General features: G+C 40.6%; 2 protein-coding genes across 4 annotated transcripts; both read left to right on the forward strand.

Moving 5' to 3' along the window:
- Positions 1–79,572: 79,572 nt before the first annotated feature.
- On the forward strand, positions 79,573–172,102 carry CNOT2 (CCR4-NOT transcription complex subunit 2). 3 transcript variants are annotated; one of them, XM_030478234.1, is made up of 17 exons: positions 79,925–79,997; positions 113,470–113,542; positions 133,040–133,162; positions 134,482–134,529; positions 145,755–145,821; positions 149,125–149,272; positions 149,891–150,073; positions 152,872–152,951; positions 154,101–154,226; positions 156,747–156,871; positions 157,687–157,807; positions 157,919–158,075; positions 161,742–161,803; positions 161,900–161,949; positions 162,782–162,882; positions 163,452–163,596; positions 170,959–172,101. In XM_030478234.1, exons 3-17 carry the CDS (start codon positions 133,052–133,054, stop codon positions 171,043–171,045), a joined length of 1,611 nt encoding a protein of 536 aa, XP_030334094.1. In that variant the 5' UTR covers positions 79,925–79,997; positions 113,470–113,542; positions 133,040–133,051; the 3' UTR covers positions 171,046–172,101. The 3 variants fall into 3 exon arrangements, with proteins under 3 accessions (XP_030334095.1, XP_030334094.1, XP_030334096.1); XM_030478236.1 differs by lacking the exon at positions 154,101–154,226; XM_030478235.1 differs by lacking the exons at positions 113,470–113,542; positions 134,482–134,529 and having other exon boundaries at positions 79,573–79,997; positions 170,959–172,102.
- A 6,547-nt stretch (positions 172,103–178,649) lies between these two features.
- On the forward strand, positions 178,650–199,180 carry KCNMB4 (potassium calcium-activated channel subfamily M regulatory beta subunit 4). The gene is made up of 3 exons (XM_030478237.1): positions 178,650–179,000; positions 188,297–188,424; positions 198,773–199,180. Exons 1-3 carry the CDS (start codon positions 178,662–178,664, stop codon positions 198,939–198,941), a joined length of 636 nt encoding a protein of 211 aa, XP_030334097.1. The 5' UTR covers positions 178,650–178,661; the 3' UTR covers positions 198,942–199,180.
- The last annotated feature ends 9,009 nt before the right edge of the window (positions 199,181–208,189 follow it).

Consider the following 208,189-nt stretch of genomic DNA (forward strand, 5'->3'; position numbering starts at 1 on the left):
TATAGATGAATTAACTACCACGAAAAGAACAAACGACACATCACGTAACAAAATCTGATCACCTTCCCTGTGTCTTGCTTGGACTACTACATATATTTGTCCCAATGCCAAATCTTTAAAATTAATCATGGGTTTGCTTTCAGCTGAGGACAAACTATGACAATACAATCTATTGGAATGGAGTTTTCTTTTCTTCTTCTTTTTTTTTTTTTTTTTTTTTTTTCATTCTGGAATCATGTTCTGTGCTACAGGCCTTCCCAACTTAATTTATAAACCTCTTTCTTTTCCAGCCAAGAGCCAAACATATATTATATATATGTATGAATGCTTATTTCTGTAAGAATTCATTATTTTTACCTTTTAAAATGCACATAAACATTGCCAGATATGAAATGTTTACAGCTTGTAGGGCTGAAAAATGTGGTGATGCTGCTTTAGCTTTATCACAGATTTGTCCTTTGCATGACTCAAGGACTTACTCTGTTATGAAAATTATATGCATATCCTTGGAGAAACCTTTTCTTTTCTTTTTTCTTTCCTTTTGCAGACATAATCTACACCATGGTAATAAAAATCAAGCCTTGGTAGAGTTTTGCCAGGAAGAATATTAGCATGCTTTCCATTCTTCTCTCGTTCATCTTAGAGGACTCGGGGGTATTTGATTTGGTTCTGATTGCCACCAACACATGCATTGCAGATGCCAAATAAGCCTTTGGGAGACTCAAACACTTGCAGGCAGGAGCTGCTGCTACCAATGACTGCATGCAATTTAGAGAAAGCATTCATTGATTCCTTTTGTGCTTCTGACAGGAGTTTGTGAAAACTGACCAAAATGGTGGTTTCCATTGCTCAAACCAGTAATCAGTGTGAAGGAATAAAGCTTTTTTTTTTTTAGTCAAATTGCCTGTGTCAGCATTCAGAGTCATGATACCACAGCCAGATCACTTCAGTATGAAGTGTGTTACAAGGAGAATCTTCTGTCACCCATTCTGAAAGATCAAAGGCCTCCAAGATGTGCATATGTTTCACAGTCAGTGGTAATTGGTTTTATGTCAAGCTTTGCTACAAGAATGGTTTTGGATTTTGTCCATCTGAAGTAACATAGCAGTTAAGATTTACCTAGCTTATAGTATTAAGGATTGTATTAGAAGTAATTTGCCTAATGACTAATATCTGAACTGTTTCCTTCAGCCACTCTTCTTGGGCAAGTCCACTGCAAGTGGAGATGCTGCCTTCACTTTCCCAGAGCTAGGATCCTTTTTTCTAGCTTGAATAAACCCCCCTGTACTGTGTAGGGTGTTTAACTTCATTGTGTGCTTTTAAAAATAGAAGTAATAGGATAACATGTTCTAGGGTGAGGCATCCCTGCCCATGGCAGGGGGATTGGAATTAGATGATCTTAAGGTCCTTTCTAACCCTAACCATTCCATGATTCTATGAATATTAGGACTTCCCTAGCTGTGTTTGGTGTTCACTCTGGATATCTGAGTGGCTTAGTCTCTTTCTTTCCCACCCATAGACCAACAGATCTTTCTTTAGCTCTCCTCCTTCTGTGTCCCCCTGGCTTTCTCTGGCTCCCGAGAGCTATCTCCAGTGCCCCCCTCTCAATACCAGAAGTCAAGTAAGCTACAGGTAGCTTGACTCAGTGCATTTGCTCCCATTCTGTGCCCACTAGGTTGTGCTTGGGTCAGCTGCCTCCCTTGCTTTGCCCCTAACACAGCACTGCTGGTCTTCCCAGTATTTACACACTGCATTTACATTTAAATGCATAAGCACAAAGTGCTCGTAGGAGTGGAGCTTGAGGCTGACTTGCGCTTGGTCCAGCTGGAGAATTAGTGCCATTTAAGAAAGTATGGTAATTTTTCTGGTGGTTGAAGAGACAGAAGTTGAAGGTTGGTCGATAAGATCCTGGCTGGTCAGTGCCAATACCCTGGCAAGTATCCCAGCAGTGCAGCATAGCTACGTCCTTAGTGGACTCCCTTTGAGTCAGCCATGAATGTGTACGGATGTAGCCAGACTCAGTTTACCAGAAATTCCAGTTCCAGAAATCCAGCTGGAGACATTTTTGGTGAGGGTGTGTGTCAGATTCAAGCATTACCAGATTTTGAAACCACCAAAGGCACACAGCCTTGTGGGTGCCTCCTGTGCACTTATGAAAGGTGGGCTCCTCCAGCTGAATGTGGAAGGTGTTTTGAGGGATAACATATGGAGTATGTGAGCTCCTGGTGAGGCTCATCAGTGGTAAAGGGTCACCTTTTTGTGTAGCACCACAACAGTTGCTGTGAGTGTGGAAAGATGGTTGTCTTGGTTCTGTGGAAAGACACCTGCCTACTCCAGAGGTGAGCACCATGGAAAGTTGTCTGCCTCCTTCTGCATGTATATGTGGACTGTTTCCACCACCTGTAGTTTTCTCTATATTGTACCTAGGTAAGGATGAAGAGAAGGAAGGAAAAGTCAAGGCTTTTCATGCAGAATATGTTTTGGCAGTGGGTTGCTCCAGTGAGAGAGCATTGCTGATGGAATGGGGCAGGGGGAGCAAAGAGGAACAGGAGTTACCTGCTCCTGGCTGATTTCCTGCCTCTTAGGATAAATCTACAGCTTGCATTTATTTTTCTGCAGCCTTTATCATGCTGACATTGATGTCAGCCTGCACCAACTTGTTTTCTCACAGCAAACACAAACAGCACTTGATGTGCATATTGTCATTTTCACAGCCCATATGGTCTTCTCAGGTTCCTCAGGTGCTTGGCAGAAAGGGGTTATTCATCAGCAGCTTAACTCACAGCTCCTTGGGGAGTCAGGGATGCTCCTCAAGGAGGGTGAGAAGCTAATCCCAAGCCTAACAAACACTAGCCTCTGTCTAGTGTGGTCTCATAATTGGCCATGTGGAGCGTGGGAATAATTTCAGAACAAAATAAACCACCCTGAGGAAGGAGTGATTCCTGAAGTTACTGTAATCATATGTCAAACACCTGCATGTCCGCAAGGGAGTCCAGCTGCATCTCCTACAGTAGCTGGGGCCATGGACTTCTACCCCCTTAAACATGAAGTTGAAGCTGGTTGTCCAGAAGAAAGGGCAATGAAGTGCAAAAGCTAAAGCTTCAGCTACTGCTTCCTTCTGCCTGGGGTCAACTCCCTTAAAAGTGATACTCCCTGGATAAATGAGCCTAGGAGACACGGGAATTTCTGCCAGAGCAGAAAGGCTGGGTAATCAGTTACATTAATTTGGGCTAAGTGAAGCATGAATGAGGCCTTTACCATTCATTCAATGTTAATCATATTGTTAGCTAAAATAACAAAACTGACTCTATAGAAATCCAGTCTAATTTCCTTTTGTTGTAAAGTTAATCCAACCATGTTGTTATGGCATAGAAATTCTGTCTTCCTAAAAGATCTTTGACATTGGCTTAACATCTCTTTCATAAGCTTAATTCTCCTGATTGAATACTGTTTGGGTACTTAGCAGAGATAATCACTCCATATATCTCGTGAAAATAAACTTATAATCATCTGTATACCCTTGAAAAGGGAGACTACCAAACATGCATCCAGGCAGAGCAGGATAACTCTGAAATAGTAAGAAAGAATCAGATGAGAAAAAAATGATATAAATAGTGACCTAGACATCGTCCAAAAGGTAAAATCATGTGAGAAATATTAAGGTGCATCTTCACTGAGAGATAAGACATATATGTGTTTATAACTCATTTTGTGGGTAAGAGAAAATAAGAATTGGAAAGGACATCTTAATCACTGATATTCAAGGTGTATTAAGCTCAATAAAGTATTAGATCATGTTCTACCTAAACCTTGGCTAATGCTGGTTCTTCCTTAACGTTTCCTTAAAATCCAGAACTGCACTGAAAAAACAGTTTAGTCAGTTGATTCAAACCTATCCCAGTCTCAACGTCTGATGCTGAGATAATCAAGTTGAAAAATACAATTAAATCCTATTTTCAGGTCTGGCTTTTGAGTGTGTCTTGTGCCCGCCCCTTAAAATACTGCCTCCAGGTACTCTTGCATACTTTATACAGAAAAGCATGAAAATACGTATACACAGACACACAGTAAAGTCGCTGGCAGCCAATGCATGTAACTCTCAGCCAACCACACTTGTGTGGTGCTTGTCCTTAGTGAACTTTCCTCTGGTATTTCTTTTGTGTTTCAAGCTCATGCAGCACTGAGTTTTCATCGCAAAAGCAATAGGGTATCACTTGGTCGGTTGCTTGGTTCAGTGTGGAGAATGATACAGGTTCTCCTTTACATCCAAAGTCTCACTATAAACATCTCCAGTATTGCCTGAGTCTACTTTGACGTGCCTAAGCAGATGTTGGAGTGGGCTTCCTCAGAAAGGCTGGGTCTGCCCTTTCCATCCTGATACTCCCATCTCCTCCCTGTGTTGGTGTCAGCAGCTGCACTACTGTGCCACTGTGTGCTTGTCCAGCTTTTGGCTGGGATAGAGTTAATTTTCTTCCTAGTAGCTGGTATAGCGCTGTGTTTTTGAATTTAGTATGAGAACAATGTTGGTAACACACCAATGTATTAGTTGTTGCTAAGTAGCGCTTACCCCAAGTCAAGGACTTTTTAGTTTCTTATAATCTGCCAGTGAGAAGTTGCCTATAATGCTTTTCCTTAGCCTACACAACTGAATTTGTAGACAAAAGGGAAAATTTATTAGAAGTTTGTAATTCTTCCTTTAAAGACAAATTCCACTGTCTAGACCCAGCCAAGGTGTAACTTTTCTCCTAGGCAGAAAGTGGAACCAAGAAAGAACACCCCAAATTGCAGCACCTTTGAAAGCTGGGGAAGTTGGGTTACATTTTAGCTAAAGGCTATCCTAAAGACTGGTTGTCTGGAGGCTCTTGTTATCAGTGCAAAGTGGTTGCCTATCTGCATGCAGGTACCTGGGTGGGGTTATATGGGGCCATAAATCACTAGGGAAAAAAAAGCTGGGGAAGGGCTTTCCCTGTTCTTTGTTCTCCTGACTTCGTGTGTCAGAAAATAATTAACAAATATCTGTGAAGGATTCTTGGCAATAGGGTGTCCTCACTGTTTTATGGATATAGGAACTGCCTTCCAGGATAACCCTTGGTCCACACCTAGGTCAGTGTCCTGTGTTCGATACCAGCCAATGTCACTGGGAAAAGTGCCCATAAGCTCTATAATAACATGTTGCCCAAGCGTTCCCCTTAACCCTATGTATGATGCCTGAGTAGCAACAAAACTTGTACCTTTTTCTCCAGTGTGTTGAGGAAAATGAGAACATTTTGCAGGCAGCATTTTAGGGGAAGTGTCCTGAGGACTCTCTAATACTCTCAAGTTTTCTGTGAGCTACAGAAATATGACCTATTTATATTTATAAACATGTTTCAGTTGTAATGCTAATTGACTGAGGCTGACAAACAGCATTTCATTGGGAAAGACTTTCCATCCTATGGTGCTTTTAACAGCTGATGTTCCATGTACATCTGTTACTAGGCTTATTGCTTGGTACGTGGTTCTCAGCACTCCCAGTGCTCCCAGTGTTCTTCATGAGTGGGTCAGAGGCAATTTCTGACTGGGTGGGCAGAAAGTCCCTCCGGATAAAAATGACTTCTTCCTACTCATTCTTATTTTACAAAAAGCTGGGGACAGAAATTTCATTATGAAAATACAGCTGGGGCTTTGGCTATTTTCTGTAACAACAGGGTTGTTAACAGACGGAATCTTATGTTCAAAGTTCCTTTAGTTTTGACTGAATGGGGCAATGGTATAAGGTTAATTAAGTGCCAATTGATTTTTGCAAACAATATTGGAGAACAGGAATTATGAAACATAAGATTCATTGCAAAGTTATCAAACTTCAAATGTTTTTAATCAAGTAGCCTTTAATTAATCTACAATTGTTGCATTGTATTTAAACATGTATTGCGATTGCTAAATTCTAATTAAATAACAATTGATTACTTAAAATAGAAGAGGGCAAAACAATCTGCTCTGATATTGTCTATGCAAAGCATAGATTTCTGCTGCCCGCCCTGCACCCTTGACAGCGCTGCAGTAGTATTTTCTGTCGGGAGAAAGACCATTTTTCACTGAGATGTAATTAAGCAGTAAATTAGTGTTGGTCACGTGAACTATGGAAACTCTGGAATGCTTCGCTGGTGTGTGTGGTGAAACTTGCTCCTGGCTGGTGGCTGAGGGCACGTGCAGCTCCACCAGCCCTGCCTGGGGCAGATGCTCAGGGTGTGAGTGTGAGATGGGGACCCTGCCAGTGCCCACCCTGCTGGGGCACCCTGCACTCCTTCCAGGGCCATGATGAAGACATGCTTTGGTGGTGAGGAGCATGCCAAACTTGGGGCTGACTTGTGCCGATGGAAAAGCAGTGGAAGCTGGTGCTGTGTCATTCTGGCTCTGGTACATATATTTTGACATGTCTTAGGCAAGTTAATGGTTAACTTTTAGGTTTTCTTCTCTTTGGTCTATTACAGAAAGAATATGGAAGGCATACAGTGTCTGATACTTTATAAACAGGAACAGAGAAACAAGTTATATCAGTAAGGAAGGCATCAGGCGATATAGGGATGTCCAGCAGCAGGATTTTGGAGAGGCAGAGCATGAGATCATAGAACCATAGAATGGTTTGGGTTGGAAGGGACCTTTAAAAATCACCTAGTTCCAACCCCTGTGCCATGGGCAGGGACATCTTCCATTAGACCAGGTTGCTCAAAGCCCTGACCAAACTGGCCTTGACCACTGCCAGGGATGGGGCAGCCACAGCTTCTCTGGGCACCGTGTCAGCACCTCCCCACCCTCACAGTGAAGAACTTTTTCGTTATATCTTGTCTAAATCTACCCTCTGTCAGACGACAGCGAATGGACCTTCCCATGGATGGGTTAGGGGCAAAGGTTTCTGCTCCTGGAAGTTTTCACCCATAGCTGTTCCAGTCATAGGATGTGGGGTCATGGACATTATTCTGTGTATTCAACTACAAGCCAAGGGAACTCCTTGCAAAAGCTGGTTTACAGAGGCATGCTGCTACTTCCTGTTTTGGCAGAGAGAATGGGGACAAGCAAAGGAGGAATTTTTTCATGCTGTGAAAGCCACAGCCTTTCCAGATAGACATAGAAAGCCAGAGATGATCAGTTTGCAAGAGCTGATGCTGCACTTGTCTCCTTAAGACGTCTTTGAATGAAGAAGCACAGCTCCCAGCACTGTCAATTCAGCACTTTGCCTACTTCAAACACAATGACAGGTGGTTGGAATTAGTGGCAAAGTAGTCATCATCAAAATCACACTTACTATATAACGAGCTTTAGCTTTTACCAAGAGTTATGCATCTTCAGTATGTTTACTGGTATTTAATCTGCAAGCTCGGATCCTCTCAGCAGAAAAGCTGACATTGAACTGCTTTCTGGGTTCTCTCAAGCACCATAAACCACAATTATCTCTACTCAATCTCTCTGCAGATAAACTAGAAAATTAATTACTTTTAGATATTATCCTTTAAGAAGCTTTTTAAGAGTGAAGAAAACAAGTTGTAAGCCCTGCAAGGAAGAGTAGTTGTCTCTTGTGGGGTGGGAATATCTTACAATCTTGTAAAAGCAGTGAAATAGGTCCTGTAACCTGAAAATACCAGTGAAGATATGTTTTCTTATTCTACCACAGTTACATGAGACCAAGCCTATATGTTGTTTAATTGAGCTTCACCTCAGTGGCGTTCAGGTTAAAACAATATATTGATCAGGGCGTTGCTTCCAACAGGTTTTGCACTCAGCTGGCCAGGCAGGATTTGCTTTCCCCATGAGAATATTCATTCACCTTGCTGAGGCTGTGGTGCCCAAAGTCAGTGCCTCAGGGCTTAAAGTGAATCCGATCTCTGTCCCTTGGTGATCAGCACATCTCAGCTCTCCCAAGAGGAAATGCTTCTCAGGAGCTGTGGTGGTGTCCTTTCTGAGAGCTTGGAGGGAAGGGCCTTCATCAAACAGAGTAGCTCTGATGCCTTGAATATGTTGTGGAAATACCTTGGCTCAAATAAATGAGTTAGCTAGACAGTAGGCAAAGCAAACAGCCTTTTGTGACCTTTTTGTCTTAATCAAGAGGGAAAGAAAATAACTCATTTTGAAACCAGCGCTGTTCAGTGGACCAGCACTCCCACCTCTGTAGGTGAGCCATGGAGTTATTTGCTCAATGTATTAATAATCTTAAAAAGGGATGGAAAAAAAAATCATATTAATAGTTTGCAAATGACATCAAATCTTTAAGTTAGGATGAAAAAAAGAAAATACGCAAATTTACAATTTATTATTCATTGGCAGTAGCTATTTCCCCTTAGAACAGACAGATTGGGAAGAGCGATTAACTAACAGTCTTGTGTTTTGGTGTGTGAGAGTTAGAGCACGCAGTGGAGGCAAAAAGTACTTCTGTCCATCCTAGATGATGAATGAGAGCAAGCCCTGAGCATGCCTTCTGCTGAGAGACAAAATTCACAGTGGCTTTGTGCCACAGGGTGGCCTGACCCTTGCTGAGGAACAGGACCAAGCTTGGCATGGCACCAAGCAGCTGTGTCCCCACCGAGATGATGAGGTCTGGAATCAGTGCTTGTGCTGGTGAGCCGGCCAAGACCTTCATGAGCTGCTGACAGGAATGATTTGAACTACGGATTTACCCCTGGGGATGCTGGATTAATTTGTGGGCAGGATGGAGGGAAAAAGCTAGATGTGACTGTCGACAGATCACAGAAAACCTCTCACTGATGTACTTAGTGATTTAAAAAGAACAATCCAAGTGCCCAGTTGTGTGAGGGACAGACTGGAAAAAAAAAAAAAATTACGTGGGATTATTATTTTTTCTTTCAAGGAATTTGCTGTCCACCTAACCAGAAACGAGGCTGCTGTTCTATTTACCTGTTGTTTAGCAGAGCAGAGAGTGCTCTGAACCAGGCAATAAAAATTAATGAGAGCAGGAAAAGATCTCTGGGAGAAAAAAATAAGGTTTTTTTCTCAGATAGAGAGGAGATGAATGAAGAGACATGGTGGAAGGATGTACAATAACAAACGTTACAGAGAAAGCAAATTGGCCCAACTGAACTTCCTTCTAGTACTAGAGTAAGAGGGGATTTTGTAAAATGAATGCATTAATGTAAAATGAGCAACTTAAAAGAAAGTGTTAGCAATCTTACTAAAAGGAACAAAGCCAGTGTGTTTCAAAAGCTCTGTGTATCCTAAATCATCCAATTATGCAACCTTTGCAGTAATCACATGGCCATCACAGTATTACCATTTTACAAAATATTGCATCAAAATATAGCTTTTTTTGTGATGAATACTGGTTCCAGTCAAGAGTAGGGTGGTTTTACAGTAAGAATAAGCTTAATGTTCACCATCTCCTATTCAAATATATAATTGGGCATTTGTTTGATAGCTAGCTTGGGGTGAGCATGCAGATTTTTTTGTCCTGCCTTATAAGTGAAAAAAATAAAACGTGGCAGAGAGATTTCGGGTTGAGATGTGGGTGAAATCCAACACTCGCTTCTCAAGAAACAAAGAGGCTTTATGGAAGCAGCAGTGGGGCACACATCTGATCTGCCCAGGCAATGCCCTGGGGTAGGAATACAACGCTTATGTTTCTGTGGCTGATAAGCAGTAGCTATTTCTTCTTGATATTCACAGGAGAAGTCATTTTGATCTTTGCAGTCATAGGGAGGGACTAACCCTAACCCTGAGGAGCGCTCACTGTGGCATCATCAGAAGAACGGGTCAAATCAGTGATTCCTTGCCCCTTGTTTTTTGTCTTAGGCATTTTACTATGTGTCCCCTAAGTTACCATGTGGTTTCCAGTAACTCCCAGTGCCATTCAGCAAAGCCCATCTCCAATCTTCTTTGGTTTTGCTAGATGACTGATGAATATGTGGGAGAGCACATAGTGCAGCACAGATCCTACCTCCTGCTAAATGGAGAGGTCTGCCAAGCTGAGGATCCCTAAGTTTCCAACTCAACTTAACCAGTGAATTTTTGTGTAGAAGTAGGAAAAATCCTCTGCTGGTCAACCTAAAAGTGTTTTGATTGTTTTTGTTGTAGCCTAATGAGATTTTCCTCTGAGATGTTTTTATATACTTTATAGAGTAGAACCAAACTAACAGCAGTTTTAACGTGGCTTCTTATCAAATTGAAATTGTACAGACTATAGAGATTAATTTTTTCCCTCTCTTTCTTTTTAAATTGGTTTCTGATTTACCATTGTACATAAAACTCTGTACCTGGAACAGTAATTTTTGAAGTGCTGCATGTTCTACTATTTCCATGTTTGTCTGGTTGTTTTTTTTCCTGAAATATGTCACCTGTTTTTCCTAGTAATTAGTGCAACAGTTCATGCCAAAGGTAATAAATTAAAGGCTTGGCTTTAATTTAATCAGTTTACTAAAGCATAAACTCATCTTTATTTTTATTCATCTAATAGTAAGTATAGTTGCCAAAAGTATTCTCCTACTTCCTGCTCCATGCTCAGAGCAGGGAGAGAGGTGCCTACAGAAAGCTATTTTATGTGCAAATCTTAAACACTTAAGGAAATGAACTGCCATTTGGAGATGCTCTTTTTCCCTTTTGCCAGAGGAGGAACTCTACATGATTAGGTAAGACTAATCTAGCCTACACCTAGGTAAGACAAGTGCCTTAAGTCAACTTAAACATGAAGTCTTTTGACCATAAGGTTGTGCAATATACCACTGGCCAGACCGTACACTGAGAATGCTCAGAATAGTCTTGGTTTGGTTCCTGGACTGTAACGTAAAATTTATTTCAGGGAAAAAAAAATCATAACAATGTTAAACAAAAAGTTTGCCTTATTTAGACAAAAATAAGTGCCATACTATTTAAATTGAATCCAACTGTCTCATTTTCATAAGCAATTGTTTCTTTATTTCCTGCCTTTATTCCTATGATATATACCATTTGTACAATGAACAAGTTAAGATTCAACAGGTATTCTTCAATGGAAAATGAATTTAGCTATGAATAGAAGTGGCAAATCAAAAGGCTAAACCTCAGTTTCATCCAGAAGCATGTTAAAATCCCTACTGTAAAGCAAATATACATAGCATCTCTGGATGGGGCTCTATTTTGTGTCAAAAGTAAGCTTTATATGTTTTGAAAGTTAATCTTTTTTCTCTTTTTCTCTTTTTATTGCTACTTAGCAGCTGCCTCAGGTCAGAGCCCCCAGGTGACATGCCCCTTGTTTTTCTCATTTGCAATCCTCAACATATGAAATCCACAGCCATGGCTGGCCCCAGTGAGTCACAGCTGAACCTCTTCTCTCAAATAGCAGTGCGAGGTTTACCTTTCTATTTTCTGGCAAGAAGTGGGTTATCCACAGCTTAATAACACGTTACAGACCCAAGAGCGTGTCATTGCAAACGGGACTTAGGTTTTTCTTCTGAACTTTATATCTTCATCGCTTGTTTTTAGATACATTTATCTGGAGTACTTTTAATTAAAGTATTAGCCAAAACAGTCCTATTTGCTATTTGGGTTCAAAAACCCCTGGATGGGGGACTGCCCTGTCCAGTCCTCTTGGCCCTTTTTCTCTCTGATTTCTGATGCTGCACAAGACAGCTGCTTATGAACAGTGGGAAACTGCCTGCATCCTGATTTGATTCAAATTATTATGTTGTCTAGAGAAACAACATTCAGATCAAACAGTTTTCTTTAAAAAAAATAAAAATCCCCTATGCCGTAAGTTCCAAACAAAGCTGGAGTTTGCCTGGGATGTAATGACACCAGCCTGTTGTGCTCTTCCACAACAGCCTGTAATTATTTCTCTCCTCAAACTGTGCATACACCATTGAGGAGATTGATACATAAATAAAAAGGCCGCATTAATTTCAAGCTACATTAGGAATGCAGAAGTAAAAATAACCAATGCCTGATAGACAGATAGAGAAAACAGGCAAAATTAGAAGAAATCTGACTGGGAGGTTTCTAGGGGAGTTATAGAACAAGGAGTTAAAAAAATTAAACCATCAGAAAGCAAAAAAGTTTGTTACTGCTGCAGAATTAGATACAGCGTGTGGGCTCTGCAGGTTCCTGCAGGTCTTACACTTACAGAATTATAGAATAATTTTAGTTGGAAAAAACCTTTAAGATCACTGAGTCCAGCCACTAACCTAGTACTGCCAAGTCCACCACTAAACCATGTCCCCAGCACCACATCTACACATCTTCTATACATCACATCTATACATCTTCTAAATACCTCCAGGGACAGTGACTCAACCACTTCCCTGGGCAGCCTGTTCCAGTGCTTGACAACCCTTTCAGTGAAGAAATTTTTCCTAATAGCCAATCTAAATGTCCCCTGACTTGACCATTTATAGGCTGGGCAGAGCAGTGCTGCAAAGGCATGGCGTAAATGCCTGGGTATTCATCTTGTCTTCTTCAAGGCCATGAGGAAAATAGAATCGCATGAAGCTCAGGGTGATTTTCAATATTGCACTGTTTCTCCAGAAGGAAGACATGTATTGGGAAAACGGGTAGATGGAGATTACAGAGGCTGCCAAGAAGGTGTTGGGTGCTCCTGCTTTCCCTCTGCTAATCTGGAGTCTCTGGCTCAGCTTCAAAGTCTTTGTTGTGCCTGAGAACCAGCTATTTGAACTAGTGGATTAAATCGGGAGTGGAACTTCACACAAAGCTTGTATTTGATGTGACAAATCAAGGTATCTTCCCATCCTCCCTGTCTCACATCCAGTCAGTTCATCTCTCTTTTTTAAAGACAAACATCCTCCATGTGCTCCCGGGAGACACTTCTGGCTGCCAGAACAAGCTCTTTCAGGCTAAGGGACATCCTCTTGTCACTTTTACTTTTTCACAGCTGCTGTGTGTAACCAGGAAGGATGTGGCTGCATTTTTCAAACCAATATATTAGAAGTAAAGATTTCAAATCATAATTATGTACATAAATCTGAGCGATTCGTTTCCTGTAAGAGCTGAGTGTTCACATATTCTACTGAAATCCCAAGGGTGACCGCTTTGGCTAGCAGATAATGTACACTATATATAAAGGTTTTTTTAAAAACAAACCAAATAAATTCTTATTTTAAATGTTCAGTAATTAAGGCCCTTCTTAGAAGAAAGGAGTATAATAATGAGTAACCTGCCTGGTGTGCAGCCATATCCTTCCCAGAGACACACTGTTGCCTCAACCAGATATTCTCAGCAATTGGTCTTGATGCTTTATTTTTCCTAAGCTCATATATCAGATCCAACTTTTCTGGCTAGGAACCTAATGGTGACTCTCATCAGCATCACCCTTTCGGGTATCTCCCTCCAGGTCTCTGGCAGGGGCTTTTGCTGGAGTCAAAGCCTGATACTCCTGGCTCCAGAAGGGGAGCTGGTGCCTTGAGCCAAGAGGGAGGATGGGGTTGGTGGCTGAGAGAGGGTCCCACACACCGCTGCTCTGAACTGTGGGTTCTGCAGCACCAGGAGAGGAGAAGGGAAGGGCTGCCAATGTTCAGGCAGCAAATGCTGCAGCCAAGCAGGAGGGGCAAGATCCAGCCTCAAAGACCCATCCCACCTCATGCAGGGGGTACCCTGTGAGTGAACAGAGCCCTGACTACTCCAGTGTCCCATGAAGGTGTGAGCTGATGGCTTTCCAATGTTTGGGGCTATTCCTGTGCTTTTTCTGAATGTGCAAGGTCTTTTATTCTGATCCCAAAATCTAACTGGGTTTCAAGATTTGTTTTTTTTTCTCTTGTCCATATTTCAGGATTTGCGGTAAAGAAGTGGGATGAAAATTTACACAAATGTATATTTAATTTTTAAAGGACTGTGGTATTAGTCAGTTTTCAGTGTGAAATGTTTAATGAATTACCAAGGGCAAGCAGTGAGGGCCCACGGGTTTTTTATGCAAGGTGTTTTACAGAAATCAGTTAAAACCCGAGTGCTGACAGATCGCACTTTCCACTAGAGTTTAGGATTACACAGCTGCTACTTATGTTATGACTACAGTTGTAGCCCAAATTCAATTACGGGTATTCCATGGCAGGTTTTACTGGATTGCATAGCCAAGTTAATCTCTGTAGTTTGATTGAATGACACCAGTGAGAAACCTGACTCATGCAACACAAGCCACAACTTGCTCCCCTAGAAGTACTTGAGAATCGACTTTTTCTTGAGTTCTACGAGGAGCTGATCCAAATAAATTCTTCATCTGGAAGAGGCTGCTGAAGGACATGGAAGTTTTCCTCTGGAGTAACTGCATTTGTCTGCAGAAATACAAAAGAAACAAGTGATTGTTTGGGAAAATGTGTTAGATTTTTTTCCCCCTTTCTTTCTCTTCTGATCATTGTCTGCTGCTTGCTCTTTTACACATCAGTCTCTTTAAACAGGGAGCCGTTCCGGCTGTGCCAAAATAATTTTCTTTTGAGGGTGCATGTTCTTCTTTTGTTGATCAAAAGCAATTAGAGAGAGAAGAGCTGACAGTTTCACTGAGCTGTCAATGAAAATACCGTAATGAACAGTTCATTGTGAAATAACCAATTCTCCCATTAAATGATCTGTAGCCCTGAGGGAAGGAACTGTGTGGGAACAACAAGCATTGTTTGTTGCTGCATCTCTGTGTTGATCTTTTTATGGTTTTTAGGAACAAAGTGGTATCAGTATTTTGGAAGGAACACTGGGAAGTGTGAAGGAGGCTGCAACGCACCAGGACCTGACCTCACACTGGTGACCACCAGAAGTTTCTTTCACTCTTCAGGTAGGTTAAGGCTGAGCTTAAGAAAAGCATTTTGCAGGGAGTGAGATGCCCACCGTGCCTGTTGGGGTAGCTGCATCTCCTGACTTTATCCTGACACTCAGGGACCTGCAGAGTTTGCCGAAGTGTTTTGCCTTCATCAGAGGTTTTCTATAAGCGCAGAGCTTTGTGAACCTCTATTAAAAATGGGAGACAAGTCCATCTTACTGGTCTTAAATAGCTTTATCTAGTTAATTGCTTCATAATTCCAACTATATAGTTAATGGGCCTTTTTTTTCAATGTGATCATGCATGGTTTGAAGCACTGTCCTCTCCTGGGAAGGGTTTTATAGGATGCTGCATATCCTCGATATGGGCCATTGGGTATGCACAGATACATCTTTATCTTATTTCATAGGCAATTGCTTCCAAAGAGCATCAGCAGCTGAAAATGCAGCACATCTCTGCACCCAGCATGGTCCATCTGAAAGACCCCAATGGCTCTTTGTGGCCACGCTCTCATGCAAATACCTGTGCTGCCAGCGCCTCTGGCTCTGCCTACCCTGCCCAGAGGAGGAGAGCTGAGTAGGCTGAGGAACTTCGCATGGGGAGATGTAGGTAGCAAAGCCAAATGCTAGAAATACATTAAACCCTCAATGGTGCATCAGAGAAGTTTGCTTAACTGAGGCAATGTGCTCCATGTGTTTTAGATGCCTTTCTTAACCTAGAACCCGTTAAAGAAAATGTACCTGTCCTTAATTGACTGTGCTAGGAATAAAACTTATTCCATGCTCTTCAATACTCCTCCCTGACCGACTTCTCCAAAACCACCTTTGCCCAGACTTTTTCTACTTTCTCCTTTCCTTTCTATGACTTCCCACATTTTATACATTTAGGGCTTCTCCCCCATCCCTAGACAAATTCACCTCCTCTCCTCTCTATCCCAACTCCTCTCTCTTGTTGTCCCTTTCCCAGACAGCCTCTCCCCAAGCCAAGCCTGATTCATGGCTTGTGAAAGCATGGGGGAGAAGGGTCTCCTCTGCTCCTTGCTGTCTGCTCCCAGCTGACTCACTTTTGTGATGGTGCTTGACTTATTTCCAGGCCAAGAGCCAGCACAGACGCACAGCTGCTACCCGTCTCTGCATCTCAGAGACACAACCTATATACTACATTGTCTTACAACCACAGCAAAGTGAGACACAGCAACCACTTCTCTCTTGGTCACTTGATGTCATGTCTACCTCCCTGACACAGCAGGGAGAGGATCTTATGCCAGGTATTACAAGTCCCCTCTACCTAAAGGAAACTTTCTCAAAACACACCTGAAGCTAACCAGTCTCAGGAATGATAGAGCTCATAGTTTTCTGTACATGTTCTCTCCTCATCCTGGGATTTGAAGGAGTTCTCCACTTTGATCCTGCAGCAGGGCCAGGGCTGTGCCTGCCATGACCATGTAGCAGTGTATCAAATGGCCAATAGCTTCTCCATGATATGGCCTACTGAAGGACTTTGTCTCCATGGCATGCTCAGGATGGCACCATCTTCACACTCCCTTCTTTGGGACATATTTTTTCTGCAGGGTCATGCAGAAGGTGTCACACTGCTCAGCTTTACACATCTTCAGCTGAAGCTGAAGGAGAGGTAGGTGTGCTGAAAACCCGGAGGAACACTTGCTCTGCAGCAGGTAGGTGCAGAGCTCAGATAGCCGGCATAGGTGCTGAGTGAGAAATTTGGCAGGCTGAAGCTCTTCCCTGGAAGGTCTCATTTTCATGTCTGTTTAATACTCATTAGACCAAATTTATGTCTTGTAGCACAAGTATCAGAAATAGCTTGTACACTGAGATGACAGGCTGGCATCCCTCACACAGGAAGTCAAGCCAAACAGTCAGTAATACCATTATAATAATCTTTCCCAATCCTTGCTGTCTTCTTGGCACTGCTTTTATAGATGTATGTCACAGCTGCAGCTCAGTCACTGATGATCTCATTCAGTCAGGCATCTGCTTGAACTACCAGAAGCTCCAAATATATGGAAGAAAAATTGCCTTCTGCAAGTGTCTTTTGGTCTAGGGTATCATAACCAGTGCTTGGGCACCTCACTGCAATTTGTGATAGACTACTTTAAAGGTATAATCATTTTGTCAATGTAATTAGCAAGAGTTCAGAAATCAGCACTGAATGCAGCAAAAAAACAGATGACCAAATTGGTGTCTTGTCTCCTAGAGATGTGAAAAAGGGAACTTTGTCTTCCTACCAGACTGGCCAAATCCCTGTTACAGCAGCACTCAGGCTACTGCTTCCCTTCCCTGCTCTGGAGTGTTCAGCTTAGAGTTCAGAGCTCATTACACAATTTTCTGGTTATGCCTATTTTTTTAGCATGATTTCGCTTCCATACTTTTCAGGGTATGCATTTTATGTTAATTCCTATGCTAATAACAACCTGTGAAAAGCCTTTCCAGGAAGGCAAACTGGATCCCAAATTATTAGCTCTGCTTGGTTATTGCTTCTTTTCCCAATTATTGTTTCCAAATAACATTTGTCAGTTTATGCCTCCTGACCTAGATGTAAGTATAGCGTAGTTGTCAAATAAGAGCTGGTTTGCTGCCAGCAATAGGGAAACCTTCTTTGTAGAGACATAAGGAGACCATTAACTTGCATCTTCTCTTACAGGGTTTGGGTCCTATTCAAATAATGAGAAAATAGCTGTCTCTCTCCAGGAGAATAGTATAAATGGATGCCTGTCCTGGTTTTGTCTGGGATAGAGTTAAATTTCTTCTTAGTAGCTGGTACGGTGCTGTGTTTTGGATTTAGTATGAGAATAACATTGATAACACACTGATGTTTTTAATTGTTGCTAAGCAGTGTTTATATTAAGTCAGAGACTTTTCAGCTTCTCATGTCCTGCCAGTGAGCAGGCTGTGGGTGCACAAGAAGCTGGGAGGGGATACAGCCAAGACAGCTGATGCCAACTGGCCAAAGGGATATTTCATACCGTATGATGTCATCTCGGTATATAAACTGGGGGGAAATCTGGCTGTGGGCTGCTGCTGGGAATGGGTTGGCCATTGCTTGGCAAGTGGTGAGCAATTGCATTGTGCAACACTTGTTTTATATATCCTAATTCTATTATTGTTATTATTATTATTACTACTATTATTATCACTATTACTATTATTATTATCTTCCTTTTCTGTGCTATTAAACTGTCTTCATCTCAAACCACAAGTTTTCTCACTTTTTCTCTTCTGATTCTCTCCTCCACCCCTCTGAGGTGGGAGTGAGTGAGCGGCTGTGTGGTGCTTAGTTGCTGGCTGGGGTTAAACCATGACATTACCTTTGAGTGAAACATTTGATGCTGTTTTTATGCTTTTCACATTGCAACAGCATGCTGCCTCAGTGCAGCCTGATACAACCTCTGATGTGTCCAAGCTGGAGATGAAAACCAGCAAACATATCAATTTTGCTGGGCTGTTTGTTAGGATTTTATATTGAGTTCTCCAATGGGAACCAGTGCTGCTGGGGTCTTGTTGGCAAACATGAAAGTACTAATTCTAGATGAAAAGTGCAACTGACTTTGATTTGAGCTCTATAGGACTAGGTTATTTTTGTGTAATTCATGGAATGACATTTCACACTAACATCTGATATATGGATGGATTCTCTCCTTATTTTGAGGATGTTCAGGAAGAGCAGTGGGTTGCACAAAAGCTTGGACGTAGTGGGCCAGACATCCTTTTATTTTTGATTGCTGCTTTGCTGCTTTTCATTTGTTGTTCTGTATTGCATGGCATAAACAGCCAGCATATGACCATGGTATTTTAGCATCCTATTGCAAATTCGCAGCAAGTCCAAAGCTAAGCAAACACCATGAGTGTGTCCTAAAAAGGCAAATTGTCTCCAGAAAATGTCACCCAAATAATGGAGTTTTTCTTCTTGTCCTAAGGATTAAGCAACCATCTTTGGTCAGTTTGCAGTTCCTTTTAGGCATCCTTCACAAAATGAAACTTCTGTAAACTGACTTCTATAAGAGGTTGGCATCTGCATGAACAGGGACAGCATTCACTGGAATGGGATTCAGTGCTCCAGGTTGGGCTGGATGTGGAGGAGTGTGATCCTGCTTTATTTCAAATCTAGAAAACAAAACCACTGTCAGGTCTGGGGTCATGTCTTGCATTTGCGATGATGCATTCAGCGAGAGCATGTGCCCCTGCTTGGTTTCCTCAGGCAGTCTGAGCGCACTGGTTTAGGAATTACTGCCTCTCCCTGGGCAAGATGCCTCTGATACTCTGCTTCTGGCAGGAACAGGAGTGCCTGGGTCCCCTCTAGAGTGGGAGAGCTCACGGAGGGAAGCTCCTCTTCTTCCTTCCCAGCTCCAGTGGGGGTCTTGATGCCCTGGGAGCTCCCAACTCTGTGAGAGGCAGGAATGACTCCCTGCTGCTCTCCCTGAGGCTGGAGCTTTGCCCCTGCAAGGAGCTACACAAGGCAAAATCTCCACACTTCTGCTGAGTCTGGAGCCATGCCAAGACTTATTTCTACATGCTGAGCACTGTCAGAAAGATCAAAGCATTGTTGAGAGGTGGAAATAACAATTACTGATTAGAATTAACTTCTGCCTCAGAAATTGCATCTCCGACCTCTCATTCAGTGCCTCTGCCCTTGCTTGGAGCAACGAAATTCTCCAAGGCCCAGCTTTTGATTTTCTTAACACTGGTGGAAAGCTGGGGCAAAGCCCCCAGCTCCTACAGGGTCACTCCAGCTGTGCGCCTGAATCCAGTTTGACAACGGCAGAGCTGATGTGAAAGCCAAGAAAGTGCAGGAACAATTTAAAGCAGGAATGGAAATGTTTCCTCTTTAAGGAAAAGGAGGTGATACTGAGCCCTTTCCATGCTAATACCCATTTCTGAAATGAAAGCCAGGCTGAAAGCAATAGATATATCCTGCACAGATTGCAAATCATCTCATCTCGTGTCTGGTTGCTGAAGTCCTGGATTTCCTAAGCAATCTTTCCAAACTTAAAAAAACTTCTTCCTAAGTATTAAATTCAAGGCAAATCCATATGGTGGATTATAACAAATGCACTGATGTTAAAAACTGAACTCTTAGAATAAATTATGTGATTACCTTAACCAACAGCCTTTCTTCTTTGTAGAAGCTGGAAGACCTTCAGTTGCTGTTAGTTTTGCTTGTGTATGGGAGGGTGTCAGTAGGAACTAAACAGCAGCACCTACAGGGGCACCTCTCACTAAAGTGGCCTGTCCTGTGGCCCACATCAGTGCTTATAAGCAGGGAGAGAAGGCAAATTCCCACTGTCAGTTGAGAAAAAAAGATTACCTTTCTCCTGATAATTTCTCTGCATGATCCCCCCTTTTTTTCCCAGACTTCAAAATCCAGGATTGTGTAGCTGGTTCTAGGAATTAAACTCTTTAACATGTGGTTAATTCTGCTGAGAGGGTGAGGAAGGAAAGGAAAGTCTTAGTGAGGAACAACCTTCCTGCTGCCTGCTCACCTGAGTGCTTGTTGCTGGTGAAATCCTACCACTGGTGCTTTTGAGCAGTAGCTCTCAGCCCATGATCTCATGGCTCCTGGAGGTGTTGTCTACCAGGTCCATGGAGGACATCTAAGAACAAAACCAGGAATGCTGTTAGGAAACCCAAATTCTCTGCCAGCGTTTTGGAGGGCAGAGTTGAAAACTAACACCTGAAAGGCCACAGGCTGTATGCAAGGTACCAAGAGGTGACAGGGCTCTCACTCCATCTGTTCCCTTACCTGTCCTATGGATTGGTCTCCCTGATTTTGGTTTGCTCGGTGTCGTAAAGCTTATTGGTGTTATCCTTGCCACTGGGTCACAGTAGCAATCCTGAGATTAGTGCTTAGATAGTATACTTCTGCCTTCCACTTTCCAGAAAGTGGTAGTAACATTAACCCAACCCCTCTTTTTCTTAGTAGTCTCTTTGGTTAAAGAAAACAGTGGTCAAAACCCATAACTTTCCATGCAGCTTTTATACCTTGAAGGACTGGGCTCTCCACTGCCCTTTGCACGTGGAGGTAAGGTGTTTGCAGTCATGGAAGTGATGCTGAATTTGACACGCTGGGCACTGTATGTGTGACACGCTCTGGAGCCGTCAGCGCTATACACATAAGAAATACCCTTTGGATGTTACCTATATTCTATGCATCCTGCCAGAAAGAAATAGAATTAACACCTCGCAAAGCAGCGCGGTTCTGGGCAAGGACACAGTGACAGTGAGTGATTGAATACCCTCTCCCAAGTGCTGTGGCTTCCCCTGCCCACCTCTCCCAGGGATCCCTTCCTCTCCTAGGATACATCCTGCTCACCCTGGCTATGTCCTTGCCCTGGCCCAGCTGCACATCAGCATCTGTGTCCTCTGCACCAATCCAGCAGCACACCTGCTATTGAGGAAACCAGATGTGCCAGCTATGTCACCTGCATATGCAAGCGCTGCAGCACACCTTTCTCCTGATCCCCCATGCTGGGCAGAGCAAGTTGTCAGGTCTCCACTCTGACTGCATTGGACTTACAGGGAAGGCTGTGATGGATGAATGCTAGAGCAGGGACATGATGGATGCCTGTGCTTCCCACAGGTGCATTATGCTGTACATGGGAGCCCCACATGGAAAACATGCATCCAGGGTTGACCTCCTGCTGCAGCCACCTGGTTAAACACTTCTGCTGGGCAGTACCTCTGAGCTGGGGTTGGGTGCCAAGCTGTGATGCAAAACTCACAGCTGTGTGCTACCAGGCAGTGCTATACAAAATATCATAGCCTGCAACAATTCAGCACGATCAAGTGATTAGCGGCTCATAAAGGACCACATAAACCCATAAAACTGTTGGGTTAATAACATGGGCACTTGTGGCCTGTAAGAATCAACTGAAGGTAAATGAGGAATCAAGGTATTATTCTCCAGTTTGTTGTTACCCTAGTTTGCTTGTAAACTTGCAGGTATTAAGCCCGATATTGATGTCAATAGAGTTGACTGTAGCTGAGGGGCTGGACTTTTAATTTCCAATGGAGGTACAAACCCACAAATGCAGCAAAACCAATCTGCAATTAGGAACATTTTTCTGAACATCTAGATATACTCACAGCAGTGGAAAATTAAGTGCCCATCACTGTGATTTTGGCACTTAGAGCTGGAACAGTGCCTGCTGCTAAGGGAAGAAGATAATTTACAGCACCACACTTCCACCTTCCAAATCAGGTTCGGGAAATTACCCTGAACTGGAAAAGGTGCTTTTGCAAGGAAGGAGGTTGAGTGCACTGCAAGAGCCCCTGCTTGCAGATTGATAGAATATGCATGAACTGGAGATTCATTCCCCTCACCTGTATAATCTTAATAATCTGAATCTTAATATAATCTTACTAACAGAACAAAGGAAATAATTGTCTTCAGGTTATGTCTGTCTTGATGCACTCGTTAATGCTTCTTAAAGTGCATATTTCCTGGGTAGTGTCTGATGAAGGATGTTCATATGCAAGAGATTTAGTTGACACTAACATAATTGTTTTGTGCCACTGGAGTTCTATTTCACAGCAGTTATATCTACCTTGCTGTCGTGGGGACCCGATTGTGTGGACACAGCAGAGTGGCTTCAAGTGCTGAATTTGTATCTGTTAACCTATACATAAATGTACTTCCTTTCCTCTGTTCTGATGGGAACTACAAGCCCCCACATCTTGCCCGGAGCATGTGAAAGTGGTGCTGAGTGTAATCACACAAGCCTAGCCCACTGCCTTATCTTCTGGCTTTCTCTCCCCTGGTAACTGGGATGGTTCTGAAGGAGCTGTCCTTTGCAGAACACCCTGACCGTCAACTTGGATTGCATTAAGAGGATCACCTTTTAATGACTTTTCTTATTCTGCTAGTAGGCTGTTCCCTGGTTTAGGTAGTTCCTTATTTTCTTAGTCTGGGTGACTGGAGAAGCTCCTTGTAGGTGTGATGGGATCCTGATAATCTGCTAAGAAAGGTACTATTAACCCCTGCCATTCTTATGTTGTTTCTCTGATGGACTTTCCCATCCATTCAGACTTAGGATTTCTTTTTCAAATGGAAATAAACTGCTTTGATGGAATCTCCCCAGAGACCTCTGGACATCTTTAAGAACCAGCCAAACCCACAGAAGCAGTTTAGGGAGCACTGAATCCCGCCATCAGGCTGAAGGATTGACTACATAACCCTTGACATCTCTTCCAACCCTGGTTCTGCGACCCATGCTTGTATTTCTTCCTAATAGCACAAAAACCCCTAAAAACATGAGTTGAGAATTGCAAAAACCTTCAAATTAGAATGCCACTGAACAATTTTTGTTAATAATGTAATATTTTCTGAGACAGCATCTGATATTTTTATGCCGAGCATGATTTCTGAAATCTTTAAATTAGCAATTTTAAGTATAACATATGGCATATAGGTTTCCACAATAGTAGCAAATAAATACAGGCATGTGTTTGCATCTAGAGTCCTGCTCACAAACTAATCATGTCCATTCCACACCTGCACCCCTAAGGGCAGGAAGGCAGTTCACATTTATTCCCTTTTCTCTTAATATTTAATTATAACAAAAGCTAATGCAGCTAAATATTACAGTGGGATCTGAAGCCATAATTGAGGTTTCTAGGTGCTGCAGGTATACAGGTAATTTAATTAGGTTACTACACCCTTCGGTGAGGAATCATTTGACAGATGGACACTGGTCTCAGCAAAGCTAGTGAGAGCCTTCCTGCAGTAATGGTCTCCTTCTACCTGGAGAAATCAGGGTGAAAACCTCAAGTCAGTGGTACTCCTGTTCTGGATGCAGGAGTCAGGTCCACACCACCCATTTCGCGCTGCAGATGTAGTAGATGGCAACCTTTCATGCTGATCCAGGCACAGCTTGCCTGAAGACCTGTCAGTCAGCAGCTCATCCACATTGATAATCTTGGCTGAATTCACACCTTTGCTCACCACCTTACTCAAAAAAACAACCGGGATATTACAGAGGAAGCCCAAGTGATCTGCCTTAGCTTAGCACAACGAATTAATTTATCTTAAGTGAAAAGAAAGGGGCCCAAGGAAATGCAAGGAAAGGTTTTATTTCTTAACACCATTCAGTCCTCTTCCTCCTCAGGCCATCGATTGCTGGTCTGTAACATATTTGCTTCCAAGGTCTGCTCCCCAGTGGGTATTTTAAGACTTAAGCTTTTATAGGGAAAGGTGTTTTTTATTCAGGAGGGCCAGGAAGTTTCCTGAAGTTACTCTGGGAATTAATCCAGAGAACAGGACAAGTCCTGGCAAGTGGCCAGCCCCCACTTTGAGCCACCTGGGTTTGGGAGGTTCCCAGGCAAGCCCTCTTAGTAAAGACTTTCTCCTCAAGCAGTGCTTTGCCTGTATGTAGCTATTTCAGGCTATATTCAGAGCTAAATCAGGAAGTTATGCTCAAAGAAACTTGGCTCCACTCTAATTACTTATTTAGTTACACCTTTATTGGAATATTATAAATATGCTTAAAAGTGGAACAACAGCCTGCCCTTTATGTGCAGTTTGGTAGCTCCTACCTTAGCTGATGTTTGCTTCCATGAGCACACAAAACTCTTCTGGAACCTGGAGGGACCCTCTCTCATACGGACACAGCAAGAGGTGAGGTTCTGACCCCTAAATTGTTGCTGGTGTGCATAGAAGCACAGGCAGCTTGGCTGCCAGTGGGCGTAGGGATTTGGGTCGCTGTAATCCAGGTAGGTGAGCAACCAGTTTTTGGCGACCTTTCCTGTAAATATGTCAGAGGGTTTGGAAATAGGTAGGAAAATACCTCTGTGAGCTGACAGATGGCTTCAGGAGTTCCTCTGGATGTAACACTAAACCTGCCTGAGCTTTTGCACAGTTTTTTTCCTGATGGAAATAGAAAACAAAAGAAGTTCCAGTTTGTTTGTCATGAAAGTGGATAGTATTTACCAAGACTTTATTCCAGCTACCACAACGGTATGGTTACTGCAATAGATGTAAACTGTCACTTACAGGCTAATGGGAAGCAGATGTTGTCCAGAAAAACACCCTGATGTATACAGCATGCAACACCGGGCTTCCTGCTGTTGTGCAGGGCTGTCACATCTGCAGGGAGTGGGTCACAGTGCAGGGAAAAAAAGGGTTATGTGTTACCTTATCTTTTACTGGTTCAGGAATTTTTGAGACCAGGCACTTGCACACCTTCATCAAAGATGGTTTATTTTATTTAAATGAGACCATTTTCAGAACAGGCTGCAGGGTCACGGCTGGGAGCATCGCATACCGGTTCAGACTCTGTGCTTGTAACTGCAGCTCACCAGGGCCCTCAGTTCTCTCCAGCAACCTCCACAGCTGAACAGGGTTCAGCTGAGAAACCAAAAGGCTTCAAGTGCACTAAATACAACTGTGACTGTGTGCAACAAACAATTTGGTTAAAAATACAAGTTACCAGATTTAAGCATATTCTTTGGCAACAGGGCCTTCCCTGATGGATGGGAGCTACTGTGAGCAACCTAAGGAAACAAACTACAGTCAGGTTCATGACAGTGCACCAGGTGTACGTGTCTTCACAGGAGGACAGGGGAAAACCCATGCCAAACACTCAGAAAAATTGTTTCCCAGTGAAGCCAGCTCAATATTTAATGAGGACCGGATAAACATTTTTTATTAGCTAAATATGATGCTATATATTTCTTTTCTATGCACCTACCCATTTGCTGATAGTAGGCTAAAAGTGCCTCAGTGTATTTGGGTGTATTATACCCTATTGTGACATTTTGAACTGACACCAGCTGTCCTGCCAAGGGTGTGCTGCTGGTGTGTGCTCTGCACTGGTCGTGAAGGCTAATTTGCAGCAGCCTCTGACTGCCAGCATGGAAAAGGTGGGAAGTTTGCTTTATGAGACTACCTCTGGTGCAAAATAAAACTATAGGCAATATATACATATCTTTCTTATTTTTTTAAGCAGTAGCGGGACTTCTGCACAGCAGAACCTCGCTTCATTTCTGCAACTCAATGGGGTCTCTGTAGATTGGCACTGAAATTGTTTAGCCACTATAATCTTGCATTGTAATGGCATCACCAGGAGGTCCTTCTGTGCATATGCAAGGTCCATTACCCAAACACCCACCTCCTTCTGCTATGACGGTCCTACCTAATAATGAGGTTTTAATGACTTTTTCCAGGCCTAAGGTTTTTTCTTTTAAATCCAACATTTTAATGACCTTTTTTTATGGCATAATCAGACAGTGTCCCCAGACTGTTAGAGTGTTTGTAGTGTTACAATGTCTAATTGTGGATCTCAGTGTTGGAGATTAAGTGCTTCCCCTCTTTCTCTAGGTACCTGGCTGTAACACTTAGAAACTCCATGGAAGACAAAGGCAGGGTTGTGCAAGGGACAGTTTGAAAGATAAGGTGGTACCCTGCCCCTTACAAAGGGCTTTACCTCTGTCACAGGCAGACCTCTGGCAGAGGGTAGGCAGGCAACAAAGGTCCCCATGCTGTCACCCAGCCTGTAACAGCAGAATCAGTGCCAGGGTGCTCGGGGCAGACATCTCTGTTACTCAGAAGGATTTTGAGTGGATGTACCACTAGATTGTCCTAAGCCATCACCAGCTTCCAATCTACTGTTTTATAACTTGCCCATTTTCTTTTTTTCTCCCTCACAATTTCATTCCCTCCCTTTTAGAGTGATGATTAGCAGTTGACCATTTTCCCATTTATGAATGTGATTTTTATCACAACCTTTTTTATATGAATGATAAATGCTTTTGAGGGGAGAGAGAACTGGTTTAAAATCCTTGTTTCGTACAACCTTCTCTGCAAAATGAATCTTTGCTGTTTTTTTTTCAGCTCATCTGTCCCACCACCTCTACCCTGTGCTTGGAGGGAGACCTCAGGTCATTATTTGGGTAACCATTTCTAGACGCTGCAGGTTATTGGTGCCTTGCTGTGGTAGCCCAGACTAGCAGGAGACTGCTTTGGGAGGCTGAGTAGCCAGATTTAAGCTCTGGCATTTGGTGGCACACGCAACTGCTTAGAAACAGCACTTCCCTGTGGGCCTCCAGGAGGGCAGGGAAAAGGGGCTCTTCTAGCCTTAGACCCAGAGTTCAGCCTGGGGTAGCCCCTTCCCCTCTGCAGGGTCCAGAGCACCTGGTGGCTGTACCCCTGTGCCGATACATTGCCTCCACCTCTCAGTCCCATTGGGAGGTCCTGGTGAGGAAGGGATGCACACCTTTCACATCCAGCCCTGCTTTTTCCTTTAGTATCAGTAGCTTTGATTTTCTGGGTTTTATTTGTCTTCTTTCCTAGGTCTGATCTGTTTCTTTAATACAAGGCTTTGTGGCTGTCTCAGCACAGAAAGCATTCAGGGTTTTGCTGTGAATTTGCTGGTCCAGTTATTTTATCTGCTATTGAATCTGCATCTGCTGCTTTGCTCAGGGTTAAACAGGAGCTCTACCACCTACGGCCCCATGCGATAGCATTCGAAACCCTCTCTGAGCACAGATTAACACTCATTTCCTTGATGTGATGATTCCTAGCTCTGACAGGCTCTTCACACAGCCACAGCAGCTCTGGCCTGGGGCATGTATGACACAACCTTTACAGGTCTCAGAGACCTTCTCTCCCAGAAAGCTGTGTGGAGGACATGGTGCACAGCATGGTGTTTATACATCCCTGCCCCAAGGCTGAGGCTGTTGCAGGCTCAGCACTGAATATTTCCAGCAAAGGGTGGTTCTGTGGTGGTGCATTCGCAGCAGCTGCTCCTTCCCAGTGAGGTGGTCCCTCTTTGCATACAGGGAGAGCCATGCCCCTGCCCTCCTGGGGTGGCATCTTCCCTTATGACACTGTGCTCAGATGTATGTCTGAACCTACGACTCTTTATCAGTTCCCTCCAGGCACCACGCGACTGGGCTGCAGGAGGGACAGGGGAGAGGGGCCAGGACATCTACTGAGGACACAGGGGAGGGTGAGCCAGGCAAGGTGGCCAGCGCCTTTCCCTTCCATATGCTGTGCCATTGGGCATAAGGCACTCCAAATTATTTTCTTTTGGGAAAAATAGCTTCAGTAGGAAAAGTGGTAATTTAGGAGCAGGAGAGCTTTCTGGTAGCAGAAAAAGTACTGTGAAGTTCAGCTGAGCAGATCAGGGTTTGAGGTTGAAGTGCCACATTCCCCTTTAGGCACCAGGGTCTCCTTTCAGATCTGTCCCAACACCCCGTCATGGATTTGACTCTTTGAATTTGTGGCCTCTTCAAAATTGAAGCACAGCTTTCTCTGATTGTTTCAATGCTGGTTGTATTTTCTTTAGTAAATCCAAATTGATTTATATAAACAATTCCCATTGACAAGTACACAAAGGTAAGAGTTCTGATTTGGCCCTCAGTACTGAAAACTCTCGCAGTTCAGATTAGCAAAACGAGGATTGTTTGGGCTAGAACAGCCCAAAATGTACTTTTCCAGCTCTCGTGCAGAGAATACTTTGGACAACACCTTCCTTTTGTCTCGGCATTTGTTCAGCTCCCAAGTGAGAACAGGAGTTCTCAAAATGGAAAAGCATAAAAAAAAGCAGAGCTTGGGTTTTAAACGGATCTTCAGCCAGATTTTGGCAATGAGGATCCAGCTGGTATCCTCAGAAAGGAAAACAGCTTTAGCGCACAGAGCCATCAAGTGATGTTGCCTTTCCAGGCTGAGCCGAGTCGACCGTGTGATACCTGGGGGTTGTCCTTGCTGCAGCAGCAGGACCACAGGCTATATCCAGCAGTTGATCCCTGTCTTCTTGCACTCCTTGCTCCTGCCCCTTGTCGTTCTTCTCTTCCCAGCTGTGGTGAAAAGGCTGTTTTCTGTGCCCTGAACCCCTGCTGAACACCCTCCTCTCCCCTTCACCCTGCCTGTCCTCCTGCCACTGGCTCCCAGCACCTTGTCTCCTTCCCATGGTCCTCCCTGCACCCCACTGCACCTCCTGGTTCCTCTCACAGCCCCTGTCCCCAGCTCAGCCCAAGGAACGTGGCTGAGCATATCATGTTTTTGAGGAGAATCGTCTCAGCATGGCAATGTATGTGAATGGATCTGCACTGGAATCATCTGCAGCAGTGACAGCACCTTTTGTTTCTCCTGTGTGCACATTAACTTTATCAGCCGTTAGACCTTGAAATTACATTCTACCCTTAAATATACTGTTGGGAAATGAATTCAGCTGAGTAAATTGCAGCTCTCTGCAAACTTATGTAGGCTTGGGCCAGCTGTTATTTAAATTTCTTTTTACCGTGCACTTTCTTACGGGCCACAAAGTGTGTGTATGCAGTTCCGGGAAAAAAAAAAGGATTCTGCTGCAAGGAGGTCATTTGCAAATATTGAGTGAGCACATATGAATTTTACAGTGTAATTAATATGATGAAGTTGGTGTTTACACAAGGAAGTTGGTTTGGCAAACCTGTGTTTGAGTGTCTGTAGGAATTGCATCGAGAGCCCCGGGTTACACCTCTCCTCTGAAATGAATCCTCTGCTCCATCCGTCCTGATGAGGATCCATGAGGTACAGAACTATTTCAAGTACAAACTAATTATTTTTTCAATATTGTTAGCTTCCTGAGTATCTTTTGGGTACATATATTGAAAACCTATAGCCCACGCCACAAGTGTCTTGTAATATCTACCAAGACCGTGTCCTTCAAAGAAGATAAATCTGAAGGACTTGAAGTAAATGTCAACAGGTAGTAGGCAAAAAAGAAAGAATGGGACACAGCTCAAACAGCAGAAAGAGACAACAATTTGTGTACAACTAGTAAGAAGGCAGGTGTCTTTAGGATGTTGACGAAGAGGGAGAGTATTGACCTCACCCAATGTCAGGCAGCAAAAGTGAGTGCTGCAACAGAGATGCTTCCCACATAGCCATGGAGGCATGGATTTGCCTCCCTCCCTATCGACTCTTGAGGACACTCAAGAAATTGCCCAGCACTCTGAGACCTAAATTGGAGACCTGAAAAGATCCTGGGAGGACCTAAGGGCCTCAGCCTGTCTGCCTACTGTAAATCCTCACCTTGCTGCTTACCAAGAATATTTGCTGATTCTGTGGCCTCTTCTCAGGTTGCTGCAGAAGTGAAGCATCCTGTAGAGCATGGTCTGGCTTTGTTGCAGAGGGAGTCAGTGGGAAGCTCTGAAGGGTAAGACTCAGTGGCCACGTTTTAGGTAGCTACAGTCAGTTTATGTGTGTGTCCCCAAAGGCATAGGGTGCAGATAGAAAGCACCCTATGAGTGCATGCACCCAAAGTCACCTTAAGGAATGCACAGAGGGAACCAGGCTGGTGGTTCACATCCAAGTGCTAAGTGCCTCTCATAGCTTTTTTTGCCATGTCACCAGTTCATCTGTGGTTGCATCAATTGCTCATCTGCAGGGCTCAAAATGAACCCACCCCAGCAGGAAGCCTGCCTGCCTTGCAGGTCATGCTGCAGGAAGCAGCAATATCACAGCTCACTGCTCCGAACAGCGCTGGCCCAGCAGACCTGCTGTCCTGACCACTGCCTTTGTGAGCACATCTCCTGAGGACAGTATGGCATTAGGATAAGTGACCCCCACATCTGAAAAATGTACTGCCCGCTTTTCTTCCTACTCCTCTTTTTTCCTGCTTCTCAATTCCTCTCTCTTATTCACTGATCTAGGAAGCTCTGACAACTCCTTTCCCTTTAAAGTGGTATGTTTTCCTCTCACACACATCCTCCCGCTTAAAACATTGATGTCCATCAGCATTAGAGAACTAGAATATGGTGCACACTGCACGTAGTCCTGCATGACCATTGAGGTAACAACTTGGGGTCCTATGCTGAGCAGATCTTAGACCTGCACCCTTCTGCTCTGCCTATTATATGAACTGAGGAATTTTAATTCTAAATAATTTTTATCAGTAAAAGTTAAATTATAAGAAACTTTTAAAAAATGTTTTTATTTTATTAGATATAACAGGTGTGGATGTTTGAAAAAAAGTTCTATGTTCATATGTTGCTGATTTCTAGGCTGGGTCTATGGAAAACACTAAGAATTTCTGGGTATCAGTGAAGAGAACATCATGCAGTAATGCTGATTAAATACCCATTAAAAGTCATTAAATAGAGATGGAAACTACTGAACTGAAAAGTACAAACAGAATGTATGTGTGTGCATAATCTGGAATGTTTTCTTTAACACTGTTTCTCATCTCAAGAAAGTACATAACGTAGGAAAGATCCAGGAAAGAATAACAAAAGTAGGGATTTGGTGAGACTTAACATTTAATGAGGCGAATAGAATCCCAGGGAATCACTATCTGTGACAGAAAGACAATATAGTAAGAACCTGATTGATTATGATTAGTATAACACAGATCAAACTGTTGTCTTGACTGTATTTTATAATAAAGGAACAGAACAATTGCTTACTTGAAAGAGCAATAAAATTGTAAGCAATATAAAGAATTATTCCCACAATAAGTTTGTGGTGGTCAGTGCTGGAAGCGGTCATCCAAGCAGGGAGTGGGGCAGGATTCAAAGAAATGCGCATCACATAGAAGGAACAGGTAATGTGTTTACAGATGGCACCACTGGGACCTTTGCCCTGCCCAAAAGGGGTATAGAAATAAGCCCAAAAGGAATGAAAAGAAGCCCTGGAATGGCCTTTGGGGCCTGTCATGCCCATAGCTTCATAGACTGAAAACAAAAAGGTCTTAATATGTCCTGGGATGGGAGGCCAAAGGGAATGAAATGAAATGTTGTGGTAATAGAACCAGATTTGCTGAAAGTGAATTCCTCCACTCCACATCCACACAGCATTTAGCTGCATGACACCTCTCATTTGAAACCACTGGAGTCAGTAGCAATTCTAGCTATATTGTACACATATCAATTTAAGATTACTGAAAATACATGAGGTGCACAATGATTAATATGTTGATGTGTTTTATAGTCTGCATGTAATATTCCCTCCTTTCATACAATGTAAAGTCTTTGTCGTATCTGCTAACCAGCAGTTGCTATGTCTCAATTTATACAATCACTGGCTTAAAAGAATCTTTGTGACATAATCCCTCTAATTAATGACCATAAACAGTCAGAGATTTTTCACAAATTTATTTTTACAACGTTGTTTTGGGGTAGTTGTGGTGTTGTTACCGTACTAAATTTCTTAATTATTAGGCGATATGCTAATTTAAACTAGGCTTTACTTGTCTCCGAGAATAAGATTCTTAATATGTAATTAGCTAAAACAACACATTATTTAGCCATGGTTTTCACACCCATGTTATATTTTAAAATACGCCTTCAGTGAGATGGTGTTATCCTTTCATATCTTGCCAGCGGTGCTGGCTCCATTCAGTCCCTGCCTCCAGCGCCTGCCAGCCTACCCACCCTTTATCCTGGTTGATGTCAGGGCCCAATAAACTTCATATCCACCTGCAGCCCACCCAGACACCAGAGAAGACAGTCACTGCAGCTCTTTCTGGCTAAGCTTGGAGCTGTGTTTCTTCCTGTTTTACCCTGGTTCCTGCTGCTGACCTTGCTTTGCTCCAGCTCCTGGGCCAGCATGAGCTCCTTGTCTTCTCTACCTTGCTTTTGACACATCTTCCAGTCCGGTGTGCTCTCTCTTTCTCTTATCCAGCTCCCAACTGTGCTTTTTGCCCATACCTCTACTCAGCATAGTTTTTACAGTGACTTTGGTTATCTCACTGTAGCATACCATCCTAAGTCTCAGGCACGAGCTCGGCCTTGCTCTAAGGACTGGGACAACTTGGCAAAACATCCTCAACAGGCAGGGAATCTCATGGTTCCCCAGCAGCCCCCAGAGCCTCAGACCATAATCCCTCCAGCCCTGCACTGCCTCTCCCCTGGAGATGATGATGGAGAGGCTTTATGTTGCTTTGGGGTCTTCCCAGACCTTGCTTTGATGCATCCCCTAGCACCTACCTTCGCTGAGAACTTCTGCGCTCATGGTGAGATGGTGCCTACTCTCACTTTCATCTCCCAGATGGCTTCCCAAGATGAGCACTGGATTAACTAATGGAATCCAGGTTAGCTGCTGAGGCAACTTCATTAAAGAGGGGGCATTTATATCTGGCCAGAAGATGTGCTGCCATCTGTAGTGGTTTTAGCATGCTGATATTATGCTATCAATAAGGAAAGAGGAGAAATTACCTGCCATTACAGGTACACTGGCCCTGTGGAAAGTACCAATATTGTATTTGCTGTTCTGTCTTTAAGCTGATTATTTCTGTACAGAAAAGTCTGTGGAAAGCAGAAAATCACATCAGATCTATCCATGAAAATCAAGATATTTATCAATCTATCCTCAGTTAACCCTTAGCTTCTACCAGGCCTGGAAGCCCTTTGACAGTTGTAATGGTATTCTCTGAAGGTAAGGGAGACAATTGTGTGGGCTGAATGGCTTATTCCATAAAGTCTCTTTTCAGGAGGCAATTAGTTAGACTATTTAGATGTCTAACTCTTAGACATCTCAGGTATCTTATTCCCATTGGGACTAATGCAAGCTGAGTGCCTAGGTAGCTTATTATTCCAGCTGTTTTCAACAGGTTTAGGGAAAAGGAATAAAAAGCTATACCACTTATTTTTTTATTTTTTTTTTAAGAAAACCACTGAAATCCATACTTGTTAATGAAAATATTTCATTTTGAAGTCAGAAAAACCAGGAAATTTTCCAAAAGAGAAAAATATATGCAAAAATGTGTTTGTGTGAGAAACTGATTTTTGTAAGGCAGCTCTAATGCGCTTTCCCACCTGCAAGTCTGATCCTTTCTGTGCTAATTTCTGAAATACAAGAAATCCTAAACTGAGGAACTAATGCATGGTGATTTGACAGGGGAGAAGGGATATGCTAATGCAAAGTAAATAGATATAATTAAATTTATGCAGGTCTTTGCAGTGCCAAGGAAAGGAAGGGAAAAAGTTCTCATATGGGAACAGTGCTGCAATGAGTTTTGTAAAAAGCTGGCTCTCTAATTTTTATCCCTTTGGAGCAATATAGCTCAAAACAAAACCCAGAAGCTGCAAAAGTGAAGCAAACCCTGAAGAGTACAGATATGTAATCTGATAAAGCCGACGAGCTCGCAGCTACAGGACCTTCCTTTGCCTGCTACAAATGCTGCCCATGGATGCCCTCTTTGTGCATGCTGCACTTTTTCTAGCATGCTTTGCTCATGCTTCTAAACACCCTCTGGTCTCTTCATTTTCCTTCTCCAGTCGTACCCAAACTCTGCATCAAATAGGGTGGGAGACCCTGGGAATCTGCTCCAGCGGCTAGGCAAGCACTCAGTGCCGGATCCTCCACAGCCACCCCAGGCACCTCCCCACCTCCTGCACTCCAACTGCCTGCCTGGAAACCATACCTAAGTGGAAAGGAGATTGGGAAGGACAGAGGATTGGGCTGATGTCCAGGGTACCCATTTGTGGAGCTGCTGCCACATTAATCTCCCTCAGAAGTCAGGAGCTTGCTTCCTTTTGCTTTACCCAAAATAATTCATGAGGCTCTTAAAAGCTATTCTGTATGTACCAAACAGGGAAGCCCACAGAGCACACCTGAAAGATGGTATGAGAAAATAGGATATCTGAGGAGGTGCTAACAGTTTTATTGGGTCTTAATGACAGGGGGGAGGGGAATTTTAAAGGCTGCTGGAAGACAGAGGTTTCTTTTTCCAAGTATAACAACATGCTCCTCCCAGGCACAGCACAGAAGTATGGAGCCCCTTGGCTGGTCTACATAAAAATGATATTGAAAACCCATCAGTGGAGCAACGCAGCAGAAACTCAGGCAGCGATTTGGTGTGATCATACTGTCCCACTGGCACTGGCATGTGTGACAACACCCATACACCCATGTCCACCTGGTTACATGCTGCCTAGGTACAAGTGAAGCACCCCACACAGAGGTATTGCGGGTTCCTCCTAATTGCCTGCAGACTGGCTGCCTTCTGGGAATTCTTGTTTTACAAGTTTTAAAGAAGCAATCCCTCCACCAACCAGCTCTCCGGAGAGTCTGGCATGCCGTCAATCCTCACATGTCTGCAGGCTTTTACTCCTGCCTCAAAGTGTGTGTGTAGATTATTCTTCTATATTTCAAGTTCACAAGCATGCACACGCCTTGCTTTTGACATGTAAGTTAGTCACAGTTACATCAGTTCTCCTCCTCCTATGTGGATGCATAGGCACTCACAGAGTCAACACATGCAACAAACAGGTATTATAGTATTATACATGAAACACAGGCACATGTATGCATGCACACACAGTGGACAATCTATTGTTTTTCATATATGCAAGCCCAGCATATATGGTTATCTTGAGACCCAATAATAAGAGGCTAGAAGAGCAGCAAAAATGCTGTTGCCCTAGCAAGTAAAATGATCTTTAAATAGCATATGCCTGTTTCTGCCAAGGCCATTGTTCAGACACAGACACAGCTGTCAGTGTTTCATTCAGTGAAGGATTCTATACCTTCTGTGCTATCAAACCAAACACTGGCCTTCCAGCTGCTCAAGAGAATTAAAGATTACACTGAAGAAACTTAGAGATTTCTGAGGGAAGGACAGACGAAGGCAAATAGTTCCAAAGACAGACAATATAAAGAGTTTCTTTTTTTTCCCTTCTGGTTATGGTAGACCCAGTAAACTTGCTTGTTAAAAAGGTTATTTCTTCTAGTATGCAATTAATTGTCCTCTACTTGGTGTGCTCTTGCACTGCCTTTATGCAGTGCAATTTATCAACCATTTCCCTTTCAGATAATGAAATTTTCACATGCGACATGGGATGTATGGAACTGCTCTCAGCTGCCTTGGGGGCTAATTTTAAAGCCAATCAGTCTGGAGTTTAGCTGTTGCCAAGAGCTTCAAGTGAGTGCATCCTTTTTCCTCACAACCCCTTTTATACTATGTGATCTTTTTATGGGCATTAGCTGCTTGGGATGCACACAACTTCTGTTTATTATTTTCGGCAGCAACTGATATCTTGAAAGATGCTAAGAACCAGATCATTGCCTCTGAAGTAGTGGTATGAGTGACTGACATGCAAATCAGCCCTTAACATGGTTCATCTGCCTCTCTGAGGATTTATCCAGCATCAGGAAGCCCCCAGGGGACACACAGCTCCTGCATCTGCCTATGCATAGCTCCACAGGCTGGGGGCTGGCATTTTGGTTTCACTCCAAGGTGGCAGTGGCTCAGCACTGCTGGGACAGCCCCTGGGGCTGGCAATGTAATTTATGGCAACCACCAAGTTCCTTCATTTACAGCTAAGACACGGCCAGCATGGCTCTGCAGCAGCATGGGGAATGGCACAGGCAGCTGAACCATGTTCCTCCCCACCTCCTGTTGCTCACCATCTCCACCCCTGGGGTCCATCGTGCTGTCTGCAGGATCAGGAGAAAATGCATCCAATGTAAATTTCAGAATTAGCTGAATATGCTCTGACAAATGAGTGAAGGGGCCAGCTCTACCTTATCCACCAACTCACCTCCATCCTCCTTCAGGAGGACAGCTCATGCTACTACTGCCTTTTGAAGCCTGGTGGGCTTCTCGAGCACAGCTGGTGACCCCCATGGAGTCTGCATGTCTTGTTACTTACATCTGTGTTTTTAAAATTTGGATGCACTGATAGTGAAGGATTTACACAGATGACCTGATTTTCCAAATTGGTGAAAATTAATATTAATATCTGCAGCAGTGGCAGCTTATGGACTTGAGATCACTCTTTTTCCCATTGAGATACAGAAATCACTCTTTTCTCTCTGATTGTAGGTATCTCTAAGCACCTGGAACTTCCTTAGCACCTGAGCGCTTGTAAATAATTTGTTCTGTTTCTGGCAGGCCTGAAATTAGTGCTGAGAGAAAGCTCTCACCCAAACACTTCTATCTCTCTCAGTGTACAATCCAGATTTGTGGCCATTTTATTGTGTGAACCTAGGCCATCTTCCCTTACAGTCTGACCTGTCAATGAACTTAATGAATGTAAGATTTTCTCATTAAATTTCTTAAACCAAATATTTAATGATTGGTAATATTACTGCAGAATATCACCACAGTGCAACTTTTCAGTAGGGAAAATAAGGAACTCAGAGAGAAAAAGCATATTCTCCTGCGTTGTTGGTGCAACTGAACCTTCACTTCAAGACTTTCAGAAGTCATCCAGAGGGAAAATGCCTTAGATACTGTGCAGATAAAGATTTTACATGTGAATACCAGCACAGAATAGATGATGGGAAAAGTTTTCTCTCTGATGATAAGGCCCCTTGTTCACATGGGTTTTCTTAAGATAATTAGAGGTTTGTTTTTGTTTTAACTTCAAAGGATTTTATAAGATGAGGAAGAGGCACAGGAGGTCTGGAAACATTTGTATACATTAATTTCATGATCTATAATCTGATGTTTCTGCTCCATATGAGAAACCAGCACTTCTATTCTGTGAGTAAAACAAAATGAGTTTTAAACAACTCAGCTCTTCACCAGGTGTGGTGAGCTTATTTCACAAAGCATTTTGAACCCTACCCCAGGGGGTAGGCATGCAGATAGTGCACTTCAGTGATTTTTCTAACTCTGGTGTTATTTAAAGCCAGTTCTCCACCCTAGCACCCTCTAAGAAATGGCCCCTGTGTGTAGAGGGAGAGAGTCAGTTGGTGAAGATGCAGCACTGATGGATGTCAGCTCTAGTAGGACTCATTGGCCCTCCATGTGTCAAAGACAAGACACACTCAGAGATGCTTTTTAAAGAAGAAGCCTCAGAGAGGACTTCTCATGGCAGCGTTCTCATAGCCTCTGTTTTAGAAAGCTTGGGCTATGCTAATGCTGAGTCCAATGGAAAACATTCCCAACCTCATTTGCTTGTTGTTTTGGGTCTGTTGCTGAGGGAACTCAACGAGGAAAACAAGGTGAATGAATTAAGCTTCATTAATAACAGACGATCCCCGTTATCTGTAGAAAACAATAAGATGGAGTTGCCTGGTTGATGCAGTTGGTGCTGTTTAAATTACTCCTATAAGCAGTAGGGCTTAGAAAAGTGCAAGTAGTGCAAGTTATTCTACATTTTAATAGTTCATCTTTGTGTGTAATTGGAAACTGGAAGGCAAAATGCACAGTGGAAACCCAAATTCTGCAGGGTGAGCAGTAATGAAATGAAAACATTTGCTTCAGTGTTCAAAATATAAAAATTACCAGAACGAGATTTCTCAGTCTACCAGAAATAGTAAGAAATGAAGAAGTGGGGGAGGGAGACTATCTAACTTTGAAAGAAAAAGAAACAAGTGGTAGAACTTGGTTTTCCATTGAGCAAGAGGCAAACTTCCTTTTGACTCCCACAGGAGCCAAACCTTGCTTCTCATCAAAGCTGCATGCACTGGGCCTATGGCCACATGTCTTCTACCCATGCAGCTGTAGCTCACACTGGGACTAATATTCTGCTTGGGAGCATCCAGGCTCAGGATTTCTCTTACCAGAGAGGGAGATAGCATGTGTAGCCTAATCCATGTCCCATCCTTACATGGGAAGGAGCAAAACAGCTTGGACCTTCACAGAGCCCCAGACCTCAGCCACCGTCCCTCCTTCATTAAGAGTATAGATGGTGACCTTGGGAGTCTAGACTTCAGAACCACATTAGTGTTTAATAGGCAGTAAATTCACAATTGTGTAGTGAGCACACCATGAACACACAGTGCTAGGAAAAGCCGAGAAAGATGCAGCTCACTCTGAGAGAACTAGTCTATATGACAAGGATGATGTGTGCCAGTGACTCACCTGTTGATGCTGGGAGAATGAACCTATCCTAGAGATAAGGATTGACAGAGAAATAGTAGATTCTTCCCCTATGCATCATTTATGAAGATGGATGCACAGAAAATGGTGCAACACTGGAAAGCAAGTGTAAGATACCATGTGCAAAAAGAATAGCTGGAAGAAAAATATCTAGAGGGAAAAGGACTTGTGAAGAGTAAGTAAGGCGAAAATAAAGGCAAAACTTGATACAGTCAAGTTGTGATAGGGAATGTTTTTTAAATTTCTGGAATATTAAAAGTGACCACTTTTATAATAGCTTTTAATGTTTATCAAATAGATGAAAAAAAGAAGCAACCAATGAGCATACCGACAAAGAATAATAAAGTAAATGACCTCCACCTGGGTCAGGGCAATCCCAAGCACAAATAAAGGCTGAGCGGAGACTGGATTGAGAGCAGCCCTGAGGAGAAAGACTTGGGGTTGTCGGTTGTGAGAAGCTCAATGTGACCCAGCAGTGTGTGCTTGCAGCCCAGAAAGCCAACCATATGCTGGGCTTCATCAAAATGAGTGTGACCAGCAGGTCGAGAGAGCTGATTCTCCCCCTCTACTCTGTTCTTGTGACACTCCACCTGCAGTACTGCATCCAGCTCTGGGGTTCCCTACATAAAAAGGATGTGGACCTGTTGAAACAAGTTCAGAGCAGGCCACAAAGATGATCAGAGGGCTAGAGCACCTCTCCTATGAAAACAGGCTGAGAGAGCTCGGGTTGTTCAGCATGGAGAAAAGAAGGCTCAGGGGAAACCTTAGAGCAGCCTTCCAGTGCCTAAAGGGGGCGTACAAGAAAGCCGGAGAGGGACTTTTTACAAGGGTATGTAGTGATAGGACAAGGGGGAATGGCTTTAAACTGAAAGAGGGTAGATTTAGATTAGATATTAGGAAGAAATTCTTTACTCTGAGGGAAATGAGGCGCTGGCACAGTTTGCCCAGAGAAGCTGTGGCTGCCCCATCCCTGGCAGTGTTCAAGGCCAGGTTGGATGGGGCTTGGAGCAGCCTGGTCTAGTGGAAGGTGTCCCTGCCCATGGCAGGGTGGTTGGAACTAGATGCTCTTTAAGTTCCCTTCCAACTCAAACCATTCTATGAAATGTATTTTTTCTATATATTTGCTTGAATAACTACAGATACAGCATCCAAACTTAATGACAAGACACGGAGATAATATGATGTGATTATGTTCTCTCTCTGCAAGGAGACAAACGCTACTATCATAAGGTTAGCACTTGTTTTCTGGCAATGGCATTGTTATTTTCATTACCTGGTGTGATACTGGCATGCTACTGGAGTATCTTTTTCCTCTGGGAGGACTATCCTGATGAAATACAACTGTTTTACCTCTTTGCTATCAACAAATTTTAATTTTTACAGGGTGTGTTTTCTAAGTCCTTGCTCCTACGAATTGTATCAGACTGATAATATTGCAGCAGCTATGAATACCAAAACATTTGTGTATTTCTCACCACTTCTTAACTAATGCAAGTATTTTTTTCATTGCTTATGACTAATTGTTGTTGTGTCAAAAGCAGTAGACAGGAGAATTGGTGTTTCTTCCAAACATATCATTACAGTCACTGAAGTAATGAGAAATACATCAGATATTTTTAGGTCATCATTTTTTGTCAGGGTAAATAGCAACCTTTTTGAAAAAACTGGGAATCATTATTGCTTCCACTGGGATTCACACAGAATGCACTAATTATGGTGAATTCATTTGGTACTGACAAAGTTACAACAAAGTAATTTCATGGAAGCTTCATTACAAATTACAGAAGGCCAGGTTGTCCTCAGGCCAGAAACTTGTCTTTTGTCTGTCGCCTGATGGAGTACCAGAAGGAGAACAAGCTGAGCTAAGGGGGTGTCAATCCCATCCTCCAACAATCCCCTGGGATTGCCTTCCTGGCTCCTGTGCCTTTGGGCCCCATGGCAGGAGAAGGAATGGCACCCTGGGGCTGGGGAAGAGGCCCGGGGCAGCTCCTGCCCTGCTGCAGGGCTTTGGGGCATCTTTGGGAGTTGCACTGCACGCACAGGAGTACTCAGGGGCTGCCTTTCCAAAATAACTTCCTGTATAGGCACATCCTCAGGACATTATCTGCATTGACTAGAGGTGAGTGTGTAAAATACCTCATTAAAGCACAGCAGACTGTGGTACACAGACGTTCACTAGACTTTCAATAAACCAAATAAAGGCAATTTCACTTCCAGCCAGGAGAGTCTCAGTGCAGTCCCAGAAATGTGGATATCAAGCATGGTGCTTGATTCCTCCTTTGCATTCCTCAGCCATAATGTCAGCTTCAGGCTCTCCTGCCGACATGTCCTGGTGACATGCTGCCACCATGTCTGTGGGGCTGAGCAATGAGTCCTACCAGGGAACTGCTCTAGGGAAGGGAAGGGAAGGAATGGGAAGGGGAAGGGGAATGGAAGGGGAATGGGAAGAGAAGAGGAATGGGAAGGGAAGGGGTAGCCTTGCTAACACTACCCTCCACTTTCCTTGGGCGTTAGGAGGATTATCTGCACAAACACACCTGATTTGCCAGGAATAGAGTTACCACTGCAACCGTTTCCCTGCTTGAGTCTTCCTCATCACTATTTGTGTTGAATTCTATAAAGGCAGTTCTGCTCCTCACAACGTCCTGAGGTGACTACTGTGAGAAACACACTGGGTGGGAGTAAGTAATGTTGCCAGTCAAAAGCAGTTGAGTGTTTGAAACTAGGAATATTTAATGATACATACAGTTTTCAAAGACAGTAGTAGGGGAAACCACATTTCTGTTATTCCCCATAAATTAAAAGATATTTTAACTTTTTACTGATTATTTTTACATTCTAAACTAGTAACTACTTGCCTGATCTAGAGCAATAACATCTTTTTTTGAAGCAGAGAGCATTAAAAAAATCTATCAATCGGCTTCATTATTTTTTTAGAATAAATATCTTGGCATTCACTGAAAACAATCTCTCAGGTGTTTGTTTAATTCATATACTTTCAAAGCTTAATGAGCTCAGATGAGGTTAACAAGTATTGTTAAACTTTGTCCATTAACTAAAAAGCAATTTTGGAACAAAAAAGCTAGAATGTATATGAAACATCCTGGAAGATGTGGAATGACTCTTCTGTTAAAAAGAAAAAAAAAAAAGAAAAAAATAATTGAGCTGTAAAAAAGAGGAAAACATCTCCACAGTCAAATTATTGAAAAATCAACATGCCTGTGTAAGTCGTTCCACAGATGCAAACCACCAGCATGAATATATCGGCCTGTTCTTCAAATGTATCATGGATCAAAATTCTGTAATTTTCCTGAAGGCACCAGGTTTCTAAATTAAATGGCCATAACCAAAGTATTTATATTTGCTTGCGTTTTTTTAGACCAAAGATTCACCACACAGAATGGTTCCCATTGCAGGGCAGGAGAGAGATCAGAAAATGAGGATGGATTTCACTACAGTAGACAGAATTAAACTGAGCTACTGATTCAGCTTAATTTAGCAGAAGGAGAATTAATTTTTAAATAATGAAATGTACTGCAGATTGATGAATGCTCACTTCCCTGAAGCCCTTTTCCTTTTATCTCAGTTCAGTATTTGGGAGCTCAGAACTGGATTTTTCTTTTTCTCCCACTGAAGTAAAAGGTCCATATTAAAGACTCCTTCTTGTGATCACCAAACAGTTGTGTTTTGCAAACCTGTCTCCTCTGCTGCATTAGCAATTGTACCTCTGTGGCCACTGGAGAACAAAGGAGCTTTCTTGACACTAGACCCAGTGTAAAACCTCCAGATTCTTCATCCCGTTTTGGGCCCTGGGAGCCCTGTTCACTCACTCCTATGAGCACAACAGGTTCCACAGGGGATCTGCAGAGTTCAGTATCCGGGTACCACAGAACTGTGCAAAGCTGTTTGAAAGGTGACCCAGCAATTTGTTCCTTTCTTTTGTTTTGTTTTTTATACAAAACTGTGTTTTGGTGTTTCATAGGCTCAGACAGGACAGCTGTATTCCCATAAAAATAAGCCTATCTGCATCAGCCAGCACTCAGATCCAGGAGGCATTGCAAAAGGTTCTACATCAGCCTATGAAAGGGAGGTATCGCCTTTAAATATGTGAATAATCTCAACTTCAATACTCCTTTGATACACCAAATTCTGCAACTAATGGGGAAGAAGCTCTGCGCAATGCTTGGAAAAGTTTCAGGAGCAAAACCTAGAGAGTCTTAGACTCTAAAATCACATTGTGGTTTCTGAAGATGCCAAAGTCATACTGGGAAACAGTAACAGGAAATTAGTGGAAAAGATAGCTCCAGATCACTTTCTGTGGTGTACCAAGACTGCCCTTCAGTGCTTTGCAGCTGCACATCACCAGTGCTTGCCATTTGCTGAACCTGCCATTCAGGTACGGGTCTGTGCCATTCCAGTGGTGACCAGGCTTTTAGTCTTCTGTCCACAGGTACATATGCGTTCAAAGGCAACTAAGAAACACAAATCTATTGCCAGTAGGCTGAAACCCACCATGCAAGGACCGGCACTTCAGCTGGATCTATGCGTACTTTGCTACTGGTAATCAAGTGCCTTTGTAGCTTCAGAAAGGCACTGTATTGGAGAAGAACATCTGGACGAAACCTTGGCACTGCTGGAGTCAATGAGAGCTCTAACTGTGATTTTCTAGGTTTTTATCCACAATACTACTTCATTTGTTTCAGCTCAGCTGAAATGGCCTGGCAGTTTTATGCTTACATGATAACACGAAGAGAATGACAAGGCTGAAAAGCTTAATGAGAGTTAATTCAAAAGCACTGTTAAGGCTGAGTAAAAGTCAGATTTTAGAGATATAAGTGGATGGATGAATTTCTTGAAAGAGGTAGAATTATTACAGTATCAGAGTAAGTGTATTTTGAAATAGTATTTCAGAAAATGTCTGCTCTGAGACAAAAAGAATATTTATATGTTGTTCTTAAGCTTTTATATGTTTTATATTTTCAACTTGCTTTCCACATTAATTTTCTTGCAATTACGTTTAGTGGCTTCTCCTTTTTGTATCATGAATAATAAACTCTCTCAATATTCTTTATACTTTGACTGGACATAAAGACACAGTAGAAAGCATTTTGCCATCTGGCTGAAGACATTTTCTTGTAACACCGCTTGCTCAGTGACTGGTATCCCATTATACAGCAGGGTCGTGAGATATGGTTTATCATCCCAGGCACTGCCTTTGTACAGCAAATGGAAATGACCAAGTTTCCTGACATTTATGAGGGACTGCAGAGGTGTGTGTGCATGCATGGCCTCCTTATGTACAGCCTCCATTTTACAGAGAGGAGGCATACATGCTGCCAGATCTTCTGGAAACTATAGGAAGGGTGACTGTCACAGCCAGCATCAGACTGGACGTCCCGAGTCCTCAGACTTTTCCTACAACTAGAATATAACCTGCCCTGTAGTGATGGGGCTGTGTTTCTCTGTATAGATGTAGCAATTGAAATAATTACACAAAGTACCTAAAGACCATGTCCTCATTGGATAAACGCAGCCAAATGGAGGCTCACTTCAGTAGGGCGACTCAGCATCTGTGCCATTGGAGGGTACTGCCTTCCCTACATTGCACATTTTGCTGAAATACTGCTCCTGAATCGATTTAGCTGAGTGTTATATGTAAAAAGACGTGATTTTGGCTTTGCAAGCTAGCTGCAAGAACAGTGCCACCAATCATAATAAAGGAACTGTCTTGCTCAGCTTAAAGATGCCATTGTATTTTCTCTCAGTGGCTGCTGAGAGCCGAAGGAAAACAGGAAGGCCTGAAGCCTGGAAAAGCAGAGGCAGCAAGAAGAATAAGTCTCTCTGCCAGAGGTAAATGAGCAGTGTAAATTACACCTTTTCAATTTATTAAGTACTAATTAAGGGTTGCAAGCCTGGCATTCTTCTACCAGACATGTGGTGCCAGGGAAGCAGCCACCCGTGCGTTCGGAGGTTGATTGCTATCCTGTGATTATACAAAATCCAAGCAGAGCTTTTTCTTTTTTGGGTATTGCTGTCATTTGAATAATAGATCATCAGCATGCCTCGCTGTGGCGATCCATTACTCACAAGCCGTTATCATCCAAGAAAGATGTGTGGCTGCTTCAGAGAGCTCATGTGGCACTCAGGCAGTGTGCCTGTGTGCTGGGAGCCTCATGAAGGTCTGACTGATCTCAGGAGATGGAAGAAAGGGTCCCTGGCCATCCCCCAGAAGCAGTGGGAATGAGCTGATCCCTGGTATATCTAGCTAGGATATTCCTGACTCCAAATGGAGCCATTGCCACTGAATGTACTATAAATCTTGATGCAGTTCCAGGCAAAAAATACATGTTCCCTGAAAGCCTCCTCTATGAGGAAGGTTTCTCCTGCAGAAGGTTTCTTCTGGGTTTTTTCTGCAGAGAAGCATAGAGCTACAGCACCTGTACAACCTTGTTGACACAAGTCTCTTACTGCTATCAAAGCAAGGGGAGAGGGGGTTAAGAAAGGGACTGTAAGAGGACAGCGAGGTAGCTGTGTAGGTGGTTACAGGGAGCATCCTCCGAGCAGAGAAGTATGTGTGAAGGTCCTGATTTGAAAATTAGTGACAGAGGTTAACATCATGGGCCAAGATGAAGCAGAAGGTCCCCTCCTGGTACCTAATGAGAAAGGAAAGTTTGTCAGGGGGTGAAGAACAGTGATAGGAAAGGGGAATAACCGCTGAGAAGCTGCACCAGCAAGGGCAAGCATCCTGTGCTAGAGAAGAGGGAGGAAAGCGAGGTGCCATCAAGGATACCAGCAAGGAGAGTGCTTTTTGCAGCCCTGCGCTGCCTGGGTATCAGGCTGGGTTTGTCAAGGCCAAAGAGCCTGTGGAACCTGGGATCTGAGATGATGAGAACCCAAACAGGGGTTTTGTCTGAGAGTCCAGCTTAGCCATCTGGAGACAACCTAATTGTGCACTAAAATGTTTTCCTCCCAAATACAGCCAGAAGAAAACAATAGTAACATAACATATATGAGGACATTCTAGTGGCAGTGGAGTAAATCTGAGATCAAGGGTGGCTAACTGGGTCATGAGCCACATGATCTGCAAGCTTCAAACGCAGAAGCTGACTTACACTTGGCTGTTCTTGCTGTGCCTTGCTTTGTGCAGTTGCTTTGTGTTGCTTTACAAAGGCAGCTTAGTTTAAACAATATTTTACCCATACTCTGTGGATGTTTACAGTGAGCATCTCTGAGACGGGGAAAGAAACATGAGTGAGGTTCCTACTAAATCCCATACCAGCTAAAAGCCAGCCATCTGAGCATCTTCAGCATAACTCCAAATAATCCACTTGACTGAAATACAGATAAATAGACGAAAGGTTAGTCTTGCTGATTTTCTTTCAATGTTTTAAATATTATGTTTTCCCTCCCTTAAGTTGCATTAACAAGTGCTAAAATTATTCCTTGTTTTGTGACTTATGGCATCTGTTGTATGACAGGTCTTTCAGTTTACTGGCAAAACCATTCAACAAAATGCAGGAATCCACCCCCTGTTCATTTTTAAGATGTTTCAAACTGTTTTTCCTTTCTTACAAAGCTGAAAGCAGTTAAAAAAAAATTGAGGACAAATTAAATTGGCTCACAGTTTTATGCTTGCGTAGTAACGGAAGGAGAATTGTCAGGCTGAAAAGCTTAACAACAGTTAATTTAGGATCATTATTTAGCCAAAGTATAAGGTAGTGTTTAGAGATAAAAGAAGATGGAAGTTTTCAGAAAAGGTACATTCTGGGAACATAAGACGAGGAAATGCAAAACCATAGTGTGCACTTCCCTTAACAGTCACATCTCACTGGCATTGCAGACCTCAACATAACATCTGCATACCTCTATATTAGCTTTATAATTAACCAAGTAATAGCGGTGGACATCATCATAAAGCTGTTCTTTGAGTGGACTCAACCTAAGCCATTGCATGTAAAATGGTATCATGTGGCAGGAACAGGGGAGGAGAAGGGTGTAATTTCAGAGAGATCCCTCCCCAGGTGGCATTCCTTAATATTACAACTGCTTTGCTTAATTATGCAAATGCTACTGAGACTATTAAAAGAAAAGCTGGAATCTCTAATTGCATGGACCTCCTTGTCTGTATTCTGGGTACATCCAACTATTCAGCTGTGATGCATTTAAGACTATTTGCTCTAGCAGTAACTTTGCGCTAATTGTATTCTGCACGCAAGAATTACTGAGTCTTGTAATTTTGAAAGAGATTATCCCATTTTTGGTAATCATAGTTTGAATTATATACATAAATAATTAGTCCAAAGATATGCATTTTATTCTAATCAGACATTAGTTCTAGAATGATTTCTGCTACAATGTGTGGAAATAAAACTTGACATTTCAAGTTAAAAGTAGTACAAATGAAATGAACCTGTGTACCAAACATGATTTCTTCATAAATTTTCATTCTAAAAACATTTCCACCTCAGTTTACAAAAAAGCATCCAAATAAATAACATCAAGGCAACAAATCCCCAATCCTACCTCATTATTATTACGATGATGATGATGATGATGATGATGATGATGATGGCTAGAATAGCAATAAATAAGTATAAAGAACCCCAAACATTTTAAGAGTTGCCTTTGTATGTCACATCTGTGGGGCAGATGGCTTACCAAAGATATGAAATATAATCAACATCAATTTAAGTCTGAATTATTTTAAGGTGTTTGGGTGGAGGGTTTAATCCAAACCCACTTTCCATGCTCCTGAATGTGAAAAGGATTTACTCATCTGAACGAAACCAGGGAGAAAGTCACATACTTTGATCTCTCACCCCACAGGTTTTTTAAAGGCTTATCTTGTTATGAAAAATACCTGCATAGTTTGTCTGTTTTGTCTGATGTGTCAATATACCATGGGATAGAGAAACAAATTACATCATCTCAAATAGATTTTTGCAACTGGATAATTATAAATTTACCTTATCCAAGAGATTTACCTCTGGGATAGTGTTTGAATTTCGACTACCTCTTTTGCACCTCGCATGAGAAGGGAGAAGGAAAAGTGTGATCAGGAGAAAGCCCAAGCAAAGCTGCTGATAGCAGCAAAGGACAATGGAGAAATTTGTGTTATATGACAGTGAACCAGCCCTTCAGCAAGAAAAGGGATTAATTACTGCGTACATGTATACAGTGACTAATGGCAGATAATCTGGAATGAAGATAAATTGTTTCCCTAATATGTCATGTTTGCTGGCCACAGGCTGCCTGCTTGGCTGCCACAGTCCTGTGGGAGCCCTGCCAAACAGCCTCTTAGGACCATGTGAAAAACTGAGGGATTATCCCTTCATGTGCCCCTTATCTTGACTTTCAAATATTTTAGCTTAAACTATGTCCACGTCACCACATCTAGCTAAGACTGTCCCTGAGGGCATCCCATACTATGAAGCTCTCCATTTTCTCAGGCAGAAAGCTTTTGGATTGGAGATGTCTGGGAAAATGGAAAAGCTGGCAAATAAATAAGAAAGATAATGTCTAGAGAAGTTCAATATTCATTCTGTAAGATTCACTTTTCTTTAAGGAGGCTGGGATTTAGTGAAGCTGTCATTCTGTAACATCCGCCTCCACCTTGGCAGGGTTCCTGCCTGAGCCTGCTGGGTGATGTGTGGCATCAGGGAGGCAACTTTCAGACCCACATTCATCACAGTTAACACTCCAAATGACTCACTTTGTTTCCCTGCTGACTGGCATCAGTCCTGCACTTGCTGGTTTCTTCCAACTCCAGTGAAACTACTCATTGTCTATATGGCGATTTCAGAGGAAAGGAGAATCAGGCCATGTTGCTATCCTATAAAAACACTCTCACCCTGGAGCCAGTGGCATCTGCTATGGTTAAATTGTCCTTATGGGACTAGGAGCTGGTTTTAGAAAAATAAGGAGTCTTCCCAAAAGAGCGTCGGAGCCTGGAGTCTCAACCAGAAAGATCACTAATGATAGCTTGCTTTAAAAGTATGGCAGCAAGGAAGTTAGAGTATACATTCTGTAAGCCTGAGCACTTGGAAACTTTATTTTTTAAACAAAGTAAGTTCCTCGCAGTCTGAATGTCTTAGGGATCTCTGATATTTACAGAATTGTTCAGCTTTCTGCAGGCAGTTGACTGAAATTTGCCCAGGTCTTTATTAATCAATGCTTGCAAGTGACTTTTTGGTCCTGGCAACATAACTCCCTAGGAACGTTTGGAAGCATCATAAAAATGATCAAAAACTGTGTCCTTCCCTGTAATCCCATTCAAAAGACTAAGTAGTAAATGAATGTGTAGCATGGATTATCCCGTTCCTTTCAGAGATGTTTCTTGGAGTTAAGGAATGGCTTGGTGGAATATTGCTTGACATCTCAGTTCAGGTGTTGTATCTATATTTGTTCTTGTCACCTATTTGCTTGTAACAGGCACTGCATCAGTGTTCACAGAACAAAATTAGAAATCCTACTCTTGCACTAAAAATGTAAATACCAAAGAAAAATAAGAAATAGTAGCAAAGATGTCAGAAACTTAGAGGGATAGCTCCTCCTAAACACTAGTGTGATTTTATATGCCCTTGGCGAGCCAGTAACTCCTTGTTTCACTCAAGAGAGATGTATGAAGAATTACTGAATTAATGCATGATATCCATCAAAACAGGAATTTTTATGAATATCATATATTAATCCCTCTGATCTGACAGCATATTTGCAGAATGTAATTAGCTCTATCAGCAGGAGTCTACATTTGTCAAATCATTGTTAAATCAAAATCGGCTTTATGTGCGCATCTTATATAATCACGGAGGCCAGGTTCTTGCAGATGTTCAAACAACAAATACAGCCTTCCTGCAGAGGTGATCCTACTGCCATTTTTTATGGGCCCCAAAAGTGAAGGTGATGTAGAGCATCTAGTTAAGGTTACACAGGCATCTGGCCCTAAGCAATATATAGTGCTCTCGGTTGCCTAAAGAAGATGGAAGTGAGTGAAAACACATTGATGTAATACTGATGCAAATCCTCCTTAGCCCAAATTATTATGGCCCTCCTCACAAGAGCTATGAGAGAAAAATGTAAGGATAAAGACATTACAGTAAGAAAAGAGGCATGTAGCAGTGAAATGATCAGTAATTCATAATTCTTAGAATTTCATCATGTGCACAAAAGATTATTTTAATTTTAAGCAAGGACTGGACGGATCGTTGGTAAGAACTGGTTGTAATTATGACTTCTTGCGAATTAAGACTTGTAAATTGAAGCTTCTAACTGTGCTACTTGCAGAGCTGTTTGATCTGTATCTAAATGTACTGCTGCTGCAGTAAGACATAACCTTTCAATGCAGTGAGTGGTTTGATAGCTTCACTAAGTTTAATGTTGCAACAAAAGGTTACTGCTTTTTAGTGTCATTTGTTACTTATGATTATTAATGAATCCCATACACAAAAGGCTGTCTATACTTACCAGTCCTCATAGAACAACATTATAAACCTTTCCCTTGTAGTGGTAAAGGTACGTTACTTTGACATGTACTTTAATTAGCACTTTAAGTAATGTGAGGTTTTCTGCTGAATGAATTTGAATGCCTGTCTTATGGTTTAATACCATACACATGCAGTGCCAAATTCTGCTCTCCTGTTTATAGTTTCAAGCTTGCTGGCACTTACTGCATTGTGCTGAAATGAGGCATCTAATTAAGTGAAGCATGTGTTCACCTTGATTTCCTTTCTAGTCAACAGAGGAATTTCAATGGACTAACTAGCCAACTGGAAAATGCCTGTCCCTTACTGATGACAGAGCATGCCCAGCATACCCAGACCCTGAAATAGGTGAGATGAACTGAACCGTTGATCTAAGATGTCCTTGCATGCCTTAGGATAGACCTCAGACCTTAATATTTTGAACTGTTCGCTTGCAGAATATTCATATATTCAACAAATCAACTCACAGAATATTAAATAAACTGTCAAAAATACGGTATCTTTCTTGTGAAAAAAGCCCACAATGGTAGATCAAAGTTAGGATTTATTTTTTCTCAAGTTGCTCCCCATGCTGGTGGTGTTGGTCACAGCTTGGTATACAGATACTTCTTTCTTCCTTTTATTTACTTCTTATGAATCTAAATTAAAAGTTAAAATAATTTGTGGACCTTTTAAACTCATGAGAGGTCAATGCATACTATTTTATCTCAGAAAGCAACATCAGGAACCATGACTTAGTATGAAAAATTTGAGCGTGCTCCTTCAAGGCAAGATCTTGGCATCACATCAAAGGTCAATTAATAGTGCATCTAAAAGTAATATTTTTGACTGAAAACTGATGGTAATGGGAAATCAAAACCAGAAGAGATAAAAGAAATGGAGCTTGTGTTGGAATCTTCCATGAAAAGTAGGTATCACGCAAAGGATGATACTGCAGGCAAACAAAATTAATGCTTAACTGATTGGTATATAGGATTTATGCACTCCATGGATGTCGTATACTGGTGCTCTCTGCTTCTGGTCCTCTCTTGTGATGGACAGGATGTCAGTTAATATATAGTGAGGTTTGTGTTTTGTGATGTAGGCTTGTCTTAATGAAGAACTAGACTGCATTTGGCGGTAGAAACTTTCAATCACCATCTTTTATTATGTAAGTGAAAATCTCCAAATATGCAAATCAGTGAAAACATCTCTGATAAAGCAGGTATTCAAAAAACTGATGGTAAATGCGATGAAGAGAGGCATAGTTTCCTCTAAGCTAAACTTTAAAAGCCATTATTTGATTTTCAGAAATACATTAAAACAAGAAGGCTGTTTCTGTGAATATACAGCATTCACCAAACTTCTCTTGGTTTTGAGAAGTCTCCTAACAGTGTCGAGTTACTTGTGAGAAAAATCTTCATCTGTGTTTTTAATTTCACATTTTTGGCTGTCTATACTTTTTTTTTTTTTTTTCCTAATCCCCAACCCAAATAATTTCAAAAGGTGGTTTACAAACAGATAATAGACCAAAGTCTTGGGAAAATCTTTAAAAAGTTGGAGAAAATATGAATATACAAACGAAACAGTTGATCACATATTTTCTTTCCATGGCCCTTGGGCATCCAGCTCTATTGGAAATATTGACATTTATGTCTCCGCTGCTAGTGGAGAATGAAGAGAATGAAAAATATAAGATACTGGAGATGGTAGAAAGAAAAAAATTGACTGGTTTAAATATGAATTTTGCTCTGGACCACTCTAATGTTTTTGTTTTTCAATCAAAAGTACTTTCTTTTACTTCTGATCATATTGATGGATCATGGGGATCTGTTATACCTACAAAAGAAGCCCTCCCCATCTATATTTTTGCATAGGTACACACAACTTTTCAGGAATAATAACAGAACAGTCTGCTATGTAGAAATGTATTAACTGATGACAATAGCAGCTACATTTTATAGGTGAAGATGACCTTAAGAAATCTGAAATTAAGGCTCACTTTCTTCCCCAAAAGTGGAAGATCAGAGCATTCCCCTGAACATGTGAATCAGAAACCCACAACGGACTGATTGATGAATGGATAAGAAAAAAGGTTCTCTTAGAAAGAAAAGGTGTAAACCCCTCTGATGTGGAAGGACAGAGCAATACTTCTCCTAATATGGGCTTCCAGCATCTGGCAATATTTGCATTATTCTTGGAGCTGCTCCTGACCATGACATATCAAGTTACTTGCAGCAGCTGGAATCAACCAGTTTACAATGGCATGCTAACCAGCATTTAAAACAACATACATGTTGGCCAGTATTATGAAATAAGTTTTACAGCAGGAACTACTGCATTCGTTTCTTGCAGTATTAAATTTCAATTTCAATCACTAGCAGCATGGAGTTGATCAAATTATGTCTTTGGTACTGGCCGGACTTTGATCCTGGGAACTCCCTGCGACAACATAGTGCTCCAAGAAGATAAATCGGTGTATACGAATGAGAGCATAGAAACTATTTCATTTATTAATGGTGCTATGAAATTTTCAATTATTATAATAAACCTCTGTACATAAACTTGAAAAATAATTCTGTACATAAGCTTTCTCTCCTTTTTAAAGGGGAGATTTGTGAGGACAAACTCACAGGAGCTGAGATAGTTTCTTCCAATGGGAAAAATCAACAGAGAGCAACCCAGAAATTAAATTTCTGATAAGCAAAGAATGTATTTGTACTTGGTTTATAGTATTGATGCAAAGAAGTAACTGTTTGACATGTGTGATCTGTATGTCGTCTGGACTAGTCTAGGACAGGCTTTGCCTTACCCATTTTGAAATTTGCAACAAGATACTGGAAACCGTAACTCTTTCCTCATCCTCCAACTGCTCCCATAGCTCTTCTCAACCCGCCCTGTGCCCAGGTGCTTGGCTCCCTACCACTGCATCCACCCTGCTCCTGGGCAGGTCTCACTGTCTTTGTGCCAGGACGTCTCCATTGCAGGCTCACCATGAAGCATATGGAGACTTCCATACCTCCACTTTAAGGCGTACCACAGAAAAGCAGGCTTTGGGCAGACTGCCAGGGCAGCGTATTTTGTACTCTTCTCACAAGGTTCATTGCTGAGCAAAGCTGGTTGTCAGCACCACAACCTTCACGAGAACAAAATGTCATTTGAAAAAGGAAGTATGTATGCTTAAATCAAAGGTTTACAGAGACAACCTCTCAGGGCTGGACACCATTCTTTCACTAGTGCTTAGTCCTTTACACTGGCCTGCAGAAGTCAGTGAGCTTGGCATCCCTCATTCATTAATACTGGATTAATGTTGAAGCCTAGAAGAGAACAAATTCAGCCTTGTTCAGGCATGTCCACAGGCTGGATATAGATTAACCTAGCCACATGACAGAAAGTTCATGCTTTCAGCCCAGCTGCAGGAACACAGGCATTACCTAATCCAACAGAAACTAGAAGCAGCACAGAGAGTCAATACGTAATTGGACCTAAACACCATTGGTGCAGAGTTAACTCAATACTGTTTGAGCAAGGTTGAACTAGTGAGTGTGTTACAGAGGACACATACTGGTGCCCGGTGTGGTTTTGATCTGGCTCCACGAACCTGACAAACCCTTGTTGCAAGGGCCAGGCACAGCCTGAGCTTTGCTTGCAAAGTTTGCACATCCCACTTCCCAAAGAGCTGTCGGGCAGCTCTGAAAGGGAGAGCAGCCAAAGTCTGAGAACACCGAATAGTCTCAGAAATGGTTATGCTTCAAATCTGCTTGATATTCCCACTTTCAGTTATATAAATGTAGCAGCATTATTATTGTAGGGCAGGCTATTTTAAGAGAGACAGACTAACAGAGTTGGATTTCAACATTTATTTAGATTCTTAGTTTTGCCACTGCATATGCTAGCTCTTGTTTTTTGTCAAAATGGCTTGACTAGAACTAATGTCTAGCACATATTCCCTAGGGAGGTATGCCAAGCTGAACTGTAACATACACTTCTTATTTCACACTCTTCTACTGTTACTTGGGGTGAATTTGGTCACGTCAGACCCACTCAAGGTCTTCCAAAACAAATTAATCAGATGGAGTCTGTGGTCCTCCACAATGTTTAAGAGTCAGGTTGCTGAGATGTCAAACTGGGCAAAGAAAACTAGTGATGACTTGTTCAAACACTTGTCTCTAACTTTTTCAACGTCCCTCCTTGAAAAAATAGGGCTCCTTAGTAAAGAGATTTAATGTCCATGGACAAAAGTACCAGAGAACGAGATTTAGGTGTTATAAGACTTTGCTCTTCATAAAGGATTTTCTTCCTTCCCAGTGCAATTGCTGTGCTGCCCAATGTAGATTGTCATCACTATTTTGTTCTCCAGTACTTTCTTGCATTTTACATGTTTTTCTCTATTTTTGAGAGCAGAAAAGACCATACAGTGGCTTATTTGCAAAGACATTATTAATTTAAACTCCCTGAGAATGAAACTCCTTTTGTCACTTATCCTCAGCCCCACATAGTGGACTTTATTAAGATATGTAATTTGATCTCACATTAGTCAATTCTTGTGGCCTGAATCTTCCTTCTTTCATGTCCTCTTTTGCTTTTTAACACTAAGGAAATTGTTTTAAGCAAGCAGCAAGCTACGAAAGATTTTCACTGCTAGCATTTTTTCTTCAAGGAAGCCTTGCTATGACCACTCCAGTCTCTACTAGTAGAGAAAGCCTTTGAAATGCATGCATGAGGCTCCACAGCACGGTCACAGTAATGATGAGCATATTAAAAAAAATATAAAAAAGAAGGTTTGTTTGCTTATGTGAGTAGTCACCATATAATTAAAGAGATGAGAAGGTCTGGAGTTTGTTTGTCATTTAGAGAAAGGTTACCCACGCACTGGCTTCTGCTTTAATACAGGTTGGGTCAACTATAGCCCTGCGACTCACCCTGTGACTGCCTTGTTATTGCTGCCCACCCAGATGGATTTGGCTCTTGCACCTTGGCACAGCCTCAGTACATGCCTGCTAACCTCTCACTGTCTGCTGCAGAGTAAATGTGAGGTTACTCAGACAGTGCAATACCTCCTGGAGTGACCACAGGACATCTGGGCTGCCCACTGACCTTTATGTTGCACAGAGACAGGACAAACCGAGAGCTGGCTTGGCCCTGGTCCCAGGGGGGTTGCCATCTTTCAGCAAAGTGGGCAAAAGCTAAAAATAGATCCCCTGGGCACTCAGAAGCTACAGGATGAGCCCAGAGTGGGGAGGGTGAGGGCCCCATTGTCTGGACAAGTTCCTGGGGCAAGTGCTTTGTCTTCTTGGACTGGTGTCTGCCCCAGTCTGCGCAGGGGCAGGCAAGCACTGGCAGTGAGCGCTTGTGGCTGGAGATGTAGTTAAAACACATTTTGCTTGAGGATGAGCCTTCAGTTGCTGGAGGTGGCAGCAAAATCCCTCCAGGCAGTGAGAGATCCTCACAGCCTCATACCAAAGACAGTGAGGGCCCGCAGGGTAAGTCCAGAGAATAAGTGATTTCCAACAAAGCAATGCAAATAGAGCAAAGAAATTAGTCAATCTGTTTCATCCTATCTGTAAGCACACAAAATTACTCATCTACTCTGCCAGGTAATCCTAGCCTGGATAGAATTAAGTTTGTTAGCCCCTTCAGTAAAGTAGCATTAGCTAAAATGAGAGCGCATTATATTCGATCTATCAAGCTAATCTGCTGCACTAATGCGATAATGTTGGAAAGACAATTTGTGGGAAATCTCTAGGAAGCTGGGTTTTATTTTTTCATTTATTTTACCCTTTTTTGGGAGAGTTCTAGGATAAATATGTGAAACATCCAAGCACTGAGAAGGTATTGGAATAAAAAAGGATTAGCATACAACAATACAGCTCCATCTGTGCAATGAAAAAGAACTTCACAGTTGCAAAATGTGTATTTTGTTAATGTTGTGGAAATGTTTTTTTTTTATACTGCATTTCAGAACATAGCCAGGGAAAATTAAACAAATGTGCTAATAAGAGAAGAAAATAAGTGAGATTTTATATGAGTGTAGGAGAAAAAAAGCGATGAGGATTAAGCACCCTCTTGTTTTCTCCTGCAGGTTAGCATCTCCACAGCATCTGCTCTGCCCTGTCTTATCTGAGAACCTTACCAATAAAGAAGGCAAAGCTCAGATGTGGAGGTGTTGTGGTTTTTAACTTAATGGCGTTTGGGTCAGGCCTGGAGGATCACAGGGCACAAAATGAAGTGTAACAAAACACAAAGGTATTTTGAGGTAAATGAAATCTGGAGGGAACCACTTTCATGACAAAATGAGCCCCGGGGATACAGATACATCACTGATCAGGCTTTGCCACAGGCAGGAAAATACTCTGATTCACTTGGCAAACTCAAGTGATCTGTTGGGTGTTTCCTCAAGCTAGTTTTATACTTTCTGAAATCTGCAGCTATGGTAGATTTCCTTTCACTTAAACTTTTCAGGATGAGAAATATGCAACAGTCTGCACTTGCTGCTTAGGGTGATGGGGAGCCTTGATGGTTCAGCCCCGATGCTGTAGAGCATTTCCATCTCCCCAGGCATCTCTATTTCCCCACTTCCTGTGAAGGAACCTCGAACAACCAGTTTAATGTCAGAATCCAGCTTTTGGAGGGCTAGAAATGGCCTGGGTGAATCAGTCCTTCTGTGAATAACTGAAAGCGGGATCCACCTCAGCTGGCTTTAGTGACCTAAAAATTAGGTGTCCAGTCTAAGAAGCTCCCTCTTCTAGCCGATGCAATGAAGTAAACACCTACAGAGGTGGATTTATCTGACGTGTCTGGGTAAAACAAATTACCCTCTGGTGGTGCCTCTTCCTCTCCAGAAGAGAAAAGAAGTCTAGGGTGAGCAGCAGATTCTCCTTATAGTTTTATGGATTTACCGGGACTTCCTCATTATGGCAGAGCTCCATACTTGTGTAGCTGCAGAACACAACTGACCACATACATAGAAAGCCACTTCAGTCAGACCACTTAAGCTAATGTATTCCTGTTTGAAGAAATATCTTCAATATAATCCGCAGAGTACTGTATGTAATGGGTTGGAAAAACCTGTCTGTGCTGAAATCACCTTGAACATTCAAAAACAGTATAATTGCAGGTGGTCTATACATGTAGCCTATAGTGTTCATGAATCTGGGTAAATGGATATGTGAAAATACTTTTATTTTATTCACTAGTGGTATCTGGAACTTGCTGAAATTTTTATTTTCATTAAACATGCAAGGACACTATGCACTGTGGTGTGATTTGAATGCATAATTTAAAGGGAAAATTTTTTTATATATTTTATGAGGTTGTTTGCTGCCATTCCTGCCTAGAATTTATTTAATCAAATTTGTGTGTAAAACCAGCCACATCTAAGGTGAAGATGCAGCACTGCATTTACAGATTGTTTTTCCAAAAGCAATACTAATAATGTACTTACAAAACTTTTGTCAGTCTTTATGAACCAGTTAAAATCTGTTTTAAACAAACAAACAAAAAAAAGCCTACAAAGCATAAAATACTGTCAAGTTCTGAATTCCTTGTATAATGTATTCAGCAGGTCAGAGCAATTATAATAAATGTGGACTGTCTGCCCAGATTTTTGCAGACACAATCCCTGAGTCACAGCTGCCTTTACAATTTCAAAGGTTATTTGGTTGGATTCCACACTTTTAGTCTCTCCACTCATCTGAACTCCATCACTGCTCCATCATTTTCTTCTGCAATGGAATCCAGCAGAAATTTCCTAGGTCTGTATTAGTTTTTATGTAATCCCATCAACTGAATTCAATTACATAGTGCTCCAGGCACCCTAAAAAGCCTTTTCTCACACAAGTTTTATCAAATCACTTATTAGTGAAGTTTACTTTAAGATGAGCATGTTCACCATGGAGAGAGCAGATTGTGGATATTAATATCACAGTATATAATTGCAGTGTTTAATGTGAAATTTAAAACGCAGATACGGATATGCCCCATAAAGCTTTTGCTTCCACTAAGTCCACTGAAGTAGAAAATCATTTTGAAGCTAAGCAAGGCATGATCACATAAAATCCTTTGACTGATACTCTGGATTTTTAAACTTGCCTAAGTTTTATGTGACTCAGACAAGTAATTTTCTACAGTTTAAAAAACACAAACAAAAACATAGCTTAAAAATGTAATCTAGTATTTCAAAGGTCTTAATTTTTCAGGAAAATACATCACTGTATGACATACCTGTTACAATCATTAACATTTTGACTATTTTGTTTTGTTTGTGGGATGAATTACTTTATCTAAGCTACGCAACAACAGCAGAATCTCTATTCTTTTGGTGAAGAACTTCAAAAATCGTAAGAGGTTGATTAAATTGTTACTGACAAGATTTTTATTAGAAAAAAGTTGGGAAGGAAGGGAGAAATGGAAGTTGGGGAGGAACGGAGAAAAAGTCCTATGTTTTTGTTTTTCTTTTTTCCCTTTTAAAAGACAGAAAAAGACAGAATAAAGCGAAAAAACAAGGACTGTGGGAAGGCAAATAGCTTAGCTATATATTTGTTGCTGGAAATGCTGTGTGTATTACCATGAAGCACTTGTAGTGTTCACTTTTACAAACCTCAATTGGGGAAAAAACATTCTCTGGTTGATATGCAGAGCTGGAGAGGAGATCAAGAGCTCTGCTTCTTCTGTGCCATGCAGGTGCAGAACTGTGGAGGCTTTGCTTCTACCTGGGGACCAGGGAGGATGTGCTGGGCCAGACAGGGATGGACATTTTGCTCCAGAACTCAGCATGAGATGGTGCCTTCCACTCACCACATGTGCTTGGCCTGGTGGGGTCAGGCAGCAAGTGGGGAAGGCAGCACCCATGAATTCCATCCTGTGTCCTTCCTAGGATGTCACACTGCTGCTCAGTCAGCCACGCTCCGTGTTCTCACTTGGCAAATGGACCCTTAAATCTGACATGACAGATGACATTTTTCATTTTCTTACTTATAAGCTCTGCTTTGTCTTTGGTGAACCTTCACTGATGCCCTGAATGTGGGCTTGTCAAAGGTCTTTCGTGCTAGAACCAAAGTATTACCACCAAGACTATATACTGTGCGAGGGAGAGCCAAATTTAGCTATGTTTATCTGGTGTGATGCATGACAGGGTGTGTATATTCATCATTCCCATACTGTAAAGTGTGCTGTCACAGCATTAGCAGAGTGAGTATTTATTTTGTGATGGTAACTTTCGTAAGGAGATACTAGAAGAGATATGTGTAACAGGACGTAAAGCGCTGTTAAGAGCTGGCTGGGTGCCTGAAATTATATCACTAATGCTTCCTACCATAATGTGGTAATCACGGGGGACTGGGGTTATTTATAGCTGGCTGAGTGGGGAGTCACAGAAATTGTTTTATATGCACGGGGAAAAGTACTTAGTCTGTTTCTGGTTTCAAGACTTCCAAGGAACATGAAAAAGAACTAATCACTTGGCCATAAATGATTAAGAACTGATGAATGAGTCATTTTGAGGCAGTTGACCTGATTTGCAGCTAAAGGCAGTGGCCATGTGCTCTCAGAACTGATCTGGAAAGCCCAAAACCACCCCTGGTCTCCTCAGCTTGTACCTCCAACTCCTCTCCTGCTATCACCAATGCATGCCCCTCTCACCTTCCTCGTGGGAGGGAAGGCAGAGTGAATGGAGGCAGCATGAATGGAGGCAGCAGGGCCCTAATTTAAAGAACATGCCCATAGCTCCTGAAACACCTGGGAACCTGTAGGAGACGAGTGGCTGCGATGGGCAGCAGCAGCATCCCTCTTCTGTGTGCACTTTCAGGCTGTTATGAGGGATGTGAAATGGAGCAGCAGGGATATCTCACTCTCTATATTCATACCATGTAATGAGAAGGAAAAATAGATTTGGTTCCCCTGGACTTATACTGCGAGAAGGCCATCTCAACACATGCATGGCATCTCTGGTGGCTAGTGAAACACAGAGAGGGACACTAGAGGGCTTAGAAACTGCTGCTGGGGAGACACCCAAGTCCAATATATTGCCATGTGCTGTGACTCAGCATGCACCCAATACAGTAAACACCACAGTGTGATTTACCACAGTATTTACTTCTTTGACCACTACTAGGAGTAAACGACATCTGCAAAATATCTTCCTGTGGGTTTGACACATCAGTCTATTTACTCAGCTATGCATCTCTGCATCAGCAAGTCCTATTCACAAGCGCAAGCCATTAATCATCACTGAAACTGAGTCTCCAGAAGTTGAAAGCAATTACTAAAGGAGTGAATGAATCCCAAATTGCCACCTACAGGGGATTTCCCATTTTGGAAATGTTTTTACTTTCATCTTACTGAAAAAAAAAGAGGTAACAATCTACTGAATACTTCAAAGGTAATATAACGAAATCATGTCACAGATTTAGGTTATAGTGTGCACAGTTTATCTGTGTTTCTAGATTACTAAATAAAAAGGTAAGATGTTGCTCATGTTGAAATTACTGATTCCTGCAATTTTTTAAAGTAGCATGTGAAAAGCTGTTCAAAAGCATTTTGGCTGAACTATGTTCTGTCAGAAAGTAGTTTCATTAAAATATAAGTATTTCATAGAAGTGTTTCAATTTCAACAAAATAAGAAATAAATTAAATAAAACTCTGACACAAGATTTCATTATGTCAAATGTTTATTTTTTATGTTGAGCCCAGTGACTCCAACAGAACATCTCCACTGAATAACTAAAACTAATTTCTATAACGTCTGCTTTTTCTGGGTTACTTCCTGGGCCCTAATCTGCTGAGTTCAGAGACATAATAATGTGATATAGTATACCTCTAAAAGGCAAAAATCTTTCACATAAGCAAACTGCATGACCTGATGTGCTCCTTTTTATTTTTGCTATTTCTTAAATTGCACAGTTTAAAGTACAGAGCTCACAGTTTCTTTTCTCATTGTCAGCTGTCCACCTACAAAACAAAGCATTGGCTAGGCATTAGCATATCACTGCTTAATTTTGCAGAGAGGGTGCTTGTGTTCATTTTGATTTTAAATATAATACAGTTTATTCTATTTTCTAAAAGTAATTTTATCACGAAGATGATACATAGTTAAATAACATCAAGGAAACTAAGTTTACCAGCACAAGTGATCTAATATTGTTTCTCTTAAAATAAACAATGAGATGTATGATGGTTTCCATTTCGCTTTGTACCATAAAGTATGTAGGTAGGCATAACACTTTTTATTAAATCAACTGATACAGTTGGATTAAATGAACATGCTGTCACACAAAAAATTCTTATCTCTAATGACATTAATCAAAAGTAAATGTTTCTAGCTTTGTGGTTTTGACACTTCTTTGCCAGACCTGATGGAGGTACTGTATGCTCGAAAGTTTCTTTAGTTTTTGCAGATGGCCTAACAAAAATAGTACCTCTTTCTACAAGCACTTGCTTGTACTGGATTTTGGAACATCATGTTTACAACAGGTATTTGCTAAAACATTAATTCTTAGTTGCTTGACATCATTGGCTTTAAATATTAATGTAAACTAAATATTTTTGCACATCATTGGTTAATTTTGGTTCACCATGATTAAAATACTCAGTTTATAGCCTCAAAGTAGTGTGATACGGAATTTTATTTTCTTACACCTGGGAAAATTCTTCTTGTGTCTGGAAGTCAGGGTTATAGCCCCTTACTGTTCACACCAGTGAATTACGCTGCCCTTCTCATTATTAAATATTTCACTAAAGCAGTTCAATCTAAAAATCTGTGACATAATATAACTAACTGTCAGAGCTTCAATGCTGAAAAAGAAATCAAGAGTAAAATTCAGCACATGCTAGGCTTTAATTCTGGTGGAAGGTGCCTATTGTGCAGCTGCAGGTTACTGCACAACACGTAGTGACTACAGGATCCTGCTATAAGCTGCCAAGACCAGACACTTACAGGAACCTAAGCACAACGTGGAGAATAAACATAGCCCATTCTGAGAGAAATACTCCTATTAGTGAAAATTCTGCAATTTCCCTCTGGTTTCTCTCCAGGTCAGCCAGTAAGTGCTGAAGACATCACTGTCAGCAAGTGACTTTCTTGTTGGTTTCAGGAGATGGAGACAGGAGATGTTGATGCCTCTCAGCATCCTAGTGGGGCACTGATTCAACCGTGACTCAGAAGGAAATGTGTCAGATAATGAGTCACCAGCATTGATACCCCCAACACCTCTGCTCTGGCAATCCAGGTCACCCATCTGAGAGCTGACGGTGACCTCATCTTACGTGTGGTTCCTTGGGACAGCAAAAGCAACAGACGTCATCACTATGAGGCAAAAATATAGTGGAGACAGTTCAGCTACTGTTCTGGAGTTTGGCATCTGGAGCCCTTTGTACTCTTCTTTTTTCTTTTGTTTTTAATAAGGATGGACAACTGCTCAGGTTTTCAAGAAATGAAAAGCCAGGATAGCATTTATAGTACATTGGTGCCATTATCAGGATAATGATCAATCATATTTATGTACACTTTAGACTATGGGTATCTAACTATGATCCACAGCTGGAAAAAAAATGGAAAAATTTCTTTTTTCTTGATTTTTAATCTATTAGAAATCTTACTACAAGATAAAAACAGTTCACTTACTTAGAAAACAGGAAATGAAAAAGGTGGGGTCATCAAAAGAGGCAAAATGTGCCCAGAGGGAGCTACTCCTAAATATCACCTCTTTCAGGGGAGGACCTAATGCATTAAAAAATCCCACACTTTGTTTTCATTTTCTAAATTATTATTTCTGATTTGGATAAAGGTTTTTAGTTTTAATGAAGTCAGATGTGTGTCTTTGTGAGTCTGAGACAACAGATGGGTTGTTCTGTATTAATATTATCTTCATTGTAAGCCTGAAAGAGGAACAAAGGTTGCTGGAGAGTTTAGGGAGAGAGATGTGTGGCAGTGGTGCAACCTTTCTCATACTCTGCTTAATTTAGCATAGGAAAAGAGGAAGAGATATGGGGGGAAAAAAGGAAGAGGAACTTTTACTCGTACAAGTGCCTTTCCAATGGGAAAAAGAATTTATTTGCAAAGCCCATTTCCTTCCTTAACTGGCCACTGTTTGAGCTATTCTCTTTAGGTCTGGGAAAGATCGTCAATGGCCCTCCTTCCATTTCTCCCACACCTCATTAGTTTGTCTTTTAGCAGGAACAACACACCATGGCAGATGTAAGGCTATATGTGTACTGGCAAATCAAACAGGGCAGGTAGGGGCTTGAGCCCTCATCCACACCACTCAGATATCACTGTGCTGCCTGGCCTGTGATGCCTGGTGCTCTCTGAGAAATGTTTGGGCATGGTCTGGGGGTAGCATGTCCCCAGCAGACACTCTGAGTGCGCCCTCTCCTGCAGCTTTGATGAGTCAGGTTGGTAAAGGCGAGCTGTTGGGGTGTAGGTCAGCCTCAGAGGCAGGGAAAGGCTTCCTGGCCCATCCTATTTAGTTGCAACTGGACATGGTACAAACGGACAGGATAGCAAGCAGCAGGTGTGAAGAGGTGGACCCTCCTCCATGGTCACAGGTCAGGCTGCTGTCTAACCCCTCTTTACCTCCTAGTCCTTGGGATTCCCTAACTGGTCCTTTGTGACCGCTATAGTCTGATACATCTTTCCAGGGCAGCTTCTTCAGTACAAGAAGTACCGAAGAACTTCTTTAGAAAGAAGAAAAACACTTTACAAGTGTACCTTAAACATTGTCCATTTAGAAGTGAAATGTCTTGTGTTTATACATTGATTTTATCCGGTTTTCTGGAATAACCACACAACTCCCTTTCTTGTTTTTTTCACCACCTGAGAGCCAGGATTTATTTTTTTTCCCTCCTGTGCTAATATTTTTAACAATCACCTCACCTTTTCTAGTTTGGCTACTCAGAAAACACAAGAAAATACAGCACACTGTCAAGCACAAGAAGATACTTCTCTAAATACTGGCACTTCTGGTAAAAAAAATATCATGAAACCCTTTTTCTTTTGCATCTTTTACCAGAAGTGGCTCATACTCTCCTGAGCATCTTAAATCTCTTTGTTTGAAGAGGCACCAAGCCCATTAAGTGCACCTGAAAAATGAGAGCCTGCCATAAGGTGCCATGCGACCTTTGCCTTGTCACTTCAAACCCCATCCTGGGTGCCACAGAGCAATGACTGCTGATGTCTAAAAGATGGCTGGGGTCAAAGAGCATGATCAGAAGTGCTGCTGTGCTGGCATCAGGCATCTTTTCAGAATTTAATCTCATGATTAAAACACCTCGTGTAATCAACGAGTTGGATTGTATAAGACAGAATTTCTGAAACATCAGCAGTTCAGTGACGTGCTTTTCTGAGACCTGTCATCAACCAACAAGCATATAAAGGCTTTTGATTTTCTAATTAAAAGGGTGAATTTATCTTGATTCCCCACATGCTAAGTGAGGTTGATTAGTGAAAGATATAAGGGATTAAAATTTTAGCTGATTATAATTAAGATTAAATTATTCATTGCAAATAAATTATCTGGCAAGTTGGCCATTATCCTGTTCCTGAGCCGATTAAAACCCAATCTAACATTTTTCAATCCCATAACTATTTTGCAAGTTATTTCCAAGTATTGACTACACAGGACAAAAACATTTCAGAAGACAAACATGGACACTTATGTTCATTGTCGATAGTGTAAGATGGGTAAGTCTGGAAAAGTTGGACAGTTTGAAAAATTTTACTGTATGTCTGAAAAAACATATACATACATCTTACACACCATCCAGTATAATACTTATGTATGCATTTTTTGTATCATCTTGCTAAAAGAAATGTATCACAGAATCACAGAATGGTTTGGGTTGGAAGGGACCTTAAAGCTCACCCTGTCCCAACTCCCTGCCATGGGCAGGGACACCTTCCACTAGACCAGGCTGCTCAAAGCCCCGTCCAACCTGGCCTTCAACACTTCCAGTGGTGGGGCATCCACAGCTTCCCTGGGCAACCTGTGCTAGTGCCTCACTGCCCTCACAGTAAAGAATTTCATCCTAATGTCTAATCTAAATTCGCCCCCTTTCAGTTTAAAGCCATTCCCCCTTGTCCTGTCACCATATACCCTTGTAAAAAGTCCCTCTCCAGATTTCTTGTACACCCCCTTTAGGAACTGGGAAGCGGCTCTGAGGTCTCCCCTGAGCCTTCTTTTCTCCATGCTGAACAACCCCAGCTCTCAGCCTGTTTTCATAGGAGAGGTGCTCCAGCCCTTTGAGTTGTAAAAGGAATATTTAGTTGTAAAGGAACTTATTTTCAATTTAAAGAGGGGCACAGCAAGGCATTTACCACTGTGGTTTTATGTTTCTGCAGAGGTGGGCCTGAGCAGCTGAAGGCTGCAGAATGTTGGTCAAGACCTTATGGCCTTTTTCAGGTTTTTCATGTGGTGCAAGACTACAACAACCCCTTTTCCTTTTATAAAATCAGCTTTACAACCAGTAACAGTGCTTTCTCTGCCTATACCATCTCAAAGCTTTCTGCTGCTTTCAAAGGATCAGTCTAGCAAAAGCTTTCTGTATTTCCTGCTGGCAGATACATAAGAAAGCAGCATGAGATATCAGCTTGCCACAGCACACTGTAGTGGCAATGGGCCTTGGCACACCACTGGGATCTGTCCCTGGCTTCACCAGTCACCACCTGCAGAGCTGGGATCGGTGCCTCCCCAACTGCTGCCCCACTCCCCCTGGCTCCCTTCAAGCGTCAGTAGCCACTCACCAGGTAACACTGCAGGAAAGGAACACGAGAGAGTGAACAAAGGCTTTTGTAACCCCCAAAAATCCTATTTGTGTGGGATAACACATACCCTGCTGATGCCTGTATGCTCAAATGGACCCATGCCCCAACCACCCAAATACAGAGGTGCGTGTGATGGGGACAGAGCTATCTGTTCCCAACATTACAGCACTGAGGAGTCGTTAATCCTGGCACAAGCCCTTGCCAGTGGGCAGGGTGTCATGTGAACAGATGAAAAGCAGCACAGCCATGCCAGGCATCTGGCCAACTTCATCCCAGGAGCAATGGCACTGGGATTGACAGCATTGCACCTGTGAGCTTAGTGCCAAGAGCTTGGCTAACAATTTTAGACTGAGGTTAATATCTGCTGGATCGAATGGGTAGAGGAGCATGTTAGTGTCACTGCAGGCCAGAAGTAGACTATCCTGAAAGTTCTAAATGAAAGTTTAGTGGCTGCATGCAAGAAACTGTTGAATTTTTAAATGAGCAAAGAAGAAACTATTATTTGCAAGGTTCATGTGAGGGTTTTGTCTTTTGGGGGTGTTTAAGGCTGTTGGGTTTTTTTGCATTTCAGAGTCATCAGATTAGAAATCCTGTTTGAATTCCTCATACTAGAGGATGACTTGCACGACCGGTATCTGAATTTTGATCAGGTTCTTGAACATTTTTCTGCTTTCAAACCAAAACATCTCATAAATGCATCTTTCAAGGGAAAATGTCATCTGGTTTGTTCATAATTAGAACATAATTTGTTTATTATTCAGTACAAGAAGAACATAGTTTGTTCATAATTTTATCTACCTTTTAAATATGAACACTGTGTTTCTAGCTGGCTACAAGGGTTATTAGAGTTTGAAGCTGAGGCACATAAAATGCATTTCCAGGAGAGAAAGTACTGTGTTACTGAGCAAGCCTGCAGTTACTTAGACCAAATTCTCTTGTTACAGTTCTTTCAGAGAGAGGAAGGTATAAGCAGCAAAATTTCAAAGATCCAGCTGCTGTGGACTCTGTCTTTATTCTTCTCTCTTTTTCCAGTCTCCTTCTGAGAAGAGGATGGGAATAAGAGTGGATAAAGAAGGGCATCATTTGCGGAGAATCATGCTCCTGTAAGTGTTGCACTTCCCGGGCTGCCAGAGTTCTGTGTGTGTGGCTACTAATAGCAATGCCAGACTTCTGTCTAATCAAAGCACTTTTTCAGCTACCCTCCATCTCACTTCTAGGATGAAACTTCATGTGTGACAGCAAAGCATGACTGTAAGCATTGCCAAAGCTGAGGAGAGCCAGAGCCAGACTGTATGACAGGCAGTGTGCTAGTGAGCCTGCGGCTAAGCTCCAGCCATCATTACCTCCCACGGTGAGAGATTTTATGATGAATAGTCATGGTTGCCACATCCTTAGCCTTGGAGGTGATTGTCCATGATGTGTTGTGGTTGGAAAGAAGCAGTTGCAGCCCAGGTGGGGTTCCCAGATGCAAAAGCTTGGTTTGGCACAGCAGGGGATTGGAACAATCCCTGATGTGTGCTCTGTTAGCACTGAAGAAATCTGTGTACAATCTCTTCCCTCTGAGAGCAGCAAAATAGCTAAAGGCTTGTCAGAATTCCATCATGCAAAAAAGAGGAGAAAAAGAAGTCATTAAGACTTCACACAGAGAAGAGAGAGGGGATGTTAATGAGCGTGCACTACCTGGGAGGATCCTTTTTGTCCCAGAGAGCTGGATGGAGGCACATATAGAGTGCAGAGCTGTACCAAGCAGGGAACATGAAACAAATAAAAAGACCCAAACAAGTATCCAGGCTTGCTAAAGGCTGAGACATTGAGAACAGTCCAAAAGATAAAGACTTTACAGCCAAGAGAGCCTTTTTCCACTGATGGACCAAATGGAGCTGAAGCAATTGTCAAGGGTCAGAGGGAGAGAGAAAAAGTCCCTGATTAGAGGAAGAGAGTAACCTAGAAGGGAATCCCAGAAGGGTAAGGAGATAGGAGGAGGGGTGTCATGAACAATAAAAATGTACTGACCTAAATTCCAAAGAATGCTAAAATGTTGAAGGGAAATCAAGCAGAGATTTATATACTAAATTTCTTATGCTGCTTTAAATAAAATTCAGTTGAAGGAATTTAATTCAGAATGGGGCTTTCCACAGGATTTGGATTCTGGGACAACACAAGCTAAACTAGTAGGATGTATTCAGTGGTTATCACTGGTCCAGAGATGTTCACCACAGCTGTACTGAAGCATCCCACATATAGGTAGTGGATCATGATCTGCCCGTCTATACTACCTATGACGATACATGGATCCAGGGAGTGAGCTGGAGGGACCAATGACAGGCAGACTTAAAATAATCAAATGCTGAATATATGATTTAGAAAGTATCGATGGATGAAAGATGGTCCTTATACAAGATGTGAAGAGAAAATAACTGCAGATCACTCCTTTGTGAAGGTAAACAAGAAAATATTCTTATATGCAGCTATAAGCAAAGTAGCAATGTTAGAAATGAATTAGGGAGGTGAGTATCTCTGACATTTCTGTTTTGTTATGACATTTTGGTTTCTTTTGTATGTGAAGTGAATTTAATTTCTGCCAATTTTGGTTTTGTGTAGAAGTACTGTTTCAATAATTCTGCCACTGATATATATTAATCAGGGTATATCCCCTCTGGAAAAGTTCCCGGTCTAAAATAAACATGTACTAGGACATTCTGCTGGCAGATGAGTGCGGATGCTGGCTATGTCTGACAGACAAGAGAAATCAGAATGCATTTTAAAAATATTTTGGTTTTAGCTATCATTTCCAGTTATTTATTATATAATAATTTCAGGGAAGGAATGTTTGTGTGAAAATTACAACTGGGCATCTCTTTTTCTCAAGAAACTCCAAAGAAAAAGAAAGTCATGTGATATACAGCAGCAAGGATGACTAAGAGAGCTTTTGTTTTCATCCCAGGAGATGGGGTTTAGAAAGTAGGATCCACAAGTGCTCTGTTTCTCTCCAGAGGACTGTAACAGTACAGTATTCACACACACAACGTACATGCATGTGACACAGCTCTTAAAACACAATTCTTAGTTATTTTCATGCTGTGGGTGGGTGAAGCCCCAGTGCTCATAAAATCTCTCTTATAAAGGAGAAAGACTGTTTGCCCAGTTCAGAGAATACAAACGAATTATTCTAAACTAATTCAATAGCTTTTATTTTCTCCAAACTGCCATAAAATGTAAAATATTTAATACTGTAAACAAAAGAAATATTGCTTGCACTTTTCCAGATGAATTTTTACAAGTTACTGCTATATTATACCACTGGGATTTTAACTATATGTTACAAATGATAAATTCTTTAATGTATTAGATACGATTAAACTTATGAAAATGCTCAATGGTGAGCTTAGAAACATATGTTTTTACCACTAGGGTTACTCCCTTCCCTCCAACATAATTTTTATCTATAGTATCAGGAAGGTCTTCTACTGAAACTACCAGGAGGCTGAGACACAGAAGTTTCTTCAAAGTAGACTTGAATCATGGTATTTATTTCCTAATAACATGTGAAAATTTGGTCAACATCAAGCATTTCTTTATTTACAGTCACAGCAGATAGTGGAAGGAGAAGTTCAGGCTGGACACTTGTGACAAAGCAACCATCTGGAGAAACACAGAGAGAACAGGCTGCTTCTGGGTGTCAGATCCACGTGGGAAAAGGGCTCAAGCCATCTGCCCCAGGCTGTGCTGGAAACTGATATCCAGCAGCTGGCTGTTGCACTGGGAACCTTCCAGGGCAGGTCCTGACCTAACACATGTGAACCTGGGCTCATTTAAACACAGATCTTCTACAAGTAATTAGCAACTATAATAATGATAATACCAACAATAACATTGAAACTTGTCTCCCCAAATCCTGCTTATAAATGCCTATGGGTGTCACAAGGGAATACGTAACAATACTTATGTAAACATGAATTCACTCCTGAAGAGTTAAGCCGGCAGCAGTTAATGCTTAGCAATCAGTGTTTCAGTTTCAGCACAGACCTTGATGATTTTGGCAAAAAATGTCCTACATTGTACTCCCTTCTACTGCTTTATTGGTTCGACAACTAGAAATGACAGCTACAGATATTGCTTTAATGGTTGATGGGACAGTAAAACCCCCATCTGCACCAGAAGAGAGAGCAATGACATCTCAGGTATCCCAAGGACAATGAATGATAACTGACTGACACATTCCAGAGGAGGAGTAAGAAGCACAAAGGCTAAACTTGCCAGTGCTTCACCATGCAGCAGAGCAATGCACAGACTGTGCTCTCAGGGTAGGTCAGGGTAGGTCCATTCAGCGTTTTGCAGCCAGATGTGAAGCCTCTCCCACAGCTCATCCTCCCTGAAAACAACACAACTTTGTTAGCTGAGCACAGAGACCTAGCTATTAGGGCTTCTTAGTCTAAGCAGCCTAGGAAGTTTTTTGTCAGTTTGCAATGTGACTGGCAGTAAAAAAGAAACCAACCCAAAATATGGCTATCTACCCTCAGGCTGCAATGCCATGATGGCTCATGCCAGATCTGCACATGGCTGGGTCATTGCACATTCTGGTCCATCCCAGAATGGGCTTGCTGACCCAGCCAGAGCTAGTTCACCATTTTTCCTGACTTTATGTTGACTGATGAGGGATGGACAATACATGGTCTGGCATGAAGCTCGACTCTTGATTTGGCACAAAGCTTGTTGCTACAAAATTAATTCATTTACATTTTTTAAGATAATATAAACCAGTAGAAGGAGGATCACAATCTTTTAGTCAATATTGGAAACTCTGAAGTCAGATTGATTTTCTGACCCAAACTCAAGGTTTCAGGGCTCAGAGCACCAACTATCTTTTCACTGGATTAGCATGAGAAATTTCCATAAGTGTTCCCAATAAAGAAACACTCAGGGCTGAGTGGGGAAGTTGGCACAGGGACAACTGTCTACCTGGGCTGCTGAAGAAGATGTCTCAGATTATCTCACATTTGTCCACTATTTAAAAAAGACCATACTAAGCAGCCTTCAGCTAGTACAGATTGCTAACAAGGATGTAGCAACCACAGCTATTCATCACATACTCTTTTGCCATGCTAACCATTTGTCATATTGTTTTTCTCCCCAGGAAACTTTCCTTGAACTGGAAAGGCCAGGCTAACTGTAGGGTAAGCTAGTCACAGCCATCTGCATCTGCAGTCCCAGCCAGCAGCTTTATCCCTGCACTGGAGATACATGAGTTTTATCAAGTCACTTCAGCTCTTTTTCATCATCTCCTTCATTTCTCTCTTGTCTGTTTTGACAGTAAACACTCAGAAAAGGACTGTCTCCAGCTATATACTTATAACACTTGGAACCTGGATTTCTGGAGCTTGTAACAGCTCTTTACGCTGGCAAATTTTAAAGAAATATGCCTTCATACTAAAAAAGCAGACATAATTTAATCAGTATGAAAACAGAGGATGATAGAACTGCTACTTACATTTTAAGAAGCTAATAACACCTTCATGTTAAGAAATTGTTTTCCTGCAGATAACTTTTCCAGCCCTGAAAAAGGCAAGGAGCTCCAGAAATTTTTTGTAGGAATATACATTAGGATGACATAGCTTTATATGGAGGATCTTCCTATTAAATTAAATCTTGCAATCAAAAGAATACTTCCCATTCTCTTATGTCAACATAATCTTTCATGATCAGATTTACCATCTAGTGCATAAAAGAGAGACCTACTTGCATATTTTCCAAACACAGGCCCTAAACAGCAAATCTTTATATTAATGCAAAAAGTTATTTTTTGATGAACACCTCCTAAATATATAGAACAAGTAATATTCAGGCTTCCCATATCAGTAAACAGACTGTATAATTTCACCCAGCTAGTGAGTGCCACACATCCCATTTCCGCCAGCCACCTGAAGCCAGCAGAGATACCCACCGTTGGGAGGCAGGGGAAGGAGTAAAGACCCACTTTTCTCTATTGCCTTGCAGGAAGACTGGATGAATAGCATAGACAAGGCACCTCCTTTTCAGACAGCTAAAGGTGATGAGACGAATCGTACCCCTAGCTTTCAAATTCACCTGAATTAACATCAAAGGGAAAATAAAAAAAGTAAACCAGATTTGTGTATGTGAGAGACACAACTCCTGCCAGTAAGTGATACTGTATCTTTTCAGTTACGAGTGGGAATTGGTGTTACACCATTGCTTAGTTATAAGGGAAAGCGTGTATACCCTGTGGACTTGCTGTTAACAGAAGCTTGCTGAGACTGTACGTAGACAGGAACCTAGGGCTGTCTTGGTGGGTCTGCCCCTGTGTCCTGCTCAGGCACTGCCTACTACAGCTTCTGGCTGAGAAACTACTGCAGAACTGGAGCTTTAGTGCCTTCATTTCTAGCTATCACAATGGGTAATGAAATAAGAAACATCCTGGATGTAGAAATCACAATTGTAAGTTTTGCACAACATGACTTGCATGTTTCTGGCTCTTACCAAAATCCACAGGGCTCCCCAGCATGTCCAGCATGTTTGTTTGTGCAGGAGCCACACCGGGAGTGGAGTTCGTCTCTTGTACTAGAAGGATTTGACTGCTTAATTGAAAAAATATTTATATCACTCTGTGTGTGATTTCAAAAAGACAGCAAGATGAGAGAAAGAGATCAATCAAAAGAGAGACAAGATAGAGAAAGGAAGGGAGGGACAGAAGGAGGAAGGAAGGAGGGAGGGAGGGAAGCAGGCAAGCAGGAAGGAAGGAAGGAAGGAAAGAAGGAAGGAAGGAAGGAAGGAAGGAAGGAAGGAAGGAAGGAAGGAAGGAAGGAAGGAAGGAAGGAAGGAAGGAAGGAAGGAAGGAAGGAAGGAAGGAAGGAAGGAAGGAAGGAAGGAAGGAAGGAAGGAAGGAACTGAAGATGCTGTCACCTTTCTCAGTGCCAACCCAAGCAAGAAGCAGAGCAAGGCAAGGAGCAGGGCGCCAGCAAGAACCATGGGCTCTGTTGGAGGTAATGGGAGCACGGCAGCCTACTCAATTTAAAATTCAGCTTATTTCTGCTGAGAGACATGTCTGACTTGGGAAATGGCACACTGCCTTGGTCAGCTGGTCTCTACATGCAGAGTGGCTTCATTGCTTTCAGACGTGGGCAGCTCCTCCACTAAGAGTATGGAAAGTGATGAACATGATTGGAGTGGGAAAAGGTGCAAGACGTTCAAAGGTTTGAGCATGCAATACTTAATTGAATTTCTGCACCATGAGATTTCATAAATAGTTTGGCTGCATGGTAAACAAAAGACTGAATTTATGGAGTAGGGAACCACTGGTGGTTCCACCAGTTTTGTAATTAACCAGCATCCTATCAGCTGCAGCAAAACTGAGACCCAGGAAACTTCTGGAGGGTCCTGAGCTGGCACGTGCACATAATTACATCTCTTGCTGGGCACTGTAGTGAAGGTGAAGAAGAGCTCAAAAGTAGCTGTTATTGCTCCATTACAGAGTGCTATCGTCCATGACACAGCAAGGTTGTTGCTCAGCTGGGGAGACTCAGTCTCAGCCCTGCAATGGTGATGGCTAGTGGAGTTTCCCAGACACGAGGGGTTGGTTTCATGCAAGCCAGAGTGAAAAGTAATTCAACACAGCATACAGGCTGCAGACACAGAATAGCTTTGATGTACTAAGTTCCCTCTCATCAGCCTAGCAACATGTTGCTGCTTGAACAGGCTAAGGAATTAAGCAGCAGCTTTGGACTTAGAATCTGGGTCTCAGCCTTCATTGCTGAACAGTCAGATACACCAAGGCTGACAAGACCCAAAGAACATGGGTTTTAGTTTAATCTGCCTAAGTCTGTAGCAAACAAGTCTCAGTTTAAAACATGAGAGGATGATAGCTTTGGAAAATGAGGTAGCTCAAGCCCTTCTGAGCCCTCATAAGCCTCATTTCCTCCTGGATTTGCAATCCAGTAGCAGAAACCAGCACCATGCTTGGCAGCTGGCCTTTGGCCTTATCACAGGAAAAAAGTAACAGACTCTGCTGATACACAGAGTGAACCAGTGTGATGATCAGGACCCCAGCAAAGCTTTTGTTGTAGCTTAACAGCTGACTCTCCTCTTCAAACAAGCACAAAGCCTTGCCAAATACTTCTGCAGTCAGCAAGCACTCGCAGAGTCCTTCCACATGTGCAACCATCTGCAGGCTGTGGGGACAACATGAGACACGGGTAGCTAACAGCACCACTGGGGAGATTAAGGACCCATCAAGGGTCCACCCCCAGGCACCATCAAACTCCCGATAATGGCATGAGTAGGCTAACTTGGGCTGCCCAGACAGCCATGCTCTTGTGGGTCTTTTGTAGCTTCATGCTGGCAACTTGCTTGAATAGGGCTGGGGCCATTATCCCAGCACGCTGGCCAGTGGCACAGTGATGCTGAGCCCTCTGGCTTCTGCTGTGATGGCAGGCTATCATCATGTGCTTTAGCCAGAGTCGATTTGTTGGGCTTCTCATCACTTATTTAGGGGAGAGCACATTTTTGGAAATTGGCCTGACCATCAAACTTGAAAAACTGTCAAAAAGCAGGAAATAGAATTCACTAGAGTTTCCAGCCCCCTCCAGGCTTTTCCGTTCCCCAGCTGAGACCTGTCATAAGGGAAACTAATCCTCCTTTTACCTTAAATACTGAGATTGCTTTCCCCAGGCCGCTGGTTATATATTTGCCAATCATATTTTACAAAGCCATTGTAATAAGTCTTACATGCCAGCATAACTTTTAATGATGACCATCTTAAACACTTAAGTTTATGTTTTTATCAATAGGAACTGCAGCTTAATGGAGAGACTGTCCTATGTAGCACGTATTCATAGTAACTACATCAGTTAGTCACATGGAAAAGACATGCCAAAAAGCCTACGCCACCCAAAATAAAGGCAAGACCTACAGGCTTGGGGAAGAGTGGCTGGAAAGGCACCTGGTGGAAAAGGACCTGGGGATGTTGGTTGAAAGATGGTTGAACATGAGCCAGCTTGTGCCTCGGTGGCCAAGAAGGCCAATGGCATCCTGGTTTGTATCAGAAATAGTGTGGCCAGCAGGACTAGGGAAGTGATTGTTCCCTGTACGTGCACTGGTGAGGCTGCACCTTGAAAAATGTGTTCAGTTTTGGACCCCTCACTACAGGAGAGATATTGAGGTGCTGGAGCATGTCCAGAGAAGGACAACAAAGCTGGTGAAGGGTCTGGAGCACAAGTCTGTTGAGGAACAGCTGAGGGAACTGGAGTTGTTTAGCCTGGAGAAGGCTTGGGAGGACCTTATCTCTCCACAACTGCCTGAAAGGAGGTTGTAGTGAGGTGGGGGTCGGTCTCTTCTCCCAGGTAACAAGTAATAGGACAAGAGGTAATGGCCTGAAGTTGTGCCAGGTGAGGTTTAAATTGGATATTAGGAAAAATTTCTTCACTGAAAGGGCTGTCAAGCGCTGGAACAGATTGCCCAGGGAAATGGTCGATTCACCATCCCTGGAGGTGTTAAAAGGTGTGCAGATATGGCACTGAGGGATATGATTTACTAGTGCACTTGGCAGTGCTAGGTTAATGGTTGGACTGAATGATCTTAAAGATTTTTTCCAACCTAAATGATTCTATGATTCTATGATTTAGTAGTTTCAAATGAGAAACAGCACTCCTAGCCAGGCAGCTCTCCAATGACCACCAGCAAGAGCATCGCTGATTGGAGTCTTGAGAACTCAGATAGGAAGGGTTCCCCTGTCACCACTGCTGTAACTCCCATCTCTTCAGGGATAATCTTGCTTGGGAATGTCAGTCAGCACCTACTCTGGCACTGGTTGTGTTTCTGTAATACTTTGTCTCATCTGGAAAAATGTATTTCCGTCTGCAGCATTATCCTTCTCTTTCTCTTAAGAAATACTTGAAACTGCTGCTATCTCTAGTTCTTGATTTATCCTCTCATTTACTAGCACTCTGGCAGAACTCTTAGTTGTTAACAGCAGCGTGAAGCATCTTATTTTTGGAAAATTCACATTTTAGCTCCTGTTTGGGGTCATATTATTTTCCAGAATTGGCAGATTTCTTTTTAAACTTGGTAATTTTTTCCCCCGATACTCTGGTATAATTAGCACTAAATCAGACACTGAAGGCACTAAAGCAGAAGGCTGAGATAGGGTTTCCTGATAGTAAAAATATGAGAGACTGAGATAAAGATACTTCTGCTCCCAGTATCCCCTCCTGGAAAACACAAATCCAGCAGATGAGAGGCCATCTGTGTGGATACCTTGTGATGCGTTTTAACACTAAAACAGTAATGGAGCTGCACTTCTAGGGCTTCCCTTGCCAGCAGCCATCCCAGGAAATCCCCTGTAGGAGTGAAAGGATAGATAAGGACAGTGCCATGGAAACAGCTGATCCTTCCTTTACCTTTCTTAAATAAACTAGAAATTCGAGACTAACTTGCAAAAGTCAAACTAACTAACCAAGTCCTCCCAAATCTAAGTATTTTGTGCTCCATTTTAGTGTAATAATTAAGAATTATGAGAAAATACAGTAAGAAAATGAGAAGTATTACTGCTTTTATTCATGAAAAAAAGGTTTTAACACTTCTTTGTGGTGAGATCTTTAATATCAGATTTTGTGTACACTTTGACATGCCTTTATCTTTGTGTATTAGAAATATTCAAAAGATCAGATAGACTATATTTATCTGCTATGTTCTTCTAGGGCAAAGATTAATGCAGAGCAGTGCTGTAACCCTACAGCTTTCTTCCAAACAAAGCAACTGACAGACTTTTGAACATCATGCAGCAAGAAAGATATGTGCGAGAACCTGCTGCTCCCAAGTCATGAGTCTAATACAGTTGTGAATTCAGCAGAAATGAGAAACCTCTGCCTCCTTCAGAAGAGGTATGTCACTGTTTTAACTAATTGAATGCACCATGCAATCGAGGGGCACTATCTTTTGGTTCAAGATGTTTCTTCTAAGGGACTTGAAGCCTAATTTTAGAAAGAAAAATACAGCCTGTTTCACCATGACTGAGAAGCTGCTAACCCTTGCTCTAGGTAGTTGTACTGGCTTTGTTTTTCCCAAGGAATACCGGGACAATCTGTAGGTGGGAGAAGGAAAGACCCTTGCTGCACTCCAACACACTATTTTTGTTCAATTTGAAAACTTACAAGGTTGGCTATTCACCATGTTCTGCCTCTACTTGTGATCAAGGATGGTGGTCTTACTACAACTAATTTAACTTTATGTTTTGGTAAAGTGGAACACCCTGACTGTGCCCTGCACATACTCTATGCAATTCACCTTTCTTCCACTTCTGCCACTGCATTGCCCATGTCTATAGGTGACACTGTGAATAGAGCCAAAAAGGATCCACAAACTTGCTAGAGCAAAGGTTCAGAAAAACTGCAGAGAATTTCCAGCGAATAGCCAGAGCCACGACAATAAAGCACTGGGGGATTCTGAGCACATCTGTCTCTCTTAATGACCTGTTCCCAAATTTTCCAGCCAGATGCTGTAAGCTTTTAGCCCTCTGTGGGCATTAGCAGAAGCAATAGCTATCTGGAAATCCAAATGGCTACTAGATGAATATCATGACTGCTACGGAACATGCACATTAAAGCCCCAACTCTCACAAAGATTAGGTAGCAGACTGTGCTGATTGACTTTTAACAGCACCACATGAATTGCTGACTGCATGGGACTGCACATGCAGTCACCTGCAAGACATGTTTTCTGTAATAGCTGCCATTACATATTATAGTTCCTTCAACTGTGCTGTCATAGACAAAAATTTGCATATTGGCTCCTATGGGCATTCTTATATTGATTAAAAACTGATACGTGTCTGTGAAATATGTCAAGGGGAAAAGAATAAAAGAAACCATTGATTAAATGAGATTAGAAGTAACAAATGCGTATCTATTTGTAGAGGTCAAACCGTACAATATAAGGTGCAAAATGGATTGGGAGCATCCACACACGATTAGCAGCCGTTGAATTAAATGAGCTCAGGACACCTCTTTAATTAAGCAGGTGCAACTATGTGAAACAAGACTCGCCGTTGTGGAAAAATGCATCGAGACGAAACTAAAAGTAACAAATGTATGAACATATACATGACGATGCATCTTCTTTAGCAGCTTGAAGGGTTATTTTAAAGCATTAAAATGCTAACAGCTTTCACTGTCTTTCAGAAAACAAATGAGGAAGTAGAATACACACCTACCACAGCCACAGTGACAGAGCTCCTCAACTGAACACACAGTTTTAGGTAGAAAGGCAAGTTAGATCTTTTGTAATTAACTGAATTTACACACATTGTGATTGCTAGTTAGGTTGTTATACTAAGCTAACCAGTTGAAGACATGAAAACCCAATTTTTTTCTATTCCCTAGCTCTGATGAACTATACAGGCTTCTTGTTCTATAAATGTTCATTAATTTGCATGTAAACTGTACTTTTGTAAAGGACAGAGAGATCAGTCAACAGATGCAATGACAATGTCAGATGCTTAGTTTGCTTGCATCTTATTATTGGGTATCATAAATCTTAAATGACTTCTTTTTGGGGAAACGTAAAAAAAATCAGTTTTTGAAAAAGAAACTCAGACCACTGAAGTGTAAAATGAGACATAATGAAGCAAAACATTTATGAATGTATGTAAAAGGGTCAATCAGACTATAGAAAGCTTGCTCGGTAAAGATTAATAACATTCATCACTTCTCAGTCTTTAAGTGTTGCCTTTGTATCTGTCATGTGGTGTAAAGTAATCTTTGATTTTTCAGACTGAACAACAGAAGTACTCCAGAAGTTCATACTCTACTCAAACCAGGATGCCACTTATGGTAGTTTTTAACAGTTTGTTTATACCAAACACATGAATATTTGAGTGACAAAGGAAATGTTAAAATATTGGAGTAACAAAATGTATTATCTTCCTGGACAAGGTGTATAGACATCAATTTCCATGCCACTGCACCCATGCTCAGCACGCAACTGCACTGCTCAAGGTGGTGGTGGTATCAAGAAATTGGCTAGTGTCCTGGCTTAGATGAAGGACTGTGTTCTTTCATCTTCAGAACATGTCTACATTGATAGACATTACTTGTCTGCGAAATTATTGACAAAACCCTGCTATTTCTGGCGAAGCGTAATACGCTTTTTGTTTGCATTTTTAAGCTTTGTGATGACTTCATAACAAAATTAAGGTAGAAATGTCATTGGTTTTCTTGATGAAGCAGAGAAGCCAGTTCATAAATAACACTGGGCTCGATCCTTTAAACACTTGTACACAGGTACAGCTTTGAATTCAAGAGGATTATTTGCATTATGAGTGCTTTATGCATCAGCATTTGCTGTACTCGAGCCACTGTTAAAACATACATGTTCTCAAGGTTAATAAATTAAAGAAGTCCAGTCGCGTTGTCTTAGCAATGCTCTTCCATTTTCATAACAGACACGGCGGAACGCAGTGCCCGCTGCTACCTCCCTGACAGAGAAAACACGAACTTTCACACAATTTGCCCAATCAGAAGGGTAGTTCCTGAGCCAGATCCTCTGCGGGCGAAGGCTCGGCCTCCAGAGAGGCCAGGCCGCGCCTTCCGCGCTCTGTAACCGAGGGAGCGGCGACAGGCCGGGGCCACAGGGGATGGGACACCCCCTCTGGACGCTGGGACGCAACCTGGGGGAGCGCGTCCGCCCGCCAGGGGTAGGTGTCCACAACCCCCCGGCACCCCTGCGGGCTCCTGCCTCCGCAGGGCGAGAGAAGGGCCGGGAGCCCCGCCGCGCCCGGGCCCTGCTCGCCCCACGCCCGCTGCCCGACCCAGCCTGGCCCGGCGCACCCGGCCTGGGCGCCGCCTGAGCCGCCCTCTCCCCTCACAAAACGGGGGCCGGGCCGGACCTCGCGTACGCGGCTCGCGGCGCTTCTGCCAGCGCCTCCGCCTGCCCTAGGCCCGCGGAGCACGGCGGGGCCCGGCAGCCCTACGGCCTACGTGACCCACCGCGGGTCCGGCCCCAAGCGCTGCGCCGCGTCTCCCGCGGGAGGCGGAGGGAGCGCAGCCGAGCGAGCCTCGCTACTCCTTCTTCCTCCTGCCCGTCCCTCCGCGCTGCGCTCCCCGCGGGGCCGCTCCGCTCCGCGCCAGGCCGTGCGGCGGCGCCTGCCCCCGCCCCTCAGCACTGCCTGCCGGGCCGAGCTGCGGCGGGGTCACGGCGGCGGCGGCCGGGTCAGAGGGTAAAGGTTGCTCCCCCAGCATCCTCCGTGCTGGATACTCAGCCATCTTGGATCCGCGGGACAAGAAAATTCATGCGGTGAGTCCGGCCCCGGCCGCCCCCTCCCCGGCCCCCGCCGCCGCACCGGGACCTGCCGCCGTACCGGCCGCGGGCCGATGAGGGAGAGCCGGGCGGCGGCGGGGCCCGCGGCGGGGCCCCGTGGGTCCGGGGCCGTCTCGCCGGGTTTCCGTTTGCTTTTGTCTCCGAGGGGGAGCGGGGGGGACGCGCGGCGCCCAAGCCGGGAGCGCAGCCGCAGGCCCGACCCGGTCCGCTGCCCCCCGCCCTCCTCCGCGGCCGCGGGCGGCGGCGGCCGCCGGGCGCCGCTCCGGGGCCGGCCGAGGCCGCGGCCCAGCGGTGCCTGCGCCCCGCATCCTCCACGGCTGCCGCTGGCAGCTCGCCCCGCGGCCCGCTCGACCCGCCCGGGACGGTTCCTTCCCGCCGCCGCCTCCCCGCCCGCCCCGGCCGGGTCCCGGGCCTAGCGGAGGCCGCCTCCGCGCTTCCCCCTCCTTCCTCCCGCCGAGCCCGTCTCCGCGCTGTGGCGGGGCTGCGCGGCCGCCAGGCCCCAGCCCGCAGCCTGCCTCCGCCGGGCCAGGCGCCGGGGCAGCGAAACCTGCCACCTACGGCCGGGGCTGCCGGCGGTCCCGCTCCCGGGCGGCCCCGGGCTGCGCGCCGCGCCGGAGTGGCCTTGCGGCCTGCTCCGCCGGCCCCCGGGAAGGCCCGGAGTGCAGAAAGGGGTGAGACAAGGGTGCTGCTGGCTGCTTTTCTCTCGAAAAATATATGGGTTTTTTTTGCCTGCGCCTTTTGCACTGTCCTCCTGGCGGCGGTTAAGGCGGTGTATAAACAGGTTCTGGTTTTCCCTCGGACGTGTTTGTAAAACAAACTTGAAACGGCCCGAGCTGCTTTCCCTGAGTGCTGCTCCCGGAGGAAGGAGATGGTCTTCCCCTGCCCGCCGGGTCGGTCGTTTGGAGCTTTGGCGTGAACCTGACCCGGGGGTTCAGGTGCAGGTGCAGGCTGGAGGAGGAGGTGGCACAGGGTGACAGGTTAGGGATGAGAGGGGGACACCGGAGTGGTGGGGAAGGGTGCAAGAGGCACTGTTTATGTTGTAGTTAGTGTGTGTGTGCTCCTGACAGAAACAAGGATGTCCTTATAGGTATTCTAGGTTCAGCAGATCTGTTTTGTGGTGGGTTTTATACGTGAAGTTACAGTTAACTTTGTTTTGGAGGTTTTGTAATACGAGAAAATGAAAACATGCTTGTGTTAGATGTGGGTCAGAAGCTGCTGATCCACATCTAACACAAGCATGTTTTCATTTCTACTGCAAGTCTGTTTTCTTGGGGAAAAACTTGTTTCCAACTTTGCGCTATTTTATCCCCAGGGGAAGGTAAGAACTTTTTGTCTCCTTCTTGTATATTTATGTGTGTGTGTGTGACTTTAGTGTGTGAAGGAGACATTCCTGTGTGCCTGCACGGCAGTAACATCTGGTGCTGGTGGCTCACTGCTAGTCTTAACTCTTCAGCTGGGGGAAGGGAGTTTAAGATGATCAAGCCTGCTGTCACATTAGTTAGTGGAAACCTTTATGTTTCTGGAAGTTAAATGTTAAGACTTGTAAAGACCTGCAAGAGTAGAATAATCGTTTATGTTTATATTGCGAAGGCATCTTTGCTTGGACCTGAAACAATGTGTGTGTGTGTAAGTACTTCGAGTTCTCTTGTAGTGGCATAGAACACAGCTCACAAGATCCAGTTTCATGATCCTGGAGACTATGTGTTGTGTGTCCAATGCCTTCCCACCCTCCCGAACTTCCAGTGTTGTTTATGTTGAGAATTCAGCTGACGTGCTAAACTTCAGGGTGTTGACTGCTTCTGATTTTAGGAAGGGATTTGAATACTTGCTATCATGAGCTGACTGACTTGACTTGCAAGTCTTTTTCCCTTTCACTTTCAGGAAGCTGTTGATAACACTTAACAGTGTAGTAGTAGATAAACCTTGTCTACGTTTCTCTCCTAGAAACTTAATATTGCTGTCAAAGTAGTCATTGTTATTGTAACCTGTTTGTGTGTCAGTGAAATGAAAGCAAAGCCCTTGGCTAAGAACTGAAAATGAAAAAAAAAAAGAAAAATCCTTGGAATTTATAAAAAAAAATTGAATTGAATTCTCTTTAAAAGAATCTAACTTTAGAGAATTGGTATTCAGTTGAAAAAAAAAAAGGGGCAGTTATCATGTGCTGAAGTTTGATGCTAAGAACTGGTCCTATAAGTGGCTGTTTGCACCTGAAGATCTTGGTCTGTACCTCACTGCCTTCATATGAAAGTTCTGTGTGCCTGCATTGGAATGGTAGCTCTCAGGAAGCATTTGTGCTCTTATTTACTATGCTTATAAAAGTATTTCTGTCTAGATAGAGATTAGCTCTGAAATTAGAAACATTATTGCATTTTTAGCCTCTGCTGTAGCTTTTAAAAGAATGTTACTTATATTTTTGTGTTGGTGGTGCAGGGGTCTTTGTTGTGTAGTAATTGCAAAGTTGTAACCACATCATAGCTTTAAAGCAGTCTTGTATCATAACTTTGTTTATTCAGAAATACCTTGTACCTCCTTGTTGTTATTGACTGAAGAAGTGAATACAACTTGAAAATACATCATAGGTGAATTAATATAGAGGTTTTTTGCACCTGGCTTTCTGGCTTGGTCTGGAAACTTAAGAGAAATGCTGAATTGCTGTTTTGTTATGAGGTAGTATAGAAAGTGCACCTAAGCTTCCAAGTACAGAATTTTGTTCTAAAGTAAGTAGGTCCTTATGTTCAAGTTTTTTTTTTTTTAATTAGGTTTTCCCTAAAAGCTGTAATGTGCTCGAATACACATTTTTAAAAGGTACCTTAAAAAAATGTGTTCCTTAAAAAATAAATCTAAAGAATTCTTGAATTCTTGACGAAATATTTGCTGTATTTGTTGAGAATGTTTCTAAATGTGAGCTTAGATAGGAAGCTCTGTGCCAGTTTATATAGAAGTACAGCACCATAGTAAGTCGAAACAGTATTTTTTGCCATGTATTTAAATGATTGCTCTCTAAGTGACACAGGCTTTCCCATTTTTAAAAATTAGTAGTACAGTGTATGCATGAATCACAGTGCGTGTTGTCAACAGCCAAGAAGTTCAAGTTAGGTTAGCTGTGCTTCATCTGGGCTTTTGAGGTATAAAGAAATAAAAATATGTATGTAAACATTCTTCTGCATAACAGAGATCTGCTAATATTTTTGCTTGAAATTTATCTTGATGTCTCAGATACGCTGTACTGAGCAATTCAAACAAACCTATTTCAGTTGTGTTTCCTGAATAGGGTTGGCCTTTTTTTTTTTTTTTTTTCTTTTTATTTATTTATTTTTTTCTTTCCAAATGTGCTTTGGCACATATGTTCTGTTTCTTGCATTGGTCTCCTGACCCAGGTTCTTGTGAAAACGCATGGACAACCAAAAGTTTGTGGGTAGTTTCATTGAGTTAAAAGCATGTACTCACATGTTGACAGTTAACTTTGTGTATGAGAGTCTTCAGGATGGGTGCTTTATGTTGACAGCTAACTATGCTTTTATTGAGCATTTTAACAGTGTAAGAAGAATTGTGTCAAATGAAGTTATTGCACAGTAGGATGTTTAAAATTGTCCTTATGGAATGATTTTCTTTGTTAGAGAAGGTGTGTGTATACCAAACATGGTGTCTGCTAAGCAGCAAGAGATTTCTGCATAGGAATTAAAATCTTTGTGTCTTTGTATCAGCAAAAAATAATAACAAAAAAAAAAATCAGATTGCTTTTAGTTTATGTTTTATCTTTCATTTATAATACTGTGCTGAAAATGGAATATTTGAATTGTGGTAACGTGTACTAGCTTAGCTTCTGGTCTGCTTGTGAAATAGGCCCCAAGTGAAGGTGTAAATGGTGCTTGCCCAAAGAGGTTACTGAGCCCTCCCGATTTGTCTTGAGGTAGCGTTGGTTATCAGTAGCGTTACAGAAAAGCGTGCGTTATTTTTTCCCCTTGACTTGCTCTGCCATCTGACCACTTTTTACACTGCTCATATGTTTAATTTCACAGCTCTCCACATTTCTTAGGAGGATTCCTATCAGATTATGCTGGTAGGTTAGAATTTGGTTATAATTGAGACTTTTTTCAGACACCTCCTTCTCTTGTTGAATTGCATTGCAGGAGTTGTTGGTCAGAAATTTATTAGTAAGCGAACCATTGTTTCATCTTGTTTTCTTTTTTTTTTTTTTTTTTTTTTTTTTTTTTTTTTTTGCGGGGTGGGGAAGGGAGGGTATTTTTAAGCGTCATCTTGTACCCCATGTTGCTCGGGGTTCTTTTCTGTTGCAGTGAGTAGTTTAGTGACCTTCTGAAGCATTCTCAAAGTTCTGCTTTTAAATTTTATTTTATACATTTGATATCAAGATGTTTGAATATCGTTGGCTGAGGTCAAGTTATTTGTAAAAAAAAGTATAGTTATTTAAAATGAAAACTAATATAAAATGCTTGTGCATTTGTGGGAAGTAAAATGGGTGCTCCTACTTTGTATTACTCTCTCTGAGCAGACAGTAATCCAGGGGATTGAGCATGAGCATAAGAGTTGGAGCATGCTTTCTGTCTTTGAGTTACCTGCTGAAGTGATGGGTGACTCTGGGTAAGTCATTTAACCAATTTATAGCCAAGTTCTAGTCTGTAGTGAGAAGATAATGCTTTCCTGTGTTTTACTTTCATGCTTCAAGGCGTCTGTGGAACTAGATACCAGTAGGAGTTAACATACATAGTCAGGGGAAGCAATATTAAAAACCTCAAAAGGGTCCTATACCAAATTCAGTGGGTGGTACTTGGGTTGTTTGTCCTTACGTATTTCGGAATTGTATGTCCATAACATTTTCATTGCATTCTAAATCTGTGTGTGTATTTGAAAACAATAGCAAGGGGTTTCCAGGCACAAAGAAGAACCAGTATGACTTATTCCATTAAAGCGACCACCAACTATTTTAAATTACAAATTGTTAGTATTTAGATTTGTAGGCAACTTCTTGGCAAGCAGATTTTTCTAAGGCTGCCTTCATAACACAGATGATGATCATGTAACATTATATATTATCTCTTCTGTCTGTGGGTTGTAGGAAAATAACTGGCCTAGTGCAAAATAACTAATGCTTGTGTCAGTGGGTTGTGCACTTGTAATACAGTCTATATGACTGCATCAGGTTGGTTGGTTTTTTTCCTCTTCCAGCCTACTAAACCCTTGCATTCTTTGAGGTAGACTTGTCTATGCTTTGTAATTGTGAAAATTATTCTTGCAAAGGAAGTGTTGCCAGAGAATTATAATGATGGAAAAACAGTCTGCTGACCTTCCTTCTGTTGTCCTGCTGTGTACCGGGTTTGTTCAGGTATACGTTTGGAATCTTTCACCATTCAGTAGTGCCGTTGTGAGAAAGTACTTATTGCATATAAATATATCTAAGAAAAAAAAAAAGGCAGGAAAGTAGTCATGAAGTGGGTATTTTACGTAATGAATAATTAGGCTAAAAGATGTATAGAAGGTCTTCCCTTCTTTAGAGTTCATACCATGGTTTGTGTTGTGGAGAAGTGGAAACCTGAAAGGTTTTCAAAAAGAAATCAGAGCTGTATGCAGTGTCAGCTTTTGAAAGACTGAATTTATGAGGAGCAGTTCTGAATGTAAAAGTTGCAATATTGTGTCCACCTGTAAAACTGTTTGCAGTAAAAAAGTCTTTTTAGATGAGGTATTTGATTAGTATGTTGCAGTGGCAGTACTGTCCTTGATACTTTGCTGTGTGGTACCTTTGTCAATATGTCAAAAGCATCATCAAAAAGTAGTAAGGTACCTTTGTTGGCTTATTTATGGACGTGGATGCGCATTTCTAGTAAGTTGATTCTTCAAGATCAAATTGATTAGGATCAGCATTATACACAAGAATAAGTCTTTTTGTGTCGTGGCAGAGGTTGAAGAAGGTTCATGTCCCTGTGCTATTGTGAAATGGAGTTAATTTCTTAGGAAGCTTTTTGGCACTTTCAGACTGATATATTTTGGGCAATGAATACATTACTTGTTTCTCCCCTAATTCACAGAAGTTCGGTTATGTAAGAACATACATGTTGTGGGACATCTCCGATGAAACAGGAAGTATTTCCAAATTTCTTGGAAAGATAAAATGTAGTTTTCAAGATATTGGTGCTCTTCTGAACTTTCCTTACCTTGGGTAGGTGTGTATTGTGACTACCAGCAGTACATGCTTGATGGAAAGTAGCATTTTCAGAACAATTTCATTAGGAATTTGCAAATGGTTGATATTAGCTGTAGATTGAATTTCAGGCCTCTGTTTCTTAAATGTGTCACCAGGCTGAATTTGTTTTTCTAGTAATTGAAAAGGCTCAACAAGTCTTGAAAACTGGGATGAGCAAGTGTATGTCTAGTTGGCAACCAGGAGTGACTGGCTGAGAGCAGGTGTCTTAACTGCCCCTTAACTGCAGCACATGTGTATTCCAGCATACAACTGCTGGATTTTTCTATAGTAGTGAATACGTGCATCTGCAAAGCCCATTTTTTAAAACAAAACATTTGGAGAGGTGTATTTTAAAACTAGTAGACTAAGCATAGTCCACAGACCACGCTGTTAATGTACTTAGCAAATAGCCTGAAGAGGAATACCATAGGCTGCAAATGAATGAACAGTGGTAGTAAAAATCTGTTGATAGTAGATTGTGCTTATGTCTGTATCTACAAGAAATAGCGGAAGCTACTTTGATAAATTCAGGTTGGGTTGTTTTGAAGAGCAGAGTGATGCATGACAAAGTTAGCTGTAATTTCTTAAAAAGTGGTAAGAATGAGAGGAACAGTGAAAATCGCAGATGGTGAGGGAAGAGCAAAGTTAGGTCTAGGCAAATGCAAGCTGGGTTCATTCTGTGGTATCTAGTAGCGTTTAAAAAAGCAAACACCTAGGAAGCTTTGGTTCAGTTTTTCTCAGGAGGTGTGATTTGTGAGATTGTTTGGTTTGTCTGTCCCCTCTCAGTATGTATATGTATATATAGAAATTTAAAATATGTCAAGTATGTATAGGTAACCTAACTTTTGAGTTAAATCAGGAGTTAAGCATTTAACTGAATTTATACTTATATTTATATGTGGAAACTTAAAACAAATCAGCAAGAGGAAGTAAGACTCAAGTTGTGGTCCTACAAACCTCATAAAACTGTGTCTAGGTAGAGGAAAGAAGCACAAATTAGTGCACCCTCTTGGAAAGGAGATAGTCAGCCTGGATCTAGTATGTATTCTGCAGGATGGCAGCTGGTTGGGCAGCCTGTGAGCACAGACAGACTTCCATAGTGTCTGCACCACAGCTCTCTTTTCCCTGGAGGAGAGGGGAGAGAGAATCATGAAGAGATGTGGAAAAGAAGGAAGTTGAGCGTTATCATGGCATGGGAGAAGTATTAAGAAACAAAAGAAGAAGTCTGTAAGAAACTATTTTGTATTAGTTCTGCTGCTCATAGGAAAGAATATGTCTGCATTTGTGATTAGTAGTGCGATTTCTTTCTTTAATGAATGCAAATTAACTTTCTTAGTCTCAGATGGTTCAGTATTTTTTGGGATTAGCAGGAGAGAACTCCAATCTGAATCGAATCTAATATTCTGCTCCAGCTGAGCAATTGTTCTTTGTGCACATTGATGTAACTGTCCATGGCTCTGCAACAGATTCCAGTGCAGTACTTAATTTTGTAATGTGCTTCTAAAAATAAGTGCATAGTCTTATGTAACGCTTCTTGTATTGTTAGCACCTAGAGGCTTCATCCCCACTGGTATGAAGCGGAACACATCCTACATAGTTCTTGATTGTGGGTATTTACATCTGAAATATTTTCTCTGTTAGTGTCTCTGGCCAAACAGTAACTCTGCTTATGTTTTAGGAATATCAAATATCTTGTTTGCACAGTTAGGTATGTTGCTCCTCTGCATTTGCAGAGTTTTAGAGTATTAGTTTGGCATATCTGAAGGAAACAACAGTTTGAAAGCACTATGTAGTACAGTAGACATTTGTTTCTCTAATTTAAAGAAGCCCGGTGGGTTCCTGCTCACAGGTCTGTAGACTTTCTCAGAGACCTCTCACATGATTTGGCTCTGCTCTGTAACTCTAATGGTTCTGAAAGCCTGTGGGTGCTGCAGACATGAAAAGATGTTAATTGTATTAATGCAACTTTGAGAGCAAACTTGAAATATGCTTGAAAATAAACCACTTTCTCAGTATTTTAGCTGACATTTATGCTCAAATTATACTGTTCTCGTAGCTGTTGTACACCTCTTGCTGTAGTCTTATCAATGTTTTGATCTCTTTTATGTGACTTTTTCTCATGCTTTTTGAATTCAGGCTGCAGATAACGTGTTAAATTAAATGATAGGATGCATCACATCTTACTGGTGGGATGACACCTGTGCAGAACAAACTTGTCATATGTAAATAATTTAAGGGACAGAACTTGGATTTATGAAGAATTATAGCTTCATTACAGAGTAGCTTGGTTCTCATTTTTCACAGCTTTTGAAGTAGGTGCTATATTTTTATGTTAGGAGCAGAGCTGAAATGTCAGAGTAGAGGATCTAAAGTTGAGAGTCTTGAAATCCAAGGCCAAACCAGATACATCCTTTTTTTGTTCTATTACTGTCCTTAGAAAAGTTAATTTTCTATAGTGTTGTTTACTGCCATCCCACGTGCTTCATTTTACAGGGTCCCTCTCTTTCCCTGAGGAATCCTGTTGTTCAATGAAGAGTGAATTCAAAGGGATCTGAGGTCTGAAGAAATAGATAATTGTAAAACTAAACAAACAGGTGGTCACTTCATTAGGTCGCAGCGTTAAGAACAAAGTAGATGCTTTATAGATGCTTTTAATGATTGCTGTATCTGAACAATTCAAATGATTTAATTTCCTGGCAGTGTTTAGGTCAGGTATCCAGAATTTTGGGGCAGGGGAAGTAGTCAGCCCTCAGACTTCTTTGTCAACCATGGAGGTCATCTTGAAAGACTGAAAAAATTGTAAAGCTTGGTATTTATGACACCAGAAGCCCAGTATGAGGGTTACCCTTGTCCTTCCTGAGGCCAAACAGCATATATACATATTCAGATAGGTAGAGACGTACCATTTCTACATGGATAGGTTTTGCTTCTAGGTTGGACTCAGGTTGTGCAGTGGGAGAGTGGGCAACGACAGTAGGTGACAGCCTACTGGAAGGCCTGTTATCCTGTGCCTTCTACCTTTCTTTGTGGATCTTAAGAAACTCTCGTGACCCAGCTTACGTACTGGGACACACACAACCCTCAAAGCACTGCACCACCCTTCCTGGAGGCCTGTGGGTGTCATCCCCTTGCCCTCATCATGGGGAAACAATCCCTCCTGTTCTTGGGGAACTGTTGAGTGTGCCTGTGAGGAGGAGCAGGATGTCAAAAACAAGTTCATTGTTACTCAGCTTTGCCTTGTGAATAGCAGTATTTTGTGTTTTTCTCAGTTCTGGGGTCTCCAAAAAGCCCTGGGACACGGCTGGAGCACTGTGGTTCTGGGGGAAGGAAGGACATTTGTCTGCTGGCACTGAGGGACTCCCAAGTACCACGTTCTTTGCATGGAAAGGCCAGGACTGTGCCTTAGCCAAGGTGGAGCAGGCATGCACCTTGGATAAGCAAGGCAAGGAGCAGTAGGGCAAGGGCAGGGGAAGCATCCCAGAGAGGAAGACCCTGTGCAGGCAAGACCATGTTGTTCTGTGCCTGGTGTGTCAACCCAGGCCTAGCCTGTTATTAATACTGCATTTACGGAGGAGAAATACAGTGTTTTTATAGTAAATATGTTCCACTCTTCTGTTTGGTATGTTTTCTCTTATTCTAGAGCAGTCATCCAGGGAGCCAAGTGCAAGAGTAACACATCAGTTGTATCTTTCAGTGTTCATGTGAGTGTATTCTAGAGTTCTCTCACCACAGCTGTCTGTTGTCCGTCTGTTCACTGGAAAGAGAAGACTGCTAATATCAAGGAGGCCTTGGCGGTTGTTGGCATATTATCTCGTGAGTCTTCTTGGCCTGGTTTGGGCACAGCTGTGTCAGGAAACTGTTGCTATCACAAGGTTCATGAGGGGTTGGTTGTTAGGAGGGAGGAGTTTTATAGAAAGAATTTCCTATTTATTTTTGTGTGAAGAGCCACACACACTTTTTACTGTCAACGCTTAATTGTCCTGTTAATATAATTTAATTTTGTGAAATTAGTGTTTATCCTGCACTCCTTGTATCACTTGCTTTTTAGAAGAAGTATTAGATTTTTGTAGAAGATCCTGTAACCCTCCCCCTTCCTCTCTATTCAAGTAAAACTTTGAATTTTTATGTCAATTTTTATATTCAATGTCTGCCTTTCTGAGTTGCAGCTTAGGGAGTGAATGGATAGTCTTTTCACTGACTAATGCAGGGTCAGAATGACCTCACATCCCTTTAAAGTTGCCCTTGCCACGACCCTCCATTAGACTGTGTGGGTATGTTTTGATCCTTCTGAGGTATGGATGTTTTGGTTGTGAACATGTTTTCTATGAAAACTCTTAGTCACTAATAATTGTAGTGACACTTTAAAATATGTTACTGTTTTTACTGGAAAGGAAAAAAAGTGTATAAAACTGCAAGAGAATGACAGATTTCACTTAGAAGGTAGACTTCTGAAATTGTTATGCATGAAGAGCATTTAAAATAATCCAGTTGTCAGTGTTGAACTCTAATACTGAAACAGGAAAAAAAAAAGTGAAAATGGTCTTGCGTAATTAGTTGCCCTCATGCTTTGTAGTGTAAAGCCCATAAGACATACCAAGTTTTGCCTTGGTTAACAAAAGAAAATTCCCTTTGGTGGTGTGTTTCTTCTCTCTGAATGCAGCTACCATGGTTCTGCCCACATTATCCTTTTTTTCTCTTTTTTCTCTCTCTGTCCTCAGAAGAACCACTTAGTGTTTTTCTCTCAGAGGTGACAATGAGGGTAAGGGTGCTATCTTGCAACAAGATGGATAGGCACTGGTAAAGTGGGTTTGGTTTGGGTTCCACAGCAAGGTCTTTTCCTTCACTGGGAACCTCACCAGGTCCTGCTCCTGTCAGTAGTCTGACCTCTGTGGACACTGTCAAACTGGCAAAATAAAATCAGCAAAAAACCCCAGAATCACAACGGCTAGATTACTAATGGAAACAGGTCCCTTAAGTAAGAATGAGACTCTTAGTGATACTTTGTAATTACAAATCTGTAACGAGGAGCTAATTTAAATTTGGGGTTGATGTATGAAGTGATAGTTATGTATGATAGTGATAAAAATCTATGCATCACTGCTGAGATGGTCATATCCTTCACACATTAATTTTGTGGTATGTCATATACGTTTTTTGTGATATCAAATATGTTTTGAAATTTTAACTATTGAAAGTTGCGGGGTTTTTTTTCCACTTAGTGTGAGAAACTTTGAATTCAGTTGCTGTGTAAATCAGGAGAGGAGCAGCTGTGTTCCATCAAAGAAGGATGAAGACATTCCTAGTTTCAGTGTAGGCACACAATGCTGTGAATTTAATTTTATCTGAAGACTGGATTTTAGATAAATGCAGAACACTTTAGCCTCTTTTGTCTCCTGTACTCTCAAAATGCCTCGTTTTTCTACCTTATGTATTCTTTTGGTTTGTCTTTTTTTGTCCCTGTACGTTTCTTGGTCCTTTTCATCTATTCTTTCACTTGGTTTCTGTGCTTCCCCAGCAATTTAAGATTGAAAAGACGAGTTTTGGGTTACTTCATTGTTCTTCCTGATGCTTAGTCTTTGTATTGCCTTGTCATAAACTTGTCTCATTTTCAGTTCATAAACTGAAAGGGATGTTGGTCACTGTTTATGTGAGCAGCCAGAAGTTCTGTTACAAACAAACTCCTCCCTTGTTCAGTACGTAAACCTCTGCTTCAATAACTGTTACAATTGCATACTCAAAGCAATCTGAATTTAAGAAATGGTGTAATGAAGGTTTTCTTTCCTGTCTTAAGTCAGGTTCTATCTGCATATGCCTGTTATGTAGGTTTTTTTGATCAAATGGCGTTTTCCGTTGAGGACTCTGGCCTCATTAGACAGGATGCATGGTGTTTGCTCACTGAGGTTTTTCTTTTTTAATCCCATTGTTCAGGTCATGCTATCCAAAATTTTAACTAAATTGTGGATTAATGTTTTCTCCCCAATTTCTTCATTACAGTTTCATGGAAGTACTTTATTATGTGTTTTTGAAGAAGTTATATTTTTATATTGCCTCACTAAGGTGACAGCCATGCATTACAAACAGAGAAACTGAAACATTGGCTTAATTCTTCATAACAGACATACCTTCCATTCTATTTTCAGCATATTGGTTAATGCTTCTTCATAGACTCCTGAAATATTTCAAGTAGAAGGCACTTGTGAAAATCTTTGTGTGGCTCTCCCAGAATTATAGGGGAACAAAAAAAAAAAGACAAACCTTAAGAGACAGGCATAATATTGGTTTACATATGTGGCATTTAAACATCTCAGCTAGACACGTTGTTTTCTTTCTATAGTCTCTGCGTCATTAATTAGAAGAGGATAGAGGTACTGCATCCTGACAGTGGTCCTTGGTCTATTGGCTCTTCACCAAAAACTGGAGGGAATCTGGAAGTGGTGGATCCAGGGTCTGAAGCTCCACGTGCTGTAGTGGCTGGGTCTTTGGGACTCTCTGCTTTCCCATCAGCGTCTTATACGTGTCTCTCTCTGCAGTTTTCTTTTTCTGTTCCTGTTCTGAACTCTAATTCCTCTTCTGGTTTCCTTCTCCCCTGTGTCCTAACTATCCTCCTGATGGCACCCAGCTGAATTTTAAGTGAATAATAGTATTTCAGTCCTAGGATGAAGTGTCCTTAGCTATCCTGTGGCTAGGCTTACATCCGCACCATCGCACAGAAGTCTAATGCAAGAGGGTGAAGTCCCATATGATCTCAATGTAGCATGTGAGTGGGGTGGTGTTGCAGAGCCTTACCAGCTGAAGCAAGCTTGAGCCAGGTCTTCCTTGTGATAGTACGCAGTGCCTTTCTAAGAGTGCCTTTCTGAGGCAACATGCCCTGCTTGTCAGTGTTGCACAGCTTTCAAGTGCTAAAGCATCCCAACAGACCAGATTGTAAAATGTTTTTACCTGGGGAGAGGACATTTTCCTGTATAAAAACATTCAGAAATGATCTGACTGTCTTACCTACTTTAAAAAGAAAAGAAAAAATAAAAAAAAATGTGTTGAGTTCAGACCGAAAAGTGGTTGAAGGAGGTATTTGGACATAAAAGGCTTGTGCATTCTGTGATTTGTCCAAGTGAATGAGTATTGGATCTTAAAAGCAAGGAGTAGAATTATCCAAGACAATATTACTGCCTGTGCTGTCTGTAACAATGTAAATTGCTCTTAAAAGTAAAACTGAATCTGTATGTTTTTCATAACTTTTTCTTCTTCCAAAGTAGTGCATTTGAAGGCAATTTAAAAGAAGGCCCAGATTAAAGTGTGCTTCGTGTACATGCAATTTATTTTGCAGTTCTCTGAATATGGAGTAGAAGAGCTGTAGAAAATTTCTGGAAAATGTTTAGCTAGAAGTGTTGGCTAAACCTCAGATTACAGGATTGTTTTCAGAATTCCTAACTTTAAAACATGATACAGTTTTCCAAGTGAGTTATCTGCCCAAGATTTATTTTGAAAATGACACTGGAGTTAAATGCTTAGAAGAAGTGTTTTTGTGCTCTTAATTTTTTTTTTTTTTTCTTTTCTGAAATGAAGCTTCGCTTGAGGAGAGAAGTTGTACCCATAGAAAGATTACTGACATCTATGACAATGGGGTTAGCTGTAACTTCATAGTTAAGGAGTGACTAACATTGCTACTTAAAAAGAAAAAAACATTTTGTAAATGAAGATACTTTAGTTGCAAGGGTATACGAGGGATTATATAAGGAGGGAAAGGGTGAAACAAAAGAAAAAGTGTTACAAGTGGAGTGTTCTCACATGAGGTGAAGATTTTAGTTTTATTTGGTGTGTTCATCTACATTAAAACCATAGTGAAAATAGTGAATGTGTCTATTCAGGTAATGTATAACTCATTTTCTCCTTTTCTTTGTATTTTCAAGTGAGGCAGTTAATACCCAGACTCAGTTATAAATCTTTGGCTGTCAATTTAAGATCCAGATTTATCCCACGTATCTTCCTCCACTTAATTTTAATGCTTGAAGTGAAATTACTCTCTTCTGACTTCAGCTGGCTAAAAGGTAGGCATCTAGGCCTCTGGAACTCCAGGGAAAGAAATGAAAGAACTTCTTATGTATCCTTCAAAACACATACATATACCAGAAATGAGCATTTACTCTCTGAATGAAGAAGCATAACTGAAGATAGCACATGTGTTACTGTAATGTGTATAATAGATGAAACAGTCAGTGTAAGTGCTGCTATACCCTTTTCCTTCTTTTCAGACCATGCTTGTGGCAATACACATACAGGAAATCTAGATGTTAGGCAAATATGCTCTAGATAATGAACAATCAGTAATTTCCACTAAGATGGACTTATAACGTGTAACTGTGACATTGTGAGTTATGCTTCAATTTCCAGGTAGAGTTTTTTTTCTTATTATGCAGGTGTTGTTTTCTGCCTGTAACCTACAGTTCTGGTAAAAATCTTCCAATATAAATAGGCAGTAGCAATGCTAGACTTGTGCTAAAGCAGAATAACCTAAATAAGTCTTATACCAGTATAGCAATTGCAGTATAATGTATCAACAATTGTGAAACCTTTGAATAATCGTTTTTAAGGGGGGGAAAAAAAAAAGAGGCATGCAACAATATATAGCCAGTAGAATCCCTGTGGAATTATACATTTTTTTGAAGACTTCCTCCATGTGTCTTTGTAAGTAGTGTTTATTGAGATCACAAATGAGAATGTGGTTAGCATATTTTCCTATAAGGGATCCGTTCTGGACTCATGTTTTCTTCTCCCCCCTCTGTCAGGCCTGTATTGTGGTGCTTGTCCTTCTTGGTGAAGGGCCTGTATCGAATTATCGTTTGTTTACTGACTCTTCACTGGCTTCTTAGTGCCTGCTCCTCAGGCACAGCGCCTCTAGGATCTTTCCTCTTAAGCCTTCTTTGTCTGGGAAAATCAGAGTCTGCAGTTCATAAAACTTACTTGGATTTTTCTGACTGAAAAGTGTGATAATTTTTTAATGTATAATTTTATGATGATGTATAGTCATTATAGTGTTAGTGCAAAGTTCTTTTAATTGTGTAGATCCTTAATGTGTGTGCCCCCCTTCAGATGCGTAGGTAAAGCATTGCCAATTTTGACTAAAATTACGTTTAAGTTAGTTTTGTGCTTATTTTTAGACAATCAGAACAATATAAATTGGATTAGGTGTATAATATGCGAAGTAGAAAGCTTGCAAGCTGTGTAGTTTTGCTCAATAAATGACTTGGTGGCCTCTAATTTTGCAATTCTCTTTAGATCTGTTGTGAGAACCCTTACTGGGCCACCATTCTAATGGTATGAAGTTAGCCCAAAGTACTGACTTTGCTTATATAAAACCCTCCTTAAAATATGAGATAGAGTTCTTGTTACCATTTCTGTATCCTAAGGAATTTCTAAATCAGCCTACATTGTCTTTTGCTTTTTGTTTGTTTTTTTTTTTTCATTTAAGTTTTGTCTATGTCGAGTATATAACATACTCAAGAATACTGAGTTCTAATAGTGTTGACATTTGTCTTTACGATGTGTTTTTTCTTTAAATTGGCTATTAGACTTGACAACTGCAGAAATGCACGTGATATTGATGGACTTACTATAAACATTTACCGTGAAAACTTTATACTTCTCTTTAAAAAGAAGAGTTCTGGATCGGTAAGAAATATAATGGTAAAAATGTAATTTTCTGAAAAGAGGTAGGTACGGAGTTGTTTAAGGGAGCCTCCATTAGGGCAGCAGAAGTGTGTTACTCCCATATACATCATGTAACTGACACATTAATCGTGCACTTCAAAGGAGTAAACTACTGAAACAATTTCTTTCATTTAGGCTTGTATCTTGGGATGTTTGGTCATAATTTAGGAACACTTTACTCTGAAAGAAAAGTATAAGTGAATTAATTGTGTTTAATTCAAAACTTTTTCTTAAAGGATTTTTTTACACTGGAGCCATACTAAATGACATTAAATAGTAACTATGCCAGTTAGAAAAGATGATGATCTTCCATACTTTAGTTAAAACTTTTAGCTTATGTTTCATGTGGTTTCGAAGACTCTTTGAAGGGCCAGTTCTTTTAAAAAGTGAAATTTCTTTTGTCTTAAGCATTAGCTGCCTTGCTGGATTTACTTTCAGTATTAAAACCTATAGTTTTTCGATATTGCAGATAATAGATTTAATAGAAGATTTTTTTTCCCCCCTTCATCCTGTTACAGAGAAGTACAAAGATTTCTGTTCTTTTTTTTTTTTTCTAATTTTCTAATTCTGTAGCGAAAAATATATTTTTACTCTTGATTTGCAAACATGGATTGCAATTTCCAAACTGATAGGCCATCAGGTATGCATTACAAAATTGGGCAATCTAGTTTTTTATATATAAATTTGTTTTGAGGGATAATATAATGCAAGATTGTGGCTTTGCTACATTTTACATTCTTACAGAATTTTATAAACAGTTCTCAAGTGAACTTGTTCCTTACAGAGCCTTGTTATGTTGAGAAGTAAAATTTAGGATTGTGTATTGAAGGATGCCTCAAAACATCTCAAACCCAGAGTGTCACTTTCATTAAACTAAGATAATCGTTCAAGTTTTTGTCCTGAGAAATAGCAAATTGCGCCAGTGTAGCTTAATACAGTACAGAGAAATGCCTGTGATATCACTTGCTATTGCAGAGGACTCTGATCCTAACCTCAAGATCAGGATGGTGAGCGAAGGAGATAAGGAAATTAAAAGCATGATACCCACTTAGAAATATCTTTAGCTTGTGGCCAGATAGGAGACTGCCAGTACTGTTTTCTCTTTTTCAAAGCACAAATTTGTTAAGTAAACAGTTTGGATTATTGGGCTGCTTAAAACTACCTGATGGACTTCCTCAGTGACATCTCTTGTTAACCCTGTAAGTAAATAATGTCTCTGTTAAAGGGTTAACAGACATTACTTGGGCATTAAGTCTAGCTTTCCTCAGTTAGCCTCAAGGACCTTCCCAGAGGGTTGTTATGGAAGGTAGTATCCAGATCCAGGGATTCCATTGCTGTGGCTGAGTTAGGAGAGGGGCAGCTGATGCTGGATCTCCTGTCTTGCAGATAAGTGTCCTGGAAGGTACTAGTATTTGATAAACAGATACCATACGAGACTCTAGGAGAGAGTCCCCTGAAGTGCTGTTTAAGAGTTTATAAAACAGAAGTCATTACACGGCTCTTCATTTATATGGTTTCTCTGATTCCTTGCAGCTGATCTTGCAGCTTGCCATTTCAAGGGCATAGAGGAATAAGCTCTGTCTTTGAGAATTATTTTTACTTCTCTGCCTTTCTTGAAAATGCCAGTGTTATCATTCATAGCCTGCAAGAGGTGTTTTGTACAGAAAGAGGAAAGCATTAGATGGAGAGATTTTAGAAGAAGGAACATAAAAAGCACTTAAAGTCTTGGACAGCGTGGGCTGTTCAGGACAGTGTCATGCTTTTCTCTCTTGGAAGTAAGAGACAGAAGCCATTCATGCAAGGCGATGGCTTCCACTATAAAGAATGATGTAAACCTATCCCGCTTTACTTCTGTGGTGTCAGCCTTCCAAGTGCAATGTCAACTGCAGAGCAATAGCTTTGATACAGCCATGTCTGAGCAAACTATTTATAATCATCACCGCCACAAAGCACTTTGTGCTTCCTTTTTTTTTTTTCCTTCATTCATAAAAGCTTCCTACCTGCCAGCACAGGTACCTGTATGACAGGGAAATGAGCAAATAAACATAAACCCAGGAGATCCTGCCAGTCTGTAAACTGGCTACAAAGTTGCTGTGAGAACCAGTGGAGAAGTTGGATGGTGGAGCCTGCTCTGATAAATCTGGAAAGTTGTTTTTTCACTATTCAGTGCTAGACAGGCTTGCAAGCACTGCCGTAGGCTCTGACAATTATCTCTGATTTCCAGCAAGGCAACTGAATTAAGAACTGCTACATCAGGGAAAGACAGGAACAAGTTTCTAAAGAGATATTTCAGGTAGTTTGCTGGGCTGTTCTCCAGCTTAAATGTCATCTAGGAAGCTATTGCTGTTCTTTGGTCCTTCTCACAAAATTAGATTTTGGAGGTCATAAATGGAATATTTCATAGATGGAGTAGGATCCTGGCTCACCAACTAATTTAAACGTGTCATTGAAGTAAGATGTTGTGTGTCTGTTCATGATGTGACTAATACGATACTTCACGGAGTATCCATTTGAAATTGCCTGAGTTGAGGTGCAAAATCCTTTTCTGTATAGGTTGTATTTTTCTGTAACTATCTGTAGCGAGTACACTTCTTTATACTGTATTTCAGGAATAATTTCTGCATTTTTGTCCTGCTTTGATACCTACCTAAAGGTGAGTATCATGCCAGTAAGCAAATGTCTAGAAAGGTCCTGTTGCTTCCTCTGTCAGTATTACCTTTTTACAGAAGTCACTTGATAAGCTACTAACCCAACATAGAAAAGGTCTGTTTGAACAAATGTGCAAAATGAGCTATGGTAAAAAAAACTTTATGGGGGAGAAACTTCAAATCTGTTGTCTTGCATTCCTTTCCTTTTTTTTTCCATTTTGTTTTTTTTCCATTTTTATCTGTATGCCTGTCTTATCCAAAGGTAGCTTTCCGATATATTCCTAACAGTCAAATTGCTTCTCGATTTCTTTAAGTGTGTTTATTTCCAGGAGCCAGGCTTTCCGCCTTTCTAGTAGCAAGTTCTAAGTCTGGCTCTTGGCTATTGTAGGCTGAGTATCCATTATAATAGGCTTATAGAATTTATTTCTCTTGGAATAACAGTTTTTGTAGTAAGTTCTGTTTGTCTCACTTCTCGAACTTTAGATAGAGAAACAGAAGCTGCATTCCTTGCATTCTGTCCATAGGCAGGGAATGAAGGAGGGAACCCTCCTTCTTTTCAGTGCCTTTCAGTAACTAATATAAACCTGGGAAGTACTCTTCTGTGTAGTAGCAAAATACACTAACAATTCCCCATAACTTTTGTTTCTGTTACTACTCTAAGCTGATTAAGGTCTATCCAGTACTAACAAATACTCACTGCAAAGTTTTAGCTTTAGAGACTCATTGATAATATGCAAAGGAAGGAAAAGTAGGAAAACTCATATCATGGTAATTCTCATTGTCAATCTTTAATAATACTGTCAGCCCCATTTTTGCTATTTGTTGTTTTGGTGTGCAAGTGGTACTGTCCGAGACCCTTGGGTTTTTTTCCCATGTCTCAGTTGTTCTTTAGGCTCTTGTCAGAAGTGAGTGAAAATGGATATAGGGCATGTCCATTTCAACTCAAAGCAAACTCTGAGAGAGACATAATATTTAGTCATCTTTTAATCTAAACATAAACTGTTTTCGTTTTTTACAAACAATTCATTATGAGAATGTATTGAACTTCGAAAAGAATTGTTTTGCATATCGATATTATAACTTAAGACATATTCAGAAGCCCAGATATATACAAGAACAAAGATTATACCAGCGTTATTTTTTTAACTGATTTGTTGTGGAAGTTTTTCAAATACTTTATTTTGTTATTGTATCGTTATAGGAACAATTTTTAAAGGATGAAAGGCCAGCAAATACGTAGCAAGAAAAATTTAAATATGAAGCAGCTTGGGGATGATACTATTGGGAAAACTTATTAAAAATGTTATATTTTTATATTTAAATCCATGTAAATATCATTATCTCTAGCGTTGACTGTGGAGCATTTTTTTAATGTTTCATTATGCATACATATCTTTTAATCTTAATTACATATAGTCAGTCAAGAAGATCTCTGGGTGCTCATTCCTAGAAGCTTAATTAATTTTAAATACTGTAGGAGAAGTGTTTAGCATACATAGTAACATTTGTAATACTAAAATTTGATGGAAAGCCTAAAGTGTTCTAATGTACCTTCCCTTAAAAGAATGGGTTTTGATATATTGTAAAATAATCACAGCACTACTCTGTATAGCTCCGTTTATAAAAGTGCCTATGTAATGACACATTTTTAATTACAAGATCCTCGTGCTTTCAGATATATCTGTGCTTACTTTAGAAAAGGAGCTTTTTTTTTTTTTTTTTCCTTTAGCTGTCATCTGAATGTTAATAGAGCCTTAAGAACTGATGAGTGGAATTGCTCTTCTGGTCCATCAACAAATTAAGAGTGTGGAGTGGCATAGACAATATTGAAACAATGATTTGACATAAGGAGTTCTTGCATTGTCATCTGCATAGATCAAAAGAAAAGTTTGCCATTTAGCTCTTCCAGTTTAAGAAGCAAAAGGCTGAATAGTTTTCTTACTAGACAACCAAGTGTTTATGAGGGAGGAAACTAATAAGCTTCATGTGTTCCTGAGTGCTTTGATTTACCATTCAGGAATAAAGAAGGGTTTTATAATCAAAGTCAAAATAACCTGAACACTGATCAGCTGGAAGAGGTGCACATATTGGTTTACTGACAGTGCTACTTGGCTCCTTCCTATAACGGGAATATAAAATCTGGGTGAGCCTTAGAAGGATTAATTGTAGCCATACTTTTACATGCTAAATGCAATTTAGATTTTTATAATTTTGCTTGATAATTATAGCTACTCTGCAAAGACTGAAATGTTTTGTCTGTTGCCCAGTGTGGAAACGTAAGTAGTAAAATCCAAAATTTTAGTGTACCTGTCTAAAAGACAGTTATGCAGGTAAACATTCAGTTATGCTAGAATATGCTATGATATTTAATGTGAAAACCAAATTTTCTTGAAGTTCATGTGTGAAGGATATGTTATTACTGCAGTGTTGGAGATCACAGGGCTTATCTTGTATTTTTCTCCTTGAAATTTTATTCCTTGGTGTCTGTTTAAAACAAGAGGAGGGAAAATTGAAGGGGAAGGGAAAAAATAAGGGAAAGGGAAAAGGCTGTTCTACAACTCTTTCATTCTCTTCTAAGAAAAAAAAAAGGGGAGGGGGAAACTTAGTTTTCAGATCTTAATTTAGAATAGGCTGAGCCCTGTTGGTGTTGGTAGGGTTCCCTGTGTGTAAAAACCACTTGCATCTGAGGAGAGATTGCCTCCCATCCCACACTAAACGTAGCTTGACTTCAGACATGAGTTTCTGGTTTGACTTCAGTGAGGCTAATTGTATGTAGTGTTTCCACTTGAGGAGAAGATTGTGTAAAAAGAAAATAGAAGAGTAGTTGAAGGGACACTGCTGATTGTTTTAAGTTGACATTTTGAATACTTTACCATGAGGCCTTTTTATTTATTCAAGTACTTTGCCCCCACTCCCACCCCCCGCATATCGCTTGCTGACGCACAGTTTCCTGCAGAAACTCTTGCTTTTCAGCAAAGGTATCTTGCTAGTCTGTTCTCTTCCTTCTCTTTGTGCACCCTCTGCTGCCTGCTGGTTCTTCAGGGCAAGGTTGTTTCTGCTGTTTGTTGCTGTTAGATGCTGCAGTTGGTCTGGGTGTGCAGGAGTGCATGAGCAGTGCACAGCATCGATGGATAAACCAGGAAGTGCCAGCAAGAGTGAAACGAGTGATCTGCAAAGTGCTCTCAAACCAAATAAGCAAAAATACTAACGATACTTTGAGTAACTTTCACTGGTGAGTCTATGGTTTGTTTGCAAGCAGAGCTGACAAGTGCATAAACCACTGTTTCATGGTTTTAATAAAGTCTGCAAGAGGTATTTATTGAAGTCGTGTACTCTTGTCTCTCTAAGGAGTATGTGTGTATGAAGGGTGAAGGCATGACTCCATATCTCCTAGGTAGGACTTAATATTATTAAGGATAAGTAGCAGTTTATCATGAATTGCACGTATATTTTGCTCTGTTAATGTTGCTTCATTACTGTAAAATTGCTCTACTAGCAACCTAAAAATAAGGGCATTTTGGGATTATCTAATATCCACTTTAATAGCAGTGGATAAAATGCTTGAAACATTAATGGGATATTGTACTGTGGTGTCAGGTTAAATGGAATGGTTGGAGAAAAAAGGTACACCTGTGTCTGGGCTATGTTTTTTGAGTAAATTAAACAAAATAGCTCTGCATCAGTGCTCGACTGTGCTAGGCTAGCACAGGTGTGTGTTTGTAGCTCCATGTAAACATAGGGTGCTTGAAGAATTAAAGAGAAGGAAACTTCGAGAAATCGTAATCCATTAGATGAAATAGAATGAAATCCAGTTTCAGTGTAACAGTTGATTCAGCTGCAATGATGTGTGCTAACCAACTTCGAACAAGAAATCAGGAATTGTGCAGGTGCGCTCAGCTGAGTGCTGTTGATTCGTGCTGAACTACCTGCATCCAGAGGCTGAGGTGTCATTGTCAGGATTGTCTCAGCTCCATTTCCACAGATGCTGCCAAATGCTGCTTGTGCTCAAAAGCTGGGCCTCTGGTTCTGCATCCAAGAGTTTGGGAAAATATTTTAGCAACTAAATATTTCTCAAACTTCTTATTGAATGCAATACTCCTTTAAGTGTATTAACAAGGGGGGGGGGAAAAAAAACCCACCAAAAAACCACCACTTTTGCAGGTTTTTGACAGATGTGGGGATTCTTTTACCTTTGAGGCATGAGCCATGTGTGTGTTCATCAGAGATACTTGTGTGCACACAGCTACTTGAATTAGAGGCCTTTTCTCCTTTGTAAGTGGTATTTAGCTGGAGTATTCTTGGTGCCCTCCCCTGTTTGCTGACAACACTTTGCTATTTTTGTTTTCCCTGAGCTGTGCAGTTTTTCACTCGGAATTTCTGGCCTTTAAATCTACTCACCCTACCTGTCATTGGTACCTGTGGTAGTGGCTTTATGGTCTCTTCAGGCTGTGTGGGGTAGGGCCAAAAGATGGTGGCTAGGTACAAAAGCTTCTGTTTACTTTTTTTCTTAAAAAGCAGATTAAATGGATGCCTACTAAGTTAACCTCTCTGGGTATATGCTCCAGTCTGTGGATTTGTGTGGTAAGTTAGTGGATCTCTGTCTTCTTCACATTATCTGAGAGTAATATAACTTTGCAATACAGGTCTTCTGCCATCTTTGTCTTTCAGAGAGAGCACCACTCCCAGGTGCTAGTGGGACAAAGGCTTTATTTCTCGGATTTAACTGCAGGCACTGCAATGTCCTGTGTACTAGACACAAAAGAAGAGGGAAAGCATCCCACAGTGTCGTGGATGTCTTGCAGTAGCTGGGCTGTTCTTAACTGCTGAAATGGCCAAAGCACAGCTGTGCTTTGCTACAGACTTTGGTTTCCTTGGCTGTTGAGAAAGAAAGGTCAGAAGTTCCAGGCTTCTAAGAGGATATTTTTGGTATTGCCTTCATGTCTGGCTGTCTTGACACAATCCAGAGAAGTTTTAAAGAATTTAGGGATAAGTGTTCTAAGAAAGCCCAGGATTGGCAACAGTATACCTGTGTTTTGCCAATGCACTTGTATCTATTGTAGAGGATCTGCCTTTTAATAAACCTGTGCTGTTTGGCCTGAAAACAGGTGATCTTTCATTTTGTCAGGGTTTCTAGCTGACAGTGGTGTCCATCGAGCATGTTTTCTTTTGCCTCTTTATTTATTTTTTCCCTCAGGGAAGGTGGCTTTTACACTGCTTGGAGACCTTGGCTTCAGCTTCTCCTTACTCACTGTTCAGACTTGCAGAAAAATACTGTCAGAGTTGGAAACTTCACAAGCGTTGCCTACTATGATCCATCTATATTCCCTCTTGCTGGGAACCAATGGGTGTCCCAGCAGGTTCATGTCATCTGCTTTGTCCCCCCACCTACAGTTTTCTTCCTCTAAATTAAAAAAACAAAACAAACCCACCAAACCATAAGAAACTCTATGTCCTGTTCTTGGTACTCTAACCACAAGTCTTGCTAGTCATGCTACTACTGTCCTACAGCTCATCACCACCTTTTTTCTTTCTAGAGTCATTGTGGACTTTCACTGTATAATAGAGAAAGTTTCATCGTGCTGCAGAATGAAAGGATTTTGCAGCCTGTTTTTCTAATACAAAAAAGAAGGAGAAAGATGGAGTCATTTTAGACTTAAGCATTGATCTTCTCCCCTCCCTCTTGGCCAGTCAGGAAAGAAACTCAGTGTATCTTGTGATTTCAGGATACTGGAATCGAAATACAGAAGTGAGCGTCAGGGGCAGTATCTGTATTTTTTATTGATGCAAATATGCTAATAGTAAAATATCTGCTTGATTGGCTTCTTTTCCTACTAAGGTACAGTGATGTCTCCTTTCTCTTCATAATAATGAAGTAGGGGTCTCAGGAGATTCAAGAAACTGTGTTGTTGACTTGAAGCATCTTTTTTTTTTCTCAGTGGAAGACTAAACTTCAAGCCCAGCACCCAGAAATTTTGTTTATGTCCTGTCAGTTGGATGCAGCTGAGGGGTGATTCTGGACACAGTATCTGTGAAGGCTTTTCTGCCTTGGTGGATTCAAAACCATTAAGTCTTGGTCTATCCTACCACCCAGAGTAAGACCCTTAAGATTGTCCTCATAATGGGTTAATTCTTCCAACTGAAAGTTTAATTTAAATTAGTTTTATTTAATCTGAAGTGGGATGCACAGGGTTTGCAGTTCAGAGTTGCTTATCGCAGCCAAGCAGAAATGTCTTATCAGCCTTCTGGAGCTCTTCAGTGAAGTGGAGTGGGTGACAAGTCACTGTCTTCGAGTGACAGTGTAGATTGCTACAGTATAGCGATATTGAAAAAGATACTGCGAAGTCACACGGTATTTACCAGGACCGCATCAGGGGTTGTGTTTGCTTTTGGTTTAGCTTTCTGAAAGATGTGAGTACCTTAGTAAAAGTCGAGTTGCTTTAATGGCTTTGAGTGTGAATGGGAAGCTTGGACAGTGTTGGAGGTGGACATCTACAGATGGATCTCTGCTGGCTCTGTTATGAATTCAGCAAATAATTCTTGAAATATCAGTTCTGTTAATTTTAGTGATATATGTTGGGATTTGCACACCTTAGGATGCAGCAGGGTCAAATTCGACCCTTAGCACAGCAGGTGAAAAATTTGACTTGGACCAGTGAGAAAGTTGGTCACTCTTTGAAGTATTATCCGTGCTCCTGTTTGGACCTGCTTCTGCATCTTGTTGGGAACCTGAAGGTGCTTTTCAGTTTCCTTTTTCCAGCAGTAATGTCTTCCAGTTTTTACTCATTTAATGTTTCTTGAATTAAAATTTGAGATGAAAATAATGATCACCTGCAATGGATGTTTTGAAATGTCCCTTATTGGTATGAGAATCACTGAAGAACAGTTCAATGGTTTGGATAGGTGTAATTTCCAGGTAGTCGAACAAATCTGTGAGACCATAAAAGCATGCAGTATCAACAGGAAATTGTATAATCTCATTGACATTGTAAACACTTAGCTATACTGGCCCAAACCAGATAGTTACTTTTTTTTTTTTAGCCCTCAGTTCCTTTTTGACCATATACCCATTTGAAGTTCCTTTTTTCTGCATGTTTGTTCTCATTTTGGGTTAATTCAGCAATGGAAATGGCTCAATATTGATATAGTGATACAGTTTAGCTGCTTTTCACACTTTTCCCTGAATACCACACTAAGATTGTTTTCTTGCTAGCATGTTGTCCAAAGAGACTACTGGTCTTCATTCTTACCACTGGTCACCGTAGGGAGCCTGTGTTACATCTGTGCAACGTGGACTGAGTCATTGTTTTTGGAATGCTGCAATTTTATGCATTTTTGTAGTGACACTTACTTGCCTTTTTTATCTGTTCAGAAGGTTTTGACAATGTGATATCTAACTAAATGAGTGCTTCATTATTTTTAGTCATCTTTATTAAAAATAAGTAGTCTTCCCATAGGAAATTCACTCTTCAGATGAAGTTTTCAGTGTATATGCTCATCCCAGATACTGAGGAAGACATCAGTTTGTGCACAGATAAGAGATGTGGATTTTAAAGTTACATTGTCAGAGGTGCAAGATGAGGAGGAATTAAAAGTGAAAGATGAAAAGAAGTTGTCAAATCATACAGGCTAATGAAGAAGTTTGAAAGGTGCAAGTTGAAAAATGTTACTGAATGAGAATATTGTTAGCCAGAAACTGAATATCTGCTTAGGTTTTATGACTTTGAATACCCTTCCATTACTCTTTCATGAGCTTTTCAGGGTGAGGGGGATAAAAGGAAGCTTACATTATAGGAGTCTTATATTTGGTTTTGTCGATGGTTTGTGGGTTCCCCCCCCCCTTTTTTTTTTTAATTGATAATATAAGTGCTACCAGTTCATAAGCTTTTGAAATCTGTAGTCTGCAGGGAGACCTTTTTATGGAGATACACGTGTACACACATATTTGTGTGTATATGTGTGTCTATCTTGATATATGGATTATTAGACCCCTGCCCTTTAGCTTTGGCGAAATGAAAATCTTTGTTCTGCTAGGATTGTTAGGTCATCTGCGTGATGCAAGTGAACAAGAATGTGGTTGTGAGGTGCCAAGTAGAGAAGTTTATTTTTTTTGTCAAGTAAACTGGACAGAAAAGTGTGCAGAAATGTGAATGCTTTAGAATGATCTCTGCATTAATATGTTAAAGCTATTAGTTAAACTTCCTGGCATTTTTCTTCATAATAATCAGATGGTCACTTTTTTCTGAGTGGAAACTGTTATTGTATTTTGAGCTTTTATATGAAAAGAAAGGTAATATTTTTGTTCTCTATTCCTAAAGTGGTTAGAGGGGAAACTGATGGTAGAACATGCTTCAAGTATTTCTTTTTCCCTTCTTCATTTTACCTGGATAGGAGGAAGTTTTAGAATCCTTACTTGGATGTTTCTGTGTGTCTGTACTTACCAAGTGTGACAGTCTTGTTACATAGGTGAACTTGTCTGCAAAATAGCAGTGGTTCTGCTTTGATAGCTGTCTGCCACTCAAGTTTATAGCAGTAGTGTCTATGGTAAAAGATAGTTCAAGATTATGGGTCCTTTGTGTTTAATGTTTGTTTTCTGTTAACTACCTTTTGTGTAGTTGTTTTGCGCTCCTGCCAAAGTTCTGCATGTTTGAGCAGTTTGTAAATAATTTTGGATTGTTCTAAGTGTGGCTCACTGGGGCCTGTTCTACTTCAGGCTTCGAGTGCTGAGGCCTGAGATACTAATGACAATTTAGAGCTGTCTTAGATGAATGTAAGATGCAGTGGAAATAGTATGTTAAAGCATAAGTAAATAAGCTGCAGATAAATACAGTGTATGGTAAACTTTGTTTTAGTTTATTGTGCATGGTTAATTGTCATTCATTTTAGATGGTAGTTGCATTTCTGTGTGACAAATAAAAGGATATTCTCTTTAGCATGAGCCATTAGAATTCTGGTGTGACAAATTTAGGATTATTGGCTTTGCTCCAATCAGTGAGATCAGAGGAAATGTAAAGTATAATCAGCTAGATGCAGTGAGTAGGTCTCCCTTGCTTATATTTAATTACTAACAAGTTTGAAATCTGGTTCACCTACTTCTTCAGGCTCCCTTTATAGTCAGTGGATAGAGGTCACTCCAGGAGTGATTCCTCCCCTGATACTTCTCTTGACTGACTATAAAGCAAGCCTAAGTGTTGCTTTTGAAAGCAGGATTCTTCATGCAGCTGTCTGTTTCTGATTTGTGCTGCAGATTTGCTTGGTTTGGTGGAACATACAAAAAAGCCTCATTACCTAGAGAAACCTTTATATTTATGCATTAATATGGACAGGGGAAGGGAGTTATTTCTCTGTTTAGCAAAAATAAAATAAAAAAGTAAGTCAACAGTTTGTTCCTGAAGATGACTTAAAGTGATCGGGATTAGTATCACTGATCAGCTGAAGGTTTCACAAGTAGTATAAAGTCAAAGCAGTTATAAGAATGTTTGAATTTGAAGGGAGATGCTGAAATCTGATTTTTCAACTATAGCAACAGCAGCTCCACATTGGGAATAATGAAATTGCCCATCAGTCAAGACTAATGAGTATAAGGCTAATGAATATGAGACTACAGAGAAAATATCTTTCAAAGTAATTCTTCTACAGGGAAAAATGCAGGCAACCTTCTCCAGTATTCAGAATGCAAATATTAAACTAATTTGTCACGAACAGAAGCAGACTATATTATCTGAGCTTAGCATAGAGGAAATGTTATACTAAATGACGTGCGTATCTTAATTTGTTTTAATATAAGCACTGTTTTGTCATTTTTGCTGGGATTTGTAAATTATAGAATGAAATCTTTCCAATAGTGACATTCTTTCACTTGTCCTTGCTCAGTATGTGACCTAAGGTCTTAACATCAGAGACATCTTTGTTTTAGCTTTGCATTAATCTGTGTTGAAGTTTGGAATCCTTGAAGTAGTATTTTTCCAATTTTCCTGGACCTTAAACATGTTTGGGTTTTTTTCCCCACTAGCATTGGTTTGTATGGAGATAGTTGTCCATGCTATGTTGTCTGCAATTTGAAGTGGGATGGGGTCAATATGCATATTGCCTAGTATTTCATAGAATCATAGAATAGTTAGGGTTGGAAGGGACCTTAAGATCGTCTAGTTCCAACCCCTCTGCCATGGGCAGGGACACCTCGCACTAAACCGTGTCGCCCAAGGCTCTGTCCAGCCTGGCCTTGAACGCTGCCACGGATGGAGCATTCACAGTTTCCTTGGTCAAACCCATTCCAGTGCCTCACCAGCCTCACAGTAAAGAACTTCTTCCTTATATCTAACCTAAACTTCCCCTGTTTAAGTTTGAACCCGTTACCCCTTGTCCTACCACTACAGTCCCTAAAGAAGAGTCCCTCCCCAGCATCCTTATAGGCCCCCTTCAGATACTGGAAGGCTGCTACGAGGTCTCCACGCAGCCTTCTCTTCTCCAGGCTGAACAGCCCCAGCTCTCTCAGCCTGTCTTCATACGGGAGGTGCTCCAGCCCTCTGATCATCCTCGTGACCCTCCTCTGGACTTGCTCCAACAGCACCATGTCCTTTTGATGTTGAGGACACCAGAACTGTACACAATACCCCAAGTGATTTCTGAAAATCAGAGGCAGAGTTACTTATTGTTACTTATATTTCTGTGGCCTTTGCTCTGTGTCTAACCTTCTTTTAAAATAAGGTAGCTCTTAGAGTGTGTGGCCTTTGTGTTTGGTTTTGGTTGGGGTGGTTTTTTTTTAGTTAAACTTTTTCAGTACCTAGCAATGGTTTTTTTTCTCAGTTTGTTAGGGAGCGTCAGTTACTTTGTTGAAGATTTGGAAAACCTAAACCTGTGCTGTAGATTGAATTTGACTTGGGTATTACTCTTGAAGCTTAATCTGAAAGAGATTTGGTACAAAACTAAACTGCTAAAGCAATCCAGCATCCTCCTGTGGTGGAGCAGATGATCTGAGTAGATAGTGTGTATTTTATGTAGAGTGTTTGGTACATGCTGGTATGGTCTACATAAATAAGCTAAGGGGATATGTCCTAGACTGAAGATACTACAAGTTGTCTGGAAAACTGTAATGTGAGTATGTCACTGTGAAAGTGTAAGTTTCATAAGCATTTTCTTGAGCCTAGTACGTGTTGATATTTTCCTGAATTGCTGGATGATAAAATAGGAAGTAAATGTACCCATTTTAGCATAAAATGGCAAATACAGAAATGACAAACAGTACAAATTTATAGTGAGGAGTAGTGATTAATTAGCAGGGAAGGATATAGTACTTGTAGTGAGTAATAAGCCATTCAGACTGGCAGTATGTTGTTGAGGGAGAGATGGAAGCAGACCAGGATTTGTACGCAGGAGTGCCTGTGTCCAAATTGTAGTGAAATGCTGTTGCTGTGTTCGAAGATGTTAGACCTTACATGCAATACTGTACTTACAGAAGTATATTAACTGTTAAAAGGACTAAAAGGGAACATGGGTCTAGTAAAGATGGACTGGAAGAGCAGAGAGGAAGAACTGGAGCAGCTCTCTGCTGCTCCAGTACTGTGCCTCACGAGTGCAAAAGGAGAGGGAGAAGAAAAGCTGTTCTTTGCCCTCTGGGAAAGGGTAAGATCATCATAATGTTTGTGTAAAATGGTTTTTAGGAGGTCGAGGGAATTTTGATAAGTATGGTAAGCTCTGGGATAGGTTCCTCAGGGAGGTTGTGTAAGGTCTGCCATGGGTCCAAGAGCCAGTGACGGTGTTGGACCCTGCCTTCTGCAGAAGTAGAAAGTCAGCAGGAGCCAGGAACTACCATGTAGGACATGGTAGCAGATGCTAGCCTCTCTTGAGTATGAGATACCTCTTTGCTAGGGAGAATTTCCTATTTCCTGCAAAATTTTTAATCAATAAATTAACATCTAATTTGGAAAAGAAGAATACAGCTTGATGTGCAGCCTTTGGGCCAAATAATTCTTATTTCCCATAAAACGCAGAGAACAAAAGCCCTGTAATGAGGTGGAATTACAGTCATTTTAATCAGTGTAGAGTTTGTGTGTATATATGAAATAGGCTAATATTTGTATTAGCGTGTTGTCTTCTTGATTTAACATTATATACATATGTAACAAAATGATGAAGATTGGCATTTTCTCATTCAAAATGTATTTATTTCCAATTTGCTTACACTATAACTCTCTCAAGTCATCTTTTGGTACTCAAGTAAGGTCCCACTTGCTTTATCTCTGTCCCAGGGATGACAAGGCTGGAGTGTTGTGAAATCTCATCAGAGCTGTTTTAATTGGCATGATAATTGATTGCACTATAATGGCATGAGATGTCTTTCTTCTGTTGGAACTTAACTTCTTGCTTTGGTATAGTTGGTTGATGCTGTAAAGAGAGCAGGAGGAGTAGCTGAAACCCCGCTACTTCTGTGGCGCTGCCTAGAGAGGCTTTGCAACCCAAGTCCTTTCCCTTCTTACAAGGGAAAGGGGCAATCTAGTTTTGTGTTGAAATTTTGATACTTAGTGATTATATCCTAAAACCGGTTGCTTATGCTGTGACTAGCTTTGTCATATCCAGGAAAACAATGTAACCCTTTCTCTCTAATTTCTGTTATGATTTTATTGTATTTGCATGTCAAATATGGTGCATGCTCCCACCAATAGGTTTGTGGGAGCTGATGAAAGAGCTGTTCCACGTGTAGCAAGTCTGAATTTAATGAAATAAAAGAAGCTTAATGCAGCCTGAATGATTACAGTTTTAGAAGAAATACTTCATATTGTCAAGTGTACAGATGCTAGAACTGAAATCAGAACATTTTAAAGACAAATGAAGAAAGCAGCATTGCTGAATGTGGAGTAGTGCAGTCTGAATTCAGAATCCACCTGGGACTTTTGGAAACTGAACTTTTATGTCTTACATTATTGGAACTCTAAGGATTCAGTCCTTTGTCAGGCAGAAAGGATCAGTCTGCCCGTAAGACTTCAGTGATATAATTTGTATTTTTACAGCGAATGTAGTTCTTACAGAAATCCCTTCCACGGAAAAGAAACTTGTGGGTTTTCCACAGTGTTTGGTACTAATTCCATTCTGTCAGGTGAAGAACCGGCTGTCAGACACATCCTTGCACCCAGCAGTGCCAAGTCCTACTCGCGTTGGGCAGTGCTACTGCTCTTTGTAGTGCTGGCAAAGAGAGAGTGTCTTTGGATTGTCTGGTGTAGACTCTTGGTTTGAGAGGCCAGGTCCCTTCGCAGAACCACGCGTACCTGAAACTTTCTGCTGACTTTATTGGTGGTGTATATTGACTCTACAACCTTTGTAAGTGGAAGGAGGAAGACAGCAGCTTGCCCGCTGTCCTACAAATTCTTTGTGGGATGTGATGAAGGTGGGTGTGCACTAGGGTGGTGTAGCAGCATCAGAGACAACAGCCTCTCCTGCTTTGCTTCCTCCCATTGTCCCACCATTGGCAAACTGGGGGTTTTGTTGCATAGTGCAGCCCTGACACTGGCGGCGACACTTGAATTACTCAGGGACCACAGGGCTGACTGCTGTGGGCCTGAGCAACTTGGTTGCTTGCTTCAGACACTCAAGGCCACGGTTGGTGGTAGCCATCTTGAATAGGTTCCCTAGTGAATCAGTGCTTCACTGACACTTTCAATGAAGTGTTTTGGTTGAATTGTTTAAAACTGAATAAAAAGATTTGCAGAATAAGTGTGTACAAATTATTTAGCAAATCTATTTTGAAATTTTGCTGCTCTTCTGAAGTAAGGAACCTTAGGAAAGTATTGTGAGAAAGGACAGTGCAAAACACAATGCAACCGATTGTGCTGTGCCTATTCTAGGCATAACTCTCAACAGTGTGAATGTGCTCTTTGGCTTTCTGGTGAAAAAAAAATTACAACTTCATTATTACATGCAACAACTGATTCCTTTACTAGCTTAGGGTCCTAGCATACTGCTCTGTGTTCAAGACTCTGGTGATGTGGTTTTTCACCAGTGTTATTGTTCATTTCCTGTTCCAGTTACAGCCAGAACATACTGATTCTGGAGGTCCTGAAGGGTCAGAAATTTGCTTTCCCGTTTGTTTTTTGGTGTGTTTTTGTTTTGTTTTCCCATTTTTTTTTTTTTTAATTTTTTTTTTTCTTTCCAGTGGACCAAGATTTTGTTTCCTTCCTTCTCCTTTGGTTTTGGAAACACAGATTCTGTGCTTCTAGCTTCTGGTTTTGTTTTTCCAGTCATCTCTGAAAACTTTTGAGGCATGAATTTGGGCTTGTTCCCCTGTTGTCCCAAGGGTGGTTTGGAAGCATTGCTGTCTGTCTTGTAAGAAGACAAAGTTCCCTTTAAGCTGTACAATGGAAAGAGTCAGCTGGTATTCAAGTTTTATTAGGTTTAGCAGAGAGTAAATTACCCACAGTTAAAAATAATTTGGGGGGCATTTGTGATTTCTTATGTGGTTTTCTTATGAGACTAATTCTGTATTATTTTTAGAATAACTTGTCTTTACAGGATCAAGGCATCTGCGCCTTTCTGTTTGGACAGAGAAGCTGTAGATACGTTTGATCTCTGTAGCCTTTTAGTTCAAGTTGTGAACACCTTTTACTAGGGGAAAGAGCTTACTGCGATTCATCTTTTTCCTAAGTCTTGAAAATAGTATTAATTTTGTTTTTTGAAATTTTGACAGTTAATGAGACTTGCTTTAATTTGTGTGTGAGTATTGCTTTTTATTGCATTTACTTTTGCTTTAAAACTACTGAGAAGCTTTATATTTTAAGTTTATTCTTATTTTCAGTGCACAAGGTTTTGAAATGCATTTTTTTTTCCTGTTTATGGACAGTAAGAACTGTAAGAAGCTTGGAAGATAACAATATATTTTTACTAATGTTTTATTAATCTACTTCATTTACAGGAAGTGGTCATCGGTCAAAATTTGCTTACCTCAGCAGAGACAAAAAATTAATGGGCAAAAGTACAGTGTGTAGGTAGGTAGCTATTTTCAGTGCACTTAAGGTTCTTTGAGGAGAACCTTATTTTAAGGGAATGGGGATAGCTATTGAAATGTAAGATTTTGCTCTTTAAAGTATTCAGGCAGTGGATTCAACGATCAGGTATTGCAGGAACTATCCTTTAAGTATATTAATGTGCTCCCTTCTTTCACGAGATTTTTATTAAAAAGTGCCTTGAAATGATGCATTTGTGCATTTGTGTGGTACAGAGACATTGAAACAAGTATATTTATTTAAAAATGTACTTTAAAAAATGTAGCAATTTTTTTTCTGTAAGATTTGTAAACAGTGTTCTTCTTGATAGTTCTCCCAGATTCAAACATAACTTACCTAATGTAAGTTATAAAAGGATTGGGCATGGGCATTCTTATTTTGTTAACTGTTGGTGTTTTACTACATTCAGTGCCTTGAAGTGTAGTGCAATAATTGTTATACTTCAGTATATTATTTTCTTTTATAGTATTCTGTAATCATAATAAAAGTTAGTCAAGGTTCCATGATTGTAACCTTGCAGCAGGCGTACCATACAATGGGTGGGTGAGTTCTGCATTTTGGCATGTGAATACCAATCACATTTTATTTATCCCCCTTAAAAAAAAAATAAATAAAATAAAAAATTCTTGATTAATATTTTCATATTTACGTAGTCTGTTTTGCAAATAAATGTTGGAGTTTTTTTAATCCCTAGCGTTCCTTCAGCTCAAATGGCAAAGACTAAAGAAATTCCCCAAAACCACTTGGTTTTGTTCATACAGAAATGTATGTTATTAATAATTATATAGGATAGTTCAGGATAGTAATTCAGTAAAATTACCTTTGAAGTGGAAAGTTCAATTTCAGGACCATTTTGTTTTATCTTTATATCACTAGAGTAAAAACTCAGTGGCTTTGGTTTTTATTTCAAGTCCCAAACTGTGGTGCTATGTAATGTAGCCAGTCTTTACATTTATGGCCTAAAAGTAGAGTAGGAAGGAGATGACATTTCTAAATGGGGTAATACACCATTTTGGAAGCAAAATTAGTTAAGTTCCTGTGAGTTAGGGAGGAATTTCAGCAGTCTGCAGACTGGGGGTTAACTAAACCTACAAGTTATTGGAAAAGAAAAAAGTGAATGTGATAAGGAGACATGAAGTTAAAAACATGAGTTAACTTTGGGGTTTTGCTCAGTAGCATGTTACAGTAGCATGGACACGTTCCCAGGAACATGTCATGACATGCTTAAGATTCATTAAAATAAGATGAGCAGAAGAGTCAGTAAACCTCAAGAATAGCTTGCTTGTGTGATTACTCTGTTTTACGTTTTGGCAATATGTGTTTGAATTTAATGACACACTGTGGAAAGTCCCAGAACTAATTTTGAAGAGTTTTTCCTTTCATTTGTTACGCTCAGTTAGGCTTCAGTTTGAGGATTTAAATGTAAATTTGAACTTTGCTCCTGTACGCTTCTAGCTCTTGTCCCAGAATCCCAAACTCGTTGGGAAGAAGTTATACTTGGCACAGGTTAATTTCTTGTTCCTCAGAATAATTTATCAGTGTGTTGCTTTTGCTTCCAAAGCAGTCTTCAGACTGTTCGGGCTTTCCTAGAGCAAAGCTGGGTAAGTAGTTTACCATTAGACAGCATGCCTTTTCACAAAGTTTCTGAGAATGGTTTTTGTGGCAAAGCATGTTTCCCATGTAGTGCTTGAAAGAAGCTGAGATTTGAGCAGCCTGTAGTGTGAAATTACAATTCCCTACACAGGTGAAGGCTCAGCTTTGAGAACCAGTGTTTAAAGTGCAACAGTGGAGTGTGCAGACTGTTAGTTAGAGAAGTTGCAGTTCAGGTGTCCTTGGTATCAGGAAGACAAAAGCTGTCTTTATGCAATTGCTGTAATAAGGAAGGCAGGTGACTGTTCTTTGAATTCCTTTATTCTGAACCAGGCAATAGGATCGCTTCTTAGAGCCAGAAATCCTTGAGATGGATGTGGACGCCAGAGTGTGAGGAGTAAGGATGGCTATAGCTTGAGCGCTCCTAGACATGTGATTCAGGAGTGGCAGTGCAGCCTTGCTAATTTAAATTTGGACTAGATCTGATACATCATGAAGCAGTACCAGACAGACCTGTTTTGAAATACTGCATTCACAGATGAAAAGTCATTCATTTATTGAGAGTAATCTACAGCTCTGTTCTTTTTGAAGTATTAAAATGGATTTGTCTTGTAAAAGAAAGCTGCTTTGGTTGTGCACTCTCTCTCTGTTGTCTCTCTTTTCTAGTCTTTAGCACTCAAGTGTACCAAGAAATTTTACAGAAACCTCTCACAGAAGATTATATCTAATGTATGTTTTGCTTCCCTTAGAAGTAGGTATTTCAGAACAGAACTTGGAACAGAGGGATGCTTCTGTGAGAATGTTTTCAGATGTGGATTTTTGTTTGTATTAAATCCTTGAGAACAGATTCGTTGCTTTGTGAACAAGAATGAAGTAGTCACGGTTTCAGAGACCCTGATTCAGAGGATATGTTAGTCCCTATGAACATATATAACAGGAGGGAACAAACTGTAAAATTATACTCTAAAAAGTATAAGACCAATTATAAAAGTAGTCTCCAGAAAGAAACTGAAGAATCCTTGTAGAGAACAGCACGCATGCTCTGCTCTTGATGGGAAGAAATCAGGAAGCGCCAATGTAGAGAAAAAAAATCAGAGAAGAAATGTTGGAAGTCACTAAATTCCCACAGGGACTTCTGTCTTTCTGCTTATTAGGCTAAGCCCCAGCTTTTCTTCCTTAGAAATTTGTTGGATCACTATAAATGATGGAGATTTGAAATATTTTTTCCTCTGAAATTTATCAGAATTGTGATAAGAAAGCAAGCTGTCGAACTGGGAAAAAAATAATAAAAGGAGGAAAGTACAACTTATCAAGGACGCACCTTCTATCCAGAAAGTAAAAAGCCTAAACAGTTTCACTTCAATCTTTTGTCAATTAATCGGACTATAAACTTCACAGGAAGCCCAGAAACATGAATACACAGAGGATGCAGAGAATACTTTCGAAGTTCACAGAGCTGCAGTATACTGGAAATCTTCATAGAATTACTTAGTTCCTAAATAACGTGAAATGTAGAAACTTTTAAGTCCTCTTTTGAGGGCTTATCTTTTAAAAGAAAATTTACAGCTCCTCGGTTTTATCTGCTTAACTGGGGCTATGCATGCCCAAAACAAGTATCTAAGAATTTAATCTAGAGTTTAGAAAATTTATCTTTATTTAAAGATTAAAAAAACCACCCCACTTCAAATCATGCATATTTTCTCTGTATGTGTTTCTTGGCTTGCCGCAGATCATTTTCCTTTAGTGCTGTTTTCTTATAGCACTCTTATTGTAGTACCTGAATCATAAATTAACAGGTACTGGTCAATATTTTGGGTTTTTTCAACTGAACTTTTAAGACTGGGGGTTAACACTTGACATGAGAAGCATGAAGGTTAAGATCTTTTAGGATCCATGGATTTATTGGGGGTTTGTTGTTCTTTCCCAATGAAAAGGCATTTGAGCAGATAAAAGAAAACAGCACATGCAGGTGCTGCGTGGTGATTGCACCCTGTAGAGTGAAAGTGAGGTCATTCATGTGGTTACCACCCTCGGCTGTGTTCTTAGTCCTGTCCCAGAGGTGGTTGTACCTGCTGTAGGGATGGTTGGGCAGGGTGTGTAGTTTATACTGAAATGTGCACAGGGTTTGCTCTCAGGAGTAAATCGTGGTACCTCAGTTCCCACCTGTGTTACGCAGCTTGTCAGCAGCCCCTGGGGAATGGGCATGTTGGAAAAATTTAGGATGGCAGCTGTATTGGCCACCCTAGTTCAATCCACCACTGCGTGTGATCTTACATATTGTGCTTCCTTAATAGTGTTGCCCATCATGCAATTCATCCCTCTGATAAAGTGAATTCGGACAGCTGGGTGCTTGCCTTCATTTCCTAGTACATTGATCTTCAGACACAATTTCTTGTCTGTTAAGATACAGTAAACTGGGGCTGTGGCTGTTGCGTTGTCCTACCGCTGTGGTGTGGTGTAACCATGGCTGTAACTATGTAGCAAAGCTGGACCAAGGAACCAGCTGGCTGAAAGTTTAGCAAGCCAGGCAAGAGCAGGACTTGGCTGCTGTAAAACCTTATGCCTCGTAAAAATCCTGCTCAGTGATGATTCGCTCTATAGTGAATGTATCTTCCTATGCAGCCCCTTAATGTAAGAATTGTCCAGTGAATGTGTAGAAGGCTTCTCTTTGTCACTTCAAAACAAAAAAAAAACCTTGCTTTTTGAAAATAAGTTCTGTGCAGAACTAGAAAATCGTACTTGTCTGTGTGTGCTGAGGTTTTAGAAGTTGTGATTTGTGTGCAGCGCTGCTCTATGGGCTATTTACATACACTTCCCTCGGGGAATGTTTTTCTTTGTAGCAATAAGCATTTTGATAAATTCTCCTTTAAAAAGAGGGAAGGGTTAACAGAAGTGGTAAAGAACACATTTATTTAACAGACCAGTAAAAAAAGCTTATGGCACCACAGAGATTCAGAAACCATTTTCTTGCTTTTTAAATGACAGTAAATGGAGATCAAATACAAAGAATACTTCAGTATTTGTAAATACTTTTGCCATTCCCTGTGATGTGTAGTGCTTGAGAGCTAATTATGGTACACTTCCTGTCATTCAAAGAGAGCTGCACTATGTGGGTGATGTTTTGTTTAATTGAAGAATAGTTACAAATGTATATAATATGTAACTGCCTCCAGTTATCCAGTATATAGGTTCATGAAGAAGTGTATCACCCTTCATATTCTCACCATCTCACGCTCAGAGAAAGGCATCTCTGTGCCTTCTGAGTATGCATTTAGATTTTGAAAATATGGTAAAGAAGTTAGTGTTTCTCTGTCTTTCCTGAACAAGGTTAATGCTGGAACAATGTGTCTTTTTAAAAGCAAAACTTTTTGAGTCCTGCCTCAAGATTGTGAAGGGTGGGAGAGGGCGGGGAAGGGATTATATCACTTGAGAAGCAAGAACTTGGCTGACCCTGAGAAGACTTGAAAGAATCTGACATTAAATTGTGGTGTAATGATCTAAATCCCTGTATTTTCCCCATCTGCAATACTGGTAAAATGGGTTGAGACTAAAATTGATTTGAGTGGTTTGCTATTGCAACTCTAGCTGAAAGCGTTGTAATGCTACTGGTCAGGATAACCTAATCTTATGAAATCAGCTGTAGGAAAAGAAAAAACAGAAGTTGAAGTCTTGCATTTTTAAGTACTTCACCAACTATGACACTTTCATTGTGAGCAAGATTGCATATATTAGCTGAAGATTGAGCAAGTTTTCAGTGAAAATACTCTTTTGGGGTTTTTTAATGAGAACAGTATAATGGGAAGTAATGCCCTATTGCTTGTTTTACCAGGCTGTTGAGGCACTAAACATTGACATCCTGTCTTGGAACTCTAAATAAATGCGACTGTTTTCTGAGAAACTGTGAGGAAGGTATGAGATGGAGGGGACCATCCCATGTCTGGGACTTGGGCCAGGTCTAAGCAACATTTGCAGTCTGAGCTTAGACTGCCAATTTGAGGTAGCTCTATTTTAAAATGTTGTGGTGTAAAGTCTGGCACTTCAAAGAGGAATTGCTTCAAAATGAAAAATGACTGGTTATTTCAGTTTCTGATATTTGAACAAAGTTTACAGTATATATTGAGCCAAAGTTTTACAATATGGGAATCTGACTGAAGCCCACCTGTTTAAATGAGAGAGCGCATAGCTAGATTAATTCATTTTTTGACAACTGTAATGGAGAACAGAATGACTGAAGAGGTTTAAATCAGGTGTGAGGAAGATTAGTACAGTGGAAAGGCATGGCAGATGCATTTAGTGCTTTCCTAATTCTACTTGGTGGTTGTATTTGTGATAGCATGGTAGGGATCTCAGAGTTTGTAATTGATCTTTTCCTGTGTGCAGTAATATCTAACTCAAAAATTCTTTACTAGGATCAATTAACACTTAAATAATATGAAGAATTGCAGTTCAGCAATTTAAAATTCAAAAGAATTCTGGTACTTTTTCATTTCCCTTAAAATAAATTCAGTAACAGGTTGGAGGTTTGTTTTGTTTTTTCTGAATGAAGATTGGTTGTGTCCTTGTTCTTAGATACAATGTAAAAACATCAAAGTTGTTTTGTCGTATTCTATGGCTGAACCTGGTATAGCTGTAATCACGACATAGCCTGGCTGCATAGTCAGAAGGTTACAAGAACCAGGCTGTGGAATATTTTGAGAAACATGCTTCCTAAAGTGTCTTAAGGCTTTCATTTAAAAATAAATAAATAAATAACTGAAGAATAGAAGTTTTTTAATTTTAACTTTGCATTTTTGCGTTTGCCCTGAAGAGTCACAGACTGTCTTAAGTATGTTTTAGGGAGGACACACTAAAAAGCCATACATGAATTTAACCTCTCTGTGCTCTTGGGAAATGTTTCTGCTTTTGCAGAACGTACCATTAGTCTGAAGAAGGAGAGTCACTGAGAAGCAAGTATGCTGCCAGGAAGTTGTGGCAGCTCGTAAATATTTCCTTCTCTTCAAGGATTCAATTTATTAAACATACTTAATGTTTTGAGTTTTTCCAGTTGTATTTTAAGGTAAGACGAGATGTTTGATGTGCTGTGTGTGCAGAATGAATTTTTGGCCAGAATGTTCTCAGCTATTTCTATATTTAGAATACCTCGGAGGGAGGGATGTGGGGGGAACCAAACCAAAAGGAACCCTGTATTTCTTAAAATTCAACATAAAGTAAAAATAGTGTTATTACCTCTTTCTTGTGGGTAGTTCAAACAAATGGTCAGAAGCTTACATTAAATACAGTATGTGTGGATGCACTGTTAGATAAATGTTTAAAAATTAGTTGTGCTCTTTTTAGTTGTTCTCTATCTTGTGACCCCTAAAAAACCTTCAAAACCATACCTTTTTGCTTTGGGGTTATTTTTTCATCCTGGCAAAAGCTAGAGTAGAAATGGGTCTAGTACTAATTTACTTAATGTCAACAAACTCCATCTGACTAGTGAAAGAAAAAAAAAAAAAATTCCTGCTGCTACTCCATTAATCATGATTTAAATCTGACTGTGCAGTGCTTCACTGCAGGAAGTGCTTGGGAAACCAGCGCTTATTTAAAATACAATGTTTTAGATTAACCAAACATGAAAGTTTTGGCTCTATCCAGGAAGGAATAGGTAGGAAGTGCTGCTGTCTTAAAGAAGTTAGTGGAATTGGTTGCTATGCAAAAAAAAAAAAAAAAAAAAAAAAAAAAAAATGGAGAAAGAAAAGATAACTGCAGTATTCCTGGAAAGAGGAGCCTGTTCAAAATCAACATGGAAACATCCCAGCTGGAGCGATGGTTACCCTTCTTTTAGCTGAAGCAGAAGTCTGGCCTCCTGGCTGAGAGTCTCAGCTGAAAGCAAATATAAAGTCAAAGGAGTTCTGTTCTTCAACTTTTAATCTTTTGTTCTTCTCCCACAATAGAAGAGATTTGAGGTGATGAAAACATGTAAATCCTGAGTTCACAAACCAAATTTGAATTACTTCAAAGTTTGTTTCTTTCCTTTTGGTTTATAAGCTTTATCTCCCTGTCTGATGTACAGCACAAAAGTTCTTAAATAGTAAATGAAATAAGATAGTGTCCAGTGAGCAGATACAGACTACCTAAAAGGTACTGCAACATAGATCATTTAATAAGGCTTAATATTTTACAAAAGTACAGATCTAGAAAGCTGATCAATGGGCATTTTTGACTTCAACTGAATTGGGTGTATAGGAACTGTCAAGAAATACTGCTTGAAGAGCATGTAAGGTAATGACTACAAAGCTGGAGGACACATAGCAGATGAAATGTTATCAGCTTAGATTAGATGTGATATAAGGGACCACATCTATCTCTTAAGATAAAGGAAAAAACAGTCTCCCAGCAACTGAGCATGCATGTGGTCATCTTACTTGCTCACTGACAAGTGTACCAATGCCATGCTCCTAATGCTGTTTGAGAGTTGCTTCTCAGCTGCGCTATCTGTAGCCATCTTCTCTTGCCAGTGAGGCCCAGCTGACCTTCGTGTTTCTGACTCCTCCATTCTGGTCCCCATGCTACCACGCTTTGCCCTGCCAATATCGTTGCTGCTGGTGGCCTTCAATTTTTTTGTTCCCTGGAGGGATAAAGCCCCCCTAAAACTGGTCGAGTGTTGTTTTTCCTTTCCTTACCACCAGCTTTCATTGTAAAAGTTTCTGATTTGGCCAATGCAAGAAATTCAGTGAAAGTTTTGAAGCAGTGGGATGCGGTTTACATGTGAATTACAATTTAAAGCCTTTTACAAAGTAAGTCAGATATTTGGTGGTCAGATCAGAAGCTGTTGGTTTAGTGTGCCACTTTTATTTAAGGCTATTTTATTTTAACTGTGTCTTACCGTTTAGGAGGCTTAAGTATATACATTCTTTTTTAAGTATAATGTCACAGTATGCTGGTGTGTGACTAAATGTGTAGATGATTTAAAAAGAGGGAGCGTGGTGAAGCTTGCAGATCACAGAATAACAGAATAGTTTGGGTTGGAAGGGACCTTCAAAGGTATTCTAGTCCAACCCCCCTGCAATGAGCAGGGACATCTTCAACTAGATCAGGTTGCTCAGAACCACATCCAGCCTGGCCTTGAATGTCTCTAGGGATCATGCATCTACCACCTCTCTGGACAACCTCTGCCAGTATTTTATCACACTCATTGTAAAGAATTTTTTCTTCACCTCCTGCCTGAATCTCCCCTCTTTTAGTTTAAAACGGTCACCCCTTGTCCTATCACAACAGGCCCTGCTAAGAAGTCTCTCCCCATCTTTCTTATAGGCCCGTTTTGAGAACTGAACAGCCACGATAAGGTCTCCCCAGAGTCTTCTCTTCTTCAGGCTGAACAAGCCCAAATCTCTCAGCCTTTCCTCATAGTAGAGGTGTTTCCATCCCTCTGATAATTTTCATGGCCCTCTGCTGGACTCTCTCCAACAGGTCCATGTCTTTCCTGTGTGGAAGACTCTAGAGCTGGACACAGTACTCCAGGAGAGTAGAGGAGGAGAAAGATGAATTTGTGAAGTAACTCATGGTTGTCTGTTGTAAAGTACCAAAAACTAGACTGTTAGTAGATGTTGGCAATCAAATACATACCTGTCCTCCACATGGGCAAATGGCTTTTCTCACTTTCAGTAAGTGGTAGTAGGGAGTTGACTTCTAGAACCGTTAAGGACTTTTTCCTGGGAGGAGTATCAGCTATTAACATAGTAGTTACAATGGGCATAATTCACAAAAATGGTTATCACCTTATTTCAGTGTAAAATAAGGTTTGCATGTTACTCTGCCAAGGATTCTCTTTTGTTTTTATAACTACTTAGGGGACTCATTAACATAAAAGCTTTCGGAGATGCTCCTTATTAATTAAACTGTTACATAATTTCTGTAACGCTGGGAGCAATCATCTCTCCTTCACAAGTGGGACCTTAGTGAGAATAATTTGCTGGTTTGGTCTAGATTAGGACCTGGTTCGTTTTCCTGTTTGTCCCTGTGTGCATCATCTGAGTTGTCTGTCGTTTGTGTTGATTGGCTAGGTGTGGTACCAACATCCAAGGTGGCAAAGTATGTCATGTTGAACCTGTAACACTTGGTAGAGAAGAAATATTTTAGCATAGCAGGTCTCTTGATTGTGAGGCTGAAGTCTGATCTACTTAAACTTACTTAGTTTAACTTCCTGTTCTAATTGCTATTAAAAATGTGTTTTGTGAATACGTAATACTGAATATCAATGAAGAATGAAAAGCTGCTAAAAAAGGCTTTTTTTTTTGTTGGTTGTTTTTTATCCTCCTTAAACTTTTCTAAGCTTTTCATCAAAAATCGTACTTAATTTCTTTGCACTTTTTGACATATCTGTCGTGTCTGGTGTTTCTATGAATTAAGATGCTAGAATTCCAAACTTGGTTTACTGCCTGTCTGATTATCACTTAACCTGCTCAATTCTGTTTGTAGGAGTGCATTTATGTCTCTTGAGGATCTTTTCTCTGCTATACCTCCATACATGTATCATGGAACACATCTAGTAAAACTGACCTGTTTTGGTTTGTTCTAGTAGTGGGGGAGTACAGTAAAGAATGTTGACGGTACCGGTACTCTGACAGCAGGCTGGCATTTCCCTGTTGAAATCCCCTGTTTTCTGTTGCTTATGTAAATTGCAACTTTTTTTTTCAGGCTGAAACTTCTTGTTCCCTATATCTGCTTCTCCTCATTGTCTTGGCACTCCTCCTTGAGTTTTCAGTTGAAGTGAATTAAATTATTATAAGTTATATGACTTACTTAATACAGAAATAATTTTTTCTTTTGTCACTATTTCCTTTTTTGCCCCCATGAGAAATGCATAGAATTTGTCACATTCTATGTTTTTCAGAGAACAATTTGCATGTGCTTAGTATGATTTGATTTTATGGGTTCATTTCTCTAGTTACCTGATCCAGCTTTCAGGCTGCACATACATCATGTGAGTTTGGCCATATGCATAAATTGCTGTAGCAGAATTCTGCTGAATGCAGAAATGGTTGGAGTATTAAGAGTATTTCAGTGTTTAAAAAAATGCCAAATTCCTACTTCTTTCTCTGGGGGCTGGAGGCAATGATAGGGTTTTGTTGTTTCTGAAGAACTCAGTTCAGTAGCTGATTTCCTAATCTTTTAAAGCTGGGCTTTACCATTGTATATTCTCTATTAAGGAACTCTCTAGAGTGCATCTGAGTACATCTAGAATTTCAAACTGAGTAAAGTGCCTTGTTTTTTTTTTTTTTTGTAAAGAAAAGCCATGCAACAAAGCAACAAAAAGGCAAGCTCAGGCATGAAGCTGGAGATAAAATTCAAATAAATTAACTTGCTGAATTAGAGGATATCTTACTCTAACTTGTTACGAAAGGGTAATTTCTGAAATACATCAAAACTTATTTTGTCTACAGCAAAATACCCAAAAGCACTAATGCAGTGGACATGGCAAACTGCAATGTCATTCAGTTGAAAAATCAATTTTCATTTAAAACTGCAAGAAGTTTTGAACCAGTGTGTTTCTGAATTACCTAATGGGATGAGTCAAAGTTTATCAATCAAGAGAAGGTAGGAAGTTGTCGTTCTGATACCTTCCAATGGCCATTTGTCTTATGGTTGAGCTGCAAAACACTGGTTGAAACTCACACAATAGACTTTTAAGGAGCTGGGAGAAGTGCCACTGTAGTAACAGATTTATTATGAGAATATGTGAAGCAAACTTCATTATCTTTCCAGAATGGAGTTTTGGGTTTCAGGTTGGTTTGTTTGTTTGTTTTATCTTTCCATTTGTTTACAAACTTGACAGCTGAATTTCTTCTTCCTAAGACTGACCCATTTCCTTATTAACTTTATTTTCATATTAAATGCTAGTTTTTATAGTCAGGTTTACTGAAATAGTGACTAGAAATCCAAGTTTGCCTATCTTAGGTGCTTCGTTGCTTGTTTGTTGGGTTTTATTTGTTTTCCCATGATAGCACAGGTAGTTCAGAAGCTTGTTTGGTTTCTGAAATTCATTTTGGTTAAGTCTGGCTTCTGAGTATAACTGATTTCTTCTTTGATGGTGTTCCCAAAAGATAATCAATAAATAAACGTGATATAGAGATAGCGTATACTTGGCTGGTAATTGTCTTGATGGAGCATCAACTGAAACATACTTTAAAAGTTACTTTTTGTTTACGAATTGAACTAGTTTCCTTTAAAAAAAAATAAATAAATGTTATGGCTGAGGAGTGTCCTAAGTAGGTAAGAGGAGTACACCAGTATGTGTCATTCATTTTCAAGATTCTTCCTGTTGTTCACTACATGCATACCTAAAATAGCATTGAATTTAGAAGTATGAGCCAACATATTGTTACTGGCACGATTGACACTTTCTAAAATGCAGTCATCTTTCTTGGTGAAACCTTAGAGTTGAAGGGCGTTGCATAGCGAAGTGTATAGCATTTTACAGTAGCAAGTCAGAAATGCTATGTTAAATCTAGAACTACTCTTAGTCTTGAATGGACTGTAAGTCCATTAGAAAAAACTGGAACCACAAAGAAGAGAGAAAGTGGGTAAATATACTCATATTTTGGATACGTTGTTGAAGGTGGTATATTGGGTTTTGTTTTGGGTTTTTTTCCTATCTTATTATTAAGAAAATTATATTATCAGCCAAATGGTAGTTGTTCCTAATCAAAAAAATTCTTAAACTGTGTCTCTGACAGATAGTCCAACTGCATGCTTTACCGATGTGTGTGGGTATGCATATGTGTGTGGTTAGTCAGGACTTGTGACTTAATTGTTACATCTACAAAGGCACATGCTCCTGATTCTCCTCAGGTGAGATCACTAAGTAAGGTGGAACGCATCTGGCACCTTCCTGGTTTCTCCCCATGGTTGCTCCAGATGGAGTGCTAGTTTCTCTGCTCTTCTGGTCAATTTTGCAGATCCCTTGCTGCCTTTCTCATCTTTGAAGTGTCTTTCTTGTGTGTGTTTGGATTTTGTTGAATGGTGTGTCCAAAGATTGTTTCCTTAGTTGAGTACATCTCATTGATCAGACCCTTAAAAGCCATCCACACAGCTTAGTGCAAAGTGTCATATCCCCAACCACTGTGGGTTTCTCACATCTTCGGAATCTTGTGCCTCTGGTTAGTAGGAATAGAACCTGCAGGAGTTTGTCCCAGGATGAGCATGGTGTCAATCATGTTGTGAAGCCAATGAAGCTTCTTCTAATATCAGTTTTCAAATTTAGCTTTAGTAATTTCACTGTCGATTTTAACGTAGGATCATTTTTCCTGTTCTTGCTGTGCTGTTTTATTTCAGGAGTGTTTTAAAATGTTCATTTCGTAGTAGTTAAGGATAGGTAAAGGTTTAGAACAGTTGGCACGTGGATCTTAGGAGAATTTCTGTGGCTTAGTTGATGCTAGGGTCTGTACTTTCCTGACATAGTTTGCATGCAGCAGAGATTCACAGTTTTAGTGTAGCTTTTGAAAGCATTGTTATACTTTATAGAACACTTGAAAAATGATACCTTGTAGATGGCTGTTCTTGGGAATGTGAGTGGAGAATAGTCTAAAATCATAACTGCATGTTCTTTTACTTCCTTCATGCTCAGAATTTTTGTCTGAACTTCCTGCTGTATGTCTTACCTGTCATACTTCCTTTCTGAGAGGAAAAACTGTGCGGTGTTCTAAGGAGACTGGTTGTATCTTGAACTACTTTGAGACGTGACCTAAGTCTGTAAATCAGGTAGTTTCTTTATGGCTGCTATTTTCTACAGTGCTCTGTAAAATAAGATTATTTAGAAAATAATCAATTTATGAACCATATGACACAAGTACTATGAGATTATTGTAAAGGCTATCCAACCTTCAAGTTCCTTGGCAGATTTGTCTCATATATTATGGTGGTCTTGATTTCAGTCTTCCATATTTCTGAGATTTAAACTTAAAGACTTAATTAAGTTAAAAGAATATAAAGTCAGTTGTTAAAGGTGGGCATAACACCTATTATACTATTGTACTCTTAAAATGAATACAAATCTGTGCTGATATTAAGCTCATAATGGAAAAAGGCTTTTAAACAAAAAAGAAATACAGTGAAATGTTCCATTTTCTGTGATTATGTAATGTTGATACTGCAAAATTTTTGTTTGAAGGGCTACCATAGCATAAGCATATAGTATACTGTTAGAGGTTATCAGTCACCTTAAAGAAGTGAAGCAACTGTGACTGTGAAAGGAAACAAGGTAACAAAGGATCTCAACTTCTAGTTTTGGTTTTGCTTTCATCCTGAAAATTAAATGTATCTGTGTGTACCAGTGTACTTTTCATAGTGTTTTTTAATACCTATAACTTATCACTAAAGGGTTGGGATTCAGGAGATCTTTCGCATCTAGCAAGTTGGTAGTATATATTCTATTGTATATCAGTTGCAGTTTGCGTCGAATAGGAATTATCTTTGACACTGAGAAATAGTATCATAAACAGTAGCAGTTTTTAATATAAATTGAATTTATGCTATCTTTTGCCAACTGATGGAATTCCAAATTCTGTATTTTGACTTAAATTGCAGGCTGATTGGGTGGTTACCAGCGTGTGACTTTTGATAGACAATTATTTTTTGAGACACTTCTCACTGAAAGGCTCATTCAGAGTCAGTTTTGTAAATATTTTGGGTATGTTACCTTATGTGAAAACATTGATTTGTAACAAAAAAGAAAAAACAGGGTAAATCGTTAACTTTGCTTAGGAAGATGTAGTAACAGCAGAACCCTTAGTATATAGATTCTCTGTAACATCAGACTGAGATGACAACTTCTAATTGCTCTCATGTAATGCTAGTGTGTATGTGGACAAATAGCCGTAGTCATTTGAGGATCAGGAAAGGGAAGATATTGCTGAAATTCCTGAAGTGGTTTCTTTTTTTAACTGGTATTACTGCATGTAGTTTTCAGCTCTCATAAAGATGATGAGTTTAATCAGTTTTAATGCAATGATCGATTTTTCTGCTCTATGCAAAACTTAAAATATTCGTTCTCCAGGGACATTTTATAGTACCCTCTTAGTTTAGAGTTCGCCATATTAATGTCGTGAGTGAGCTCTCCTTGGGCACTACCTATAGTAATATTGCAAAACAGAAACATTTTTCATATTTTAATACTATCATTTGCTTCAGGCTGTTAAACTAATTTAATATACAATCATAGTATCATTTTATAAGTGATTATAAAGGTGTTTTTACAGCCTAAGACAGCAATATTTTTAATCATTTTTCCTTACAAATTTGGTGTCAATACTGTATTTTCAGTTATTGCTAACAAACAAGTTTTTGTGTGCTGAAGTATACTACACTGCAGTGTTTCTTGCAGTAACAATGATTTTAATTTTTTTAAGTCAGTATTGTTGGTTGTTGTGTGTTATATGCTCAGTGGAAGAGTAAAGGTCAATGGCCGCAGCAAACTGCTTATTAGATGCTTCAAGTTCTTAATGTCTGTATGGTGCTTTTAGTTCTCCCATAGTGGTGGTTGTTAGAAAATGTTCCATGGAAGTATTTAAAGGTTTTGTCAGGTTTGTGACTGCATTTTGCTTGGTTAACATTAACTTGGAATTGTGGACAAATCTTATTTTTCTTGCTTGTGCTTTAAAAGAAATGCTTGTGTTCAGTCAGACTTGGGCATGGTTTATTGCAGCATGGCTGGTTAGTTCTCTGAACTCCATCCTAACATGCAGCTCCTTTTCCTTTCATTGCTCTGTTATCGTGAATATTTTCTAATAATACTTATACGGGGGTCTGTCAGTGGGAGTTGTAAGTGCTTTTGCAATATTATGTTAAAGAAGTGCACCATTTTTACATTTTTAATGAATGGTTACACTGCCAATGTGCCTTGTGCACAGAGGGCTGAGTTCCCACAGTAGAACAGGAAAAGTAGTTACAGGATTAGGAGGAGAGGGATCTGTATGAAATTAGGCTGAGTAGACAGGAATTCTTTACTTAATAAAATTGCTGTGCAACTGGAGTACCACTTCTGTGAGATTGGGTTGGCATAAATGTGTGTGTGTGTATATAGGTATGTATGTATGAATGAGTGGCTTAGCTGATTCCCACCTTTCACCTCATTGGTCTAGACCTTGTGAAGGTACAAAACCTCAAGTCACCGTTACTTTCCAAAGGGTTTAAAATGCATTTGTAAGAGCTGCATGAACTTTGCTGTATTTACTTTTGCAGCCAATTGGACACTGATCTATCAGTCTATGAAAAAGGAGCTGCAGTCTTTCTGTATGAGGTTTCCTGGTGGCTTCATGGCCTAAGAAATAAACAATGAAGTTCCATCTGCAGATCTGCCTGTGTTTGGCACAGCTCCAGTTATTCTCACATCTTCTTGCAGATAGTACTGCAGCAGTGTTTTTTAGCTATCTGTGCATACGCTTGTAGTGTGACTGACTACTCAAAATGTTGGTGAATACTGACTGGAATAAGTTAATGCGGATGGGATGATGCCTACTGCTAACTTGGCAACTGTCTGACACTGTCATTGTGTAAACCTACTCTAACATAATAAAGGTCTGCATGGGGATAGGTGCTCTGATGCAGAAGTTTACCAGCTGTTTACTGTCAGCTACTGAGAAGTAGGTAAATTGGCCACTGGTGTTAGCCTAAGAACAAGCAAGAAGCAAGCAGCCTGGCTACAGCAGCCGAAACTCCAATCTGTTATCCCAGTTCCTGACCTTTCAGGTACTGGTCTTCAGCGACTGCCTCATTTTATCATGCTGTTAGTTTTGTAACAGGGCTGGATAGCAGTGTGAGTTGCAACACTGTGTTTCTCTGTTGTGATCTGTGCTGTGGTTCACCCTGAGAACAAGTGGCAGTTCTTTCTAGCGAAGTGAAATCCTGTTGGAGGGCAGGCAGCTGCCAGAATGCCCTCCAGCACCTGTACCACTTCCCTCAGTGGGAGCGTGGACAGCTTGAGTGCTGCATGTGACTGCTTTGCTTGGCAGCATTAAATGACACAGAATAGTTTGCAAAAATGCTGCTGTGAAGGACTGTCAGTCTCTGCAAAAAGTTTTTGAAGGTCTTCAGAGCACTTTTGGGCAAAGCGATGCAGCTGGGTGGCAGGAAGGGCTCTTCCAGCCTTCCCCTTTTCCCCTGCAGGTGCAGCCTGCGGTGCACTGCTCTGCTCTGCTCTCTGTACTTCATCAGCGCATTCGTGTTAGTATTGTGTAGAAATACTGGTTGCTAATAAAAATATCAATATTGCATCTAATTATTAAAAGTTTTCTTCATTTCTTCTTTAATAACCACACTCTTGTCAGACTCCCTATTAATATCAGTGCACTTCATCAGTCTGCAGGGCATAATCTTGATTAGGTTTTAGGCTGCTGTCTTTACGCAATTATCAATACAGAAAGTAATCTTTTAGACAATGGAGAGTGGAGAGTGTTTAAAATATCTTCCACCTTTTCAGTATGTAGACTTCACATTTAGACAAACTAGCTTTCTTTCAGCAGCTTTAAACATACATTTTGAAACTGCAATCTCTGACCTTACTCCACTGACTTGGAAATCTTTATGGTACATGTGTAGCCAGCCATGTGCAAACCTTTTTGAAAAGAAGATCTAAAGCTACAGGGTCAAGGACAGAATTGTTTTTCCCCTTATATAGTTCCTGTACCATAACTGAGGGTTAGGTATGACATTAATTCAGTATGGTGTATGCTTCGGTGACTTGCTTTCTGTCACAGTTAAATTTTGTTATTCTGATGATGTATCACAAGAGAAGGTTATAGGGCAAAAAAAAAAAATCTCTTATTCCAGGTATTGTTAAGGGAGCGCTAAAAAGTTCTTCAGGACTTGTGAGAAGCTGCCTTTTACCTTCTCAAGAGCAGTAGTGGGTTGAGACACTAGGTTTCTCCTCATTGCTTGAGCTAGCTCTACCAAAGCATTTCACTATCCTTTTTACAGTGGTTAAAGGCAATTGCTCATCTCTCTGCACTTTACTCAGGCAGCGCAAAGGACAAGATAATCCCCTTAGCCTGTTAAATGCTCCATCCCATCTGGTAGGTGAGAATTGCATTGTAAGGGGATTAGCACAGTGGGATATGCTTATAGTGTAATGAAAGCTTCACTACAAGTGTGAAAGTCAGCTGAATGCATTGGAGTAGTTTGGGACCTTACATTTCCACGTTTTATAAATACCATAAAATACAAGTTTCATCTGGAGAAGGTGTGCAGTACCTTTACATGCCCTCACACATGTGTAACAGATTAGAACTCTGTTTTGAGACATCAGTAGTCTAAGTGTCTGAAACTCTACTAGGACAAGTGGAATAGGCTTTTGTTTAGCTGAATGTTTTAGTGCAATTCTGTGAATATAGCTGTATTAAATGCATCCCAAGTGTTGACTTCACTTTTACTCAAAACTCCTATGACTTTGAAATCATGGGGTTGTTACTAATATAGGACCATGCATATTATTAAATACTCCTTAGAAATCTTTGCCAGTAAAGGTGAAGTTTTAATAAGCCACACTGTGAGGAATATCAGAGTAATTTTGTGTTGGTAGAGATAAGGGGATTTCAAGCTGAAAGTAACTCTCCTTGCAGCCAACCAGAATAAATGTTCTGAAATTTCAGTTTCAAGCATGAACCTAAGGTAGTGCAAAATGACTCCTTAAATGTAATCAATTTTTTAAAAAATTGTCCTTTTTTTTTTTCTCAAGTATAGCTAATGCTGTCAGTAGTGAAGGTAGGAAATCTTAGGGCTCAGAGCATTTCATAAGCTAACTGTAACTTAGCTTCCTTACCTTTCAAGATGTTAAAGATCCCTTTGAAGGTATGTTATGTGGGGTGGTAGCTCAGGGTTCGTTACCATCCTGTTAGGTGCTCTGCCCCTGGTCTCCCCATATGGTACAAGAAACTGGGTGAGTTGCTCAGTGCTGACCAGTATGTGCCATTTCACTGGTTTGAACATTAACCTCTTGGGTTAAAACAGGACTTGGTTAGTCCACACAGTGCTGTGATAGTTTTTCATAGCCAGGTAGATTAGAAACTTAGCAGGGGTGTATGTGTTTTTACATAAATAAGAGTCAGGTGTATAAATATGCACTGCATGTGGTAGATGCTTGAGCAGTGTTGTATGACCTTGCTGTGGGATTAAATGTTCTAATGAATTAAGGTTCTGTGACCAGCTGCATGGTTGCTTTTTCTTTTGTTTCCAGGTCCAGACTTAGCAGGTTTGTCTGTGTGTGTGCGCCTGTGGGAGTAAGGGGAAAGTAAAATCTAGTGGGTTTTTATGGGCTGTCTGCAGTAACTTTGCCAGTCTGCGATGAGGTCCTTGAGTGTGGTTAAGCTCGACCTCCTCTTGCTTAATCATGACTCTGAGTGCACAGGGTCAAGTGGAAAGCTGTTTTCCAAAGTTGTGGTGATGAAACATGGGAGTGATTTCACAGATTGTTTTTTTTCTTCCCTTTTTAATTTTAGTTATTTCTTTTAAGGTAGCTGAGCTCTAAAGAACATTCCTTATTTTTCTTCCTTTAGATTGAAAGTGTTTACCTGAGGAGGGGAAAAATTGATACATTTGCTCTTGACTTTCTGAATTTTAAATAAACCTGAGTGAAAGGTCATGGCACTCAAAAACCAACTAATAAACTGGCACCCCTCCAAAAAAATAAAGCCTGCACTCTCTCCCACCTCAGTCCTTCTGAAATACAAGTTTCTGTCACATGAAAATCCCACTTGAAAGAACCATTGCATTGGCAATATACAGAAAATATTTTTAGAGGAATCTTCAAATGTTTAGAAACAGGTCTTTTTAACAACGCTTACGGAAATTTAAAATATATACAGAGTATGTAGCAGACCAAATAAAATATGGTATCTAATCGTTTTTCTTCTTATTTAGGTGACAAACAGCATGTTTGGTGCTTCAAGGAAGAAGTTTGTAGAGGGGGTTGATGGTGACTACCATGATGAGAACATGTACTACAGCCAATCATCGATGTTCCCACATCGGTCAGAAAAAGATGTAAGTTGAATAAGTCTATTTTTTCCTCTTTTGATAGTGAGATATTTTCAAGTATGTGAAATAAATGTGAGGAAGGGCTTCATTTAGCTTGAAGCTGTGCATGAGTGGCAAGTGTTTTAATTTTAGTGAGTTTATATGTGAGAACTTCAGCTGCCAGGGTTTTTTTTTTTCATCTATAAGAATTGCATTTGTTACTTAAATTGGGTTATTTATTATATCACGTGTTTACACGTTGTGTCTACAGTGGTTTTGTTGTTTTGCATTTTACATCTTCAAGCATTTTTAATTTCTGAAAATGCCTTGTGCAGCTTGTTTGACAGCTCAAATATTCAGGTGTTTCTCCCATCTGTAATGACAATGGGTTTGTAAAGTTACAAATCATTCTTAAATTTTTTTTCCTTGGTAGTGCATTGTTGTACATTAGAACTGCAGTGGCATTACTGAAGCTCTGCTTATTATTAAAATAAATAAATTAGCCAGTAAAATATTCCACTTTTATATGGAGTAGCCTGTAGAAATGTAGGGAAGACTGAAAGCATGACTTGAAGTTCATATCACTTGAAGGTTAGTAATACCATCTCATGACAGGCTGGTGTTTAATATGAGTAAGCAACATATAGGCCAGATTTTATTTTTAACTAAAAGAAAAAATTAAAAATGCCTTCAGACTTTCAAAAAGGTGTCATTGCTTCAAGTCTGCCCCTGTGACTCTCCAGCAATAGAGTTTCATAGATGAAAATATAGTCTTGATAAACCTTGACCTATGTAAATATAAACATTTCCTACAGACTTCCAGTTACGTAAATTTTAGTCCAGGTTTTCAAAGAGAAGGAAATAGTTTCAGAGTAGAAGGCTTTTTAAAACAAAACAAAAAAATGCTTAAATGCAGCTTTCCAATTCAATTTCATAAGCTATTTTGATGAGAAATTTCAGGTGAGCCAGCAGAAGATTAAAATGTACTAAAGTGTAAGGAAAATTAAATAGACTGCTCTTTTCTGTTTATGTCCATTACAGATGTGTATGTACCACAGATGCACACAGGCACAATAGAATACTTATGATGTTGAACATTCCTTTTTGTGAGCACTGAGAGGTGCAGCTAGCTCTCTCAAAACCACTAGACACTATTTCTCCAAAGTGTTTCTTTTCTAAAAGTGGGGATTTAGTAGTTTTGATGCACTGAAGGTGAAATTGTAGCGTGTAGTAAGAAAGGTAAGGTGGGATGAATGCTGTACTGTACAGTCTATGCAGTGAAAGCTGATGCTTGGCACGTTGTTGACACAGTGAATGAGTGTTTTAGTTGCCTACTCTTTCTGTAGGCGATGTTGCAGAAGTGGATCTTAGAATGGGACTTCAAGAGAAGGAAGGTGGGTGTTCCAGACACCAGGAATGACAAATGAGAAATCATGAAAGCTTGTGGGAGAAGTGGCCAAAACAGGGCATAGAAGCTCCTATAGTTGGCAGAAGAGTGATGTCGTTCCAACGCAAAATGGAAGAGTGATTTTTTGCAAAAGTTTTTTAAAGTTGTATTTCCAAATCCTTCTAAGGGCTTTTTTTGTTGTCCCTCCCCCCCCTCCCCCGTCCCCCCCGCCTTGTAGCTTCACTGCTCACCACTACTTTGAGTTAATGATTAAGAAATCTTAAACCATTATATGCTATTGTAATATTTTTTGCAAAGTTGATCAAAATAAATATGTGGTGGTGATATTGACATTATCTGCACACCTTTGATCGCTCATGTACAGCTAAATGTATATTCTGTATTACGTGTTTCTTTTAATATCTCATTTGGCTCACAGTTGATAAGAAAGGTTGCAAAGGTGGTTGTATTCTTTTAGTTTCCAACTAATTTTGAGGCTTTGATAAACCTTTTCTAATTGAAAATAACCATGTTTTCAAATAGTCTTTCAACTGGAGTTCTACTAAAATATTGTTCTGTATTTGGGAACACTATAAATATACTGTGTTGTTATTTGGATAATACTTAGTATTGACAAAAATAACTGCTCAGAATTTTCTCTGAGTAAGCTAATAAAGACTAATGTTCAAAATCTGAATCCAGTTTTATGAACACCTGGGGGGGGGAAGTATTCAGCATTCTAGATCTTGAAACACTTTGAATCTTTGTCTTCACATTTATATTGAAATGGAGTAGGTAAATGTGGGGATAAAATAAAGGTGGAAGAAACTTTTAGGGAAAGGAGTAAATCACTTTTATATTTGGAAAACTCAACTGGTAATGAAAAGGTTAAAACATGGCATACACGATCTCTGTAAGCTTGCTGGAAAATGGCAGACTTTATGCCTATTAGTATGGTAGCATTATCTAAACAAAGTGCAGTTTTACTGCAGTTTAAGTTATTATTCTCCTTCATTTTCAGTTTCTTGTATGTCTTTACTAATTCCTGGTAAAAATAATGTATTGCAGGTTTTAGCTACAAGCTTGTAGAAAATAGTTAAACGTTAATTTTTTTCTCTAGTGTATCATATATACATATGCATCTTTAGTCCTTCATTTATGCTTGATTTACCCTCTGGAATTATTCAACCTGAAATACAGTGGTTCTGAGGGAAGCCCGTTGTGAATGGCCTCCTTAAATACTGCTCTTCAGGAAGGGCTGAAGCTTGTTTAGTATATACCCTCATAAGGCACTAGGTGTTTTTGTATTTTTCACTTTGTTGGAGTTTTACTGATTCTGACCTTAAAAGTTGCTATTTTGCAAGGAATTGTTGCTATACATGTGTATGTATACTCCAAACAGAGGAACATACAGAATGGTGGTATCTTGCTAAAATTTAGAGTAAGGAGTATTAATGCAAGCATATTTTGTATAAACTTCAGAGCCTATTTTTTCACTTTATAGTAGAGTTTCTGTCCTTGTCTTCAAGCGGGATACAGCAGTGACTTGCAGGCAGTTTTTTGCCTGGGTTGGGAGCTTTTTAGTTTTCAACCTTGTTTTAACACCAAAGGTGGAGGGTTTAAATTTTTTTTTTTTTTTTTTTTCAAATTATATTAGGAAATAATTCTTCCCTCACGAAGTGAAAAGAAGAATTTAGAACCTATCTGAAAAAGATGTGGGGGAAAAAAAATCAGGCCTTTTTAATAAACAACTTTTATGGCACTTACCGATGTGGTATTCTTGTGACTTGTTGCTTTAGCTAATTTGGATTTTAAAAGGATTTCCTTTACACAAATGTGAAGTTAACTAAGGCTGCTCAGGTCCTGTCTTAATTTTAAAGACTTTTTACAAGGGAAAAAAGTTGCAGCAAATTGTTAAGGATGTGTTATTTTTATTTCAGAGCCTCAGTGTAGCTGAAAACTAAAAGCTTTCTTTTAATTTCTCTTTTTTTTTTTCACTAGGGAATGCAGTTCTAGACAGTCAGGACTGATAATGGTAAATGAAATGGAAAAGTTGCATGTAACTCATGTGCACAAGTGCTTCCAAATACGGATGCTGTTTGGGTCTGTTGTTTTAGGCACAAAATTATGATTCGTTAGATGAGAGTAGATCTTGCTCAAGCCGTCTAATGCTTCCTTTTTACTAAATGAGTGGCTTTGCCTTGAGTCATCACAAACCTTGCTGTGCTAAGTAGGGAAGTGGAACAGAGTATATCCATGAATGCTCTCTATGAATTCTGCTGCACTTAGGGTCTGTGCGTGATAACCAGGTCAATAATCCTTTGGCAAAGAAATGAGATATTTTATAGAACTTGCAGGAAATAGAACAGTGTAAGAAAACAGTTTTAAGATTTGGCTCAAAACAACTGTGGTCCTGTAACTTAAATTGACAACAAGATGCACAGTGTGCCCACAAAATAATTACAGAGCTTATTTGTGGCAAATTTCACCAATATTGAATTGTCTGTGCACTCAGCAAAATCATTTTGAGTGCAAGGCTACACATATTTTTATTTGGATGGAGTGACAATGCTAGAAATTAGTATATCAGAGCCTTCGTATATTTTTGAATCTCTTATCTTCAAATGGGGGGGAAATTACAATGAGCTTTGAGAAGAGATGGGACCTGTTCAGTCTGAACTTATTTGATTTCTCATGTGTAGGAATATAAGTGCTCTACAAGGTTTGACCAGTCTAGCCCAATCCACTGAAGATGCCGACATGAGAGTAGAACATCAGGGCATCGTCTGTTGTTCTGAACTGCAGTTCTAAATCTGACGGTAGACAGACATGCTTCTTACTGAAGATCTGCCCAAATCATGAGGAAAGTTAGGAGACATTTTTCAGTGAATGCTTTTTCCATTTCTTGGTCCAATGCTTTGTTGCTCACTTTCTCTCTCAGTTGCTCAACGGATAAAAAAATGTTCACTGTAGCATAATAATGAATCTGATTTTCATTTCTAATGGGTTAGTTTGCTGAGCATATTCTCCTCTCTGAAAAGTCTTACTGTTGTAACTTATCTGGACTTTCTCAGTTGAGACCTGATGTTCCTTTGCAGCTTAGTTCTTTCAAAACGGTCTTCTTGTGAGGTCAAATGTATTTTAACAACTGGGACAAGTAAGATCTAGCCTGCAGATTAGATTTGGCTCATTACAACTATTAACCTAGCTCCCTGGTGCTACATTTCCTGGTGTAGGAGGTCGTCAAATTTGGATATTGAGCACAGTGAAAAGGCTTATTGATTCTGGGAGCCTGCTTTCCAGAGGTTTCTTCCATCTTGTGTTAGTGGAAGCATGTGTGTGATGGATCAAAGTCAGGTGTTTGCCTGTCATGAGATAGTTGCATGAAGGCGTCAATGGGTTTGTCTTGTAATGGACATGATGATGGTAATGCAACAAAGGAGTCACAAGCTGTTATTAAAGTGTTTTACTGTGAACTTCCATTAAAGTAATTTATAGACCTTTACCAAACTCTTACTGTGTTTTGAAATATGTGGCCTCACAAAGAGCTGGTACTTGTACAGGAGATAAAACCCTGTAACAAAACTTACCGTGGAGATAGAGATCCAGAATCTTGCTAAGTTTGGGACTAAACTAAATGTGGAAGGGTTTAGTCAGTCTTACGGAGGCAGCATTGGCTTTAAGGTTGCTTAATACCACATTGTTGCAGCTGGCTTGTTTACTTTCTAATGCTATTTTTTAGGATTCTAAGGAAAACTATGGTATATTGTTTCCTAAGGCATCTTGCTTGGCTTTTACCTTAGTCATTGCACGAGAGTTTAGCTTACTCATAATTTAACTTCAGATACTTCATGTGTAAGTATTTTAAGAATTCCCATGGAACCCTGTTGTATCAGGAGCAGTTGCAGCATTCACATTATTGCTGGCTGGTTGAATTGAGCTATTTTGTATTAACGTAACTTGTCATAGTCTGAATAGTTTTGATCTTGATCCACTTGTGGAGGGAAAAAAAAGTTAGGCTTGTTTTGGAAAGAAAGTAGATGAATATGGAGAGTGGATTCAGAGCAGCCCTGAGGAGAAGGACATGGGGGTGTTGGTTGATGACAAGCTCAACGTGACCCAGCAGTGTGTGCTTGCAGCCCAGAAAGCCAGCCATACACTGGGCTGCATCAAAAGGAGCGTGACAAGCAGGTCGAGAGAGGTGATTCTCGCCCTCTACTCTGCTGTTGTGACACCCCACCTGGAATACTGCATCTGGGCTCCCCAACACAAGAGGGACATGGAGCTGTTCGAGTGAGTCCAGAGCAGGCCACAGAGATGATCAGAGGGCTGGAGCACCTCTCCTGTGAAGACAGGCTGAGAGAGTTGGGGCTGTTCAGCCTGGAGAAGAGAAGGCTCTGGGGAGACCTTAGAGCAGCCTCCCTGTACCTAAAGGGACGTACAAGAAATTTGGAGAGGGACTTTTTACAAGGGCTTGTAGTGACAGGACAAGGGGGAATGGCTTTAAGCTGGCAGATGGGAGGTTGGATGTTAGAAAACAATTCTTCACTGGAAGGGTAGTGAGATGCTGTCACAGGTTGCCCAGAGAACTTGTGGCTGCCCCATTCAGGTCAGGTTGGATGGGGCTTTGGGCAGCCTGGTCTACTGGATGGTGTCAGGGGGTTGGAACTGAATGATCTATAAGGTCCCTTCCAACACAAACCAGTCTGTGATTCTAATGTGTTTATAAATGGCAAATGGATACTTTCATATGCATTTTTTTGGATGTAAACACACTTGTAGATTTGACTGAATAGTGGGTCAGTTTGCCCTGCTTGCTTTGTGAAACACATGGCTTAAGCTTTTTTCTTTGAAGTGTGAGTTGCAAAGCAAGAGTTGCTTTTTACCTTTCCAGAGTGTGATTAAACGTTCTTCGCATCTTTCAGTGAATACATAACTTTTATTTTTTAAGAAGACAAAACGAAACTTTAAATTAGTGAAAATTGCAATGCCATTAATGAAAACAGTTGGAAGCACTTGCAAGGGATGAGATTAGAAACAAATTGAGGGAGTTTTTGTGTTTTCATGCAGCATACACTTTCAGAGCCTGTTGTCATTCTACCTATAGCTTGCATTTTCATAATAAAGTATGAAGAAAGAACAAAATGTTTAGAATGTGAAATGCAGCCTTTTACTTTGTCATCCACAAGTTTGTGCCTGGATGAGTTTATTGAATAAAACAATACATGATAAACTAAATTTACTTAGGAAAAATGGGATTTTTATATTCTGTCACACAGTTTGCAAAAAATATATATCTGAGTTAGTTATTTCACATCACTTTCGGAAATTAATTTTACTATTGATGACTGTAGTATATAATTTTCACTGTGATTGAGTTTGTATTTAGATTAATTTTTTTTTTTAATAGAAGAACTAAATGACTGTGGTAGATGTTGTTTCTGTACTTCATCTAAAAGCTATATTTTACTGCATCTCCATTTACATCAACAACGTGTAATAGCTTTTGTATGTCAGCTTTAGCATTTGAAGTGGTTCTTTGGACCAGATTAATTCCATACATAAAATCATCTGCCTTTTCTACAAGGGGGAGGTTATGGTTACTTATACAATAACTCAGTTCACTGAACATGCTTTATTGTAACATCGGTGGCTTGTGTGCTCAGTGTGTGGGTGGCTTTGGTTGTTTCATTTTTGGGGTGTTTTCTTGGGGGTTGATTTTAGTTTTTTCACATGCAACTGGTTATTTAATTGAAATACTTGCTTTATTGTCCTAGTTCTTGATTGCTTCTGGCATTCTTTTGTGACAACTTTCAATGAGTTTTCAGTAATCTTTTGGCTTTTTAATACACTGTACCATCAGACTGAATGTATCTGCACAGGGAGAATTTGGTTTTAGAGTTTTACTTTAATAGCCGTGTTAACCTTATGTTAATAGTGTCATTCAGTGGCAACATCTTGCCTTTTAAGATCTTGAGATACTGCTGCCAACAGTAGTGCATTTCTACCTCCTTATGCTTCCTAAGTGCAACTGGCGGCAGACCACCACAACAATAGTGATGAAATCTGAAAGGTTGAATAAGATTTCATTTATTTTTCAGTATTGTGTTTGGATTTGTATTTCACAAATTATTTATATCAAAAACAATTTTCCCTTGCAAATAATACTTGGCAATAATAAGGCTTTCAAATGTCTCCACTGATCTCTGATTTTGAGATTTGGAAATATTTTCTTGTCACATAGGAATTTTGTGAGCACTGTATTAAAAGGTAGTTTTTCATCCAAAGGAGGACGAATAATACTGCTAAAAACCTGCCAAAGTAAAGAAAATCTGTGTGGTTTTTCTGTCTGTTATTTGTTAGCTTGATTTATTATTATTTTGTACCTCAGTGTATTACTTTCTTCTTTCGAGGTTATGAGTCATCTGTTTTATTATTAAATAATGCAGCACAGATGGCAGATACCAGAAATAAAGCAGTGCAAATACAAAATGATGCTGATGTTTGCACCTGTGAGAAACCCATCGTTTATTGGGCCAGATATTACTCACAGACTTACTTGCTTATTCTAACAGTTTGCTTTTATGAGTTGACTTTGTAGCACTGGATTGATGTATTTTCACTTCAGCTTGCCTTGTGTTCAAGGAAGTAGCTTTAGGCTATAACTGCGTAATGTAACAGCCTTGGCAGAAGTGTTGCTTTACTGAGATTTCTTGGTGCCACCATGCCGAGGTGTGCTAGCGCAGCAGTTACAGTGATAGGCAGCTGTCCCTGCCGCAAGCTGGGGCTTTGCTTGGGAGAGGCAGGATGCTGCAGTGCAGGGGGAGGCAGGAACCCCGTCAGCCAGCTCTGCTGCTGCTGCATCTCCTCCCACCACCTTCCTCTGCTTGCAGGGAGGCTACAGCCGGTGTTTTACCAGTCTCCCCAGAGGGTTGTAAACTGCAGCAGTTTTTCACAGTTTAAGCAATTGCTGTTTCTTTGAGTTTGTTGACACTCTTATATAAACTTATTGCAGTAAAACCCATCAAGAGTTAATGAAAGCAGTTACAGTAAAGTCTCATTCATCACTAGGTATAGGAAATTGCCTGATACCTCATTGCAGCTGACTGATTTTTGGTGTGGACCAGTCCAGAAGAATTGGGCCATCTGCTTGGACCATCAGTTGGTTTGAGTTTAGATGCAGAATCTTGCATGATCAGAACTGTTTGAGACTTGTGAGTAAGATGATGTTTGCATCTTAGTTTACTGTCATCCACTCAGTCCTTCAGTCTGCTAACACTGAGTGTCAGTCTTTCCATACGCTAGCAGAATGAAGTGCACCCTTCATGTTACAAGGTCTTGCTCAGTTGCCTCCTTGCCCCTGTGGGAGGTGGAAGTTTTAGGCCTCCTCTGTCTCCTAACCACATGTGCAGGGAAAGCCAACTGGAACACGCTGTCTAGTTCAGGCATACAGGGCTAGAACAGAAGCAGAAATCCCATGTTATTTCACAACTGGGTTTTGTAGCTGTTAAGCACTGGCAAATTGATTTAAACCTAAATGCCAAAGTTTGAAGAGTGGAGGGGATTTTGTATGTGTGCAACAAAAGCTATAGGTGTCAGAAGTTTGTTTAACAATTTCCTTGACTCGATCGAAGATTATTAGTCACTGGTTTTAAAAAGTTGGTATTGTACACGTACTGCTAGAATATGCTGTTTGCTGACATCATTTCAGTCATTTGGTTTGTTTTGTTTTTCAAAGGTTGCTACAGGTGTAATTCTGGGCTTTTTTTTCCTAAAATAATGATCTTACTAGCAGCAAGAGGCTTTAGTCACCCTGCGGTTAGACTGGTTTAGCTTTTATTCAGGTTATCATGACCTTTGGCTGTTGTAGACTAAAAGAAATTCAAGAGCAACTTCCAGCCACTGTTGCAGGTACAGCTCCTGGAGAGCTGTTATGTTCTGTATTTTGTGTGGCTAGTAGTCCAGTCAGATAAAATAATGATTGCAGAATGCCTGAAGGAATGTTTTTAATACTACTGATAGTACGTGTCTTGAATCTTCGTTACCTTGGGTAGACCAAGTTTGAGTAGACTATAATAGTGACTCAGACTTTGTGAATGCCAGTAAGGGTCTTGGTAGCATAGGCTGAGGTTTTGACTAATTTAATTGTTTTGTTGTTAAACTTAATTACGTGGAAATAATAAGAAAAGAAGACAAAATTTCAAACTGCCCCTTACGTAGCTGTGGCACAAAAAAGTGTTTACAAGTGGGGAATGTTTTTTGCATATTGCAAAATAAACTAGAGAGAGAATAAGTGAGATACTCATACAGCATATTCCTTCTTCATGAGATTTGAGAAGTGCTGCATTTAATCAGCCTGGAACAGATCCACAGAAATTTTGATTTATTTCTTCTTGTGAGTTGTTATCTTTTGTGTTCTAAGTATGTTTTGACTTTGATACTGTTCGTTAGACTTACTGAATATAATACTGGGCCTTTATTATGGTTTTCAGTAAAGGTTTCTCTACAAGTCACTTCGCAATTAACTTTTAATGTGAAAGCAAGTGGCACAGTATATGTGACCTACTTTGCAATATTTCAAAAGAAAATCCAATTTCTAGTAAGCAGTGTTCATTAACTATTATCTGCCTTTCCTGTCTTTTAACTGAATTTAAAAATCAAGTAGTACTTGGTGTAGAAGAGGTGGGATTCTTTTTCCTCTCTTTTAAGTAATCTAGTACCTCTTAGGTCTGGGATATTTATTTTTTTTTTAATCCAAGTGAACATTATAAACAAAAGGTTGTTATGCTGAGGTTCGTACCATCTTCTTGCTGATTACACCAGATGCCATCACAGCAATTTTTGAATGCCCTAAGCATCTGTTCTTATGGGATCTTCTTTTTGTCTTAACAGTTTTGCTTACCTGTCCCAGAGCTAGTAGTACTTTTTGACTGTTGGTTCTATCTCAGTGTGTTGTTTGTTTGGGTTTGTTTTTTATTTCTGAAGGTGTCTCAGAACTACTTCTCTCTTTTTTTTCCATGCAATTACAATTTGCCAAACCTTGCAGCATGCTCTGGGGTTTTCCAACTTGTTTTTTACTGTATCAGCTTGTTTTATCAAAGTTTAACAAACATCAGCTTGTTAGTTTGGGTGGGGAGTGTGCTTTTGAAGTCTGTCTCTCAAGTGTCCCTGCTTCAGCATGCTTGGTTCGTGTTGCAGAGCAGTCTTGATGTGTGTCAATTTGATTCCTTCTGGATCAAAACAGATTGGAAGAGATGCTCCAGGATTGCACCAAACATATTCCATTCACTAACAGGCAATGACTCCGTGGCATCAGATGTCTTAGTCACAGCTAACTTTCGTTAGAAATGAATACAGTATGTATGTTAGGCCCTCAGGACCAACTTTTTTGTTTTACAGATATGGTCCTCTCTGCCTGCATTACTTGCTAATGCAGATGTGGCTTGTGAACCAAGTGCTACCTAAGTGCTGAGCTGAAGCCACTGGTGGTTATTTAAAGTGTTCTTTTTGTTCACAGCTAGTTCACTAAAGAAGCAGAACTTTGGTCCGGTTTGGCGTATATTTTAGGTTTGGGTTTGTTTGGGTTTTTTTCTGCAGGAAGCTTTCGTCTTAGTATTTCAAACCTCTTGTATATGCAAGAGTAGATATTAATTGCTGTAGTTGCTTACTGTCAAATATATGCACTTTGTTCAAAATATTTATATGTAGTATTTTGGGGAGATATTTCTCACACATTTCCTGATGGTCTACACTAATTGTCTGCTGTCATTTCTCTTCTCAGGCCTTCTGTATGTATCCAGAAAATCATAAGTGCTTTGTGGTTTACACACACGAATGTTACGTTTGATACTGGCTGTCTATCCTGCACGTCGTCTATCTCATTTCTGCCATCTAGATTTGGCCTCAGTATAGACAACTAGCATAGAATCATGGAATGGTTTGGGTTGGAAGGGCTGATTCAGTTTATAAGGTTTGTTTGAGTTTTGCATCTGTCTAGGTTAAGTCAACAAAGCAGTTTGAAGTTTATCACAGGAAAAGTTATTTTGATCTGAATTCTTTACTCTCAAGTTGAAAAAGCTTGAAATCCCCTTATGCGTAAGAATCCAGACATTCCTTTCCTTGAAACCATTGTAAAATTCAATCCAAGTCCAGGCTACTGCACTAAACAAGCAGACATTTGCCTATGGGTCACTAAGTACAAGTAGCATACAAGATTGTGAGCTGGAAGGATTAGGTTAACTAATACCTCCTCTTGCTCCAAGGGAACATCAGCTATACGTAATGTTGATGAACATCTAATATGTTCTTTAAAAACATACAGGGATGGACATCTCAGTGCTTAACTGTTCTTAAGATTGAAAAGGGCTTTTCCCCCAAATATTTAGCCTAAATCTCCTGTTTCTCAAATTTATGAATACTTTCTGTAGCAGTATGGGGAATAGAACCATAGAATCATTAGTTTATTCTTTTCCTCTTACAGCAACAACTAGAAATCTGGCACTATGTCCCTACCACAGTTGCCTTCTTTTTGGAGTATGCAAACAGAAATCTCAATCTTTCTTCACAGATCATGATTTTTTTAGATCTTACTCTTCCCAAGAGCATCTTTAGTTTGTCATGTTTCACGTCATGTCCGAAAGTTGACAAAGAAGGATTAATAGAAACATTTGGTAATATGTGATATCTCTAAAGTGGGCATAATATAGCAGGAATGATTACTTCTGACATTTGTGCATCTTACTTATTCATATGGTGTATACAAGCCAGCTCTTAGGGCAGTACATTATAATTTTAACATTGGAATCTTATTTGAAGTTCATATCTGTTTCTGTATACCTGCTACCTAGCACTCGTTTCCCACCTTTTGCTATTGTAACTGGTAACACAAAGTGCAAAGTTTGAAATTACTACATTGAGCAGGGACTGCTCTGCTTGTCTGATGCATGTTTTGCATGGGAAAATAACCCTACATCTAATTTAAATAACTGGGTATTCCTTCTGTAAAGATGGATCTCTTAGCTACAAGGGAGTTAAAACTGAAAGCATTTACATATTCTTCCTCTGTGCTATTTATCGCCAGTAGAAGAAAGTCTGATTTTATACATGTAAAGCCATAAATTTTTATTGACATGTAATATACGCTGTTAGAGTTAACTTTACTGTTGTAAACTTTCAGAGCAAGAAAGCCCTGTATCTTTGTGTCTTTAATAATCTTTTATTCTTACATTTTAGATGCTGGCATCACCATCAACATCAGGTCAGCTGTCTCAGTTTGGGGCAAGTTTATACGGGCAACAAAGTAAGAATTCTTTTTATTAATGATTTATTTTATGCTAAGTAAGTTACAGTTTCAGGCTTTTTGGATAGAGAACGTGCACATGGCTTTGTTTTCTGGTGATTGTAAAAAAAATAGTATGTCTCCTGTTCGTGTTTTGGCTTGTTTTTTTTTCTTTTAAGATACATTTTTGCTTTGCTTAGTATGCATTTTTGCAGTGTTTAGTATGCAAAGTGTCACATTGACACTGTATAGCTGTTAAATACCCAAATATAATCATCCTAAGAAGAATGTCAGTGATGTAACTGCGACTCTGTGAAGGAAAAACTGAGTAAAGTGAGCTGGGCCAAAATGAGCCTAGTCAGAAAAATATGTAAGGAATGGAAGGAAATTATAGCTTAAATTATAACTGATACTTCATGCTCAACAAGAGCAAATTATATCTTCTGTACATGCTTGGCAACTCACATTTGGCAAAGAACTATGCCACTAAGATTATTGCCTTCTGCACCAGTGTTTTTATCTTTCCCACACCTTGAAGACTTTTTTTCTGTATCTGCCAGTCTTGCGTATACTGTTGCAATAGAAGACCTGTAAAGCAACAGTCAGCGTGTATCGCTAGCCACCTAACTTCAGGGCCAGCGTTGAGAACTGAACCTCCTTGTAACTGAGAGGTGCCTGCAGAAAGTGGCTCAGAATATCTGAGTTAGATACACTTACACAAGTAAAATGGGTTTGTGAACATCTCTCTCTTATCACTGTACATTTTTGAATGTTTGCAGCTTTCTTGCCAAGTGCATCTGACTTGGATTCTAAGAAAAAAGTTCAGAATGCTTTAGAGAGTCTGGGCTTTTTTATCTGGACAAACTAAAAGCATTGTCTGCTAGATGCATGGCCCTCACAACTTTTCAGCTTTCTTCAAATAGTTTAAAAAATACAGTGGTTTTGGTTTTGTGGTTTTTACTGTCTCAGTGGCTGTTAATGAGTGACCACGTAATACAAACTGACACTTGGTTATGCTACTGAGATTTATATGAGTAGTTTCCAGTAGTTTTCTGAGAGTCATATTTGGCTCTTGGCTTTTGGGGTCCTGAATCTGGCACTATTGAACCTTTCAGCCTTAACTTAATAAAGATACTGAAGTAGTTTAGTCATTCTGTTTATCATAGATAGTTAACCTTTTTCAGCTTTGTTGTTCATTCAGTTGGTTGTGGTGCCTAGGACATAATCTCTCTAACATGGAGACATGCATGGCTTGAAACGAGAAAGTGAATACTATCAGGGTTCAGTTTCTACCAAATATTGAGAAAAAGGGGCAAGGAACTTCTGTGTTGAAGTCAATGCTTATGATTAAAATACTTTAAGGAACAACAAAGCTAATAATGCCTGTGTGCTTTTAGATTGGTAGCTGTCAGTCATTAAGCAAGATGTCCTGTTATATTGTTAATTTAACTTAATTATTAGGCAGGAAATTGGCCACTTCATTGATCAGCCTCCAGTATAGCCCATGCAGATCTCTTGTCTCAGGTAAAAAAGTGGAAAAAGGAAGCATAAGAAAAAAAAGATACTTATTTTTTTCTTATGGTGAATATTTTGGCTGCCCATACTTCTCAGCACAGGAATATGGTTCTGCTTCACTGTAACAGCCCTACACGTTAAAAAATCCAGTTTAAAAAATGCCATCAAGGGGAAGTAACCATCAGCATAAAACTGGCTTTGCTGAAACAAATGCTTGCACAAAATTAATGTAATTGTAATCACATTTTTCAATCTGCTATCTAGTTTGGAAGCGTATGTATTTTTTATGTACCACTTTATTTTTAAAATTCCATGTAATTGTTAATCAGTGTGTAATATTATTTATAATATATATGCTCATTGAAATTATTCTGATGCAACAAATTGCCAAATATTTACAGTGAACACCTTGATATAATCGACATTTAATGAAGTCTTAGGAGGCTTGTTATAGCAAGTCACACTACTTCTTACTTTCATCTCTGAATGTATGGAGATAAATTTGGGTGTTACTGCAAACAACTTGGATTCCAATTTGTAGGGTAGGACATGGACAGACAGCAGCTCTTAAAATGTGAGAGCTGAATGATGGGATGTTTTTGTAGACTTTGTCCATGATGATAACTTGAGCATATACTATGTCTGTTCTTTGCACTCTTAGCATTTAATCACATTACACACTGGCATATTCACCTGTTCTGCAAGGGTGATGTACCATGGGAGAGTGCTGATTCATTGAAATTTGTCTTTTATTTGGTCTGCAAAATAAGGTTTTGAGTTCTGTGAGTCTACCTCAGCAGCCTTATGCCAACGCAATAGGGACCATTGCTGATAGCCATCACATTTTGTTTCTGCTGATATGTTGCACGATATGACTTTTTCTTGTCTTTGAGCGTCATTCCAAAACTTAGAATCAGTTTATGTTTGAAAACATAAACACAGAAAAACGATGTGAGAATGACAAGAAACAAGTTTTGGACATTCTGAAACAGGGTAGCAACTGGTTATCTTTTGCTGTTCTGAGTGAAAGTAGTTTCTTTTTTTGCCTCACTGAAGTGCTTACTTTATTCTGTCACACCCAATTGTTTGTGTAGAAAACACTTCTGATCACAATATTAAGAATCTGATTATTTGTAAATGCTAATAGAGGGCAGTTAAAATTTTGCTTGCTTTCTTTTCTCAAATGATTGAACTTGATTGTGGGCACTAAAATTCTATTTCCAAAAAAAGCAACTTAAACTTTACAGAGAGTTCACCTAAATTGTTGCTTTTGTTGTCCTGAAAGCAATGTTATTGTTAACTAAGTATTCATAACTTTGTTCTTTTATTGAAGGTTTGCTTAATTTTTAACAAGACAGATCAGTGTTCAAGACAGATCAGTGTTCTCAATACTGGCCAAATATATACCAGTTTATGCAGAAGTAATTAACGTGTTTCTTGAGTGCAGTTACTAATTTTCTCAAAATGATGCCTTTTTTGAGATGATTATAGATTTTCATGTCCTAAGCAAAAAGCTCAAAACTGAACCTTTCTCTACAGTGTACATCTCAAAGGAAACAAAATTTTGTTAGTGGTTCAGATACAGAAATTCCTTAAAGAGCCTTTCTAACATTTAACAGAAATGGGGCTAAATTTGAGATAATCGAGCTTCTGCTGTGCAAAGAAGGACTTAAATTTCACACTGCACTTTCCTTCAGTCTGTACACTTTTTTGTAGGTTATCAGCATAAATTGTTTCCATCTACACCTGATGGAGAAGACTGTTCCTGATTGCTCTATATCTCCACCCCTCTGAATTTTTTTTCAATAGGTGCACTAGGCCTTCCAATGAGGGGAATGAGCAACAATACCCCTCAGTTAAATCGCAGCTTATCACAAGGCACTCAGTTACCGAGCCACGTAACGCCAACAACAGGGGTACCAACAATGTCACTTCACACGCCTCCATCTCCGAGCAGGTATTTATTGTTAGCCAATATTTCTGCCATTGTGTCTTTCTGCAGAGCTCTTGTTAAATGTTCTGCGTATTTTGCCTCAACTACTTTACAGTCTGATTAATTTAAAAAGAAGAAAAGTAGTTTCTGTTGACCATTGTGTGTGTTAGGGAAATAATACTGTTAAACAGTAAGGACTTCCTGTAAGACAGTATTTGATTTTTGTATGTAAAGACAAATTGTTGGCAAATTCTGCTTCAGAATGTAAGAGGCTGGTTTTTTATTGTTCTGGTAAATGTACAGTTAGAATTTTTGTATTAATGTCATACACTGTATAAGAATATTAAGTAGTAGGTCTGAAGTGCTTGTTAAAAAAAGAGCTGTAACACCTTTTTAAATGCATAATACTTAAATATATATCTAAACCTGACCAAGGACTTGATTAGTATGTAATGGGTCATCTGGTATTTCTGAAGAAATCCCAAACTACGTTAATTATAGAGAATAATCCAAACATGCCATATTGATGCTAAGCACAAATTAAGTTGCAACAGCTCAGAGTCCATCCGACATTAGTAATCTAAATGAGTAACCGAATACTATTGTACAGATTCATCTCTGTGGATGTTTTTTCTCTTTCAGGGGGATATTGCCTATGAATCCTAGGAATATGATGAACCACTCCCAGGTTGGTCAGGGCATTGGAATTCCCAGCAGGACAAACAGCATGAGCAGTTCAGGGTTAGGCAGCCCCAACAGAAGCTCTCCAAGCATCATATGTATGCCAAAGCAGCAACCCTCTCGACAACCTTTTACTGTGAACAGGTAAGGCTGTTTAGTTGGACCATCCCTGTACAGACATGCTTAAATGCTGCTCTGGAAATCTAATAGAAATAGAACAAAGCTCAAAAGCTGCTTTGTCTGTTCTCGTCTCCTGGCAATAAACTTTGAAGCTGCTTTTAATATTCATACAAGCTTTTTGAGGCCTTTAAGCTAAATTCTCTTTCTGACTACTGAATTTCTACTGCTGCTTCTTTAAAATATGTGATGCTTCTCATGTGTTCCCAAGTTTGTTTTTGAAACATATCTTGATGTTTGGGTATATGAATCCATTTTAAGACTATTCAACTGTGAGTTTGGGAAGAAATGTGGCAAGATTTAAAAACACAATAGTTACTCTGGAAGAATAGTTAACCGATTCAGACACAGTGGGGACCTAGAATTTTACATCTTTAAATTCTGGAATAATACAGACAGTGCTTTGCCATTTGTTTAAGGATTTGGTGGTCATTTGTTTGCCAAAAGCTTCTCCATCACTTCTGCTCCTTCTAACTCTGGGCAAGATTCTAACATAACTCATTAGGCTTTAACTGTGTTTTGGTGTTGTATTTATGCTTAGTTCATACTGATAAACTTGTAGTAAAACGTGTGTCAATTCTAATTATTTAATGTGTGTAGTCACAGCTTTGCACAGCTGACTGCTTTCCAGGCTTCATTCCACACCCTCACAATCTCTGTGCTCCCAGTTTTGTCCTTTTTCTCCCTTCACGCTCTTCCTTAGGGGACTGACTCTTACATGGAGCACAAACAAGCTCATGGCAGTCAGGTGTCCCCTCTAACCCAAACTAGTATTTTGTAAAATGGGTAAAAGAAGGTGAAAACTAACATCAACAGCTATCTAAAGCTTGATCAGGCTATGTAGTTCTGCGGTTTCACACTGAAACAAGCTTAAAGATGCTTTTACCAGTCACAGCAATAGAGATTTGTTAGTAGTGATTTATGTTTTTGGAGTAGAAGAAGACTTTGTATCTTGCTTCTGATTACATAGAATTTGCCTTTTCTTTCCTGTGATGTATACTGACAAGTAAAGATACAAAGATTCAAATAAATAAATAAATAAAAAGGTAATTTAAAAAGATAATTTTACATTTTAAAGTATTTTTGAAACCTGAGTATCACAAAAGGTTGAAATAGTAATATAATTTAAAATCTTACATGCAGAGGACAATGATTTTGGAGATTGAAATATGTATAGAAAGTACTTGTTTAAATACCATTCAGTTGTAGGGTAGAGAATAAAATCCCTGTCTATAGGAGTATTTTAATGAAAATCCTCATCTTTCGCTGTTTGCATTGTATGTCTCATTTCCCAGAAGCTACAGTTTTTACAAATTGAGAAGGAAATATCACTGGAACAATGACAAGTTCATATTCCACAGTTTATTAGCCTACACAAGGATAGTAGTAGTACATACCCAATTGTTAATTGATATATGATTTCAAAATTTTGTTGCATGCTTGGGAAAAAAGAAAATCATGGTGTTTCCTTGACAGCTGCATGAGTTACGTGTCTGCCTAGAAGTGTTTTCTGAATGGCTGCCTTAGTTGAGGCAATGAAAGTTTTCAGGTTTTTGAACATAAAAAATATTTCTCTTTCCCTTTTTTAGTTACATTGGTAAAACAGGTTACAAATAATTGTAGAGAAGTATGCGTTTTGTGGCCTAATCCCTTTCTTATCCCTGCAATTCTTAACATGGTTATTTCTAATTTAAAAACAAACAAAAAAACCCTTGCATGAGAAATATGATCTGTCATCAGGCTCAATTGTATGCCTTCAAGATCAAGTTGTCTCCTGTTGGTGCTCTCACCAGATCTAAAATCCACAGGTGGTACCAGGAACTTGTTTCTTCAGACATGTGAGGTGTTAAAGATCTGGATATCTTTCAAATCCACCACCTTGGGGAAGCAGAGTAGGACAGGACCAGTGTTGGCTAACTGTTCCCTTTCTTGATGTTTCAATCCAAAATGGAGCATTTTGGGCTATTTCAAATTGAAATGAAATGCTTCAGATTTGTAACTGTGGAAAAAGTCCCTGTAGAGAAAATTTCCACTAGAAAAATGTTTGACATTTTTACTTACAGAAACTGCTAAAACTTCAACTTCCATCCTGTTACAGGGAAAAAAATCAATGTTGTGATTTCAAACAGGCCTGAAATTCAGAATTTCACTCAGCTGGGGCCTACCTTTGGGCTTCTCAACATCTCCAGCTTGCACAGAATGAAGTGGATCATTTGGAGGGTGTCTTTCCAACCACAGTTGTCCTATATGATATTTAGATGTCTTCAAACATTTTTGCCTGACTATATGAAACTTTAATTTAGTTGGTGTCCTTGTGTGGCAGAGACCATCCCTATGCTCATAATAGTACCATATGTACATGCTGATGATTGCACATTGTAACTGTTCAGCTTACAACTAAGTCATGACAAACTTGATCCCTTCCATGATCCAGCTTCCCACCTGCAAATGAATGGAAATTTTTGAGTAAAAATCATGTTTGTCATAAGTTGTTGATTGACAGATATCCTAAAACGCAGTGGCTTTAAAATACTAAGTTAATTTGAAGCCATTCCAGTTGTCTTGATTGATCAGTGCCAGCTGCTGCTGCTCAGAGTTTTCAGAAGTATAAAGTAAAATAATTAAAAACTGAGTTTAGGCTAATGTGGGTTGCTTAAGCTTAAAATAATTTAATTGTCTTGAGCTTTTCTTCCACTTAATGCCATCCACTGGGAATTACAAAGTATGTATACGCTTTTGTCTGACTTCCTGGATTTTTTTCGCAGTATGTCTGGATTTGGAATGAACAGAAATCAGGCATTTGGAATGAATAACTCCTTATCAAGTAACATTTTTAACGGAACAGGTGAGTTTATTCCAATTAGTGTTAATTTTATAATATGGTACAGAGATTTTTTTTTTTACTAAGTCTAATTGAAAATACTTTGTTCTGTTGGAGTGCAACTTTGTTTTAATTTTCAGTTGTTCCGTAGAAATGCTGCTCCAAGAGCTGTGCTCTGAAACTGTTACTCCTTCATAACAGTGAATTTTAATACTTTTGATGACAAAGTGAAAGTATTCTGTAGAATACTCATTGTGCATCACATGTCCATAGATTACACGTAGTCAGCTAGAAAGGCAAAATAGCTTATAGAATTGAAGAAGGGATCAGAGAAGAAAAAAAAAATCATCTGTTTTCTACAAAAACATTATATCAGCTAAAAACAGTGGGAAAGCATTTTTTGACATCTCAAACTCCTTTCAAACATCTGGTTTATAAAGCGATCCTTTCATTCAGGTGTTTCAGTTGTGATTTTTGTCTGGGAATTACTTCATCACCTGAATTTAATGAAATAAAGAGGGGAAAATATCCTTGTGTATAAATGTGTTAGGTTTGTCCGTGCTGACATTTCTGTAGGTGGCTGTGTATATGAAGAAACTTGAGGTGTTGGTGACATCGGGCATCCCTTGGGACCTTGTGACATCATTATAGAGCTGCAGCTCTGGCCTGGCCTATGTAGTGTTTTCTGTTGCAAATCAAAAAATGTTCCCATGCAATTTGCACTGCATTGGCTTCACAGCTGCTTCAGCTTTATCTTAGCTTATCTAAGGACAAAAGAGGTCCTTGATGCTTCTGCAAATATGGGTTATTCTCTCAAATTTTTTCTTGGTAGCTCCTTAAATTTTAAACAGGCTACCTATCCTAGTACTGTAATTTTGATAGCCTGTATTTTACACATGCAGTCTTTAATTCAAAATGAGTAGACCTTGTAACTAAGTTCTGTTGACTAAGGTTTTGTTTAAAAACAAACAATTGTTTAAAAACAAACCCCAAACACCTTGATGCTCTTTAGGCTAGTCTCATAACACGGAGGCTGTAGTTATTTGTAATAATTATAGTAAGAGTAAAAAGATCACCTTGAAGAAAGACAATATATCCTGCATTTATCTTGCATATAATGAAGTCTTAGAGTAAAAAGCTTAAGGGAATTTAAAATACCTGTTTTTATTGTAGATGGAAGTGAAAATGTGACAGGACTGGACCTCTCAGATTTTCCAGCACTAGCAGACAGAAACAGAAGGGAAGGAAGTGGCAATCCAACTCCATTAATAAACCCTTTAGCTGGAAGGGCACCGTATGGTAAGACTATACTTTTGAAAACTCTTTGAATGAAATTGGTATTTGCTTGGTTGTCTTATGGACAACAAAAGATCAATAGGTAGTCTTCTAAAAAATGCTGACACTTGAGCTTCTAAGTCTCATTTTTTTAAAAAATAAATAACCAATATGTCTCTGATTGGAAATTCCCCTTGGGGTTTTGTAAGTATTGGAACTCATCTGCTTTAGTTTTACTGTCAGTAGAAGTTGTTGGGTTTTTTGGTCTGTATAGTATGATTACTCTGAAGCTACTCGCTCTAGACATTTCTTAGGTAATAACTTGTTTTCTAATTGCATGTGTACAGGAACTGTCAAGGTCTGAGTAGTAAATTTTAGAAATAATATTTGGTTACTACAGGTGTTACTGTGTCAAAAGTCAGCAGCTGTAAATGTACAGTATATTTTCTCATTTATTGGTAGTACTTGCTGTAGTACTGTTCACTGTTACGATGAACAGCAGATTTCAAAACATAATCTGTAAGCATGAAGCGTTACCAGTCAGCTTCCAAGTCTGTGTCTTATATAATTCTTGCTGAACAGCTTAAAAAAATAATAAAAGGAAAAACTTTAAGGTGGGTCTGGAAAAATACCAGGTAAGCTTAGCCTGAGCCACAATACATTTTTTTTTTTTTTTGTTACTGCTTTAGTAGATTTTGTCATGCATGTTGCATCAGGTACTCTGAAAAGTTGCTGTTGTTACTGAAAGTTATTTTTGTGATACTTTTAAAACTTCCAAGAAAAAATAACTCAGTGTTTTCTAACTACAAAAAGGTAGTTTTTTCCAAAGATATCTATCTCCAACTTTAATTGGAGAGAAATAATAGATACTGCATTATCAAGACAAAGTAGCCTCATGGATTGGGCATAACCAGGGCCCTCTGCTTAAGGTGGTGGTGGGCAAGTGCTAAATGAGTTAAAATGGAGTGCTACACACAGTGGAAAGTCACTTCCCCAAACTGAAAAGTTACACTGAGAGTGGAGAGCTCGTATGGCTTGTGGTTTACATGAGAGCTTGTCTGTCTATGAAAGAGAAGCCATTACATGGAAAATTTATAGAAGGTAGGAAGGAGATCCACAGAGATACACTTCCAGCGCGGAGCTGGCATTCAACATTCAGCAGCACTGCTACATAAAAAAATTAGTACTTGCTCCTGTGCTTAAACAGTTTCCCCATTTTGGTGCTAGCATAGCTGTTTGCACAACTGTGTGGGGAACCAGGAAAGAAACTTCTCTGTCTGAAGAGTTATCTTGAGCATCTGCTTAATGCAGCGGATGGGTATGTTGGTAGAAACAGTCAAGCAATTGGGGATATGAGGTGCACTGGACACTGTCTCCAGGAACAAAAAGTTGAAGTACGTTTGAAACTGGACAGAGGCATACTTTCTTCATGCTTAGCTTATTCAGGAAAATTAGACTTCAGGTAGCGTTTAGATAGGATGACAATATGCAACATGGTTAATTCATTATCAGTTTTATTCATCCAGTACAAGAAATGGTAATAACTCTGGATGAAAAGGGTGAACAACAGAAACAAGATTAACTCAGTGGTTTTTTTCTTAAATAAAGGAGCGTTTATCTCTATTCAGAATACTAGAGAAAGTAATCTCCTGAACCATGTTAGATCCTACACATCCATTAAGAATCTTTGAAAAACAGGACCTAGATGTCCTTCTGTTTTTTCTTCCTCTAGTGCAATGTTATTTGCAACCAAATCACTGTATTACTTCTCTGTCTTGCACAGAGTGTTTGCCCTTGGGTGCGTGGTGTTGGGGGCTTTTCCTTGGTGTTGGTTGGCTTGGAGGTTTGGTTTGGTTTTGGTTTTTTTAACTGGCATTTAAAAAAAAAAAAGTTGTTTTTCAGTAGTTGGAATCCATGTTCCAATGTGACTGGCCTACTTTTTTTAAATTAGGGTCAGAGCACTGAGAGTTGCAGGCTAAATGCTTTCAGTTTTCATACTGAACTGAAAGTAGGAGTCATTCTTATGTCACAGGCAAGTATTTCATTGGTGATATGTTCTGTTACAAGTCTGGATGGCATCCTTTAAGAATATGTGCTTCTAAAGAGATTATGCTGAGAAACTCTTCATGCAATTAGGGGATGGAGGAAAAATGTGTTACAATTGTAAAAACAGTATATCCATCCTTCATGAGTGGATTTACTCAAATACCACTTGAATAATGCCTGTAAAGATTATTTGATTTAGATATGCAAAACAGGTGCTGTTCCTGGTAAAAATACTGGGCTTCATTCTTAAAGCAGCGGATGTGTCTATGAATTTAAACTGGAGTGTTTCTCAGCTCACACTTAAATAAGAGGCTTTAGTCTAATATGTGTGGATGTTTTAAATGAATATGCTTTGTTTTGATTTACCTGTTTTTTTTGAAAGCTTTTTCTGCTGTCCAGTTTGCACATAGTGAAAATGGACAGCAAGCAAGATCAACAGCAGAAAATTCTTTATTTAGCAGTCATTTAATGTTATTCCTGCTTTCATTTTGATGATAGTTGGAATGGTAACAAAACCAGCAAGTGAGCAGTCCCAGGATTTTTCAATACACAATGAAGATTTTCCAGCATTACCAGGCTCCAGCTACAAAGACCCAACATCGAGTAGTGATGACAATAAATCTGTAAGTACATCTTATTCTTCTTTTATTTTGAGTGTTCATACTGCTTTTGATTACTATATTTTAAAGTGGGCACTGACTATATTTGTACTATAAGATTTTCACGTTTACCTCCAGAATTAATGAGAAATTTTGCATAAGCAGCATTTCATATAGAACTATATATATATGAAATACATATATATACTGAATATATATATACTGAATACAGTAAGGGAGGAGGGAGTAAATGTGATGACATTGTGTTACTGCAGGCTTGTTTTAAAGAATAATGAAGAGTAAAAAATAATCATTACAGAAGATATATAGGCTCCTGGAGCACAATCACAGTTTTCTTGACAGACATAGTGTTTACATCTCTTTCTTGGTGGTTGCAAATGTGCCAACTGTATGTTTCTTGCACCTAAAATTGGTTTGAGTTGTTATCTGTTGTTATGTCATGGAGTGTTATGTGGGAGCAAAACTATGGTGAAAAATTTGTGATGTGGTGAGTCCAAAGTACTGTCTAGTCACAGGCGCTTGGGATATCCATTGTATGTTCAAGCTCAGGTGTAAAATTTTTCTTATCCTTTTAGACCGTAAGCTCTTGGCTCATTAATAGCTACTACTGTATGACAGGTATACTTTAGGAAGTGGTAAATATTACATAAGGTTTGTCAGAAGAACTTAAGAGCTTCAGCTTGGTTCCATTTTAGTGCCTAATTTATTAGAGTGACTTGACATACTGGTTTAGAGTGCTTAACTGAAAGATAACGGTCAACAGATTTCTCCATTTTAGTTTGTTTCCAACATACCAACTCTGCAAATTATTTTAACAGAATTTGAGTACATCAGGCAAAACATCATCCAGCACAGATGGGCCCAAGTTTCCTGGAGACAAAAGTTCAACTACGCAAAACAACAACCAGCAGAAAAAAGGGATCCAGGTGTTACCTGATGGTATGTGTCATTCCACTTTTTCTTCTTCAAAAGTTTTGACAGTCATTTAGATCACCTTGTTGATTCCTCCACTTCTTGAAAGGATAAAATTAATTTATTCTTCTTGCCCAGGTCGGGTTACCAACATTCCTCAAGGGATGGTGACGGACCAGTTTGGAATGATTGGCTTGTTAACATTCATCAGGGCAGCAGAGACAGATCCAGGAATGGTACATCTTGCATTAGGAAGTGATTTAACAACACTAGGTCTCAATCTCAACTCGACTGAGTAAGTTTCTGCTTTTTAGGATTATCTTCAGTTTTAGTTTTATTATGCTGTCACTCATAAGAGGCTCACATGGCTATCAAACCCACAAGATATTTTGCCAAATAAGTTTTGAAAATGTAATGACAGTAAAATAAAATTTTCATAAACAAGAGAATTGAGCTTCAGGGCATACCGAGATCTTGTTATGCAAGCTTTCAATAAACCTAGTGGCTTTGTTTGTTCTTGTAACTTCTTTAGAACTTTCTTCAAGGAATTGACAGTGTGTTGTTAATAAATTTCATGTGTACATTATTTTTCAAATAATAATATTCCTTGAGGTAAATTTGGTTTATGTTAATGTAATAATGAACAGAGCATCTGCACCAAATATTAATTTAAATGAAAATGTAGTTTTATAGTTAACTTTTAGTCATTCAGTTCACTTAAGTTTAGTCATCTAGGCTTCCTGTAGAGGCAGTAGGGAGAAAAACAGTTATTGACTGCGCTGATGATAAGTGCTTAAGATAGGTGAGACGAATCAGTAGCCCGGGGTGTCTCGCTTTCTCTGTTAGTTACAGAAGGAACCTAGATCATTTTGGACAAAACAGGTATCTTCTGGGTGACTGTAATGGTGAGAGAAATTTAATATCTGGTACTGTGACTTTCAGCTGATAATTTCCCATCATTCTTTTTAGCAGAGTTTTACATAGTGTTAGCCTTATTGACAAAGTAGTATATGTATCTTAAGGTTTGCACATAAAATATTAACAAACAAAAGACCAAACAGCATACACAGTTTCCATGTTTCACGAATTTACATGGAGCTTCATGCAGTCAGGGAAGATTGATGAATGTGGAGATAAAGTTGAAAGAGAAGGCAGGGGAAAAGTGGTTCCTAATTTTTCTGCCTGGAAATAATTGCATTAACGTATATATTTCTTTCTAAAGATGTAAATTTTTAGAAATTGCCCCTTCCAGAAATTCTTTCTATAGAGCTTACATCAAAACTTAGTCAAATTGTTATGCCACTGGCACTTAGGACAATTGTTTTGAAATAGTTTTAAAGTTAGTTGTCTGTAATTATTTGCAGAATATGTTACGTTAACCTAGTATCTTCTTCACATATAGTGTTAGTCTTGCAGGTCACTTCTCCATTGAATCCAGTAGTTTCCCCACTCCCACCCCTTCTCCCACAACATAAAAAGAATGCATAAAGAACAGTTATGCTGGCCTTGGGTTGCTGCTTTTGCTTGGTAGGCCCAGAGCTTACAGCAGTGACTGGGAGACTGGTCAATCTGCACAATACTGAAGTAATTTACTGTTCTTAGTACAGATTGCTGAAACTTAATTTGAGGCTCATCAGCTGAAAGTAGAATGCCTTTGCTCACTAAAATAATTTCAAATACATCTATATCTGAATTCTTCAGTTGTTCCTAGCACAGGTGGAATCTTTTTATATTGTTTGGTTATACAGCTACTTTCTCTAGGTGCTGGCGTGCAGAATAGTAGTAGTGATAATACTTCTGGTGTTTTATTCAATGTTGTTCATTAGTTTTAATGACTAACATAAAGCTTAAACTTAACATACCTATTGGAAAGTCTACATAAAACCTCATAGGTTTATGTAGCACCTCATTGCAAAGGAATACTAAACATACTTTGCTGTGATAACTCGTAGCTGTGTTATGCACCTTCTGAATACAGACAGCATCCAAATTATTAGTGTGTGTTTGTACATGGACGCTATATATACCTGGCTTGCTGCTTTTCTTTAGCAGCTATGCTGTAAATAGCTGGATTTTTAAAATTTTTAATACTTAATTACTCTTTCTAGGGTATGTAGGGTCTTGGATGGAGAGGGTAGAGTTAATATTTAATCCAGACAATTCTGTATTGTAAAGTTGTTTTAACTTCATGCTACAGAAAAGCTTTCCAGACAGCTTGTGCAGTCCTCAGTGTCTGCCTTGCCATCTTGCTTTATGTTAAACATCCTTTGCTTGCTTTATGAATTTTCATTTGGAAAAGTAAAAGCATTTCACAGGTGGGAAGCCAGAATTTTCTGCTTTGTGAGGTACTTCTGATGGTACAAGTACCTGCCTGACTTAGACATTCAGCATAATAAATGTGCTTTTAGAATTCTGTATGTAGCTCTAATGATTTGAATTTTAACCCCTGTAACTCCTGGTTTATATAGAGTTTCTATGCAGGTTAAGATTAATTTTGGTTGTTGAAAGAATGATTATGTATTGCCTTATAGTCCTGTGTCTTTGTAAAGAAATATGCTTTTAATTCCTTAGTATAGCTTAAAACGCTACGTAAAAATGAAGAAGATGGCATTACTTCATTTAATTCTTTAGAGATCATGTAGCTGTTTGTTCAGGTTCTGAATCTTTCTGAAATATTCATCAAACAGACTGTAGGCTGTCCAATACCTCCTTGAAAAATGTTGAAGTAGTTGAGTTTCATTTGTATCATAGAGGGAATGCTATGCACAAACACTTCATTTTTTATTTTTTTTTTTTTTTTAATTGCATATCTCTGTAAAATCCTGGATTCTTTGCCCTAGGAAACCAAACTTCTAGGGCACACATGACACTCCTATTCTTGGGGCAGTGCTTATCCGTGCTTTCAGTAGAAGGAATAGTTTCATTCTTTTCAACATCTGCGGATTCTTGCCACCGAAATCTTTCAGGCTCTAAAGCATAAGTTTTTGCCAACAGTAAGATTAGTTCCTCTACAGCGAGATGGACACCACTTATCAGTGTAGCCTTTGGCCTATATAGCTCAGCTGGGAGTTGGTTGCTGAGGTGATTTAGTAGGTTTCCAATATTTTTATAGTAATTACTAGGTCTTTGACAAGAAGGAGGCAAAGATTTGATAAGGTATACCGTTTCATTTACAAAACTTGCCGTAATAGTGTGTTGTCATGGATAATTAAAAGCAGGCTGTATTAATCTGCCAAAAGTAGATTTTGCTCATTCCTTTTTTCCACTTCTTTACCTGTTAATTAGAAAACTAATTCCTTGGTACTTCAGTCACTGCAGTAGACTTGGAAGGTTCATAATTTTCTCTTCATTAAGCTAATGGCTCCTTTTTAAAAATATGGTAGCAAAAACTATATGAAAAAAATATTAAATCATAATAAGCTTATGTTCATGTTGTGCTGAGATTCGATTTATTTGTCGACACTGAAATTTAGAAGAAGAGTAAAAGCTTTACCGGTTAGTTTAAAAGAAAAAGAAAATCTGCCAGTATAAGCTTTTCCTTCCCATTTAGGGAATAATATTAGCCTATTATTATAGGCTAATAAATCAGAACTGAGCAAGCTTGTGGCAGCTGTTCCTATGCAAATTGAAACCCTGTGTAAAATTGGATCCTTGGAAGGGGTTGGGATCCCTGACGCTTAAGTTGAAAGAATGATAGATTAAAAAGGAAATCTTAACCCTGTAGATTCCCATGGCACTTTAAATGCAATCTTACTCCACATATTAAAAAGAAAATGAATAAATCTAACCGTTTTAGGAAAGCAGGCTGGAAATTTCGTTTTCTCTTTCCCTCTCACCCCAGCTAGTGATTTTGGTTGTGTGATGTGATTTTTAGGCTTGTGAGGTTGGTTATGGAGTTTTTTTGTGTGGTTGGTTTGGGTTTTGTTTTTAATTTTGCTAAGTTTGTGCTTCTCTTTTTCAGAAATCTTTATCCCAAATTTGCATCACCCTGGGCATCATCACCTTGTCGACCTCAAGACATAGGTAATAGAGAAATAACTATTTAATTCAATATTAATATTTGCAAATTCTATTCATTTACATGTCTTAATAGTTTCATCAATTCCGATTCTTTTTTAGACTTCCATGTTCCATCTGAATACTTAACTAACATTCACATTAGGGATAAGGTGAGTACGTGTGTATGTGTGTATTTTTCGTTAATTTATTATAGTAATTTTCTAGATTTTCTTCTGGATAGGTAATGGTCAAAATCAGTGCAGGATGTCCTCAATCTTTTGGGGGACGGTGGTGCATTAACCAGCTAGTTGGACACATCTGGAAAAAGGTTCTATTTTTTCCACCTTAGAAAAAGAAAGGGAAGACAAAACTGAGAATGGGCATGGTTAGCAAAAGAGCACATTATGTTTTTAGGAGCTTGCCCTTCATGCGAAGCAGAAGTTTTTTACAGTCCACATACTGTAATATTCAAATGGCATATTAAATTGAGATATTTGTAGAGATGAGGTCGGAATTGTGGTTCAAGACATTCTCACATTTATCTGTTGCATTCCATATCTACACGAATAGGGATTTTTTTGATAGATGTTTCCTTTCAGCTGTTGCAGTTCTGTAAGAGTGATCATTGAGAAATATTGTAAGAAATTTTAGTTATGTTACTTAATAGCGTTTGAAGTGGGAAAATGTGAGTAAATGTTGGTGGTTGTTTTGTTAAATAAAAAGTAGCTGAGGATACACAAAGGCAGAAAATTCTGTCTTGCCGATTCGTTACTTCTGTTTATTTTTCTATTGTATCCTTTAAGTTGCAGAGGTTAACTAAAAGTGAAGAAAAATGGATTGGTTTGATAATTATTACTCTTGTTATATTAGAGTGTCATTTGCAACACATTTAGGATGGAAGCACATTCTGGATGTATCCTTATGTTATTTAAGTGGGATAATATGTCTTAAAACATTTATCTATTGTGATTTTTCATCCTCATTTTCTTCAATCTTTTGCAGCTGGCTGCAATAAAACTTGGCCGATATGGAGAAGATCTCCTGTTTTATCTCTATTACATGAATGGAGGAGATGTATTACAGCTATTAGCAGCAGTAGAGCTGTACGTTCAAACTATTTTGTCAGTCTTTTATGATTTAATCTGTTGCAGTAAAGAAGTAGTAGATGTAAAAAAAAACCCAAACCCAACAAGTTAGAAACTGAAAACAGAAGCTTAGTCAATCTAAAGCTGGAAACCTTTTTTTAAATACCTCCTCCAACCTTGGTTCAATTTTGTACTTTTCTTTTTTTTTTCATTCATATAGTAGAAATCAAAAGCCTGTCTTGTGAATTTTGCATTATTATGAAGCACTGTGAAAAAGTGGCGGGTGCTAGTCATTATTAAGCATGTAACTTAACTATCTTGAACAAAACAAAAAACCAGGAAATAGTCATATGAGTTAGTGGTTTGAACCTACCAGACTTCTTAAAGTTTCGTATGTGATTAGTTTAAGGTGTAATAATTCTATGGAAGAGGTATGAGATCACAGGTATAACTATGTCTTAAAAAGGTTTGTTTACTTTTGAATATATTGTACAATTTTAATTGAAACCCTTAAAATTTTTGTTTATTAAGTCACATTCAGATAACTAACACTAAAAATTATTTTTCCTTCCTATTGAAAATTAAAGATTTAACCGGGATTGGAGATACCACAAAGAAGAACGAGTATGGATCACCAGGGCACCCGGCATGGAGCCAACAATGAAAACCAATACGTACGAGAGGGGAACATATTACTTCTTTGACTGTCTTAACTGGAGGAAAGTAGCTAAGGTATCTCTTTCCCCTTGTGCAGATTTTTTAAGTCTGTCAACCATGTATTTTTAGAAGGACAAAAGTAAAACTCAACCTCCTCCCCCCCCCCCCCCCCAGTCTCAAGTGTTTTAGCCTTCTGTTGTTTAAGTTCACTATCTTAATTTCTGATGTGTGAGGGAATAAAGATATCCTAAAACACTGGCTTCCTTGTGGGAAAGGAGGAGCTGTCTCTCTGTTTCCAGTTTTCTTTGGGACGTACAAGGACTTAGAACTTCTATTATAAGTTTTGTTACAATCAAAAGCTTTTTTTTTTTTTCTTTTCCCCCCAAGTACAGAATTATAGAATAGAAAGCATTAATTTAGAAATTGTGCTTGTGAGTATTTCATTATTTTGCTTTAGAAAATTAAATAGGGAGCCACCGTATCTCACTTTGGAATTAAAAATGGGGGTGAGATGAGTGGGAGGAGTATTGTTGTAGTTTTTCAGGTACTTTCCTTGAGCATATTGCAGGCCTTCTGTGCTCTGTTGTTTAATGTCAGAGTATTTTGAAATAAATCACTTCTTTTAGGGAGGAGTCATGTTTTCATGATACTTGTTTTCTGTATTCTAGGCCAAGAGGCATTAAAAAAATCTACAGTCTTCCCTTCAAACTTTGCATAATCTAGTTGTTCCTTTCTGTCCGTAAATACTGTCAGTAATGTTCACCTTTACTTGTTAGCTGAAGAAATGTATAGCATTATGCTTTGTTTACTCCACCACCCCAAAAATAATTAATTTCCAGTATCTTCCAACTTCTAAGACCATCCAACTTCCAATTCTAGCTTCCAGCTTTTAAGACCGTATCATACAATGTCTTTTGCTGGCTGGATTGTGATTTCTTTTCCCCGCTAAAGCAAAGATTTTTGTAGTGCCAGAACACTAGCTGAGTACATCAGAAGTGCTAACATTCACTACCTGGCAAGAGGTGTGCTCTTTTGAAATCAGCTACTGGACAAGGTGATGCCTTCAGCTTCAGCTGGAGCTGAAAAAACATGCATTCACATAATACACGTATACATAGAAAATTTCACCTACCTAGAGTCTTTTTGAGGTAAACAGTTTGTCAAGAATCTCTTTCCCCATTGAAGTTTAGCTACATGAGATCTTATGGACGTGGCATGATTTTGCTTCAAGTTTTAGCTGACATGTTGGATTCGTCAATGAGAGAGGAACATAGAACTTCCATATCAGACCTTCTGTAGGTCACAGGAATATCACACTCCCGTTTTTCTCTACAAAAGCACTTAACAGATCAGACCAGATTAATCTTGAAGCTTGGAACTCACAGATGTGATTTCAGCATGTCAGAACTATATTTTGTGGTTCCACATCCTTAGGTGTTTCATCAGAAATCTTGTCACCTGGAGCCCAACTCTTGAATTTTTTTCTGAATAGGCATTTTATTTCTGGGAGCAAGTTGCATCTATACACTTGGAGATTGTGAAATATTGCATTAAATAGTTACATGTCTGTTGATGTGTTTTTAAACATCAGCTTTAAATTAAAGGGAATAAAATTCAGTGTTCTTCCCTCTGTATATTGAGGTTTGCTGTCATCTAGAGATTAACTGGATATAATACTCTTCTTTCTTCCTCTCTCCCCCAGTAAGTTTGCTTAGTCTGTGCAAGCTCCCCTCAGAAATTAACATTTTAGTTGACCCAAATGATATGGGAGGTTATTCAGTCCATTTGCATGCGTGACTCATTGCCTCTGCTGCCTTTGTGACCATAAGGACCAAGATTTTGTAACTGAAGTTTTTAATGGCAAGCCCAACTTGGATGGCTTTTCATAAATGCAAGGTAATTCCAAAACTTCAAAGCAAAAGCATTGCTCCCCTCAAAAAAACCAAAAGAAACCCAAAACAAAAGGAAAGTTTTAATTTGTTGCTTGGTATACTTCCTTAGGTTTCCCAAGACACTGTTTAAAGCTACTTTATTATTACGTAAGATCATCAGAGGGAAAGTAATTACCTTTTGAAAGGATAAATTTCTTCTTCAGAGTCGACTGAATATGTTCTATTTATTTATGAGCAATAAGAGCCTCATGTAGGTTCATATATCAATGGAATTGATTCTTTTACCCTATGCGGAAACACATTTCTTTTACTAAGAGGAAATGGTGCCCATTGTATAAGGATAGTAACCTCTTTAGTGTCTCCTTTTTTTCTACCTGTAGTAAATGTATGAAGTTGCTACTTGGTGCTTAAGCATTACTTTTGAAGACAGTATTATCTCTATTTGGAGTCCTGAGTGTTGTCCTGAAATTCAGTATCCAGTACTTGAGTTGCTAATTAGCACACTAGATCCTTCCTCTTAAAGAGTAGAGCTGGCTTCACCTATTAGGCATTCCTGAAACTACTGTGGTGAGAGAGATAGATAGATGATTGAGATGAATCACTACTATTCTCCGAATGATTTTGCCCAAGAGCTACACCGATTCTCTTCCTTTTACTTTGCATCCTGAAATTAATTGCCCCAACATTAAGAAGCAGTTAATAACTAGTATGGAGACGGATAGTATTTTCTAAAGTTTTGCACCTGCAGCAGTAAGTTAACAAAGAACGTGATTCCCCCCTCCCTGGTGTCCATAGGAAGAGAGAATTTCTTTTAGGCTTGTGTAGTTCTTACTGTAAAAATTGGAACTGGAGAATTATTTTAAAATTTGTATTTAATTTTATTTTGGTGCAGAATACAGCAGGAAGCTAGAGATGGATTTGGGGAAAAATTGCTATTTTGTTACATGGGAAAGGAATAGCTTGCTAGAAATCATTCTGTGACCTTTCCATGTTTGATACATAAATAAGAACTTAGATGTATACCAGGTGTGATCTTGGCTTTGAATAGGAATGTTGTTACCTCTGATACTAATTTCCGGAGTTGATATTTCCTTGGAGGAAGACTAACAAAGACTTACCATAACAAGAATGGCAGTATTTCATAACTCTGTGTTGCATGAAAGCAAAGAAAAGTGTGGCCAAGTAGTTTTATCAAACAAATGCAGAAGCTTTAGTTAATGTTTCAGGAAGTTAAAAATATAAGAGGCTGTGAGAAAAAGCCTTCTGATAAATTGCAGTCTCTTGCTATAGCTGCTGCATTATTACTGAATGCTGAGAATATCAGTTCCTTAGAAGGCTGCAGTAGTAATTTTTGCTAAACAGTTTCATTAGCCCTTTCTTGAAGCAGTCAGCCAAGAATTATTTCTAGTAAATTACTGTCTCTTACATGTATAAATTCAATTGTTTTTCACAGTACTTTATAAACTGGTCGGTTCTAGTGTATATGCTCAAATACAGGCAGCACATATTTTAATGTGTTGTGCTTTGCAGACATGGTGCATTATGAGCTTATGTATTTATTGTACCTATTTTAAATTATACTGCATTTCAATAGGTACTGAAATACAACTTTCTACTTTGGATGATATGACTAAATTTTAAGACTACGTTTGTAAAAAACGTACACCAGACATGATCTAACAGATTTCTTGATGCTGTCCTGGATTGGTTTTAACAAAGCCCAGTAGACAGAATGACTTCAAGAAAACATTAAATAATTAATTTATCTTTTTTATTAAGCTGTAGGCTCTATTTTTATATTCCTAATCGATAATAGACTGAAGAAGGAAATGCAGTTTAACAGCTGAGTAATGAGAGTTCCTAAACTATTAGGAAATAAAATCAAATTAATTTTATGTTGATATATGGTAGTAAATAGTGAAAAAAATATGAATCACAGTAAATGTAAAATTCACTTTAAATGCAAAACAAAATGCAGGAAAATGCTGATTACAGATATATGGTTTTTCATCCTAGGGCACGTGGAAAGTACAGTATGGTTAAAGACACTTTGGTTTTTCACTGAGGATTGGGCTATGTATTTTGCTGCTGTTGAGGAGACATGAGAGAGGAAGGGAAGTTGACACCAAAAATGCTTTCTACAATTGCATATTTATTGAAATCCTCATTTAAATTGCCTGAAGTAATCTGTCTGGAATTTCTCCTTTGAAAAGTAAGGAGAATTAATCCCATCTAAGGGACAAGAATATAAAACCCTTTTACTTTGATTTTTGTAGTTACAAAACATGGAATTCTTTGTGGGAGGGCAGGTTATATTTCCAAGCGTTTATTTGCTTGTAAGGGTTGTTGCCTATATTAAATTACTCCCTACCCTTCTAAGATCAATATTCATTGACATACTTCTATAATAGCTAGAATGTTAAATCTGTTCCTCTGATAGGGATGTGCCATAGCATTTTAATTCAGCACATAATTTAAATCTGGGTCTTTGCATCTATCTTTAAGCCAATATAAATGCTGTTTTTTCAGTTCCATTTGGAATTTTTGAGCTAGCCATGAGATTTCTACCATCTCCTTTGATGGACTTTACACAGTCCAGAATATAGCGTCCTCAGGACACTTCCTATTCTGCTAACTTTTTGTTTTGTTTTACTCTATTAATGCTATGGATTATCTTCAGCAATTCTCTTATATCTCTAGTATTCTTGCCTATTGTTATTTCTACATGTGCAGGCTGATGTAACTTTACCATCAAAATAAGTTTTCAGGATGACATGAGAAGTGATGGATTTCTTTGCATAGAACAATTCATTTAGTGTCGCATGTGTGCTCTGAGTCTCCACACACATTTAGTATTCATTATTCTTGCTTAATATAAGGTATTTAATTTTCAATAATTATTTCCATGTAGAAAATAAAACAATTTAACAGATGTTTGTCAATGATAAATGGCACTTTTTTTTTTTTTCCCCCCACATTTTATTTGTATCTGTTTATATTAAAAAATATCAGTGCTACTGTTTACATCCTAAACCACAGTGGCCACTGGAATCAAAAGCAAAACAATAAACTATATCTGTAATATAAGTATTTTTCTACATGTAATAAATAATTGCCTTTTAGTCTTCAAAAATTTGGTCAATGAGTTCTTTTTTTGGTATTGTCATATATAACTTGAGGTGTCCTCATACACTACTGAATATTGGACTTGAGCATTGCTGTCACTGGGATGCAAAACAAGATCAGTCTGTTTTAAGCCTGTTTACTTTGAAAATCGATGACAGTTTGAAGTACAAACTCCCATCTAAAGGAAACTTGGTAGGGAATGCTATTGCTCCTTCTAAATGAGGGGCTTCCGGTTTGTGGCACACAAGGGCTGCCCAAGCTCCTGAGAATTTCTTTCAGACGCACACCTTGTTCGCAGCTACTACTGCCAATAGAGGCACGCTACCATCTCAAGTTTGGAAAGCCCTTTTTAGGTTACTGATACTGTCTTAGCAGTTTAAGTAGCCATTTTCCATGGATAATTTTGAAGACATTTCAGAGCATGTGGAGGTCCAGGTAACTGATTGAAGCTGACCATAGATTGATAGTTATCTGCAGATCCTTCCACGATTATGTGCAGAATGGAAACTTTGAAGGTCATGAGTGGGCGAGGAGTTTGAGTGGTATTTTTTTCTATTGTAAAATTACTTCAGAATTGGTGAAGACCCACCCAACCTAAACCAGCATCTCTTCAGTATCGGCACATATGTGTGTGTGTCTGCGCAGAAAGGGAGAATACACCAACTGGCACATGGTGTTAATTAGGAATGCCAAAAACACTTGACTTGTATGTATAACCTAAAGAAGCCCAAACAGACAAGACAGACAAACCCACCACTGAAATGAAAGAACACACCCAAAAAACCACCAACTAACTAAAATACCCCTTGGTTGCAGTAGAGAGTGGGGAGCCGGAATAGAAGCAGATGTGCAGCACTTCAGTGCAGATGGCTGTAACCTCACAGGGTTTTGTTAGGTTTTTCCAGGTTTAGGGACAGTATTCTCTGAGGAATGCAGACTTACTGAATAATTAGCATTTCCCCTACTTTGTTTCCTTACCATACTGAATGTTCTCTTGATGCTAGATGGGCCTTGTTTTGCCTTAGTGAAGAATGATCGGAGACTTGGATTTCCTAGATTTTATTTTGGGTCTTGCCTTGACTTTGTCTTTAATTTGTTTTGGCTACTTGCAAAACTGAAATATTTCACTGTTAAATCACTTCTTAAATAGTCTATTCACTACTCTTAGTGTTTTCATCTCTATATAGAAATAGGTAAGCTTGCTTTGCAGATACAGATGATGTTCTGCTGAGGTTCTCCACTGGGTTGGGCAAAATAGTGTGCATGCCCAAGGTAGCTGTTGTTGAATTGCCAAGATGTACCCTTGATGGACAATTCTGAAACTTCTGCTTACTCTGTTACTTGAATGAAGATAAAATCGGGATGAGACAGTTAAACTTCTGAAATGATCTGAGAAATACAAGATTTCAGCAAATCATTGTATGTTCTTGCATGAATGAAGTAACAAGCACCAAATGCCAAAGTGCATTAATTAGGGTTGTGTGCACGAATCAAGGTCACAGGGTGGAAGCTGCTCTTTTCACTATAAGAATTGGGATGCATTTAGACATCAGGGATGGTTACAAACCATTTTGTAGTAGCTGCCGTAGTCAGAGTAAGAATTCCTACTGGATCACTCAAATGATTTAAAATTGCGCAAACCAGATGCTCTCAAACAAAAGTCAGGTGATTGTGCTGGTGAGACAGTAAAGCTGCTTATTTACCAAGTGGTAGCTTGTGTGACATCCAAGTACATGGGTAAAGGTTTTTATTCTGGCTGTTCATAAAACACAGAAAATTTCTCATGAAAGATCTTGGCAAAGTGTGATACAGGAGCAATTTGCTCAGGATGTAGCTCTTTGGGTGAGTCTGAACCATCCTATCTGAGTATGAAATGTGGTGGAATATTTTCTTAAAATTCTGGCTTAAGTAGGTCTCAGTACTTCGCGTCTAGCATTTTAGATAGAGTTTCCCAAGGAGAAACCTAGCTAGTTTAACTTACAGTTGGGTCTGATAGTATGCCACGAAATAGTCCTAAACTTCAGGTCTTCTGAAATAAGTCTCTGTATGTCTGATATGTTGAAAGACAGAAGCTTCCGTTCGTAATTCAGCTCATGCTATGATCATGTGTTTGTTTTCTGTGTATGCATATTTTATAATTGTTTGAGATCATAACTAGGGTTTTGAGACTAATGTAGCATGGAAAAGAATAGGAGAACCTACATGTTATGAGTATGATGGCTTAGGATATTGATGACTTTCTGCTTAAAATATCGAATCTGAGACAGCAAAATCATGTGTTTCTACCTTAAGATAAGTTAGGACTTGACATCTTCTGTGTTTGTGCTTTTCAAGTGTGGCTGGTAGAAAGACCAGGTCTCACCACCTAAATGACAGGTTGTTTGATTCAGTTTTTTTTTTCTTTTTATTTTAATTGTAGGAGTTCCATCTGGAATATGACAAATTAGAAGAAAGGCCTCATCTGCCATCAACCTTCAACTACAACCCTGCTCAGCAAGCCTTCTAAAGACTTCCCTTTTCTTGGGGTATGGCTGTCTCAGCACAATACTCAACATAACTGCAGAACTGATGTGGCTCAGGCATCCTGGTTTTAATTCCTTGAGGATCTGGCAATTGGCTCATGCGAAGGGTCACCATTTGAGGTCCTGCCTTACTACTTATGTGCTGCCCAACAACTAAATTTGTAATTGTTTTTCTTTAGTTTGAGCAGGGTCTGAATTTTTGGTTTTGTTTTATTTTTTGCCAGCAGACAAGCTTGGGTCTGTAAAGACAAGCGAGTACACTGACAAAAGTTTACCACTTAGTTTTCCAAAATGTAAAAACAAAAAAAAAGAAAAAAGACAAAAAATTAGACAACAAAATTTGCATTGTTCATTGTAGCACTATTGGTAATAAAAAATGTTTGTGCATTTTTATGTGAAGATCCTTCTCGTATTTCATTTGGAAAGATGAGCAAGGTTTGCTTCCTTCATTTTACTTCCCCTTCTGTTTTTGAAAGGCAGTTTTCGCCAAGCTTAATGCAAGAATATCTGACTGTTTAGAAGAAAGATATTGCCACAGTCTCTGGTTAGTTTCCAGAGTTGTGTATTACTGAGCTTCATCTTTCCAGAATGAGCAAAACACTGTCCAGTCTTTGTTACGATTTTGTAATAAATGTGTACATTTTTTTTAAATTTTTGGACATCACATGAATAAAGGTATGTATGTACGAATGTGTATATATTATATATATGACATCTATTTTGGAAAATGTTTGCCCTGCTGTACCTCATTTTTAGGAGGTGTGCATGGATGCAATATATGAAAACGGGACATTCTGGAACTGCTGGTCAGGGGACTTCTTTGTCGCCCTGTGCACTAAAGGGCCAGATTTTCAGCAGCCAAGGACATCCATACCCAAGTGAATGTGATGGGACTTAAAGAAGTGAACTGAGACAATTCACTCTGGCTGTTTGAACAGCAGCGTTTCATAGGAAGAGAAAAAAAAAAAAAGATCAATCTTGTATTTTCTGACCACATAAAGGCTTCTTCTCTTTGTAATAAAGTAGAAAAGCTCTCCTCACTGCAGTGTTGACTTTGATTTGAGATTGTGAAATTATTTCTTCAACAATGAAAAATGGAAAAAAACAAAAGTTGAAGTATTAAAACTATCGAGCTGTACAGTGGTTAAGACACTTGAAGAGTCTTTTTGCTGCTGACAAGTAAATTTATGAGAGGTTTATATTCTTTTCCACAGTAAAGCTTCCACAGCCAAAAAGTTTGGTTAACCTTGGTTTCAGATCCCTTCTCTTATAACAGCAGATAGCAAATCATTTTTAGAAAGGTGGGTGGGGAACATCTCAAATGATAAAGATGCTTCAAGAATTCATCACAAAAGGAACACTTGGAAGAAACTTGGTTTAGAACTGATCGTAGCTTAGTTCCAGGTTGGTATTTTCCCACTTAACCCAGAAATACATTTCATTTGATGATCACTACTACTTGAACCTCTGGATGCAAACAAACATGAATATATACTGATTCTGAAAATTGTAACTGTTCTCTAGAGGGGAGGAATTAAAACCTGAGCCGTTTGGCTAGTTTCCTTTTTCTTGATGCTACTGCCACTTGCCTCTAGTGCTGCAAACCATTTCAAAATACCTGAAATGACCAAAGCAAGAAAAGACAGCAAATCAAGTTACTGAATTGTGGGGGTTTATTTTTTAGGTTTTGACCTGGTTTTCTATGTAGTGCAAAACCAGCTCATTGGCATGTATTGAATTATACTTGGAAATTGGACCATTAATGGCATTGCTGTGGCTCTGTTTCAACTGTATTGCAATTTCAAATTCTACACTTTTTTTTATATCTATTTTAAGATGAGAGACATAAAAATGTAAGCGTGTTGATTATGGGGGTTTTTATTATTAAAGCCCACTGCTTTCAGAACTTGAAAGAAGAGGATGGTTATAATTGAGGTGATGGCTAAAAGAGTTGAAAAAGGTGGTGGCTTTTTCTATTTGTCCTTTTGTTTGGTTTTTTTTTTAACTCCTTTTCCTTTTTTTCTCCTTTTCTAATCCTCCTGCCTTTTTTCTCCTTCATTTTTTCTCCTCCCTTTATTCTCCTTTTCTCTTTCTCAAATCAGAGCAGATACAAATGTATATTTGACTGTTCAAACATAAATCTATACATTTTAAAAATGATAACTTTCTAAAAGCATCTTGCTCACTCCACAATTAATGTTACATTTCTTACTGCCAAAGGTCCAATGTGATCTTTGCTTTTTTTTTTTTTGAAAGGATTCCTAAAATGATGTTTACACCTTCAAAATAAATATGATTATTTCTTCTTCTGTGGGCTTAGGGTTTTTTAATGTAGTTTTTTGCCTGCATAGCCAATCTCATGGAAATGAACGACAGATATGGTAAACAGAGCAAGATAAGATGCCCTTTTTCATGTAACTTACACTACTAAATACCTATGGTACTTTAAAAACAAGCTGGAATTTGGAATCTAAGTTCTCCAAAAGGTTACTTTGACGATACAGTTGTATTCAGCTGCATGATACTTCAAAAATGCAAGATGCTTGATTTTAGCAAACTTCTCACCTGTGAGCAAGGAGCTGGGGCCTTGCTCCTTCCAAGGGGAAGAACACTCTGGCTGTCATTTGTCGATTAAATAAGTGTATATGGAGACTTTAAAATCTGTGACGTAATTTCATGTTACACTCTGGGTTGAAGCAGGAGAGAGGTTTAAACAGAAAACCAGGTATAAAATGGGAAACACTTCTTAGCTGATACCACAGTAATAAAAAGAAAAGAAAACCCATACTGCCTTTTATTTTTTGAGAGGAAGAAAACCTCAGGCTTCATTGGCAACTGAATTGACCTGAAGAGTTTCAGCACTGTTGATTAAGGTCTGAGGCTTATTTTAGGTTTTTACATTCCACTAAAGCTATTAATAAGGGGAGAGAACAAAATGTTATTTTAAGAATACATTTATTTGAGATGGGTTCTTTCCCCATAATTACAGCATTGTACAACAATATGCGAGGTAAGTTCTGAGTAGTTAACTCGGTGTTCTTGGAAACAAGTAGAAGTATTCCTATTTCTGGCCTAATTAACACACTCTCATAGTTATTGCTCCTTATTGTGTGTTTGTTTATCAATCTTTATTGAGTAGCTAGCTCCACTTTCTCTGGCAATCCACTGCCCTGAATTTTCAGGGTTACAGTGGGTTTTACCCACTTGATTATACCCCAGTACTGCAGAAAGCACTTGCAGTTATTTTAACAGTATTACTTAAATCATCCTGTTTGTGGGGAAAATCAAGGGTACCAGGGGGTCATGGAGGAAGGCAGTCAGGACACTCCACGTGGGTGTTTAAAAATGAACAAACAAAAAATCACCCAGGACAACCTCCTCTGCCTTACTACCTGGTGTCACAAATACTTAAGCATGTGAAAACCTTCATAGGCTTGGTTAATCTAATTGAAGGCCCAATTAATCCAGGGAAGCCTGCAGATACTCACATGGATGGAACTGTTTTGCACGTGACTGACTCCGTTCAAGTGTCGGCTGCGTGTGTCAGGATTGATGACGGACCACACCACTCTTTCACGGACATGCATCTATACAGCACAAAGAGGTATAATCATATCACTTTGCTGTTGGCCACGTCTGAAATCCTCTCTGTCCCTAAGCCAGTATTTTTTGTACTTTTCTGTTTCAATTTTACAGTTTCTATGAAAAAAAAATACTGAGAATGTACCCAAAATAAGAACTGTATTGTAGTCAAATGTGAAATTGTGTGCAGAGTGCTGAGAGGCTCTTTCTGTTGACACTAAAAAGACCAGAAACTACCTTTGGCATGACTTAAACAGCACTGGAAATCATAGAGATCTATGGGGCAGTCAGCTTTGTCCTGCACAGGTCAGAGGTGGCCATGGCTATTGAAGAAGGGTGTTTGGTTTCTAAATAACATTGTTTCAAAGATATTTTAATTATTTTTTTTTTTATTAATTCCCTGTAACTTGAGATTGAAAGTACTTCCATAGCTGGATGTTGACTGAAACAAGAAGGAAAATTTGATTGCTATCTGTCACACTCAAGAGGAGCTTCTAAATTCACAGTGTCATCCTAAGCATGAGGTAGCTAGACAGTTCTTTTGAGTTAAGAGCCTAAATATAACAATTGCTTCTATTAAAGCCAGATTTCTGAGTGTGCTTAGTTTTCAATTGCCATTCCCTTTCATTGTGTTCCTTAAAATTTGCTGCTGCTTAAAAATTACGCTGGAGAAGTTGAATTCTGGTAAAGCATGCTGTTTGGGCTAAGCAGTTAGTCTGAATTGACAGACTAAATGCTTAGTGGGATTTTTCCTATGGTATGAGAAATAAAATGGTGTAGCTGTTTTCATTTCTCTCCTCTCTGTTCTCGTTTCCATAAATGTGAAAGCTTCTAGTAAGTTTAAAAGACCAGAGGAAATGCAGCTGCATGACTTGTTTTGGAATTGCGGATTGAATTACTTTGGTAGTTTACCTTGTAAAACCACTTTACTGTTGAGTTGAACTTTACTTTTTTGAATGTAATGTTAAAGCACATCAAGCATAGTTCTTAATAGTTTTTAGTTTTTAATATTACTTGAATAATACAGTAGTTTTTAATATGATTGATTCAACCCACTCCAGAACTAGCAGTGCTAACCGAGCTTGTATATTATTTTCCTAGACTTTGGTTTATCATTTGCATTTCATATTCCCTTGGTCTTAACATGCCGATACTGGATGTGGGGATACGTCACAATTTTCCTGCTGAAACTGACAAAAAAATTTTCTGCAAAACCACTTTTTTGAGCTCCCTCTGGCTTAATAAACAATCCAGTGAAGTAGCCAATTTTCACCACTGCACCATCCTGCATCACCTGTGGAACAGTCCTGATGAGGAGCGAAGGAAAGGGAAGGGAAAGCAGGCACCCAGAGCTGCTCGGTCTGCTGCAGACGTCGATGTCATTCTGTGGAAACTCTTCAGCTTCGCTACAGTTCTCCTTTTGGACAAAAGGGCAGGTTTGGTTGTTCCTCTGTCCCTAGGTGTGTTTCTACCAGCCAGCTCTCTCTCACTGTGAAGACCAATTTGCTTTCTGGCAGGCATCATAGTATTGTTCTAAAAAGGCATTTTCTTACTTTATATGTATACATTTGCTATTGGAAAAGGCACTCTCATGGAAGACAGTGCGAGGCAGCTCCACAAAGAACATCACAAGGACCATTACTAGACTTCTGCGAGGAAACGGGGACTTGTGAGCCTATTCATGTCAGGGGTGCCAGACACCACCAACAGGCTGTCCAGCCTCAAGGTACACGATTGAGGAGGAGGCATCCTTGCCATCCAAGCTGCCTTCAGGTGGGTGATCAGCAGTTCGCAACAGATAAGCCTGCCCCTTGGTCACGGGTAAAGAGTGAGCCTGAAAAAGCAGGTAGTAACCTGTTGTCCTCCTTCACTGGGGCATTTAACATCACATTGGCTGCTCCTGATGCAGCCTGTGGTCATGGAGCCTACGTCCTGACTCCTGCCCTCGACAGGTGACAGCAGTGCTAAAACCTTCACAACAGGCCCCAGAGCACCCAGCTCTGACAAATCGAGCATTGATGATAATTTTTCTCTTCCAACTGATTCAAACAGCCTTTGAGTCATGACCGAGTTATCTGTGCAGAACTTCAAAACCAATGAGATTACCCAGTGAATGTTAAAATCCATCCTCAGTTAAAATACAGCCTCAGCATCTCCTCTGACTATGGATGATGTAGGGGTTGGATGCATGCAGGAGGACGAACTCTCAAGGTTACTGTGTCACCCAGCGAGCTGTTGCGTTAATTTTCGGCTGACAGCACTTTGTGTACAGGGGACAGCAAGGAATTGAACCAAGTACCGAACACCAGCTGTTCAGAAGGTAAGAAAAAGGAGAAGTCAGCCCATCTAGACAGGGAAAGCAGGGCTGGAGCTTTCCATCAGGTGTCAGGCAACAAATCTACCTGATTAAAAATTCATTGTTTATAATATGAAATTTCTACACAGCGAGCCCCAGCATCAGAGACTGCCATCACCACAGCGCTGGCAGCAAAGCCTGACTAATGGGAATGGATGCACAGAGCCGATGACTAACCAAGACGAGTTCAGTTTCTAGTATAAAAACCTACAGCAGGTTTAAGTAAAAATAAAAACACTGCTGGCATACTTTTTCTGAAACCCATTGGTGTTAAGAAAGGCTGCCACAGAGCAGCTGGCCTGAAGGCAGCGTTGTAGCACACTGGTGCAACCAAGGACAATATTTGCATCCATTTATATTCACGTCACAGTGTGGATTCTTAATAGCCTTCCTGCCAGGCATTGCTCAATAGTCCATTTGGAGAACCTATGGATCAACTTTATTTTTAAAAGTTTGACATCTCACTCTGCAGTGGGAAAGTGATTGGAAAAGGTGGCCAGAGGAAAGTGCTGTTTCCCATACTTATTTTTCCATTCTTTCTGTACCTTCTTGTTTGCTGTATCATCCAGTTCAGCTATTGGCTCCAAAACTGTCACATTTTATTCTACTTAATTGCCTACGATAAAGACTACAGAATAAAAATATTACTATTGCTTATGGTGCTCTGGCACCGAAGAGCTTATTCTCCTGTTTTGCCACCATAGTATGAAATGCTGAGTAATAACCAAAGCATTTGCAAAATAAGTGTATTTTCTTGGATCGACTGCTTTTCTGAGGACCTTCCACTTCTTAGGTGACCTTTCAAAGGTCAATACCTTCCTGTGGAAAGCAAGATTCCTATGTAAAACATTGTGACAGCTCTCATCTTGCTTACTTATTATCTTCAAATAGAAAGAGGCTGGGTTTCTCCCTGCTGAGTAGATGCTGGATTTGGGGCCGGACAGAGGGTTGTGCTGCAACCCTCAAGTTGGGCAAACCCTTATTATTTCCCTTCTTGGTTAATAAGGTGAAAAAAGCAGCTGCTTCCTCACTTCCAGACATTTAATTTCTGGTCTAACTCCTCATGTATACATAGAGACCGCTGCAGATTTTGACATGGGGGTCCTGAGCAGGGTTTCACAAGGGCTCTCTGGGACTTAACCAAGCCAGCAGTGAGAATTGGGAATGACAAACTATTTGCGTGGCCTGTTTCGGGCTGTGATTTTATTCATCTGGATTCACATGCAGGGATGCTACAACCACCCTGTGTGAGGATGTTGGCTTAGAGGGGGGAGGACGGTTGGGGGGGCCGAAACACAGCATTTCGGCCCCCCCAACCGTCCTCCCCCCTCTAGGTATTGCCCACCCTTCTCTAGATATTGCACCTTATACAGTACCCGGTATTAATCCGGACCATAGCAAATCTCCTAGGCCAGCTTAATCCCGTTGCAATCTGTCCCTTCCACCTCGGAGGGTCTTGAACTAGGTCAAGCGGGTTTACGTTTCCGTTTTATTTATGGATCTAGGGAGTTTTGGGTGTGTTTTTCGCCTGGTGGTTGCACGCACAGCCACCCCCCGTGGGTCCCTCATCCTCGGAGGAGGCGGGGATGGAGGCGGGGAGCGGCGGGAGCTTTAGCCGATGGCAGCGGCTGCCCGGCGGCAAATGCCAGCGGCAACGGGGCGATGGCAAGGAGCCGGGTGGTTTACAAGTACACGGAGGCGGAGGACAAGAGCATGCGGCTGGGTTTCCTCCTCATCGCGGCCGGCTTGCTGTCCCTGCTGGGCTTGGGATGCTGCTGGCTGCGCCCGGCGCTGCAGGAGCGGGGCAGCGGCGGCTCCGCCAACTGCACGGTGCTGGCGGTGCGGCAGCTGGGCGAGCGCTTCGCCTGCACGTTCTCCTGTGGGGCCGCCTGCCGCGGCACGGCTCGGTATCCCTGCCTGCAGGTCCTGGTCCGCACCTCCCGCTCCCCAGCGCCCGCCCTGCTCCATGAGGACGAGCGGCAGCTCCGCACCAACCCCAAGGTGAGACCCGCGCTCTCAAAATGCGGGGTACGGGCGTTATGAGGGTGCGTCCCGAGGGGCAAAACCTGCCCCCCTCTCCCTTCACTGCCCCTTCACTACCCCTTGTGCCTGATTCTGGGGTCCGGGTCCCCTCCAACTGCTCTCCGTTCGGGTGCCGGCTTTTCTCTGGTGGGGGGATAGACAAAGTCACAGAGCATGCCACCCTAAATGCCCCTGTGCTGCTACTTAGCAAGAAGTACATATATATGTATATATGTAAACATACTATACATGGTATGTATATATATGTGGGGTGCGTGTACATATATAGTGTGTGTATGTATGCACTCTCAATATAGTGTAGTATAATACTATATAGTATAACACTATAGGCACACTGTGTCTATATCTCTCTATATATCTATATATTTATATGTATAGATACCTCTTTATATAAATATATATGTGTATATCTATATTATATCTGTTTCTATCTCCATATCTATATATCTGTATATCTGCCTCTATTTAACTATATCTGTAACTATATATATATATCGATATCTATTTATCTATATTGGTATCGATATCTGTGTATCTATACCTGTGTATCTATTTCCCCGAGCAGCCCCAGCCCCAGCTCTCTCCTCCCGCCCGCGGGAGCGGTGCCGCCCCAGTCCCAGGCTCCCTGAGCGCACCCCGCCGGGATGCCGGTGGGAAACCAGGGAGAAACTCCTGCTGCTGGCCGGGAGGTCTGTGTCCGAGAGGTGCCCGATGCTGTGGCTCCGGGTGTCCGCAGGGCGAGGGGCTTCCCAGAGCCGCTCTCCAGGGCTCAAGTTTAAACTGTAGCGGAGCAGCTGCTGATGGGGCGCTGGGGAGAGGCTGTGCTGGAACAGAAGTTTCCTCTGTGCTGTTTTAATTCTTAAACTTCTCCATCACCCACGTGAAAACGGACTGAATGGAAGCATCTTCAAAGTTGCATCTTCCAGCAAACTAGGATACTCTGAAGGCAATGTGTGACTTGTGCTTTTTTCTATAAAGGCAGTTATCCTGCTTTCTCCTTTTCCTTTTCATGCTCAGTAAAGCTCCCCTCGCCAGCACACTGCCTGAGCAGGGGAGATTCTGTTAAGCAGTTTCCAGAAAATAAAACATGTGGCAGAATCCACCTCCTGAAAGAAGCTGAAATCAGGAGTGTATTGAAAATTTGATCTCTTCAACCGAGATGTGGCTGTAGTGCAGTACCAAGGGTCATGCTAAGCACAATGCAGGCGTCTGTGCACAGGGGCTGGGCAGCAGACTGCATTGGAATGCACCGCCTCACATCTTCACAGTCACAGTTACACTGGTGTAGATCTGTCTCTTGGATTAAGTTGCAAACTCAGGGTTCACGGGTTGCTTTGTCCCCCTTGGCAGCTTGCAGGCTTGGAAGGGTGGTCGGGGCAAAAATCAGCAGAGCGAGAAGCAGGATGAGAAGTGTGACAGGATTTGGATTAAACTGTTGTCACTGCTCAGGAGCGGTGAGCAATGAAGCTGCAGCACTGGATGGTGCCTGGTGGCAAAGCGGAAGAATTGGCCTGTGGGGGAGCTTTGCAAACTTCTCCTTCTCCTGGGGGTGCTGCTGCCAGGCTCCACAGAGGGGGTTGTGGGTACGGAAACGTGCGCCGTGAGCTCCCCAGCAGTCCCAGCACCAGCACTTCCCTCAATTTTTCTCAGTCTTCAGGCGGGCAGCGGGTAGGTGGTGAAATGCAGGGGAAAAGCCACCCTTGTGATGGTGGGGACACCGCGTTGCTGCAGAGGGTGCAGCGTGGCTGTCCCTGAGCATGACTCCACAGCCCCGTTGTGGCCATCTCCAGCAGGGATGGGAGAGGTGGGAGGTGAGGTGTGGGAGATGGGAGGTGAGGGGTACCACCAGCACGCCTGGGCTAAGCAGCTCCTGCAGATCCTTAGTTTCAGCACAGGTATCCAAACTAGGCTGTGAACACAACGTCTCTCTAAGTAGTTGGGGTGTTTTGTTTTTACTTCTTGATCCCATCTTCTTCTGCCTCCCTGGAAGTCTGGTGGGAAGAGGAAGATTGCGCTTCTCCAGTGGCCGGGCTGCAGCTTCTGCAGGGAGGCACCCAGAGCTTCAGAAGCAATGCTTGCAAATGTCACTCAGAAGTCTATGTTTTATTTAACAATTAATAAACACAGAGCTGTGTGTTGGCAGCGCGTTGCACTTGCATGCTCTTCAAATCCAATTCGTTTGCTCTAGCTTGCACCTCCAGGTGTGGGCTGTTTACCCTGGAATATTGATTGCTGAGGATTAAATCTGATTCACCAGATGAGACCAAGCAGAAAGGATGGATTTTTTGATGTAACTGTATTCTCCGGTAGTAACTGAATTTAACTAAGTGGAAAACAACATGGAAAAAAGTGCACTCCGATTTTTTTCCTTACCTTAAGAAGCTTATGTAAACCCAATATAGAATAAGAAGAAAAGTTGTGTAGGTCTCATTAGGAAAACATACCCCTTTAAGGGAATGAAGCATGTATAGCTGTTGCTTTGGTTTTCCCTTTTTCTCCTAGTTTTTCCCAGTATGTGGAGCTGTTTTTCCTTGTAATTTTTGTCCTGAAGTCACACCATCTTTAAAAGCTCTCAGGATTTTATGCTGAAATAGGTCAGTCATAGCAACAGAGTAGGAATCTGCTGGATTTAAGGCTTGGGATCCAGTCTGTATTTATGAATGAACACTTAGGGAGCCATTTAACCCTTCCTGTATCCATCGCCTTCTTGCAGCATACTTGCTTGTGTTCATGCGATTAGACATACAACATGCTGATCAGCTCGAACTAACTGGAAGAAAAAAAAAATAACCAATTTTGTTTTGAGGAGTGTTTAAATTTTACACTCTGTTCAGCTGCTTCTCTTCGTGGGTAGCAATTTTTCCTGGTAAATGAATAGCACAGAAAAAGCATAGTTCAGGCTCCTTACAACACACAATACTGTATCAGTTGGCAGCTAAACTCTGCTCCAAAAGTCCCCAGTGTGTTGGGCTAAAAGTCTCCTACTTTCTGTAGCAGTGGGCTGGTGTATAACCACATTGGCAGCTCAGATCTTCCTGTTCTAGCGAGGTCTAGCTGCTAGGAAAAAGAAATTAATTTTTTTTCCTTCTTGCTTCCTAAGTTAATCGCATCATTGCACAGCCCAGGATTCATTTTAGCTCTTGAAAGATTATATATAGCTGGGTCAGAGTTAATCCAGAAAAGTATATATGAAGCACCAGGCATGATTACATTTATATTCAGTATGAGTGATCTGGGGAATTCTATTCTTTTTTTCCCTTTTATTTTTTTCCTCGTTGTCTCAGAAGAAGGAATTTCAGTGGAGTGACGGTGCCTTTCTTCAGCTGCCTTCATAGCAATAATAATCTCTGAGATAAGGCTTAAGGGGGATTAATTCCAAAGTCAATTTGTCGCTATCATTCTGGCCATCAAGTCCCTCAGCAGCGCACACAGGCAGAGCAGGGATCAGGCTACAGGTTTGGCTGGGTAAAATGACAGGAGAGCACATCAGCTGGTAAAAAGATCTGCTCTCTGGCTCTTTAGACTTTTCCCTTTCTACACTGGAAGTGTAGGGCCAGAAGAACTTGCCAATTGCTCTGTTGAAGAAACTTTTAGGGCAGTGACCAGTGAGCCTGATGTTAGCAGCTATGCAGCAGGACCCGATTCTCCCCATCGCCATCCCCATCCCCAGGCAGGGGAGTAGAGCAGACAGCTGCAGCTCCTTGTCTGTGCTCTGCATCCGTGCCTGCTCCTGCCATGCTTCCTTCTGTAACCACTCATCCTGACAAGGTGATGTACTGTTACCACTTCTGTGCACTTGTAAATAGAACTGGTTTGGGGTTTTGGACTCTCTTAAGTATGACCCATGATGGAGGAGGTTTAGTAACAAAATATGCCTAACTCTACAACAATTTTGTGAGGGTCTGCTGCATCTGGTGAAGCATCAGATATGTGTTTGGGCTGGTGCACTTGATGGGCAAATGCTGCAGACGCTGTCTAGCAGGTTTTTAGGTAAATCCCTAAGCCCCACCACCCTCCTGTCTTGCTTGGGGTGCCCCTCTCTGCCCTGAGCCTCTGTGAGGAGTTGTGGGTTTGATCAGTCCTGGTGGGTTTGTTTGTGCTGATGGATGCAGATGAAAACCAACTGTGATGCTCAGCTCCAGATCTCTTGGTACAGTCAGCTGGGAGGGAGACATTGTTTTATAATAATGGAGTGAGTCACCCCACTCATCTTCTGCTATGGTGGGATGGTTGTGTCAGCGCTTCCTCCCTTCCAGGCCATGAAGACAGCCCAGTAATGTGCAGAGATGATCACACACAAAGCTAGAAGAAGCTCATATATTGCTTGGTGTGATGGGTTGACCCTGGCTGGATCTGAAGTACCCAAACCAAAGCTGCTCCATCACTCTCCCTCCTCAACTGAACAGGGGAAAGAAAATGTAACAAAAGGTTCATGGGTCAAGAACAGGAAGAGATCCCTCACCGGTTACCATTATGGGCAAAACAGACCCGAATCAGGGAAATTTAATTTATTGCCAATCAAATCAGAGTGGGGTAATGAGAAATAAAAACAAATCTTAAAACATCTTCCCCTACCCCTCCTCTCCCTTCTTCCCAGGCTCAACTTGTGATGCAGGGTCACCAGTCCTGCAGCAAACCTGCTCCAGTGTGGGCTCCTCTCTCCACGGGGCCACAGGTCCTGCCAGAAGCCTGCTCCAGTGCAGGCTTCCCACAGGGTCACAGCCTTCTCTGGGCATCCCACTGCTCCAGCATGGGGTCCTGCATGGGCTGCAGGTGGAGATCTGCTCCACCATGGGCTGCACCATGGGCTGCAGGGACACAGCCTGCCTCACCATGGGCTGCAGCATGGGCTGCAGGGGAATCTCTGCTCTGCTGCCTGGAGCACCTCCTCCCCTCCTTCTACACTGACCTGGGTGTCTGCAGAGCTGTTGCTCTCACACAGTCTCACTCCTCTGTTCTGGTTGCTCTTTCCCATCAGCTTTTCCCCACTTCCTATGTATGTTATCCCAGAGGCGCTACCACCATCACTGATGGGTCTGTCTTGAAGCCATCTGGCACTGGCTCTATTGGACACAGGGGAAGCCTCTGTAATCCCCTCACTACAAAAACCTTGCCACGCAAACCAAATACACTTGGAGATCAGGAGCTGGAAATTGTTGGCTTTTGTGGTGCACTGTAATTTTGCAATTATACTTATTTAGAGTGTCCTTTCCACTCCTTCATTTCACCACAAGCTTCCCAACCTGCACAGCACATGATGTGGAGGCTCTCTGCCACGCCAAGTGAGTGGTACTTGCTGTATCCCATAGTTCACCAGCAGCCAGGAGGATGGTCCTTGACAAGCCACTTCGAGACTGAGGCTGAAGACTTGCTTCTTAGTGCCACCAGTTTGTCTTCTGATGAGCTGACTTGCTTCTACTTTGGGCTCTTATGTCCATTTACATTTGAAACTTTTGTGGTCTTGTCTTGTAGATAGTGTCTTCCAGGCTTGAGGCAGCTTCCCTTAGAGCCTACCGAGTCTGACTTCCTTTTCACAAAAATGTGATTGAATTGCTTTGAAAAGCAGGAGATGCAACCTGGAAGATAAACCATGGTCAGGAGTTCATGCCTCTGTCCCTTTCCCATGATGGAAGAATGTCTGCTCTGATAAAGTGTTCAGAAGGACCAGGAATCTTTCCAGGCATCTGCAGAGACACTGGAGTAGGGGCATCCAGCAGCAAACACAGATACAAATCTTACAAAACCTCAGTGTAAAGGTATATTAGGTACTCGCTGACGTTTTTACTGAATTGAATCCTGACTCATCTATCCAAACACTGGCTCTGATTGAAGGGGGAATATTGTTAGCCTGATACTGATTTTGAGCTGTGTAATTGAGACCGTATTTGAATTACATAATAATTTTATCGTTGCTATGACATAGCGTAGGAGGTGCGATTACAGCACCGTGAACCGATAGATCCGCTGAAAAGACCTTGGCTCCATTAGATTTATTCTGAATGTCTAATTTTAAGAGCTGTTCTCCAACTTCATTGTAACTTGTGCAAGGGGAAAAAATAAATCAAAGAAATACAGGGTGGGACACTTAAACTGAAAATGGATGTTGCTGTATGAGCTGCGATTGAGCACAAGGCGTCCCAGCTTGCTTTCAAACACTTGGCATTTATTTATGTTTTGATGGCAGGATTTCATGCCGTGTCTCGTGGGGGAGGACTGCAGAATTAACCTTTCAGAAACTGCCTGTTGCCAAAGCAGGAGATCGTTTCAGGTTCATCCACCAACTCATGGCAGCAAAAGTTGCCAGGTTATGATTCCCTTTTATCCGCCTGCTGACTATGCTTTGGAGGGCGATACAGTTAGTCAAGTAAAGTCCCCAAGAAGTGCATTTAGGAGTCTGAGAAAAGAGAGATCCACCACCCATGTGGATCAGAAGGGGCAAAAATGGATGTCAGGTTGGTGGGAACTGTGCTGGACTCCTGGGGAAGAAAACAAGCTGCAGTGTTCGTGCAGCAGGTGAGAAGTCCACTTTGGAGTTGGACCTTGGGTGCTCACTATAGCTCAAACCCTTCATCACATTGAGAAGATGTTTCAGGGTGACCCTTGGGATTCATATGATGAAGATTTCACCTTGAGCAGGGACCACTCTCCTCTTCAAGACCGCTAATCCTCCACAGGCTCAAGCAATAAATCCCATTAATTTATGGCAAGCCCCAGGATGTCTCCTTTGTGTTTTCCACATGAAGATAAAGAGGAAGAGATGGAAATGAATCCAGCTTGGTTTCTGTTAGCTGTCACTGGGATTACTTGTGCAAAGAGTGGTATGAAGTGTGAGTTACAGAGAGCATATTCGCTGTTGTTCCCAACTTGCAGGTGTGTCTTCCATAGGCACTAGTGATACTCCGATACGCTGTCTTGCCTTGGCATGGGGAAGGATGGGTGTGTTGATTGTGGAAGCTGTCTGTGGGCCTCCTTACATCCTCAAAACCAAGCAAAATCCCTGTCCTGAAAAACTGCTTTTTGAATAGCTTCATATTGAACTAAAAGTGCGGGGACTGATGTAAAAAATTGACAAGATCTCTGTGACGGAACTGTCCTTTGGAGACTGCTACAGCTTGCTACTTGTCCATTCAGATGGACATCTCCTGGGAAAAGTGAACTCTGCAGTTGTTTCTAAGCCTGAAACTCAGGGTGGAGATAAAGAATGGTTCACCAGGTTGTGAACTTTTTGAAGGATTCATGTAATATTTGAGGGAAGTAGAAGGTCTCTGAAGAATCCAGAGAAAGTTTGGCCAGCAGAGGAGTGGTGGGGTGGTCACACTTTCATAGAAGAGGATGAGTAGGCTCAGCCACAAGGAAGAAACATTTGAGAGGAGAGAGGGAAGCGTGCCAAATCTGTTGACTCCATCCAGCTGCTGCATAGATGTGTTTGTTCACTGGGACCATGGAGGAAAGAGGAGTGTGGTTGATGCTTCCAAAGTACACTACCAAACCAAAACCACTGCCAGCTAAAGAATATTATTGAAGATAGAAATAACTGCATGTGATAAATCCTGTGTTCTGGTTACTGGAGCAGAGTGGTGTTGCTGCTTATTTCTGTCCCTTGTGATCAACAGTGGGACAATCCTTGTTTAGAGTCATCTGAAAAGGGATCTAAAGGGAGCTCTGTGCCATGGCAACACCAGTTGTGGGCCCATGTGAAAACAGGGGCAGTTTTATATGAAAAAGGCAAGTTTCAGCTTGGAAGCTGCAAACAGGACCTTGTGGATTCTTCCCGCCTGAAGAATGGAAGCTACTTGCAGCATTGTAAGTGCTGACAGAACTGATCAGAATTTACACGGTCAGGCCAATAAGATCCTGATATTTCACCCCTCCCCCTGGAATGGCAAAGATTCAAGCTGTTGTATGATGGAGACGATGGACTTGTAGGTCTGTACAGCTTGGGTACAACATGCAGAGGGGGACATGGTAGGCCCCTGTGAAACCTCACCAGATGGAGAGGGAGAGGAAGCACTCACAGGCAGTGAGTCATGTTTACCTCAATTTTCAGGTTAGAGAGGGTATCTCTCTCGTTGCTGTTATTGCCTTCAGGGTGCTATGAAGAAACTCATGTTGTGATCATATGTGGGGATCCCTTTAGGGGCTTCGCCTGCACCTCCTGCTTCCTCATCCTACCTACGTAAGAGACTTTTCAGCCACCTTCACAGTTACATTTTTCTGTTTGCAGCTCCCAGTTTTAAAGGAATTAAAAATCTGTGTGTGCACCCAGAGTCTTGCTTATCCATTTGTCCTCCAGGGTGAAAAGCCTTGATGTTTTGCAAGGACCAGTTAAGCTGTGTTACTCAGTTCGCTTCAACATCTCCTGTAATGATCTCCTGTACCAAGCCTGGGAAAAATCAGAGGGATTGTGCTTGGACACAGAGATCCTGCTACTACCAACACTGGATTCAGTGGGCTACTTGGTTTTAGTTGTTTAGCTCCCTGTGGCTAGGAGGCAGGGTGATGTGTCAAAGCCACGACATGGAAACAAGGTGTGTGTTTTGTGTGTGACCCAGGGTGGAGTCTCTGAAAACCCAGCCCCAAGTGCACCAAGCTGGGGCAGGAACTTCCCTTGATCTCTTTGGCCTTTGAAGCAGATGTCTGAGGGTGAAATCTGGAGATAGCTCAGCTGCACACTCAACCCTTGTTGACTTCTGCTGAGCTTTTCTGCTGAAGTGGGGCTTTGAACTTTCTCTGCATGTTTCCCCATGTTGTAACGGTGGAAGAATACCTGTCTTTTGCCAGTGGATATCAGCCACATATCAGAAATTCCATCATCTTGGAAAGCCTGCTGGAATATTTTGGTTACTAGCATGGTGCTAAACAAAACTTGCAATTATGTGCCTCACTGAAAATAGGAAGTAGTTCAAATCTAACCCATGCAGCTGGCTAGGAATACATCAAAATTAAATGATCATTTTTACATTCATCACACAAAACCCCAGGGTGTTATGTGGCAGATTGGTTTGCAAATGGAAGAAAATAAGATAAAGCCTTTATTTTGTTTCTGAATGGGAGCATATTCTTTTCCAGTACCTGCAGGGAGTAACTAGCAATTGAAGTAAAGTTCAACTAACTTTTCTTTTTTGTTTCATCGAAGCTTGATCTTACTCTTTGCTCATTTCAGTCACACTGTTATTATGAGGAAAATGCAGAGAAAGTGATGTCCTGTGTTCCTGAACACAGAAGTAACTCTCTTTTGGAACGTGTGTTGGCAGTGTTCGTACATCCCTCCCTGCACAAGAGACGATCAGGAGAACTCTGAGAACGTCACGTACAAGCAGAAATACTGGAAGAAGAAAGTGGGTTCACAACCATTTACATGCTATTTTAACCAGCACTTGAGGTGAGTAATCTACATTTGCATAGCAGAAGTGCTTATGCATCTGTTTAACAGCTGTCCACTAGATCTGTTTGAAAAAATATATAAATACATGCATATGTATAAACATACACAGCCCTAGAGTGATGTGGTTTATCATACAGCGTTTAGTGCAGAACTTTGCAAGACTACTCTATTGATGAAAAGCTACATAGAAAGTGGAAAAGAGTTTTTATCACTTGAAGTAAAAATAAAAAACTCTGAGGAAAGTTTCCCTTAAAAACATGTCATTTTATGGCAAAAAAGGCATCTTGTCTTTTAACACTTATGTGGCAAATTTCCAGTTTGAATGTTAATGTTTCTTCCCTCCGTGGAAGAGAAATCCTACTGTGTTCATGAGAGGCTGGAATAAAAGGGGAGATCAGTAAATAGTACAAACCAACCCAGGGATTGTGTTCATAGAGGATTAATGAATCAGATACGTGTAAGAAACATTCATAGAACTGCCAGTTTTCATACACGCTTGCAGAGTAGAAACTTGTAACTTAAAGCATCTCCTCTTCTGTTTCAATTCTAACTTTTACTTCTGGTGTTAATGTGACTTACATGAGTATAAGTTGTGGTTTCCTTCCTTCAGTGGGAAGAGGAGGGGAAGCGAATCCTTTTGGCTATCTCTTTCTGACAATGATGTGTTGGGGAATAAAAGGTTACCACATGTGCAGGCTTGCTGGGAGGACTTCGGAGAACAGCAATGATTGGCATGATAGGTCCATGTAGACAGGGAGGTGAAAAATAGTATTTAAGATCTCCAGATCAGCCAGGGTTTTATGGGGTTCAGACTCCAATTCTGGAGGCATATGACACATGCTTAATTTGATCAGCATGAGTAATTTTGAGAGCTGGGGAGGCTGTTCTTGGGTGCTAAGTTATGCACTCAAATAAGTATCTGCCACATCAGGGACTAAAGGAAGAGGTTGGTCCTACTCCACCAGCGCTTGGAAGTTAAACAGATGAGGGAGACCTAGGTGGGAATAGCTTGGGGCTTGCAGGTGTAATTCAGGGCTCAGTGTGGGAGTGCTGGCATCAACTGTTTAAGTTTATTAAGGCACACAGGAGGCAAATGGATGCCAGTGTGTGCTGGGACCTTGGAGGAACTGGGGAGCTGGAGCAGGGTGGCAGGTGGAGAGATGCCCAACTCTCCTGTGGGTGGCCTCCTGAATGCCTTGGGGGCTTCAGGTTTGTCCTAGGCTGGCTTTGATTGTTGTCCCCCCCCACCCCGAGAGATGGTAGACCTGGTTGGTATGCCCAGGCTGACAGTCTGCGGTCCCTGGTTAACTTTTGCAGAGGGAAACCGCCAATACTATGTAGCAAACCCGAGTTATTTCTTATAGTGGGGAAAGAAGCACTGTCTACAGAATGCAGACGTTAAAACTTAGGACATCCTGTGCAGTGACATCAGGCCTGGCAGGGACCTATTTGTGAGCTGCTTTGGTCCACAATGTGCCAGTGCTTAGGTCTGCTAAGCAGGAGCCGAGTGATGATTTTGGCATCTCCGGGCAGGCAAGTGCTGCTAATTGCCCAGCTGAGACTTGGGGCCTGCAGCAGCACTGGCCGGGTGAGCAGGATAGTTAGAAACATGGGAGCTTCTGCAGGAGATGTCATGGCCAGGATTCATCTAAAGTGGTAGGACAAGATGCTGTGAAAGTTAGCTTTTATAGTCAGTGGAGAGAAGGAGCCTTTCATCTTAGCCAAAACCGAATGCCTAATGTAAGTCGGATGCCCAGAGATGTTTATTTCTCTCCCGTAAAGGAGCTTAGGGTGATCTGCTCAGGTGCAGGCGCCTAGGTGGCTGGTGTCCAGAGCTATGTGAGCTGGTTCTCACATCACATCTGTAGGTGAAGCAAAACCAAAATTTTTCTGAGGCTGCACAGTACGTAGGGTCTGTCATTTATGTAGGCTGACACTGAGGAATTGTGCAGCACTCAGACAAGACTTTTTAGTTGCTGTATCCTATTACTGCTAAATGTTCTTGCCAAATGCAACATCTGCCTTGAAACACCACCTTTTGCTGATCATACAACAATTTATTTACAGCAGAAAGAAGGCTTGCTGCCAGAGATAGTTGAAGATAGTCTAAGCTGAAATGTGTACACCATTTATTTTCTTGTGGAGATGGGAATGAGCTTTGAGAGAGAAGTTTTGCTGACTAGGAATGTGCTTGCTTAAATATACCTTTAGAGTTACAATGACTAAATAACTTGCAAAGAAGTAAAAAGCATACAAACTAAGGGGAAAATCTGTTCACTTCATAATAAAATATGTGTATTTCCTGTCAGTATTTTTTTAACTATGTGGATGAGCTAACTCTCTGTGTCGGTATAAAACATACTGAATATAGTGGTGAGTTCCTTAAAGTAAGTAGTATTTGCAATATTAACACTCCCTTTTGAAACAGAAGAGTAAAATTCTAGGTAAATATCTCAGCAACGAAGGAATATCATCTCCTCTTCATTGAGCTTAAATCAGCATCGTTCTCAGAATTGTTGCCGAATGAGGAGAGCACTGTTAGGCAAGACCTCCCTTCAGTTTGGTGGGGCACATTTCAACAGGCTACTTCGAAAAGAACAAATGGTGCCACTTGTACAGTTCAAAGTTATACAAAAGGAGTGAGAAGCAGACTTAGCAATTTCAGTCATTCTCAGTTAATATAAATAGAGAGGCCCAACACAACCAGCTGTCTGTCATTGATCTTAGAGAACCAGAGCACAGCTTAGCTTGAAGCTCAGCATTTTACTGAAAAGTGAGGTTTTGCTTTGCCACTGTAGGCACTTACCTTTAGGGTCCCACTCTCTTCTGGCTAGCTTTGGTCCAAGTGGTGCAAGCTGCATGAGAAAGTTGCTTTTCCAGACCTCTGGTGAAGGTGCCTGTCTGTTGGCGTGATGATACTTCAGTCTGAAGGGAGCCCTGCCCAGCAGAAACTAACTCCCAGTGTTTCAGAGCACAAAACAAGTGACACATTCAGATAAAGTTCTCAGGCTGTTGCTTGTTTGAGAAGGCACCATGCTCTACTTTTTCAGTGTTCTGGATCTCACACCATGTCCCAAGGGGTCTGCAGTCATGACCACCTGCATATAAGGGCCACATCTGCATGCCCTAAAGCAGGAGGCCTGCAGGAACGCGTGGGATGGGAGAGAGCCTGTCACTTCATTTTTTCACATTCCAGGTCTCATTGACGTCAACAAGAACAAAAATAGAACATCCAAGATCTCCATCACCTCAGACCCCTCAGTCCATGCCATGCAGAGACAGATAGAGCAACACACCAACATATGTCACTTCTTATTAGTGGCTCATTTATGTGGCATTATTGCATTTTAGCTCTGGATCCATCCAATATGGCAAGTACACTCTGTGGTTCCTTTGCCGCAGCGCAACAGATGAGCCAGCCACGCTTTATACTTCTCTGCTTTTGCTGCAGGATGCTGTATACAAATCCACCTGAGATTTGAAAAGCAAACACTGCCTGGTGATTAGTGCCCACCTCTATGGTGTTGGGATACCCTGCAGGCGGTTTATCTGGGAATAGTTACCTGCAGAAGCCAAAGATGCCGTGGTAGTAGGGCTGCTCACTCATAAATGATGGAACAGAAATCTTGGTGTGCTCTAGTACTTCACAAAGTTTCCTAAATTAATTCCCTCCAGTCAGAAGAGGGTGTTGCTCTTTCCTATCCTTTCTTTTGCTGTATAACCCGTGGAGCAGTGCTCAGGGCTGAGAGGGAAAGAACTTTACTGTTAGTAAGATGTAGTTTTGACCCCATGTGCAGCTGTTCCAGCTGAGGATCTCTGTGTCTTGCAACAATAGGGGAAAAAATACTGGTGAGTGCTTGTCATAGTGAAAGGATGTGAATAATTCTGGGAAAAATAAGAGTGTGCAGATTGAAAACATCTTTAAATCCAGATTGTTTGAATACAAAAAATATTTGTAAGTTTTCCCTCTCCCATGCCCCTGCTTCTGTCAACTTTTGCTGTGTCTCATAAATGGCATGGTGTGGTGCAGAAGTGATGACTGAAATGTTTATGTGCCTGTAAATTTTGGTCTTACATGACTTCTTGGTAATCCTGCACTGCAGTTCTTCCCATGACATTCACTAATTGCTCTGAAGGCTCTGATGAAGGCCTGCTTTACCCAGTGTCTGTTTGAACTGCTTGGCAGCACCTAACAGGTATGTGTTGCATCATGCAACAACTAATCAAGTTACCCCTGGACAGAGCCCCACAGGGCTCCAGCCCTAAGCTCAAAGTCCTGCTGAAAATAAGTACCGGTCTCACCTTTTATCAATGAAAACAGAATTCCTCTCTCCTTATCTGTTCAGTGGAAGAGAGAGATGTGTTTTCAGAGTGAAGGTAGAGAATTCCTTAGAGTTGTTTTCAGTTTGTCCATTCTTCTTTCACCCTGTGGGCTGCTGGGCAGCGGGGGTTGTGCTTCACAGTGGCCATTGCTGTTTCCAGCAGAACCAGATCTCGATGCCTGAGTAGCGCCTGAAACTATTCAGGTTTTGTTTCTCCTTTTGTCCCACTAGGTCTCTCTCTCGCCCCTGCCACTGATTTGTGCATTGATAACTGGTGTTAGGAGTTTGGGTGCATCCCCTTGAGAGGCTTTGCATTTACTAGGTATGTGAATAGCAGCATTGCTAGAAAAAAGAGATGGTCCGTGACCAAGCTTAAGGGGAATATGTGTAACCCCTCTGGTCAACATCTTTGAACTGAAATATTACATGGATGCCATAGAGCAAAGATGGGTTTATTAAATGCACTATACTTGCAGGGACAAGGAAATATCTTTATTGTTATTTCCCTGCTGATTTTCACAGGGAAACGAAACACCTTTCTAGGCATGACATACCTCCTTTGGGTTCAGCTCCACTGCCTCAGCACCGTGGGAGAGATGCTGTGGCAGATTCCAGCAAAGCTGTGTCTTTGTCATGAGATGGTTTCCCCAGGGAACAGGGACACATTTCCTTTTGTGTTTCCAAGCCAAACAACAAGCCTTCAGACTCTGGGAACAGGCAGGTCACCTCTACAAAAGTAGCAAGAGAAAGTCAAAACTGCAGTTTCGATACATGCTGACCTTGCTGTGCAAAACCAAACAGCGATGTTACTGTGTTTTGAGTGTCCAAATAGCTACTTATTTCCCTTACTGAGGAAAGGGGTTGTTTTCTGTGGAAGTACAGCCCTCTCTCTTCTCTTATTTTCACTGCTTCCATATTAAATACATCTTTCTCTCCTCCCCCTGCCACCATCCCCTTGTTTTCTCTGCCCAGCCCTGTTAACCTCCTCTGACACTCCTGCCATTCCTGCAGCAGCTCTGTGGCTCCTTTCTAGGCTCCTGGTCTCCTTGCTTCTGCTATTGATAGGAGTTTCTGTTCCTTTGGCCTGTATCTAGCATTCCCAGGTGAACAGTGTTTTCCTGCTGCTGTGTGATTCTGTTCCATGGGCAGGTGATAACCATTCTGATAGCTCATTCTCCTGAAGGCCCTACAGGACATTTGGTTTCTGAACACCTCATCACCTCCATCATGGTGCAGCACCACACTAGGGCTCTGCCTTGCTGGCATAGCCTAGCTCTGGCTACTCTTGTCCCACAGCACGGCCATTGTGATTATCTCATAGCTCAGAAGTAGCTGTGACAGGCCCCACATACCTCAGGGCTCGCTGTCAGTGGCTGCTCTCTTGGTGATGCTCTCCATCTGTGCTTGGCAAGCCAAGTATCTCTCTATGCATATTTCTGATTCAAAAACTTGTGGGGCAGCTCTCTTTTATGAATCACTGTGTAAGCCTTGGAGTGAAAGCCAAAGAGTTTTGTACCACGACAGATCCAGCTTTTGCTGGCCCCAGAGGAGTGCTGATGTCATGCCCTGCTAACAAGCTCAGCCCCAAGCAGGACACTGCAGTGAGCTGCCCACCATCATGGATGTGTTCCACGGGCCAAGGAGGGCTTCTGCAGCCCTGGCTTCTGCTCTGGGTACTTTCTACAAGCAGATTTTGCTCCTTACTTGTCAGGGTTTGTTGCAGGATTGCTTAAGAGTTGTCCTAGGCATGTACCCAAACACTGTGCAGACTCAGATGTTGGAGGAGAGCTGCTCTGTGCACCTTGCCAGTTCCTTAGAAGGCTTGCAGGGTGGTGGTGGCAGTTCTGCTCTGCCCGAGAATTCATGAGTTCACCTTCAGGAGCTCTTCCTCTAAACTGATGCCATCACATGAGGATAGCAAGCAGCCTGGAAGAAGTGAAATCCAGCCTCTGCAGACTAACCTGTTAATTAATCACTGATGACTTTGCTATATTTAATTCTTCTGATTAATTCTGATTCTAACTTCCTCTACCTCCTAGTTTTTCACCAGTCTTTTGTTTTAGACCATACAGATCTCACATGAAACACCTATGGTTTTTAGCCTGACAGAGATCACCTGAAAACAAATACAAGCATGATTATTCTTCAGGTACTTAGCCAGGCCCTCACTCACACTGCCCGCCATGCCAGGCCCTGGCTGCCGGCATGGGACATACCAGTGACCCCCTTGTACCTCCCTACCATTTTTTCCAAACTTGGCAGTTAATCCAGTCACCTTGTTTGCAGGGCACAGCACGCGGGCCATGATGACCCCCCAAACCCCTGCAGTTACCTCTGCACATCTCCTACAGATCCACAGGGCTGCAAGGGCTGCAGTGTTCCTGCTGCAGAGGACATCTGGCTGCCTGGACTCTGCTCCCCAGGCTGCTCTCACTGCGGATTTGCAAGTCCAGTGTGACCCATGTGCTGCTGGGGTGTTTTTCCTGGTCAGGCTCTTCTGCCCGGATGGTCCTTCTCAGGTCACTCCCGGCTGGCACCAGCCCTGGGCTATGGCAGCAGTGTGGCAGGCTCAGGGTCTCATACAGTGCATGGTGAGGGTGCAGCAGGGCTGATTTTCCCTCTTCACTTTGGAAGCTGTTTTTTGCCACTGTTTGCAATCTCAGCTCCTAAAAGCAGAGGTAAAAGGAATTACCTTGTAAAGGAAAATCGTAAACATTTTCTTTTTCAATAACTCCTTTTCAGGTATTTCTCTCTGCAATAAAAGTTGTGTCTCAGTGGGACCTGCTGCCATTACACCCTCTGAGGTGTTCTCCAGAACATTTTCCGTAACTTTTGTCAGCTCTGGTGATGGATCTGCAGGAAGATCCATCTTCCCTCAATTGGGCACCACCGAGCCCAGGATCCTCAACTGTGCACCATTGAGCCCGGGCTCCCATCCTCTGTGGCATCTTCCTGCCACCCCAGCACTCCCCAGTGCTCTCCCCTACACCTTGCAACATCTCTGTGTGGGTCAGCAGATGCAGGAAAGAGGAGCTGGTCCTGATGGGAATGCAAAGGAATGGCATTATAAGCTGCCAAAGTTGATTTTGATAGGTTTCTGTGGACTCTTACAGTCAGATAACCAAGATGTTGCCATCCAGGAGCATGCAGTCTGTCTGCTGGCAGTGCTGTCTGTCTTTATTAGCTTTTCTCATTCACTCCTGGAGTCCAGCAGTGCTTATCTGCACTGCAAAGTTAGCTTAGGATAAGATAAAGAGCAGCTGAAAGCACGGTAGTTCTTCTGGAATAACAACACAGATTAAATCAAGTAAGAGCAAGGCTGAGATTTGTCCCGCCATTTTTTGGTACCTAGAGCCGGCACTGAGAGGCTACATCCCAGAGGATCCCTGAGCTCTCCCATGTGCTGGGTCACCCTCCAGGAGTGCTTCTCCCTCCTCTTGACTAAAGAAAGGCATTTAATGTCTTAAATGCAGTGTCCATAGTCATCTAATGATGTATTTTTGGGTGACCCAGTCATGACTCGGTACATTGTCTGATGAGACACTGTGAGCAGTTGACAGCGAATTGCTGCACACCTTCTGCCATGTAGGAATTTCACAGGGTATCTTGCTGTAGCTAAGAATAGCAATAATACCCATCTGAACCCAAACCTCATCCTGAGGCTTCATTAAAGGCCTCTGTAACTCTTTGACTCTTTTCCAAAAGGGAAACTCTTTTAAATTACTAACTTGCAAGAGTTACAGCTGCACCTACAATGAGCGTTTGGCATCAGTCTCTGACACCTTCGGTACAGAAGTTTTCCAAAGTATCTAAGATTTAGTCAAAATGATATCTTGCTCTCCCCAGTCACACTTCTCTTTACTGAATCCGTTTTTCTAGTTTGTTTTCTTGCCCCTTACGTTTGAACTCTTTGATTAGTATCTGCTTTAGAAAGAGTATTTAAAAATCAACTTCACTTGTAAACTGAGAGCTGCGAGGATTGAAAGCTGCCTCCTTATGGCGTCTTTGCCAACTAGCACTCTGTTATGTACAGATGATGGTACAGTAAATATGAGGGAAGCAGTACTATACCTCCTGTGAAAGGATTCTTTTGTTCGGGTACTGTCATTTATATGGCATAGGCTGGCGAGTGTGTGCCCATAAAGCTAATATTATTTTATTCAATTTATGTTCTCCACATGTGCCTAATTATGTGTCTGGAGGGTTTGGGTTGAGCATGCTTCGCGTGTTCTGCTATTGAATACACCTGGGTTTCTTTTGATCATTTTTTATGTTGCTGAGTTTCAACTGTTATATAGCGGAGCTGATCATAATCAGAGTCTGATTCTGCTCGTTACTACACAAACAGAGACACGTGGTGCTGCCGGCCTTGGGGACATGCAGGCTGGCACGGTGCAGAGGAACCTCCATTCAGCAATTTTGAGGGAGAGACCCCCAAATGCAAATGCGGGTGCAATTAAATCAGGGTTCAGGGATAGCCTGGCAGTCTGGCTCCACTAACTCCTTAGGGATGGATAAACCCCTGTAGATTTGCAGGCATCTCCAATAATTAACTTCTTGATGAAGGAAAATGAGTTTCTTCTTGTTTCTCCTACAGGGAATGTTTTCTTAGTGCTACTTTCTGATCAAGATGGAACTGTTGGGGCAGAAACAGCACAGTCATTGCTCAGGTATCTGTTCCCATGTGCCACTGTGTTAGGAGAACTTAATTCCCAGGACCCAGCTGGATGAGCCTGGGTTGCCAGGATTTTAGATCTGTTGCTCAGGAGCACCAGGTAGTGTTGATGAAGCAACATGAAATGGGAATGTTCAATGTAAGTGAGGACCAATATAAGCCAAGACTTACATATTTTCCTAATTAGAGAAAGCTCTGTTTCCTTCCTTTGCATATAGTTTTCCAGCAGACTGCATGTCTCTGGCTATAGATGGGAAAGCAGCAGTGAAATGCAAATGCTACAGGACTGATTTAATAACTGTTAAACTTCAGGGAGAGCAGAAAGAGACAGAACTGAGGAAAACCTGCCATCAGAATTCCCAGTGAACTTCCCAGGCTTGGAAGAGGCAGATGGACACCCAATTTTTGAGACATGTGGCACAGCTGAATTTCCAAACCTCTTGAGATGCCTCCTCCTTGCTATTATCCTCTCTCTTTTTCCCTTTGGAAATGCATAAATCTGTCACAGACCCAGCCATGACTGAATATTGGATGCTGTTGGTGGAGGCATGGGGGGTGTTCAGATCTTCAGGGATGGCTCCTCAAAGTGTCCCTGTAGGATCATATTCAAGCCCACTGAGAAGCTGGTGTTTGCAGTACCAAATCACAGCTTATTCCTGAAGAAGCCTGTGCTGGAAGGAGTTGAGTCAGGAGCCTCTGACAGCCAGGGACTGGGCAGGAGTCATCCTGGGGGCAGGTTTTGTGCAGACTCCAACCTCCTGGTGCAGCTGGGCTAGCCTGGGGCACCAGTAGTGCAGTGCTGAGGACAGGGACTGGCTCTCCATCCAAAGCCAAAACACAGCCAGGGCTTCATCAGGAGCTTCTATGTTCCTCCATGGGCGTATCAGTGCTCCAAGCTAAAAAGGAGGCTTTGCAATTTAAACTCTTTGCACAGGGTCTGATGATATTTGAGGTAGATATGTATAACTGCTGTCTGGTGTTATGTTTTTGCTTGAGTGGTTTTCCAGTCCACAGTGTGATATTGCATCTTTCATGCTGTTTGTGAGGACCACAAGTCCTGGAAGATGTAAAGTATAAATTTTTTTTATTTATTCATTTTTTTATTTATCTGAATGAACTTGTTATCCTGTAAACACTGCAAGTGGAAAGCCCTCGTGGCTTCCCAGGAGTGCTGGTGATAGATGGGCAAATGAAAGCAGTGAATGAAACAGTCCACTTAATCATTTTCTAACACAGTTGCAAATAAAACATCTTTATAGTCTCCATGGCAGATGCTTTCCACTTATGATGAATTGATGATGTTGAGTTGATTTATATTCTCTCCCTCTTCTGTTCCTCCTCTTCACAGGCCAGATGATGTAATGCTGAAGCGCACCCATGATGAGACTGTCCTCTTGCACTGCTTCCTCTGGCCTCTGGTTACGTTCCTGGTTGGAGTCCTCATCGTGGTCCTGACCATCTGTGCCAAGAGCTTGGCTGTCAGGGCAGAGGCAATAAAAAAGAAGAAGCACCTGTGAATGGCAAGGCTGCTGATGGATAAGAAAAACCTTCAAGAGGGTCTCAAGTGGGGCAACTTGGCACACCTGCAGGTCTGCAGGGCACCCAGCTGTGCCTCCTTCCAGTGTCTCATCTGATGGTGGAGCTGCTCTTGCCTCAGGATTATCCTTGGAAGGCTGCCCCATGAAATGCCAGCTAATTGCTTCTTCTGCTATGGCAGTAAATAAATATATTCTACCAAAAAACATCTACACTGCACCAAATATGCTGTGCACTGTTAGTCCTGAACAGCAGCTACTCAGTTCCTAGCGGTATTGAGAGACAGTTTATAAAAGCCCTTGATGATGCTCATTTCATCTCCACAAAGTGATCTTTACTATTGTTTAATAGTAAATATTTAAAATAGTTACTTTATGATAGACTGTTTTTCCAAAATAATAAAGTTTGGTTGTTTGGGTTTTTTTTAACCTTCGTTTTGTTTTGTTTTGTTTAAAAAAGCTTTAAGACAAAAATAACCTTGTGCTGATTTTGTTGGGTTTTTTTTCACTGTGTAGAACTTCAATTTAAAATTCAAACTTTAACTTCTGTCTAGACAAAATCTTTCATCATCACCTGTTCACTGTGAAGATATGTAGAAATGTCTCAGAAATACTTCCTAAAAAATGAAACAATTACTGGAAATGGTGATTAAATAGTAGATCTAATTTTATTGCCTCAGTGGTATTCAGTCCCTGCAGTTTTTCTTGGACCCTCTCAGTTACCCTCTTCACCAAAATGCTCTTAGGCTGTAAGAAGCAGGGATTTGGAGGGGTTTTACAAGAATATGTTTTGCCATTGGTGTATGCGAATACTGGAGCACCTAAGTACTTGCTGAGGGGAACATGTGAGCTCTGGTGTGATGTGTGTCACCAGCCACCAGGGATGGCTGCAGGGATGGCTGGAGAAAGACATCAACTCTTTGAAGGGCTGTGCGTGTTTGCTGCTGAACTGCCCGTGCCGGGGACGCCAGTTTTGTGTAGGGTCACTCCAAGGGGATGCTCCAGAAAATGCAAGGCTGGGCATGGAATCTTGTTGGGTTGCCTTTCCCTGCTCATCCCAGCTCCTCACTGTGTATTACAGGAGTACCAGCCCTAGTCCACTCAGTGCAAAGAGTTCTGTATTCAGGCAGTTTCCCTGAGCACATCTATTGCATGCCATATTCAGGAACTGAGACCAGAGTATCTTTGGGGCACTTGTCCTCAGCCCTGCAGGGCTGGACACCTCTGGGACCAGGCTTTGCAATGTTGGTGTGCAGCAAAGAAAAGCCATGTGGCTCAGTCAGGAAAACGACTCTCAGCATGTGATTATTGGTAAAGCATTTTAATTTACATTAACAGTTCCACAATTCTAACCATAGTGTTCATTGTACTAATCTCGGATATTCTTAGTATTATGTTTAAGTACCTTGTGTTTTGTTGAGCTTTTAACACATAGGAAAGGTATTTCCTGAGAATGAGAGAAGTACTAGATTTGAAACCCTGAAAGCCTTGTGTCAACACAAGGCACAAGGCACAGTGACAAACCTGCTTGTATTGCCCAATGTCCATCTCAGATTAATCATATTGTGTGTTTAAGAATTGATTTCCATAAGGCTTATTATTTTGTAAACTTGCACATGTTGTGGCGTTGTGGTGCCCAGTGATGAGTACAGCAGGGTGATTGGAGGTTGCTCCCCAATCCCCTGTTTACTCGCTGTATGACTTTTGGAGAGTCCTCTGGTCCCAGTCCTCACTAGGATAGCTGTTCCTTTGAAGGAAGTTAAGGAAACCTGTTCATGGAGGCAAGAACTTAGTGTTTATTGGCTAGTTACTCTATAGGAAAGATCCAACTGGTATTGGTTGCACATGTTCAAGCACCTCCAGTTCTGTGGATGAAAAATGCATGAAAAATATCAGATTCTCTGCATTAAACATCACCCCTTTGGAGGTGCTTGTTGTTAGGCTCATACAGGTACCCTCCACCCCAGCCTGCTCAGAGGAATAGCACTGGATATGCTGGATGAAGAGAGGTTGTGAGCTCTCAGCATCAGCATATCGGATGAAAGTCTGCCAACTTCTGGAAGTGCTGTCCTGCAAAGAACACTGTGTTTTATTTCACTTTGCTTGCATCTTCTGTGATTCTTGTGCATCCTCTGCAATCCTCTTGCCTCGGCAACCTGCAGAAATACTGCACATGTGTGTCTGGCTTGGGGGGGTTACTTTTATATTTAGTTTAATATATATTACTTGCACACTGCAAGTCACTGAAAGCTGCTGCTGTGGTTTGGTTTGATTATCTGGTTACGGTGGTGGCAAGTTCTCCTCCTCTATTTCCCCTTGGTAACTTCTTACAGATAAAGGAAATAACCTTGATTTTCCACCGTATACATCCTTTGTTTTCCCAAGGGAGAAGGAAATACACAGTGACATAGATTCATCATAGATTTTTAAGCCACTAGCTCGGGGCTCACAAATCCAGATTAACCAAATCCCCTCTGGCTTTACTCCAGAAGCTTTTGTGACTGAATCATTCAGCTGGTTCTCAGAGCAAAAGACAAGAAGTGAACTGGGTTGCTGCAGCTCACTTAATCAACAATCATATCTTTAAATCTGTAAGAAATGCCATTTGGAAAGGCCTCTGGAAATAAGTAATGGTTACAAACATCGTATGAAATGACTTTGCAGAGAGATGAACATCCCAAGTTAAACATCTGAATTGGCACGCAAGGACAGTATCTCCCTGTCATTGCAGCATGTGATGCTAAGGGGAAATAAAAAAACCCCTGAAATTCTCTCTTCTGTCCCAGCCTGCACCTCGTTGATTTAGAAATGTCTTTCTAATCCCCACACTTGATCGTGGAAGCTGGGGATTTCCTTCTAGCAGATTATTCACTGATTTCCCCCTCGGCTTTGTGGATTTCCAGTTTTCTGTGTTTCTCTCTGAAGCATATTTGCAGACAGAACAGCTGCTTTTTCCAGAGCCATGTGCAGAATCAACTTGTGCATTTTATTCAATATTTATATGCCATTGCTTTGAGGAATTTTGTTCTGCCTTTCTGTCTGCTGCTCCACATCAGTAAGACCTGCCTTCTCTTTCATGTAGCACAATTAAATCAATTTGTTTATGCAGTATCTTTCTCTGTTAGCTGCTTAGGCTCATTTAAAAAGTTGAAGTAATAGGAGCATTTTTTGTTTACACTTTTCCTGTCTTTGTGTGTTTCTGTATTGCCTGTAACATCCACCATGTATTAGAAATACATTTCACAATGTATTAGAAAGTCTACTGAGCAAGGAGCTTAATTAAATACTTGGAGCCAATGAAGGATGTCATGGGGGTATCCAGCGGCATTTTTAAAGATCATTACCTGCCATTTCTGCTACAGACATAGCCCTTTGTCAGGGCTCCAGCACAAATCTGGATTTGAAGGGATATCATGATCTGGGCTCTGCAGTTAAGGCCACGGGATGCAAGCTGGGAAGCTTGGCGCAGAGGTAGTGCAGGTTTCAGACCCGTGCTTCCATGTGTGTTTTGAGGGGTTTGTCCTAGATCAAGACAAAGATGTCTGCAAGGTGTGAGGATACAGAGCTCCTCGTGCATCTGCTGCTTTGGATTAGCCAGCTCCTGCACACCCCAACCCCACAGTTTCCCCTGCTGCTGTTTGCATCTGGGAGCCCTCTGCTCCCAAGCCAGGGCTTCCATGTCATTCCCACAGGAGCAGGGGTGTCTGTCGAGGGCCATCAAGCATCTCAGCTCATTTCACACAGTACATGAAAGTATCTGTTGAGTGTGTGTTATCTCGTCACAGTCCAGCTGGGAAATGTGAAAAGGTAACATTGGTTAATGTTTAAAACCCTTTCATAGATAAGGTGTAGAGATTAAGTAACCTTGAGCAAGTGCCCAATGCAGTTTGCTAGGGGTTTAGGCCTTACTTGAAAGATGAAAACTATTTTAAATGGGGTGGCCAACACCTGTGTGGTCTGGTACAATGGTTGGATAGTGTGGATTGCCTGGTAATGGAAGGACAGTGCTGTGCAAGCATCTTTGCTCAGCACTGCAAAGATGAATCTGTGTTTCTGCAAACTTTAGACTAAATGGCCAAAAGTATCTTAAACCCAAGGGTAAACACATGGAAGAGGAGACATCTAGAAGAGTGTCTTAATAAGCAAAGAAAAAAACTCAGGCCATGGCTTATATTTAGGTAATCAGATGAAAGGAAGCACAGAAGAATTCATAATTATGAAGCCTATTGTATCACGTGCAGATTTTCTTGCAGTTCCTGACAGAAATCCTATAGCTGGAGTTATTGAAAAATCAGTGTATTTCTGTGTGTGATTTCTCTGAGAAGCAAAAGCTGTTTTTTTTCTTTTTCCTTTTTTCCCCCCTCAGCATGGAGCAGCTGCTATTCCTCCATTAACTCTCAATCAGAAACCAACCCCTTCCCTTTCTGGCACCGTAAGAAGTTGTTACACTGATCTGTCAAACTAACAATCTTTGCTGCAGAAAGCATGAGCGGGAAAACCTCCGGGGGAATATGTGTGCAATTAATCATACTGCCTTGTCAGGTCACAGACTCACCAAATGAATAAACCCCCAAAGTCTGATATTTGAGAGACTCTGCAGTTTTCTTTCTGGTTTGATATGCTAGCACGAAAGCCGTCATTACTTGCAATGTGTTTAATTCACAGCTCCTTGGTGGTCTAATGGTCTTAAGTCCCCTAAGCCAAGAAATCACTTTGCGTGCATTGGGTCATGGCTGGAGAGGCAATAAGAAATAAAAGAATAGCCCCTTACACTATATAGATGTAATTTGGATGTAAAATTTTATTATAAAATGTTGGCATAGCTGTAAGATTATGTACACACCTACAACACACAAACAACTCCCAAACAGCACGTAGAGCAATCAACCTGAAATAACTCACCCAGAAATGCAGTAAAAGTTACCTAAATAACCTTTGATATCGCATTTAAAAAATAAAATCTATCTGCCTGTAATTTAATTTAACGAGATAATGGAGAGTCAGACATTACCTTACATAACATAAATTTTTCATAACTTTTTAGCTAACATAAAGTTTATCTCTTTATTTGCATGCCAATTGCCATTCACTAAAAGCAGTTGGAAAAAATCAACCATTAAGCTCTCCCATATAGTTGCTTGTTCAGCAACTGACAGCAACTGATGGTGTCTGGACAAAGTACTTCAACTATTTGGACCCGATACAGCACAATCAATTCGAAAAGAGACGCAAGCTGCTAATGTTTTGTTTCAAAAGCCCCAAAAGCAAACTTTTAGGCCACTTCTGTTTCTTCACTGTGGAATTAGGACAAATCCAGACTTTACATAAGGAGCAATTTCTGATCGTCTGAACACGTGTGCTAATATGAAGTCTGTATCTTTTCAGTATACACACATGGTTGCATTTAAGTACAAATGCAAGAATAGATGTGCCACCCCCGGAGACATTCAAGGCCAGGCTGGATGTGGTTCTGAGCAACTTGGTGTAGTTGAAGATGCCCCTGCTCATTGCAGTGGGGTTGGACTAGAATACCTTTGAAGATCCCTTCCATCCCAAACTGTTCTATGATTCTATAAAGCAATTTCGATGCAAGAAACACAGGCCCCTACACCAAAGGTCTATGGGACTGCAACCTGCATTTTACAGCTCAGCTGCTTTCAGCAGAGCCACAGCTCTTTTCCGCTTGACAGGAGAGCAGCTCTTCCTTTTGCAGCAATCCCGTTTGGCTTGTGGTACTTACAGGATCGGGGCAGAGTGGCTATCCCCTCTCCACTGCCATGCCCACCAAGGTCAGAGGGAACATCACCTCTAGGATATAATATTTGGCATTTGCCAGGGGCCTGGGTATCAGGAACCCTGCCGGGGTGTGGGGCTCTGGGGGGAGACCACAATCTGAGGCCATCACAGAGACATCTCCCACCCAAGGGCAAATGTGAAACGCTGGATGGGCATGGGTTTGGCCACAATCTTTTGTGGAATTAAAAGGGCTGAACTATCTTTTCCTGTGCTATTCCTCTAAAGAATAATGTTTGAGATGATTAAGAATTAACCATTAAACTGCCACAAAGTCTGGTTTTAGGCAGGGGTAGAACAGTTTGGAAGGATTGAATATAGAGCAGTCAGTACACCTAAATGACAGGTAGCCGAGACCCTAACTGGTTTTTCCTGAAAAGTCATGAAAAATGGGTCTGATACCAAAGGGGGAAAAAAACCCTCAAAAAACCAAACCCAAACTATATGGAAATTCTGTAGTTAGTTAATGCCTCCTGCTTTTGATGGATCTTCAATCCTTATCAAAAACACAGAGTGCATGCTACAAATCTACCAGTATCCGGATAAGTGGATTACAGGCAGTAAATGATTCTGGTGTATTAAAAACAAATAGTGTCCTGTGAACTTTGCTGCTTTTTTACAGCCAAACTGGAGACTAATGGAGAAGCAATACACAGTAGGGAGCATTTGAAGTAGTGCCTTGGGATCTTATTGAAAAAATTAATTTAGATCAGGATGGCAGCAAGCGAGGGAGGATTGAAAATGAGCTGCAGAACTGTCAACACAAAGCAATAATGAACAGCAAGACACCAAGCATAAGTGAGGGGTGAGGTGTCTCAGTAGCTTTATTCATGGTAGGAAATGGCAAGGTAAAGGGCAAATTAATTGAGTTTTAAAAAATATGCCAGGTCAGGAGGTTTGTGAGTCCCAGTTTGATGGCCAGGAGATTCAACAGCAAATAAAAGAAACTAATAATATTAGCAGAAGAATAAAATGTCTTTTCTATTCCTGAAAAATACAAGGTAATAAATCAGGACAGGATGGACAGAGCAGATATAATGTTTGGTGAGAGAAAATATCTCGGCAAACAAAAATGTGACTATAAAGTCTTCAGATAGATGCTGGACAACACGCTGGTACCATCGTTGTTAGCTAATCCTGGCTTTGATGGCATTTAGCTGGTATCTTGGTCTGAAACCGTAGCCTTTCACTCAGTCACTCAGTCACTTCTTGGTGGAATATGGGAGTACCTGAGACGGAGTGTTGGAGGCAGCATGGTGGGGACAGAGCTGAAGCCGCTTTCCTGGACCTGGACAGGATGGGGTCGTTGCCACTGGGCTCTGCCAGCTTCACACTGTCACTGCAGATTCAGGACAACCATACTGATTTTCCTTTCCAAAAAGCAGCATGTTTCTGCTGCAAATCCATGCATGGCCTCAGAATTCCTGCCTAAACTCTTCCCCAGGGAAGGAGTTTGCACAACTGGATGCAGCAAGCAGGACATCGCTAGGGCTGAACATCTTAAAATTCACTGGCCTCAATTTCAACAGGTTTGGGGTAAGTTTTCTTTTTCCTCCAGAGATATTCTGGGCATAAAACACATAGTCATGTACACAAGTTACTTGACAGTAACCTGCTTTCCTCACTTACAGGACAGGCATGCGTGCCCAAAGAGTTCTTGCTGTGACAAGTGAGAAAATTAAAGAAGGTTTAGGCAAAATTCCGTATTTCAAATCAGTTTTTAATGATCTACTGTAAAAGTTATGTGTTGATCTATCTTGAAACTTTGTGGGAATGATTTCTTCTTGTCCAAAATACCAGCACAGATTTACAGCCCATTTTGTAGCAATAGGGCAGCTAATATATGGCTTGCATAGTGGAAGCTCACTGCAGTATTAACTGTGCCTCTAAGCAAGATAGACTGGGAGTTGTTCCTTCCTTACATCCTGTGATGGGAGTGATGCGCATACTCTTTGATTTCACTCTGTTGCTTCCTCCTTAATCACCCTGTCTCCAGGCACACAAATACATGTGTATTGTGCTGTAAGGGTTTACCAAACTCGTCATTATTCTCTATTCATGCACAAGGACGTCTCTCAATAATCAGCTTTATAATGATCAAAGATGTTCTGTACCAACTTGCATTCCTCTTTGTTTTATTGTTACTCTACCACTTCTGTCTAAGGCTTCTTGTGTTGCATTTTCAAGGCTGCTTTTATTGGTAGCCAAAACAAATAGGCAAAATGGAAGTGAAAAGCCAAATTGATTAGTTTTATATTTATTTTGCAAAGACATATTAAAATGGACTTTTTGTTTTGTTTGAGATACATTTTGTGCTTTGCTAAGTAACCTTGAAGACTGTGTTGCCAAGTTAAGCATTGCTATTAGCAATACTCATTATGTAGCTCAAAAGTGTTCTGATAATTTGGCCCTTTCCACTTAAACACTCCCTATTATCCTCTATGAAATCTGAGAAAAAACTCATAAGAAGTGCTGCAGTCTTTCTGATAATGAAGGGTTTGCTTCCATTTTCAAGTGAGTAGATTTCTGGCAAACGTACCATATTAAAATCTGCTCCGTCCTTGGGCGAGGAAGAAGAGGGCTGGCAGCACAGTTATATTTCATAGCATCTTTCAAACAGGGTGTTTAATTGGACCATAGGTCTCCTTACATCACAGTGAGAATTTCTTTTACAGGCAGCTGAAGTGCTGCCTGCAGAGGCTAGATGTTATGTGCAAGGTTGGACAGTTGAACAGAGATGGATACATAACACGTGGATCCTGGTTTCTCAGTCCCTACCCCGGCTTCTAGCCCAGGTCCTGTCCTTTGCTGAAACCATCCACAGGAAGATGCAGGTACTGTGGAGGGATTCAGCATTTCTGCACATCAGTGGTCCCCTTAAATGCTAGTAATGCTCTGGGGGAGCCAGCTCTCCAAGATGTGGTGCGTGACTGCAAGTGACGGTGCTTGATTCTGCTTCCACCACAAGCGCTGGATGCTAGTTTGGTGGTGGAGCAGTGGTTTGCTGTGCTAGCAAGGGATGATACTCAGGCGTCTGAGGGAAGGGAAACAGCTTTCCTCCCCTTCCTCCCTCCCCCAGTCGCTTTATCCCCTACTGTTCCTCTGAACAATGCCCTCGCAGTATGAACTAATTTTCTTTGAACTGCAAGCACTGTGTAGCTCATACTCTTGCCTGTTATTCCTTCCCTAAACATCTGCCATTATTTATCCAGACGGTTTAAACTCTTTATGTTCAATTTATTAGTCTCTCTGAGAATTACTTCCAGCTTTGCGTGGAAATATACTCATCGGTGGAAACAGCTGCCAGCCGTAGGGCTCCCCTAGCTCCTCTCATGATGGTTTTCATTACCAGGTGATCCCCAGCACCATTTCAGAGGGTGGGATGTGATGACCATGCCTTTTTCCTGGAAAGAGGCTGCAGCCCCATCCAATGTAAG

This window comes from Strigops habroptila, chromosome 3 (assembly GCF_004027225.2).
Source record: "Strigops habroptila isolate Jane chromosome 3, bStrHab1.2.pri, whole genome shotgun sequence".
In the NCBI taxonomy this organism is placed as follows: Eukaryota; Metazoa; Chordata; class Aves; order Psittaciformes; family Psittacidae; genus Strigops; species Strigops habroptila.

Excerpts from the sequence above, each read along its gene's own strand:
- CNOT2 (XM_030478234.1), top strand. The coding sequence starts at position 133,052 with ATGTTTGGTGCTTCAAGGAAGAAGTTTGTAGAGGGGGTTGATGGTGAC. Across the intron at positions 133,163-134,481 it reads CACATCGGTCAGAAAAAGAT|GCGATGTTGCAGAAGTGGAT; the intron begins GTAAGTTGAATA and ends CTCTTTCTGTAG. Across the intron at positions 134,530-145,754 it reads GGGACTTCAAGAGAAGGAAG|ATGCTGGCATCACCATCAAC; the intron begins GTGGGTGTTCCA and ends CTTACATTTTAG.
- KCNMB4 (XM_030478237.1), top strand. The coding sequence starts at position 178,662 with ATGGCAAGGAGCCGGGTGGTTTACAAGTACACGGAGGCGGAGGACAAG. Across the intron at positions 179,001-188,296 it reads AGCTCCGCACCAACCCCAAG|TGTTCGTACATCCCTCCCTG; the intron begins GTGAGACCCGCG and ends GTGTGTTGGCAG. Across the intron at positions 188,425-198,772 it reads TATTTTAACCAGCACTTGAG|GCCAGATGATGTAATGCTGA; the intron begins GTGAGTAATCTA and ends TCCTCTTCACAG.